At 46.5% G+C, this 288,358-nt stretch overlaps 1 protein-coding gene and 1 pseudogene across 1 annotated transcript; one reads left to right on the plus strand and one right to left on the minus strand.

The window, feature by feature from the left end:
• Positions 1–62,443: 62,443 nt before the first annotated feature.
• On the minus strand, positions 62,444–242,521 carry Pax5 (paired box 5). The gene is made up of 10 exons (XM_026415205.2): positions 242,479–242,521; positions 236,638–236,803; positions 231,275–231,472; positions 223,732–223,796; positions 219,930–220,058; positions 187,434–187,609; positions 144,103–144,232; positions 103,308–103,409; positions 69,721–69,807; positions 62,444–62,520 (listed from the first exon to the last, which is right to left on the minus strand). Exons 1-10 carry the CDS (start codon positions 242,519–242,521, stop codon positions 62,444–62,446), a joined length of 1,173 nt encoding a protein of 390 aa, XP_026270990.1.
• Positions 180,713–181,704, plus strand: LOC113175706 (small ribosomal subunit protein uS5 pseudogene; annotated as a pseudogene).
• Positions 242,522–288,358: the final 45,837 nt, after the last annotated feature.

Genomic DNA, 288,358 nt, shown 5'->3' on the forward strand with positions numbered 1-288,358 from the left:
CCCTGTGCCAAGGGCTGACACATATTAATCACGGGATCCTCTCACAATAGCTTTGGGACACAGTGTCATTATCCGAGCTACACAGATGAAATCACTGCAGCAGAGAGACTATATAACTTGTGAGTGGAGAAGTCAGGATCAAATCCAAACAGTCTGGCACCTCAGTTTGAGCTCCTAATCTCTGTCCCACAGAGCCTTTGCCCGGTCTTGGGAGATGGACAGGATGGTTCACTGATGTTTCCCAGGTGATCCCATGCTGCTGCCCTCTTACCTGACACATTTTAGCTCCTCTGCCTGTGCCATGCCTGTAGAGTGGCCTTCTAACCACTCTCTACTCCAACCTGCAAGGACCACCCTAATCCAGAGAGCTTCCTGACACACACCTTCCCTGGGTTCCTCCCTACCCCGCTGTTAAGGCTCCCAAAGGTCTGATTTCTGGGTGCTCCCAACCCTTCTGTTCTCATCATCTCCAAACACACCTTTCATGGATCCTAACCAACCAAACAGAAGGACTGCCCACATTTTCATACCTGTTTTCCCATGTCCAAGCCTTATCCAAGCTGTTCTTCTGGCTAGGAATGCCTGTCGTTCCCCCAACCCAGCTCTGTGACAAGTGCCTACCAGCTAGATCTTGTGTATTCTTGGTGCCTTGTTTGCAAAGGAAAATTTATTGTTCCTTTTTTTAGACTCCCCCAAAGAATAGATGCTCATTTTTAGAGACTTTGGAAGAACTAGACAATCACTCTGAAGAAGAGATAACTTGAAATTCTACATCTACTGTCAATATTCTGGCATATATCATTTCAATCTATATTTGTTCATTACTTTTTTTTTTTTTTTTTTTTTTTTTTTTTAAAGAGAGAGTGAGAGAGGAGAGAGAGAGAGAGAGAGAGAGAGAGAGAGAGAGAGAGAGAGAATTTTTAATATTTATTTTTTAGTTCTTGGCGGACACAACATCTTTGTTGGTATGTGGTGCTGAGGATCGAACCCGGGCCGCACGCATGCCAGGCGAGCGCGCTACCGCTTGAGCCACATCCCCAGCCCCTGTTCATTACTTTTTATTGTGAAACATTTCAAGCACAGAGTTGAGAAGAGCCTAATATTCCTCTGTACACCCACCCTCTCTTTAATCAACTCCGTAGTTTTTCTACACATAATTGCAAATTTAGTTTAAACACTTTAGGGTGATGATGTGCAAATCGTCTATACTGTTTTGAAAGCCGTTTCCCTCCCCATCCTCCCTCCCCACTTGATTAATCACAGATACTTTCCATGGTTAAAGAGTATTCTTTAAAAAGCTACATGATACTTATTCAGTTAACCAATCTCCCTTTTTGGCACATTTATAATTATTGTAAGAAATGCTGCATGTCCATGACTATTTACCAAGAACAAATTCAGAGATGTAGAATTACAGGATCAGAGAATATGAGCATTTTGATGTATTCTGCTAAATTAGCTTCTCGTGTGATTATGCTCATTCTCCTTTACATTTCCATAAGCAGCATATGAGAATATCAATTTTGATTCATCTTGGCGAGTGTTGAGTATTATCATGTTCATAAAATATTGTCGGTTATGAATGAATGAAGGAATGAATGATAAGAGCCTTTTATGGGAGTGATAATGACTCTTTGTGATGTCGCTACCATACTGCCATTCTCCTGTGACCCGCCTGTGTGAATGTTTGTGTGTCTAGGGGACCAGGGACCATGAGGGCTGGCTTCCAGATTATCTTACTGTGGCTTTTTGATGTTAGCCAAGTCTGGGAAGTGACCATGCAGCCAAAGTAATCACCCTTCCTTGGGCCGGGCTAATGTGCTCCTTCCTGGCTGCTAGGATCAATACCATACTTACTGCAGATTAGCTAAATGAGCCAGCGCAGCTGGGAATGAGCTTCCAGAGACAATTACTATGGAAAATGCAGCCATATTTTAGTGGACACCACATGCGTGAGCCTCTTTGCAAATATCAATATATATTTGCTTGCTTGACAAAAATAGATCAGACCAAAGTCAGGAGATTAATCCAAATGATTGGACTGTAAATGATCCTTGTTGTGCAAAGTGTGGCGAAACCTTGACCTTTTCCGTGGTTGCTGTTGTTCTGATGATGCTGGAAATAACCCAAAACAGGCTGCTGGTTAGTGCAGGCTGGTGGTTTATTGTGAGTAGAACTTATAATGCTGCTGCTGAAGATAACCAATCATATTTGTGTAGCATTATCTCCCTTGATCTTCATCACCACCTCGGAATGCTCAATAAATGCTTAGTTAATAAATAAATGCATTTAACAATTTGCGAATAGCCTTTATGGACTTGGCATTGTTCTAGGTGCTGGGGAAACCGTCTTTTCCAGGGGAACTTGCAGGCTGGCCTGGCAAGAATGAAACGGAACAAGGAAAGATACAAATGAATAAGCAAAACCACACATTGAGACGGGGGCGGGGGTGGGGGAGTAAAGATGATGCTGGAGGCTGGGAAAGAAACCAAGTGGGGGTTGACGTCCTTATTGTCAGTGAGCGGCTGGGGAAGCCTTCTCTGAGGAGGTAGCTCTGAAGTGAGGATGAGCCAGGACAAGAGAAGGAGAGAGAAGTTGTTCTGAGTCGACGGAGCAGCATGTGAAGAGGGCACAAAGTGGGGACAGACCTGGAACAGACAGCCCAACAGACAGGCTGCTGGGTAGGGCCAAAGTGTGGCGAGAAAGAGAAGAGCCTCCCATGAGGAGAGGCAGACAGCAGCCGGAGCTCTGTAGGACACAGTAAGGAACTTAGGTTTTATTCTAAGAGGCACAGGGAGCCATCAAAGGACTTTGTTCAGGGGAAGGACATGATCCAATTTGCATTTTAAAAAGATCCCTCCAGGTCCTGGGTAGAGAATGAGAAATATTCTATATTCACTTTGATAGCTGGCTCCAGAAGAATAACGAGTCTAAGTAGACAGGCTGGCAAGGTGGGGGTCCTTGGGTAGATCCTTGAAAGGGCTTTCTGGGATGCCAGGGCCTGCCAAGGCTGCAGGCTCTGATTCTGCGTTTTGTCTGATTTCACATCTCATCTCGCAGTTGCGCTTTCCCTGGGGAAGGTTTGTTACTGGCGTGATTCTTGGTTCAGTACAGTAGAAAGGCAAAGGATGGAGAGGAAAAGAAGGAGCCGAGAGTTTTCATTGTTGATTCCTCTACCCCAGCCCTGGATGTTTTCATCCCAGAGAACAGCCCAGAGCCCCTCCTTGCTGGGCTCAGTGAAGGGATGCCCTCAAGGGGGGTACTTCAAACTCAGGCACCAGACTGGAGGTGGCTGGGGTTCTGAGGGCAGGGGGCCTCAAGTTCCACTGTCCTAAAGGTCAGGAGGCTGATGGGTAAGGTCTCTGGCTACCTGGGTACTGAGACTGTGCCTGGGTTCTTGAGATTTCTCACTGCTTTAGTTGAATCTTATTTTTTTCCTCCTGGTACCTAGGATTGAACCCCAGGGGAGGGGGTGCTCAATCACTGACCCACATCTCCAGCCCTCTATTTAAAAAGCTATTTTATTTAGAGACAGGGTTTGCTAAGTTGCTTAGGGCCTCACTAAGTTGCTGAGGCTGGCTTTGAACTTGTGAAACTCCCGAGTCACTGAGATTATAGGCATGCACCACCACACCCAGCTATAGTTGGATCTTGAATGTCCCCCAGAGGCCCATATCCTAAGGGCTTGGTCTTCAAGTTGGTCCTAAGGGAAGGTGGTGGAGCTTTTAGGAGATGGAGCTTAGTGAGAGGTCTTTATTGAGGTTATTGAGGTTATTGAGGCTGTGTCCTTGAAAGGGATTGTGGGAACTGAGCCCCTTCCTTTTCCTCTCTGCTTCCTGGCTGATGAGGTGAGTCTTTGCTTCAACATGCACTCTTTTCATGATGTGCTACCTTGCCACAGACCCGAAGCGAAGGGTCCAACCAGTCTGGACTGGAATCTACAAAACTATGAGCCCAAATAAACATTTTCTCTTTATAAGTTGATTATCTCAGGTATTTTGTTCTAGTAAGGAATGGAAAGCTGACTAATGTGTTTACCTTGAGCTACCCAGGCAAAAATCCACTGTTGGGTGGTATTCTGCAATGGGTCACAGTCTTCTGTCCTTGTTCTTTCCTCCACAATCTTTTAGTTCTCACCCATACCATCCTTGTCCCTTCACACAAGTATAAACTGAAGGAACAACCACAATGTCTTTTCTGCGTGTAGCTTTTATGTAGACTTGTAGCTTATAAGTCTAGATAAAAAGGTTTGGTGTGAGTGAACTATGAAAGGAAGGGGATAAAACCGATCATTCCTTTTAGACCTAAGTCTAAAGTAAAGTATGTGTTAAATGTTTAATGGTTCAACACTAAACAACGAGGAATAAAATGTAGAACTTCCCGACTAGTTGAGGGAAAGGAATTAGAGGAAAAAATAATCCAATGAATGCTTTGATGGCTTCTAATATAGCAAAAGACAGAGAAAGAGGGAGAGAGAGAAGGAGAGAAAGAGCAGTTGAATTTTTTTCATAAACAGGCTGAATATTCTCATTTGGCCCCAGAAAACCTGGGCTTGGTCTTTCAGGAGCTTGGGGAGTGGGGAGGCCAGAACAGGCAACCCTAGTACCTGGGTATGCAGTCAAGGATTCACCTATCTGCCGGCCCTCAATTTCCAGCCCCTAGGTGGCAGGACCAGACCCAGACCCTTTCTATGTCTGCAGAACAGGGAGGTTCCTTTCCTGAAGAAGAATGGGGGAAATACTGCTATTGCTCCCCACGAGCTTTGCCCTTACTTTTGGCTACTGCTAACTTCTGAAAGGAGTAAATTCTTTTTGTAAAATATTTATTTAACATTAGAATGCATTTTGACATATTGTACACAAAGGGAGCACATCTTCTCATTCCTCTGGCTGTACGTGGCTCGGAGTCACTACAGTAGTGTAATCATACATGTATATAGGGTAATAATGTCTGTCTATTTCTGTCCCACAACCCCACCCCTCTGTCCTTCCCATTCCCACAACCCCACCCCTCCCCTCTACATAAACTAAAGTTCCTTCACTCTCCCATCCCACTATGGATCAGCATCTGCTTATCAGAGAAAACATTTGGCTTTTTTTGGGGGGGGATTGGCTTATGTCATTTAGCATCTATTTACATGCAAATGCCATAATTTCATTCTTCTGTAAGGCTGAGTAATATTCCATGTGTACATGTACCACATTTTCTTTATCCATTCATCTGTTGAAGGACATCTAGGTTGGTTCCATAGTTTAGCTATTGTGAATCAAGCTGCTATAAACATTGATGTGGCTGCGTCACTGTAGTAAGCTGATTTTAAGTTCTTTGGGTATAAACCAAGGAGTGGGATAGCTGGGTCAAATGGTGGTTCCATTCCAAGTTTTCTGAGGAATCTCCATGCTGCTGTCCATAGTGGTTGCACCAATTTGCAGTCCCACCAGCAATGTATGTGTGTACCTTTCCCCCACATCTTCACTAACATTTATTATTTCTTGTATTCTTGATAATTGCCATTCTGACTGGAGTGGGACGAAATCTAGGAGAGGTTTCAATTTGTATGAAAGAAGTAAATTCTGATCCTGCTCTGAGGATAAAAAAATACCTCAAAGAAGACCCAGAGGCTAAGAGACCTACATGAATGTGAATCTCACCATTCACCAACAGAAAGAAAGCTCTCAGTACTGAAAGATATGAAGCCCTCATACCACAATGACTACCCTGGCCACTGTCCCTCCTCCTCATCTCCATCCTCTTCCTCCCTTTTTGACTTTAGCTGGAGGTTGGCTTAGAATAAAGCAGTCCTCTGAAAGGTACTGAATTTCTCCCGAGGAGTAAAAGAAACTTGGGAATGTCTGGACTTTGGTTCAATTATCTCTGGCCCCCGGAGCCCTGGGGAACCAGGTGAGAACCAAGCCATCCAGAACTGTGAGGACAATGGTAGTTAACATCCATCTCATCTCAGAATGAGGTGTCTTCAGAGAGGACTCATGCCCACACCACCCACACTGGGAACCTCTGTCGGAATCACACCAGAGAAGGCAGGAATAGGGCCGTGCTGGAGGATCTTGCTCTGTCTAGAAAAGTGCATCTGTTCATTCCCCGACCTTTGCTAAGTACACCAACTAATGGAGCGAGAGACATGAAAGATCTTCACAGGCCATGTGGAAATGTAATTCAAACCCAGCCTGAGGAGGTCACAGTGAGTTAGATTAATTTTCATCCTGCTCTTCCTTGCGAGGCTAACCTTTGCCTTACGAAAGAGTCCTTTAAAAAGAGATAAGTCCATGTTTATTTGGCATTTGAAGGAGTTTTAATCCTAGCAACCCTGTTGAAAGTGTCCCCGTTGCCTTGGGATTCAGCTCAGGAAACCATGTATTGATCCTTTACATCAGAAATAATTGTTCTGGTTCAAAATCTTTTAGGTATTGGAAATTCAAATTAAGCCATTTGTGAAATTCAGTCTAATGAGGTTTATCAACTGGGAAAGTCATTTGTCAGTAGCATTTGTTGGCTTCCTCATCCCCTCTGCCATTTCTATAGGGGCCAACATCTCTGTGTGTCCCACGGTGCAGTTGAAGGGGCACCTTCTTTAGTCTGGGCATCTACACCCTGCAAATGGTGTTCTTGGGTCACTCTGTCAGCCTCCCTGCCCCCAGGTCTCTTTCCTTCCCCACCCTTCCACATCTTGTCTTCTTCCATTTCTGTTCTGGCTGCAGTCTCCTTTCCATTGCCCCGTCTCCTCTGTTTCCTCTTTCTTTCTAGCTTCCTGCCTCTGGCCTGCTTTGGTCCTGCATTCAACAAGTCTGTCACAAGACCAACTCCATCAAAGGCCTCTGAAACTCCCCAGATCCTGTTCAATGTGTGGTAGTTTGACTGCTTGGGATCCTGAATAATGAAAATATATCACCAGGTTTTTGTTCATAGCATTTTTTTTTTTTTTTTGCCTGAAACTCCATCTTTCACCTGCCGAGGGCTGCCTCCTGAGCCCTGGGGTTGAGAATTGACGACACGTTCCCAGCGTCTCTTCTCTAGCCCTCTGGGTTCCACAGAGTGTGATCTGGTGTCCTCTCAGCCTGGGGCACCCAGAATAAAAAGCTCCCACCTCAGAAGCCTCCCTCCTTTTTAGCATTTTAACTGTCTTTTGTAGGACTTTGTCAGTGCTGGGGTTTCTTAGGAGATAAAGGGCCAGACTGGAGAGATACTTGGAGAGAAATGATTGACAGGGCAGAGAGCCATGTGGGAAAGGGGGGTATGAAGATGTTTCTCCTTTTTTTTTTTTTTTGCCTCCTCTTTTCCCTCTCCCTCCTCCTTCTTTCCCAAAATGTCTCCAAGGCCATGCCCAAGCCTTTGCTGATGTCCTGAAGTCCCACATGAACTTCCTGTGTGTTTGTCCTTATTCCCCTTTCCTCTGATTCTCTCTGCTTCAAACACAGGAGAGAGAATTTTCTGTTGAATTCTTTAGAAACTCTCTCCCGTTACTTTATGAGGATGTTCTTCTTAATTTCTTGCCTTATAACAAGCTGAGCATCTTTAAAATGACACACTTTTTGGTGGTTTACCAGCAATCTGTGACATTCTTGGTATTACTTTAATCCTCTTCATGTGTCACTTTCCCTGTGGGTCTCCACACTATATTCTCTTTCTATATTTGTCTCTGTGTCCAGATTTCTCCTTTTTATAACAATGCTAGTCATCGTGGGTTAAGGTCCCCTCTGATGACCTCATCTTAACTTGATTACCTCTGTGAAACCCTATTTCTATGGGCTGGGGATGTAACTTAGTGGTACAGCGCATATCTAGCACGTATAAAGCCCTAGGTTCAATACTCAGTTCTGCAAAACAAACAAACAAAAAAACCCAGTCAAACAAAAACCTGTTTCCAGGTACTGAGAGTTGGGACTTCAATATATCTTTTTAAAAAAATTTTTATTGGGAGGGGTGCACAATTTTTGCTATTATTCTCTCTTCCTTCTCTTTTCTCTCCATCCCCCCCCCTTTATTTTTACTTTGAGTTAACTTTGGCAAAGGTGACCACTGCAGTTCTGGGCTTACAGTCTTCCATCTTAGCCTCTGGTCATCTTTTCTTTTCTTTTCTTTTTTTAGATGTAAATGGACACAACACAACGCCTTTATTTTTATGTGGTGCTGAGGATCAAACCCCGGTCAGCCCATGCTAGGCAAGTGCTCTACCGCTGAGCCACAATCCCAGCCCTCTGACCATCTTTCTAATAGTCTTAACAAAAGTCCCTGATTGCCTCTGATTGGCTGTGCTTGTCTCAGGTGTCCATCTGGAGCCAGTCCCTGTGGTGTTCAAGCTGGCCATCCCTGGAGCTGGGTCTAGGGCTAGTTCCACTCAAACCACAGAGTGTGTGAGTTGGGCAGAGGTGGTGGTCCAGAAGGATGACTCTGGTCTTGCTTCTTGGCGGGGGGTGGTGCCCAACAGGCAAGAGAAAACACGAACCTCAAAAGAACGTGGTGAAGAGGCCTGGAGTGCTGCCTTTAGCTCCCTTAAGTTTGTTGTCTGGGGTGAGGTTGGGCTTATTTGGAGAGGATGGTCAAAGAGTGAGAGGAGACCAATGGGAAGGAGAGCAAGAGGCCACTTGGAGCTGCCTGTGAGGAAGCACTTCCTAGGCACACAGCAGTTGCAGGTGGAAAGGGCTTTAGCCATCCAACTCCAGTCCAGGAGGTGAGCAAGGGATGTTGTGCATCTTATTAAGGATGTTGTAAAGGCAGTTCACAGCAAGGAAGGAAAGGGTTAAATCAGTGGCTTTCAAAATTCTTTACTGTGACCCACAGAGTCAGATTGATATTGTGAATCAGCGAGCTTGCACTCTCTCTCTCTCTCTCTCTCTCTCTCTCTCTCTCTCTCTCTCTCACACACACACACACACACACACACACACACACACACGAACTGAAACAAAAGTTTCACAAAGCAATTTTCCTTTACTACAAGTGATGCACTCTGACATTGTCCCTTCTCTTTTATTTTATTTGAAAAACACTCTGAGCTCAGTAAATTGATTTCCCAGCCTGGAGCTTGAAACCCGGACTAGATGACCCCCGAGGTCCCTGCAGCTCAGCGATTCTGGAATTCTGACAGGTACCATTGGGCCAGGAGGGAGGAAAGGTGGTTTGGTAGCACCAAACATCACCTGCATAACTAGAGGTGACACTTGACTGAGCGCAGCTCTCTGGACCCTAAATTGCTGCGGCCTGATTTCTGATGTTCCTCTGGGCTCTCTCCTCCATCTTTGATGACTGCCCTGTCGGCCAGGGAGTATTTGTGACCACCCAATATTTTGCCCAGAGGCCTTCAGAGGCTCTCCATTGTCTATTTTTTTTTCCTCTTCTGCCTTGACCAATTTTCTATGAACCTCACTCAGTATTCTCCCAAACTCTACCCACTTCAAGCTGCCCCTCCTCCACCCTACAATCCTCATGTTGGATCCTACCCTTCCCTCAGCTTGGCCGTCCTCCCTCCATTTCCCCTTCTCTAAATTCTCTCATCCTCCTGGGTAGCAACAACACCCCTCTTCTAGCCTGCCCTTGTCCACTCCCCCCCACCCCGTAGTCATGTAGGGTCCTCTCCGCCTGGTATTGTTGAATGCATGTGATGAAAGCTAAGGAGAAAAATAAAACAGAGAAGGAGATAAGGAACGCGGGGCAATTGCAGCTGTAGATGGCAGGGCCAGGAAAAGCCTCTCTAAGAAGGTAACATTTGAGTAAAGACATGAAAGAGAGGAGGGGTAGGCCATGTGGACGCCTGGGGAAGTGCCTCCCAGGCAGAGGGGAGAGCAGGGCAAAGGCCCTAAGCCAGGAGCACACCTACCACAAGGAGAGGAGAGGGTGGAGCTGAGAGGGAGAGGAGAGGCAAGACTCCCTGGAGTCTTTGTGGGAAGCAGACCCTGGGAGGACGGTGGGCAGAAGATTAGCAGGAAGTGCTCTTGGGATCAACATCTAGGAAAGGGAAAGAAAGGGAAGGGAAGGGGAGGAGAAGTGTAGGGGAGGGCAGGAAGTTGGACAAGGCAGAGGGAGGTGCGGAGCAGTGACTCAGTCTCAATGGAGGCTTGTGCTGGCTCCATGGGGGGCTCTGGAGATGGGCCGAGCTCTCACAGGTGTCCTGAGTCCGGGTGAGACAACCAAGCCTTACACTCATAATCAGGCATGGGGTGCAGGAGGGCCCCAAGAAGGGGGTGTGACCTTAGTAAGGGGACTCTCTTTGGTTGATGCAGTCCCTGATGGGACGATGGCTGTGGACTGGTTCTCCCAAAGGGGAGCCTCCCGGGGTAATGTCTGGTATCCACTGTAGACTTAGAGACCAATGTGAGGAGCCTGTTGTTACTCAGGGAGACACTGGAGTGTTCTGAGAGGAAAAGAGAGATAGCTGGCCTTCTACAGGATCCCCAGGCTGCTGCGTGGAGAAGAAACTGCAGGTCGAAGCGAGGAAGCAGGGACACGTGTAGGGAACCGTCGGCTCACAATCCAGGTGAGAGGGTGGCGGCCGTGGAGGTGTGAGAAGGGGTTGGATTTGGGACGTATCTTGAAAGCAGAGCTGGTAGAATTTGCTGATAAATTTGATGTGAGGTTTGAGAGAAATGGAGGAAGCAAGGATGTTTCTCAGAATTTTAGCAAGAGCACCTCAAAGGCGGTTGTGACTACCCCAGATGAGGAAGCCTAGGTTTAGAGGAGGCTGGGGAGGAGTGGGCAGTGTTACGCATGCTCAGTTTGGGGTGCCCATTAGCCATCCAAGGAGGCATGGCCTGTAGTCTGGAGTGCAGGTCACAAGTACAGGTGGGGTGTATCATTTGGGGGGGGTTATGAACACCTGGAGTCTGTTGGTGGATTGTATGTATGAACGATATGGGGAAGTGGTGGTGATAACCTCTGGACAGACACTGGGATGCTTCTTCATGAGCTCTTCTAGGTTTGGACTGAGTGCTGGTGGCAGAGGTCTCTCTAGGGAGTGTCTTAGGCCAGACTCTGAGGAACATTCTAGAGCTTCCCCCACCTCCAGATGGTCTGAGCTCTGACAGGTCTCTGTGCCTGAATTGGGGATGTTGAGAGTGAAGTCTTGATATTGGGGCAAGGGTTGAATGAGTGGTCCCTCAGGTCCCTTCCCACAGTGAGTCTGGGATTTTGTGTGGCTCCGGAGCCTCTTCTCCCTTCACTCCTGGCCTTGTCCCTTCTTGTGCCCAGTTTGTTCCACTCTGGAGCCATGTCCTCTGAAGATGTTCCTGGTGTTTCCTTTACCTTATTCTCAGTCTACTCAAACTTCCCAAAGATCTCAGTAGCAGGCAACCTGAAGAGCAGAGGGGCGTTGACAAAATGAATTCTGACAAAGATAATTGCATGAATCCTTTATAGCTCAGCCCTAAACATGGCTCCACACTGTCAGTTTTTATTTGATTCAAGTCATGGAGGTGAATGTTCCCCTGTAGATGGGAGTGGTGGGAGGCAGGTGGGAATGGTGCTGTGGGTCAGAGGTGAGATGTAACCCCCTGCTAGGGAGCCTTCTGGGCTTGGGCCTCAGTGCCACATCCCTGGACTTCCTTTGGTCTGGGGACCTAGATGGTCTCCAGGATGAATAGATGGATGCGTGAAGGGCTTCCGGGACCACCACGTTGGCACCGCCTGCCAGGCTGGGGATTGTAGCCTTAATGAACATTGAGTTTCTTGATGAAGCAGGCACAGGGTTGTTCCCCTGGGTAAGAAGAGGGAGCCACTGGCAGGAGGGGTCACAGTGACCTTGCAGAACTGCACTGCAGCTGGCTCTCCTCAGGGGTCCCTGCCATCATTGCTGACAGGGGCCTCTGGGCCACCATAGCCCTCCAAGCGTGCTCTCACGTCCAAATGCTCTCACTCCAAACTTCCTGGCTGTTGTTCATTGGACTGCATACCAACACCCAGGCTCCTGGGCTTTTTTGGATCAGGATCCAGGTGCCTTTGGGATGCTTGGTGTGGATGCTCCCATGGACAGACTGTGTGGCCAAGCTTCGCCTATCCTGGCCCCTTTGACTGGAGTGACCTAACTCAATGTCCTGATCTTGTGAAATCCAAGTCATCCTTTGGCAGGTTACTTTGGTCCTTGAAATCCTTCTGAACATAGGCTGTAGCAGCTGCCATTGGCAAGTGAGATGAAACCTATTTACCATCCAGGATCTGGAAGAGGCAACCAAAATTTAACCAGCATTGTTGTCTAGTGATGTTGGAGATTAGTTTATGTGCCATAGGTGTAAGAAGTTAGTCCTCTGCTGGGGCTGGACTCAGTGGTAGAGTGCTTGCCTAGCACTTGTGAGGCCCTGGGTTCGATCCTCAGTACCACATTAAAAAAAATAAATAAAATAAAGGTATTATCTCTGACTACAACCAAAAATAAATATTAAAAAAAGAGAATTTAGTCCGGCTCCTGTTATGACAGGGTTTCATAATGTTCCCTGGTGAACATTTGATCATTGTGTACAACGTTTAATTAGTATGGCATGAACTTAAAGAGCTGGCCAATGGCCTACCCTCCTGGAGGTTATGTTGAATGGTCCCTTGGCTGTTTAATGCCATGAGAAAAATGTAGATAGACATATGTTTGAATTCTCCACATTAAAGACCTGAATGTTGGGTAATTATATTTCATCAATCATGTCAATGTGTAAAGCAGTCAAATCAGTGAACTTGGCCCAAACCCGTGCTCAGGCAATGTCCAAAGAGACCAGCAAGGCAGAGCTATTTGGGACTTCTCCTTGCTTCTTTATTTGGGGTATTCCCCTTAACCATCACTGAACAGAATAACACCTTAAAAACTAGGTGTGGGGTGGGATGGGAGATGTTATTTCAATCAAGAGTATCTGAGATGGTTGCCTAAAGAACTGAAAGTAGTTACACTAGGAAGGCAGAGAGTTCACATACCTCTACCAGTTACTTATCTCAGCCTAGTGTCCTTATTTGTAAAATGAGGGCGTTGAGCCCAATTAAACTCTGGAACATTCCAGAGACCTGGTTTTTGATGCCATGGTTTTGAATGAGCAACCATGAGCAGGCTGGGCATATTGAAGACCAAATGTATGTATTTACCAGACAACCCAAACAAAACTAGCTGGCACTGCTCAGTGCAAGCGAGGTAGGTGCATGTTTTTGTCTCCAAGGGCATCTCCATTAGCAAGGGTTGGGGCCAGGATGCCTATTACAAGGCATAAAGTAGGAATGACCAAAGAGAGGTGCAGACACTGTCCTCAGGAGCGGGGACAGAGCAAGTCTCCCTCTTACTAAGGAGTATGTGTGGATCCAGGAAGTCTTTAAGGAAGCAGTGACTTTGAGCATAGCCCTGCAGTTGGCTAGGATTTGGAAAAGAAAGGGGAAAGACCCTTTTCTGTCCTTTACTGGGGGCCTGGCACATCAGAGGTACTTGGGACATGCTGCCTAACCAGCTGCTAAGCCCCTGCCTGCACATGTAATTCCTCCTTAGGGTTCTTCGGGCCTCATGGGGTGTTGCAGAATGGGAGCAGAATGGCAAAGATGAGCACAGTCTGTCACTTGTCATAGCTGTTCTGAGACGCTGACGGTATGGTCAGGAATCATTTTGAGGAAAGGCATAGAAACCCACGGAGAGCTCCAGTTAAAGAAAAACAGGAGTTACGAAGGTACTGGGAACTCTCAGGCACCCAGTTACAAAAATCACAGATGGGCCTCACGGGACCTGGGAAGACCTCAGGCACCTTCTCTGAGTTTCTACTTCTCTCTTTGTGTTCTCAGACTGACTTTTCTGCTTGTACACACATGGCCCCTCAAGGCCTCTACAGAAGGGTAATTTCTGCCTTCATCTTGACAGGTCTCCCTGCTCCATTCCCGTTGACCAATTGACCAGTATCCCAATGTCCACATTCCACATTCTCAGGAGAGAATCTGGTGGGGTGAGCCTGGGTAAGATGTCTGCCTTGGGTCCAATCAGCTGAGAGTGGCAGAGGGCTCAGGCCCTCACACGCTGTAGATTGTTTCTTTCCATGATATTTTTTTCAAGAAAAGATAGAGAAGAAAAGATGGGCTTCCCCCAGGAAGAGCTTCCATTTCCTGGACTGTGACATGTAGTATGGGTCTCCACACCTGCCGTTTAAGAACTTGAGCTCCCCTGGGGAAGGGTATATCAGCCTAGGCCTGTTTCCACCATTGTTGGCGTGATAAATATCCACAGATCACAGACAGCGTAACCAGTGCAGGAGCAATTGTCTTTGTCTACCTGGTATCTTTTCTCTAGAGCAAACCAGGCACTTTTAAAGGAATGTTTTCTATGTTGAAAGTAGGAATGATGAGGGGCATTGCTCCCTTCCAGGCTAAGCGTTTCAATGGCCTTATTGGTACTCCCAAGTTCCTGGGGTCATCATAGGGGTCTCTAAATACTGATAACCCCAACTGAGACATAGTCAATGCTTGGACCTCAGAGGGTATCTTCCTGTAGAAATAGATATTAAATGGTCATTTGGTTCCCAGACCAGCACATAAAGGTTAGGTAATAAATCCTTTGTGATCCCTCATGGCCATTTAATGCAGGCTTCTCTACATTCATGTGATGAAAAAATAAACTTAGAAGCAAAATTTTTCTTAGGGCTCAAAGAGAACTCTGCAATCATCTTCTTACTGAGATCTGGGAGAGTATGGACTACATTCAAAATTGCATGCTATTCAGGGGTTGAATTACAACTGAACTCACAGAAGCAGTAAGCATGCAAAATACCCAGTCTATACAGCTGCATAAGAGTTAGATTGTTGAAACTGGGCATGGGGGTGCACGCCTGTAATCCCAGCTACTCTGGAGGCGGAGGCAGGAAGATCACAAGTTCAAGGCCAGCCTCAATAACATAGCAATAACTTGTCTCAAAATAAAGAATAAAAAGGGCTGTGGATGGGCTGTAACTCAGTGGTAGGGTGTACCTAGGTTCAATCTCCAGTATCACAAAAACAAAAGAAAACAACTACAAGACATTGTTATGTTGTTGTTTATTTTGAATACTGATTGCAGGTTGAATTACGTGAGAAATGATAGTGAGATACATTTAGGGAGTTTGAAAGGGCTTCCAAATATTTTAAAGAGACTCAAGGTTATAATATGTTAAAAAAATCTCTCTTTTATATAACATATATATAATGTATGTCTGTATCATACCATACTATACACACACACAAATACAGGTAAGGAAAGAAGCTTGTTTTTTTTTTTTTTTTTTTTTTTTGCTTTTAGAAGTTGAAATCTGCATTCCTCTGTGTTTCTCTGTTGTTAGAGGACTGTAGAGCAATATTGTCAAGTAGAGCCTTTCGCAGAGAGAGAAATATTCCCTAGTGTACTGTCCAATTCAATAACCACATGTGGCTCTTGAGCCCTCAAAATGTGGGTAGTGCAACAGAGGAAACTGAATTTTTAACTGTCTTTGATTTTAAAGAATTTATCAAAACATTATTGAATTTAAATTTAAGTGTAAATAGCTACTGTGGCAAGTGGCTGCCATGGTGGGCAGTGCACCCATTACTCAAGGTTCTCAGCCACAGACTTGGAGTCAGTTAGGGGGAGATAGGGTCAGACAGAAGTAGTTTTAGGGAAGATGCCTGTTTAGAGAGGATGCTGTGAGAGGCAAAGGGAAAGAGTGCTTGATACTCTCAGTATCCTATGGGGTTAAATAAGGAGGGTGAACAGTGGTCTGACACATTCGTGGTTTGGCCACCGGGGGATGCCCCTGACCTAGTGCAGCTCTGTTTCTGAGGCAGGGGTGGCCAGTGTTTGTGACCGGGAGGCAGAGGATGTGACACAGAGAAGCAGCAGCCGATGAGTCAGAAAAAAAGGGTCAAAGAAGAGGAGGATAGTGGCTCTTTCAAAAATAACCCTATGGTTATTTTTTAATCACTCCCATTTTATAGATGGGGCAACTAAGGTGTGGATATTGGATAGATAACTTGGACAAAGTCATGGATCTGCTAAGTTTAGATTTGGACTCCAGAGTCTGGGATGAATACTCTGCTCCTCTCATGGGGATCCTATCCCTACCTGGTGCCAGAGTCCTGCCTAGAATGTGCCAGTATGTCATTGCCCAACTGGGTTGTCAGCACTCAAGTCCACCTTAATGTGAAGATGTTGGGGAATTTTATGTGAAATATTTAAGATTTAATCTTTTAATATTTTCCCCCTCTAGTCACTCTTTTCATTCATTTATTCATTCAGGTGTTCAACAAGCAAACATGGAAGATGTTCTGTGCTGAGGCTGGGAATACCAAGCCCCCAAAGAGCCTGGCCTTGGAAACATATAGCTCAGCAGGGAGCTGTGAAATGGATGGAAATACCCTCCATATAGTGTAAAAGGCATAGGACTTTGGGACAGGGACAGAAACAGAAGACTGGAGGGATCTTGGCCAGCTGGAGTGTCCTGGAGCTTCCTGGAGGAGAGGGCACCCTGGAGCTGAAGTTTGAAGTAACCACAGGTCTCCCTGTTGGCTTTCAGTACCCTCCTGCCTTGGGCTGACAATCTATGTCACTAGTAGGAGGAGGACCTTTGACAGGAAATAGGGAACTCAGAGTCATCCAGTGTTCAGCAGCCCTGTGCGCTGGTGAGAAGCAGCCCGTTCAGGCTCCTCCTGCCTCCTCCACACACTGACCTCCTTCAGACATGCAAGATCAGCCAGAGGGGCCCTCTGAGGCCTGGCCTTCCACACAGGTCTTGCACATACTCTGGGTGCCTGGATTCCTCAGAAGCTGGCTCCTGAGGCTTGTCCAGCAAGGCTTGGAAGCCCAGGTCCCTGAAGACCTGCTAGTTAATGAGTTCTGCAAAAACTAGGTCTGTCTGTAATCGAAATGGGAGTACAAGGCTCACATGGTCCCTGAATTAATTCAGTCCTGTTAGGAAAGAGCATGGCAGAGTTTCCGCTGTTGCTGGCAGCATCCACGGAGAGGCTCTGTTTGCATTACTTCCATACTGGGACCCATTGTTTTTCATCACTTCAGCCCAATCTGGAAAACATTCTCCAAGTCTATTATTCCTGTCTCCTGCTGCCACACTGAGGCAGTTGTTAACAATGCCCTTTGCCCACCTTGGACCCCTCTTCCATTTAAGTACCAGTCTGATGGGCAAAGACAGCATTTAATGATTGCTCCAGACTAAAAATTCTTATTATTTTATTCCCTTCTTACTCCTGCCCACTTTCTCTCCAGATGGGGATAAAATAAATGAAGCTGGAATTATACCTGCCAGAAGGTCTGGATGCAGTGGGGAAATGGAATGTAGTTGGGAAATTTTTCCAGGTATGTTCCTGAGATCTCACAGGTCACCACCATCCCCACCTCCAGCCTGGCCATCCTCCACATGCTCTGGGAATAGGAAATCAGAGTGTCTAAAACTTCCCTTAGCATGGGACTGTTCTGAATATCCAGAGTGAAGGAAAGATGAAATTCAGCAAAAGGGTTTTTCAAAATGGCAACCTTTAAGAGACATAATGCCCACCAGAGGCTACCTTGATCCCCGAAAGTTGGGCCCCAGGGTGATAGCACATAGCCTTTGTACCTTCTGGGATTCTCTCTTCTCCTTTCTACTCAAATGCCATCTTCACTGGAAAACCTTCCTTGAATACTCCAGAATTAGTTACTCACTCCTGTATGCTTCCCAAAGACTGTTTGTCTAGTAAGTGTTACTGGCTTATGACGCTCTTCTGCATGACAAGACTGTCTCCACTTGTGATGGTTGGTGAATTCCTATAGAGGAGGCTTTAACAACATGCACATTCAAGAATGGCCCCTTTTCCTCCTCTTACTTGCTGTATGATTTTGTGCCAATTCCTCCATCTGCAGCATGAGAATAATAACAAGCCTGTTGTAAGGAATAAATTAGAGGCCAGCTTCCTTCTCTCCACCTTGCAACTCTTTAGGTCCACTACTGTGAGAAGGCTGGAGTTCTGGAGTCAGACCAATCTGGGTTTGAATTCTGACTCCACCATTTTCTAACCATACTTGGCTCTGTTACAACCTCTCTGTGCCTCTCTTTCTTCATCTACAAAAAGATGATAATAATGACTGATCTGTATCTCCTACACTTATTGGGAGGATGAAATAAGGTAATACCTGTAGAATGCTTAGCATAAGTCTGGCACAGACTAAACTTTCAAAAGGTTAGCCATTATTACTCCTTTGGTTGTCACTAAAGCTGTAAGTTTGTGGGGGCAGAAATCTCAGCCTAGTACAGTGCCCAGTGCGAGTGGAGCATAAGAAGAAAAGGAAAATGATTCATTATAAACTTGGAAGCATGATCCAAATATAATGCTCCATCATGTCACCCTTTTCCAGTCAAGGTTAATGTACATGATCAGAGTCTGCACTAGAGAATATGGGCCTGGAAAGTTGACTGGGACCACCTGAATCTGGAGCTGTCACCGTCCCCCTTTGCCTCCCAGCTCCTAAAGCCTCTGCCAGGTGAGTTGGAGGTAATAGACACCCACTGACAGCCAGAAACTTAACCCAAAAGGAAAGAAAATCCATGGCTGCCAGCTCACATGTAGCCGGGAGCAATTGCTAGTGAGTCAAGGTCGATGGCCAGACAGATGGGAAGAACCAAACAAGGGGCTGGCATTTGCTAAAGTTTGCTGATTCTCCAGCAGGAAATGTGCAAAACTGAACCACTGCGGTCTGTGGAACACTTGGCTCTCCTTTTAGGCAGTGAGGGCCTGGGGCTGCCCTGAGCATGACTTTCTGGCCCAGATTCATATCCAGGTATCTATGCCTACATCTGTAGCTCTCTAGGATATGGATATCTGCATAGCCAACATTTATCAAGGGCTAATCATGTTCTGGTTTATGTGGACCAACCTGTATAACATTCAGTCACATTTATGCAATGGACACCACAGTTTCCTCACTATGAAAGAGGGATGGTAACAGGCCCTGCAAGCGTTAGTCAGGGTCAGCTATGTTGTGCTGTGAGTACCTCCCAGGTCGCAGTGGCCTGAAGTGGCCTAAACCACATTGCATGTTTCTTCTGAGTTAGCCAAGGGCATTTGTCCCTGTTATTGTCAATAACAGTGAGGCCCAGGCTGACAGGATAACCACTACGTGGAACAATGTTGGTCACTATGATAAAGTGAGCAAGAAAGAGTGGCAGCTTATGCATGGACTCCGAAGGCTTCCTCCTGGAAGTGACAGCACTAATGCTCACATGTCATTGGCCAGGGCAAGTTACATGACCACACTTAGTTCCAAAGGGAGTAGCAAATGTAGCCCAGGTTCCAGAAAAAACTGGAAATGTTAGTTGGATGGGAAGGTAACCGTGTCACCTGGATCGATGAGTTCACACTCCATGCACTTAAGCAGTTGGCACCAGAGAGCCCTGCGTGGGCATTAGCTAGAACCATGACTACTCCTATTGTTTGCTTTGAAGATGAGGAAACAGCACAAGAAGCCAAGTAACTTGCCCAAGGTGATACAGGTGGAGCAGGAACTGGCAAAGATTGTGGCCTATGCCACCCCAGCTCCTGGGAGCCAAGCATGGCCAGGATGGACAGGGGAGCCCTCCATGCCATGTACAGGATGTCACCACAGCAGCCTCAGGTAGGGGTTAGTATTCCCATGGGTAAGATGGGGAATCAGGTCAGAAAAGATGGAGCGGCTTGTCAAACCCAAATGCTGCTGGGATTGGGGCCAGGGTTCGTATTCTACAGTCAGTGGGGCTCCTCCATTGCCCCCCACCTGCCCACACCTGTAGAGAAGGCATAGACAGGGACACAGGATGGCAAACAGCTTCCTGGACTCTTTCCTTAGGGACTGAGTCTTGGCTGTTTGCGGGGACTCAAGGGTGAATTCAGTAAAGAACAAGTACCGGTTTCTACTCCCAAGAGGGATGTGTGTGTGTGTGTGTGTGTGTGTGTGTGTGTGTGTGTGTGTGAATGTCAGAGAGACAGAGGGGGAGAGAGAGAGAGAGACAGAGTCAGAGACAGAAAGAGCAGAGAGGGCCCTCAAGGGGAGGTCTGGGGTGACCCCCAAGGAGGCAGACATGGCTTCTAGTCAGTGGAATCCAGTGGGCTTCAAGGAAGAGGTGGCATTGGTCCTGGAATGAATGTTCTAGATTGTCTATACATGGAGATGTGGGAGGAAACTGTGGACCTCTGTTTAGAGTGTTTGGAGGAGTCAGAGTGTGGCCTGTGTGGCTGGGGTCAGTCCTGATGCTGGCAGTGTTGCAATCTGCAGTTGTAGGATCAACACTGACCTGCCATCCCTACCAGAAATGGCACAGAATGGAATGTTTATCATGACACTCCGGCAGATGGCAGCAAATGTCTGGAGGAAGGGGTGCTGGCTGGCCATCGCTGTCTGCCCCCAGATCTGCTCTCCACCCTTCTCCCCACTACTTGGTGCCTGGGAAAGACTGACCTCTATGCCCAGCATCGATGACTTTCCTGCCTCTGGCTTCCTGTTCAGCCAATGGGAGGCACCAGCTGGAAGCCGGAGGGTGGTTAGAGAAGCCAGGGTACTTACTCCCCAGGCTAATAGTGGCTGTGCCCTCTGTCACCGTCCCCTCCAGATGTGGCTGTGGTGGGACTTCATAACCGCTTTTCTCCTGATTTCCCCTCAGACCTAAGTGTGGTGATAACTCCCTGTTTCTAGGGCGTTCCACTGTCCTGTGCTGGTTTTCCTTAAACATGCTAACAGTTTCATAAATAATGTCTCCATTAAACTCCCTCCAGTCACCCCTTTTGGGTGAGCCATCTGTCCTTGCCCAAATCCTGACAATACGGGGCTCTTTCATAATCCATGCAAAGATGCTATTTGGACTTGCAGCACTTTTGAAAGCCTGCTGGCCTTATTCTGTGGGTCTTGGGGGAGTTATTCTAAACAGAGGGAGTCAGGGAACAACTCAGACTCTACCACACATGGGATGAAGGAAAAAAGAGGCTGAAGACGGGTAGGGGCAGCATGATGAGATCTTGTGCTTTATTTAGATATTCCAGGCACCGACTAAGGGTCTCTGTGAATGTTTGGTGTGCTGAGATGAGTTGAATTCTGAAAGCCAGGACAAGTCAGGCAGGGGCTCAGGGTGCAAGTGATAGTGACTAGCAGGTGCTTGCCTCTCTTGCTCTCACCTTCAAGATGTAGGTGCTGTCTCAGTTTCCCCATTAGATTGTGAGCTTTCTAGGGCAAGCTCGACCTCTCACATCTCTGTCTCTGCCAGAACCACTCAGTGGGAGGACACAAGAAGTTGTCCCTGGTGAGGTTACCTGAGCTGGGCTCAGCTGGTTTGAAATGACCTGGAAACCTCTTATTGGGTAGACCCTGGTTTCCCCTGGAAGATATACCTGTCCATATCAAAGAAAAGTCTGACTTGCAAGGATTTTAGAAAACACCATTTTATTCTTTTTCCAAACGTACAGCAAGCAATCAAGAACATTCCTCCTGAGTCCGGTGCTATTTCCTCTCCAGTTCACTGCCCCTCAAGCCAAATCCCAAGTCTGCTTTAATGAATATAGAAAACTCACTTGTCATTAGTTGGACAAAAGCTAATGGACTGGAGTCCTTGAGGACAGTGGGTCTCTTGAGCAAATTAAACACTCCCCTTGCAATCTTGAAGTCAATGTTAAATTGTTTATCAAACCCTTCCTTCTCAGGTAGCATTAAGGTGAAATTCCCCACCTTCTGGCCGTTAGGTCAGAAAATTTTATTGAGCTGGAGACAGGAAGGAGGTGGTAATTTCAAAACTGTTTTGTTTTGAAGAGGAAAAAAAAAGCATATTGCTTAGGGTTTGGAGAAGGGTCCATAAATATACTTCACCTCTGGTGTCACTCTGGCCTTCGCTCATGGCAGACATTACTAATCAATCATATAATCCTTCCTGTTAACTCAGAACAAAAGTCACGTGCAATCCAGGGCCTAGGGTAAGTGGATTTCTGTAGTTTTGGTACTCAGAAAAGAAGATGCCTCATGGGGTAGACGCATGAGCACTGGGCTGGATATCAGAAAGCCAGGTCCCAGCTCTGTGGCCTGACCTTCCTTTTAGAGGCCAGTTGCCCCATTTGCCCACATGGGAAACCTTTCCTAGCTGCTGCCTGTAGCTGTTGTGAAGGTCTGTCAGGGTTTGGCTGGAGGAGTTTGCTAGGGCTGCTGAGTGCTGCCATACCAGCTGCAATATATATATATATATATATATATATATATATATATATATATATATATATATATATTGCTATAAAATAACAACCAAGACTTGCTATTTATAAATGAAAGAAGTTTATTTAGGATCATGGTGCTGAAGGGTGGGAAGTCCAAGAGCCTGATGTCACATGTAGTGAGATGCCCTAGCATGGTGGCCTACGCAAGGGCAAGTAGCAGCCTGTGCAGAAGACAAAGCAGGAGGGGTAGTCCCACTTTGTGACAGCCTGCTCTTGCAATAACTAATCCAGATCTGTGAGGGCAAGAATGGATTCCCTTGAGAAAGATATCAATTCTTTCCTCTTGAAGGCTCTAGTTTAAAGGGACGAATCATATTCAGATCGTGGTACCTGGACTCTGGCATTCAGCCAGCAGCAACAAGCTCTCCAGGAATGAAGATAGCTCTTCATAGCTTTCTGCTCACGGAGTTGTTGGCACTTGGGTCCTGTGTGCTGCATAACTACATGGTGACCTGTGGGGTGAGGAGTGTGACCTGGGAGGATTTGGGTCAACAGCTCTCAATGTAGTATCTAAGAATCAGAATGCTGGAATATGGAGGGAAGGAGATAGAGGCCTTGTCCTTTGTGGAAGAGATTCATTCACTTATTTACTCATTCATTTACTTACTCATTGATTCATTCACAAATGTTTTCTGCAGGGCCAGATCCAGGTTCTGATGATTCACTATTGACTTCACTTCCTTCTATGGACCTTCACAGTCTCATGGGTAAGGGGCCCTATAAGTGGCTATGACTTTGGAGATAAGCTTCCATTGACTGGCTGTGTGTTCTTGGGCAAGTCATTTTGTCTCTCCAAATCAGTTCCCTCATTGTGAAACAGAAGCAATGTCCTCTCAGGGGAATTAAATGAGATCACACATATAAGAATGCCCGGTATCTGGAACTCAAGCAATGCCAATCAACTGCTGGATATATGGACCAATAATACCTCAGCAACTGCTTACAGAAATGGAATTCAGGGAAATTACTTGAAAGAGGGGCTTTCAAATGCCGGAAATATTTTGATATTTGTGCAGGGTTAAAACAAATATTATTTGCCTTAAGACTGTGAGGAGCATGTGAAAGGCTCAGAATGAGGCCATTGAAAATTGAATAACTTCACTTGCAGACACTGCATCAATTTCATTCAATTTGTAAGCGTTTGTCTCTGTATTCAGGAGGAAAAATGAATTCAGCTCCATCAATCAGCCTGTTCCTGGGTGATTTAGGGAAAGCCACCCTCTTTCAAAGGCCCGGGCTCAGCATTGTCTGGAGCAGGGCCACTGGTACTTGACTATTTCTGTGGTAAGTTGGGGACAGTATATGCGTCCTCAATTGCCTTGTTCTTTCTCTGTTTTCCCAAGTCAGGCTCCTGCAAAGAGCGGCTTTAAGAAGAGGTCTCAGCCTCATGTTTGGGGGCATTTAGAGAGGATTGGGGAGGGTATGTTATGGCTACCTCTGTGTCCACTGCTCAATGCCATGGGAGTGACACATGAATGGGGCACTGCTACCAGGAAAGGCCAAGAGCAGGTGGACGGGAATCCCGGAAGGCTATTTACTGTCTCTCATCACCTTTCCTCCTTATCTCTATTTCATGATACTTAACCTGAGTTTCTCCTGAGCATTCTCCTGGCCATGGTCAAGTATGGAAAAAATATTTTTCTGGACATGAATACTGCTGAGGAGGAACTGTGTCTCCAGCACCCAACTGGCCATTCTTCCTGGACCTGCAAGTATAGGTGTTGACATCAGAAACCAGAGATTGAACAGAGTGGATTCTAAACACATACACCATTTACAAGGCCTTTACCCATCCCATTTTGCTCTCCTGTCTCCTTTCTCTCACCTGCTGGCCCATCTGAAGTTCTACTGGATTCTTTAGGCTAGGACTTTGCACTAGGAGCAGCATTTCTATGAACGGAGTGTCCAGGTACAACAGTTGCGACTGAAGGCATGAAGAAGTGTGGATGACTACACTCCCCACCCCTGGCCATGAACTGCCAGGCCGAGGCGGGTAGGTGAATGGGGCCGAGACATGTCAGAATCAGGAGGTACCGCCTTAGTGGGACAGGGGAGCACTGGAAAACAGCCAGTTTTGCATTTGTTCTGCTAAACCTCCCCAATAAAAGGAAAATAGAAAAGGAGGAAGGAGGAAGATGGTCTCATGAGAGAATCCAGCTGTAGGCATTTGCGCTCCTCTGAGAAGACAAGCCGCGCTCAGCTCCCCCCAGCCCCGTCACCCCCCATGATAGAACAAGCTTTGATTGTGTTAAATGTTGACTATTCTCATGCCACAGCCCCTCAGGGACAGATTCTGGTGAAGATGATAGATAGACCTTGGAGTGGGAGAGCAGATGATGTTTGAAAGCACAGCGCTGGGGGAGAACCAGTCTGGGGCTCAGAGAAAAGAACACATTTTGTTTGTTTTTGTTTGTTTCAGCTGGATCTTGTTCAAGGGAGTCAGAGGGGAGGTTGCAAATTGTCCTTTTTGTCTGCTGTGGAAGCTCAGGTTTGGGGCAGCTGGTATTTAGCATCCTATGTTCAACGTCAGAAGCCCCCACTCTGGATCAGGCCTTGTGAGGTCTCTGGGAACACAGAAAGAAATCATATGTGCTCCCTGGCCTGAATGGTTGCCTCAATCTGGGGGGAGATGGATTGTGTACAGACAAGGATGATGTGGAGTGACTCATGCTGTGATGGAGCTGGCACTGGGTGTGTGTGTGTGGGGGGCGTGTAGATGGAGGGAGCAACTGATGAGCTTGTGTGTGTGTGTGTGGTATATCTGCTAGGGAGGGGCAACTTCTACGCTTGTGCCTGGCAGGTCTAGGTAATGTGAGTTTTGCTATGTGTGATGGCCATTGCAAAGGGCTCACGCAGAGGTAAGACAGAAGTAATAATTGGAGAGAAAGCAGAAACCTGCTTTTGATGGGCCTTGAGGGTACTGGGAGACCAGGAATAGTTTAATAGAGTAAGGGACCCAGTAAGATGGGAGTTTTAGGGGGAAGGGTGCCTCAGGATAGGAGGGAGAGGAACAGGCATAAGAAATAGAAAATAGTGTAAGAGGTGATTCCATTTCCTTCCTCCCCTGCCCTGGGGTTCTGGGTTGCATTTTGTAAAAATCACAGTTGCTCAGGAGCATTTCCAGGGGCTGGGAAGTACTTGCTACTAGGAAGAGTAGGATGCAATCATTTTACCCTTGGAGTATAATTACCCATGGCAGGCTGTAGGGGAGAGGGTTGTGGGATAGTGAACTGGGGAATCAGGAAGAAGGGAGGCAGTGTGGTAAGTAGTGGTTGGAACACAAGCTTTGAAACCAGACAAACCTGCTTGAAATTCCAACTCCACAACCTTAACACCTACCACTGAACACTTCTGTACCAATCAGGGTAGTCTAGGTTATGTACCAGTAACCAAAAGCTCCTGCATTCTAAGTAACTTTAAATGACAGGTGTTGATCTCTTGGCTCATTTTTTAAAATTTGCTGTTTTTAGTTATACATGACAATAGAGTGTATTTTGACATATTTACAAACATGGAGTATATAACTTCCCATTCTTGTGGTTGTACATGATGTGGAGTTACACTTGTTGTGTATTCATATATGAACATGGAGAAGATATGTCTGATTCATTCTCGCTACCTGCTCTTTAAGGGTTTGCTGGAGGTTCCTTTCATGAGTAACTCCATAACCCAAGTTTGTGGAAGCTTTTTTTTTGTTGTTGTTGTTACTGCTTCTGCAATGACCAAAGCAATGTGGATTGAGTAGGGGTGATTCACTCTTTCTACTCAAATCTTATTGGCCCAAACTAGCCTGGCTGTGCCTATTTTCTCAGGGTATAGGAAAGTGAGAATTGAAATAGCTGTGAACAATCCAAATAAGATTCAAGTCTCAATTGCTTTATCTGTAAAATGGAAATAAACCTACCCTCCCCAACTGGGCACTGTGAGTCTAATGAGATAAGGCATGTAACAGTTTAGATGAAATATGGTCACACTTGAACAACGACCGCCCCAAACAAGAAAGGTATGGGCAGCCAGGGGAACAGGAAAAGGCAGGCACTGGTTGCTTTCGGGGGTTTCCTAGACAGCATGGTTGATTGGTCCAGAAAAACCCGCCGTGCCTGCAACAGCTGTAGCGGGAGCTGTTGCTTTGTGTATGACCCAGGATCAGTCCCCAGTGTCCCTGAAACTCCTGCCAGTGAAAGGCTTTCCTATCCCTCTAAGAGGCTCAGGGCTGAGCTGGGGGTGCTCAGAAGCAGCTCCAGGCCTCCTCTCCAAGGCTGCGCATTTCAAATACCAACTAATGCCTTTCCTGCTGCTGCCACAGCCCCATGGAAATAGCATTTCTATTCCAGGAATCAGTTCCCATTCATCACCGTGAAGCACAATACCTGGGGGGACATGGTGACTGAGACTTCGTGAGTCTCCAAAGATGGGACTGTGTCTGCATGAGCTGAGTAATTAGAGCAGTTTTCTGCACACATGCCTAATCTTTATTTAAGACATTTCACTTAGGTACACATCCAAGTTATTCAAAAGTCAGTTTGATTGGAGACATGTATATCATCAAACTGTTTCTCATCTCTATTTTAGAACAGTCAAGTCAGCACCAGTAACCATAATGCCAAGTATTTACTGAGGCTCACTATGGATCAAGTAACTGTGCTCAGCACTTCGCTTGAAATAGCTTATTTAATTTTCATAACAACACTTCGTTTCTTGTACCCGAGAAGCTTGCAGGACTCCCAGATTGTTTCTGTATGAAGGAGTCTATTAATTTTTAAGGGTAAATACATGAAGAATGTCTAGTGTGAGAGACTGAGAAAATAATGGTAGCTAACATGCATAGAGCTATAATGTTCTAGGCACTTGGGTGTACTGGATCATTAATCCCCTTGAGAACCCTGAATGATTTTACAGTTAAGGTAACCATTTTACAGTTAAGGTAACTAAAGCATAGAGAGATGATATACTTCTTTCAACATCACAATAGCTAATATGTGGTAGAACCCGGATTTGAACCAAAGTAGTTGGAATTTCTTTCTTTTTTTTTTTTTTGTACCAGGGATTGAACCCAGGGGTCCTAACCACTGAGCCACATTCCTATCCTGTTTTATTTTTTATTTTGAGACAGGATCTCTCTAAATTGCTCAGGGCCTCACTAAGTTGTTGAGGCTGGCTTTGAACTCCTAATCCTCCTGCCTCAGCCTGGTGAGATGCGGGGGTTACAGACATGCACCACCATGCTCAGCTAGTTGGGTTCTTATCACTCTACCACCCTGCATCTTGCAGTCAGCAATCTCAGTATCTTAAAATACTGGAGGGATCATTATGGGAAGACAATGATAGGGAGACTTTTTACTAACTTCTATATCAACAGAACGAGGCTCCATGTGTAAGCAAAGAGGCAATTTTGACTCCACCTAAAATGAACTACCCTTCAATTGGTATTGGGGCTGCTGTAAGATCAAACATATGAGCTCCCTGTCACCAGAAATCCTCAAGGATGGTCTGGGTTGGCTAGAATGAATGAGGCCCTGGGTTCAATCCCAGCACCAGAAAAAATAATAAATACATAAAGGGTTGGGTAGCCACTCCCAGGGAGGTGAGAGTATGATTCTTTCTTTGGGCTTGAGTTGACTTAAGTGGCCTTTGCTATCTTTTTTTTTTTAAATATTTTTTAAATGTTGATGGACCTTTATTTTATTCATTTATTTATACGTGGTGCTGAGAATTGAACTCAGTTCCTCACACATGCTAGGCAAGTGCTCTGCCTCTGAGCCACAACTCCAGCCTCTGCTATCTTTAAACGTAACAATTCTATGAACACAACTGCCATGACATCTGATTGTGCAGAATGGTTTTACACTAATATATCCTCTTCCTATTGAAAATAGTGAACAGACGATGAAACCACATGGCAACATCTGAAGGCCCAGGGTACTTCACCAGAGCTCAGTGGCATCATCAAATTAAACTCATAGCAAAGCTATTCTGACACATGATAATGATGCAAATAATTGCTGTTACCTGGACGATCAATTAACCTTAGTTCACTCCATTGATTCTAAGTAGTATCATTTTCATTAGTCAAACTCACAACTTTGTTTTTCTTTTCTAGCTTTATTAATTTACCTGACTTTTAAAGCAGTGCTCACTGGGTCGTTTTTCTTGATGCTATGTGGAGTTTTATGCTTCTCTGTGTAACCTCAGGAGGATGGAAGCCGGGGCATCACTTGCAGGGCTAGTACAGCCGGGCAAGAGCTAAGGACCTGCAGGATGGGGAGGAACCTGGGTGAGGGAGACCCAGCAGGAGCACAAGTCAGATAAGCCTGGGTCTGGAGGGAGCAGCCATGGCAGTGGGTCAAAACAGAAACATAGCACTCCTGCCAAGTGTCCCAGACCCTTAGGGGCTAAAGCCCATGGCAAGGAGTGAGGAATTGGTGACAGGTGACTGGAAGAAACTTGGTCTCTGCCTCAGCTTCTGGGCTATTGTATGGCTTCCCTGGGGCAGAAGACAGTTCTTGGTGGGTGGGTTTTGGTTCTGGATGCTGGAACAAGAAATCAATAGTAACACAGAAGAGAAAAAGGCCCAGAACAGGGGTCCCAGAACTCCTGATAGCAGGTCCAGACAAGCGTTCACAGGCAAATGTCCCGCCTCCCCAGCTCTTTCCCCCACTGGAGGCCACAGGGCCAGGATTCCAGTTCTAGGACTGCTCTTGGCTCCTGATATAAAGCCTCAGTAGCATCCCTCCTATCTCTGGCTCATCTTTCCAGTGGGGGAATTGGGATTGATATTTCCTAAGGAACTCCTGGTTCTAAAACACAGTGGAGGCAGTTCTCAAATAGCTCCTTTCCCTTACAAAGAAAGGACTGGCAGGAAAGTTAAACCAACTTGGAGTCTCTCTCGCCTCTGCTCAAGAATGGAGGATTTCTATGAACTGGATTTTTTTTATTTACAGTCCCAGGAGCAATGTGGTACAAGAGGGAATAATAAGCTCTTTAGACTTGGAAGCTCCTGCAAGAAATGATAGATGTCCCCAAGGGAAGGTCTATCCAGGCAGGTATCCCCAGGCCCCCAGCAGGAATCAATCTCCCTGTCCCCTGAATGCCCGATATCTCCCTCATTGCATTTTCTACCTTGTCTTTTAAGCAGCTGCTTCTGTGTCTTATATCCCCCAACAGTTCACAAGCCCCCTGAGGTCAGCCACTGTGCACCTGGTAGGCTCTTGGGCAAGATTCGTGGTGTGGCTGCTGACTGGCCAGCTGCCTGGGACTTCTCTGATTTTTAACCAAGTCTTCTTGCTGAAGATGAAAGTGTCCCACGTCATCTGGTTGGGATGATGTACCAGAATTTGTGCTGCACACAAATGTACAAAAGTTCTGGTACTTTGGGGTTCTTGGCAAATAGGAAAAAAATCATGGGTGGGGTGGGTAATGGAAGTGGCTGAGCCATCCCCTGGAATGAGTCACTGGAAGCTTCATTGCTCCTGATGAGGGCCCTGACTCCATCAGCACCACAGTGCAGACCCCTGGTGGCCTGGGCCTCAGGCTGTTACGGGGTGTCCTCAAAAGCTTTCTTGCCACTGTCTTAGTATTGGGGACTTAAGACAGGGGACATAGTGGTATTATGCTTTAAATGATCAGAATAATTATTAACGGAGAGCTTACCTTTTAGCAAAATATAATTATGTCATTTATTTATTTGCTTAATTGATTATTGCCACATCCACTAGACTATGAGTTTCAGGAGGAAAAGGACAAATCTGTTTTTTTCAGATCTCAATCACCAACTCCCAACCCAGTTCCAGGCACATAATAGGTGTTCAATAGTATTTCTTGAATGAACAAGGAAGGTAGTGGAACTGAGACTAAACCTCAGCCTGCCCGACTTTGGAATCTGTGTTCTAAATATTACTCGGCACAAGTGTCCCTCTGATTTTATGCCCTTCAGCTTGGCTGGCCCATTGTTGCTAGGGAAAGAGACAGCCAATCTCCAATTGTGTTCCAAGTAGTTGTCCCCTCAGTCCAGGCGTGTATATCCTGGGAGTTACTCAGAACCTAGAGAGATCAGGCAAGCAGTGTGTGAGGTACCATAAGGGTACGGCTTCTAACTTCTGACCATGCTCACGTGTGGCAGGCCAGCCAGGAGCCAGGATGAGCTGACCTACCAAGTGTAGGCCCATCTGGTTTTGCTGGAGCTGTGGAGACTTGACCCAGGTGGCCCCAATTACCCAGGTCTGGCTGTGGAGGGCAGCTGATGGCCTCGGGGTTTTGGGCTGCATATTAGGGACACAGTCTTAAAGCTATTTCCATCTGAAGAGGAAGAAGAAAAAGGAGAAGGACAAAAAGAAGATAATAAAAGCAAATTGCTCATGGTACCTCTTTTTGGCAAACTAAATGCTTATTGAAATTAAGATAAGCTTGACAGACTTTTGTGAGCAGTTTTTGGGACCTATCTGAGAATAACTTGCCTTGGGAGACTTCTATTAGAACTGACTCCACAACTAATAATGTGGTCTCTGTCACTTAACTCAGAAGTCCCTCCTGGACCCGCACAGTGAAGCGTTAAGGAAATGAAATCTTTTTTTTTTTTAAACATATACAGCAAAGTTTGATTTGTTGGAACATTTCTTCAACTGACAAGTTACAAGCCATGTCTGAGAGGCCCACTGGGAACTTTCAAAATTTGAGCAGCAGTTTCTAATCACTGACGATCATTAGCATTTCAGTGAATAGATTTTTGATAAGAAAAATCTTTGCTCTGTGGGAAGAAAAAAAAATCCTGACATTTGATAATGCAAACAGAGTAGCAATTTTAATTAGACCTCTAGCCCTCCTTGGCATGGCAAACATTGCACAAGATCCAGATATCTTCCATCTTGTAGAAGGTGAATGTTAGGCTGTGTCAAGGTCATTGGTACTGGTACCATGCCACCCAACTGGATCTCTAGAGCAAACAACAACCAGTATTTCCTGAGCACTTATTACGTGCCAAATGCTGTTGTTTAACATACATTATTTCAATTAGTCCTCATATCAATCTTGAGAGAGAGCTACCATTATTATTATCATTCCCATTTTTTGGATGGGAAAACTAAATCTCAAGAAGGATGTTATTCCAAACTCCCCCAGCTTGTTAGTGGTGGAGACAAAACCCAGGTCTGTGTGTCTCCAGTCTCCATACTTACCTACAGAGCCATACAGCCTCCCACATGACATTCAAATGGGGACGAGTTGAGTGAGCAGGAAGGAGCAATAGGCTCTCATCCTGGCTCCATCATGAGTGTGTGGCAAGTCATGTGACCTCCGCTGGCTTCAGTCTCCTTGCCTGTGAAATGGGGATCCGATCTGTCCTATCTTCTTCACTGGGATCTTGGGGCCTCTGAGAGGGGGGTGGAACTAGACCCTGAAACCACATATCTTCTTTCCATTGACCTTAGCTCCACCATTTCCACCCAGAGGAAATTTGATGTGAGTTTCAGGAATTTTTAATCAACTCTTGTGTCTTCTCATGTTTATCATCTTTGGACTAAATACCTCTTGTCACTTCAACCAGTCTGCCACAGCACTGCCTTTAATACTCTGTATAGCATCCATTATCTACAAAATGGAGTAATATTGGTCACTATGGAGATCAAATGAGCTAATGTATGATGCTCCAAGAACAAGATCTGGCATTATTGAGTATGTGTGTTGCTGCCTGCCCATTATCCATTCTTCCCTTTTACTTAGTGATGATTTTATTTGGTGCATCTGGAGGACATTATTGCCCAGTATTCCTTGCAGATTTGGGTTGACCCATGGGGTATAAGTGCACACAGAGAAGTGTCAGATCTTAAGTGTAAATTCTAACAACTTTATGAATACAGATTAAGATAGAACTTTTACAGGTAGTTTTCCTCTGACCTCAAAGCAATCACTAATCTGTATTCTTTTACTGTAGGTCAGTTTTGCCCACTCTAGAATAAGTGCAATCATTCACTATACACTTTTTGCCTGGCTTCTTGCATTTGTCATAATATTTTTGGGATTCATCCATGGTGTCACATATCTGTAGTCTGTTCCTTTGTGTTTCTGAGCCATGTTTTATTGGATGACTATACCCAGCTTGCTCATTCATTCTTCTGTTGATAGAAGAATGAATTATTTTCAGGTTTTTTAAACAATTGTGGATAAAATTTCTGTGAAAATTGTTATACCAGCCTTTTTATGGACACATGCTTTAATTTTTCTTGGATGAATACCTACAGGTGAAGATGCTGGCTCATGGTAGATATATGTTTAGCTTTTCAAGAAATTGTTCTACAATTTTCAAAAGTGGTTGTACTGTATTACATTGCAAACTGCAACGCATGTGAGTTACATCATTTTCAACAGCTGGTATTGTCAGCTTTTATCATTTCAGCCATTCCAGATGCTATGCAGTGATCTCTCATTGTGGTTTTGATTTCCATTTTCCACTCTGATAAATGTTCATTTTCTTAATTTTTTCCTTCTATGATTTATGCTTTCTATGTCTTTTCTAAGAGATGTTAAGCTTACTTCAAGATCACAAAGGTATTCTACATTTTCTTTTATTAACATTATTGTTTTCACTTTTACTTTAAGATCTGCAATGCATCCTGAATTGGACTTTGTGTATGGTGTGAGTCGAGGTCCAGGTTCTGTTTTTCATATGAATATTCACCACACCAACCCCTTGGTCGGACATTTTCCTTTCTTCATTTAAGAGCTTAGACTTCCTTGTCAAAAATGAAGTGAGAATGTATATGTGAGCCTATGGCTAGATTCTTTATTCTGTTCCATTGATTTATTCATCCATCCTATCACTGAAATCACATTGTTTTGATTGTTATAGCTTTATTGTGAGTTTTTAAATTGGTTGGGGTAAGTCTCCTCATTTTTAAAATTCCTTTTCAAGATTCTTTTATCTAATATTAGTCTTCAACCTTTCCAACTAAGTTTCCAAAATTTTTTGATTGGAATTGCATTTTTTTTTGGTACCAGAAGTTTAACCCAGGGGTGCTTAACCACTGAGCCACATCCCAAGCTCTTTTAATATTTTATTCTGAGACAGGATTTACTAAATCACTTAGGGCCTCCCTAAGTTGCTGAGGCTGGCTATGAACTTGCCATCCTCTTGCCTTAGCCTCCTGAGCCACTGGGATTACAGTGCACCACTGTACCTGGCTACATTGGATCTTTTGGTAATTCAAGGGAAATTGACATTATAATAGTATTTGGTCTTCTAACCACATGACCTTTTAATTCAGTTTTTTAATTTACTTAATTTAGTTATGTCTTTTAAATTCCTTTCAACATTATTTTATGATTTCAGTGTAGAAGACTTATAAATCTTTTATTAAGTTTATACTTAAGCATTTGATATTTTTAAGTACTATTATAAATGGTGTTTACTTTTAATATCAATTTTCTAATTATTTGCTCTGAATTATAGAAATTCAATTGATTTTTATATTTTTTGTATATTGTGATATTCTAAATTCATTTATTAGTTCTGGTAGGTTTGTTTTATTACATTTTTGTAGATTCTTTATGTTCTCCTTTGTGCATAGCCATGTTAATTACAAATAGAGACAATTCTACTTGTTCCTTTGCAATCTGTATGCTTTTTATTTATTTTTCTTGTCATATTGCATTAGCTTGTCTTTTCCCCTTTAATGTATCACAATTTTTGTAAAAGTCAGTCTTTACAAAGGCCTCATGTCATCTTTCTTTTCTCCTTTTGTCTTTCTAAAAAATTACAACTAATAGGTTGCCAAAATCCCTCTACTCACAGAATTGGTGTCTTCAAGACTTAAAGAAAAGCTAAAAACATTTGGATTTAAGTTTTCTTGGATAGGATGAGATTTAACTTATGTAGTAGTTATTAGTGCTATTTGTCAAGTATATCCAGGTTTCTCTGATTTCTGGGCAAAAGCATTGTATTTATTCTGTCTGGGTGAGGCTTTGAGATTGGCTTTGGCTAAGAAGTGAGCTCTGAAATAATATGTGTTGCTTCTATTCCAGGGCATTGAACTACTAAAAAGTTTCCAGAATTTTATTTTCCTATAGTACATTGATCAACAATACTTGAACTGAAAGCAACTCCATCTATTTGGATTCCTGAGTATCTACAATTAGCAAAGCCCGAATTGCCAACCCAAAATGGATGCATGCTTGAGGTAGAAATAAAATTTTATTGTTTAAAGGCACTGAAACTTGGAGATTATTTGTTATATCAGCATCACCTCACCTGTCCTGAAAACTTGCATGAAGTTTCAAAGGAGAGGTGGCCAAGCAAAATGATAATGTAAAAGAATACACTGTTTTCTTCTCTGAGTGAGGCAAAAGAAATATACCCTCAGAGAAACCAACAGTGAGCCAAAGCTTATAATATTATGCATGTCTTGTGTATAAACAGCTCCCTAGTGCCCAACACAGAGTAGACATTTAAAAAAAATGTCTGGCATTCAATTAAGCCAGAGTTCTCCTTTCAGCTTATACTCTTCATAATTAAAAGCACAGCACTTCCTTTTTCCCTACTACCTTCTTCTTGCCTGCAAATGGAAATGACAAAAACAACTTGCCCTCAAGAATTGTTGGGAGAAATTGTGCTGATTGCAAAATGCTTTGCAAAATGTAAAATCCTATCTAAGTGGCAATTTTCTCCATTGCTCTGCCAATTGTAATAAATAAATATTGTTTTTTAAAGCTGGTTCCTGGCTTGCTTTCCTGCGGTCATTCCATCAAACACTTCAACATGCCTGGGGTTATTGTCCACCCTGGATTTGCATGTGTGTGCATGGTGCTTGTGTAATGCTGTTTGTTTACCGAGGACTTGAGTAAGCCCATCTTGTAGCAATAAAACTGGAGAACGCTGTCATAGCCCATTGGAGAGGTGATGGGTCAGAACAACTCACTCAGGAAAAGAACACTATGTGCTTCCCAAGGGCAGGGGGCTTGTTGCATTCATTTCTGCAGTCCTAGTGTGCCTGGGTTAGGAAATATTTTGATCCTTGGCTCAGCTTGGATTGAAGCTGTAAATTCCTGGCTCCTGTTTCAGCCGTGGGTGGAGGCCAGGAACTCCCAGAAACTATGCACCGGCTGATGGTTAAACTCATGTTCACCAGCCACTTACTGTGACTATATTCTAGGAACAATGAGGAGTATAAAAATCACTTACATAGCCCTTTGCCCCAGCAAGCTCTCAGTTAGTAAGGAGCTGGGGGAGACATTTAATCATTCACTCACTCATTCTCATTCATATACCTATTTGTTAATTGATTCTCCCAATACCAATTCCACTAATATTGACTGATATTCCAGGTACTATTCTAGCTACAAAAAGTCTCAGCCCTCAGGGAGCCTGTGTTCTGTTAGAGGGAAACAAGCATTAATCAAATATTTATGGTAATAAATATTTTATCATAAAATGTGATAAGCACTGTTGAAGAGGAATTTAGAGTGCAGTGAGCATAAGAAATTGAGGGAAACAAACTGTGTTACAGCAGGGAAGTCAAGGAAGGCTTCTTGAAGTTGAGTTGAGACCTAAAGAATGGATTCAGAACTGGCCATGTTGGGTGGGAAGGGGTTCGGAGAGAATAAAGTCAGACAGAAGAAACTGTATATTAATACAAGACAGACTATATGAAGGGGCAACCAAAGAGGGGCAGATAACATGCAGGGGGTAGTCCTAGGAAACTGCATTATTACTAGAGGGACAGGGAGGGCTGCCTATGAGAGGTGGTGTTGGGCTGGGCCTAGAAGGACAGGAAGGACTTTCACAGGTGGGTATTCTACGGGGGAGAGAAGGAATAGCACAAATGAGGACTCAGAGGCAGGAGAGGAAGGCTGGGGGATCTAGCTTGGGCAGACTGTGGAGAGGCTTGAATACCAGGCTAAGGACAGTGTACTTTGTCCCATTGGCTGCAGGGAGTCGCTGAGGGTTATGAAACAGGAGCAAGATGTGATCAGAGTGCTTGGGTGACAGACTCTCCTTATCCCCTCCGAGACAGCCTGGCACATAACCCAAAAGATCTCAGAGTCTCTGGCCACCCTTGAGCTCAGAGAGAGGTTCTAGTGGTCAGCTTTCTTCTGTCCCAAAGCCTCAAGGAAATAGTGAAAAAGAAGCAGGAGGGGACGCAGGGTCCTAAATTTGGGGACTTCTTCCCTATTGATGAGAGAATATATGCATGAACACTGTACCCCAAAAGGCTCAGTCAGAGCAGAGGGCTATGTGAATACCAACAATTGCATGAAACAAGCTGACCCAAGAAAGGACTTTGTATTAGTTTTGGTACTCTTTCAGGTGCAAGGGAAAGAATGCCAAAGCAATCTATAGTAAAAACAAAGAGAATTAATTGACCTATGGGATCAGGTACATCCAGGGTAAGGCACTGGCTTTAGGCATGACTGAATCCAGGGCTTAAATCTATCCTCAGGATCCTCCCTTTATCTCTTTCTTGGGTTTGCTTCTGTTTGTGTATTGGCCTCATTATTTCCCACTGCTATGGAGCATCCTAAATTCAGGTAAAGAAAAGAGATGTTAAAAGCTGTATTACAGAAAAAGGACTTTCTGTATATACAAGTCCCAAGGAAGTGCTCTAATTGGTCCTAGTGGGTCACATGTCCACTTCTTGGACCAATCACTATTGCCAGAGAGAAGAGGTACTATTGTTGGCCAGGCTCATCCTGAGACTGAATGGCAGCCTCAGCAGATCACACACAGTGAAGGAGAACAGAGCCCCAGTAGAAGCTGATAAAAATAATCCAATGGCTAATATGGTCCTTTGCTCAGGCTGTCCACTGTAGAGGAAATGATCCATGGGAGAGTGCTTACAAATTGTTCATCCTAGAAGCCTGGGAGACCAGGTTATTTAAGGAGAGACTAACAATATAAACAAACATAACATTAAATATATATATATATATATATATATATATATATATATAAATGGGTTATATATATTATATGTATAATTTATATGTATTATATATATGTGTATATATATATATGTGTGTATACTTTATATGCTTTTGAAGATAGGCATGATCAAGAATTTCAGAATGGCAAGATGATTTTTGCACTCAGTAGGGATCTAGTTGCTCTTCTGTGGGGTTTTGATGCCACAAAGGAAGCAATTCTCTTCTGTTGGAGGAGGAGCCCTGTAGGCAGGAGACCTGCCTCACCCTGTGACCTTGGGTAAGTCCTTTCCTCTTTGTAGCCTTCAGTTTGTCCACTTTACAATGAGGGGGTGTTTTAGGTCTGCTGTAGATCTCACAAACTATGGCCCATTTCCACAGAACCAGCTCTTTGAGTTAAATCACTTTACAGGAGAGACCTATGGTCCCCTCAAGCACTGGCTGTCCTCACAGAAAACAGGTGCGTTCTATCCCACCAGCTCCCCTCCAGGACTGAAGAGTCTGGAGCACATGACTTGTGATGAGGTTAGGAATGAGCTACTATTTTGTGTTCTCCAAGCTCCTGGCCCCTGGTTCCACTGACCACAAAGAGGGAACCAACAAAGAGGGCCTTTACCGGCTATGATTTCTAAGAAGCAGATGTACAGGATCACAGAGATGCTGGGCCAGAGGTCCTGAGAGTTCCTGAGGAAGATGACCATCCTATGCTGGAGGCTCTTCCCTATCCCCAAAAGAGTGCTGCTGGTCAACACCACCCATCCATTCTTGGACTCCTCAGGCATCCAATTTGCTATGACATCACCCCACAGGTCAGAGAAGAATATCCTACCAAGAGGGATATCCTATGCAAAGGCCCGGTGCCTGGGAGCCTGGCTAGGAGAGCAGCGTGCAAACCTGAGAGAGATGACAGATGTCTACACTGGGGAGTCAATGGGGTTAGATAGATGAGAGGACTGAAAGTTTGCTGGCAGCCTGTGGTGACCCACTAAATGTAGGATACGACCCAAGTCTGAGCCAGGTGCCGTTGACTGGGATGAGGAATCCAGGGAGGCTTTGGAGAAGAAGTAGTTCACCTGGGCACGTGGGCATGTGCAATGCATGTGGAGCCATCTGGAGATTTGGGGGATGGCAGTAGAGGTGGGAGGTTCAGACCCTCCCCCAGATTCATGTCTACCCCACAGAGGCCTCAGAACATCTTACCTCCCTTGGGCCTCTAGGAGCATCAGCTCAACTCACCTGGTGCCTGGTGTTTCTGAGTGGCATTTTGTTTATTGTTTTTATTCTTGTGGTGTTGGGGATGGAACCTGGGGTCTCGAGCATGCTAGGCAAGAGCTCTACCACTGAACTACATCTCCAGCCCAGACATCTGTTTAAAACAGGGATTTCACTTCCTTTCTGGGACTTTCTCTGGGAGAGCTCTTACTTACAAGGTCTTGAAGATCCAGAAGGGCCTGTGGAGGGAGTCAACTGGGGTCCAGGATAATCACTCTCTGGGGACAGAGAGATGCCCTTGCAGTTTTCCTTCATCAGTGACAGCTTCAGGACAACTGGAAAGTAAGTGGAGATTGAGAGGGAAAGAGGTGGCCATGTAGGTGCCATTTCCTTCCTGTGGACTGCCCAGTGGGTGGGGCTCATCATAGCCACATCTGTGAGCATGTGTTCTTGTTTTATTAAACATTCCATTGAAGTATTTCTCATGGGCACCTGAGATGGTATTAATCTTATTTCTGCTTAAAAATGGAGACTAGCTCTCTGAATCTAAAAGAAAAGAAATTAGAGTCCAGGCCCTTTTAAAGGCTTGAGAACTACTGAGGTGGTGGCAGGGATGGATCAGAACCTTGTAGAATTGAGTTTACATAAGAGCAAAAGGCACAAAATTGTTTCACAAGCATTACATGATTATATTCTGGATTTAGAAAGTGTGAGGTGTATTGAAGAAAAGGAGAGAGGGTTGCCCAAACCTTCTCCTTCCCTTAGTCTTGGGTGGAGGAGGGACTGGGATCCCCACCCCTTGTCCTGGAGGTCCATTGTCAGCCAGGGTAGGGCAGGGAGGGAGGCTGGCTCACTGGCAGGTGAATGATCAGGCAGGGGTCTGCCCCTCTCTCGCTGTGGCCTTGGGCCACCTTCTCCGGAAAATGGGACGAGGTCCCTGATGGTGGGGGGCCTCCAGCCAGGGGCTGAGCTGATGATGAGCACGAGGCCGGAAGGAGGGAGCTGGCTGGAAGCTGGTAATTAATAAATGAAATGCCCTGGGACTGCTGCAGAGCTGCCTCTCATGACATATCTGTCGCAGGCTCGGCAAACCATTAAATGACCATTTTCTGACAGAACGACTTCCCCGCCGCTGCCGAGCTGCCACGACTTGCCAGGGGACGCATTCTCTCTTCTCACCCCCACTTCTCCATCCTCCATCCCACTCCCACCCGCTTCCACTCCCTCCCTTCATCTGATCTGCCCTCCCTGCTGGGCTGTAGGTCCCTGGTGTCTCTCTTTTGCTGTCTCTCTGCACTCTCTGTGTGCTCTGTCTCTTTATCTCTGAGAGTGTCTCTGATTGTCTTTCCATCTCTCTGTGTGTCTGCACAGCTATGTGGCTGCCTGTTTCTGTCCCCTTGCACTCCTAGTCTCTCTGTCTCAGTCTGTCTCTGTGCGTGTCTCTCTCCTCCCCTTCTTGCCCTGACATCTCTTCTCTCAGATCTCTTCTCCCTGGCTGCTCTGGCTCTCCCACCCCTTAGTGCCTGGCCCACTCCACCCCTCTCTCCCTGCTTTTCCTGTCTGTATCTGGTTTGACTCCCCCTTCCCCCCACCAGCCTTTCTCTGTGTCTGGCTCAGCCTCCCCCCACTGCTGCTTCCCCCCTCCCTGGCTGCCTGACGGCTCCAGTTCATTTCTGCCTGTTTAATTGGGCCCCGGATGAGTTTGGTCGACAGGGCCATTCATCATGTGGCCGCGGCTGGCGGCGGAGCCCGGGGGAGCCTGGCTGACAGCTCCGCCAGGCTGGGATGCGGCCTGCGTCGGGAAGTTCACATATTTGGGCATTAGTGCAGCTATTAGTTTAACAAGCTTCGTTTATCCTTGTCACTACCACTTCAGCTTCCCATGTAATCATTTGAAATGTAGATTACAGCCAGACAAATGGGACAGCACAAGACGCGTGGGGTGGAGGGAGTGACACGCAGCTCGTTAGGGCCGCCTTCCCAGCCCCATCCCTTCCCAAGCAAGGCTTTGATTAGCTTAATATTCACATGATTTCAGTGGAAGCGCCAGTCACCTGTGCTGAGCCCAGGCGATAGGCGGAGGTGCCCAGGGTGCACCCAGGTGAGGATCCAGGCTCTGCCAGGGTGCATCCCTCCATCAGAGATCACCCAGCCCTGCAAAGACACATACCAGTAGCCAGGGCCTCAGAGTCTGCCCCTGAAGCATCTTTCAAAGAGTCCTCGTCCGCAGATGAGGTAGCTTCTAGATAGACCCTGGCTGTTCCCTCCCACCCTGATTCTGGTAGCCTGGACCCTAGGCTACTCATCTCCCTGTGTGACCTGCCTGAGTGAGCCTCTCTGGGTTTTGTATCCCCATCTGGAATATGAAGTTTAGATTAGATCATGTGAGCCCACTTGTCCCCATTCCCCTGCCAGAACCATCTCACCCTGTTCCCTGACGGAGCCATCCGCTTCCCGCTTCTTTCTATTCTGTACGCTGAAGACCAAGGGCTCTCCTACAAATGTAAACCTGGCTGTGTCCAGTGATCCTCCTGGCCCTTGATAAAATCAGAACCCTTAGCAGGGCTTGGGACAGGGGTAGAGGAGGGCTGGAGGCCTGGCACTGCCCCCCCTCCCAGTATTCTCTCTGGCCGCCCCTCATTGTTTCCACACTTCAGTTCCCTGCACCCTTGGCAGCTGTCAAACGCCCAGTTCTCTGGGGTTTTGTACATGCTGTTTCCTCTTCAGGAACATCGCTGTCCCTGTGCCCCTCCCCCAACTCCTCTTATTAGATGTCTCTTTCTCATCCTTCAGTTCTCAGTTTGGATGTTTCTTCCCCAGGAAAACTGTTCCTCCCCTACCCCATACCCAGTGCCTCTTCTCCTACATGCTCCTCAGAGCCCCAGCCTCCAGACCATAGCTCGAACACACAGGATCTAACTTGCTATTGGTTTCCATCCCTTACTAGACTGTGAACTCTATGAGGGCAGGGGCTGCATAAGTGGAACTTGGCCCCAGGATGCTCCCCTATAAAAGTCTGTTCAAAGAATTGAGTACAACCAGTGATGTGCCTGAGAAATCTCAAAGGGGAGGCAGCCATGCACCAGGGTTCTCCAGGTAACAAAAGCATTGTGTCAAGACCCCTTCCTCCTGGTTCCCCTCTTTCTCATCCTGCTGGCTGTGCCTGACTTCCACTTATACATGCAGCTCCAGAAGGATTAGGGTCTGGTTTCCACTGGAAAGGCTCAATTGAGTCAGTGAGAGTTCCTAGAGAAAATGCCAACCCCCTCACAGAGTGTAGCTGAGAAGAGTTTAATGTTGAGTCTATGTGCAGAGGTACAAGCATGGGTCAGGAGACAATGTGGGATGGGGTGGCATCTGTAGGGATAAGAGCAAAGGGCAGGGAATGTTGTAGACAGAATCTGGAAATCTTGGAGCCTTGGAAGGGAGACTGAAGGAAGATGTGACTCTAGAAAGCAGCCACTACCAGAATTGGGGGTGAGGGGAGAGGGAGTAGGGGACAAGCCATCTGACCTCTACTCTTCTCTCCCTTCAGTCTCCTGCCAGTCAGTGTCCACCCTTGGCTAGATCCATCCTATAAGAAGCTAGAGGATAGGCATTCTGTATGATGTAGTCCCTGGGGATCAACCTGGAATACAGGGCAAGGCACAGCAAGGAGATAGAGCTGGGATGGGGGGTGGTAGGGAGCAAGTGGAGAGTACTTAGCATACTGTGGCCCCACAAGACACCTCTTTTCTGCAGGGCAGCCTTGCTCACCCCAGAAGAGCCACAGAAAAACAAATTTCAGGACCATATGAAGATGCCCGATGGAGGGTTTCACATGGAGTGGACACCATCATCCACCGCCTTCTACATTCATCCCTCTACTGTTACATCTCCCTGCTCAACCCAGCCGCCCAGAGTGGTCCTCAACTGAGTTTCTTTTTTCCCCTCTCTCCCTGCTGAAAGCTTGTTTCTATTTCTTCCTGACACCTTCTGAATAATGACACCAGACCTTGAAACCAACGAGTCGTGAATCAAAGTGGCTTCTTGCTATCATAAAAGAGATGTTCTAAACCCCAAACATAAAGATCATTTTATCTTTATTAATAGTTTAATGCATCTGAGAAAGCTATTTGACATTTTTTACACCTCCAACTCTTTCCTTCATGCATTGCTGGTCAGATTACACCAGGGTTCAGCCACTTAAATCCACTTAATAACTGACTAAATTCTACACTGAATTTACATTGAGCTACAAGCTGATTCTGGGATACAGATGAATTTTCTAGTGGGAAAAAAAGTCAACACCCTGACTCCAAAGTTGTAAATCTGCTCTTATAATGAAAAAGGAATTATTCAAACTATTGGGATTGATGTCATGTTTAATGGCACTTCCTGATGGAGACTTTGCAGCAGAGAGTGAAGGAATGTACCTCAATTAATAATTGGGAGTGATACATTTTCTTCACCTATATAATTAAAGCATTACACTTGCAAACACAGATGTGAAATTAATTGAAAACACATGGAGTTTGCATGGAGAACAATTTGACCCTTCCCAACTGCTGGCAGACCCAACGCATATCAGTTCATGACATTGTGAGGAGAAAGATTTGGTTATTAATGACATCTGAATTGGAAAATCATCTAATTGGCTCATTTTTATTATAGGTACACACACACACACACACACACACACACGCACGCACTCACACATGCACATATATATACACCACTACCACGATTGCATCACAAACACATATCCAAGTACACAGGACTGCATTTAAAATAGACAGGAACACAGAGCATACCACACACAAACACACGACACCACATATAGACACATATGCAAATGTTCTCTTGACAAGAGATCCACATACATGGTCACATATTGTACATGAATACTCCCAAGAAAGACTTAGTGAAGAAAAGGGAAAAACATGTTCTCTGCCTCTTCCCAACTTCCCAGAAAGGAAAAAAAAATTATAACTGTCAGAAATGCGATAGGACTGTCAAAGACATATGGAAAAACCCCAAACCAACCATGTAAGTTGTGAAACATAAATCCCAATTCTATTTGTTCTCTGACAGTGTATAAACCACACATTTTTCATCAAGATAGAAAATTAAAATCCTTACCAGGTTCAGAATTGTCGGAGAAGTTGGATAGAAACCCTAGTTGTCCTGGCAAAAGGAGAAATATCAGTTGGGACCAAGGTCTCTTTCAGGACCACGGATAGCGGCAGGCCTCGACCTTGTCCAATACTCAGGTCTGTGATTGGCCAATCATTACACAAGCATATTCCTCCTTTAAAAAATACTTTGGTTAAGCATAGGTTCAGCTTCTGGGCAGTCTTGAGCAGCCTTAATCTCCACATGGCTTGTGAGCTGTGTCTTCCATGCCTCCAAATCCATGGCTATTTTTTCCCCCTCCACTGAAGCTCACCTGTCATTTCAAACCTCCAAGTAGTCTGCTTTAACTGCAATTGGCTTAACTTGTTCCTCACAAGGAACTGTCCCCCAATAACTGTCAAATATCCACTAAAATCAGTTAATCCCAGCCCCAAGAGAATTAGATAATGCTACTATGTTCCATTCAGAGAAATGTCTATTTAACTCTGCATCTGGTTTTCCTTTCCTTAAGTCAGTTAGTCATAAGGAAATGTTCCAGTAACTTCTAGCAAAGCTTAGTGTTTTCATGTATTTCCTGACAAATGTTCTCAAAGCTGAACAAGAATATTCTTTGGTTTTGCTAGACATTATTCTTCCTCAAAAGAGCCTCATGGACTGGACAGGCATCTCTTTGTGGAAGCCACACTCCCCTGTCCCCAAAGATTGCTCCTCAAGAACTCTCAAGTATCATTTTTATTTAATAATTGCCCTTGAAAACTACTGTTGATAAGTATTCTGCCTCCACTGGCAGCCTGACACCTCTTTGGCTTGGAGATTATTTCCAATGACAGATGCCTTATTGTGGTCAGTTCTGCAATTTCATTATCCTACCTCCTAAACTTTTGGTGCTAATGTTCATGTGCTCTAGCTCACTGCCCCAGAAGGATAGTTTCTGAAGCTTCATAGGGCCTTTGAGGGACAAGGGTCACTATAAGGAAGTCCAGACCCAAGAAATGATCAATTCTCTTTGATCACTCAGATCTGACTCTAAGTCCTCCTGGTGAATGTGTGGTCCCTTGAGTATGATTCATTTATAACCAGGCTCATTGGGCTTTTGAGATGGAAAAACTAGAGGTCACATGGGTCAATCTTATGTCCCATACCCCATTGCACAGATGGATAAACTGAGTCCTAGTGTGGACCTTCTCATATGGGTGTGATAAATCTGGCATGAAGATACAGTTCATTGGAGGAAGTATTCTCAGCTGGCCTCTTTTGAATTTCTGAAGCAGGTCTGGGTTCCATGGCACCCCCACATGAGTCTACCCTATCTCCCATGGGAACTTCAATTCAACTCCACAAATATATCTGGTAACAATTGGCTGAATAAATAAAGAAATGTGTCTCTAGTCTGAACCAACTAGGCAGTGTGGATATAGCAGGACTGATAGTCATGTTCCAACATCTCCTTGCTCCTTTTCCCAGAGTAATAAAACTTGTAGCTGGACAAACAAGACCACCCAGGACACAGATCACATTACTAGTATCCCTTACAGTTAAATATCACCATGTGATTCAATTCTGGTCAATGGGACACATGCAAAAGTGTCAGGTACCAGTTTCCTGGAACCTTACTCAAGGAACAGCTGAGTGTGTGTGTGTGTGTGTGTATGTGTGTGTGTGTCCTCTGCCTGCTTCTAGAATCCTGACATTCCATTTTGGGCTCTGGGGCTGAGGGACACAGTCTCAAGAGGACCAAAGATGCCTGAGTTTGTGTCCTGTAGGCCTCCCCATGCAAGCTGCCATATCAGCCATGGATCACCAACCTCTGGACTCCATATGTGAAAGAAGATAATCTGTCTTGTTTAAGCCACTATTATTCTGAATTTGTCAGTCATTCACAGATGATCTGATTCTAACTATTACAGGCAGTAAAATAAATATTTAACAAGGATTTGGGGAAAGGAAAGTCCTATTCTTTCTAGCTTTGCCAAGAACAAAACTGGACTTTTTCAAAAGGAACTTTTACTAAGAAACCAGACTCTATGTTTGAAAATATTTAAACTAAAATGTTTTGTGTACATGTGCACTGACCCCTTTATACATATGCTTTACATAAGCATAGATTATCTCTGGGAGAGTTCACAGAGATTATCATCATGGGAAAGAAATGGGAGTCATGAGTGTCTGGGGATTGGGAAGGGAGGCAGTGAGACTCACCTTCCTAAATTTTTATTGTTTGAAATTTTTAGTCACATGTGTATGTGTTACCATTTTTATAAGCACAAATGTAAAAACAAATAAAAGCTCATTTTACATCTTAGAGGCCCCCAGTCCGGGTACTATCCGATGAGCCTTTTCAATGCTGCTAAATGGATATCCAGCTCCTACTTGGACACCTCAGTGACAGGGTACTCACCTTCTCCCTAGACACCTTTATTTGGAAAACAAGAAAAAAATGAGGCCAACCACTCCTGAACCTCCCTGGGGAAAATATAGGGCCTCCTCATGGAGCAGCAGCAAGTGTGCCTGGCAGGTGTGGCACATCCCAGATGCTCTGTCAAGGCACTGGCTATAGGAGCACACCCTTTTTGCAGGGTTCTCCTCCCTTCCCACAGCACCTGAGGGACTCTGCTTGTGAACCACCATCCTCCTACAACTTGCCTCCCCAATCCCCAGAATAGATGCTCCCTGTAGGCAGAGACCAGGTCCCTGTGCCTAGCTGAGACCCTGGCATGGAGTAGCCATCAAGGAGTATCTGCTGGTCATGCTTTTAAAATGCATATCCTGGCAGCTCTTCCAAGCCACCTCAGTGGATTAATGATTTTTGCTGTAATTTTAGTTTTTCCTAGATTTAAGCTGCATCAGGGACTTCCATTGTGAGGTTGGGTGCTGGAGGAACAGGGCCCTGGGGGCTCTGCCTGGGCCTCCACCTTCTTAAGGAGGGTAAGAGAATCTCCTAGTCATCTCACCAGTCTTCTGCTGCCTGTTGCTTGGCCAACCAGGCTTCTGAGAGCATTTAAGATGACTGCCCAGCCAGCCTGGGATAGTGTCTCTCAGGAACCTCTGTTCTGGGGTCACACTACCTGGCTTCAAGTCTTGGCCATACTCCCTACCAGTTATTTGATGGGGGTACAGTCATTCTCCAGGTTTTATGTCTGCATCTATAAAAGTGAGGATGATAATATTTGTCTTTAGTGTTAGAGTAAGGTTTAAATGAGATGACATGTGAAACCAACATATCAAGGAGACATCACTCTTGGAGTATAAACATGATGAGTTAATCCCTCAGCTCCCCTAGGTGTACTATGTAAAAATATCCCCTCCTTCTTCCTGGAAAGATTGCAGGAGCTTTGATGTAGCGGTTAGATCCCAGAACTTTCTAGGAATTTCCAGTTACTAGAACTGTTTGATTTTGGTATTTAACATGAAATCCTGTTTTTGTTTTTCTTGGGGTGGTAGGTGTTGGGGATTGAACTCAGGGCCTCAAACATGCTAAGCATGCTCCCTTACCACTGAGTTACACCATAATTCCACAGTCATGTTCTTTTTGAAACTTCAATCCCAAACATTCAAAGCTGGTATTTTCTCTTCCTCCCTCAGAGAAGACTGGACTTTTCTGTGGCTCTAGCAGCCCACAGAGAAGCTATAGCAATCTTCTACTGCAACACAAGTCGTCACAAACTCACTGTCTAAAGACAACATGAACTGTCTCATGGCTTCTGTGGGACAGGAGTTTCTGTGGCTATGACTTAGCTGGGTCCTCTCCAGGCTGAAATCAAGGTGCTGGCTGGGGCTGTTACTGTCAATGCCTGGGAGATAGTTAGTGCTCTGGTGCTCTTCCATGTTCCTGGGTTGCCAATAGAATGTTGATTCACTGCTTGAGGACTGTATTTGATTCCTACAGGTCTAGACTTGTCCTCGGCTCCTGGAGGCTGCTCACTGTTCCCTGCCACATAGCCCTCTCCACAGTATTACACTCTGCGTCTTCAAAGCCAAAAGGAGGGCAACTATTTCTCTGACCTCTAGACTCTCTTTGAAAGAAATGGCCTGATTAGATCATTCCACCCAGATAATATCCATTTTGATTAACTTGAAGCCAATTGGTTAGGGACTTTAATTAGCTCTGCAAAATCTCCTCACCTTCCCATCACATGGTGATCCCATATGCCTCCCATTCTCACTCCTGCACCCAGTTCTTGGGGGGTGGGCCATGGGGCTCTGTTTCCTTTGCTCCTTCCCCCAACCCTCCACCAGACTGTCCATCCCACTGCCTCCAGCTTGCCAGGGGGTGGTTCTTTGTGGGGGACAAGTTCCACAAGACAGTGCAAAGGTGGCTATTATCAATGGTGTCCCTACTGCCCACAAGGCACATGCATATCTTTGTCCATTCTCCTTTCTCAGTGGCAAGTCCCCAAATCTGCTGGTGAAGAAGATGTCCATACCAGGAGGGGGTGTGAATTCAAGTCTCCCCTTCTTGAAGATACCTATAGACTTTCAAGGGATTCTCTTAAAGCCATCATCCCTCAGCTTTAGAGAGAAGCAGTAGCAGTCCTGCTCACAGAAAGGGAGGGTCTAGCCTGTGTCCTGGACCTGCATATTCCCTGGACATGCATGTTCCCAGAGCTGACTGCCTCTCCCCACCCAATCTTGTATTTGTGGTGATAACTGTGGTTGGGGGGCTGATTAGAAGTGTATCATTGGGTCATCAGATCCATTTTCTGAATTGTCACTTCTCAGCACTGTAGGAGATGACTGCACCCAACTTTTGGAGGTTTTATGAACTGTTGGCTTCAATTTTGGATCTTGGCCGTTTAATTCTGGGACAACAGGAGACATTCCACTAAACATCATTGCCTGGGAGACAGTTAGTGCTCAATAAATGCTAATATGCATTCTTACAACTCATCCAGAGGTCAATATTTAGAAGCAGGGCACAAGGTCAGATGGACCAGGAACTGAAGACAAACCACAAAACTCTTTTAACTCTTCCAGGACAGGAATACAATTGCTCTCTGACACTGGCCTGAGTTCAGCCAAAGGATAGGGCAGAGGTGAGGCGCAGCGAGCTGGGCCTTGCATCTTCATGCAGTTCTTTTGCTTCAGTTATTCTGCTTTTCACTGTCCCCAGAGTTGGTAGAAAAGACCTGTGTTCAGCTGAGGTTGGAGGTGTCTAGAATTCGCAAGTGTCTGAAGACATAGCTTTGGCCAGCTGTCTCTAGACAGTTTCGCTTCTCTATCACTACACTGCCAGACTGCTTCTCAGTCTCCCTTCCTGTCGGATGTGGCCTGAGGACCAGGTTCTGGGCAATAGAATGTGAGCTAGAATGTGTAGCCCTTCCAGCCTTGTCCACGATAACTTCCCGAGGTACGATCTCCAGGCTTTCTTTTTTTATAGGCCTGCTGCAGACAAACAAGGTGAACCCTGAGGCTACATGTAAAATGGATGAGCCAAAAATAGAAAGGAGTGACAGAGGAGCAGTGCATTGTAGGACGCTCTGTGTCCTCTCCAAAAGTCCAGCAAGCCGGCATAGCACTTGCTCCCCAAAGACTGGCACCTCAGCCTGCCAGGAGGGACCACACCTCGACCCACGAGACTGTACTTCAGCCCACAAGATCGGCACTTCCGCCCGCAGGACCGCACCTCGATTCCCGAGTACCCGCGAGACCGCACCTCTTCACGCGAGACCTGCACCTCTTCACGCGAGACCCTACTTCAGCCCATGAGACAGGCACTTTCACCCGTGAGACTGCTCTTCAGCCTGAAGACCAGCACCAAGGCAAAGAAAGGCTTAACCCTCCTGGAAGGTGAGCAAAGGCCTCACGACCACGGGTGGAACTGTTAACGGGAAGAACGTGTCCTATTTGACCAATTGGAAATGCCCACCACCCTTTTTGCTGGTCGTTTGTAGAAGGCCTGTGTACAGAATATGAAAAAGCTGCTCTCAACTTGCCCCCCACCACCAACAACCTTTTATAATTTTTTACTACATCTGGACATCCCAAATGTAAAGAGTTTGCCGACGTATGATAGAAGATAACGTCTTATAAATGCCCATTTGTTTTAAAAAAATCAGAAGTATCTTTTGGAAGTGACTTTCAAATGGATGTTAGACCACCTGTAGGCCTAGCACTTGTCCCCGTTTATTAAGCGGGTTAGAATAGAGGACATGGGGAAGACTTTGACTGTCAGAAGAGGGAGGGCCTGTGCTAGATAGGTTTTATGTAAAAGACATTTTCCTATTACAATCATTATTTTGTGTGTGCATTTTATACCTCATTACTGTATATACAGTTGAAAATGCTAAGTACATTTAAAAAATATCTAGACTTTCTAGATGTTCTAAAGTGCTGGAAACAGGTAAAAAGTAGAAGTGGTAAAATATAACACATTTTGTAAATTTCTTTTAAAATCCTTATAAAATTTTTTTTTTTTTGGTGGGAGCAACAGCCAACCCCCTGTTGAGTAGTACATAATGACATGCTCATTATGTCAGTTGGCATCCTTTTAAAAGTTGTGTGCTGGTTCTTGGGAGCCCATGCCAGTGTGCTTACATTGAGGCAAGAGTTGTTCCTTAGGTCTATGGATTTTGTTTTACTTTGCTGTGTATACAGTGTATATAAAGGACAAATGAGTCCTGATTTACATCTAGTCTTTCTAGGTGTTAAAGAGGTTGCCAGTGTATGACAAAAGTAGAATTAGTAAACAAATTTTGTATGTTTTGTGTTAAAACTCCTAGGAAGGATTGTCATCCGAAAATTTGAGCATTTTAGCCCACTGCCTTGGTGAAGGGCCAGAATGCTTATGTTATTAAGACATTTTCAAATTAGAACTATTGTTACATGTGTACAGTTTATTCAAAACTGTCATGTACATAGTGGACAAATTGAGTCTTTACTTGAAACATCTAGTCTGTCTAGATGTTTAGAAGTGCCCAGATATATGTTAAATGTAGAGGTAGTAAAATATTACTTTGTAAATATCTTTTTGATAAATTTCATATGAAATGTTGTCTTTTGGGATTAGAAATGTTAAACCACCTCTGTGAGCAGTGTAGTACTATCTGTACATGTTCAGTGATGTGGAGGAGGTGAGAAAGAAGCAATTTCAAAAGGTAAGATGTTAGTGTGTTCATATTTGTACATTTTCACATATCAGTTTTCTGTATGTTTTGTGCATTTTGTTCTGCTGTGTATATAATGTCTATAATGGACAAATGAGTCCCAAATTTGCAACATGTAGTCTCTAGAAATTAAAGAGGTTGCCAGTGTATGACCAAGTAGTTAGTAAAATTAGCACATTTTGTATTTAAGAAAAAAAAGAGAAGAAGAGAAGAAAGGAGCCTGAGTCCCCTTGTGGAAGGCTGTCACCCTCCAGGAATGTATTATATACGGGAAAATCAGATTTCTGCTGTGTCAACTTTGAAGTTACAGGACATGCTCATTACGTCAGTTGGCATCCTTTTAAACTAACACACAAGTTCACACAGTGGGGGAGGAAATGATTACACAGCCACATAGGGCATGCTTTAAGAATTTCTGAGAGTTTTAAAAGTTTATCTTCCATGCTCTGTAAAGTATGCACAATGTTTTAATTCCTCTTTGCAGAAAGGTTTTCATTCTAAACCCTCTTCAGGGGCCTTCCCTATTAAAAAAAAAAATGCCCATTTATAGAAACTACCACTTAGCATTTTTGGAACTTGTTATCCTATTCAGCAGAGTCTAAGTCAGGAGGCTTTGAACTCGGACAATTACTGCTCTTGATTAACAACAAGAACTGATGAGTTGGCCTTTCCAGTGTGCTAAGCAAACTCAGCCAAGCAGAAAATATCATTGAAGGGGAAACATCAGGAAGTGATTTTCTTGGTTACATTACAGCCGTCGTGATATTTACACATGTTTGTGGATAATGTGGGCACCTCTGCTGCTTGCATGGCCTATCAGTTGACACCGTTGGGTTTGACGTGTCATGTTTCCCACTTGACCTGGGCTGTAAACGTCATCCTGTAACTGCAGGCAGACAGCCTTGTGGAAAAACCACAGACCAGGAGTGGTCAGACCTGAATGTGAGATCCTCACCCTGCCCCTTTCGAATCCCACTCCTCCAGGTGGGGCTCATGCCAGGCCCAGAGGTTAACAGGCAGCTTTGGTCTCATTGTCAGACGGCTCAGTGGCAGCGGGAAGAAGTACCCATTCTCTGCACACTTACCAGCAATGGGTGTTTTTTGTTTGTTTGTTTTTTTTAATGAAGTCAAACCATGTTTTAAATTCTGTAGTAAACATGCCGTGATATTAGTATGTGTTCATTTATGAATAATCTTCACATGTCTTTTATCCATTTCTCTATTGAGGATGGTAGTACTTTTTCAAATAATTGCATACAAAATTTTCACATTTGAAGGACATTGCCTCTTTTCACATTTCTTAGGTTTATTTTCCCAAGTTATTTACCTTTGAATTTTGTTAATTTTTCTTAGAGAAATAAAAGTTCAAAAAAAAAGTAGTCATTCACTCTTTTCCTTTGAGACTTTACATCTTTTTTAAAATTATGAAATCATTTTTATATGGAGTTTTGAAATATGTATCTAATTCTTATCAGTTTTGTAAAAATTTTCTTTTTCTGAACAGTACTGGAGATTCAGCCCAGGGTCTTGCACATACTAGGAAAGTGCTCTACCACTGAGCTAAATCCCTAGACCATTTTATTTTATTTTTAAAAAATTTTGTGATAGGGTGTTGCTGAAGCAGGCCTTGAACTTTCAATCCTTCTGAATGATCCTCTTGAGTAACTGGGATTATTAATTTTTTTAAATTTTAAAGCAACTTCTTAATCTACAAGGAATTTATTTGAATTTAAGGAAGGAGAATCTTTCTGAGGCTACACTGGAGAGTTGAGAACTGAGGGGGCAGAGTCTCTGGTGTGGACAGAGAGGGCCAGATGTTCCTGGGTAGAGACAGTGTTAGACTGGCCAAGGCAGGGTCGGCTTATCCAAGAGAGTCTCTTTATTTTCACGTGTGTTGTGGACTGAATGGTGTCATACCCAATCCATAAACTGAAGTCCTGACCTTCAGTACTTCAGAAAATGACCATGTTTGAAGATATGGTCTATAACAGGTCTATAAGGTAAAATGTGAGTTCATTAGGGTGGGCCCTAATTCAAAACAACTGGTGTCCTCTTAAAAAGAGACCAGGACACAGACATGTAGGTGGGAAGACTGTTTGAAGACATAGAGCTAAGATATCCATTGGCAAGTTAAAGAGGGAGGCCTGCTAACACCTTGCTCTTGGATTCTTCGCCCCTACAACTGTGAGAAAACAAGGCTCTGTTTAAGTCACCCAGTTGTGGTACTGTATTGTGCAGTACTCAAAACGAATACAGGATAAATACTCTCAGGGCTGATCTCAAGTGGGGTCACCAAGACTCTTGTCACCATCTGCCAATAAAATCAAGCCAAGATAGCTATGCTAATTTTTAAAAATGATTTAAAAGTTGTGTAAAAATCATATTCATTGAAAAATCAGGACATATGAATAAGCAAAAAGTCAAGATCACCTGGGAGTTAATGCTCCCAGTTGTCCAAGATCACAGTGGCTGGGTCTCCTGTAGACAAAACCTCTTGCTGATGGCCACCACCTTCCCCCTGGGCTTTGAAGACTATGTGTCTCTCCTAGAGACAGCTCAGGAGGCAGTGTTCAAGGGGACCCCAGCAGCACTAAGTCAGAAGAGTCCCCTCCCCATATCACCACACAGCTGACTAGAGATTCCAAAGCGGTTAAGTCTATGGGGCTGGAAATGCATCCTCAGCAGCCTCCTAAGGAGGTCTTAAGTATCTGCCTGCACCTACCACTTCCCTACCCTCCTTGAACAACTCTACCTGCTAGGAAATGACATGACCCAGGATGGCCCTCCCCTTCCATCTAGGACCCAGGTTAGCCCTCATTTGACACAGGGCCACCATAGGACCTCACAGGGTGGGCTTGAGGAAAGGGCCATAATATCTGGTGAGCTCAGAGGTCAAGAGTCTAGTGTATCCTCACAACACACGCATATCCCTATCCTTGGGGCTTTGTGCCTGCTGTTACCTCCCTCCTACTTTCTCTGAAATTTCCTGTTGACATCCTGCTCATCCTTAACAGCTCAGTTTAAAACCATCTCCTCCAGGAAGCCTTCTCTGACTACCTCTTGCCCAGCTGAATGGAATCCTTCCTCAGCCCACACTTCCCTGCCTGCCCCATGAGTAGGTGGCACTAGTCACATGATGCCTAGGATTAAAATATGCCCATCTCCATCCCCAGACAGCAAACTTCTGGTTGGTTCATTTATGCATTCTACTTTCCTCCTGCACTTAGCACTGAGGAAGTTCTGATAGACTTTTGCCTTTGGGTATAAGGTTTTTATTTCTTTTCACTATAGAAGACATTTTGACAAAACTCACATTTGTCATTTGGAAAAACTTTCCCACAGTTCATAGCACTTTTCCTCATAATACTGAGGCAAATGTTATGAAGTTTGTGCCCATTATATAGGTGAAGAAATCAAGGCTTCTAGAAGTCAAGCCATTGCTTACATCAGCAAACTGACCATTAAAAGCTGTATCTGAGGCTCCCAGTCAAGGCCCTTAGGAGGCTCTGCCCTCTGCCATATGAGGATATCCTGGTGCTGGATATCCCTGTATTCAGCATCTGAGGGCTTGGTTCCAGAGGGAGTATGAAGAATGAATGGGTCTGAGGCCTCCCACTCAGGCCTCAGGCCTGGCCTTCTTGCCCTTTGTGACTGTCCCTGGAGGCTGCCTGAGCATGCTCAGGGTTGGCATTTCCATCCTCCTTCCCTGGAGGCCTCATCTGTTACCTCTATGCAGCTATCATGTGGGGGCTGCACTTGCACTGATTACTAGGGATACTGGTGCCCCATTTCTGAGGGCAGGTATGAGGTTTCTGCCCTCAGAAAACTAGGAACCAGAGCCATGGAACCAGGGCCTAAAGCACCTGCCCCACTTCACCAGTTCCCACAGGTTTGGGGTCCAATTTCAGCTTCCAAACACAGCTGCTTCTGTTTGAAGTTTGTGCTGTAAATGCCTTGGGAAGTAAGAAGGGCCAGAGCTCTGCCAGCGCTCTCTCACTGTCTCTCCCCCAGGAATCATCTTCGTCACCATCCATTGCAGAAATGAATGGAGGCTGTGCAGCCTGCTTTATTAAATATGAATGAGTCGCAGTCCACGGCCCCCACGTGGTCACTCGCCCACTCCATCTCTGGCAATTACTGAGTTGCACACACTGTGCCAAGGGGCACAGCGGTCCCTGCCTGCCCTTGCAGACTGACATCGCCTGGCAGGGGCAGGGCTCAGGTCTGCAGCTGCCCTACCCTCTGATGAAAAGCCACTTCTGGGCTCCCATGTGGCCGAAATGCTCACTTCTGAAGGCTTCTGGAACAGGCACCTCCCTCAGAAGGAATGTGGATCTTGGGCTCTGAGTTCTGTCCAGGTACAGCTTGTGCTTTAGCGCCTAAAAACCAGGTCGCCTGGCACAGGTGATTTCTGAGCTTTGTCTGTTCCCAGACGTTTTAGGTTCCTGGAGATTCAGGCTGGATCAAGGTTAAAAGCACGGATGCAGGCATTTTACCTGTTAACTTATCCTCACAATAACCCACTGGATTATATGTCTGATATAAGCAGAGTTTCTCTTTTGCTTCATTGGCTGCTCTTATCCCCAGTGCCTGGGACAGAGTAGATGTTGAATGAATGAATGAAGTATGTATCACTGACCATTTTAGAGCTAAAGACGTTGAGTTTAAAGACTTTGGCTAAGGTTCTACAGCTAGTGAACAGCAAAGACAAGTCTGGGAGGGCAGGGACAGTGCTCATCCATTGCAGCGCCCCGCCAACCTAGCTGGCAGCTTGCCAAGGGCAGGCCCTACCTCTCTGCCCACTGCACATAGAAGAGTTGAGTGATATGGCACATCATTCTGGACCCATGAATTTGTTTTGACTGGGATTTAATCAGAAGCCATCAAATTCCTCACAATCCCACGTGCTTTGGTTGAAGTTGTCAAAGAGCATCTGCAAATTTTCTAAAAATGAATGAGATAAAATTCTTTTTCTGAACTTAAAAAATTACTTTTATTTTAGGAACCAATAAAATTATGGCAAATATTTACAAATAATTATTTCACATAAAGGTTACATAAAATCAATTCTTCACAAGTAACAGTCACTCATGAAAAGACACACAGATATTGAAACTACGCCAATCTTATTGCATGTTTTTCCAACTAATCTAAAATAAAGGTGTTGCAGTCAATCATTTAACTTAAAATAAAAGCACAAATTCCAGGTTTGACAAGAAAAAAAAAGTTGAAAAATTAAAACAATACCCACCCCAGTTGCCTCCCAAGTCCCACCCCAACCCCTGCCCTCCTCCCAACAAAAGAAAAATATGTCCAACATCTTTGGCAAATTGGCACTGCTGTAATTACATTCAAATATCATTACACACAAAAGCAACACACGTCACTAAGAAAGAAAAAACCACCAATATTTCAAGTCAGTTATTTTCTACTAGAAAAAAAGAATACAAAACATAACACATTTTAGGAAGCATTTTTTTTTTCAATCTGTTGGAGAAAGATCATCTCCGACTTTCAAAGGCAATTCAATTTTTTTGTTGGGTTTTTTTTTGTACTTTTTTTTTTTTTAATAAGTAAGCGTCTATGCAGGCATCACAAACTTTGGCGGATACAGTAGATATGTATTTCTTTGATGCTGGAAGGTTGGTCCCTAAGACAAAGTCATCTGTCTCAAAGAATGAAAAGCAAAATCCATGTGTCTTCCTGGCAGAGAGTTCCATTTGCAATGTAATCTGCATTTCTACAAATACTCAAATGTCCAAAGGCCACTAGAAGGTGGAATAACCAGGGCAGCATCTTCCAGCAGGAATCAGGGCCAAACCAGAGTCGGAATTCCATCTTTACCTTATGTGGGAGGCCCAGCAGTTAGGAACAAGAAGTGTGGCCCAGGCAATGCCAGGCCTTCACTGCCTGCTCCCCCATACTGTGCTGGTAACTTGTGGCCAGGGAAAAGGTTTGTCTCTTCCTGAGCCCCAGGACTGGCTGCTGCCAGGTCTGCTCACCTTCTGTGACCAAAGGCAAGGAGAGCAGGCAAGAATTGGCACGAGGAGACTCAGCGCTTTTTCTGAGTTTCAAGTACATGTGAGGTCTCGGGGTATGTGCGTGTTTGTGTCCGTGTATGGGCTCTGGTGTGCACACCATAGATGGAAGGCCAGATTCCGAGGCTCTGAACTTGGCAGGGTGTTTAAAATAGACTTGGGATTTATTTATTTTCTTTTTAGCTTGATAGCAATTAATTGGCTATTGATTGGTTGGAATGTTCAACTCTCCATTTCCTCAAATACAATAAAATAGTTTCATTAAAATGTATTCATGCTTGAAAATAAGGGAGCCATTAAATGGTTTCCTTTCTGTTCCACTCCAAGGAAAATGCACCGTTTGTAAATCAAAAATCCATCATCCAAAATCACTTGTTCTTAATGGTGCTATTGGAGATGAGAAATGTGGCCATAAGCATGGTAATTTGGGGGACAAGAGTGGCCCAACAGCCATAGCCACAGGGTTGGTGGACCTCAGCAGGGAGTCTCCAAAATGGCTGAGTCACAGAGGGAGACATAGAACTGCCAATCCCCCCACCCCCATTCTGCTGTTTTATCTGCTTCCCTCCCTGGGTTCTGCTCAGAGCTGCAAAAAGCTAAAGGGCAGTGCTGGCCCTCTGTCTCTCCTGCCATAGACCAAGTGCCCATCCCGAGCCAACTGCATTTGAGAAACCATTGAGATACTCCTGGTAAAGAGTATAGCTATGTTTTCTTCTTGTGCTGTTCAGGTGTCTAAGATGTGGGCAAAAGAACATATAGACATACACCCAACTTGGGGATGAATTAAACTGGATCCCCTGGACTGAATGTCTCAAATGGCAGTGACATGATCCTGAGATCCCCTTCAGTACTCAGGGAGTCCAGTAATGGGCCCTCCCTTGGTGCTGAGGAGCTACCAAAGCACGAAAGGAAAACCAGAATCTGCTGCTTCCAGTGAGCAGCAGTTTCACGGCCTCATCAGGTGCATGCACATAAGGGACTCACTGCCCTCCTCTGCAGCCAACCTCTAGGGACCTGGCTGCCTGAGCTGACAGTGGGGAAGGGCATATCAACACTGTGGCTCCCCCCCATGAATATGCAAGAGGGAATCCTGAGGCCCGGGGACAACAGGGAACAAGGGGCTGAAGGGGCCACCAGAGGTGGGGCAGACTGCAGGCTAGGAGTCACGGCCTGACTGTCTAACTTTCCAATCATGTATTTTGTTACCTTTTAAGAAGTGCACTTGCCTCAGACCTCTCCAAGGCCAAGAGAACTAAAAGAATATATTCACCAGGAACACCAGTGTGCGTGCCTGGAAACCATCAGAGGAAGGCTCCAGATGGGTGACAAGGCCAGGGCTGCAGAGTCAGCCTCTCCACAGGGCTGCTGTGGATATGGTCTAGCCCAGGGTCCTGCAGGATCAGCCTTCTCTACCTGGGCCTGGCCTATCCAAGGGCCTGGATTTTTCTCTACATTCTTGGGATGATATATCTGAAACATAGCTCATTTCTAGCTATCTGTAGGGAGTGCTTGCTTTGTGTTTCAGATTTGCTCCCCATGGCTTAGAGCTATCCTCCAGCAGAAATGTCGTCCACAAGGGGGTGGCTAGAGCCAAGGCTGCCAGAGGCAGGGCAGTATTCTGGGGTATGACTCCTCATGAAGGTATTTCATCCATCAGTGCTCTGTGGCCACAGCTGGGGTTCTTTGTTGTATGCATGAAAGGCTTCAGCAGCATTTAGCTCTCTTTAAGAGCTAAACCACCACCACTCCCATTCACCTCACCCTTCCTTCAAAGCCAGAGCCAAGGATGTGACCAGAAGGGTGAGTTTGCCTATTTCTGCCACCAACTTGCTAGATGACCTGAAGCACATCTCTCACTTCTCTGGGCTCCCACCTTCTCCAAATGTACGATGAAGGTCAGGGAGGTGAGGAAGAAAGGGGGCATTTGACAAAGATTGGGAGGCAAGTTGAGGGCCAATGGGTCAGATTTGGACCATAGATATATTTTTCTCTTGGTTGACAGTGATTTACAAGTTTCCACACTCCTGGGCATCATGGCCCCACCATGCCATGCTGCCTCTTGCCTTGCCTGGGGAATGGGATGACATTGCCTGCCTGGCTGGGAAAGCAGTTGAGGGCCCTTGAGATTGCCATCTGTGTTTTGGGAGCCTGTGGGAACCCTAAATCCTAGCTCAGACACTCCTGCATATCATCACAGTCTGTTCCAAATCAGAAAGAGCAGAGAAAAGTGAAGTAAGGGGACAGCTTATAATACTGGTACCCTGCACCTTGAGAATGGGATCTGGGCCTGCCAGGCATCACGGTGTATCCTTGGACAAGGTCTGACTACCTCTGAGCTCAAGGTGCAGTAGGGAAGGAGCCTGGATGAAATCTCAGAAGCATTGGTGTGAATTTGAGGAAAGACTACAAGTTTCAGTGTTAATGGGAATCAGTGAGACTGACAAGTCCACTAACCCCAGGGCCCTTCTGGAGGCCAGCCTCCAGGTTCTGCTCTTCCCTCATTGTGGGTCTGGGGGTGTTTCTGGAGGATTGAGAGACAGATGTTTTTGAATCCTATAGTCCCACAATAGAAGCACAACTCTGTAGGGAGAGAATGAGGCCCAGATATCAGAGTTCATTTCATCTCTGTCTTACCTGATGAGCCCCAAATGTCAATCTCCCCATCTGTGAAATGGGCATTAGTCAAGGATTGCAAAGCACCATACAACATCAGATATGAAAGCACTAACCCTAACCAGTACACTTTGGGAAAGAGATGATGAATTTGATATGTTTTCAGATTTCTCTAGGTTGGAGTTAAATGAATGGTATGAAAATGTCCTTTTTCAAAAAGTCAGAGCTGGAACACACAGCTGAAGGCCCATGGAGGAATGCCCCAGACCTCCTACCGGGATGCTGGTGAAGCCCCAGTCTCAGGATTTCCATTCAGAATTCTCTGGCATCTACTCAACAACTTGTGTCCTTTGAAACTATCCTCTCCAAGCCCCCAGGCAGTTCTGCTGGGCAGCCTGGGAGCTCTGAATCCATGAGAGCAGGTGTGTATGTGAACTTCCGTGTGCATCTGTGTGCTCTTGTGCTTCTGCCTGGCAGCCCAGGAATCATGTGGTTGTCTAATTAATATAAATCCATCTGAGGACTATCAAGGCCTCAGGTGAGAGAGGAAAAGCTTGGAGGGAGCCCCTTACAAGGGCAAGATCAGGAATGGGACAGGGGCAGGGGCTGCTGTGGTGCCACGTGGGCTCTGCAGAGGAATGATGGTACGTGTCTTTAGCAGCTAGTTCAGTGGGGGCTGACTTCTTCCTAAAGACTGAAACCACAAGAAAGGACCAGGACCCAAAGATATGGGTGCATATCATTCCAAGAGAGGAGTGGCTAGGGGCAGAGGCCCAAAAGGCCTATGCCAAGGACCCCAACACCACTTCCTGTGAGGGAGAAGGAGGGAGAAAAGGAGGAGCCAAGTAACATCCTGCTCCACCCTTACCTGGCAGGTGGAGGTTGGGGCCAGTTTGCCTCAGCTCCTGGAGGGGGCTCTGGCCCCAGCCACCTTTCTTCTCTGCCAAACAGTTTCCACAGGGGTGGGTACACCTGCTGTGACTCTCTGGTCTCCACCTCTGGCCAGGTACTGGGTTTCCTTGGTAGTTCTAACAACCCCAGACACCAGTCTAGAGCAGAAACCTCTCTTGCCATCCTCACTGTCAACTCCTCTCCCAGGAATATGAGATGATAGAAGGGGGTAACAGATCACCACATGTTAGGGGTCCAGGGTCTAAGTCCCAGCCCTACTTCCACCAGTCACTGCTAGGGAATCCACTTTACTGAATCTGGGTCTCTTGTATTCTACAAGCCTGTTGGAGTATGGGGGAACAAAACACTTGGGGATGGCCAGAGGAAGTCTTCTCTAACTCTCTGCATGGTCCTGGGTTTCCCCAAGCTGGGCTTCAGTTTCCCCTAGGGTAGCCAGACTAGGTCTTTTTTAGGGCCCTTATAATTCCCACCCCTCAGGATGTTCTTGTTTCCCATTGGATCCAAACATTAGCAGGACTCAGGTATCCATCCCCATATGCTTGCTCAAAAATGGAGGTCGTGCCCCCAGATGACCCTGTCACAGCCCCAGCTCCCCAGGAGGGAGGATGAGAAGAAGAAAGCAATCAGGCCACCCTGCTGTAACAAGTTAGCCAAGGCTCCGGAAGGAAAAGGCAGCTGGGGCCAGAGGACTCACGGTAAAGCAGAGGTGTAGCCAGGCTAGGCCTGATGATCCCAAGTCCAGGCTCTTTCTACCCCAGCTCTCTGCTAACCTGGTGACATACAGACATGAGAGACTGTCATATACGATGACTAAGCCTGCCATCATGGCTATAATTCAGTCTGGTTTTAGATGGAGGCTCTACCTGGCCATTCTGAGTTGGCAAGAGAGACTGTACAAGGAATTGAGGTTCCAGGTGAAGAGATGGTGGCACCTGGCACCCTCATCTCAAAACTACTCCCAAGTCACAAGTTCATCACTGCTTGTTCTGTCCCTCTCCCAGGAGGCCTTTCTCTGTCTCCCAAGTTTTCCCAGCTGACTTCCTCTTACCAGCCTGGCCCACAGTAAGTTCCTCAAGCTCCCTCTCTGAGCTCTCATGGCCTTGGCCACAGCTCTGACCATCCCAGCCCTTATACCAACAGGTAGGCCTATACTTTATGAAGTTAGGCATCTGTTGCCAACCCCATGCCTTTGGGCCCAGCTATATGCTCAGCTCCATGAGGATGGGGAGGTGCTACCCAGAGAGGTGGATCATAAGTTCTGGCTGACTGCTGTAGATTCTGTGGTCCATGGTGCTGGGAAAGTCCTTGTTGCTAACTGTTGTCTGTCACTGGCAGGCTTGCCCAGAATCCACTTGCTAGGTTCCTGGAGGATGGGTGGGTGAAGTCGCCACAGCAGGTGTCCCAAGTTATTCAAGCCTGGGTATGCCTCAGAAAACATTCCTATTCCATTCAGCAGTTCCAGTGTCTGAGGGGTCAGGAAAGCCTCAGGCCCCTCCCTGGGGATCTCCAGACCTACCCAGCCCTGACATTCAAAGTCCATGACATGATCAATACTCAGATGAACTCTTACTTTAGAACAACAGCTGAAGGCTCTCCCAGTCAGTTCTCTTGGAGTCCTTAGATCTGGAAAAGAGTTGCTCATACTGCAGTGGCCCCAGGGAAATGGAGGCGGGAAACCAGGGCATCTCCCCAAAATGTATTCCTCTCGGGAGACTTCAGGTAGAGCTTGCAGCCCAACCAGCCCAGTAAGACTCCTAGTCAAGACACTAGAGAAGTAGGAATGAGCAGGGGACTGGGGCCCTGTGGTGGACATCCTCAGTCCTAAGGACAACTTCAAGCCCACCTGATGGGAGCACTCAAGGCAGAGGGGATACTCTGTGCAGAGTCAGATTGAAGATGTCCTATGACACTGTGAGCTCATCATGGGATGGGAAGTCTGCTCATGTGGACCTTTAGGTCCACAGAAAAGCAAAAAGGTGTATATACACGGGTGCTGTTGAAGCAACAAGCTATCTTCCCTTCCCAGACCTATGGTGGGTAAGATTCACAGAGGTCAGACAGCTGGGGGACTGGCAGGTTGGGCTGGGCTGCAGTTGTCTGGCAAACAGTCTATTGGTTGTCAGAGATCTGGTCACCACTGGGAGAAGCTCACTGATTGACACTTGAAACAGACAAAGGTTCAGAAGTCCAACAGGCCTACCATAGAACTTGGCAGGAAAAGGGGAGGGAGGGAGTTTCAGATGAGTAGGGGCTGGTTGGGGGATGGTCTTGTTGGGGCCCCTCTGGTTGTCTTGGTAGAGAGGCTGGGAGGCTCTCTCTCTCAATGATATGTGTCATAAGTGCTTGGCGCCTGCCTGGCTCCAAGGGTCAGTGACGGTCATAGGCAGTGGCAGCGGCAGGCGGAGCAGCTCCTCGGGCAGCAGCGCTGTAATAGTAGGGGGAGCCTGGAAGAGATGAGAGAGAGCACTGAAGTTGGACCTGGGGTCCCCTGTTTATAGTCTGCCCATCTTTCTCCCTTCTATCCTGTCACCCAGCTGAAGTCACTGTCCCCCTCACCAAGATCTTCATCCTGATCTGTTTCCTGAAAAGCATGTCTGATGAGGGCAATAACTACACCCAAGATCTCAAGGCTCCTTGCCACCAAGGTCTGGGCTCAGCCAACCAGGGGCCCTGGGCTCTAAACCTGGGCCTCAATCGCCTGCTGTAGTAACTGACATGCTACTGGAACAGTCTTGCCCATTTGTTTTACCACTGTCTATGGTGGCTTCCCTGCTACTGTGGAAGAACTGAGTAGTTGCAAGGGAGACTGTGGCCCACAAAGCTGACAATATGTATTATCTGTTTCATTGTAGAAAAAGTTTGCTGGCCCCTGATCTAGAAGATGAAAAGCATTCAGGCTTTATCCAATGCTTTGTGGTCTAACTCTTGCCAGCTTCTCTGGACTTAATCTCCCACAAGGACTGCCCCTGCCACTCACATTCACATACCATACTCCAGCAGAAAAGAACTGTCTGCAGTGGTCTCAAGTATACCATAATGTGAATGGCAACTGTAGCTGGCTGAGCATTTCCTCCGTTCTTTACATGTATTATCTCATTTAAATCCAGGGGTAGGTAGTTAACCCACTGATCAGACTCTCAGGCCTCTGTTCCTTTTCCCATGGTGGCCTCCTGCTTGGAATACCCAGCCTGTGCCCTTTCCCCCTTTCCTATCTGTTAAACTTCTATGCCTCCTTCAAATCCCAGTATCCCACTCTCTCTTCTGGGAAGCCCCCTGCCCTGCACTAACACTCCCCAAAAGCCTGGGCCACACACTACAACCACTTTTTTCTGTACTTCCCCCCTCCCAGGGTGGAGAGTTCCATAAAGGCAGGAGCTGGGTTCTGATCTTTTGGGCGTCTGTCCCCAGTTCCCAGCCTGGAGCCTGGCCAGTTTAGCTGGGGTTTTGGTATAATTGAACAATAGCACTGAGTGAGCAAACAGTAGTGAAGAACCCCCTCAGCTTCCTTGCCATCCATTCATCCATTCAGGAACTCACTAACTTATTTACTGCTCCTTTCCTGACCTTGTTGGGTGCAGGGCTGGGAAAAAAAAAATGTTAATCATCAGCCTGACCCAGTCTGATGTTGAGTCAGGAAGAGGATTTGAGCTCTAAGGAAAAAGCTCTAGGGAAACACAACCTGTTCTGGCAAGTCAGCCTCCTGGAGGAAGTGGAGTTGGGCTGGGCTTGGAAGACAGAGGTGACTGGGAATGTGTGTATGTAAAAGGGCAGGTGCAGGCCCTTCCTGTGATATCAGGACAGAGCCATGGGGGCCTTCACATCATGCTAGGTTCTTCCCACTGCCTCTGGTCTGCTTTCTTCAGTTCTGCAGTCTGTGTATGGCTTCCAGAAGATCTGCTCTGGTCTAAAACTCCTCCCCAGGGGTGAGAGGAGCTGGGGGAAATAGGGCATCAGCTGGTCTCATAACCACAAAGTTAGAGCAACTAGGCCAATCTCCTCTTTTTATAGGTGAGGAAGTTGACAGTCACTAAACAAAATCACATGCCCAAAGCCACAGAGCCTCATAAGTGCCAGTTCCTGGCCTGGGATTCAGGCTGTCTTCCCCTATCTCAGGATTCTTTACATAATTCAATAACCCTAATCCTAACCCTACCTTTATTTTAAATATTTTTATGTGGTGCAGAGGACCAAACCCAGTGCCTCACATGTGCTAGGCAAGCACTTTACCACTGAGCCACAACCCCAGCCCTAGCAAGCCTTTTAATTCCCCAGATGAGACAACTCTTATTTATTCTGAAACTCACCCACTCCAATCCAAACCAATCTGGTGATTCTCCTAGAGACCATAACTGGGGGCTGAGACCTGGGGTTTGCCAGTGAGGGCTCTACCGTATCTTGGCTGTAAAACCTTGAACATGTGACTTTGTTCTTCATCTGTAATAGGGGGTCACAGTGGAGCTATTGTGACCATAAAATAAGGATATAAGAGTACTATGGATTGTCATTTTTCTAAGCCCTTCATGTCTATTAATTTTTTTTTTTTTTTTTTTTTTTTGGTACCAGGGATTGAACTTGGGTACTTAACCACTGAGCTACATCCCCAGCCCTTTTTATATTTTATTTAGAGACAGGGTCGCACTAAATTGTTTAGGGCCTACTAAATTGCTGAGGCTGGCTTTGAACTCATGATGCTCCTGCCTCAGCCTCCTGAGCTCCTGGAATTACAGGTGTACCACTGTGCCCGGCCATGTGTGTTAACTCTTAATTTCCACAGCAATCCTATCAAGTAAGAATTATTATCATACTCATTTTATATATGAGAAAAAGAAGGTTTGGAGAGGTTTTAAGAAAGTCATAGAGCTAGTGTGTAACCAAAGGAGATGGCTTGAGAGGGCACTTTAGCATGCATCCCCTCCACTTTAAACTCAGCTCCCCCTAGCAGATACACTTTTCTCTCCTCCTGCCATTCAAGGAGGCAGTATGGCCTTTAGGGGCAGGACAACAGTGGAAACAGCCTGGGAGGCATGCACACCAGTCCCATGCCTAAGAATTCCCAGAGACATATTTCTCTTGCCTGCCCAGCCACCTGGAGACCTGACTCAGATACCTATCTGCCTTCCTCTGTTACTCCTTCTGTGGGATAGAGACAGTGTCAGGACAGCCTCTTACAGAGTAGCTGCAGTGCCAGCCCTGCATCTCTGCTTGAGGACAAGCCTAGGGGACAGGGGTATGTGTGTGAACAGAGTCTCCCCTGTAGGCCTGGCATGGTACAAGGGCAGAAAAACCACAGAGGGGCTAGGGTTGTGGCTCAGTGGTGGGGTGCTTGCCTAGCATGTGTGAGGCACTGGGTTCGATTCTTAGCACCACATATAAATAAATAAATGCACATCAACAACTAATAATGTATCAAAAGAAACAACAACAGCAACACAGAGGCTGCCTCACAAAGGGGTTGGCAAGGGATAGGAAGTGGATGATAAGGTTCCCAGCAGATTCCTGGCCTGTATTCTAGCTCCCCAGCCAGCCACCTCTGGCCCCCTGCACTGGCTCACCCCCTCCCAGAGCCCAGTATTGGCCAGACCAACCGTCTAGAGCACCTTGTGTGAGAGTTTGCATTTGTGGTGAAAAATGAAAACATCACCTCACAAAGCGCTCTGTCTTCCTGGTGCCCATTAGACCTCCATCTAGAATAAACTTGTCCTTTCTTCTGTCATTTTTCCTCTCTAATTCACATTATCATCAATTTACTTCCTGACACAGTCATTCCGGGCTGGCTCCCTCTCTAATCCCTTTACAGCAGCCAAGGCGCTCCTATTCTAATCCTAATTGACCACAGCTGCCCTTTCTCTCTGCCAGCCCTGGCTGCCCCCTGGCCCTCATCAGCCTGGGGGGACCCACAGGATGGGATGCTGACTCACAGCTTCCCCCACTGGGCATGCACACAGGGAGGAAAGTTCTCCCAAGAAGGTGGTGCAATGTGTCTTCTGCCTTCATTTGATGGTATTGAGGGTCCTCACTCAGTGAAGAGGCCTCACTCAACCAGGCTAGCCAAAGTGTAGGCAGCATGTGCCAGGTTGTGTGCAATCTGAGAGCAAGTGATGGATGGTTGTGCATACTTGTGTGTGCCCGCACACGCATGCATGCAGGGGCTCACCTATGCCCACAACTCCTGTTGATTCTGCAGGAGCATCATGGACCACAGGACAGGTTTCCATACCCTTGGCCCCTGGCACATCCCCCACCCTCCTGTTAAAGAAGCCATCAGTCTAGATTCAGGACAGATGCCAGAAGAGCATCATGTTCAGTGCCTTCCTGAAAAGGTCACCACGATGACTCTCCTCATTTTACACCTGAGCCAACCAACTCCCAGACAGGTTGATGGCCTGACTCAGGCCAATCCTGGGGCCATTGCTTATGCCTGGAGCTGCCCCACAAGCTTTGAACTCCTCCTATGCTTGCAGTTTCCTTTGCAGAAGACCTGCTTCATTGAGTGCATCCTCCCAGCTTCCCTTGCTGCCTGGGCACAGCATAGCAAACTGGAAAGAGGCCTTTCCAGGCTGTGCGTTATGTGGGCTCTGCCCATGAGCTTCTTGAATGTGACTTTTAATGGAAAGGGAGCAACTTGAGGAAGTGGACTAGGGAACTCCATTGGTTGGGAGTGGATGGCAAAGAGCCCCAGCTTTGGGTGCAAGCAGGGCAGAGCTTGTGATGCTTAAGATGGGGCACCCTGGGAAAGCTGCAGCAGACAGCAAGTGGCTGTGGGGGTACTAACCAGCAGCATGGGAATGTTTGCAATAGAAAAGCCCTGGTAGGGTGGCTGGGTGTGTTCCTGGTTGTGAGTCCCATGCCTACCCCCCCATGATTCTTGGAGCCCCTAATGTTCCTTAATCTGTTTTTTCCCCTTAAACCAGAATTTGTAACACAAGTCTGACAGATACAGATACTAAAATAGACCAGTTCCCCTCATCACACACAATCCTTGAGTGCTGAAAACTCTCAGGCCTGTTTCTACATAGGAATGAGGTCTATTTCCAAGCTGTAATATTCTGACTGAATTAGGAACAATCAGAAAACTGCATCATATATTGCCTCTGAATACAGGCTCTGGAGTCAGTGGAGTCCTCATTCTGCCACTTGCATGCTGTGACCTCATGTGAATTAACTCTTCTGAGCCTCACTCTCTTCATCTGATGATAATATTTTTCCATAGCATTGTTGAAAGAACCAAATGAGATAACCCAAATGACGGGTTTTGCCCAGTGCTGGATACAATAGCACTGGGCAAGTTAGCAAGTTCTCATTTAGATGAATGAAGGGTTTTTTAAAAATATTTTTGTAGTTGTAGATGGATACAATACCTTCATTTTATTTATTTTTATGTGGTACTGAGGATTGAACCCAGTGCCTCATACATGACAGGCAAATGCTCTGCCACTGAGCTACAAGCCCAGCGCAATAAATGGAGTTTTGATTCCTCTTCCTCACGCTATCTCCAGCCCCCCTCAATGGCCCTGAGCACCTCCCAGCACAGACATGCCTGCCAAAGGCTCCCTCATTCCCCCAGTGAACTCTCTGGGACAGAGCCTTCATCTTCTCCAAATCAGGGACTAACAACTAGGGCTGTGACCTCGATTTCTCCCCAGTTGGAAGAACAAAAGCCTCAGAAGTGGTGCAGCCACCTGCTTTGGTTCCTTGGACATCTAGCCAGCAGCCCATGTAGTCAGTTGCCAGCTTCTCAGCCTGGCATTCAAGGTCCCCCATTTGTGCACACTCCACAGACCACCCCACCTGCAACCCCATCCTTTTGTCACACCTGCCTCAGCAGTTTTGTCCTCACTTCTCTACCTCTTGAATTTCCAGGCAAAAAAATAAAGTCCACTGCTAACCTACAGGATGCAAAATCAGAAAAAGGTGCCCCTTCTGGGCAGGACTTTGTGCCCTATGTGGGTTGGATCTCAGCCTCCATGTGTCCCCATAGGCAGTCATAAATGGAAGCCCTGGGTCAATGTGACCTCCTTGGAGTCAAAGCCTCATCAGAAGGAGCCACTGCCCCATACTGTTGCCCAGGCCTCCTTTGAGCCATTCCCTGTGGTCTCTTAGAACTGGGACCAGGGCTCTGTCTGAGGGAGATTTCTATGGAGGGACTTCTTGGCACAGGACTCACCCACTTGCCTCCACCCTTGCTAGAAAACACTGGGTCAGGGAGACCAGAGCTGGCCCATACCTTCTGGTCCTTGAGATGGACAACTGGTCAGCTCAGAGAAAACCATCAGGTAAGTGAGACCCTTGTTCAATACTTAGAAATGATTTTGACCAAATCAAAAAAAGAAGTCTGAGATCAATCTGCAGATTCAGGTCCTCAGGGAAACTATAGTTAGTAAGAAGCTCACAGGCTTCTCTGAGATTGGGATTCTCCCCTGCACAGAGACCCGCAGCACTAATTGGCAATGTGCCTCATTTCATCCACAGTTATGCATGACATGCCAAAATGCTTTGGGCAGCCCAAGGCCCCAAGGACATGGAATGCTGGTAGCAAGAGTGAGGTAGTGTTTGTGCTGTGTGTCTGTCCTAATCACTAAACCAGGTTTGGGAGGGGGTCAAGGCTAAGACTTCAGGACTTCCTTCACATACCTATGCTTTGTCAACTTGAGTTTGAAGACCTTAGGTTATTGCTTTTCTGATGAAGTCTATGTTTCTCAGTCCTGAAATAATTAAGGATCCAGGGAATTAACAGGCTCTCACTTAAAAAGGCCTTGTTAAGCTGGACAGACAGACCAGAGTGGTCTCAGAGGGCCCATGTCTGACCTTTTGCTCCTCCAAGTGGAAAATTCTCAGCTGACCTTGGGGAGGGATCAGTGTTGCTGCCTGCAGGCTCCACCCACAGGTGGAAAGTGACATCTATAACCCAGGGTCTCCGCTTTAGAGTTCCTCCATGTGTCCCCATAGGCAGTCACCAGCTGGTTTTATGTAAGTTTATGTCAGCAAAACAAAAGACTCTTAGACTTTTGAGGGCTGAGTTAGTCCTTCTTGATCTTAGGGGAACCCTAAAACGTTGGTGATGTTCACAATCAGACTGGCACCAGTCTTGGACAATCTGCCAATTTGAAGTTTGGGCAGGAGTTGAGTACCAGCTGAGCTCTGCCTGGCAGGCCTTCAGCCATATAGCAGCAAGCTTCCAAAGGAACTGGCACTGCTGCCATCCATGGCAGACATCACTGTTCCATCAGTGGGCCTTAGCAAGACAGTTCTCCAGGAAGCCACCACTGATCTATCCAAGTTTATGTCTTTACTACCTCTTATTTAGAGAGTTCTCACCATATTTTAATGGCTCTTAAGAAATACAAGTTCCTCATAGGCAGGGAATTTTCCTACCTTCTTTCTCCCTCAGTGTCTTTTTATTCTCTTCACCTTATGACATTTTCCCTCAACCCCCCAAGAATCCTGGGGAGGAATGGGAGCATGAGAAGAGTGATGTTACTGCCCTAAGGGCCCCATGCAACCCCTGTATTCCATTGTGTGGGGCAAGCTACCCACCCTACCTTGGTGACTAAAGCTCAAGATGTCGAGGGACCCTGGCCCAATGAGAAGGTTCAGATGCAGCAGCCCAGGGCCCAGGGCCCTGGCAGACCTCTGCCAGTACTCACCAAGCAGCCCCGGGTTGGGGAACCTCCAGGAGTCGTTGTACGAGGAATACTGAGGATGGCTATAGGGACTCCCGGAAAACTCACTCCCTGTAGGTGGAGGAGGAGAGAGAAACAGGAACTAAATATCAAATCTAGTTTGGAAAAAGCCCTGAGTCCCAGCCAGCCTGAGTGCTGGTGCCATTTGCCTTCGATATAAGCTTCAGGTACTTTTCATAACCAATAAAGGCAGGTTAGGGCCACATCCTTATTAAGTGAGCAGCCAACCTTGTCAGTGTTTATTTCCCCCTAAAGCCTGGGAGTGAAAAGCATTCTCATGTTGGCACCATGGAGCCACCAAGTTCCAGGTGTTCTGGGGTGTCACTGGCCCATTTTATAAGTCTGAGGGACTTACAAAATGACCATGATACACCTGCCCAAGCACAAAGCCCTAGATCACCATGCTCTCAGTCCTGGCTGAGGCCACTCCAGAACCTGGAGTGCTTCAGCTTCACGGCCCATAACCTCAGCTCCAGTCTGGCCTGTGAGTGCTGGGGTGGCTGCCTATAGAGCCTCCTGTAGTCAGGGATGAGACATAAACCCAGACCCTCTGATTGTAGATGCAGATGGAGTCTTCTAGGCACTTTGGGGCAGCTGTCAGTGGCTCTTGGTGTGCTCAGGTAGGTACTATGAGGTGTGCCAGAATGGGAGGTCACATGGGATACCCCAAGGATTGGCCCACCAGCTTAAAGAACAGTGTACTGCATCTGGCTCTTTCCTGGGTGCACAACAGCCCCAGGAAGGTATCCTACCAGCATCCAGGTCAGAGGCAGGAGCCTGAATCCTGTCCTCCACACCCTTGCTGTCTTGCTGTCGCAGCCACCATGGCCTGCCTGTCTCACTCTGTGGCCAGGGTCCCCAGGGGTCAGGCTTGGGTCCTGACCCTTCATTGGGTGCCCCTGTGCCTAGCAGAGGGTGTGTCCAGTAAAGGCCCTGGGGCAGGGCATGGAAAGTCAGTTGTTGAGTGGTTTTCTTCAGCTACTGGGTGCAGAGCACAGGGTTCTCCTCTGTTGGAGATGACAGGCTTTACACAGCTCCATAAGCATGACTCTACAACACCCACATAGAGATCTATAGAGGCCAAAGGGCAAGAGTCTCCAGAAGGGGCCAACCAGAACTCAGAACCAAGAGCAATTTTTTGCTCTCTCCTGTGGCCTAAGCCCAAATGTGTGGCCTATGGGGCTTGGTCAGGTAGGGGCCCAACAGTGAGGCTAAGTCGAGGGGCCAGCCCTCCCTGCTACTGGGACCAGTCAGCCTCTTCCCACCTCCAAGGCACACAGGCAGAGTGTGTGCATACATACACACACACACACACACACACACACACACACACACACGTGCGCTCCTCCTCAGGCCTCTCTGGGGGCCACTCCCAGCCTGACAGGCTGAGCCTTCCAATTCTCTGTTTTTTATGCCTCAGTGGTCAGGGTGTCAGGTTCTGGCATACGGAGGGAGAGCATGGTGACAGTGCTGGGCCGCAGCAGCCCAGCCTCAGCATATCCATCACACCACAGAGCCGCCTCCTCCTCCTCCTCAGGGGCAGGGTGGGGGAGCAGAGACACAGAGAAGGGACACCGCTCTCCCCTCTGGCTCTGGGTGCCTGTGGAGCTGCTCTTTCAGAGGCACTTCCTGACAGCACCATGCCTGGACCTGGGGCATCAGGCTACTGTGGCAAAGGCCATCTATATTTAGCAACATCTTTCCTACTGCCAGGCCCAGTCCACTGCTGCTTCTTCCAGGAAGCCTCCCTGATCTCCAGCCTCCAAAAGTGCAAGTCTCAGGTCCACTGGGGTGAGCGGGGACTGTGTTTGTTTTGTACATGTTGTCTATCCCCAAATTGGCACTGGCTCCTTGAGGCCTACAGGGGGCCACAAACAGCTCCCAACTCCTCTAGAGGATGCACCTAACTCAGGATCACTACCCTCCACCCCATCCCCACTTGCCTGGCCTTATAGTATTAGTGACAAGGCTCTGGGATACCTCTTCCCATGGAAGTCCCTCTCCTGCCTCTCCCTAGGCAGACCCAGTTTGCTGTATCAGCCCCAGGCACCAGATTTTCCCTGCCCTGGATGAACAATCTGGGGCATGGGTATCTGGCCTCTGTGACTCCTCTATCTGTGTGCCAGCCCCCACAGACAGAGGGTACTCAATGGACCTCTCGTAGCTTCCTGGCTTCTGTTATAGATGTCACCGTGGTTCCCTCCTCTACTCCTTCTAGTTTTCTTTCAGGCAAGACCCTACTATGAGGCCTTCCCTGACCACCCCATTCCTCTCTCTTGCTCTATTTTTCTCTATAGATAGCATCCCACTCCAATCTGTCCTGTTTATCATGCTTACCTTGTTAATTACCTGCCCCTTCCACTAGGCTGTAGGCTCCTTGGGGAGCAGAGAGACTTGTCCATGTCTCTATCCCACCCGTCAGCACAAGGCCTGGCATCAAGCAGGCATGGAAAACTATTTGTTGAATGAATGCATGGATAAAAAATGGAAGCTTCTAGGTCAACCAGAGATATACTACCAGAGCAGACTTCTCTAACTCAGGTGATGGCTAGTATTACTTCCATTATTTGTCCCCATAGTCAGGGGTATTTCCTGCTGTGTGCCAGGATTCAAACCAATTTCTCTGACTTCATTGCCTACCATACCATCCTGCCCCTCAGTGGAGCAAATGAACCTACTGCCCCCACCATGGTGTGCTAAGAGTTGTGATGTGATAGGCAACCTCAGCCTGGGGCCCCTGCTCTATGAGATGGCCTAGAAGATTGGTGCACTCTAGATAAGGGGAGCTTGACCATCTCCAGGGCATGAGGCTGACCCAGGGGCTGGTCCAACCTCCTGTTGAGGACCTGATATGTATGGTGCCTGAGTATCTGAAGTGCTAGATAGGAAGCTGGCTAAGTATAGGGAGCCCTCACCCCATGAGATATGGGGAGGCCAGGTCTTCAATCACCAAGGAAGCTATCTACATTCCTATTCTATCCAAGCCACAAAGCTTACTGGGAAGCAGTAGATCACAGGAGGTTCAAGCCCACAAGCTACCACTGGATCCCATGGGCCTCAGTCAGTTTGGCACAGAAGCTGGAAACAAGGGTCCTGGAGCCAGTGTGGACTCAAATCCTGGGTCTGTCTCTTCCCAGCTTTGTGACCCCCAACAGGCCACTCAATCTTCCTGTGCTACAGTTTCCTCCTCTATTAAATAGGGCAATTGAAAGCTTGTTGTAAAGACCATGTGGTTTTTGTAGAGGCCACATGAACAGAGTACCTGGCACACAGTGAAGGCTCAGCAAATGCCACCCCATGATGACAATGACCCTGTATCAGTCCCCAAGACCTCCTTGCATCCAGAATCTCATGTAATGCTCTTGACTATTCTGTGAAGGGTCACAAGATGGGTACAACTGACTGCACTTCATATGTGAGAAAATGGAGCCTGCAGAGGGTGGGGAGACTTGCTCAGGTTGGGGGATCCAGGCTCCTGTCTCCCAGCACAGGGCTCTCTTGCCTCAGTGACACTACTTTCCCACCTGAGCCTCTGTTTCCCCATTTGTAAAAGGACAGAATAGTCCAAGTCCTGTCTAAAGGTCCTTCTTGTCTGCTGAGCCTGATTCTACTCTGCTGCCGCAGGGTTGTTCCTCCTGGGCCCTCACAGCTCTAGGGGGGTCTAGTCTTTTGCTTCATTTTCCCTGTCTGAACTCACTGCCATCCTCTGAGGGGCACTCACCTTCTTTGCTGAAACCTCATAAAAGCTGTTTAGAAAAGTGAGGTTTGTCTAGCCTGAGGCCTGGGAATACCTCTGGGGAGAAGGGGAGCTATGAGCCTAGCCTTAAAGGATGGGTAGGACTTTGAGCACACAGGGAGCTAGGTACCCCAGGCCAAACCAGAGGTCTGGGGCTAGGTGGTCAGGGTGTGACCCGAGTAGCCAGACCTCCTGTGTGGCTGCTGTAGAGCAGAGCCAGGATGGGACAGGATGTTAGCATTTCCTCCTGTTGTGGCTGGGACAGCCAACGCTACAGGCCAGGGAGTGATAGCAGCTGGTGGACAGGCTGGAAGAGTAAGCTTGGGGTCCCGGAGATCCACCTGTGGTCCTGCTGCCACAGCACAGGTGAGAGGGGACACGGCTTGGGAGGTGACATAGCCATACAATCAATAGGCACAAAATCTTCCTCAAGAGCAGGAATGATATTCACAGGGCAAAAAATGCAAATCCCTGGTTCTGGCTTTTGCTGGGGCCTCCAGAGGTACAGCCAGAAGGCCCAAGACAAAGATCATACAATAAATGCCTTTTCTAAAGATTTTTCCCAGCTCAAAGGACAAAGATATTGCCCAGCATTCGTCACCTCTTTTCACCGACTGATCCATGCTTTGGACATTTCTCAAAAATGCCTACCTCGTAAATTGGAAACATATTCTGATTGCATTTATAGAAAAGCTTCTATGAGGCCTGCTTGGGGTGCCAGCTTGTGCCTAGGTGGCTGTCATTCAGTGGGCAGTGGGAGGTACACAGCACATGGGCCCTCCTCAGAAAGAAAGTGGGTACACACAGGACAGACACTGACTGACACAGAAATCCCTCTACTCCCTGGCTGTGTGGGCCTGGGCAAATGATTGAACCTCTCTGGGATGAGTGTTCTCATCTTGAATATGAGCCTCTGGTCTGAATGTCCCCACTAAACTCAAGTTGAAACTTGAGTCTTCATTATGAGGTATTAAGAGGGTACAATTTAATAAAAATATGGTATTTGTAGGTATTTCAGAATTTTGGGGATACAAGGAAGATTAAAGGAGGTCATGAGGGTGGGACCATAAGGGTGAAACCCTAATTCAGTGGGTCTATATCTTTATAAGAACTGAGGTTCTATCTTGTTATATGATATTCTTTGTCATCTTGGGACTTGGTAGAGTCCCCATTTGTAAGAAGGACTTCACCAGATGCTACCACCCAACCTCAAAATTCCTAACCTTGAGAAATATGAGCTAAATCAGACTTTATTGTTTATAAGTATTCAGTCATAGCAGCAGGAAATGAACTAAGACAAGCACCTACATCACAGGATGGTGAGAGACAAATGATATAATGTTTCTGGAAGAACAAACCTATCTTCTCCCCATGCCAAAGAGACTGGAGAAGATGGGAAAAAGAAATACCCTCCTCTAACAACTGGATCAAGCTCTAAAAGGAATTTTTGAGCTTTCGTTGCATTCTTGGATATGCAAAGGGAAGCCAAGCTCTGGGTACAGGAGTAAAGTTGGAAAGAGTTAAGTGCTGTACTAAGAAAATGGAAGGAACTGAGCTATGGGAACTAAAGATGCACACAACCCATGGTGGGCAGGGGGGATGTTTAAGAAGAGAAAGTTCCCATCTTAAATTGTCTGTTGGGAGTTTAACCTAGCCCCTGCCCACCTCCTATAGATTCACAAAGCCTGCTACACACTTGCTATGGTTTGAATAGTTTGTCCCCTCCAAAACTCATGTCAAAATGTGATTGCCATTGTAGCTCTGTGAAAGACGGAGGTCTTTAAGAGGTGATCAGGTCATTAAGAGGGGTTAACACCTTTCTTAGGAGAATGGGCTATTATAAAGTGCCCATTCGCTTTCTGCCACATTATGATGCCCTGGCTAGACATCACTGCTATGGCCTAGGACTTTCCAACTTCCAGACTGTGGGCCAAAATACACTTCTCTTCTTCACAAACTATTCATTCTTAGGTATTTTGTTATAGCAACAGAAAACAGACTAACACAACACTGCAAGGCTGGCATTGCTGTTTTCTCCCCACATGAAAATCAGAGGAAGTGGTTGGGTGGGATGAAAGAATTTAATTAGAGAACAGTATAGATCATGGAGCCCAAGAAGCCTGAGCCAGAGGTGAGCATGGGAAAATGAGTCTCCACCTGGAGATGTTGTAAAATTCTCGAGGAAGACATCAGACTTTTCCATGAGATGGCAAACAAGGGTTTGAATCAATCTTATCTTGAGTTCAAGACACAGGGGGTGGCAGCAGCTCTTGGTATTGTTTGAAGAAGGGAAAGGTGTGGTGAGGCCAGAAGAGGCCACTGCATGTGCAAAGGCAGGGAGGAGGGACCAGCAAATGGTTCATAATGGGAGTCCTTGGCTACTGTCATCAGCACTGAGAATAGAGGGCTGTCCAGGGTCACTTTCAGGATATGCTCCAGCCCCCACTCTTGTTCAGAGCTGCTCATCCTGGAGGAGAAGACAGAAAATGGCCTTTGGAGTCACACAGACTCAGGCTGTAGACCAGGCTCTGCTGCTTATAGGTTGTGTGGCTTTGGGATTGTGGATTTACCTCTTAAGCCTCATCTGTAAAATGGAGGAAAGGGAAGTCCCTATTTTCTAAGCTTGTGGAGAAGACCAAGTGACTTTGTGGTTACAGATGATCTTTGCAAACCTGTGTGAGGAGCAATATGAACCTTCTCTTCACTGATGGTGGAGATATCAAGCTCAGTAGAGGGAGTGCTCCCCATACTCCTTCTCAAGACAGAAAAGCTGAAGGAATGTTAGAGGGACATCTGTAAGGCCACCACCTGGTTCTGCCATAAAGTTTTGTTTGTGCTTGTCATATGTCTCCATTTTTTGCATTTCCAAGTAAATTGCAAGTATCAGTACATTTTCCCTTAAGTACTTCAGCATGCATATTATTATCTGAAGTTCATTATTTGTTTAATGAACAAAATTTTCTCTTTGGATGTAAAATTTACACATAATGAAATGCACAAATCTTCAGGGTACTATGGTGTTTTGAAAAATGCATGATACCCAGGTAAAGCAAACCCCTACCAAGTTACAGAACATTAGCATCACTCCCAAGAGAGAAAGTTGTCTTGTGATGAAGAAGAGGGACATCTGACCAAATGAGAACCCGACTCTGGGGATCTGAGTCATCTTCCCATGCATGCAGAGCTCTGAGGTCAGCACTTCTACCGAGACCCTGACTTGCTGAGACTCCTGACCGGCCAACTGAGTCCCACCTCAAACCCCTGCCACAGAGCCACTAAACAAAGAAGTTGGAGGAATGTATGTTCTTTTCTCAAAGACTAAGAAGGAAAGCAGAGGCTTAAGAGACCAAGGATAAACATGGGGTTCTTCCAAACAGCACTGTCTTCCCAATACAGAAGAGCTGACTATAAAGACCAATGTGATAACAAGAAAATACTGATGAAAATAAAAAGTTTCCGGGGGGGGGGGGGCTGTGATAAGCTGTGCTGAATGCAACTGCCCTGGAGATTCCAGGAACAGGAGTTTCACCAGAATCAGAGGTGTTTTCAGTTTCCCCTTCGCTCAAAGCTCTGAGATGGCAAGAAAGTCAAAGTTTTCTAAAATTCTCAGAAGTGACAGGTAAACGGGCTCAGTGTAGCTCTTAATTAACCCAAAACGACACCTGCCAGATGATGGGGATTTGCAGAGCGCACTGGGGGCCGACCCCATCTGCAGATGGTGGGCTCCCACCTCTGCTCGAGACCTTGGCCGGCTGTAATTAACATACAGAAAGTCTTTCAAAGTGACTTCGCAGCCAAGTTCTATTTCTGAAGGAGTCAAACTGGGCTTGGAGAGAAAATCTTTGTGGAGGAGGAGGAGGAGGATGGAAAGAGTTCAACAGGGCCATGAAATTTCTTCAGCTTCTCTCTGAGGCTTTGTAGAAGTGTCACATGCAGCAGATCGGGGGTCAGTGGGTACCGGGCATTGCTGCACAAAACTGTCTATGACTTGGATGATCAAAACCATGGCCTTTCACAACATGTATATTTAACAAATAGATCTATACATCCACACAGCACTATATTTAATAGTTTAAACTATTATCTATAATGTACATATAGGCAGGATACATACATATATGGGTATACATAATGTGCATAATGTATATATACATACACTCTGGATTCTGGGGCCCTCTGAATGAGCTTGAGCAAGCCAATTCTCACCAAGCCTCAGTTTTCTCATCTGTGAAAGTGGTGTGCATGGAAAAGATTCACATAAACGACCTGCAGGAGGCTTCCCCTCCTGTCTTCACTACAGACAGGAAGGCCCACAGCCTGGGCCCATGAAGGCCGAGGCTGTTCGCCCTCCCTCTCTACACAGCAAGACCTTCCTGAGCTCCCAACAGGGAGACGAAAACCTGAGCTCAGTAAAGGTCAGCCCTGTCAACCCCGACAGCCCAGCACACCGCACATCGATCCATTCTCTGGGAAAAACCTCTTCTCCCACCAGCTCAGGCCAGCCATGAAGGCCTTCAGAAAAACAGGGAAGAGAAAAACCAAGAGAGAGGGCGAGCGTGAGGAGGAGAATACACAATGCTTCTCGTTTCTGTTTCTCGGGGAGAGCCACAGACTTTGTGGCTGAAGAGTAGCACTGGGTAGGTCACAGGGACCCTGGGTGGAGACCAGGGCCAACCCACGTGAGACTCTGTCACTGGCCAGCTGTGAGGCAGCTTAGTGACCTTTCTGGGCTTCAGTTTTGTCCTCTGTAAAGAAGAAGCTGCTATGCCCATTTCCTTTTGTCTCTACCTATGAAAACTCCAATGTAGGGAACCTCTGATGATTCCCTGCTGCCTGACAGTGCCCCTGCCCTAGGCCACAGGCACCCCCACATCTACCAGCTGACAGTCCATCAGAGGCAAGAACTGGAGCTTTTGGGCCACATGATGCCCATCGACACAGACTGATGGCTGTCCAGTGTTTTGAAGGAACAGTGTGTCGTTAGTCACAGACCAGGCAATTTCTATCTTGTCCTGGCCACAAGGCTGACTTCTTTTATCCTGTGGCCTGCCTGGCCATTGTAGGCATCTCCACTGGAGACTGTGGCTATCTGTGGCATATTTTAATCAGTTCTGGTCCACTGTTCATACACTGTTTTGCTGTGGTCTTATTCCAAAATTTTGTCCCCTCCTGTCAGCATCTAAGCAAACAGTGGGCAGGACAATAGGCAAATGATCCCTGCAGACTCACAGGGTGCAGGGTAACACCTGATTTTTGTGGGGGGGGCAGATAAGAGAGACCTCAGCATCTGGCATGCCAGCTCCTAGAGCATTGGTACACCCAGGCTGGAGTGCCCATAGGTGGCACACTCATTAGGACCAACACCCAAGAAGGCTCACGAGTGAAGGCCCTTCAGGTCTGCTACCGTGGACCTTCCCAGTCACTATCTCCTGCCTTGTGCCAGGTCCCAGGGCTCCACACCACCTGTGTTCCCCATGCATGTGCCACATGGTCCTCTTCACCTGTTGTTCCTTTCATCTGAAATGCCACCTTCTTTCCCTCCTCATGTTCAGTTTCCAATTTGTCAAGACCTCCAATTTGTCAATACTACCTCCTCCAGGAAGCCTTTCTGGATCAACTGTCCTGCTGAGGGCATTCCTCATTTTTCCCTGATTGCCCAACCCTGGGCTAGCACTATATTCTCTAGCCAGGCTCTGGGTCATTTGTGACCCCATCTAGCCTCCCCTGCTGTTGAGTCTCTGTCCTCCTCAAGGGCAGGAAGCAAGGCTGACTGTCTGTGACAGATGGACCTTGATAGCCCCTTCCAGCCCCAACATAGGGCCCTGCCTCCAATACACATGCTGACCGAGGAAGCACTAGGAGTGCCCAATAGTCCCTTGAGTCAGCCCCAGTCAGAATCAGAATAGAAACAGGTCATGAATTTCATGCTGGAAGAATTGTGCTGGAATCTGTGCGAGGAGTCCTTGATCCCTGCAGAGGAAGCCAGTACCATACAGAGAGGCAAAGGGGCTAGGTCTGCTGCAGGAACCACAGTGTAGGTGCCACTTGTGAAGAGGGGTTCAGAATGGATGGTCTCCAGAGGGCTCGGCACACCGCCTACCCCAGACCTTGACAGACCTCCCCTGACACATAATAAAGCACTAATTTTGGATCACTTCAAAAGAGCACAGGAGTAAAAACTTTAAAAAGGAAGGAGCAAAAACATTACTGGTAGTTATAGCCCAGACCAGGCTAAAGCCGGCTTGGAAAGATAAGAAAGTTCTAGGTTTTTCTTAGAGCCTTTTCTCTGCACCCATTTTACCACTGGAAGATGCTCATCCTGGAAACCTGAAGAGTTTCTTTGAGGTACCAGAAGCCCCCGTCTCATAGCCTCACCCTCCAGACTCCAGGTTCCACATTCAGGTGGAATAACATTGAATTGTATTCCCAAGAAAATCCAGCTCACGTATCCGTGATGGATGCTTAATAAACTCACGAGGTTCTTGTGCATCCGGCCTAAGCTGGATTCATTCCAACCAACTGTCAGAACACACTTTTCTTGGATTTACTCGGAGCAGCCTTGGAGTTGGAATGCATGATTAAAAAGTTGGTTGTGGTAGAAAGTAACACTGTCCCCCCACTCCGCAGAGTTCTAAGATTCCTCATGGACCACACACACTGCACTTGAGAAAACTTATATTACATTTCTGATTGGGGATCTTTTTACTTTTATTGGTGATGGGCTTTTTTTTTAATGCCTTTTTTTTTTTTAGTTGTTGATGGATTTTTATTTCACTTATTTATATGTGATGCTGAGGATCAAACCCAGTGCCTCACACATGCTAGGCAAGCGCTCTACCACGGAGCCACAACCCCAGGCCCAATGGGCTTGATTTTGATCAGTCCATTCCATTTGGCATTCAGGGTGGCTTGACTCCATTCAGAGCTCTGTGCTGGACTCCAGGGGGATACACAGTAGACAAACCCAGACCTCCATGCTCTGGGGACTCCCTGTATTGAAAGTGATTCTTAGATCCAGACAAGACATGGGGGTGGCAGTAAAGGGCAAGTGGATTCAGAAACAGAGTGAAAGTTGTGATACATTCATTCATTCAGTTAAGGTATCCAGGAAGGCTTCCTGTAGGAAGTGATTGCAATCTGGGCCTCAAAGGATATTCAAACTTCAACATTTAGAGGGTCACTAGAAACATTTAGAGGGTTACTACACACCAGCCCAGACTATTTTCTGAAGTGTTGAAGTGCATGGAAGGGAGTCCCCAGCTCACCCCAAGCAAAACGCCAGTCCAGCAGGCTGCAGTGTGTCCTGGGGCTAGAGCTGGATATCGAAGGCTCCTCTGAAGGCCCCTGTTCAAGGCTTGGTCCCTGCAATGGAGCTGCTGGAGGTGCTCTGGACTTTCAAGAGGTGGGGTTTACGGGGAGGTCCTCAAGTCATTGAGGATTGTGGGACCCCCCTCCTGTCCTCTGTGCTCCCTGGCTTCCCATGTGAGGGCCTGGTACCTAAAAGGCAGTGGAAGACTCCTGGACACGGAGCCAGTCGGTCCTGGTCGAAGCCCACCAGCACTTCGTGGTAGGGTGAAGTCACTTTAACTCTCTGAACATAAGCTCCTCATCTGCAGTGGCTATGAGGACACTCACAGGGATAAGAAATATTGATGCATTTCAAAGCCCTTTGTGAATTAAAAAGTGTCATACAAATGTGAAGGGGATATTCCATATTTACCTCCATCCTTTGTGTGACTGTTGGAAAAAATGGGTAACACTGGGGCTTTTCTTTTTAAACAAAAATTATAGTTCTAGATGTATTTCTTATATTTCAACAAGTATCTCATTTTTTTTTCTGGTACCAGGGATTGAACCCAGGGGCGCTTAACCACTGAGCCACATCTCCAGCCCTTTAATTTTTTTTTTTTTTTTTTAATTTTGATACAGGGTCTCACTAAGTTGCTTAGGGCCTCACTGAATTGCTGATGCTGTCCTGGAACTTGCAATCCTCCTGCCTCAGCCTCCCAAGCTGGGAAGTGTCTAAAATTCTTGACTGAGGAAAGAAAGCCTCACACTAGGAGGGAGTCAGGGCCCTTGATCTCACTGTGTCTCAATCACAGTGTGGCTTTGGGCACGTCCCTTCCAGGTTCACTTAGCTTCAGTTTCCCCAAGTGGACAACGGTGACATGGGAGGAAGACAGGATTGGTTGGTGTCTGGTCTTTCTGTGCTGAGGAACACTGTCCTCTGCAGCCGCTACCACTCCTATGCAGATGACCCTCTGTTTAAATCATGAGTCCAACCACCCACCTCTTCAAAGTGTTCTGTGAGGTCTTTCATGTGGACAAATAGACAATTTCCACCAGGTTGACTACAAAGATGAAACAAGTCCCCAGCCCTGTCACCAGACCAGGACTCTCCAGTACAGAGACCCAGTAATGTCCCCACCTAGCCCCAAAGCCTATAGGGACTCCTTCCCCCAGCTCAAGGCTGGCCTGGAGCTGACTTACTTTTCCGCGGCCTTGACCTTGGCCGGTTCCTCAGAGCAGCCAGGGGTCCTCTTCTGAAGAAACTGCCTCCCCCAGCTCTGCTGGCCTGAATGCCCGGGGCTGACTAATGAGACGGAGGTGAAGGTGTCATACCTTGCTGGGAAGTCACAGTGCTAGTCCCGACCTGCACCGCCTGCCATCAAATTTTAATGCTGCTGCTGACATATTTATGGAATGCCTCACCAAGTGTTTGCGAGGAGACCAGACAAGATTTACCTCCACAATTACTCCCACATTGTGCTGGCTTCATGGCGCGCCGGCAACTCGGCCGCACCGAGGCTCCAAGCCCCACTGTGCTCCAGGAACGCACTTCATTCTCTACACCTTTCCTGTCCCCAGCAAGCAGGGCCCGGGACTGGGGAGGGGGAGATGAATCAGACACGGTCCCTGCCCACGGAGAGCCCTCGGTCTGCAGGAGGGAGCCACACACACATAAATTACCTGCGCCCTGGGTGGCTGGGGACCGGCACTGAGGCAAGTACTAGAGGCAGGACGGAGGGGAGTTATTTCTCCCATCAGAGTCCAGATCAAGAGGGAGGTCAAAGATCGGGGACTCTCAGGGCGGCCACTTGCTTTGGTTTTCTTGGTCACTCCTGTCTTAGGCTCCTGGGGCTCTCCATCCCTCCCTGATGCTGGCCTCGGCTTCAGCAGCCTCTTTCAGTGTCTTCACACCTGTGCCGTCCTTTGGGGCTCTCCTTCCCAAAGCTGACTGGGAGTGCCCCCCTCCTTACCCTTCCTCCCCTGCCAACACATCTCTTCCTCTTTAAGTTTTACTGCCCCCCACTGCAGAGCTGCCCAGGGGCAGGAGCCATGTGCAGTGTTCCCAGCCAGTGGGTCTCAAACCTTGGAACCATCTGGGGGCCTGGAAAACTCCAGAATACCAGGCCACAGCCCAGATGGTTCATGGGGACTGGAGTTCACGGGTATTATTGGTCTAGACTTGGAGGTGATTCCGGTGCACAGTGAGTTTGAGAGCCAGTGGACAGGGACTGGTCCTCAGGCTGTGTGGCATCACCCTCATCTGAGGATGCTTAGAAACACAGCATCCTGGGCTGCTCTAGACTTACTGAGCCACAATCTGCTCTGTGAGATGATCCCCAGTGACATGAGTGACAAAGTTTGAGGAGCACTGATCCATGTTGAAGAGTTTCCCAGCATCCTCAGGGGCACACTGGTGTCAGTCCCCTGAAATAGAGCCCCTAGGAAAGCAAAGCTCCAAGAGTGCTGGCCACTGCAGGCTAACCACCAAGAAAGGCTGGCTCATGTGGGTGGACTCCAGTCAGGACACTGGGGCAGGTGCCACTATTGCCAGAGAGCTTGACCAGGCACGGTTCTGTGGAGGGAGCTGAACGAGGACCACCCCTCAGCACGGTCCACACAACTCCCAAGGCTGGAGTCCTGATGCAGTCCTCTCTCTACCACCAACTTACTGGAGCAAGGCCTTCCCTGACCAAGCCTCAGTTTCCCCAGGAGCACAGGGAGGAGGTTACCCTCAAGTTGGCTGTGCTGAAGGAAATCTGTTCAACTGACACTTTCCTCTGGGTCAGCCAGTCCACAGACCTGGCAAAAAGGCAGCTTTGGGAAAGGGAGATATCTCTGGGAGGACAAGGAAGGAGGAGTGGAGACACCACCCACGGGAACACGTGCAGAGCAGTGGGAGAGCCCCACAGGTGTGCTGGGGAGACCCACTGTGTGTCCACTTTACCTGTCCATTCCCCAGATACTGTCTGAGTGCCTACCACTCAACACTGAGGACACAGACCCCCATAAAAACGGACAACAGGCCCACTCTCTGTCAGCTTATGTTCTAGTGCTACAGACAATGAACAAGACAATTAAGTTAAAACAAAGCATACAGTAAGCTAGATGGTTTGTTAAGGAGAAGACATAAAGCAGGAGACAGAATAAGAAACGTTGGGGAGGAGGTAAAATTTTAGAGTGGATACGGATGACTTTTCTGAGAAGGTGACTTTTGAATAAAAAGCAAAAGGAAGTGAGAGTTAGCAATGTGAATATCTGTGGGAAGAGCACTCCAAGCAGAGAGAACAGCAAGTGCAAAGGCCCTGAGGCAAGTGTGTGGGTGGTATGTTGGCAGAACAGCAAGGAGGCCTGTGTGGCTGGAGAAGAGAAGTGGGAGAGAGGTGAGGTTAGGAAGGGAATTGGTCAGGCGATCATGGAAGGACAGTGGCTTGTACTCTGAGTGAGCAAAGGACATGGCCGGACTCAGCCTACCTAGGCTGTCATGTTGGGAAGGACTGAAGGGGGCAAGGGTGGGAGGAAGGCCACTGTGTAAATAGAGATTTAAAGATCAAGCTGTCCACAGAGTGAAGGGGATGTGGCCAGGCAAGCAGAGATCAACTGACCAAAGTCAAGGATGCTCACAGGGTGGGGCTGTTGAGTAGAAGGAAAAGTACCTTGGATTCTATTCCTGGCTCTGCATGACCTTGGGCCAGCCCCTTCCTCTCACTGAGCCTATCACAAAAGCCGTACCAGGGTCGCCTTGATGTGGTAGGACTCTGAGAGCCTGGATGGGGAAGCTGGGTAACCGGGCACCTGTCCTGCCGCACTCAGGAAGGCAGGGCGAGGCATCCTGCTTGTCCACTAGGGGGAGCTGTGGCAATGCTTCCTCCAGCAGAAATGGAGTTTGCCAGCTTCGTGGGGCCTCATCAGGGGAATTTCAGAAGTCCCCAGCAGGGCGCCCTGGGGGGGGGGGGAACAGATGTGCCTCTGAGAAGTTCCCATAGTGCCAGGGATCCTGGGATGGGCAGAACTTTTCCTCTTCAAAAGACATTCTGGACAGCCCAACAGCAGCTATTTAAGAAGTTGGTTCCCTGGAACCCTGAGGTTCTACCTGTCTCTTCCCATGACCCTAAATACACAAACCAAAGGGTAGCTGGGGGAAAGGTCGAGTGGGAAAGAGAAGCCAGCCTGGCTCAAGGTGCCTGGTGTCCAGCAGGCTGAATGGCTGCGGGTTCACACCTGCACATTCATGGGCCGCAGATTACTCAGAGCAGCTCCTCATACAGTCCCAGCATCTGCCCTGAGCCAGGCTCCATGCTGCAGGGTAAGGGATTCTGCCACACAGCAGAAACTCAGGCTGTGGGGCCTCCCCTTTTCCCCTAGGGAGCCAGAAGCAGCTGAGGTTCTGAATTTCTCAGGGTTTCTCTTACCTCTCCATTTAGCTCAAAGTTTAAAAGACCCAATAAGATGCCCTAAAAACAGATGGGGGTCAGGCAGGACAGCCATGTAGGGATGGCTGGGTAGTTCACTGCACAATTGCAGCGAGCCAATTGGGCAAATGAAGATTGAGATCTAGCCCGCTCTTTACTCACCAAACTCTGAATCTTAGCAGGAGGCTGTATCCACTTATGAGAAGGAAGGAACAAGGTCCTGAGAAGTGGCCTGGGAACAGCCTCAGGCAAGGTTCAAGATAAGCTCTACGGTATCAGCTCTCAATCCCACAGTAGCTGCTGCTTTCTGCTGGCCCAGAGGAGGAGAGCACACAGACAGACACAGCAGACCTTCAAAGACAGCCACACCTGCTCCCACCTGAGTTCTGTCCTTTCAACCTGCATGTATTTGGTACCAAGGATGTGTCAGGCCCAGCAGGAGGCATAAATCATCACAAGGTGGGACAGTCACGCCCTTTGCAGGAACTGAGGGAGGCCTGCACAGTTCAGGAGTGAGGCCTGGGTTGCGCTCCAGGCAGAGGCCTGATCTGGCTCTCCAGCCCTGCACTGCCTCCTGTTCGCAGGGCTCTGAGGCCTGGGGTGAGCACTTGCCTAGAATATGCGGGGGTGAGGGTGTGTGCTTGGGTCCCATCCCCAGCGCCGCCTCCCCCACCCCCAAACACACACACACACACACACACACACACACACACACACATGCACACACACTCTCACGGGAGTTCAAGGTCAGCCTGAGCAACATAGAGACTCCAACTCAACAAACAAAAGGCTCATCAAGAATAGGGGCCTTTATCCTGATGCTGCCGCTCAGGCAAGTTACCAAGAGGAAGCCAGCACTCCTCAGCTCCCTCCTCGGTGGCTTGGGACAACACCAACCCAACCTGACCTGGTGGGGCAGCAGTGGAAGTCACAGGTGGGAGAATGGAGAGTTAGCAGGGAAGTTCCAAGTAAATGGCATCACAGTTGCGAAGCAGAGCCCCCTCACTGCCCCTCTCCACATCCCTGGAAGAAGCCACAATGCACCCTCCCCCACAAAGGTACAGACCGAGGGCCAGGGATGTTTAGGAAATCGCCTTCCCTCAGAGCCTGGCAAACCCGGGGACAGTTCCACTGCCCAAGAGTACTGAGTGCTGGGCTGCGGGTGTCCTGCACATGCCACCCCGCCACCCAGTCCCCCACCCTCCACCCTGAGGAATTCCATGCACAGAGGTTCTGGGTGCAGGGCAGGGTATGCTAAGTCAGGCCTGGGAGACAAAGAAGGGGGAGAGCTTAGCAGGACTTGAACCTGGTTCTTGCGGATGTGCAGGTGGGAGAAGGTGCCCCCAAGTCCCCCGGGCCACCCAGAACCCACCAGCTGGGAGGGTCCCTGAGCCAAGGGACCACCACGCCATCCTCACGCTGGCCCCCTGCCCCAGGCCAGCCAAGGCTGGTGGCCCCAAGCGTGGGCCAGCCTCCCCCACAGCCCACCGCCTGCCCACCTCCTCCACCGGCATGGTGGCAGGCCCTGCCTGCTCCCCCGGGAGCCCGCCGCCAGGCCTGATGGCGCTGACGGAGGGAGGGAGGCCGCCAAGCTGTCAGTCTGGAGGTGCCCCTCGGAGCCCCTCCTGGCTGGAGCAAGGAGGGTGGGCCGGCGCCGGAGCTGGGCTGTCAGGGCCTTCACAGAGACGAGGCCAGAGAGGCGCTGCCTGACAGCTCGCCCACCGAATTAGGACCATTTGCATGCTAATTTCTAGCGCTCTAACGGGGCTGGCAGGCTGGCTGGGGTGTGTGGAGTGTGCAGAGAGAGGCGCTAGGCCTCCCCACCCGCCCGAGATGGAACAATGCTTGACTGATCTAGCTGCGTTAACGAGCAAATTATGGTAATTTTGTTATTACAAATGCATAGAAATTTCCAAAGCAGGCAGCCATTCAGGGCAGCTCCCTGCTCCTCCCCGCTCCTAAATACCGAGCCCCCTGTTTGTACACAAGAGTCTGGCCCCAGCTTCTGGGATAGAGATTCTCAGGGGCCAGGCTTCCCTCAGAGGCCTCCCAGGGAGGCCCTGGGTGAGCTGGTGGAGCTGGCTCTGGGTTAGGCCACAGATCCCTGCCCGCAGCTGCTGCTTCTCCAAAACCTCTCCCTGTTTATGTCCCCAGAAGTCTCTGTCAGTCCCTGGGCCTGGGGTCTAGCAAAACTGCCACAATCAAGCTGTTCTCTCTCCATTCAGAGCAGGTAACACAGACGGTTCTCCTCATCGCTGTGCCTGGGTTTTGAGAAATCCATTCCATCATGTCTGTGCCTAGACTATGGACTGGGCTTGGCACTGAGGAGAAGCTGAGGGATGGTCTGGTGAATGAATGAATGAATGACAGAATGAGTGGAGGAAGAGAAGAGAGGAGGGAAGAAGAAAGGGAAGAGGGAGGGAGAAGGAGACCAGAAGGGATCCACAAATGAGGACAATCGAGAGAGATCTGGGCCAGTCGGCTCGCTGGTGGTGCGATTAATCCAAGACTCCACCAGAGGAGTTTATTTGCCAATTGGCAACCCATCCCGGTATTTATAATTATCCACTGTAGAAATCACAATTTGCCCCAGTTTTCCTGATGATCTTCCTTTTGATTGAAGGTAATTTGGGAAGCCTGCTCTTGGAGTGCATCCAGAGGGAAACTGCTTCCAAGTCACTCCCAATTCCCAGCAGGGACGAGTGGCCGCTCCAGGGCAGGGCTGGGCAGGACAGTTCCGTGGTGCCACCCATCAAAGGCCAGTCAGTCCACTTGTGGAGCTGGGGGTGGGCAAGTGTCCATTCCTGGGCCTCCGCATGGAACACCGGCAGCCCTCCTATTTTATGATGGGGATTTCAGGTCGGGCCGATGTGATGGAAAGGTCAAGAAGCTGCCTCAAATCCATTTTGGAAGTCGGTGGGGAATAAATCATCAATTACAGAGGGAAGAAGGTCCGCTCCTGGTGTCTGAGGGAGCCGGGACTCACCCAGGGGCTGTGAGGCAAAGGCCTAGATAGAAGCCGAAGCTCCGTGACCTTAGCTGGGGTCCTGGTCAGATTTTTCTATTTGTTTGATTTTCTAAATGGGTCACAACTTCCAGAGGGAAGCTGAACCCAGAAAAAGAAAACAATCATTCCTTTTTGTCCAGCTACCTGACTCCGGGGGAAGAGCGGGGAGAGAGCTAGCACCTGGGCCTGATGTGGGGCTCAGGCTGACCCTCTGCCAGGCCTGGGCCCGGGAGGCCACTGTCTGCATCCCCTGGAGCAGGGTAGCTGAAGTCCCTGAGGAGACCAGGTCCCAGGCCTGGGGAAGGGATCTGGGCTCAGGGACACAGAGCAGGGTGGGACGAGGAGTCCTGACTTGCTGAGACCATCCCATTATTACCTAGTCTGTAGGAGGAAGAAATACAAAAATGCTTCTTTTCCTTGCTTCAGGAAGGAACTGGGGGTGAGCGGGGACAAGAGAGCAGGCTACTGCCCAGAAAGAGGGCCAGCCTGGCTCCTGCTTTGACTTGTCCCGTGACGCTGCACTAGCCTTTGCCATGTCCTCAGTGGCAAAGTCCCTGCCCATCCACTGTGGAGGGCGAGGTAGCTGTGGCATGTACAGGGGCCATCTCCAGACCTCTGTGAGGTGTGGCCCTGCCTCACCCTGCAAAATCACCCCCAATCTTGGCCTCTGATGACTGCCTGCCATGTGTCTCCTACAGGGTGGACCCACCCAAAGCCAAGGGCAGGGCCACGAAAGGCAAATGCCAATTTCTTTGCATCCATTTTTCCACTGGTTCATTCCCGGGAGTCCCCCCTGCAGGAATCTCCCACCCAAAGCACTTTTGCAAAGGCTGCCTACTCACAGAGCCCAGTGCCTAATTCTAGGTGACATGGTATTTGCTTCAACCCAAGAACCCTCTGCTTTTCTCAGATCTGCTCAAACCTCACCCTTCTCTAATGCCCCACGGAGAAAGCAATTTCTAAACTTTAACCCGTGTCCAACTCCAAATTGGCAAAGTCATCCAGCCTCAACTACTCACTAGTTGTGTGACCTGGAGCAAACCCCTCTTCCTAACCCCTGTCCTGCCTCAGGCTACAGCAAGGATCCGCTGAGGTGACGCATGCAGCAACACAGCGATAGCACAGCTCTGGCCACGTGGTGCTCATATTCTCACCATTATCGTGGACAAGACCTCAGAATGGCCACTGTCATCCTGTATCCTGCTCCGGCAGGATAATGCCTGAGGAATTTTTGACCTGGGATTGCTCTTGAGACAAAAGGATATAATAAGCTGGGCGCGGTGGCACACGCCTGTAATCCCAGCAGCTCAGGAGGCTGAGACAGGAAGATGGCGAGTTCAAAGCCAGCCTCAGCAATGGTGAGGCACTAAGCAACTCAGTGAGACTCTGCCTCTACGAAAACACAAAATAGGGCTGGGGATGTGGCTCAGGGGTTGAGTGCCCCTGAGTTCAATCCCTCACAACCCCCCCAAAAGGGTTGTCCATTTAAAAATATTTCTTCCCATCCTCTTTTCTCTCTCTTGCTCTTTTCCGCTCCTTCTCTCTTTCTTCCTCTCTTTCTTTCAACCCTCTATTTAAGCCTCTGCGTTTCGGGTCCTTTATTCGGAGCCTCTGCACATAGACTCCTTATAAAGAAAATTCATTTGTTCAGGGTCACCGCGTGGTTTTTCATTAAAAACAAATTACCCGCATTCAGGGAGGACATCTGGGCTTCGCGGGTCCCATTAATGACTATATTTCCAGCCTCCCTGGCCCGGTTGGGCTCCCCTTGCCTGTCACCCCGCGTTCCCGGCCCCAGGAGGACAATGAGAGTGACAGTCAAGTGAAAGGGAAAACATGAGGGATGAGGGCGAGAGGCGAGTCCCCTGAGAGGGGAAGGAGGGAAAAGTGAAAAAAAAAAATAAATAACTCAAACAGAGGGTAACAAGGGCCATTGTCTCAGCATCTTCCAGCAAGAAACCAGAGCAAATATCGGGGGGGGGTGCATTTAAATGGAGCTCAAGCCCTGCTTAATTACAGACTGGACCCTAAACTCTTGACTCTGGACCAGACAAGAGGAGGGGGTGAGCGCTGTATTCAAATAAGTCCACCCACATCCATTGAGCACCTACTGTATGCAGGGACTGGTCAATGGAAGATTCTGAGAGGAGTTCCAGGTAGACTCAGAAGCAACCAGGAGACGGGCACACTTGGCCACCACAGCCCTGCCGTTGCAGAGCATGGGGGTGCCATGGGGGTGCACTTGAGGGGAGGGGAGGACCCTGGTGGGGGAGCAGGCTCCCTGCAATAGTGTTTAATGTGGGCCTAGGAGGATGAGGCGGGGGGGAGAAAGGAATAGACTGGAACCCAAAGTGTTGAGTTCCCTGGTGCCCCTGCAGGAAGGGCTTCTCCTGAGCCACGAGGGACTCTGGGTCAGGACGGCCATCCTTAGCCCTGAGGGAGCCTAGGGAAGCCAAGCGATTTCCCTGAGCCCGGAGTCCTTCCAATCGGATCCAATCCCAGGCACCAGGGCTCGGTGAACTTGAGACACAAGTTCCAGGGTCCTGGCCAGCTGCTGCAGGCAGGCCATGTGTCCTGAAAAGGCACAGCGCCTCTCCAGAAAACATAAAGAAGACTGAAAAGCCCTTCACAAACTGAAGACGACAAAAAGCAGAAGACCCAGTCAACAAAATCAGAGATAAAACAGAAGCCATTGCTACTGAAGTCAAGAAGATTAGAAACTATTTTTAAAAATATCCTCCAGTCAACTAGGAAAACGTGAAGAGACTGAGCTCTCTGGGCTCAGTTAGCCTCTGAAGGAGACAGAAATGCTCCAGCCTGACAAGGGACTGTCAGATGGCAGCGGGGATAACAGGCCTGTGCTCCCTCTTCAGATAGGACAGCTCCATGCAGGTGGGGGCTGCGGGGGCTGCTGGTTGTAGAATTAGGTCATAAGCAGGGGCGGCTGGGCCTCATTTCAGGACACTCCCCTTGGCTCTCACTGCCCCTCAGGGCTGTAGGCACTGGAGAGAAATATTCCAGATGGGGTGACCTTCAGGGTAGAGGTGGTGGCTGGTCCAGCTGAGGGCCTGCAGCTCATGAAGTCTTAGACACGGGGGCTACAGATCCTACCAAGCCAAAGGGAGTGAAGCAGCCCCAGCAGACTGCAGCTGGGGTCTGGAAGGAGCAATAGTCTTAGCGACCCTGGCCCCCCTCACCCAGCCTCCCACCTCCCTCCCCTCACTCCACCTCCCAGTGGACAACAAACCTCCCAGGCTGACAACAAACTGCAGGATTATCTCCTCCCAGATCTCTCCCCTGCTCAGGAAGCATCACAGATGACTCAGAGGCTTTGAGGGGCTGCAGGCCTCCCCATTCTTTGATGTGGACAATGGCATTTTCTCACTTTCACTATTAGCAAACCTCTCTGAAAAAGCTCCTCAAACATGCCAGCACCCAGCCCTCTACAGAAATTCTGACATCCCCTTTCTAGGCCCGATTCTCCTCTCTGTCCCCAGAGTCCCTGGGCTTACTTATTACTACACCGTCCCCCTGTAGGCCCTCACCCACGAGCCTGACAAGGTATCCTTAGGCTATGCCTGGCACAGGTAAATGCTCAGTAAAAGGGAGGGAGGGGAGGGAGGGAGGGAGGGAGGGAGGGAGGGGGGATGGCTACCAACCTCATCAGCTCAAGGCCCTGGCTTTAATTATTATGGTCAACAGGTGTCCCCCAAGCCCCTCCTTCCCAGCCACCCAGGAACCATTTTATAGGAGGTGCCACCCCAACTTACAGCACATTAAATGTGCCACAATAATAATTTCTGTTCTAAAAATGAAAAAAAAACTTTTTTTTTATAATCTTGCTTTTGAAATTATTTGGCCATAAGTCATTTAATCAATGACTAATTATGATTTCTCTGCAATCAAGGCACAGACTTAGAACTCTTGCAGAGGGAGAAAAATCTAACCTAAAAGTTGTTTTAAAACATAATGAAAGTTTGATGAGCCTTAAATTTAGTAGTTAATGAAGTTAATGCTACAAAGTGTAGACATTTCATATAACATTAATTAATGCCAGCGTTCCAGATTCCCTTTTGAATTGTACAGGCAAAAGGCAAAAAACAAAATTTCAGGCCTCAAAGTGTAAATTCCCGAAAAGCTCCTAGACCTTTAGCTGGGGACTTCTCTGGGCACCCTGCGTCCTGGTTCCGGGCTCCATGTGGAACACCAACCTCATCCTCTGAGAGCTCCAGTCTGCCAGGGACTAAGACGCACTCACAAATAATGTGAGAAAAAGTAGAAGGAAAGAAGAGCAGGACAAGGGAGCTGGGCGGGATGCCTTAAGCGGGCAGACCGCCTGCTGCTGTCCAAGGACGAAGGGTTTTTCAGAGCCCTGGACACTCCTGCCCCGAGAGCACGGCCAGGCCTGGCTCCTCCCAGAGAGGGTGGCCATGAGGCCCTCTTGGCAGGTCTTTCAGCAAGAAGTGGCACTGGAAGCATTTACAGCAGAGTGGTTTAACTCTTAACTCTCAGCACTTAACTCTCAGTCATGTGTCTCTTCCACTTGCGGTAGGGGGTGGCCAGGAGCTGAGGACCGAGCTGCAGTCCCTGTCCAAGCCTTTGGATTTATCTCTTGGGTTCATGTCCACTCCACCTCTGGTCAGAATCTGACTTGACCATCAGGACTTAGGACTAAGTCCAAGGACCAGCAAGGCCATCCACTCCCCATGGGACACCATGTACCTCCCGTGCTCCGCCTATATAACCGGGTACACCAACATTTTTGGGGGGGTCCCGAAAGAACAACAAGCCCAACCTGTCCCCACTTCATCTGCCCAAAGCTCAGACCTTCCACAAATATTCCAGTTTCTTCTAAAGCAAATCCTTTAAAATCTCCTAAAAGCCATCACAAGCCAGTTGTTTTATTCTGTATTTTTTTTAAGTAAAGCAGCAGTAGACGAACAGCAGGAGGAGGCTGCAGTCGGAACCCCACGACCTCACATTCAGCCTTGGGTTTGAGTCCTGCCAAGCACCATCAGATGGAGCTGGACGCTACTACAATGTGACCCCCACCTGGAGTAGCACTGAAGGTGAAGGTGTCCTCTGCCAGTTCTGATGTCCCACTTCCTGGTCAGGCCAGGGAGCCTGTGACTTTGGGCAGGGCCCTCTTTCCCAGGTAGGACCCTGCTTCTGTGTGACATGTGTGAAAAAACAACATTTCCCAGCACCTGCCTGGGCCCACAATGTCCCCTTCCCTACCTCTACACTCCCCCAGGGGACACACTGCTTACCAGGACGGAATGGATTCTGGTCATCTCTGCTACCTCGCTTGCTCCAAGGCTCCAGATTCCTAAGTCTCTGAATCCCCATGCCAGGTGCGAAGGCCCTGAAGGTCTGTCCTGGTCTGCATAGCAGTGGTTGGGGCTTCCAGATGGGGACGTGGGATCAGCACATTCTCAGGCTCCTTCCTTCAGTTCCTTGTCCACACAGGACAGCCCAGGGCTGTGGCCTCATCACTTCAGAGACCAAATCTGAAGGGGACTGCCCACTTAGAACAGAGGTGACCGGGCTCAGGCCCTTCAGTCCAGCCAGGAGGTAACATCAGCAGGATGGACACTACTGCCTTAGCACCCTGGAGTGGCAGGACCAGGAAGACCCCTCGGGAGCATTCAGTCTAGCATCCCTACCCCTGCCTCCTATTTTAAGAGACAGTAGAAGTCCTAAGGCCACGTCCCAAAGTCGCACTGTATGGCAGCTGGGATCAAAACCAGATCTCAATTTGAGCAGGACCTTCAGGCCTTCCATGTCCTTTCCATCCCAGAATCTTTGATTTTGCCTTTTTTTTTTTTTTTTCCTTCACAAGTGCAGTCAAGAGCTCAGAAAGCCTGCATGGGTGTGTTGGTTTCTCCCCAACTCCAGGGTCACTTTGGGGGTTCCTTGGAGCTTCAGTTTAAATACAGTGTCCAGATCAGGTTACTCCAGACCCTTGTTCCCTACCTGTGAGGGCACAGGTGGTCTCACCTCTCAGTCTCATGTCCAGATCTGCCTTGGCAGAGCCTGCCCTCTGTCAAGGCTACCAGATGTGCTGCTTGGTGCCCAGAGTTTTGCAGGGGGTGAGGCCTGGTGCGGGCACAGGCCCTTTTCAATCAGGCCCAGCCTGCCCTCCCAGCTCTTCTCCTCCACCACCCCTAAGGCTTTGGCCACACAGCTCCTGCTGGATGCCTGTGCTCTCTGGCCTCTCTGGGGCTTCTCATGCATGGGTCCCTTACCCGCAGTGTCTTCTTGAACTGGCTAACCCACACTTCAAGTTCCAGCTCCAATGACTCTCTCCCCCAGGAAGCCTTCCCGATTCCTCCCGTCCACCCCAATTTTCTCCAGCAGACTCAGCGGCCCCCTCTCCTGATCTCCTGGGCACTTTGTACGTTCTTGGGTTTTAGCTCTTAGCATAGCATGTCTCTACATGTTTTTCTTACTTTTCAAGTAGACTGTGAGCTACCTGAGGGCAGCAGTTAGCTGCGTCTGAGACACCACACCTAGTCCAGAACTGGCGCTCAGTGTTTGAGGAAATGTTTGGAGAATGAACAAATGAACGAATGTGAAGTTTCATCCTTGCTGTGTCTGGGGTCAATTCCACATTCCTGGTGTGGCAGAGTGACTAGAGGCCACTAGAGGGCAGCAAAGAGTCAGGAACGAGCAACAGGTGTGAGCCCTGGAGACCGGGACAGGGTGGGCAAAGGCGTGGAAGGAGCCTGGGAGCCACCAGGAGCCCCAGGGAGAGCTTAGGAAGAAATTTAGAGGTGGGAGGAAGCAGAACTAAGAACGAAGGCCTTTCGCCCCTTGAACAAACCCAATGCTTGGGCTAGAGAGGCCCTCGGAGGGCACTGGTCCAGTCTCCCATCCGATGCCTGAGTCCCCCAACAAGCTGTCTTTGGCTGCAGCTGGCCCCTCCCAAGCCTGCCCATTCCACTGGTTTCCCTCTAGTTGCTGGGAAGGTTCTTTATTAAAAAAAGGCCCAAAAAGTGTCTCCCTGACTCCTGTTGGCTTGTTCCAGCATCACCTATGGACTTGTGCGGAATATTTTCACCCCTGGTTCACACACCAAATGAGACCCACAGAGTGGAAATGACATGTCAACTCACACAGGTGTCCCTGACTGAGCCAAGCCACCATCCTGCCTGGTGCTGGACCCTATCCCCCTCTGGCCTGCATGTCTTCCACTGAGAAGCCTGTGGGACAGGCGAGACTCAGAACCCTGGGTGATCTTGCCAAGGGCACAGAAAAAGCCCTTCCTCCTTTCCCTCCAAAAACTCTTCCCCCCTCACTCAGTTGGTGCCTAGGGAACTGCACAACCCTCATTTCCAAGGACACTCACAAATAGCAGCCGAGGCAGGGTCAGAGAGGTCTCAGAACTGCGCATGTCACGCAGCTGCACACACTTTCCACAGTACCCCTCACCTCTCTTGGGGCACACCTCCATGTCTTGCTAGGCTCCACCCCAGTGCTCTTGGCCTGCTTCCCCACCTGTCCACAGAGGGCTTTGCCTGGAAGTCTGCTGGTCTCCCAAAGTTGCCAAGTCCAAAATCTAACCTTGTTCAAGTCCAAAAACAAATACAAACCCTATTCATCAGCCTCCTCCCCAACCACATCCCCTTCTGGTCAACCCCCTTACTCTCCGCCTGGGCTGGCTAGGCTGTGCTCCCTCCCACAGGAACTCATGCCAGCAGCTGGGCTCAGTCCCCACACTCCCCTTCAGAGACCCAGGACCCAGCTTATGGCGTTCCCTTTGCCGAATGCCTTTCTCAATTGCACCAACTGTAGGTACCTCTCTGTTTCCTCCAGGCCAAGGCATTCAGGGTCTGTACCCCCCACTCTGCTGGGCCATGCTCTCCTGTGACTATGCTTTTCTCTAATTGGCTCTTCCATAGGTCCACACACTCCACTGGTCTGGGCTCCACTGGAGAGCTCTTGGTTTTATGCCTTCCAGGCCAGGCCCACATAGGTGTGCCTGCTAGGCTGCTGCCTCCATACCACACCAGGCTCAGACTCCGAAATAAGCAATGCTACTACTATTAATTGACACATATGAAGCTTAATGTATGCCAGGAAAAGTTCTAAGAATTTTTACATGTTTGATATCATTTAATTCACGTTTATTATCATCATTCCCATTATAGATGAGGAGGAAACTAGGGCCTCATCTAGTAGAGAAGTTATATAACTTGCCACAGGTCACACAGCTACTGAGAAGCAGCATATTGATTCAAAACCAGGCAGTTAAGCTCCAGAGTACATGTTCTTAATCACTCACCCTCCCATACTTCACCACATGCCTGCCAAGCTAGCAACCTGCTGCTTCCAGCCCCTGGTCAGCCCTGGCATCCTTAGCTACATTGCTCTACCCCCAAACGCATTATGGACACAGCAGATTGAGCCAAGCTCTCATTGGAAAATTCCCCATTTTTATTTCAACCACTGAGTCCTGAGTGCTCCTAGGTGCTAGGCACTCTGCCAGGAAGCAAGGATGCAGCCGTCAACACACACAGCCTTGCTTAGCGTCCAACCCTTACACACTCACACAGGCCTGAAGGGAAGCCATGCCCTAAAGTACTCCAATAGTGCTTAGTACTGTGAATGCAAAACACCAAAATGCTCTGGGAGAGGGACGGTTGGGGGTCCTGATTTAGGTGGCACATGGTGGGCAGAACAATGCCCCCTGGCCCAAAATACCTAATATCCTAATTCCTGGAAGTTGTGAATATTATGCTACATGGCAAAGTGGAATTAAGGTTGTAGGTAGAAAGAATTAAGGCTGCTAATTGGCTGCCCTGAAGATAAGGGGTTAGGTTTGGTTATCCAAGTGCGTCCAGTGCCATTACAAAAGTCCTTCTGAGTGAAGAGGGAGGCAGGCTCCTCTCTCCGTGTTGCCAGCTTTGAAGAAGAAGGACTGGGCCACAAACCAAGGAAGGTAGGCAGCATCTATGAGCTGGAGAAAGAAAGAAAATGATTCTCCCCGAGGGCCTCCAGAAGGCACTCAGTCTGTGGACACTGGACTATAGCCAAGGGAGGCCCATAATGGACTTTTGGCCATGAGAATTGGAAGATAACACTTTTTATTGTTTTAAGTCACAAATTTGTGGCAATTCTTTATGGAAGCAACAGAAAATTGACTCATTTAGCTAATGGGGGAGGCCTCTCTGAATAGACGAAACCCAAAAGGGTACAAGGGACCAGCCTTTTGTGTTTTGCACTGGGGATTAAATTCAGGGGCACTTAACCACTGAGTGCATCCCCAGCCCTTTTTATTTTTTGAGACAGGGTCTCACTAAATTCCTTAGAGTCCAGCTAAGTTTCTGAGGCTGGCTTTGAACTTGCAATCTTCCTCCCCCAGCCTCCTGAGTTGCTAGGATTACAGGCATGCACCACCACTACACCTTGAGTCCTTTTTTTGGGGGGGGGGTGGAGTTACTGGGGATTGAACTCAGGGACACTCAATCACCCAGCCCTATTTTGTATTTTATTTAGAGACAGGGTCTCACTGAGTTGCTTAGCACCTCCTGGTTGCTGAAGCTGGCTTGAACCTGTGATACTTCTGTCTCAACCTCCCAAGTGGAGCCGCTGGGATTACAGGCTGTGCCACCCAGTCCAGCCCCTGGGTTGAGGTCCTTTAAGCACAGAAGCCACAAGTGTGGAGGGGGAAGAGCTGGTGCCTCATTCCTCCTGCCAGAGTGCAGTAGACCCTGTGCCTGCCCCGTCCTGCAGCTGCTCCAGACCCCGACTCTGCCCTCAAGCTCTGCTCCATCTCACCCTCTCCTCCTACTTGTTTGAGAGAATAAAAGCTGTTAGTTCAGTGAGCAACTTAACTGAAAGGCATCTTGAAATGAAGTCCACCAGTCCATGGCAAACAGAGTGCCCAGGACCACAGGGACCTGGCCATGTCCCTCCATGCATGTTGCTCCAACAGGCCTCCCATCAACCAGCTTCTGCATCTGCTGCAACCCAGGGAAGAAAGACCATGATACTGTCTGGCCTTCCTGGCACTGTGGCCTAACACCCCAAAACAAGAGTCAAGTAAGGGGGTCATGGGACAGGGCACATGACTGTTTTTAAAGACGCTTACCTTGTTTCTTAGACTCACTGAAGCCAAAGGCAGTGAACTCCCTTTCTATTTCCTCTCCAGCTCAGAATTTTTAAGAGTTTCAAATGCCATGTCAATATCTGTTGTGTTACACAAATACCTTCAGGCAGGAATCAAGCAGTTACACCCATCAAGACACTATGGAATCTTTGGTGCAAAACTTTTGGCATTTGCTGAGACTTGATGAAAATAAAATCTGAAAACTGTCTCCATTCTAAGCTGATACAACATATCGGATATGCTTTCTTCAACATACCTGATCAGCAAAGGGCTATCTACAGAGTTTGCAGAGCTGCAGAAACAGAATCTACAAACATTAAGGAACAATTAGAAGCCATGTTTTGCAGACGTGGGGATGCCCTGGAGCCACAGGACAGACAACACCCTGATGACCAAATCCAATTCAAAGAAAGCATGAACCCAAGCCAACAAGCCAACATTAAATACAGAACAATGTTGTGTCTATTTTTTCAGGTCCCCAAAGTTCAACTGCCCAAATGCACCCTGGAGACAGCCCCTCCTTTGTGTGTCCTAAAAGCAAACAGGATAAATGGAAGCCTTAATTTATAATCCTTTTTTTGGGGGTGGGTGGGTACTAGGAATTGAACTCAGGGGCATTCAACCACAGAGCCACAACCCCAGCCTTTTTTATATTGTTTAATTTAGAGACAGGGTCTCACTGAGTTGCTTAGCACCTCACTTTTTTTGCTGAGGCTGGCTTTGAACTCGTGATCCTCCCGCCTCAGCCTCCTGAGCTGCTGGGATTAGAGGCATGAGCCACTGCGCCTGGCTGCCTTTGTTTATAAAGGGAAGCAGTGTCAGTTGATGTTTTTCAGAGCCTACATGGGAAAGCCAACCCGGAAGGTTTCCAGTTTCTCTGTAGATTGCACTGCCGAGCCTGCTGGAGGTGAGGAGGGAAGGTCATTCCATACCTGAAACTGACCACTGCGGTTGAGCAATCTCAGAGAAAGGGAAGCCGGAGAAACAGCTCCCCAGAAAGCTCAAAAGCTTTCTCCAAAGTGCCAACAGTCCTGCTGGGTCTGCAAAATGGGATCATCACCTTCAGCACAGTCACTATGAAGTGAGTGCCTCCTGAGCTCAGAAGCCAGAGAGGTAAAGAATCAGAAATCTGAACAAATACAAAGTTGAAATTCCTAATCCCCGGAACCTAATATGTGAATGTCATCTTATATGATGGGGCACAAAGGGGGATGAGGGTCTTTGCAAATGTGATTAAGTTAGGATCTTGTGATGGGGAGATTATCCTAGATTATTCAAGGGGGTCCTAAATGCACAAATACCCTTATAAGAGAGGAGATGGGGGAGACTGGCACACAAAGAAGGTGATGTAAAGATGGGGCAGGGGGGGCCACCCTGTAATGCCTGTAATCCCAGCGGCTCAGGAGGCTGAGGCAGGAGGATCACGAGTTCAAAACCAGGCTCAGAAACTTAGCAAAGCTAAGCTAAACTCAGTGAGACTCTGTCCCTAAATAAAATACAAAAAAGGGCTGGGGATGTGGCTCAGTGGTTAAGTGCCCCTGAGTTCAATCCCTGGTGCTTAAAAAAAAAAAATTATGGAGTAAGGAGAGGTCAAGACCCTAGACTTGGAGTCAAGTACCAGACAAGGGCTGCCAGGAGGCATGGACAGTCACAGAAGAAAGACCTAGGTCTTTTCCTAGAATGTCCCCGCAGCCCTGCCAACACCTTGATTTGGGGACAAGTCTTACCAATTGCAAAATTCTGGGCTCTATAACTGTCAGAGAATAAGTTTCTAAGTCATGAGCACCACATTTGTGGAGATTTGTTACAGCTGCCACAGGAAACTGATACACAGGCCCATGTAATTTTCCCTGCATCTCCTCCTTAGCCTGCACTCAGGAAAGGACCTAGAAGGAGCTATGGACTGTGAAGGGTGCAGAAGGTAAGAAGGTCCCTATGAGAGCGGTGGACATGGGCAGAGCTGATGGGGAATAAACTTTAGCCCCCAGTGGAGGCCACACCAGGAAGTTTCCTGAAGCCAGTGATGTTTGCACTTGGCTCTGAAGGATGAAGCTGGATCCTGACAGGTCGAGCAGGAAGTAATCCAATCCAAGGCACAAAATGAGGAAAGCCAGTGACCAGTAAGAGTCCAAGGCCTGCTGGGAATCAGCAAATGGTCGGGGTGGAGAGCTGAGAGAAGAGGCCAGGAAAGCCAGCTGGGTCCATATCCTGCTATGCTCAAAGGGCAGAACCTTGGCTCTGCCAAAAGAGGGGCCTTCTCTGAGCTGGGGACAGTGCTCACAAAGACAATATGCTCAGGCTGCCCCAAAAACAGGTGTGGAAACTACCGTGGAAACCAGAGACCCAAATACATGACTGAGGAACAGGAGCTAAGGGTTGTGCCCACTGAGCTCAGCGTCCCAGCCCTGGTGCTGAACTGGCACCAAGTACTGGGAGGTGCCAAAGAGAAAGCAAGGAAGCCAGGCAGGGAGAGGAAGAGGAGAAGGGAAGGGAATAGAAATACAGAAGAGGGAGGAGTCGAGATACTGGGGCAGCAACTCCCTGGCCAAAATTCTTATTTTCCTCCCTCTATACTGTACAGCCTCCCTCTGTGCCAGAGGACAGAGCGCCAGGGGGCCCTGTGGTCACCCCATCCTGCTCCTGCCAGCAGAGTAGGTCGGGCTGTGCCCTTGCTGGGTCCTGTGAGTCTGGCTGCCACCACGAATGGATGAGGAGCCTTCACCCATTCCTGCAGGGGCTCTGCCAGGCCCACAGCCATTTGTGTGGAACCTGGTAATTAGGGCTGGAGGAATCAAGGGCGAGAGGGCAGGCTCTGTTTGGATAAACTCGAGAAAGTTCAGACGCTTCTCTGAACTAGGCCTCTTAGGGGTCTGCAGCTGGAGCTGGGAGGCCCAGCTGGGTGGCCTCGGTTTCACCTACTAACATGCCCTTAAGATGGGGCATGGTGCTGCTGCTGCCTCCCCTTCTGCTGTCACTGAGAATCAGAGTTGATAGAGAGCACAGAGGCAGCACTGGGCACACGAGAGGGGGAGGCTGCAGGGGATCAATTTCTCACCTGCAAGCTGTGTGGCCGTGGGCAGCTCCCTGACTTCTCTGGGTCTCACACCCTTGAGTCTGCCCACCTCGCAGGGTTGTTACGTCAAAGGATTCTAGAGAAAGGACTTCCCGTTCTATAAAATGCTGCATGAATATGAAGGGCCATTCCCGGGTATTTCTTGGGAACTGTCCTACTTGCTGAAGATTGGGCCACAGGAAGCTGGATGGGAAAGGATGTCGTGGGCCCCACCACCTCTGATTGCAACATTTCCCTGGGATCTGCCACGGGCCCATCCTTGTAGCAGAAAAGGCGAAGGTTTTGCAGGTGGAACCTGGCAGATCTTCCTGGCATTGGCAAGGCCCAGGGCAAGAGCACACACGGAGGCCATTTCCCATATGTCTCATATTTAAAAGTCATAAATCAAGCTAACAAACCGTTAAATGAAATATGCTCCATCCTCCTACCTTGTTAAATACATCTTCTGCACAACCTGGAAGTCCAGGGTGGAATTTAGATTCCTGGAACGACTTGGTGTTCTGTGCCAGGATGTGCCGCCTGGGGGAAGCCCACCCTGCCGTGATCTCACCTGCTGCTGGCCCCACCCCATCACCACACAGGGCTTCCTACACACCTGTGGGATACTGGTCCTCACATCCAAGCCCTGTCCACATTCCCATTATGAGCCAGTCCTCAAGCCTAGGGGCTCACACATGGGTGACATGGGCGATCTTTAGGGGACAGCCCTGGGGAAGAGGCATGAAGACACTCGGTCCTACTTGAGGCAGTCTCTAGTGTGTGCTGGAAGGTGGGGTGCAGACGCCTCCCCTGGTCCTGCAGACTCCCCTGGTCTGTGGGATGCGGTGGGGGCTCTGTCCTGGCAGGGCTGCAGCAGTTCTCAGAGCAGGCATCCTTTTTGCCTGGGTCTAGGGTGGGTCTACCCAGCTTCTAGTGGTGGCCCTGCTTCCTCGTTTCTGGGTGACCCAGGCACTCCCAGCCCCTTTCTGGACTCAAGTTTTTAAAATAATAATAATAATTATTATTAATTATTAGCAAACAATTAACAATCACTAATAAATAACCACTAATAAAGCAGGAGGAAGAGCGCCCTGCCAGCTTCTCAGGGCTATTGTGAAACTCCAAAGAGAAAGTGGTGTGGGGGGGGTGGGGATAAGTCCTCTGGCTTTTCTAGTTTCCCAGAGAGTCAGTGGTGTATTAGGTCCAGGCACTGAAAAGAGGTGTGACCCCTGCGAAAGGCCAAATGAGAAAATGCTGCCCCATAAAGGACGTACAGTGACATCTAACGGAGACCTGATTTCTCCCCAATTTTTGACATCTTTCATAAAAGGGTACTTGGGTATCCCTGCTATGCTAATGCCCTGAACACCCGGCCACCCCACACCTATGTGTGCCCCAGCTCCACGATGCGAGGGGGTGTGATGTAGTGGTCTCCTTTACAAATTTCTTGAAACCAACACTTCGCTGGCCAGAGGAGATTAGGTTTCAGTGGGGTTTAGTTTATAATCTGGTGACCCAAACCCAGCAGCCAACCTGCCAATCTTGAATACACCATCCTCCACCCAAGGAATAAGATGGCCAAGAGCAGCTCAGGGGTTTCTGCCACATGAATTGGGTGGGAGAGAGAGGGAGGAGGGAGAGGAGGCTGGGGAGAAGCCCCCCACTGCTGGCCCCGCACCCCTCTGTGTTCAGACTCCCCACGTAGCCAACAAGGGGCTGGCTGAGTGACAGTCGAGGACTGCCTCTCTCTGATGGCCTCCCCGTGCTGCCGCTGCCTCTGTCCCAGACCCAGCCTCAGGGAAGAGGCTGAGCCAGACCTGTGCCTGATTTATTCAGGTCTGCTTCTCAGAAGCGCCGAGGTCACCCGGGCTGTTTGGGGGGATGCCCCCCCCTCGAAACCCCGTCCGCGTCCTGCTGTGGAGATGTGGACAGTGCAAACTCACCAGGCACCATCCCTGTCAGCGTCGGCGCCGAGTAGCTGCCCTGTCCGGCGGGGGGGACGTGCGGAGGGTACCCGGGGAGGGTCGTGCTTGCCAAGTCGCGGCCTGAGGAATCAAAGCAACAAATCACAGGGTGAGCTTCTCCGCGGCCAGCTGCTCGTGTCCAAAGCTCCCCGGACACGTCTGCACATTTGTCACGTCCGGACGCTGAATGCCAACGTGCCCCCGGTTTCCCCCTCCACTCATGCGTGCTCATGTTCACACACACACACACACACACACACACACACACACACCTCCAGCCACCCTGGCTTCACTCAGCAAGAACCCAGTCAGGGCTCTGGCCTGTCCCTGGGAAACCTGAACCCCTCGGGGAGGACGACCGGCAAAGGTGCCAGCCTGCCAGGGCCGCCTCCTCCCCAAGTGACTTGGACAGTCCCAACTTCTCGCTGTTGCTTCTGAGGGGCCTTCTGCACAGTCCCCTTCCTCCAGCTGTACCGTCTGACACCACCACCTTCAAAGACTCTCCAAATGCCTCCCTCCTCCTCTTCTTTGATGGCCCCACAGTGGGCAGTGGCATTTCCGCCTCAGTCCCTCCAGCCTCCGTCCCTTGGCCCTGAGCCGCTCCTTCCCTCAAGGCTGATTCAGGAAGCACCTCCCGACTCCAAACACCTCTCTGGGACTGCGACTTGGAGTGAAGGCCTCTGTCTTCAAGGGGTGGCCACTCCAGCCATGAGAGTCCAGCTCTTTACAGGCAGCCACCCCTTGCGGTAGTGATGACCCATATTCCACACTAGGAAGCCTGCCTTGTCATAAGACGTGGCACTAAGAGAATAAGCCTGTGCTTCATCCAAGGATCCAAGAGCACTTGCTTCCAGATGAGGCTGGAGAAACCCTGAGGCAGCTGAGCACTGTGAGGGAGGCACTGCCGGGGTCCGTCGTCTCTTAGGGTGAGAGTAGGGCCTGCAGCCCTTCAAACTCCTACAGCCAGTTATATGTCCCAAGGTGACCACAGGTAAGAACAATTACCTAGATGCGGGGGTCACACTGTTCTGTGATTACCGTTGGCCTTGAGGGCAAGACACCACCTTTGAAGAGGGAATTAGCAGTTTTTCCTAAAAATAAGGGATACACTCACTGCCATCCGTCCTGTTTAGTGGGCAGGAAATGAGGTGGCCTGGGGACTAGGCCAGCCTCTTCTGGGTGTGGACACTGAGGACGGGGATGGGGGTGGGGAGAGTAGAAGAGGCCCTGAGATTGTGCATGAGCAACCACAGGCCACACCCAGCCGGACTAGGCCCTGGAGTGCCTCTATAGCCTCCCCTAGGGTCGAGCCACACACAGGTTGATGACGCTGAACTGAGCCCCACAAGTAGATAGATGGGCATAGGAGAAGGGCCACCTCTGACAGATGCCCCCCAAAGAACAGCCAGCGTGTGGGATAAGCCCTGAATAAACCAAGAGGATTCCTTCAGTGCCATCATTCAAAACCATCCAGCAGCTGAGATGGATGCTGCCGCATGCCACAGGATTCTGCCTACTGTCCAGAACTTTCCAGAATACTAGGCAGCAGCAGACAGGAGGCTCCCCTTCCCTCTGCTCACTGCCTGCCTGGCTTTGGACTAGGCATCCTGGCTGAGTCTCTTCACATGAGGCATTGTTAGTGGGGAGCAAACACCTAGGGCTTACCTCTGGGAGACCTCCGTCCCCCACAAGAATGCATCCATCACAGCTATCGTGACTCCCCGGGAGAGCCCATGTTAAACAGCAAGGGAAGCTGGCAGAACCGGTCATGCTGACAATGTGGAGGAAGAAGGTTTGCCCTGACCAGTTCTGCTGTGCCTCTCCTCCAATCCAACCCCCACAGCACTGGGTGGCAGCTCCCATTTCTACAGGAATGGCAATGGGCCCAAAATATTTTCTAAGTGAAAGAAAGAAGCGGCTCTGCTAGAGGAGCAGGAGCTTTCGGGAGTCCATAAGAGTCCCCTCATCCGTGCTCAGGAATAAATGCAAGAAGGGATCTGGGAGTCATCTTGACCAACCCCTGTGACCATTTTGCAGATGGAAAAAATTGAGTCCTCGTGTTGGGGGAGGGGAGCAACTGACTCCGGTCTCACAAGAACAGGTGGCAGAGTAGGTACCTCAGCTCTAGTTTCCTAACAGCCCAGACCTCTTCTACTCAAGCTGTGCCACGGTGGGGTGGGGAGCACTCCTGCGCAGTCTTCCCCACCCACAGCTGTCAGAAATTCAGAGGCCTGAAGGCTGCTGGAAAGGCACCCAAGGAAGCTGAGTGATCGCAAGTCACACTCCTCAGCCAAAGATTGAGATGTCAGTGGCCAGAATGGGAGACAGGTAGAGAGGACAGCCAAGGGCAGGGGCTGGCCTGATGAGCAGGCTCCCCCACCAATCAGAGGAGCATCTCCCATCCTGGCCCCGCCCCCAGGCTCACACCCCTGATGATGAAAACTACCAACACTTACATAGAAATTATAAAACAAGAGCCCGTGTCCTAAGTATTTTAATGGTTAACTCCTTTAACCCTCTCAACAACCCCATGAGGAAAGGTACTAATACCATCCCCATATATAGGAAAAAGAGACTTGTCCAAGGCGGTGCACTACTGGCCAGGACTTGAAGCCAAGCAATCCAGTGTCAAACTCCACTCCACTGCCCTGCGCGTGGGCCTGTCTGCTCCGGTGCAGAAGCTCCATTGCCTCCCAGCTGGGACACTGTCACCATTACTTACTGGCTCCAGTTTGTAGAAGGAAACTCAACTGCACAGTTTTTATGGGTAAACGGTTGGGGATGGAGGCTGGGACATAAGAGGGGGACTCCACATCTGCCTCCTAAAGGGTGGAGGGCCTTGTCCTGATAGGAGCCTGCCTGGTGCAGAAGCCCACGCTTCCCAAAGCTGCTTAGGATAGATGAGAGGATGCTGGGAGGGAAGCACAGTGGATCTGAGGCAAGCTGGGCCTGGAGTCCAGCTCCCCTGCCTCCTGGGACTGGGTTCTCCCTTCAATAGCTGGCTGCCCTTTTGGTCATGTTTGGTCAATGGTTTCTGACACTGTTACATATGCTCTAAAACCTTGATCCCTCTAGCAAAGGTTCAGAAAATCAGAGCCTCACTGAAGCACTCAACTCAGAAAGCCGGATAAAAAAGCAATAAAAAGAATCAAGGGAAAAGAAGAAGAAGGAATCGATAAAGAAAAAGCAGAAAATAATGAATTAGGAAACAGAAAAGCAGACCCAACAATAAGCACAACCAAGAATGGCTATTTGAAAAGACCAATAAAATAGACCAACTAGGCCAAGATTTTGTTTTTAAAGACACAAACATCAAGATAAGGAATGAGGAGAAGATATGACCAGAGATACAAAAGAGATGATATGAAGAAGAAGAAGAAGAAGAAGAAGAAGAAGAAGGAGAAGGAGAAGGAGAAGGAGAAGGAGAAGGAGAAGGAGAAGGAGAAGGAGAAGGAGAAGGAGAAGGAGAAGGAGAAGGAGAAGGAGAAGGAGGAGAAGGAGAAGGAGAAGAAGAAGAAGAAGAAGAAGAAGAAGAAGAAGAAGAAGAAGAAGAAGAAGAAGAAGAAGAAGAAGAGGAGGAGGAGGAGGAGGAGGAGGAGGAGGAGGAGGAGGAGGAGGAGGAGGAGGAGGAGGAGGAGGAGGAGGAGGAGGAGGAGAAGGAAAATAATACACTTCACACTAATAAATGTGGAACTCTCAACAAAATGTGTAACTTTTTGGAAAACATAAATTACCCAAAATAACCTAATAACAGGTAGAAAATGCCAGCAGCTCAATAACCTTGGAAGAAATAGAAAAAAAAAATGTCCTTTTAAAAAGTAAGACCTTAATCCAGGTGTGGTGGTGCACTCCTATAATTTCAGCAGCTGGGGAGGCTGAGGCAGGAGGATTGCAAGTTCAAAGCCTTAACAACTTAGCGAGGCCCTAAGTAACTCAGTGAGATCCTGTATCTAAACAAAATTTAAAAAGAGTTGGGGATGTGACTCAGTTGTTGAGTGTCCCTGGGTTCAATCCCTAGTACAAAAAATAAAATGCTAGGGCTTCATCCATTTTGCTTGTTTTTTTAAATTTTTTTTTGTACTTGTAGATAGACAGAATGCCTCTATTTTATTTGTTTATTTTTATGTGGTGCTGAGGATCAAAACCAGTGCCTCACGCATGCTAGGCAAGTGCTCTCCACTGAGCTACAGCCCCAGACCCCGTTTTGCTTTTTAAGGGGCAAATTTTAGTTAGTTTTTATTTTGGAAAGTTCTTTTAAATCCTCAAGGTACATATCCTTCTGTTATTAAACTTTCCCCAGATATAAAAAACCAACACCTCTGAATCCATTTCACTAAGCTAACATCATGCTGATATAAAAACTTAAGAAAGGTAGCACAAACAATACAAAGTGAAGGCCAGTTTCACTATGTACTAATACAGTCACAAGTTACTTGGGCTCTTCATTCTTGCTACTATTAACTTATTACACTGATTGAGTGTAATCACTGATAGAGCGATATTAGAAACACAACAGAAAGCCACAATCAAATGAGGTTTATTCCAGGTATGCAAGGATGGTTCAATATTAAAATATTGGTCAGGCTCTCAGGTTAATATATCAGTCTCCAAATCCCACCCTTGAGCGTCTGATCCTGTGTGGAGCCTTTCTAAGTCCTTCAAGTCTTCCAAAGATGCCCTTGCTCCCCACCCTGTCCCCAGTGCAAGAGAGGCATGGAGCCGGGGAACCCACAAGATGGAGGTGAAGATACTGGTGATTACCAAACAGCTCTTATTATGTACACTCTTCCTCTTTTACATGCATTAATTCCTAGGGACTCTATGAGGTGTCAACAATTATCATACGCACCTTACAAAAGAGAAAAAACTGAAGAATGAAGAGTTTGACATGTATGAAGACACGAATTGGGTGTCAACATACTTTATATATAAACAGAGATATGAAAAATTGAGGTATGTATGTGTAATAAGAATTGTAATGCATTCCACTGTCATTTTTTTTAAATCAATAATAATAAAAAAAAGAATGAAGAGTTTAAGGAACCTGTCTATGGGGACATCATTAATAGGAAACAGCGAGGCTTTGAACTGATGTGGGACACTGGGATCTTTTGACCTGATGACAATAGAAACAAAATAGAACTGGGTGAGAAAACACACAGGAGAGGCTTTTACTGGGGCTTCCATTTTAGGAAGGAAGACACAACTCCAGCAAGAAGACATCAGGCGGCTGGCCCCCTAGAAGAATGAGGGAGCCCGTCTTATTGGTTACAGCAAGCATGGGATGGCTGACGAGGTGTGCTCAGCTCAGGCATTGGCCCTGTACTAAAGGAAGTTACTGCAGCTGTTCAAGAGGAGGGTGCCTCTGCAACGCAAGCTCACACTGTTGAGGGTGGCACATGCCAAGCCTCCTGGGTCTGCTATCCGGCCATGAGTCACAGCCCATGAGTGCATTTTCCCTTTGTCCCTAGGGTGGTCCCTGACTCAGAACCAAGGTGGCCTGGCCCCAGCCTGAGCCTCTGTTAATGGGGAGAGGGGCTGGCAGGTAGGAGAAAATGGACAGAGAAGGAAGGCTGAGGAGGGGGATGGATTAGTCAGGTGAGGAACGGGAAGGGAAGAGCAGGGGAGAGCAGGAAGGGGAGAGTGGAGTCACGGGCTGTGGGAAGCCAGACCCAGGCTGGGTGTCCATGCTCATTTGGGAAGAAACTCGCCAGCATTGTCTGCCACACTGAGCTCACAAGGGCAGGGTTGCCAGGTGCCTGGCACACAGCAAGCGCCCAATAACAACTGTCTGCAGGAGGCAGGACAAGGCCACCCAGAGCCCTTTGGCTGACTCCAGTCCCATGCTGGCTTCTGAACTTTTGTGGGACTCTGGACAAGTCACGCTCCCCTCCCCCGCCAGCCTCAGTCTCCCCAATTTTAAAAAGAGGTCTGAGGCCAACATATCCCAGGGCCCGATAGTCCTAGTGTCCCAAGTGAGCACACACACGCAAAGGGCAAGGGAGCCCCGCATGCAGCTTCCTGCCTTCGTGGTCCCTCCGCAGCTCTGGACTCTCTACGCATCCCTTTGGTGCCTGTGCCTGCCGCCCGGAGGGTTGGAGATCTCCCGCACTGGCAGCCAGCTCTCCAGCTTCAGCCCCACAGGGGCTTTGTGCCAGCTCCAGCCTTGCCCAGGATTCGCCATCATGCCAGGGGCTCATTCCTGTCCAATCCCTCCTCCCAGCCACTGGGATGACACTGTACTGTGAAGAGCTGACAAATGGCCACACATATTCCCCAAATAACTCTGTCCCTGAGCCCCCCATTACCAAGGGGCTTCTTTGTGTTGGCTGCATTTTTATCCAGAGAATGTCCCTAGAACCAGAGGCTTCATCCTGTGGCTGCATTTACTTTCCATGGTCTAGTCAGGGGCGCCAAGGGCCCAGGTTGTCACCATGGTGAGCAAGGAAGTGAGGGACTGACAGCTGTCTGTGTCATCTGAGTTCCTGAATCGCTCCTGCTGTCAGTCATGGTGGGGGGAGGCTGTTGATGGACATTATCCATTTCATCCCCAGCTTGCAAAATTCCACATGGGAAGTGACAGGGGACTGACTGCAGGTCTACATACAAAGCAAGGCAGCAGAGCACAGTGACTAGGAGTGTCAGGACCACCAGGCGCAGATTCTTCCTACCACTTTCCAGCTGTGTGACCTTGAGGGAGTTCCTTAGTCATTTTGAGCCTCAGTTTTCTAATCTATGAAATGGGGATAGTAATAGCCAATACTCAGACTGTGAGCCAGGTGCACATGTACTTCCTTATTCCTCACCATGACCCTATTAGAAGACTACAATTAACCAGTTTTGTTGAGAGGGGAAATTGAGGCATGGAGAGCATAAGCATATGGTCTCATGGCTGGTAAGTGAAAGGTGAGGTCTCAAACCCAGTCAGCCTTACTTGTAAGCCTGCGCTCTCCACCTCCACCCCTCTCACTGGGCTGCTGCGAGGATTATGGGAAGATGTGAGCAAGACTCGTGTGGCACAGTGTAGAAGATGGGGTGCTGGGCCCCAAGAACCCCACTGGCACACCATCAACTTGGGAAAGATGGTAATTAGACTTCAAAAATTTGGAATCTCTCTCTCTCTCTCTCTCTCTCTCTCTCTCTCTCTCTCTCTCTCACACACACACACACACACACACACACACAAATAGATACCAGGAATTAAACTCAGAGGCACTTAACCACCTAGCCACATCCCCAGCCCTTTTAAAATTCTTTCTTATTTTGAGACAGGGTCTCATTAAGTCCTTAGGGCCTCACTAAGTTGCTGAGTTTGGCTTTAAACTTGTGATCCTCTTGCCTCAGCCTCCTGAGCTGCAGAATGACATACTCTTAAACCACTTTTTAAGCCAAGTAAACCTTTATAAAAACCCAGAAGGAACACTTTGCAGCTCCTCCCACCAGAGCACAGGAGTCTGCTCTGCTCCAGGAGTTTTTTTGGGCTCAGCCACGTGCCTCACTCTGGTTTCAAGCACAGAAGCTTGAAACCCAGTGTGTGGTGAGGGTGCCCCTCTATGCTTCCCCATCAGCCACCATGAATGAGAATATGCTCTGGTCCAAAGAGAAGGGCCTACATGTGAAGCAGAGATGGACCCAACCTATCCCTGGAGCCAAGCCCAGCCTAGATCAGTCAGTCCCCAGCCGCCCTCTGGAGGCATGAGCAAGAATAAGTGATTGCTGTTGTAGCCCTGAGTTTCAGTGTGGTTTGCTAAGCAGCACTATTGTGGCCACTGCTGGGCTTATTCTTTACTTCCAAACACACTTTCTGGGGCCTTCTAAGGACATCTATCTGAATCCAAACAGAAGCTGGACACCTCCTGGTGGGACACTCACAGAGAGAATTTAAGCCTGAAATCTGCTTTGATATCCTCTAAGGACTCTCCTGGCACTGAGCTGTGTATTCTGTGACCTCAGAGAGTCTAGGTATTTTCAGTATCTCAGGTATGTCCTCAGGCTACAGAGCTACTACGGCTCATTCTTAGGTCAGATTCAGACCTCTGGACCAGGATGCTAAACCAAATTGATGCTTCCAAACCTGATACGACACCAGAGCATGTAAATACATCTTGCCCAATTTGCATGTAACCTTGTCTTTTTAGAGAAAATCATCAAGACTTGGCCTTGCTTACTATTAGCAAGTAGTCCTTATGGAACTTTGGAACTCAAGACAAAAATGCGTGATTTAAAATAACTCACTCTTAATTCTGGGAGAGAGGGAAAGAATTGGCACCTATCCCTGTTTTACAATTGGGGAAACTGAGGCCCAGAGATGAGTTTTGCCAGGCTCAAAATCACAGAGTATGTGACTTCATCTCAGATGTCATGACTTCTAGCTACAGGCTATTCTTACAGGATTATTCAGTTCCCTCAAGAGAACTGGCTCTCCCAGATGTTAAAACATTCTACAGAGCTATAAATTTTGTAATTAAAAGTGTAAATCTGTTTGATTGGGAGACAAATGGAATAGAATAGAATAGAAAGTTGAGAAACAGATTCAATTATACAGGAAATTTAGCAGATGCTGAAGCTATCTCAAACTACAGAGGCAAATAGGGACTTTTTAAAGATGAGGTTAGGAAACCTGGAGAGTCATTTGGAAAAAAGATTAAGTAGATTGATTCTCCACACTATTTTACTAGTTCTTTTCAGTTATACATAATATTAGGATTCATTTTGACATAATTAACAAGAATAAACTCAAAACATATCTGAAAGACAAATGTAAAAAAAAATGAAACTATACAAGTATTAGAAGAAAACAGGTGCATTCTTCTTTAAGCTAGCTGCAGGAAAAGGCTTCCTAACAATCACTCAAAACCAGATGCACACACTACATGCAAAAATTAACTCCAAATGGAGCAAATACCTAAATGTAAGCATTAAAACTATAAAACTCTTCAAAGAAAACAGGCATAAATATTCATGACCTTGGATTAGGCAATGGTTTCTTAGACATGACACAAACAACCAAAGAAAAAATAGAAAAACTGAGCTTCATCAAAATTAAAAATATTTGTGCTTCAAAGGACACCATTAAGGAAGCCCACAGAATGGGAGAAAATATTTGCAAATCATGTATCTGATAAAGGGCTTGTATCCAGGCTATACAAAGAACTCCTGCAGCTTAATAATAAAAAGACAAATACACCAATTAAAAAATGAGCAAAGCATCTGAATAGGCATTTGTCTAAAGAAGAATAAATAAAATGGCCAACAAGCCCATGAAAAGATGTTCGACATCATTAGTCATTCTGGAAATACAAATCAAAAGCACAAAGAAACACCACTTCAGGCCCACTAGAGTGGTCAGATCAAAAAGACAAATTACAACAATCTTTGGCAAAAGATGAGGAAAACTGAACCTCAATACACTGCTGGAGGAAATAGAAAATGCTGCAGCCACTCTGGAAGAAAGCCTGGCAGTCCCTGGAAAGGTGAAGAGTGGAAGCACCACAGGACCCAGCATGGCCACTCCTAAGTGTACCCCCAAGAGAAACGGGAATGATTGTCTCCACGAAAACTGGTACCTGCACATTCTTAGCGGCATTGTTCATAACAACCAAAAAGTGGAGACAACTCAAACGTTGGTCAACGGGTGAGTGGATAAAGAAAATGTGGTGCATCCTTACCATAGAATATTTGTTAATAAAAAAGAATGAAAGACCAACACATGCAGCCACACAGATGAACTTGAAATCATGGTTAAGTTAAAGAAGCCAGTCACCAAAGACAACATATTATACGAGTCTATTCATACAAAAGGTCCAAAATAGGCAGATCTACAGAAGCAAACAGGTAGTGATTGCCAGGGGCTGGCCATGGGGAAGGGGGGATGCTGACGGTGATGGGATCTCCTGGGGGGCTCTGATGACGTGGTCTCAAGTCTCAAGTTGATTGTGGTGATGGTTATACACTCTGTGGTTATACCAAAGCCGTTGAATTGTACATGTGACATGCATGGATTGTACGGTGTGTGAATTATATCTCAGTAATGCTACCGTTTTTTTATTATTTTACTAGTTCTTTTCAGTTATACATAATATTAGGATTCATTTTGACATAATTATAAAAGCATGGAGTATGTTTGCTCTAATTCGGTCCCAGTATTTCCCTTTCCCCTCCTCTCCTCCCTCCTGTTCCCTTTCCTCTATTACTGACCTTTCTGCTATTATAGTGGTTTTTTTTTTTAAATAATTACTGTCTTGTGGATATATGTAATGGTGAGATTCACTGTGGTATGTTAATATATGTACATAAGGAAGTTAGGTCAGATTGATTCCACTCTCTTCCCTTATTCCATCCCTCCTCCCTCCCCCTTTATCCCCTTTCTCTGCTCCACTGATTTTTCTTCTATTTTGAATGAATTTTCTTTTCTTTTTTTTTTATTATTTTGGACTTATTGTTACTGTTCTTGAAATTATCATTTAAATGGTTACTTGGCACCAAAAATTTTGGAAGGACATAATATTAAATAAGCTATTTTTAAACCAAATAAATTTATTACATGGGAGAAAAAGAGGCAATAAATGAAAAGACTGAAAACAATCGAATTATGCAAAACAAACAAAAACTCTTGGCTGACAAAAACAATATGAAGTCCAACGATAAATGACAAGTTGGGAGAAATCATTTGGAGCATATACTGCAGACAAAGAGCTGCTATCCCTATGCATCAAAACATGTAAAAATTGAAAAGATCAAAAATTCCATAACATCCTGTAATCCCAGCAGCTCAGGAGGCTAAGGCAGGAGGATCGTGAGTTCAAAGTCAGCCTCAGCAAAAGTGAGGAGCTAAGCAACTGAGACCCCGTCTCTAAATAAAATACAAAATAGGGCTGGGGATGTGGCTCAGTGGTCGAGTGCCCCTGAGTTCAGTCCCTGGTACCAAAAAAAAAAAAAAATCCATAACAAAAAACTCAGCAAAAATATTTATCTATAAAATGACACTTAAGACAAATTGAAAGATATTCAATTTCATTCATATACTAGAAAAGCAAATTAAATTCAAAATGGTACAACCCCACGTGGAGGAGAATTTAGCAACATCTGATAAAACTATACATGCATTTACCTTTTGAATAGGCAATGATTCTTGTAGGAATTTACTCTAAAGATAAGTGCAACTTCAGCAATACAAAAATGTACATGTATGAGGTTATTCATTGCAGTATTATATGTAACTATAAAATGATCAGAAACTATCTAAATGCCCAAACATCTGAAACCCTTTGAACGGACTATGATATGCACTTGCCGCAGAGTTCCACGCAGCTGTACAAGAGGATGAGTAGTCCTGGGCCTCTGAGTGTAGTGCATAAAATCCAGGAGCTAACCGCTGGCCTCTCCAATCCCTTTACAGAAGGTTGTCATTCCCCACATAATGCCAGGTCAGAACCCTTGGGAAAGTCCAAGGTCGGGTTCCAAATGACTAATAGGAAGCCTTGAAGGGACAGTGTAGAGAAGGGGCAAAAGTAGCCTTCTGTCCCCTGGATGTGTGTGAGTTTGGAATGCTCAACAGAGAGAAGGTGTAAGCTCTCTGGATGCATCTGGGAGAGAGGGCAGGGCTGGGCAAAGGCAAGCCATAGCTGATGGTGGTAGAGGACCTGGCCTCCAGAGGGCAGACCCATCCCCAGGAGACACTCCAGCCAGCTCTGAGAGCATCAGGTGTCAGATATGAAGCCTCCCCACCCCCTGCCCCACCTCGCTCACCCTTTCATACAGGCTCCCCAGTTGCCTCCAGAGCACATCTGGACCCTGGAACCTGGCAGGGTCAGGTGGAGCTAGGAGTCAGAACTGAGTTGAAACCTTATGGAGGGGTGGGTCTGTGTCCTCTCACCTGAACTCTGGGCCCACCTCTGGGACTGGTCAACAGGGCTACAGCCTTCAGGAGGGTCCTTGGAGTCTAGGCCAGGCTCTTTAGATGACTTACCTCCTTCTATACTCACAGCAACCCCATCATGAGGTTTTTATTATGCCCATTTTACAGATTTTATTCTCAAAATATCTGTAAGGCAGACTATCATCCCCATTTCACAATAATGGAAACTCAAACACAGAGAGATGTGGCACCTGTCCAAGTCCCTGCAGTTAGTAAGAAATGCAGCCATATTCAAACCCAGGCCTTCTGGCACCTGAGTGTTCCCCCAGAACACTCAGCACTTTTCCTCTTCCTGCTTTTGGACTAGAGGTCCCCAGACATCAAGAGCTGCTCTTGTCCCTCCCTCCACTGTCCTGGCCTGGCACACAGTAGGGGTGCAGAAAATGTCTACCAAGATGACATGAACCGACTGCCATCTCGCCAATATCTCAGAAAGCCTTTCGTCATGAACTCCACAAAACAACTGGGCCTAACTTATCAGTTTCTGCTTAGATGCAACTTTATTTTCTGGTACATCCCATTTCTAGGTAGCTCTTTCTGTGTGCACTAATGCAGGGGTGTGTGTGTGGGGGGGTTGATATAAATCCAATTAACTTCAAATTTAGCTCATAATGAACTTATCTCATTTTTCTACCAGCTCGGTTCTCATCGTGTGGCAGTAATTAACCACTGGGGGTTGTCACTCCCAGACACATGACACAGAGACCCTCTAGCCCCTCGCTTCAAACCCTTGCAGAATTCATTACCCTGACAGTGTGCAAACCCTTCACTTTGAATACCACAGGGCACCAATCCAGCTCCCCCTCTGCCCACCTGACTGTGAGTGTGAGTGAGAGGATAGAGCAGGCCACTCAGGGAGTCCTTAATTATTGTGAATGAGGTAGGTGGGGGCAGGAAGCTTGGGATGGCCTGGTGGCTGCCAGCTTGACAACCCTGGGGTGGGATGTTCTTCCCAGCAGAGGGAGGTCTCTGCACACAAGGACCACACTATAAAGGAATATGGTGGAGCTGGTTGGCAAGGTCCTTTGTGATCATATCTGCTGGGGACACTTCTTTCCCAGGAAGCCTGCATACCCCGGGCAGTAGTGACCTCGGGTAAACCCACTGCTCTCTGGGTGTTGGTTTTCCCATCCGAACATTCAAACAGTGGGAACAGATGGCCCGAGCTTCTTCCTGCTCCAACATTCCATAAGTGAGTGGCATCATCATCCCTCTGTGTGGGTGGCAAGGAGGCCAGAGCCGGTGGCTACAGAGACAGCAATGCCCACCTGTCTTGGCGTCTGCACTCCTGCCCACAGCACTGGACTTCCTGGAGACCTTGGATCATACCCTAGTAAAAGGAGGCTAAGCATCAGGCTGGCTTTCATGTCTCTAGGAAAGAAACTTCTAGAAGGAGATGGGGCTGTTGACCTGTACAACACTGCCATGGGCCTTCTCACCAAAAGTTGGTATGAGTGAGCAAATACCTGGCCCTGGACAGCAGTCTCTTCTTGGTGCAGGCTAGTTTTTAAAAGAAGCTGGATTTCTGGTTTTCATTTAGAGTCACTTCACTGGGGACTCTCTTGATTATGTAGATGCTAATAACTAACCCAGTTTTTTTTTTTAATATGTAGACTGAGGAACAAAGAAAATGTGTCCAAGGCCATTTTTAGCCCTCAAACAATCAATTTTCCACCTTTACTCATATTCAAAATTGAACCCTGGTCCCCAGTGGAACCACCTCACCACCAGCAGTTTTACTCACTGTCAGGTCTGGCTAAGGACAAGAGCCCTGCCTGGGTGTCCAGGTGTCTGCTAAAGCGGGACCCACCCTGCAGGGTGCAACAGGCCACAGCCTGGAGTCAAAACACGGAGGAAAGTGGGTTCTAGGAAATGGGGGCCTGAGCACAGCTAGCCCCCCAGGTCCTGCCATCTTTCTCATTTCTGTGGGTGACAGCCTCCGCCTCCTGATCACACTGGCTTCAAAGACACTTATCCCTCATCGTGTCCAATCATGCCCCAGCCCCCTGGCTCCTCTCCTGCATGGGCTGACCTGCTCTGTGTCAGCCTGTTCTCTTCCCCTGTCCTCTGGCAATTCCTCCCAGACCTGCACTGCTCAAGGCCCATCTGGACTCAGTGAGGACTCCAAAGCCAATGTGTTGAGTCTTGGCCCCATGAGTTCACCAGACACGTAGACCCTTCTACTGCTAGGATTTGTTACAACATCTTCTCAGAAGACCCCTCTCACAGTCATAGAAACAGGAGAAACCTTCCTGCAAGTTAAGAAACATTATTTACAACTTTAAAAATGAGGTCTTAAAGGTGGGCAATGTGCTATGCTATGGGGCAACCCAGGGCTCACGTCTGAGAGAATGTCCCAGTGTTTAATGAACTCTTTGCAGTTTGATTAGGGCTCAGATGCTGTGAAGTTACAGGCAAATATTAGGCATGAAAAATAACCCTGAAGATTTGGGCTATAATGCTTTGTAGGACCTTAACTGATCTTGTTTCTAATCTAGTAATCTTATTCCAACTTCCTTTTTTTTGCAGACCTGGGATTGAACCCAGGGACTCACACATGCTACACCTCTATGCTCCCACTGAGCTACAGTCCCAGTCTCTTATTCTAACATTTTTTAAAAATGCTTTTCCTGATGCATGATATAAACCCTGTTCCTTAAATGCTCTTGAAACTGGTTTTACCTCTGTATAGGTTCCCTCATTAACAAATGGAATTAAATCTTCATTTTACATATTGGCCATTTTGCATTTGTACAAAAATTGTTATTGTTTGAATAAATGCCCCCCAAAGGTTCCTGTATCAAAGGCTTGGTCCCCAGGGTGGCATTATTGGGAGATGGTAGGACTTTTAGGAGGGGGGCCTAGGAGGAGGTCCCTAGGTCATTGGGGAGTGTGCCCTTAAGGAGGACTGTGGGACCCTGGCCTATTTATTTATTCTGCTTCCTGGCTCATGAAGTAAGTGTTTTGCATCTCATGCATTACCTGCCAGTGCCACCAGTGCCCCCACCAGAGGCCCAAAGAAATGGCTCCATCTAATCTTGGACTGGAACCTTCAGAACTAAATAAGCTGTTTCTCTTTATAAGTTAATTATCTCAGGTATCTTATTACAGTTATGGAAATCTGACAAACACACACTATATTTTTAACTTCTTAAAAGTACATTTTGACATCTATTGTGGGAGCCATGCCTGAGACGGTGACCTGAGCTAAAAATTTTCAATAAATACTAGAGCAGATGGCAGTGGACAACTGTCACCTAGAGGGTAAGAGAAATGGCCAACGCTGGAGACTTGGGGAGGGACCTGATCCTTCTCCGCAAGCCTGGTTGGATGTGGACACCTAGGGCGCATTTCCAGGCTCACTGCTCTGGCTGGTGCTGAGGATGTGTGATGGTTCAAACAGGCTGCTCTGAAGTCCCCTAGGTTGGACCTGCCCTGGTAAAGGGTGTGCAGATCGAGTGATTGGGTGGGGGGGATACTTCATTAGAGGGGAAAGGTGGATCCCATAACAGCCCACCTCAGCTTGTGGACTTCAGAGCGCTAATGCAGACAAGCTGCCAGTCAGGACAGCAGATCTGGTGGGCTCCTAACAACAGGCTTATTAGCCATCAGCTTAGGTGATGTTATTTACTTAGAAACAATAACCCTAAATTTCTTTTCCCCAAATTACTTAATCCTCACGTTTAGCTAATTTCAACTGGCCTCCTTGTCCTGGCTAAACATCTAATCTGGATTTGTAGAGCCAGGAAGACAAATCTGAGAACCCAGGAATCGAGGAGCCGTGTACATTGCTATTATCAGCCCCTCCCTTTCCTTCATTCCAGCAGACGTAGTTCACTGCCCAGCAATCGCAGGAAGTTATTAGACTCAAGTCCTGTGTTTCAGATTTGAAAGCATGTTTGAATTTCGACTGCCTGGCCTTTCAGAGCCGACCCTGGGGCTCAGTCAATATTTCCATGTACATTTGTGGCACCATCTTCCTTGAACTGGTTACTGTTGACCCAACATAGCAGAACAACAAAGGCAGGGTTCTAATCAGTGAGGATGAAGGGCAACCCCACCATGCTGATGGCTTGCAGCCTCCTCCAGGCAGAGGAAGAAGGCAGTATTTGCAGCAGAAGGATCCAGGGCAGCTGTGGCTAGTTCGAGAGTTCACTCATTCATCATTCACTCATTCAGATATCATCTGACTCCGACTAGGTTTTAAGTACCAGGTTGAGTGTTTCAGAGGACCCAGAGATGATGATAATAGTGATAACAACTACAACAATAACTATGGCTTACATAGCTCTCAACCATGTTCTAAATACACTGTATGTACATCTCGTTTAACTATCACAGCCTCCCTGGGAGATACGATTCTTTACAATCCTCAACTTGCAGATAAGGCACCCAGTAAGAAAGATGCCAACTGAGGTTCTGACTTCAGAACCTATGCTCCCCCCACATGTCCCATAGATTCTGTTTCAATAAGAAAGTCACAAAATACAAATGAAGTCCCCTTTGACCAGCAATTCTGCTTCTAGTACTTTACCTGTGGAAATATACAGAAAAATACATCAAGGTTTACAATGAAAGGGAAGGAAGGAAGGAAGGAAGGAAGGAAGGGGAGGGGAGGGGGGAGGGAGGAAGAAATCCAACTGTCTATCATAAGAGCTAGAATAAATCAATCAGGATACTTCCTTATGATGGGATATTACAGTTTTGAAAAAACCATGAGGAAGATTTGAATGTGCGGATTATGGAAAAGTCTCCAAGGTATATTATTAAATGAATCAAGCAAAGTGCAAGAGAACCTTGTGTAAGATATGATTCTACCTGTGCTAGTAAAAAACGGAAAAGATCTATATTCCAATTGATTAACATACTGATAGCATTCACAAGACACGGTTAACTTGGGGGACAAGGATTATGGTTGGGAGGGCTGAGGCTGGGGGAAGGAGACTTATTTTTCATTTTATTTTTTTCTGTATGGTTTGAATATTTAACCACATGCATGTATTACTCTCTATTCAAAATTAACATTTGATTTAAAATTAACTTTAAGAACCAGACACAGTCTGTGCCCCAAGGGGTTCTCACTGTCTAGAAGGGGAGATAATAATGAATCTAAGATGCATGAAGTGTGGGCTCCTCCCTGCCCCTGCTCTGGGACCAGAGGTGTCAGGGAAGGAACTTCTTGCTTTCCAGGACAACATCATGATGCCAGGTGCACCTTAGCCAAGTCTCAAGGTCCCACCAGGCCTGTCCCAGGCCACCAGCTCAGGACACACATAAGTCATGTGAAGATGGAAATAGGAGCACTGACAAGTACAGAAGGAAGTGACTCTTTGCCCACAGTGGAAGCTTCTGGAGCTGGCCACTGCCCCCCCCCACCCCCACCCCCCGCCTACTGTGCCACAGTATCTTCTGAGCGCACACTGGATGGATGGAGTGCAGGAGAGGCACGATCAAGCTTTTCCTATTTGCCAGGCTCCCTTCAGGTATTGTATCACTTAGTCACTAAAACAACCCTAGGAAATAGAAATTGTTCATGTCGTGATGGGAGGCTGAGCCTAGGGGTTAAGAGGGCAAGTACTGGCAGCAGTTGCCCGGATGGCTTATCAGCTGTTTTGCATGCTTGGGGCAAACCTTGGTTTCTTCATCTCTAGAATAGGGAAGCAGTGCCACCTCCTTAGACTGTTTAAAAGGATTGAAGACTTAGCACGTGTAAAGCACTAAGAAAGGTGCCTGGCCCATGCAAATGCTTCCAAAAGTTAGTCATGCCTGTTTTGACCTCTAATATACAGAGGAGGCAACCGAGGCTGAGAGACATTAAGTGAGTTGCCCAAGCTTGCAGAGGCACAAAGAAGCCAGACCTGGGGCAGGACTGGAAACGCCAGCAGCTGTGCCCTACCACCAGGTTCCTCTGACCAGCTTGGTGGGAGGGGCCTACTGGGCCTTTCAAGGTAAGAGTTTAAGTCAGGGCAGAGAATCTGGTGTAAGCTCCTTAAGGCGCAGGCAGCCCCAGATCAAAAGTTAGAAAACCCTCCATTTCCTCACTATGCCTCAGGCACATCCCTCCCCTCCCTGAACATCTTGCCTGTGATCTGGGAGCCCAATCCCTCCACCTGGGGGAAGATCGCACAACATTACCAAGACCTGAGGACAAACCACCCATCTAGTTCAAGAAAAAGTCAATAGGTGAATGTCTAAGCCTCTGATAGGCTTATGATCTCTCTTAAAGGGACTCAGGCCTGTCACAATCCTAAAGCAGGGCCACAGCCAGTCAAATTCTGGTCCAGAGGCCAGGTGTAGATGTCACAAGCAAGCCCAGCCAGAAAACACGGATGTTTTGTGACATGGGCTCCCACTCCTCAGCGGCGTCCCCAGATCTAACAGTGAGGCTGATGCTGAGAACCCACTGCTGAGGAGGCCCCTGTGAGGGAGCAGGCTGGGCAGGTGTGCGGCTGGCCAGGGAAAACCAAGCCCACCCCGCAGAGGCACCTCCCAGGGAGCACAGCAAATTAATGTGCTGTAGAGAACACGCATTAAATCGCACTGCTGGGCTGGCGCCGCGGGCTGCCACAGCGCCAGCCAGCCCGCCCCGGCCCTCCCCTCCCAGAGATGCTGGCTCAGGTACCAGGGCTCCACCGGCTCTCAGAGTTCCTGGCTGCTTCTGCGAGCTCTGGTGCAGCTTAGGCTCCTGCTTGCAAGCCACCACCAGTTCTGGGTCTCCATCAGCCCTTCCTTGCATCCCCTGTGGGCCACCAGGAGCCCCATAGGGGATCATAGAAGTAAAAGTGCTCGTACAACGCAGGGGCAGGGACCCTACTGAATAGGGAGCTTCGTGTCGTCATGTGGGGGCAAGAATATAAGTCAGCCCGACAGGGTTCAAGTTACCAGCTATGCACCATCTCAGTTGGGGAAACCGAGGCTCAGAGAGGCAAAGGGTCATGTCCAAGGTCTCACACACAGCAAAGAGCAGAGCTGAGATTTTAGTCCTGCAGCTGGACGGCAGCCTTCCTGGAGGAAGAGGCATGGGGGCTGGGACTCCGTGGGTAGTGTTGTTCTGGAGGAGCTGGCAGGGCTGGGGGATGAGGTATGGGTCTGAACTGCTTGCCTCCCCTGGTTCCAGGGGATAAACCTCAAAGGAAAGACAAGCCAGGCACTGAGTCTGAGCTTCCTCAGGCTCAGGCAGAGGTGGGGCTGAGCTGGAGCAGCAGCTGATGTGTAAGGTATGAAAGCTGAGGTCCCAGCTGTGGGGACTAAAAACCTGACTGCCTTTACCTGACTTCTGCAGTCAGGTGGCACCAAGAAGGCCACAGGGTTCAGTCTGTGCCTCTGAGCCTCCAGGGGACCTTGGGCCTCTGGACTCCCACTCCCCCAATCAGTGAACTCTATGTCTGTTTTATATAAAGTCTAGCAGGAAGGTTCTAGCTGAATGAAAGTTTCCTTGGCAAAACACACACACAATCTCACACACACACACACACACACATCAAAAAGGAAGGACCTTGACAATTGTTGGAAAAGAATCCATTGCCTATTCTGTAGGTAGGGGAGAAACCCAGCAGGGGCAGGCCTTGCCCAGAGAGCCAGGCACAACCAGACCTATGTCCAGAAACTACCATACTTCTGGTCCAAATGTCCTTTCCCTTGTTTTCTCCTTTTCTGCCTCTCCCTTCTCTCTGCACAGAACATCCCATAAGTTAAAACAAACAAACTGACTCTAAGTTCTTTTCTTCCAGTGACTAATGTCCCTGAAGTGAACCAGGGATGCTTTTGCGAGCAGATCCAGGAATGCCAGTATCTTTTGGGGCCCCACAGACCTGGCCCACGTCAGCAAGGCCTCTGAATCTGCGAGGCAGGGCCAGGAAGGGGGACACACGTAGAATCCTGATGTCACTGATTTTGCCACTGACCTCTCCCTCTGCTACCAGCAAATGACTGCACCTCCCTGAGCTCTGCTTTACACAAGAAACAGGGATAATCATCCTTGCTCTGCCTCCTGAGGTTCCTGAGCTTTGGAAACAGGAAAAAGAAAGAGGCAGGGAAAGAGAGGGAGAAGGAGAAAGAAGGCAGAGCCTCTGACAAAAATAAAATAAAATAGAAATATTCAAACCTGCAACCCAGTGTGACATCGGCTTAAGTTTTGAGGCCTTACAGGCCAGGGCTTGCCATCTCAGCCACTTGCATTCTACTTATGCCACCTCAGGCAGGTTGCTTAATTTTCACACCTCAATTTTCTTGTCTCCAAAATGGGGCAAATAGTACCCACTTCATTGGGTCACTGAGGTCCAAGCCACATTCCCTGGAGACAAGACACGTGAAGTCCGGATTCACACAGGCAAAAGGCCTCTTTCCCTCTCTGGTCTCTGCGTCCCAGGTCCCCAGCAGTGCCCTCCCATCCCAAGCCCCTTCTGCTTCAGCCATCCCCACCAAAATGAACCTTGCAGGGCAGGAGGACTCAGAGAATTAAAACATGCAATCGAGCAGCTTCTTGACGGGAAACGCTTTGGAAATTTTCGGCTCCATTTACTCCTCAATCTAATTTTGTCCTCGGATGCACATTATGTGCGAGATGGGATCTCATGTGGTTTGCCCAGCGCTCCACACACCAGCAGGAGGCACCCGGCGTCTCGATGGCTGCTCCTGTCTCTCCCTGCCACGTGAGAGGCATAATGAGGGCACCCAGCAGGCTCTGGGGCACTCCAGGGCAAGAAGGCCCAGTCCCAACACCCTGGCACCCAATGGCTCCACTTCTCCCACCTTTGAATCAGCTTTTAATTAGGGAGTGCTGCCCTTAGCCAACTTCAGACACTGGAGCCCCACTGCCACCCACCCTGAACTGTCCCCTTGCCTGGCTCCAGCCATCTCCAATTGGACCCTGCACTCCTTGTCTCCCCTCTGCTGTAGTTCAAGTGCAAAACCCCTCTCTGCCCTTTTCTGATCTTTTTGCCTGGAATTGTATAGGCTCCAGCCCCCACCCCAACCCAACACTAAACAGCAAGTCATTCTCCTCCAGCTTGGCTCTGTGCTTTAGCAAACGCTATTGCTGCTGCTGCGCCCTGACAGGCACTTGGCCCTCTCCAATGTTGTCACCCCCTGTAACAGAACCCGCCATACCCTTGCCCCACCCACTCACAGTCCCACTTTCCCTCCTTAGTGTTCTCAGGGGCCCTGGAAGCTATTCTGTGTCCTAGCACTCTTCAAACTGCCTGGGACAGCTGTCCAGAATAGAAGACAGGAACCCGACCCTTCCAGCACAGAGACTAGTTCCTGTGCACCCCCATCTCCCCATGGTGCTCAGCATGATGCTTGGCACAGAGCTAAAAGCAAATGCTCATCAACTCAGAGGACATTTTCTGAGACACTGTTCAGGGCTCTGCTTCTGTTAAGTGCTGAGGTTTTGTGCCCACAAGGACAGGAAGCTTTTTCCCAATGGGAGTTACTTTCTATGCCTCCACCCCATGGAAGAAAAGCAACCAACCAAAGCTCGGAAGCCACTCAAGTTCTAGCTAAAGAGAGATGCCTCTCAGCTACCCTCCTGACCTACGGGGTTGGGACCAGGCCACGGGTTCTTGCTTCTTCCCTCTCCCTTTCTCTCCCCGCCAGTCCAGGAGCTTACTCTAACTCAGATCCTCAAAGACAGCCTGGTCCACGGCTGTCCTTGGGCTTCAGGGTTCAACTGTCACAACCTCCATCCCAGAATCCAGGGTAATCACCCCATTTTCTTTGGGTGGTTTCTGGCAGATGTGTAGATGTCCTTGGGTTTTAATTTAATGCTGTCTCAAACCCTGTAGCAAGAGGTGGACTAGAGTAGCTAAATGACTTAAAGAACAAGGTCCTCCTAACAGCCAAAGCCAAGGGAGGGTTCCCAGTTCTCATTTTCTCAGATCTCTCTGCCCACTCTCTACTTCTTCCAAATGTTTTTAGCTACCTGATATCATTTGCTTTGGGAAACTTTGTTCTTCAAGAGCTCAGGCTTGTCGAGACAGAAATCAGAAATGTGATTTCCCAGCCTCCTTTGCAGCTAGGGCACAGCACATTTCTGGGCCCACCAAGCAGATACACGTGTGCGAGTCTTTAATTCAGAAGCCAGTGACACAAAGAAGCAGGCACCACATGGAGTCCATCTGCTGAGGCAGAGGTCCCGTGGCGACATCCAGCGTCCAGTGACAGTCGTGTGAATTGAAGGGTCTGAGTCCACGGGTGATGGTGTGACATCTCCTACAGTATGGCTCGGGTCATTCCTGGCTGTGTGGCTTCCAATTCCTCTTAGGGAACCTGAATGTTCTCATATCCTTAGAAAACTCCCTTTTCTGCTTAACCAGCCAGAGAGACAATACTTAGTTGTTGACAACTAAGAATTGGGACTGCTCCAGCCTCCGAGATGGGAAGGCTTCGTGATCTGCTTTGTCCTTCACCTATCACCTCTTCCCAGATTTCCCTATTTTTGCTTTTTCTTCAGCCACACTTGTTTCTCAGAGTCCCTTCCCAGGCTTCTCTGCTCTTGACCTCTGTCACCTGAATATGTTCACTGAGCGCCCCGGCCCTGCTCCTCCCACCATCTCTAACCCACAACTTCCAAGTCCACACCCCGAGCCCGATCCTCCCCCACTGCCTTCTGGACGTTTCTACCAGTGAGCCCACGTGTCTGGCCGCTCCTCTTCCTGTGGTACTCGTCTCAGCCAGTGGCTCCATTATTCATCCAGTTTCCCAACTCCAACCAGGGCCCCCCCAAGATGGCAGCTTCCCACCCCCCCCCCCACATGGGACTACTGCCAGTTCTGCACGTTTCCTCCAGTCACATCTCCACACCTGCGTCCAGGCTCCACCTTTTCCCTGGGTTTTCACCCCCATCCAGGGGCCCAGGCTCCTCACTGGGTCTCTTCCTCCTCACATCCTTGGCCAAGACCCTCAAAAGGGATCCTTCAAAGTTGCTACCCTCCTTCTGACCCCAGGCACTTGGGAGCCTCGTGGGCCTGCCCTCCCTCACCTCAGCTGCTTACCATGCTCTCTCTGGTTGGACACTCTTCTTTGCCTCTCTCCTCAGCCTGTCTAATTCCTGCCCATTTCAGTACTCAAGTATCACCTCCTACAGGAAGCCTTCCCTGGCTGCCCACCATGCAACCTCAGGAAGGTGTAAGTGGCTCTCCTCTCACTTCTGCCTCATCTGCCCCATGTCTCTCTCATGGCAGTTCCGCCTTTAAAAAAGGTTCACTGAGCACTTTATCTGGGCAGGACACTTGCTAAGAAATGGACATGCGTGAGCCCATCTGGTTCTCATAACAACCGACGAGGAGAGAGTTATTCTCCTTTCCAGGTGAGAAAATCAGGGTCAGTCACTAACAGCGGGTCAAGGACTGGAGCCCAAGCCTGCCTGGCAGATGTCCTCTGCTCCCCATGGTCATGCTCTGCCACACCCTCCCAGGGAGCTCCCTCTGCATCCATCTGGCGTGGCCCTGGCCAAGATGAGCCTCAGTTTCCCCTTTGGTAAAGTGAGGATCAAGTCTCTCCCTGCTGCTCTCCCAAGGAAGGAAGGAGGATCTCAAAAGTAACAGATGCTAAGTCACTTGGTAAACTGTAAAGGATGGTGCACACACAAGAAGATATGAGCAGACTTTTAGGATTTGTTCCCCTGAGCAATTTCCCCCGAAGCATCTCGGGACCTTCACCTAAGAACCAAGGGCCTTCCACTTGCTCTTTCTTTTAGGGTGAGGGTGAGGGGAGGGTTCCCATTTCTTCCTTAGACCGGGATGTCCCTGGGATATTTAAAGTCCCCACCTAGCTGTTCCCATCCACCCCTCCCGAAACACAATTGTGACAGCTGAGCAATGAAAGGCAAGAGAGGGAAAAAAATCCATAAAGGCTCAGCAAAGCAGAGGCCAGTGGAATTCTCCAGCTCCTGACCACCAGTTAGTGACGTCAGGATTTATAACTGTATTAAATGGTGTGACAGGCAGCCTTGATATATCAGTTCCCCCCTCTTCCCAAATCACAGACAATAAAAGCTTTGGCAGTGAAAGTCATTCATCATCATAAAGACCTGAGACATCCCAGTCATCAATTTCACTCACATCCTTAATACACTGGAGAGGGTGCAGGAGTGAGCACCTCCAGAGGGGGAGGGAGAAAACATGGAGGGAGATTGAGCAGGAATAATTACAAAGGTCAAAGAAGGGATTCATCTGAGAGGGTGCCAGGGGCAGTGCTGGTCCCTGCTGGAGGTGTGCTCAGGACACAGAGAAGCTGAGCAGTTGACAGACCTGCTTGGGACAGGCCCCTGGGAGCCAGGAATAGAGCCAAAATGGTGCTGGGGGACCAGAGGAGGGAGTGACAGAGGGATGGAGCCACCTCGGGTCCTGGGGCCTTGGGCTGGGAACCATGGGAGCCTCTTACTCCATCAGCCACATTAGCACAAAGGAGATTTTAAAATAACCCCACTCTATATTAGCACAGAGGTCTATGCAGGCCAACTGTGGTCCTCTTCTGGACAATACTTTTTGAGCAGCTTTGCAGGGCTGACATACTGGTTGGAAGGATGCAGACCCTAACATTGCTGGTCCATCCAGCTGGTGAAGACTCACTGCCCGGAGCTCTAAGTGCACCATCAGTCATCCCTAAGTCTTCCCTGGGCTCTCCACCCTCCTCTCCCCAAATCCAGCCATCTTGATCATGCATAGAAGGCAGGGATCCTGGGGAGGAGGAGGCAAACCCCAAGACAAGCTCCAGTTGACATGGCCAGTCCTCCCACTACAGCCCTACTTTCAGCTTGAGGATGTGACAGTCTATCACATCCTCCCCTTCCCTGTGCCTGGCCAAGGTCCCCTTCCCTGTGCCTGGCCAAAGTCCCCTTCCCTGTGCCTGGCCAAGGTCCCCCACCTTGCACCTCCTGCACTAGTGTGTGGCATCTGATTTCCTCTTGAGTAAGTAAGGCAAGAGAGCTGAAAGCCCATGGCATGGGGACAAAGAGCTGGGGACTTTAATGGGCTTGCTCCTGAAGAGGACCAGGTGCAGGGGGCACAGCCATCTCCAGGTCTTTGGCCTTCCCTCTCAAAGACCAGAGAAGGAGGAAGAAAACCTACTGAAGGAAAGCAGTGACGATCATTTTTCTCTTGTTTTTTTTTCCCCCCTGAAAACAAAAGAAGAAAGCTTGGGGGTAGGTGGGGAGTGGCTGGCCATGCAGGTCTCCCCACACTGGGCCACACAGCCTGGGCAGTGGGTGTGCACTGCAGGGGCTGAGAGTCCCAGAGGCTGGGATACCTTCGGGTGTCCTGAATGGGCACTGCCTGAGTGTCCCAACGAAGAAGGAACTTCTTCCAGCTGCTGTCTACCCACACACTGTGCCAAACTTCTCTGAGGGCCTGATCCACACAGAGAGGAAGGTGGGTTTATGGAGGTGCCAGCTTTTGGAGGGTGAGTTGTCACAATGCCCTTCAGCCAAGATAAGGACTATCGAAAAATAAGGCCCCCACAGGCAACCCCGGATCAACGCATTGGCTTAGTTTGTACTCTGTTCCCAAGATCAGGGCCTGCCCCACTCAGACCTCCTCTATCAGACTTCTTTCCTGGCACTGGCAAGCCAGGCTTGGTGAGAGCAGTGTGGCTCCATGGCCAAGCGTGTGGCCTCTGCAGTCTGCCAGTATTTGATCCTAGCTCCATCACTCATAAGCTGTGTGAGCTTCCGCCAGTTTCTATGTTTCTCTGTGCCTCAGTTATTGCACCAGGACAATGGAGAAAAGAATAACTCCCTCCTAGGGTTGTTATGCAGATTAGATAAGTTAACAGAAAGTCAAGTGCTGAGACCAATGCCTGGCACAGAGCCAGCTGGATGCAATAGCTACTACTCTTGTCGGTGACTCTTATTGTATCCTAGCTTAGGTTGCTCAGGATGGAGACTGGGGAGAGGCCTTACTCTGAAACCCATCCTATATACCAACTCCTCCTTGAGGTGGACAGGTGACACCATCCTAGACCTGGGGCAACAGAGGGGTACAAAAAGGACTAACAGGTCTGGAAAGACAAACGCTTCTCTAGACAGGCTCATCCAGATAGGCAGCAAGCGTCCCTAAGGATCCAGGCTGAACGCAGCCTCACCAAACATTTATAGACCATCTCAGTGTGGGAGTAGAAGTTCTATGGCCTCTCTGATAATGAAAATAAAAGCTAATAGAGATAAATTAGAGAGAGGGCTTTTTTTTTTTTTCCTGGAGCTGTGAACATTGTAGGGGGAAAGGACAGGAGGCACTAGAAGCTAATGCATTGGGGGAGAAATAATTAGGATACTATCTTAAAATCAAATGTGCCTTTTTTGCTCACCAAAGATATGTGTGTGCGAGTGGGTGAATCATGTCAATAACCTTGACAGTGACCTAGAAGGGTGGGGTGCAGGGTGATTAGTAACAGCCAATCATGACAGCTCATCCAGCCAGCCAGCACTTCCTGAGTTCCGCTATATTCTCAGCCCTACACTCAGCTGGGCTGGAGGAGGCAGAGATAATTCAGAATCTCATAGTATACGCAGAAAGAATCATAAATCAAGGCACAAGGGGGTACTGGGCATAATGGAGGGCTGATCGAGGACCCATGTAGGGAGTCTGCATGGGGTATGAGGAGGGTTTCCTGGAGGAGGGGGGAGCACCTGGGGACTGCTCCCAGGAGACATGCACTGAAGGCACATGGGCAGAAACTGGCAAGTCCGCTGGTTGCTCAGTCCCTCAGAAGGACATGAGAGCCTTTTACAAGCCAGGCTTGAACCAGCTCCTGTGCACATGCCTGGTGAGGTGGGACCCTAGCACAATCAAGAATGGGGGCTCTCCATGAACTCACAGAAAGGGCACAGGTCCTTACACTGAGGGGTCAATTTCACATACTTTCTGTCCAGTTTGCGCCCCCACAGTCCTGCAAGGAGAGGATGATCTGGGAATACAATTCCCACTGGGCAGATGTGAACACTGAGGCTCACGGAGGGCAAGGGGATCCTCAGAGGAGTTGAGATGATGCCTAGTCAGTTAGTCCAGTGCTCTTCCTGTCACAACAGATGCCACCACCTCTAGGCAAATGACAGCAGCATCGTTGAGTAGAGACACCAGCAGGAACAAAGGCTTGGAGTCGGGAGGGGGCGTGGCTGAGTCAGAAGGTAGTAAGAAGACGGGACTGGATGGAGGGTTCCAGGGGAGGGCTTCCTGGAAGAGGCAGACAGATGGCAGTGGGGGGTCAGACTGGGGAGGAGGAGAGGGAAGGGAGGTGTTCCATTCTGTAAGGAGGAAGGCAGAGTCTGGCATAGAGGAAAAAGCCCTGGAATAGAAGGCAAGCGATGGGGGTTCCAGGGCTGTCTCACTTTGGGGGAACTTGAGTTCTCAGTTCTCAGGGTCCCCATCTGTTCAGTGACAGAGCTGCAGGAGGTGATTGCTAAGGGCATCAAAATTCCAAACTCTCTTAACCTTAGGTACCTTGGAGGCTCCAACTTGTCACACAGTTGGAGACAGGGTGAGGACCAGCCACTGCTGCAGAGATAACAGGAATCAGAGCCCAAGAGATACAGAGGTGTCCGTCCCCTCACAGATGATGGGTCCCCCAGGGTAAGGGAGGCAGGAGACTTTTCTAGGCCCTTGGGAGTGTGGTAGAAAGAAAAGTGGTTCCTCAAAGAATCTACATCTTAATTCCCCAAACCCGTGAATATGTTACCCCACGTGGAAAATGGCATTTTGTAGGCTGGTTGAATTAAAGCTTTAGAGAGGCAGAGATCACTGGAATATCTGGTGGGACAATGTGATCATAAAGGTCCTTGTAAGAAGGTGGCAGGAGCCAGGCATGGTGGTGCGGACCTGTAATCCCGGCACCTCAGGAGATGAGGCAGGAAGATCACAAGTTCAAAGTCAGCCTCAGCAACTTGTGAAGTCCTATTTCAAAATAAAAAATTTTTTTAAAGGTGGGGGTGTGGTTCAGTGGTTAAGTGCCCTTGAGTTCAATCCCTGGTACCAAAAAAAAAAAAAAAGGAGGAGGAGGAAGAGGTGGCATTGGTGTCAGTGGTGGGAGGGCCAGAGTCAGAGAAAGGTGACAACAGAAGCAGAGGTCAAAGCCGAGGGAAGATGCTCTCTACTGACACTGAAGACAGAGAAAAGGTGCCATGAGCCAAGGACTGTGAAAGCCTCTAGAAGCTGGCAAAGGCACACAGCAGGGTCTCCCTTGAGCTTCTGGAAGGAATGCAGTCCTATGGACATCCTGATTGAGGACTTCTGACCTCCCACGCTGTCAGATAATCAATTTGTGTAGTTTTACAGTGGTCATCTGTTACAGCAGCAGCCAGAAACTACGACAGGAGGCCAGCGGAGAATCCAGAACAGTGGAAGAGCCCCGGCCCCTGCCAACTGTCCCTCATCCTGAGCTGTGAGGACCCAAGCCTGGCTCTGCCTCAGGCTGTTTTCCTGAGCTCCAGATTTTTAAGTAGCCCAGGAAGATGCTTAGTGCCCTTAGTATCAACTCATTTAGTCCACATAACAAAGTTCTATCCCCATTTTATGGATAAGGAACTGGAGGCTCAGACACCAACAGTTGAGAAACAGAGGTCACCCATTCCTAAGTGGCAGAGCAGGGGTTCAAAGTCAGACAGTCTGATCCGGAGTCCGTATAGAGGTCAGGCAGTCCAATCAGCTTCCACAGGACCCCCTTCCCACCCAGACCAGCCTAGCTGTGCTTCAAGGGAATGTGAGAGAGCTGTGCTTGGGTTCCTGCCATGATGCAGAGCTCACTACTAACAGGTCGGTTATGGAATTTGGAGAAAACCATATCGTCCCCTTACTGTCTGGTGAACTCAGGCATTTTCCTTTACCTGTTAGTTGGACAAAAATAGTACCTGTGTTTCCAAGAGTAAAGAATTAAATGACCCAAAGCACTTAACAAATGCTCAATAAACATTAGCTATCATCATTATTATCTCTGGAAGCAGCCCATTTAGCTCTCAGGAAGCTCCCACTGTTTAGAATTCTCCTTTGCACTAAACTGACGCTGGCCTCCCCGTGGCTTCTCCTTATCTCTCCCCACACAGCTCTGAGCATCAAGGAGGCGGCAGCCAGACCCCAAGTGGCTCCAAGTCAGCAGCCTTAGACCTCCCTTGGATAACATTCCCTGCCCTCTTTCCTTCCTGGGCCTGTCCTCCTCTGTCTGCAGCTCTGTGGATCAAATGCTAAGAGGGACTCACCCTGTAGCTCTGAGGATATGGGTCAAGCCCAATGCATTACTAAAGAAAAGTCCCTGGTGGTTCATCCACATCTTTAGAGAGAACAAAGTTCCTGCCTGACAGCTTAGAGTGTCTGTATACTATGAAGCACATGTATTAAAAATTAAAAAAATATCAGAGTTTGAACCCACGTGTGGGAAATAAATTATCTGTGTCTAACCGGGTGCATGGAACCTTCTGCATAGGAAAGGCTCTGGGGGACATTCACCAAACTGTCAACTCTGACGACATCTGCAGCATGGGTAGGAATTGAATGAGGGGTATAGTCGCAGGTCATTAATGCTCTTCTGTAAAACTGGAATTTATTTTATAATGACCATGTGGGGGTTTTTTGGTTAAAAAAAAACAATTATTTTAAATAAAGAGGAATGATGAGAGATCAAACCAAACTTCAAAGCAAAGAAGCCAAGAATGCATAGCTTTCCCTGGAGCAGCTTAGACATCACCTCCTCCCAAACCTCCCCAAACCTCCCCAAACCTCCCCAAACCTCAGAGCCAAGGTAGAGCCATGGAGGGAGCCATGGTTCCCTCCACTGTGAGAAGAAGCACTTGGCCTCTTCCAGGGCATATCTGGTTTTCTTTTTGGCTTTGTTTTGTTCTGGATTGTACATGTATCCACATCGCAGGCCCCCGTCAGACTGATTTTGTTGAGGGCAGACACTCCACCCCCCTCAAGACCTGGTCTCAACTAATAGGAAGGAGAAGTTCAGTTTGGGTGGTGAGTTGAGTGGAAGAATGAATGAAGGCTGGACGTGGTGGCCCACAACTGTAATCCCAGCAGCTCAGGAAGCTGAGGCAGGAGGACTGCAAGTTCAAAGCCAGCCTCAGCAACTTACCTAGGCCCTCAGCAATTTAGTGAAACCCTGTCTCAGAATAAAACATAAAAAGGGCTGGGAATGTGGCTCAGTGGTTAAGCGCCCCTGGGTTCAATTCCTGGTATAAAAAAAAAAAAAAAAGATGAATGGCAACAGCTCTGCAAACTACCCAGGCGCTATTGTTTGGCCCTTCTTCCTCCAGACAATGACAAGGCATTGGAGATCTCTGACCAGGAGAACAAGCTAATGAAATCGCTATTTTAGGAAGATGGATCGCAGCAGGGGTTTGGGAAAGCTGGAGGCCCAGAGATCTGTTTGAAAGCTATTTGGAAAGGTCGGCTCCAAGCTGCCTGCAAGTGTAAAAAAATCTATGAGTGCATTAGGAGGAGCTCCATCCAGTTTTGTTTATTTTTATCCTACAAAATACAAGGTCAGAAATGAGTAGAGTACTTTCTGCTGAAATTATATTTTTTAATTGACACTGCACTTCACACAAATATTAATTCATTTATTCAACAAATAGTTCTTGGGAACACTGTGCTAATCTGAAAGCAAATCATCATTTTCTTTGATGTACATTTTAATTATGGAGATGCTTGAATTCCATTTTGACTTTAGAATGATCAGACTTCTGGCACTTCTGAACCCCTGAGTACCCTCCCAAATACTAACATTCCAAAATCCAGGTTCCTAGGAATCTAAGACTCTATCATTATGAATCTATTTAACATTTGAAAAACAAATGCCAATAGAATTCACCCTGGATTGTTCTGGAATGCAAGTAGCCCTGTGTCTCAGGGGAGAGTTCCAATCTTGGATATCATGTTTTCTAGCGGCAGCCCAGTGCATGCCCTGAAGCAGACCACTGCTGCAGCAAAGGGCCCATGACATTTACTTTGGAGAGAGTTGATACCTCACTGGGAGGAGAGGCTGTGCTGTTGTACATCCCGAGAACTCAGCTTGTGGTGTCCCAGGCGTTCCGCTCTGACAGTTTATGCACTGAGCTGATCCTAGGGAGACCTACTCCAAGCAGGCGGAACAGCCTGACACAGGCCTGGAGTCGGGGACTGGCAGGGCCAGCTGGGTAGTCCTTCCCGTCTTGACACAGAGGGTTTCTGCCAGGCAGGAGTGAGAGTAAGAGGAGACAAGACAGGATGGGGCGATGGAACTGTGCTGGGTCAAAAACACAAATGGCCCAGGGTGCTAGCTGGTCAATAAGCAAGAGCCTGGCTGGATGTTGTATGGGGCATCTGAAGGAGGCAGCCACTTCTCAGTCTCCCCCAGGTGGGGTTACATGGGCATGTAGACCCAAGAGGGACAAGTCTTCCGTGTTTTCCAGAGACGCTAGACATTTCAGTCTTTTGTTAAATCATCTGTTTTTTAAGGCACATTTAAATATAACTTTTTGGTAGCTGACTCATCGACATGGTTCAGAAATTTAAAATGTAAATGATATTCCATGAAAAGTGCTCTTCTCACACCCTCTGCTTAAGCATGGTCTTAAGTTCCTAAGGATTCTTCTAGAGTGTCTTTAACTTGCACAAATACAGATATGTATTTGCAATGTCTGAAAGTATATTATATGACACAAAAGGTAGCCTTCCGTAGATACTACTCTGTACTTTGCTTTTTTCATAAATTATGTATATCAAAAAATCCACTCAGGACATAAAGAGCTTCTTCATTCTTTTCTCTAGTCCAAGGCTACTCCAAGGTATGTATCAGCTACTCTTTACTTAATGAGTCCCCTACTGATGGACATTTGGATATTTCTTTGATCTTTAAACTGATAGGTCTAATTTTTTTTTTTTATGTTTAAAAAGTGCTACACAGACCAGACAACCTCTGGACTGGGCCTTAGGTACACATGCCAGGTGGAGGGTCATATTAGGCAGCGCCTGGGTCCATGAATTCATAGTATAGATGTTGAGCTAGACTGAAGAACCTGTTTCTGCTCTCACAGTTGAAAGGAAATCAAACTGAGAACAGCTTCATGTAAACACTGCTTGCAGATTCTTTGCCTTTGAGGCAGTGAGATCCCTATCACTAGAGGTAACCAAGCCCTAATATGAAATGAACTCCAGACAGGGTGAAGAGGCTACCCAACCTCTATGGTGTCTCCTGACTCCAAGAGCCCCCACAGCCTGATTTACAGACTGGGCCCAACTGGCACTGCATTCATTGATTCCTTTATACATTTAAAAGGCATTTTCTGAGGCTGTATCTTCTGCCAGGAATCCCTTTCCCCCACATCTTCTCAAAGCCTCTCATTATTCAGATCTCAGATCAATCGCCACTTCATCCCCCGCTACACCCCACTCACCACCACCCCTCAACCCCAGCCTCTTGCAATTCTTTCCCCCAGTTTATTTTCTTCAGAGCACATGCCAAAATGAAGTCACTCTGCACGTTTGTTGTGTGTTTACTGTAGGTGGCCTGGCTTTCCCCAACAGTCAAGGCCAGTAAGGACAGGGGCTATTCCCCAGGTCACCACTGTAGTCCCAGCCAAGCACAGAGTGAAAGCCCAATAACAGTCACCAGTGATATTACCTTCCCTTTCCGATGCATGGAGCAGCTCAGGTGCCCCAGCATCTTCCAGCGGCAGCTCCAAGGTTAACCACTGGGTTCCAGCCATCAAGCTGTATTAGAGCTTTTACTGTAATTTTCGCTGCACCTTGTGGCAGCCTAGATACGTAGACATTTCTCCTACTCTTGCTTTTCATTATTTATTATGACTTCACTCAGAGGGAAAAGATATTTAGTTGCATCTGATGCACCTCAAAAAGGCTCATAAAAATGGGTCAAAGGGGGCGCGCCTCACAGGAAAGATGAACAAACGGCCCTTCAGAGCTGCCTAGCATCCAGCAGAGGAGAGCAGGATGGAGGAGGCCGAGCACACAGGAGTGGGAAGCCTCCTAGGAGAGCCCCAAGGCCACTTAGCCAGATTGAGGGTCTCCCACTGTGCAGCCCAACTTGCCTTGCTGGTCCTGAAGACCACCCCAAGGCCTGGAGTTCATGGGTTCCCAGGCCAAAAGCAACACCTGCACAGGTTTGGAGTGTTTCTCAGAAATCCCCAAACACACAGCTGTGTGTCCTGCCCTTGATGACAGACACTAGGACATGTGGGAAAGAGTCCCTGGACCACACCCAGACCTCCATTCCCCCTCCTCTCAGCCAGGTGGCCTGACAATCTCCAAGACTGAACACTTTCTGTGGACTTGGCAAAGTCAGGCCCTTTAAGACTCCCTAAGAGACTGCATCCTCCTACAGAGGTTTGTCACTAGGCAAATTTCTCTTTGTCTTATGCCCCAAGTGGTAAAGAACTTTTTGGTACCAGGGCCTGAAATTTACTAATTGCTACTATCTATCGTGTGTTTACCATGTGCCCCCCCGACCACCACCACCACTACCACTGTCCTAAGCCTCTCAGGGACCACTCACGTAATCCTCACAGAGTGCTGTGACAACTTGAGTGTGAGTCCTCTTTCCCAGGTGGGGAACTTGGGCTGAAGTTAATAACTCATCCAAGATCACCCAGATAGAATATGGTCATGCTGGGCTTCAAGTTCAGGCAGGGTGGCCTTCCCGCTCCAGAGACATGTTTAAAGAAATGCCTTCTGAAATTTGAATGGGGTTTCTTATAAGTCCCTCTGACCCTTTTTTGGCAGCAGGCTGGGAGGTGGGGCAGGGCCCTGGGTGAACTCCAGTTCCAGCTCTAATTCACTGAATGTGGCCTTGAACAGGCCACCTGCCCTCTCTGGGCCTCAGACTTCCCAGCTATGAAGAAGAGTCAGATCCCATGATCATCCCACCCCGGCCCTGGACATTAGCTTGAAGGAAGGGTGGCAGTGCTTATACTGAGTTCTGAGCCCTCCGACCTCCCCTACAGCTGCCCCCACACACTCAGATACCCACTTGGCAGGTCTCAAACCCTCTCCCACTACGACTTACTTTATCCCCAAATACAGCCAAGGGAGGCAGGTGGGGCAGACATTGCCATCCCCATTTCATAAGTAGGGAAACAATGAGACTTAGAGAGAACAATCAATTTGCCCAAAGATAGGACCTATTAGATGGTAAAGTCCAGACTCAAACCTGTTCCTCGGACTCCTAGTCTGGTGCTCTTTCCTCCAGCCCTCAGCTACTGCTCAGATTAAAAGGGCAAAAGAGGTGTGCTTTCTTGGATTTTCAACTTTGGGAAACTGAGGCTCCAAATATTGAGCCAAGAAAAGGAGCAAACCAGAGCTGGAGGACTCGGGAATTTGGTAACCACTCTTTCTTGGCAGGTGATCATCCGCTGCTTTATAGCATGGTTTCTGTTGCTTGAAGTGGCCAGTGTCCATGGGAAGCCTCAGACTCCTGGGCCTGGGTCACCTACTAGGCCAGTGCCTTCTAGTCTTGTGGCACCAAAGGAAGCCTCTCTGCCTCTTCCTGCCATTCCAATCTACTAATGCAAAAAATGTGGTCCCCAGGGGAAGAGAACAATAAGGACACAGGCTTGAAACCAGTCTTTTGTTCTTCTGAAGAAAAGATCACATGAGCCCAGCTTGGGGCAAGACTGCCAGCTCCTTGACCATCAGGGAGGTGGGTAGAAGCAGGAAGTCTGGTGCCTCACCTGCTGTCCTCTCTGGCAGGTAGGCACAGTGGCTGCCCCATCAGCAGGCCTTTGGCCCAAGGTCACACCTGCAGATAATTAGTCCCAATCAGGATAGGCCCAAACTGCTGACAGGACAGGAACCGGTTCACAAACCGTGGCCCCAGCTGGTAGAACAGGGGTTGAACTTAATATCGAATGTGTCATGTAAATGGTAGTAAGAAATGGACTTGCTCTCTAATGACATCTTTCTTGGACAGCGTGGAGTGTAAGGACTGGGATGGAGCTCAGGGAATACCTACCTCCCACCCTGCCACCCCAGACCCCAGGTAGAGCTGTGAGCTGGACTTGTGGTCTTGTGGGGAGAAGTGGCCACTATGCTCTGGGTCTTGTGGGAAGAAGGGCAGAAGTGGGCTGGAATAGTCCCCCTCATAGATTCAGAATCTCTCGTCAGCAAGAACTTCATCAGCACAGCCACCAACACAGGTGGTTAAATAAGTGCCCTGTAGCAACATGGAGCCCCCGACAGTTCTTAGGGGATGTCCTTCAAGGTGTCTTAACAGTTCACAATGGGACCTAACTGCTTCCTAGAGGGTGCTTTGAAATTTTATATGATGAAGGGGCATTTGCTGGCCTGCAGTGGAACTGTCCCATACAATAAAAAGTTTTCCTTCATCCTACACTGTTCTCATGTCCCGCCAAATGTTCAGATGCGTAAAACAACAACAACAACAAAAACTTATTTACAAATATTCGAATCTAGAACTGAACTTCATTTACATATAAGTGTGAATTTGCAATTTCCATGGCCTTCATATACTCTGACTTTTCTAGGAAGGCAACTACCAACTATACCATGTAAATCAAGCAAACCTTTGTCTTACAAGGAACTTTGCCAAGAGTTCCTCTCCTATTTGTGAAATCCTGCTCAGGATGGGCAGGCACGAACCCCTGATCCTCACCCCTGCCTATGTCTGGTCAGGGGGCTACATTCACAGTGGTGCTTCCGTGTATGTGGAAAGCCCTAGGTCCCTCCATGATGTCACGGGGGTTAGACATTCAGAAGGTATGCATATCAAACACATATATTACTTAATAATAAATAATGTTGCTTTTATTTCTTCTTTACCTCATCGGGCATTGTTTTGGTTTTATCTGAAATTAGATGTGAAAACAGTCTACATTCTTTATGAATTTAATTTCAGGAGAGTAAAGGGACATTGTAAATATTCACTATCCCAAGGGGACTCTGGGTGGGACTGGGTAGAGAATGCCAACTTGATTTATCCTTAGTATGTGATCAATGCTCCATAAAGCAGAGGAAGGGGTGTAGAGATCTTCTACCGAATATCACGTACAAGTGTCTTGATATAGTGTGTGTGTGTATGTGCATGTGTGTGTGTGTATGTGCATGTGTGTGTGTGTGCATATGTGTTGTGGGTTCATACAATGGTTCCATTAACCACAATATAATTTTTGTATTATATTTTGCACTGTCTCTATATTATAATATTGTATTATACTTTTATATAAATGGGAGCATACTTAGCATATGCTCACTTCTACTCAAACATGTATCTCAGACATTTATTCATGTCTGTACAGATAGCTCTACTTATTTTTGATGGTTTCATAGTACTTTATTGTATAAAAAAGTCATAATTTAGTTAGCCAGTTCCTATTGATAGAGGTCATATTGTTTCTATTTATTGTGTTATTATGATAATTTCATGACTACTATACATATGTAGATATCATTGTGCACCTGTATGAATATATCTGTGAGAAGAATTCCTTAAAATGCATATAAAAGTTCTAGGTCAGAGAATAGGTATGTATATTGAAAAATTTGATAGTTATTACAAGTCTCCCCCCCCATAAGAAACTACATCAATTTATACTCCTATTACAGTATATACAAAAAATATGTTTCTCATACCTTTTCCAACACCAAACCTTAATCTTTAAAAAGCTAATGGTACTGTTTTTAAGTGCCTCATGATTACTTTAATTTGCAGCATTAAAATTATGAATCAGATCCACATCTTTTTTATTTACTATTGGGGCATCTGCATTTTTTCCCATTGAATTATCTATACATACACTTTGCCTGGCTTTTCTACTGACTTTTTTTCTTAATCATTCTTAAAAGTTCTTTGCATATTAAGGAAATTCTTTCTTACCTGTGTTTTACTTTTTGCCCCCCAATTTTGTTCGTTGTCTTTTGGATGTTTTGTTTTGTTTTGGTTTGGTTTTTTGCAGTACTGAGGATTGAACCCAGGGCCTCTCTACCACTGAGCTACACAACCCCAGTCCTTTTTATTTTATATTGAGACACGGTCTTGCTAATTTGCCCAGACTGTCCTTGAATTTGCAATTTCAACTCCTGCCTCAGTCTCCCAAGTCACTGAAATTGCAGACATGCGCCACTTTACTCAACTTCTTTTGGTGTTTTTACCTACATACAAAAGATTCACCATTTTAACAGTTATTTATATTTTATCTTTATTTTTAAAAAATATTTTTTAGTTGTTGACAGACCTTTATTTTATTTATTTGTATGTGGTGCTGAGAATCGAACCCAGTGCGTCACAAATGCTAGGCAAGCAAGTTACCACTGAGCCACAACCCCAGCCTCTATATATAACATATTTTTAAAAGGCCTTTCCTAAGATTATAAATATTTTCCCTTATGTTTTTCCCTAGTTTATTTTTTCCATTTAAAGTTTTGATCAACTTGAAGTTTTTGTTTTAATTAATATAATTATGCATACTTATGGGATGCACTGTGGTATTTTTGATACACATATACAATGTGTAATGATCCAATCAAGGTAAGTAGGATATCCATCACCTCAACAACCATTTATTTTGATATAAAGAGTGAAGTAGCCAGGAGCCATGGGACATACCTGTAATCCCAGCAGCTTGGGAGGCTAAGGCAATAGATCATGACTTCAAAGCCAGCCTCTGCAAAAGTGAGGTGCTAAGCAACTCAGTGAGACTCTGTCTCTAAATAAAATACAGAACAGAGCTGGTAGGTGGCTCAGTGGTTGAGTGCCCCTAAGTTCAATCCCCAGTACTCCTCCAAACAAGAGTGGGTCCAATAGGCTGCATTTATAAACACCTACATATATTTGGATCTGTTTCTGCACTCTCTACTCAGGTCCATTATTTGTCTGAAACTTTACTTCCAAGAACAATTTCAGTTATTGGAGCTTTATTGTATGTTTTAACTGTTCTAGGGCTTCTACCCATTTTTTTAATTGCAGAATTTTTCTAACTATCCTAGAGTAATTAATATTTAACATCATTTGGACAAAGTCTCCTACCCCAAATCTGTTAATATTTTGTTTGAGATTGCTTTGAACTAAAGGACTACTTAGGGGAAATGGACATCTTCATGATTTTCAGTCTAAGAACAAACAACATCTCTCCATTTATGTCCTTCAGTGGAGTTTAAGTTTATTCCTAAGGATTCTCTATTTTTTTGTTGTTGTTGATGAGCTCTTTTTCCCTATTATGCTATTGTTTGTTTATAAGAAACCTAGTGATTATATTGATAATAGATTATTCTTAATTCTTCAAAATTAAGCATATTTATGACTTTAGGATACTTACAGTCTTTTCCTACTCTATTATGTGACTTTAAGATATGAATGCTCTTTACCTGAAAATACAATCCACAGCCAGACTTGCTGCCTAGGCCTGCTGCACCCTCTGCAGGCGCCAGGACACTTAACCCACCCGTTGCCCTAGCGCCAACCTTCTAGGTCAGGCTGTTCAACTCCAGAGCTTCTCCGGGTGGGGATTGCAGGATAAAGCGGGAGCTGCTGGCTGAGGGCTGTGCAGGCCTGTCCTGAGAGGCTGCTGCTGCTGACACTAATATCCCATGGCCATGTGGGAGATGGCCCAGTGGAACTGCTCTTCTAATTTTTTAAGGGAAGCCAGAAATTCATATTATTTTTTAAGTGTGGCTCAAATTTTCTTAAAGCCCTGTATGAGGCAATTAGACATATCTATGTGATAGATGATTCTTTTCACTAGCTGGCCACTTCTATAGACATGCACCTCAGAAAGGAGTCCTCGGCCTTGATTCACTGGATTATTATCCACAAGGATGTGCACAAACAGATGTAAAGTCTTCTTGTGACTTGCCTAAGCCCAAGTTCCCCATGAGCCCCAGTTCTCTTTTTTTGGTTGAACCCCAATTCTAATCACCAGCCCTCTCTCTGCAGTGCGGTCACCTCTGGGATCTCATTTAATCATCGGAAGGACCCTGAGAGACCAGGACCATTTCACAGATGGAAAATTGAGGCTCAGTTTTCCAAAGGCAGACAGCAAGGAAGTGGCAGCCCTAGGATGGGCCCCCAGATTATCTGTGTGGTAGAGGGGTCAGCTGCACAATCCCTGGTGTCCACTGCAGTGCCACTGATCACTACCTATGACCTTAGCCAAAATATTCAATTGTCCTGGTTCTTTAGGCAAGAAACAGACATGCTTATAACAGGACCCACCTCCCAGGGTTCTCCTGAGGGTAAAACAAACTCACTTAGCAGAGTGGCTAGCACTCAGTAAGCACTCAAGGAAGTGACTGTGACGATTATTACAAGCTGGTCTAGTCTTCTTTCCACTCTCCCACCCCCACCTCCCTAATTGTGCTTCCTTGAAAAGAATAAGGATCAGGTTCTAGGGGACTGAGGGCCAGCTCTCACTCTTCTCCTTACCCCTTAAATTGGGCAAAATGGGAAGCTGTGAGAAGTCCTGTCATGGACCCTGCTGACATCAGCAGAGAAGACCTCATTCAACATCTGTGTAAAAGTTCACTCGGATTGAAGCTCCCTGGCTCCTTACCCCGTTGCTCACCTCTCCCAACCCACAGCTCAGCTGCACTGCAGGCTCCCCACCTCAGGTGCACTGGGATCAAGTCACTCTTGCCAGCCCATCTGATCACCTGTATCCAGACCTGCAAACAGGGCCCTAGCTATTTCAGCCTGAGCCCCAGTACTGGCCTTCAGGTTCAGGCCTCAGCTGGCCCTCCCTGCCTTGCTGCTCTAGCCTAAGGCATGCCTGGGACTTAGTTCCTGTCTCGCCCATCCCTACTACTAAAATTCCAACCCAGATCCAGTTCTCAGCATCCCTGATGCATGCACAGCCCACCTGCACATCTGAGAACTCCTCATCTCTGTCACTACTCACTGTGTTCTGCACACCAGCCTGTGGGGAGATCGGGCCAAACCCCCACCCAGTGCTCAAGCCCAAGAGCAGCCCATCAGTCCGCCACTGTCTACTTGTATCTTGTGCCTGCCAGGTTGGGCAACCCCCTGGAGATGGCCACTGAGCCTGTTCCTAGGGTTCCATGGGGCAGAGCGATGGAGCTATGGAGACGGGTCCTCTGCAGCAACAAGCCCAACGGTGACAGGCCACATAAAAGGGTTCAGAGAGGGGTAACACTAGCTCCATTTCTTGGGTACCTACTTCTTGGGTACCTACTGTGTGCCAGGCAAGAGTCAAAGCACCTTATACCCAGGAACATGTTTATTATCCTCGCAGCAGCCCTGGGCAGCAGGATTTTGCTATTCCCATCATACAGATCAGAAAACCACAGCCCAGAATTCTTACATGACTCACCTGAGATTGCACAGCTAGAAAGAGACAGGCACAAATCCAGTTATGAGTGGAAGGGCCAAACTCTTTTGCTTTGCCTTCTGGGGATGGAGCCCAAGAACTTGGCTCATGCTAAGCAAGTGCTCAACCACTGAGCTACACCCCAGCCCCAGGGCCCAGACTCAGTCTTCACACGGACAGTGAACATCCTGGCTGCCTTGGGCCTTCCAAGAAGGCAATTGCTTGGCACCTACCCAGCATCTTCCAGCCTAAGCCTCTGGCCTCCTTGACTCATCCCCTGTCTAGAAAATCGAAATGCCACCTGCAAAGGGTTCCACCCCTCCCTGAAGCTGGCACCAAGCAGGGCTGCCTGGCTTAGGAGAGGGATAAATCCCAGACTTCTGAACACTTGACCCCACTCACAGGCACTGCCCCCCCCCATTTTTTTTGTTCTCTTTGAGAACAATGTACAATTATGTCTCATCACAGCCAAAACTGCGGCCCCAGCAGTCTCCCCCTGACCTGTTCCAGGACCTCATAACCTCATTAAAGTAAATGGCCAGTCATGTCCAAAAGCACCAAGAAGCCGTTCTTCCCCTCACCCCCGTTGCCCTCACCTGTCACAATGGGGTAGGACTGTGGGCCCGGCACGCTGCTCCCGATGTCCGCGGGGGTAGGGCTGGTCAGGTTGGCCTTCATGTCGTCCAGTCCTCCGGCCAGTGAGGCCATGGCTGAATACTCGGTGGTCTGAAAGAGGAAGCAGAGACACCTTAGCACCCCCGTTCTGAAGCCCCCTAATCAGATGCCACCGCCATGTTCTGGACTGAGCCACTCAGCTGGGCTAGTCCATGCTTGTGCTGAAGCCCACAGGGGCTCATGATTCCTCTGGTGTTGAAAGGATGGATTCGGCTAGACAGAAGGAGAGTTGTCCAGAAGTAACAACGGTCCCCAGGTGAAGAGGGGAGCAGGGGTCAGGGCAACTTCTCAAGAAGTTAGACCCTGTGGCCTGCAGGTTCCCCTGGCCCAGACCTAAATAGCCAGAGGCATCCGTCCCCCTCAATGCCAAGAAGGAGATATCAGTAACCAAAGCCAGGTATAAATAGCAGTCAGAACAGTGTCTGATTTCTGTGCTCTCTATTCCACAGGATAGAACTGTAAAAACAAGGGTTTAAAAGAAACTGGGAGCTCATCCGGGCTAGACCCTCTTTCACAGACAGGTAAACTGAGGCCCAAGGGGAGAAGGGCTTCGTGCATGATAGAACAGGCAGAATCTCAGCTCAGGGGATGAGTTACCATAAACTGTCACCATAAATCCCATACATCAAGCTCTCTGAATCAGTTTGGCAAATGGTTTTAAATGGTAGAAGCATGTAAACACCTCGATGCTGGAAACCCTGGGGTCACAGTCCCACTCATCAAGTCCATGCCAATCCTGTGCAGTGGCCATGCTCCTTTCTTTAGGCCATTTCATGAAATCAGAGCTTGCCACAAGTCATTTCTTTGCCATTCAGGTCATGTCAGAATGGCCTCCAGAGGAAGCAGGGAAGATACCAAACTGCATCTTCCCATTTAAGGAAGATCAAATTACAAACATGAGCCCCACATCCCTTCCTCCCACCAAACCCCACGCCTATTTTTGGTTAAAGAAAGCATTTGCAAACACTTAAGCTAAAGACTTTGGCTATGCCTGCCAAGCTTTGGTGTGGGGAGCTTCCCAGGACCTTGGCATTGCCATGGGGGACACATCCTTGTGTATCCAAGGTTATGTCCTTGGCACACAGGGACAGAGAAGCAAGCAGTTTTCTGTAAGGGGTTGCAGGCCCCCGGGGTAGGATGATGAGGACTAAGCCACCAGAGGGAAACCAAAGCAGACACTGGGCAAGGGGCAGGCGGAAGGGATTCAGGTCAGGCATGATCCTGGCACTTTTCTCTGTAAATCAGTTAGAAAGCACTTCCCAGGCAGCTTCAATGCCAACCAGGGTTGATGGCAGCCATGTGTCCAGAAGGTGCTGCAGGCCCCGGGGCCCTGAGATGATGCTTCCTGAGGACAGCTGATCCAGAATGCCCTGGGCTCATCCATCATCTTCCAGCAGAGGCTGATGCCAAAACATGTAGAGAAGAGCCCAGGCCCAAAGTGAGCCCAGGGACTTCTAAGGGAGAAGAACAAGGCCAGAGGGCGGGCCTACCTCCATCAGGAATCACTATGAAGCTGCAGTAATTAAGACAGTGCAGTATTGGCACAGAGACAGATAAATAGACCAATGAAACAGAACCGAGGCCAGAAACTGATCTGTGCACATATGGAACCTTGATCTATGAGAGAGGAGACGTACAAATCAGAGGGAAAGGATGGACTCTTTAATAAACAGTGTGGGGTAACTGGTTATCCATTCAGAAACAAGGAGAAAAAAGAAATTGGATCTTTACACCAGACACAAAAATCAATCCCAGGTGGATTAGAGACCTAAATGCAAAAAGCAAAGGCATCTAATGTGGCCAGCTCTATGTCCAGCCAAAAGTCCTTGGGCATAAGCCTGTCCTTCATAGAAGAGGGACTGAGGGCCTTTCTGTCCCCAGCTGCTCATATAGGGCTCCTCCTCCAGCAGCCTTTCCTGACTACAATTACTTGGGAGGCACAAGTCCCACTTTACCTGCTGGCCCTGCCAATTGGTACCGGGAGACAGCAACCTCACCAGCACATCAGTAGCTTATCAGCCACTTACTCTATCTAGACCAGAAGCGTTACCTGTGTCCTCCCATCTCATCCTCACAGTCGCCCATGAAATAGCCTAAATTGTCCCCATTTTACTGATGGAGAAATCGAGACTCTTATTATAAGAAGGAAGTGACTTGCCTGAGGTCACACAGTTTTTAAGTCCCAGAGCCAGGATTCGACCCGGGTCCATCAAACTTCATAGTCTTGACAATGACCCTAATGATTTTACTACTATTGGTCCTGACTCATTAAGAGGTGGTGAGATCAATATGGTGGTCCCAACTATTTTTTTAAGGGAAATGAAAATTAAAGAGAACAGAAAATATCCAAGGCTCTCACACGTAGAAAAGGCAAGACCTAGTTTATGAATCTTTGTTGCACATATCAGTGGCTGTATGTGTGTTAGATGGAGATAAAACTCCATTTCTTGCTCTAAGTTATGGCCAGCGGTGTTGGAAAAACACTACCTTCATTGCATGCAGCAGGGAGCCTTTGGGGAAAGGTCACTGTCTAGACTTGGTTCCTGTAGGATAGAACTTGGTCATGGCATTAGCCTCCTAATTTGCTAACGATGAATTTGGAAGTAAAGCTCACCAGAAGCAGCTCCTTTAGTGCACTGCAAAGATGGAGGTCAAAACGCCTCTGCAAGCCTCTCAGGTGGCATCTTCTAGAGTTTCTGGGTCCCTGGGGACAGGTTTCCAGATACCCTGCTGGAGGCCTGAGCATAGTGGATTTGTGTTCCTTCCAGTATTCAACCCTCTTGTGTTCTACATGGGCTGTGAGACCAGACCTGTTCTTGGACAAATCCCAAGAGAAAAGACACATGGCCCCCAGAAATTCCAGCCATGAAAAATAAATGCACAGAGCCATTCTCATGGGGCAGGGAGTAGTCACGAAAGGTCTTGGGGCAGGCTGTTTTTACCCTGCGATGAGCAATCCCTGACCAGGCTGAGAACAACTAGAGGAAGGCTCCGAGGTGATGGGACAGGAGTGACCCACAGGCAGGACACATGCACTAGCTGGAGAGGGCCGAAGTATAAAGGGTCAACGTGGAAAGGTAGACAACTGGGATCTGACCACAAGGGGTGCACATGAACACGCGGCTGCGCAGTGAGTGAGTGCTCCCTCAGAGCCGGGTGGCACCCCAGCCTCGAGTCAATGCACCTGCGCCCTCCCCACCGATCCCAGGTCTGCTCCCTTCCCACCCTCCAGCCTCCCCTCTCTGGTATGATCTTCAAGGGGAAGTCTGCTTCCCCCAAAGATGTGGCACCAATGCCCTGGAGAACGGCAGAAGGGACCGTCAACCCCACCTCAGAGTGTCTTTACTTTCCAGATGGAAATTGCTATTTGATTTTGCTTTAGTCAATAAGTTCAGTATCCAAGTTCATCTAGTCACTCCAGCGGCTGGGTTTGGATCATCTCTTCAAGACAGGACATCTTCAACTGTGCGACACACACCTGGGGAGGTCCCAAAACTCCAGACTCAACCCCCACTGGCTCCCAGCAGGTAAAGCAAACCTCCCTAAGAGCTGCGGCTTGGGGGACTTGGAATGAGACCTCAGATGCCCCTTGTCATCGTGCCTCCCACTTCACCACCTGGCCAGTCCTGCCTGGAGCCCAGCCCCTCCTTGTTGATGGGATTCTACATCTCTGCTCCTGCATGAGCCAGGGGATGCTGTCATTTCATTTTGCCCAATTATTCCCCAAATCCTCATCACTGTCTAACCCTTGGAGCTGCCAGTGATTTTTTTTAAAGGCAACTGCATCTTTCCAATATCGGGAGCTCCCCAGAGCATTACTGCACCAGAGGCTTCCAGGACCTGTCCTGCCTCGGCCTGGAAACCCACCTCAGTCACTGAGAGAACTCTTATACTGTCTGCAAAACCCAGCACAAATGTCACCTCCTCCAAGACATTCCTGGCCCTAAAGCCCTAAAAATAAGTAACTACCCTCTCACTCTGCTTCCTCACTTGGTGGTATTTTCCAGAAAGACCTCCTTTATCATACTTCCCATCACACATAATGGCTGTTTGTCTGTCTCCCTCCAGGTTGCCTTGAGAACACGGAACATACTGGTCCCAAAGTGTTTGTTGAATGAATGACCCAGTAGCACAATATAAGTCACAGCTCTCAAGAATTAATTGGAAGGTATTTGGACAATAGTTCCAAGTGATATGCCAACATCTTCTGCCCTCCTCTCACCTCTACCCCTCATCAAGTCAGGTGACTGGAAAACAATGTCCCTGTCCAAAATTAGACTCTGGGGAAGTGTCTTCTCTGGTATGTGATGGAATATTAGGCATTCAACATTTGTTATGAAAAGAAAAGAAAAGAAAAGAAAAGAAAAGAAAAGGACCATACAAAGATTATGTTCTTTTTGTTTTGTTTTGTATTTTGATACCAGGGATTGAACCAAGGGGTACTTAACCACTGAGCCACATTCAGCCCTTTTTCATTTTTCATTTTGAGACAGGGTCTCACTAAGTTGCTGAGGTCAGCTTTGAACTTGTCATCCTCCTGCCTCAGTCTCCCGAGCCACTGGGATTACAGGCATGCGCCACTGCACCTGGCCAAAGGACTGGTCTGCAGACACTGCCCACTAGAATATTCAGATTCTTCATCAATCACTTCTGCATTTCAGTACCAGAAAAAAGGGGGGTTTTTCCCCTTGATGAATTGTTAATTTGCTTCTGACTGAACAACAAGAACTTTAGAAACCACTGCATATCCCTTTTTGCTTTGCTGCCAGGAAACTCTGTCAAATTCAACCACCATGATCACATCATGGCTGAATCCTGGTACAGTGATCTTCCTCTTTACATAATTTCTGAACTTCTTTTCACACTTAACTCATTTAAATACACGTAATAGCTTATTTTGCAGGCCACCTCAAGACCTTTGGGAAAGTGGAAGCTGGGTGAGACCGAATGATAGAAAAAGAAAGATGGGCAAGAAGGAAGAAAGAGAAGAAAATAGAGAAGAGAGTAGAGAAGGCGTTGCAGGTGCCTCTTCTCCTGCTAACAGTAGCAATCTACTTGCATTCCTCATAGCTACTTGGGAAGCCACGGGCTGGCCAATGGGGGCAGAGAAATGCATAAGTCACCCTGCAAAAAGGTGTCAGCATGCCTATACCCTTGGGAGCATTGTCCCATCCCACCCACCACCACTCCAGCAACTAACAGTCACAGGCAGTAGCTGTGTCCCACAGTAGCTGTGTCCTAGAGCTCTGAGTCCTTGGGGCTCTTTCTTAGGATATCATCTTGGGGCTTCTGCTCTCTTCTCATTAGGGACCCCCTGGGGCTTGTCCTTGCCCCGGACTCAGGAAGAGAAATGAACTGAGGTCAGCAATTCACAGACCACCCACTTCAATGCTACCAATTGGGATACAACTTCTTCTGCCTACCACCACAGACTCCAATAAAGCCTCAAAGTCAAGGTCAAGATCACCAGCCCCCTCATAGACACCATGTTCCAGTTAATGGAAAGCTTTATTCTCTCGAACTCAGTCAAGAGGATACTCAGGGTCTCTTTCCCAATGTGAAAAAATGGAGATGGGATGGACTTCCTTAGTTAATTTGTATTCATGTCATGTATAATCTATACCCAGCCATAGAGAGAACACCGTGATAGGAGTGGTCACAGCCAGGGCTTAGCCCCTTTCTCACCTGTGTGAAGCAAGCAAGGCCAGCTCCAGGGAGAAAGCCACACAGGGAAGAAAGAGTAAAATGGTATTTTAATCCTAATTCCTAGCTGTTTCCTCCTATGAGTGGGAGCTCTGAGAATCTCAGCGCTGTTTGCAAACTATGCAAAGTGAGATATTCAAGAATCCTCGCAAAGGACTCGGGAGGAAAGAAAGTGCGCACTGGGCATCATTTGGGTCCCTAGGAAATTACCTGGAAAAGGGCTGCCTGGGGCTGCACCAAGTATTGTCCCATCAGCACGGGGCACCACTGCCACAGCATGGAGGAGAGAAGAAACAAACACGTGAGAAAGAGGCATCGGGGCCGGCATCGGGACCGGTGTCCCGACAGCGGGGCCAGCGACTCAGATGGCCTGGAGGTCTCCCCATCACCTGCAGGGCTCCTCCAGGCACAACGCCCAGCCTTGGGTGGCCCTTAGGAACCTGTCCAGAGCCAAGCCAACCACTCCCATCCTGAGGACCAGACACCAGCCCCCTGCACACCTATCCAGAGGAGGTGGAGGCTAAAGTAAGGAGGAGGGTCCTCAGGCCTGGGGACTGAGATTGAGGAAGCAGAAGGATCTGCCCCCAGGCCCCTCCCCTCACTGCTTCCCACCTGCATGGGGACTTCCATTCAATGATCTGTAAGTCCCTTCTACTGCTGACCCCCTTTGCCACTATCAATGGCTATATAAGGTGTGGATTCCATCTTCAACAAATGAAATGAAAGGTAAGAGAGTCAGAGGGGAGTCCATAGGTTAAAGGAGACTGGACACATCAATTTGTCACAACATAGACCCCGATTCAGGCAAACAGACTGTAAAAACCATCATGACATAAAATGGAACAATTGGAAATGTGAATACTGATGGGTATTTTTATGACATTAAGGGATTTGCTAACTTTTTAGGTGTGATAATGATATTGCAATTGTTTATTTATTTATTTATTTATTTATTTATTGTTGGTACTGGGGATTTAATCCAGGGGTGCTTAACCCCTGGGCCACATTCCTGGCCCTTTAAAATTATATATATAATTTTTTAAATTTTTTTTAATTTTTTTTTTTTAGACAGGATCTTGCTAAGTTGCTTAGGGCCTTGTAAAGTTGCTGAGGTTGGCTTTGGACTTGCAGTCCTCCTACCTCAGCCTCCCAAGCCACTGGGATTACAGGTGTGCCCCATTGTACCCAGCAACAATTATGTATTTTAAATGGTCTTGTCTTTTAAAAATTCATTCCAAAATATTTACAGATGAAGTGACACAATGTCTGGAGTTTGCTTCAAAATAAAGTGCAGTTAACATAATGTGGTGTAGCTATGCAACGGAATTCTAATCAAAAGTGCAAAGGATACACATCACAACGTCAACAGGCCTCAACATGGATGGGCCTCAGAAGCACTCTGATAAGTGAAAGAAGCCAGGTGGCAATGACATCCATGTCTGGACTGTCCAGACATGGCCAATCTCCAGATATAGAGAGCAGAGCAATGGCGGGTAGGATCTGGGGGGGGGGGGCAGCAGGGATTAACTTATAAACTAGCACAAAATATCTTTCTAGCGAGAAGGAACTGTTTTAACCCTGGACTGTGGTGATAGTTGCACAACACCTTAAATTTACTAAAAGCCACTGACTTGCACACTAACAATGAGTGAATATTATGGTATAAAATTATACTTCAATAAATTCATTCAAAAGTAAAGTGGAGTACAGAGAGATCTGGGGTATGGGTGAAACAAGACTGGAGTTGGTAACTGTTGCATCCGGGTGAGGGGATTAGACTAGTATCTCATCTCCTTTCAGAGTTTCCATAATTAAAGTAAAAAAAAAAAAAAAAAGAAAAAAAATCCAGCCAGCCCATGTTTGACTTGCAGCTGCTTTTGCTGGCACTCATAGGTGGTCCACAAATACTTGTGAGATAATGAGAGAATCCAAGAGGTCAAGGTCAGCCAGGAGTTTGCTCTTGACCTTCTCTTCTCTTCCTTGTGCCCCTGCCCTGCTCCTCCAGCACCAGGCCCCCTGCATCTTCAGGGACTCCAAAGTTTCAAACACAGCATGCATCAGATTCTTGTCTGCCTAGCACTTTCCAGTTGGCAACGTCCTTGCAGGTGCCTGACGTCCTTGGGAATCCTGGGGTGCGAGCAGATGCAGAAACAGAGCTCAGAGAGGGGAGCCCAGGTGTGCGGATGCCAAGCTCAGCGCCAGTCCCCAGCCCCAGAGGCAGAGCTAGAATCAGAGATGACTACACCACGGGCCCTGAGGGTAACGCTCACACACTTTCAGTGGGACGTCCTCCTCCAGGGAAGCAGGCTGGCCGCAGACCCAATTCTACTGCTCCTGCCAGGCGAAGGCCAGAAGGAGCCATGGTCTACATTTTTAACCCTGGATACACAAAAACTACACCTGGAAAAGTACGTGAGGGAGTAGCCCTGTCTTGATCACAGGATTAGATGGGTTGACAGGGAGCCTGAAGACCCGGCTCTGCCTTGGTCTCCGGGGCGACCTGGATAGACCCCTCCCTGCCCAGGCCTCAGTGACTCCACTTGCCATTAACTCATGGCTCAGAACTGCCAGGGCCCTCTTGACTCCGACACCTCACTAAAGTCAGAGTAGGGTCCCCACCCTGAGCACTGGGCTCTCCTTGACGCAGCCTCAGTCCAGGATTAGGCTTCACCCTGTGGGTTGGTGAAGGTTTTGCTCTCTGTCCCAAGCCCCCAAATCCAGAGATCTGGCAGCCATCAGGGGAGGCAGGGAGCCCACTAAGGCAAGCAGGACAGAGGTCAAGTCTGACTCTGCCAAGTTCATGGTAGGTGACAGTAGGCAGGCTCCTGTTCTAGGTTCCTTTTCTCATTTGTAACCTGGGGACATACAATCGGCCTCAAAAGGTCAAGAGAAGGCAAATAGGGAGTGATGAGAATGTCAAGTCTGGAGGGCAGGGCTTTTTCTTTCCATTTTTTTTTTGAGTTCCCAGGGCCAGATAGATTTAAAAAAAAAAAAAAAAAGAAAGAAAGAAAAAGAAAAGAAGAAAGAAAACAAAAGCACTTTTAAAAAGTCTGCTGCAAAGGATGACAGGAGAGAGCCTTGTGATGGCACTGCTTTGTGTCCTGAGTCTATCACTGTCAACAGTCCAATTGTACTACTGAGTACAGTTTCACCAGATTATGTCACTGGGGGAAATGGGGCAAAGGGTACATGGGATCTCTTTGTATGATGTCTTACAACTAAATGTGAATCTATAATTATCTCAGAATAAAAAGTCACATTTTTTTTTTAAAGTGACAAAGTACCTAAAATCCAGGCTACTCTGGAGGTTAAGGCAGAAGGATCACCCATTCAAGGCCAGTCTGGGCAATCCAGTGAGATCCTGTCTCAAAATAAAATAAAAATAAAAAGAGCTAGGGATGTAGCCCAGCGGTGGTAGAGAGCCCCTGAGTTCAATCCCCAGTACCAAAAAATTAAAAAGTAACAAAGCAAAAACACGATTTTAGCATGGAAGGATGATGACTATCTCTTGCAAAAGTACTCCATCATCCTCAAAGCATTCCTGTTCACATTAATGAAGAGGAAGAATTGCCAAGGGTTCTGAAAGGCCTCGCTCTTTCAGGAAGTCCTCCATGATTTCTTCTCCTCTGTGTTTCTAAAACAACTGAGTTTGCAGATGTCTGCTAAACACCTGTCACTCTACATTGCATACTGTTTAGGGCCCCCTAAAGAGTGTGAGCTTTATAAGGAGAAGCTGTGTTTCTCTCATCCTTGTGACAGCAATGCCTGCTTCGATCAATGCCTGTGGAACTAAGTGACTGGGACAGGCACTATGGCCTGGTATCAGAGGTGCTTCCTGGGATCACCGAGAGGATAGATGATGTCAAGGTGCTTTTACTCATCCACAAGTACCCTGGGCATGGATGAGTCATGCTCTTTATTCTTTTGGTTCTCCAGACCTGTGACCAGGCCTGAATCAAAAGGGTTTGCAGTAAAATCAAGGGGTCTCCAGGAAGAGATGTGCAAAGTTTAAATGACTCATCTCCCCAACAACTGTTCTGGGTACAGCCTGCAGGTCCCCCTTGCAGCATACCCCAGAAGGTTCCCCAACAGAGTGGGAAAGCAGGAGAAGCCTTCATGGAGGGAAGTGGAGCCAAATACTGTGGTTTCTGTCAAGGAGAAACTTTTCCAGCAATGACTAATCAGGAAGCCATTTTCTTACCCTGGCCTCTTATAAAAATTTGATAAGCTTCAAACCTCAGGGCCCCAAAGGAGTTCAGGGATTATACAGGCTAATCTTTACCTGATGCTTAAAACCCACCAAATGTGTGTCGCTATGATGGGGAGCTCATTGCTTCTCGAAGCAGCTACTCCATGGTGGCCACACAGCGCTGGCTGTGAGAAAGGACTCATCCTGGCCCCCAGTGGCCTTGAGGGTGCTCTCTGAGGATCCAGTTCCAACAAGTGTTCTCTGGGGCTCCCCCGTCACATCTAGTCCACTACTGCTATGTGGACACACACACACACACACATACATGTGCGCGCGCGCTCTCTCTCTCTCTCTATCTATCTCTATCTCTATCTCTATCTATCACTCCCCTCAGGCCAAAGGCCACCTCTCTGTCTCTTCTGCTCCCTGTCAGAACAAACTTTGTAAAGGGGGGTGCTCTCTGCAAAGACGCCCTGGGGAAGGAGTACCTTCTTTGTCACTGAAGATTCCCAGAAACCTCCAAAAGAGAAGGCTGGGGCCAGGCCCTCTTGGTGAATTCAGACTCTTCCATCTGCAATTTGGAAGACTCCACTAGCCCTCAAATAAACCCTCTCACACCTTAATCACAATCAAAAAGCTTGCATTCACTGGATGTGTCCTACACTCTGGGGACAGCCCTAGGTATAAAAATACATAAATTTATTTAATCTTTTTATATATTTTTAGTTATAGATGAACGCAATACCTTTTTATATTTTTTAATTTATTTTTATGTGATGCTGAAGATCAAACGCAGCCCAACATTCATTCAATCTTGACAACAACCCTATGGGACAATGAAAATGAGGCACAAAGAACCAAAATAATGTGCATGTGTTCAAATAACTCCCCAGCAGAGTGACCCCAAAGTCCAAGGTCATGGATGCCACTCTGAACCACCTCGCTCTGCCACTATGACTTGCCCCATCAAGTTAGAAGGCGAGAACACTGAGGTTTAGAGATAGGTCACTGAGGTTTGGGTAAGTCACAGAGCAGGGTGAAGCTCAAGTTCTGCCAAAGTCTGAGCTCTTTGTCTTGATTCTAAACTGTCTCATAAGTGATAGAGCCCAGAGGGGGACCCCCAGTTGCTGTACCAGGTGCATCTTCCCACATTTTAATCTTCAGATAACCTGCCTGTTCCTGACTCTGAACCCTTGCTTAAAGCCATTCCCCAAGCCCACCCTGATGAGTGCTCTCTCCCTCCCTTGGTCCCTATCTTATCTATCCATTAATTAGATCCTGGCTCAAGAACCAAAATTCTAGAAAAAGCTTCCAGATTGGTTGAGCCATGGACGGTGTTGATTTTTATCCTTTATTCTTCTTATTTTAGGCAGAGGGATCCTATATGATAAACTCAAAGGACAGCCATCCCCAGATTGAATGCCAGCATTAACATTAGTGGGAAACAATAAAGAAATAAAGGGTGACATGTGGCATTGTTCGCACCACTGGAAAAATCAAGCTTCTGACTCATGGCTTGGTTCAAGCCCTCTCTGTTCTTTACCGAAGGTGACACTCTGGCTTTTAGAAAGATGAGAAATTAAAAGGAAGTCAATGCTAGTCTCAGGTTTTAGCTCTTCTCGGTAAGCCCGGATTTTAGAGAATGTTCATAAAAGAGAGAAAACTAGCAAGTGGAAACAGTTCACTGCTTATATGCCTTTTAATCAAGGTTAACTTTGTTTAAGAACCTCTGCTTTTCATTATGGAAATGTGTTTGCATTTTGCAGGGTTAATTCCATGAAGCTTGCACTTCAGACCAGGAAACAAAGCATGATAATCATTTTTTTGTGCTAATACCTATAATTTACCTAAACAAGCAAGCCATTTGCCTTGAGACTATACATGTAAACAAACACACTTCTCCTGAAGGCTCTATTTGAGTTTGATTTTTAACTATTCATTTTTCTCCCTCCTATACACACATATATTAATTCAGCCTCCTGATTTTATTTCCTTCACCTCTCTCCCACAAATCAAACCCCAAACAACATAAAACTGATGGCTAGAAAAGGCTTTACGCACAAACAAAAGCCATCCAGCCAAAGGCAACCGAGATGCTCACATCTCCCTGTCAAACCATCTCCGTTGGGCAGCCTCCCTCTGCCCAACTGTCCTGGAAAATCCCCAAAATATCTCATTTTCACTTCCAGGAGGGGAAGAGGTTTGAGCCCCCAAATAAAAGTCAAATTCAGTGAAACAAGAAGCTGGGAAAATCCAGGCAGGCTTCTCCTTGCCACCCCGTGTCAAGCTCACAAAGAGAAAAATCGTACCATCCGACATGGTTGGGAGAGTTTAATCCAAAGCAGTGCTAATTAATATCCCTGGCTTTCCAGAAGCCAGTGCCACATACAGCTGCGAGGGCAACAAGCCTGTTCTCCCTTCAATTTTATGGGAAGAACATTTTCATTACAGAGCCTCCTCCCAGGCCCTCCTCTCTCAGCCAGACTAGCCTCGAGAAGGAAGAGGGGATGATCCATCTATCAGGGCTCCTTCTCCCCCCATTAATTTTATTATTTATATCCCATTTTAAAAGTTTATTGGTGCAACTCCCTGTGCACCTGGCCAGAGTCCTTCTGACAACAAGCAGGGGCACCTTCCTGAATCCCCATGTCAGGGAGAGTTTATGCAATTTGTCACCAGAATATGCCAACTTTTTTGAAATTTGCCTTGGAGGAAAAGCTGACTCCAAAGACAGATTCCATCACCATCATTTTTAAAAATCATTATCGTTAAATGTGAAAGAATCTAAACTCACCCTTTTGTGAAGTATATGTGAACTTGATGGTGCAGTGAGCCATGGTGGTCCCCAGGAGCCCCTTAAATTCCTGGGGTAGTCCTTATATGTAGCCCCCCCACTCCCAGACAAGCATCCCCGGTTGTTGGGACAGGCTTGATTCATCTTTAACCCAAACTGCTGGACCACAGGCAGCCCTACTGAGGCCACATGTCTTCCCATTTTGTTCTCAAACCCCACTTGCCAAGGCTGTCTCTTTCCAGCCTCCTGGAGGGACCCCCAAATCCAATCTAAATGTCTCAAATTTACCTGTTTGTCTTTTATACATATAAATAGCTGCATTTCCATTCTCTCTTTGTTTCTCATTTTCATTTGGTTCTAATATCTGCATGTAAATGTCGGAAAACAGCATCTGTAATTGGAGATTATGAAGTATGGCCAGCTCCTGACAGGCTGCTAAGGAAGATGGATTATCCTCATTTTTCTGTAAATTTTGTCAATTTTGGAATTCATAAGCTATCAACACTGATCAAAATGGGACTTCACAGCTGTGTCAAAAAAAAAAAAAGAGAGAGAGAGCGAGAGAGCAAGCAAGAGAGTGTGCGGGCAAGTGCTCGCAGGAGCCCGCATCGTGTGGGTGCAGCAGATTGGATGCCCAGCATCGTTGTGACCACCCTCGTCCTCTGTCCCCTCCTCTCCACGCTGGCAGCTCCCTCAGCATGAGGCCTAGTCCCCAGACTAAATCAAATAGCTAAATCACGAGACTAGAAGGCCGCAAATCCTCCAAGGCACCCACTCAAACCCGGACTTAATTTATTGCCCGGCGCTGCCTTCCTTATTTATCCTGAGGAGTCGGTGGCTCCCTCTGCTCGGGCCTCTGAGATGTTCTACTCCTTCCAGACCATCACAGCCCACTTGAGGCAATTGTGTTGGTCTCTCTCTCTCAATTTTCCCATTACTGGGAGTAAGTACTGTTGGGACTCTGTAATAGCCCGACTGCAGCCCATATCAATAACAGATGAGGTTTAATCGTCCAACACAAAAATTATTTAGGCGCAGTAAGGACATTCAATGTCATTTGCATAATGGCATTTCTATCGCACGCACCTAACCCGTCTTGCATAAACAAGGCCCTGGGACCATAAATAATAATAAATCATGACGTCTGCACGCCTCTTGCGGTAATAGGAGCCACTCTTTGTGGAAATTATTTCAGCAGGAAATGGGCACCGTAATTTTAAAGACATGTGGCGCGGTGAGGCGCGTGAATCACGTGCATGCACACACAAGCCCCCAGGAGCGGCCCAGGGTCCTGCCCTGAGCCCACAGCAACACCCCTGGGGGCATCTGGAGAAAGAAAGCAGGTCTCCAGGAGGCAACATCCAGGAACTCTAGAACAGCCACTAGACTGTACCATTGTCCCAGGGAACAGGGCAGGAGAGGGAAAGACGCAGAGCCCAGCAGGAGGGAGAACTGGACTTGGATCTGGAGAGGTGCCCAGGCCCTGGAATCGGAAACTCTTTGCTCTAGGAGAACAGAAGCTCCCTGAGGGCAGCAGCTTTCGTAGGATTTGTTTCTCGTTGTCTCCCTGGCACCAAGAGCAGTACCTGGCTCCAGTGGTGGCTCTGGAAATATCCTAAAGAAATACAATGAAAGAGGAAAATCCTGGGCCCAGGTGGCGGGAGGATGGCGTGAATAGCAGAGGCACAGACTGGAGGAACAGAAGTGGGACCTGGCACAAAGGTGTCGGTACCACTGATCTGGTGAATAAATGGAGCAAAATGCTCAGAATCTCCCAAACACACTGGAGGCACCTATGGGGTAAGAGGAAATGCACAGCTGTGCGTGGTGGCACATGCCTGTAATCCCAGCAGCTCTGGAAACTGAGGCAGGAGGATCACAAGTTCAAAGCCAGCCTCAGCAAAAGCAAGGTGCTAAGCAACTCAGTGATACCCTGTCTCTAAATAAAATACAAAATAGGGCTTAGTGGTTGAGTGGCCCTGAGTTCAATTCCCAGGACACCCCCCTCCCACCCCCAGAAAAGAGGAAATGCACAGGGGTGGGGTGCTGGTCAGCAAAGCAGGTGGGTCTGCAGGCTCGATGGCAGATGCCCTGGATGAGGATCCCAGCTCCCCAATCTCAGACCCAGCCCTCAGCTCTCCGTGCCTCAACTTCTCCACCTGAGGAACAAGCCTAATAACAGCGCTCACTCACAGAGTTGTTCTGAGCAGCAAAGGAGAAAATGTGCAAAGTGACTAGTTCCTGATCAATTTGTGCTACTGATATCCTTTTCAGGAAGCAGCTGAACCAAGTTCAGGTTCAAGCTCTGCTGATACTAGCTGTGTGATTTAGGACAAGCTACTCCACTCCTCTGGGCCTCAACTTCTCCCATAATAATACGGTCCCCACCTACCTCCCAGAGCTGCTGTGAGACAACTGAGGTGCATGGTGCTGATGCTCTGTTAGAGTAAAGTGCTGCCTGCCTGAGACGTGGACGCTAACACCCCGCATGAGTGCAAAGAAAGAAAAAGGGGAGCTTTTCTATGCCTGCCCAATGTCCTCTTCATCCACTCCCGGGCACTGGAAGTGCCCTGAAAAGCTTATGCTTTCCAGAAAAGTTGTGGCAGGATACACACAAACCAACTCAAGTGGTACATTTTAGAAAAAAGCAAGTTAAAACCACAAGGTACAATTTTTCATCTATCATATTTTAAAGGTTGATATTCCACTCTGGCAGACTGTGGGGAAGCGGGTTTCCTCACTTAGGGACATGAACCTCTTTGGAGAGCAATTTGACTCCCTCTTTTAAAATTCATAATCTGCATGCATGGAGCCAACCATTCCACTTCTGGGGATTTATCCTGCAGGTGTAGGCCCACTCGTACACAAATAAATGTATGCAAGGATGCTCATTGCAGGCTTTTTTGACAAAGAAAAAATATTAAAATCAAATTATTGGGAAGAGCTTTTAAAATAAATTATGATACCCCACATAGAGAAATACCATTGTAGTTGTTAAAAAGAATGAAGCAGTATTCTACTGATGTAGAACAATCTGCAAGAAATGTTGTTTCTAAAAAATAGTGAAACTAGAAGCATGTAAATAGTATGTTGCTATTTGTCTTCAAAGGGGGAGAATTATATTTAAATATACATATTTAAACATATGCCTAGCCCTCACTTGATTTTGCATATAAATGCTCCTCAACTAGCAATGGAGTTAAGTCCTGATAAAACAATTGTAAATTGAAAATATTGAAAGTAAAAAATGTACCTAACCTACCAAATATCATAGCCTAGCCTACCTAGCTTACCATAAATGTATTTAGAACATTCACATGAGCCTACCCTTGGACAAAATCAGCAACCCAAGCCCATTTTATAACATAGAGTGGAATAGCTCATGTACAATACTGTATATACTATACAGAAAGTAAAAAACAGAATGGCTGTTCAGCTATGCTATGCTTTTTGGACCCAAAATGGACTAAAAAATTCCTGAGTTAAATCATTCCAAGTTGGGGGGGGGGGACATCTATATTTATAAATACTTATAGGCAAATATAGGCAAATCTCTAAAAATTACAGAAGCAACTGTCACCTGGAAGGGGAACAGGATGGCTGGGAGAAAAGAGATGGGAGGAGACTGTCTTTTCCATGCATATAACAGATATTCTCTGAAACTTTTACCATTTTGCATATAGTACCTATTAAAATTTTTTGAATGAGAAAATAAAAGTGTTGCTCAGGCAGGTGCTAATGAGCAGGGTCTGACTGGAACAGGGCCATGCTTGTGTTCATGGGCCCCTCAGGCCCCATCTGTCTTGAGAGGTGCCCTGTATACCTCTGCACCACCCAGCGTGGCTGTTATGAGCCTCTGGGGGAATGTGTCCAGCAGCACGCAGCTGATGTGTGGATCCACATGCCCAACTGTGTCTAGCAGCCTGTCCCATGGCCCAGCCCAGGACAAGAGCTCAGGCCCTCTTGGTCAGATTCACAGCTCCAGGCAGTGTCTGAGCTGGAAGGTATTTGGGGTATCCCCATTCCTTTCCTACCATTTTCAGATGGGAGCTAAGGAGGAGAAATTTGCTTGAGACACTGTAGAAAGACACGGGGCCCCAAATCAGAACTTGGGTCCCAGGAAAAGCACCACTTGCTGTTAGGAGGAAGATGTTTCAGCATCTCTCTGGTTCTCACTTTGTTTCATCAGCCAAAGGGGAGTAAGAGCTTCTGTCAGCCCTCAAGTCACAAATGGATTAATAGGGATCAAGTAAGATCACAGATACAAAAGGGCACTTCACAGAACTTTTCAGGAACGGAAAGCCAAAGTCCCTCAGGTGTGCCGGGCAGGGCTTGAGGAGGATCGAGGGGTGGCTACACATGCAGGGTCCTGCTCCTCTGCAAGAGCTGTGCTCAGCTGCTGCCACAGCTTTTGTTAGGCTTTATTCCACTTGATCAGAAAGGTATGTTCTTCTTCCTGTTTCCTAGATGCAGGAACTGAGGCACAGAGAGTTTAAAGTTTAAGTGGGTTTTCCATGAGTACAATCTTACCTAGGTGGTGGCTACCAGGGCCCATGTTGAAGGTGAAGTTTTCAGCAGAAAAGTGGTGGACACAGTGGAACCTTTTCCCCAGAGTGGGTGAGCACAGGAAGACCAGTTGCCATGAGAGGTCATGGTCAACCAGCAGGCCCAGGCGGCCAGTTGGGTGCCTTCAGCACAGCCAACTCTACTCTAGGGGGCTGCAAGGGCCTCAGCCACTCACCAGGGAGCACAATACCCACCGTCCCCTGGTTCCCAGCTCTCAGCCCCCAGCTCCCAGGGCCTTCTCCAAGTCAGGCTTGCCCCGAGCCCTGCCAATCCCATTTATTCTTCTCCATCTCAGTTCTACCTGCCCCCATCCCAACCTCTTCACATTCTTTTCCCCCCATTCCCTGTCATATGGCCAGGGTCCTCTTGCTGTGTGGGTCTCTGGTCTGTCTATAGAAGGACCAAGTTTACCTTCTCAGAGGCCTTGAGGTGAGTGTAAGCCAACAGGGATTCAGGGGGCACCAGGGTCCCCAGATGATCCCCAGTGCCCACCTGGCTGGCTCCTAGGATCCCACAGGTTCCAAATCCACTTCCCACCCTTTTATTCAAATTGCCACATCTGGCACCTGAGAACATGAGCCTGGCGTTTTACACACCCAAGCTACTTTCCAAAATCAGAGCTTCGTGATACAATGAAGCTGATCTTGCTTGCTTACTTCAGCTCTACTGAAGACATTGCCAGGTTTGTGGATTAGCTCAACATTCTCAAGGTCACAACCCCCAACACACACACACAACAAGCCACACCTTCACAAACTACTTAATGCTAGAAAAAAGGCCTAAGGATTACTGTATAAGGATTCAGGATAAAATAATATTGCAAGATAATTTTCATAATAAAATCAAAAAAGACTTTGAGAGGAACAAATGTGTTCCCAAACTTGTTTGTGCCAATTAGCCATTGGTAAATTAATAAACTCTCTTTGTCCAGTCACTCATTCTTCCATACCCTAATACTTTCCAGGAAAGACTGAAGGCAGATCACAAGGATGCAAAAAAAAAAAAAAAATAGAGAAGCACAGAGGGAAGAACAGAAAAAAAGGCAAACGTAAAATGGGAACAAGCTGAGTGCAGTGGCACATGCCTGCAATCCCAATGACTCAGAGGCTGAGGCAGGAGGATCACGAGTTTGAGGCCAGCCTCAGCAACTTAGTGAGGCTCTAAGCTGTTTAGCGAGACCCTGTTTCAAAATAAAAAATTAAAAGGACTGGGGATGTAGTTCAGTGGTAAAGCACCCCTGGGATCAATTCCCAGTATAAAATAAATAAATAGGACCAAAGATAATCAAGTGTTTCCAACAATGAACATAAAAACTAAGACTCAGTGAGGCCAAGTAGCCTCCCCGTGACCATGAGGCTGATATGCAATAGAGCTGGGATGGAACTCAGGCAATCTGGCTTCAGAGCCCACAGTCTCAACGACCATGCTTCTCACAGCCTCCAAAGCCAAGATCAAAGCTAGAGGTTTATAAACTTGCATCAGGAGGGATGGCATTTGGTCCTCCTACCTACCAACTGGAGAAGAGAAACCTGCTAAGTGACTTCATAGAGTTCATGAGAAGCAAACTGTCCATCACTCAGGTTGTCTAACTGACTCTCAGTCCAAGCAGGATGTCTCCCCAGGCCCCTGAAAACTCAAACCGAGTGGGGCATAATGGTGCACACCTGTAATCCCAGCTACTCCGGAGGCTGAGGCAGGAGGACTGCAAGCTCCAGGCCAGCCTTAGCAATTTAGTGAGACCCTGTCTCAAAATTGAAAAATAAAGGTCTGGTAATTAGCTCAGTAATAGAGCACTTTCCTCGCACGTGTAAAACCCTGGGTTCAATCCTCAGTACTGGGGGAAAAAAAAAACACAGAAAGAGACCTCACTGAATACCCTCCAGATACAGGGGTGATTTCCACAGATGCTCTCTTAGGATGTCCCTTATATAGGTTCAGGTATCAGACCCCGAAGTGCAACTTGGTGAAAGTAACACAAAGGAGATCATCCAGGTGGTCCAGTGACCAAAGTGGTTTGATCTAAAATAATTTTAGAATAAATAGAAGACACATAGATTATATTTTCTCCAAGCAATTCTAACTATTGTATCTCTGAGGCAAACTAATGACCATAGGAGAGAAGCTACTCTGTGTCATCAATCAGATACAGTCCCAGCTGGGAGTGGCAATGACACTCTTATGTCTCTTAAGTCAGTGGCCTGACAGGGTCCCAAGCTGGAGCCTCCCAGAGTGAGCTGAACAATTACATACAGGGACAGGAATCTCTTCAGAAGATTGTTTTGGGTCTTTTCCAACACAGAGAACTATAGATGAGAGACTCAGAAGTTCTCCATTGAGCTCAGTCTTGAGGGTTATGAACTACAAGATATTTGTGGCAGGTGTCCCATCTCTGTCATAAAAAAACAAAGGAAATAAAACTCACTGGACAACTAGCTTTGACCAATGCTTCTTCCAGTACCTTCTAAGATGAAATCTATGCCAAGAGACCCAAATCAAGTAGACTGTCACAAGGGATTGTTATTCATAAATCTGTTTAAAAACAAGAAATAGGTCCTAAAAATATAGAATATTTAAGTCACAGCTATTTTTTTCCAGTAAATTTATCAGCTGGTCCAGTTGTCTGAGCCATTCCTGGAATGAGACAGAGGGGCCAGTCTTGGAATTCCAGCACCACAATCTCCCAGTGCATCGCCTTGGGAAGGTGACTTTGCTATTCTGTTCCTCAGTTTCCTTTTCTGTGAAACTAAGATAATAAAAGCCCCCACTTAACAGGGCTGTTGAAAATATTAAATAAGTTAATATATGCAAAGTGCTTAGATGCTTAGACCAATGTTTAGCACAAAGCCATACAGTCAGGGACTAGAGAGAGGTTCTGTACCTATACTGCATCCTAAAAGAGGAGCATGCAGGAAACTGCACTGCTCCATCAGGGAGCAGTTCCCTCCACCCCAAGGCTCATAGCTGCCATGGTGTGGCTTCCCGAACCACAGGAACTCCACAATAGCAAGCCGTGCTGCTCTGAGCATGGTTATGTGTGTCTCTCAGGGCACGGATAGACAGCTTGAATTTTAAGCCAGAAAGCTGTTACTGAGAACCAGCTAGAAATCTAAAGAAATCCAAGCAGCTGACCTCAGTTTGTAGCAATGAGAAAAGAAGCTTCCCTAGAACCAGCCAGCACCTGCCCCACACTCACCAGCTTGAAACCTCTAAAGATGGTGACCCCAAACCTGCCCCAGTAGGTATCTAATGGCCAACGTTGGGTCCTCCCAGAATGTTTCCCTGTGGCTGAGCTTGGGCAATGAGGAGATCTCCTTTCAAGGTTACATATGCCCCCAGAGTATAGGCACAGTTTTCTGACTAACCAGGTAATGAAAAAGAAAACCAGGTACTGAAGACAGGTCACAGGGACTCCGGGAACCCCTTGTGGGTTAAATCCATTTTGGGCAACTTTACCAACAGCCTGAACTGCCACAGATTTGAAAACTTAGTGCCCACTTTCTGTTCTTTACCTGCTAACTTCGGTAATCCTTTTGGTATAATGATGTGTCTGCCATGCCCAGAGCCAAAAAAGGAGGGAAATGATTTTTTTTTTTTTTGAATCCCAAATATCCATTTGAAAGAGGGTCAGAAGCCCAGAAATAAAGGACAGTGCTGCCCTGGCACAATTATTATGGGACTTCTCTAGATTTAATCCATGCGCCATAATTTGGCACCCAGATTCTGTTCGTAAATGAATTTGTTGAGAAAAACTGACATAAATTAATATATCTGTTCCTAAAAGGGTGCTCCATGGGGAAGCTTGTCCCCCTTCCCAGCAGCTTCAGATGTGGCCCCACCAGGCCACCAATCCTCATACTCAAAAACAGAATGATGAGTGCTGAAGTTTAAAGGTGATAAGATTATAAATATTATTATCAAAATTGATAAGTGATAACCATGTATCCAAACCTACTATATATGTCTGGCCAGGCAAATGTAATGCAAAAACTTTAAACTTTGCTGTGGGTCAAGTATCATCCCCTCAGCTACTTACCTGAAAGGGTTTGTTATGAGGATTAAATGAGATAACAGAAATATTTCACTGTATGCACTTTCCAGATTTATATACCTAATTTCATTAAATCATGTGTATACATATATATATATTAAATATATATAATAAATAAAGCATACATATGCATGTTATGTATGTGTTGGGCTCTCCAGAGTCATCCCCCATATCCCTACCATACTTCACCCTCTGGCCACCTGAACCTATCCCCTTCCCAGGCAGAACACACATACACATATCTTCACACTTCTGCTCATCCTCCTCCCTCTCCACCACTCCACCTAGCAACTTCTCACTCACCCTCTGCCCTCCTATTTCATGTGCAACCCCCAGACTATAAGCTGTGTGTGTGGGAACCTCATCTCTATCATTTAGACATTTCTTGAAGACATAAGTTATAATGATCAATAACATCCACTGAGTGCTTCTCATGAGCAGCATCAGATTCCAGGACCAGGTGACACAGTGCAGCCTGAACCGAAGTATCCCTGAGAACATGGCCCCATCCCATCCTCCAGGAAGGAGATGCCAGGTTCTGCAGGGCTGGTCCATCAGGTATACCAGAGTCTGGGATTTCATCCCTCATTTCCCCCTTTGAGGCAGATAGAAGAGGCTGGAAAACTCCTGTCCTCTGTTACACAAAAAAATAAAACATGAATGTGTTTGTTTTCAGGGGAAAATTCTTATAGTACAACTGGAATTAATAATTTATTACAAAGACGTCTTAGCTCCTCAGGCAGAAGTTCTAAAAGTGATACAAATTGTTATTTTGATTGCTTTAATGGGATTTCCCCCTTGAAGCCTGAGCTCATTTGCCTGTGTAATCTGTAGCCAGGCAAACAGTAAAATCAGAGGAAACCTGGGGAGGAGAAAGTTCCCAGCCACTCTACAGCACAAAGGTTCTGCCGCTGCGGGCAAACAGAGCCTCTAATCTCTCGCCTCCCTGACCCCACCAGACAATTCCTGGCTACCAGGCCTCCCTGATGAAAACCCCCTCCAGCCCCTCTCCAACTTCTTACCTGCCCCACCCAGACCTACCTACACGGGCTTTCCTGTCTTTTTCCCCATGACCTTGTCTCTGTGCCCTGGGAACCTCCCATGTGCCAAAATGCTCCTTAATAATAATAACAATAATAACAATAACAACAATAAAAATAACATTATGGAGTGCCTCTGATGTGCTGAACCCTCTGCTAAGCTCTCTATGCCCATCATTTAATCAGTATGGCCTCATGTAATACAGGCACTGTTATAATCCCTATTTCACATGCAAGAAAATCAAAGTTCAAGCATTGGTAACACTGTAGGCTTAATATAAAAACTTCATACACAAAGGAAGCTAATGCCTGTTGGGGAGGCGATGGTAACCAGCGAGCTCAAACCCAGGACTACAGGGAGAACCACAGGAACCCCGGAGGTATGCCTGCAATCACTGTCATTGCCATCATCTCCCAAGAGGCTCAGAACCAACACAACAGGTTACAAAGTCACAAGCAGCTGCTTCCAAAGCCTGTACTGCCTCCAGCAGTCCTCCAGACATGGGTCTCTGACATGGGTATCTCCTATGGGAAGCACACTTCCCCCTATTCTCAGGACACTCTGCAAGCTCACTGTTCCCCAGTGCCATCTCTAGGCCACCCTAGCTCTCTGCCACAGCGTCTCCTCCTCAGATCTCCACACCATCTGCCCAGGTCAACCAGCTGCATATACTGTTAGTGAAATGCCCACTTCCCTCCTGAAAGATCCCCCTTCCTCCAGACCTCCCACTTCACCTGCCCTTGACCTCAATGAGCCCATTGGCCTGGAGATCCATGCCCCAGCTTCAGTCCTATGGATGGCCAAAGATAATGCTTTATCCTCTCATTTAGAGCTGATCGACCTCTGAGATCTCAAATCCCTAAGCTCCCTTCTGAAACTCCCATCTCATCATCTTTTATACTCTTGTCTTAAAGAGCCAGGTCTTTCCAGGAGCCTCAGGACTGCTATAACCAACAGATGGTTAACGCTGTCCAGCCTTCCAGTGAGCCAAAAATGAGCAATGCCAATCCCCTGCCTGACCCTAGAACTACCTGGATCCTCTTGGATGCACAAACATTGAGCTGGTCTCGGTGATGGTCTTCAGTGAATTCATTTCCTCTGTTTCATAGCCAGGACCTCAGGAGAGAATCAACAAATCCATCTTTTCTCCAAAATAGAAGAGAGGAAAGCTACCTCTAATTTCCACCAGGTCCTGGTTCTGCTCTGTGATCAAAAAGGAGCCCACCTCTGCTTAGCTTCCCCTGGTGCTCTTCCAAGATCAGACCACACTCTTGGTGTCCACTGAGTTTTCTGTTCTCCTGACCAGACAGCTCAGCTCATCCACAAGTTCCTTACAAGACGGGTTTGGAGTTGGGGAACTGGAGTGGTATAAATGGCCGGCAAGATAAAAAGGGGACCAAGGTACAGGCCCTGGACTCTGCCTTGCTTCAGATCTGGCTTCTATCTGTGTATCTTTGGACAAGTTGCTGTCCTCTCTTCTCTCGGTTTTCTCACCTGTAGATGGGAATATCTTTACACTGCCTATCCCCAAGAGCATGGCTGGGGGGAAGGTACAGAAAGAGCTCGGCACAGTTCCCAGCACAGACTAAGTACTTGGAAAATGTTAGCTACTGGTCTAGTCCCTGGTTACCTCCTCTGGTCATGCTCCAATTAGTCAACATCATTCTTAAGGTGAGATGGACACCTGAATCCCTCTAGGGAGTAGGGTGGCCAACCCAAAGGAGAACAGTTCAGAGTTTGCCTTCACCGACAGCAACATGGTTGGGTGCACAGCCAACGAAAACCTAGATCTTTCTTATTAATGCTCCTGTTGATCTTCATGTCCCTTTGCCTCAGTTTTCTGAGCTATCACTTTTATTACTATGAAGGTATGATTTATGAAATGACCAATCCATTTTTATTTCTATGTCTGCCCCCAAATGTTCTAGCTGTAAATATTTACCCACTGCTATTTTAAAGAACACAGTCTAGACATTCTTCTTTCATTAGTTAGCCCTTAACATTAATAGCAGAGACAGACAGACTAGGCAAGATAGTCTTTTGTTTTTATTTAGTATTTATTTATTGTGTGGATTTTTTGCAAATCATTGTACTACTGAAATTTACTCTGAAGCTCTTTTTCTAACTTCTTGAGTTGTTGCTTAGCTATTAATCTTTTATTTTTTAAAAAAAATGCATTTAAGGTTATGCATCTCTCTTAAGTACCACTTGAGCTTCCTCAACCGAATTTTGGTATGCAGTAGGGTGATTTTTTTGGTTGTTGAGCTCTAATACTTTATAATTTCCATTAGGATTTCTTATTTTGACCCATTTTGTTTTTAGGGTTTAAACACAGATTTTGAAACCATATTTTGCTTTTAATTATCAATTTTTGTGACGTGGATTTTTGGTATTGTCAAGACTTGCTTTCACAGTTAGCACCTAGTATATTTTAAGTGTCCAATGTGTGGTCAAAAAGCATAGGTATTCACCAATTGTTGCCCTTTTTATGTGTATTTTGTTAAGCTTGTTCAGTATGTTATGCAAATCTTAACAAATATCCTTGCCAATTTTTGTCAGCTTGAGCTAGTCATTAATAAGAGGGGTGTATTAAAGTTCCTCAAGGGGCTGGGGTTATGGCTCAGCAGTAGAGCGATCGCCTAGCATGTGCAAGACTCTGGGTTCAATCCTCAGCACCACATAAAAATAAATAACTGAAATAAAGGTATTGTGTCCAACTACAACTAAAAAATAAATGTTAAAAAAATTCCTCAAAATTTCATGGGATTTATTCATTGATTTTCTTTTTCTTTTCTTTTCTTTCTTTCTTTTTTTTTTTTTTTTTTTGTACTGCAGATTGACTCCAAGGGCACATTATCACTGAGTTACATCCCCAGTCCTTTTTATTTTTATTTTGAGATAGGGTCTCAATACTTGCTGAGGGTCTCACTAACATGCTAAGGCTGGCCTCAAACTTGCAATCCTCCTGCCTCTGCCCCTGAGTCTCAGGGATTATGGGCATGTGTCACCATGCCCGACCACTGAAAATTTTTGCTCTAAATATTTTGAGGCTCTGTTGCTAAGTATATACAAGTTAAGTATTGCCACATCTTCCTATGAATTGTTCTTGTTATTATTAAGTAATGATCCCTTTGTCTTTGAGGGTGCTATGGGCCTTAGAGCTTATTTCCACTGATAGTGACATTGCTCAATCATGTTTTTTGGTAATTATCACCTGGTCTATACTTTTCTATTTTGTTGCCTGTAACTTTTCAGTACCATTTTTCCCCCAGTACAAGCGATTGAACTCTACCACTGAGCTACATTCCCAGCCCTTTTTATTTTTATTTTTCTATTCCAAGACAAGGTGTCACTAAGTGGCCAAGGCTAATCCTGAACTTGTGCTCCTCCTGCCTCAACGCCCAAGTCACTAGTATTACAGGCATGCACCACCACGCCTGGCTCAGTACCATTTTGTTTTTAGGTTATTTTCCTATAAACAGTATATTTATAGGTTTTGGTTATTTTATATCTCTTCTATATTATGTAAAATTTTTAATCTACTTACTGAAACTGCTCAGATGCTCTTATTTATGTCTACCCTCTACTACCTAATTTTTCATTTTTCGTTGACCATTCTTTTTCCTCATTTTTTTCCTTCTTCTCTGTCTTAAGCTGGAGTACCCTCTTTTAGCTTCTTCTGGTTTGGAAGAAGGTTTGTTTTTAGGGTTTAAACACAGATTTTGAAACCATATTTTGCTTTTAATTATCAATTTTTAATTTTATTTATACATTCTGTTATTATGTATAGTAATGAGCATTAGTGGGTACTCTTAATTTGTTCCTTGACCTACCTTATCAAAACTTTATCAATATATCTACTCTCCTCCTTAGAAATATGAGAGTTGTAGAATGTTTTTACTTCCATTAACCCCTTTCTTGTCTCTTTTTCTACTTTGTTTTTATACCCACAACACAAGTCATTATTTTGACAGCCAATTATCCCTAGTGTATAATCCTATTTAGATTATCTTTTATTTATCAATGTATCTGGTTATCATTGCTTCTTAAATCCCATCCTCTCTTTCTGTATTTTATACCCTCCTCCTTTTTTCCAATGCCAGGGAGGGAACTCAGGGCTTGGATGTGCTAAGCAAGCACTCCACCACTGAGCTCTATCCCAGGCCTCATGTCTTTTTTGAAGCCAACATATAGTTGAGTTCCATGTTTCTTTAATAACTCTGACAATCTGTCTTGTATAAAAGGGTATAAATATGAATTACCATTTACAATCAAAGTGATTATTGATATAATTGGATTAATGTCTACTGTTAATGTTCTTTGCTCCATTTTTTCCTCCTCTCTTTCTTCCTCTTCTAGTTTTAAATGAGCATCATATTATTCCATATTGTCTCTCCTGTTAGCATTTCATTTATGCTTCTGGTTTTTTGAACCAGGGATTGAACCCAGGGGTGCCAAAAACTGAGCCATATCTTTTTTCTATTTATGTATTTATTTTATTTTGAGACAGGATCTCACTAAGTTGCTTAGGGCCTCACTAAGTTGCTGAGGTTGGCTTTGAACTTGTGATCCTCCTGCCTCATGTTTTTTCTTATATCAACCCCTGAGCTGCTGGAATTACAGTTGTGCAGTGCACCACCATGCCTGGATATACTTCTTTTTTCAAAAGGATTTTTTATTACATTCTCTGGAATTCACAATATATATTTATAACTAATCTAAGTTCACCTTCAAATAACATTACTCCTCTTCAATGGTGGTACAGGTACTTTCCAATAGAATATTCCTTTCCCTCCTCCCCACCCCTCATGGCATCATTATAATTCATTTCACTTATATATGTGTATTAATCACCCCTTACAATGTTACTATTAGAACTTTACACAAACAGTGAACCTTTTAAATTAATTAAGAAAAATCAAAGATTTCATTGTACCTTCATTCATTTCTTCTCAGACTCCTGTTTTTGTTTTGGGGGTTTTTGTTTGGTTTGGTTTGGTTTGGTTTGGTTTGGTACTGGGGATTGGATCCAGGTGTGCTCTACCACTGAGCTGTATCCCCAGCCCATTTTGTTATTTTTTGAGACAGAGTCTCACAAAGATGCTTAGAGCCTCACTAAGTTGCTGAGGCTGGCCTCAACCTTGTGATCTTCCTGTCTCAGTCTCCTGAGTCACTGGGATTACAGATGTGAACCACTGCACCCAGCTCCCTTCTTTTCTTGGTGTAGATCCAAACTTCTGACCCATCTCATTTTCTTCTTCCTGAAGTACTTCTAGCATTTCCTGAAGGTCAGGTTTGCTAGCGATGAATCCTCTCCATTTCTGTTTGACTAAGAAAGTCTTTATTTTATCCTTTGCTGTGGAAGAATAATTTTCTAAGATACAGAATTCTAAACTGGTGGTCTTAGCTTTCAACCCTTTGGACATTTTGCTCCACTCTCTTCTTGCTTGCATGGTTTCTGACAAGAAATCACTCTTAAGAATAAGAATGTAAATAAGATGTGTTTTCTCTATTTTTGTTTTTACCTCTGACTTTTTCCAAGATTTTCTCTTTGTCTTTGATTTTCTGACATTCGGCTATGATATGCCTCTGCATAGATATATAGGTGTTTATCCTCCTTGAAATTCTCAGAGTTTCCTTCATCTGTGGTTCCATCTCTGTCATTAATTTTGGAAAATCCCAGCCATTACTCCTTTTAAAAAATGTCTTCATTTTCTCTTCCCCTTGCATTCTAAGTATTCATATGAAATTCCTTTTAAAATTATCCCATGGTCTTGGCTGTCTTGTGCTTGTTTTTTGTTTGGGGTGAAGGTGGATTATTTCTTCATCTTTTTTTCTCTTTGCAGCTCAGTTTTGGAGCTTTCTCTTGACATAAGCTTATTTATTGTGTCCGTGGCTGTGTCCAGTCTACTGATGAGCTCAAAGACATTCCTCATTTCTGTTCCTGTGTTATTTCCAGCATTTCCTTTTGATCCTTTCCTAGAATGTTCATCTCTCAGCTCTGTCACCCATCTGTTCTTGTATACTATTGTTGTATACTTTCTCCTTTACATCCATTAACATAGTACTCATGCTTTTTTTTTAATCCCCTAATAATTCTAAAGTCTATGTCCTATCCAGGTCTGGGTCTTATGCTTACTTTGTCTCTTCTTACTTTGTGTTTTTCTTACCTAACTTCCCATTAAAAACTGTGATCAGTCAAGTAGCCACTATTTGAAGTAGGCAAGCCTTCAGCGGGAGAGTTATGTTGATCTTGCAGATTTCAGCCATAACTCTGTCTTCTTGTCCCTCTCCAGATTTGGGAGCAGCTGTTTGCCCTGCAACTTCAATTAAATGATGGGTCAAGAAAACATGCTGATTTTCCATTTTTTCCCCAATGATCTTCCAGCTTTATTTCTTATTGTAAAGATGGGAGAGACAACTTCTAAGCTCTTCACTTGTTGGAGTGGAAATGACATCTCTCATATGTTTCTTACATTACTTAGCAATTCAGCAAGAGTCTGTGAGTGGTAAACTATGGCTTTGTCTGAAAATGTCCTTATTTGCCTTCACTATTAAATGATCAACTATCTAATTATAAGTTAATTATTACTGTCTCTTAACTCTTGAGGATACTATCTCTTAACTCTGACTCCTAATGATGATGAAGAAAGAGTCTCATCAGTTTAAACATTACACTTTCCCTCTGGTTGCTTTCATCATTTTCTATTTGTCTTTGATGTTCTTTAATTTCACTACGGTTTTGCCTACATGTTTATTTTTTATTTAACTTGCTTGGGATTTAGTATGCCTCTTCAATCTACTGATACATGTCATGCAACCGTTCTGTTTTGTAAAATCCTTACCATTATTTCTTCAAATATTGCCTCTCCTCCCTTTCTTCTATTTTATTTTTCTAGTCCAACTATTACATGCATGTTGAAGTTTCTCAAGTTATTTTGTTTTATCTCTTAACATCTCTTTCATATTACCAAACTCTTCAGGTTTTTTTTTCCATGTTTCTGGCAATTTCCTCAACTCTGACTCTCAAATCACTAATTTTCTATTCAGTAGTTTCTTTTCTAGTACTTAACCTCTTGATTGAACTTTTCATTCCAATGGCTATAAGGTTTATTTCAGCTTCTTCTTTTTTCATGATGTTTTCTCTTTTGTAATGGTTTCCAGGCCTCCTTTAATCTCTTTAATCATTTTTATCTCTTTTAAATTATTTGTTATTTTAGGCTTCTGGAGTACTAATCATCCTAGTTATGTCCTCTGACTTGTCATCATTTCCTCATGCCATCTGCATCTTTTTAATTGTGAACTCATATTTAGTAGTTATCACTTATTCTGTCTGCATGTTGTGCACAACAAATTGTAGAAGGATCCAGGTGAGAATTTTTCGTGGGTGACTAGGGGCATCTCAGGAATATCACCGATGAGTCCAGTTTTTATATTAATTTCTATTCGTGGGCTTATTATACATAATATAAAGTGAGATGCCACACCTGTATGTAGGTGTCAGAGGCTTAAGATTTCAACTTCTCATAGGAAACTTTTATTCTATTCTGAATCCCTTGGGGACTCAAATTTCCTTACTGCTTCCCTGGGCCAGAAGGTAAAAATGACCTTGTGCCCACTTCACAGACAGAGCTGGCTATCCAGGTATCCAGTTGTTCCCAGGGGTTTCACTTCCAACTCTCATATCACATAGGTCTAAGGCCACATCTTCTGCCCCAACTTCAGCATCAAAACCCCAACCCCTATTCACTAGGACTGTATCTACGACTAGTCCCTGGCCCACCAGGACATTAGTTCATGCAATTAAAGCTCAGACTCTGAACTCCCTCCCCACCTCCCCACCCCCAGTACTGAAGATTGAACCCAGAGATGCTTTACCACTGAGCTACATCCCCAGGCCTTTTTATTTTATATTGAGACAGGGTCTCACTAAGTTGCCAAAGCTGGCCTTGAACTTGTGACTCTCCTATCTCCACCTCCCAAGTAGCTCATATTATAGGAGTGTACCACCACACCCAGTTTGAAAGCCCTCTTAATTTCCATCCCCTATGAATGTCTCTCTTTCTTCCAACCATATACATGTATATGTATATGTATGTGTAATATATTATTGTTATACTTGATTCAATATTTCTATTATTTGAAATGGGAGGGGAACCTGTAGTAGCTCCAACCTTGTGAACAGAATCAGAAATGTGCATTCTTTTTAAAAAAAATAATTTAAAAACCAATAAGGTTTTCTTTTTATTGTTGTTATTTTTAGGAGCGTTGTGAATTACCAAACTCCTTGAGCCAAATTTCCAGTGCACCCTTAAAACCAAACAAGCTGTCAGACTGGAATTATCTATTCTTTTGTCCTTTTTTTAATTGCAAGTGTTGCTTAGTCTTGCTTGAGGGAAGCATCTCTACCCAAAGTCAATTCTCATGCGGTGCCTCTGGCAGCATCAATTGCTATTACTGTATGCCACACAGCACAGCACAGGTGGTCAATGTCACTGACATGGCATATCTGTAAAAATTTCTTGGATGAATGAATGAATAAATGAATGAAAGAACATCCCAGCAAGATGCAGGCAGCTCTTTGACAATTCACTTGTAATCTTTAAACCCCACATACACAGAATTTGCCTGTCATCAGAAAGAGTAAAACAGACAGGAGGAAAAACTGTAAACAAGTCAAAATATAAGGAAGAGATGGATTTCCAACTGGTTTTATCCCTCACAGAATGTTAGAGCCTGAACGGGTCTCAGCGATTACCCAGTCCCATCTGCCACCCCGAGTACAAAAACCACGGCCCAGAGAGACTGACCCAAGAGCCATCATGACAGCCTGGGCGCCCCGTGCTTCTATACCATGTCACATTGCTCAGTGTCCTCCAAAGTCTTATGGAACAGGCACAGTGAGTTTCCTTGGGAAGCCACCCCTGTGCTTGATCCACAAGGAGACAAAGAATACTCAGTGTTTGGCATATATTTTAAGTCACTTAGGAACAAATGGGTATTCTAGAGCAAGTCTGGGCAGCAAAACAAAGAGGGCTGAGGCCACAGAGAGTTCATGTAATTTTCACCTATGGGTCACTTTCAGATGATGGCGATGGAAGGATAAGGGAGAGCGGGGCTAGTGTAGAGGTTCCTGGTACCTCTAGAGATCTAGGAAGCAAGAATTCCAGAATTATCCATGTCACTGTCTCATTTCAAAGAGAAGATGACACTGGAGTTAAATTGTGCTGTAGCATCTCAGTGTTCAGGAACCTATGCTGGGAAGAACTGGGACAAGAACTCCTGCCCTCTCCTCCCTGGTTCTGCCCTTCCCTCCACCCTCTGTGGCTCCCTGTCATGGAGGAGCCATCATCCTCCAGGTCAGAGCTTAGGACATTCCCTGAGCCGTGTTCACTGGGAGCCAAGTCACTGTGCGTTGAAGGTCAGCCATTTTCCTCTGGAACTTCAGGCTTTCAGGTATCAACCAGGCCAAGCCAGGCCTACTTCATGGGCAGGTCCAGCCATGTCCTCTCTCTGTCCGTCTTTTCCACCTATCCCTAGGTGGGTAAGCCAGTGCTAGACAGAGCTCTCAGATACAGAGGGAACATACCAGAAGCTTCACTTGGGTCTCTTCTGGTCTATAAAATGCGTCCTGGCTCAGGTTTTCAAAGAATCCCAGAAACAGTTGGGAAGATGTGGGGTGAGTCTCTGGGCACTTGCTCAGATACCCAAAGTAGTCCCTTGTCTATTTTCCTGAGGTTGGCCACCCTAGACAGGAGGAATGAGGGAGAAGAGTCAAAGCCCCACCCATGTCCAACTCCTACTGCTCTCAAAAGCAGGGTCTCTCAAACAGTGTGCTGAGATATTAGAACCTCTTGGCCTTCGAGTGACCAGTGGGACTTGAAAAAGCAAAAGCCTGAAGGACAGCAGTCTCCATCATGAGCATCCTTGGTAAACCGTGTCACATAAATATCAGCATCTTCCATGTTGTACCATGGTATGGAGAAAACTGGGAAGTCAGAACAAAAGCACGTCCTGCCTACCATCTGCATCTTTATTTTTTTTTCTTTTTTTTTTATTGTTGGTCATTCAAAACATTACATAGTTCTTAATACATCATATTTCACAGTTTGATTCAAGTGGGTTATGAACTCCCAATTTTTCCCCGTATACAGATTGCTGTATCACATCAGTTACCCTTCCATTGATTGACATATTGCCTTTCTAGTGTCTGATGTATTCTGCTGTCTGTCCCATTGTCTACTATCCCCCCTCCCCTCCCCTCCCCTCCCCTCCCCTTTTCTCTCTCTACCCCTTCTAATGTAAATCATTTCTTCCATTTGTATTATCTTGTCTTACCCCTCCTTTCCTCTTATATGTCATTTTGTACTGTGGCTCAAGCGGTAGTGCACTCACCTGGCATGCGTGCTGCCTGGGTTCAATCCTCAGCACCACATACAAACAAAGATGTTGTGTCCGCCATCTGCATCTTTAATCTCCAAAACACAGGACTCTTCCTGCCATCAACATCCCCCTGTCCTCATGCACCAAGCCCTCATCAGACAAGTCAACCAGATTCTCGTCATCAAGGGCTGCGCAATGGAGCTGGGCGCCTGAGACACCTTCCTATCACTGGAAACTTCTCCAGTTGGGAGAGGGAGTTCCCAGGGTAGCCTTTGAATAATAGAGATAAATCTCAAAGCCCCAAGCCCCATAGCCACAAGCCCATCTTCCTGGAGCATCAAATGGGAGAATCTAGGAAGAGCTGCCTCTGAGTGTCTGGCGTTTTCTTAGTTTAACTTTGAGCTACCACAAAGGCTGCATTCTTTTTTTTTTTTTTTTTGAGAGAGAGAGAACTTTTTAATATTTATTTTTTAGTTTTCAGTGGACACAACATCTTTATTTGTATGTGGTCTGAGGATCGAACCCAGTGCCCCACGCATGCCAGGCGAGCGCGTTTCCGCTTGAGCCACATCCCAGCCCCAAAAGGCTGCATTCTTGAGCCCCATGGTCACATCCCCTACAGAAATGCACGGATTGGCATGTGATCATTCTTTTCACCTATAAGACAGAGCCCGGCAAAATCTGCTGCAGGACCTCTAAGTGTATCATGGAGGACTGTGGTCATTGCCTTGCAGGGCTTCCACTGGAAACCCATGTGAAAATTTCCTTCCATTCTGTCAGAAAAAGATATGGCTTCCCTTTTGACTCAGCTACCCTACTCCTCAGTTTATACCCAAATGACTTAAAGTCAGCATACTACAGTGACTCGGTCATTTATCAATGTTTATAGCAGCTCAATTCACAATAGCTAAACTATGGAACCAAACTAGGTGCCCTTCAACAGATGAATGGATAAAGAAAATGTGGTACACATGCATAATGAAATACTACTCAACCTTAAAGAAGAATGAAATTATGGCATTTGCAGGTAAATGGATGGAGCTAAAGAATATCATGCTAAGAGAAATAAGCCAAACCCAAAAAACCAAAGGCCAAATGTGGATGCTGATCTGTAATGGGGGGTGGGGATAGGGAAGAATAAAGGAAATTTGGATTATTCAGAGGGGAGGAGGGGAGGGTGTAGGTGTGGGGGTGGGAAGGACAGTGGAATGAGATGGACATTATATACATGTATAAATATACTACTGGTGTGACTCTGCACCCTGTACAGCCAGAGGAATGAGAAGTTGTGCTCCATTTGTGTACAATGTGTCAAGACACATTCTACTGTCAGTATAACTAATCAGAACAAATTTTAAAATAAAACAATTAAAAAATATGGCTTCCTTTGAAGAATTGGCCTATTTCACTCAGTGGACAATAAGCACACAAATGATTGAGTTTCCCATCTTGCTTTGGCCATCGGGAAGATCAGGATCAAATTTGAGCTCAACTCTAGTAATCCCAGGGGCTTTGTTAGAGTTGGGTGCAGGGATAGGTGGGAGAACTGACCGAAAGGGGAGAAGCAGTGCATCATGGGGCCATGATTCCTGGGCAATACCATGGACCAATGAAACAGGCCAGACCCAGACAGGCAGGTAACCGACTCCAAGGGTACAGTGACATTGCATGTACCTTAACAACAGTCTCCTAGTCCCCCAACCATCCGAGTCTCTTTATAGCAATCAAAATAATCTTCCAATCTCTATTGGATTAGATCCTGATATCCCCTAGTTTAAAATCTTGTGCAGCCTTCTTCCTCTCAAGACACCACCCAAGGCCCTGATCCTGACCCTTCACGTTCATGCCCCACCTCGATAACTGTGGGACATACCACTTCCCACCTCTCAAGCCTACCAGCTCCACAGGACATCTTGTGGTTACTAGATCAAGGTCTTTGCAGCCTCAGGTCTTTGTGCAGGCTGTTCCCTCAGCCTGGGACACTGTTCCCAACACACTTTACCACCTTTGGCTTAAGGATACCATCCTCAGAAACATGCTCTGGAACCCCCACCTAACCAAGGTCCCACTCTCCATTCTCATCACACTCTGGTCCTCTCCTCAGAGCTCCATCACACTGTAACTATCAGTAATGACCACCTCCTTCCACCTAACTCTTCCTTTCCCCTCTGTTCCCCCACCTCCCCCACCACTGTGACTGGTGGTGTTGTGTCCATATCTGTCTCCATCACTCTCAGGTCAATGCTGGGAACCATGTCTTTTTTCTTCCTTTTTTCTTTTTCTTTTCTTGCTGCCAATTCCCCAGGACTTAGCACAGTACTGGCATAAAGGAGCTCCTCAATGAATAGTTGCTAGAATCAATCAGGAGGTGTCCCTACCTGCAGGGACAGGGAGCTGACACCAGAGGCATGTCTACACTCACAGAAGGCAGGGAATGGAGAATGAGGCCATCTTACCGAGCATATCATTTGGGGCATGCTATTTAATCTCTCCCTGCCTCAGTTTCCACATCTGCTACATGACGGTAACAATTAAGATAAACTCTGCCTTTCAGGGTTATGTGAATCAGGGACTGTGTCAGAGGTCCTTGGAGATCATTAGTGATCTTCTATTACTCATCACACTCTGACAGCCCCATACACCCCAAGCTGTGGCCCCTGTCGACAGGACACAGGTCTATTTAATCATCTCCTTCTTCGGGCTCCCCAGAGGGACTTGGTACTAAACTCACAGGCAGAGGATGCAGGAAACTGTCTGCAGGCAGTTGGGCTGACAGCAGCCACCAACGTCCAGACCTCTGGCCCTGGCATCTTTGCCTGAAACCGAAGCCCTGCTCTGAACACTGGAGGAGCTGGTGTCACTCACTGGCCCCCAAGACCTCGGAGCCTGCAGCTTTGCTGGTCAGAGCAGTGGTCCCTGCAGCCCAGGCTGATGCTCTCTGCCCACCCTAGTGAGGATTCCCGTGGGGGGAAACAGCCTCTCAGTCCCTGAAGCTGCAGAGTCAAAGGTCTTCTCGTTTTGTTGCCTCCTCTTCCCGATTCCCTCCTCCCACACTGCATATATGACAAAGGATATATTCTACCTGCAAGCCTGCAATGACAGAAAGTTCACTACTTCACAAAGAAGCCTATTCCCCTGTTTGAAAGCTTGCACTATTAGAGTTCTCTTAGTCCATCTCCTTTCCTGCTCCTATCTCCAAGTCTTCCCTTCTTTAGATCAAAAAGCCCCAATTCCTCAATTCAGTTATCTCTCCTAGGAAAGAATTTTCAGTGCTTCTCATTTTATCTGCAAGCAAGGAACTCACTCTGAGCATAACCTGTGACAGGAAGGGCAGGGTGAAAGGAACAGACGAATAGGACTGTCACCACCCTAGACCTCTCCTTATCCCTCCAGAGACCACACTGATTTGAGTGGCAGCCCCGGCCCTTCTAATTCATGCTCAGCACCCAGGATGAGTAGACTGCACCCCAAGATCCCAAGATCATATCTCCAGGCAACTGCCCCCTCTAGGAATCAGTGGACAGCTTGGTTCTGGAGCCAGGCACCTGGCTTCCAATCTTGGCTCCACTTCACTGTGTGCCCTTAGCTAAGCCACTGCACTAACCTCACCTGACCTCAGATGTTCTGACTGCACAATGGGATGGCAGGAACTATTGCAACTTGGTAAGGAGCTGGGGCCACTGTGGTTCTCCTAAAAATAGGGCCAGGCACGTGGTAAGCGACGAATACACATTAATCACAGCAATCCCATGCAGGGACTAAAACAATGCATTTATGGCATCTTCTCTGGGAAATACCAAACGGTGGATGAGGCTGGTCCAATGGAAGAACCTAGAAGCCCTGGTGGCCCTGGAATGGGTGGCTTCCAAGGAGAACAAGGTCCCCGTCATTGGTGAGGGTGGGAAGGCATCAGTGGTGGCTGAGGGGTTCATGGAGGCAAGGCTGAAGACAAAGAAAAGATCCCCATCACCAAGCAGGACTGCTGGCCGAGGACTTGAGATCAAGGCCCTGGAGGAAATATATCTCTTCTCTCTGCCCATCAATGAGTCTGAGATCATTGGCTTTTTCCAGGAGGAAAGGTTTTGAAGATCATGCCTGTACAGAAGAAGACTCGTGCTGGCCAGCAGGTGAAGTTCAAGGCATTTGTTGCTATCGGGGGCTACAATGGTCATATTGGCCTGGGAGTTAATTGTTCCAAGGAGTTAGCCACTGTTATCCAAGAGGCCATCATCCTGGCCAAGTTCTTCATTGTTCCTGTGCAAAGAGACTACTGGGGGAACAAGATTGGCAGGCTCCACACTGTCCCTTGCAAGGTGACAGAACACTGTGGTTCTGTGCTGGGGCACTTCATCCCTGCCCCCAGAGACAATGGCACTGTTTCGACCCCTGTGCCCAAGAAGCTGCTGCTGATGGCAGGTATTGATGACTGCTACACTCCTGCCAAGGACTGCACTGCCATCTTGAGCAATTTGGCCAAGGCCACCTTTGATGCCATCTCTAAGACATACAGCTACTTGACCCCTGATCTCTGGAAAGTGACTGGGTTCACCAAGCCTCCCTATCAGGAATTTGCTGATCATCTTGTGAAAACCCACACTGACTGGTTTGAGTGGCAGCCCCAGCCCTTCTAACTCATGCTCAGCTCCCAGGATGAGTAAACTGAACCCCAAGATCCCAAGATCGTATCTCCAATGTCCCCTCTAGGAATCAGTGGACAGCTTGGCTGTGCTATAGCCCAGTGCTACAAGCCCAGGTTCTCTGTACAGAGGACTCAGGCTCCAGCTGTGGCTTCACCTTAGGGGTTTTATACAAGAAAAGTAAAGTGCATAAAACATTTTTGTTTTAAATGCATTTATGAGCTTAGACAAGGAGCACATGGGTGCAGGCTAATGAGTCAATACAGACCTTTGAGGGCAGGCAGGTAGGATTTAGAAACAAGCTGAAGGAATGTTCCACACCTAGGGAAACAGTGAGCAGGAGCTTAGAGTGTGAACATTAAGAAAGTAATAACAGCTGCAGTTCCTGCCAGAGCACGGCAGAGTCACCCTGGTGCTCACAGCTCATGCACACGCACACACATGCCAGTCCCAGGAGAGGTGAGACCATGGTCAGCTGTCCCCTCCAACACGGAGCAGCCCAGCCCATGTAGGGCAGTGAGGGCTCAGGCATGACCAGAGCCAAAGCTTCTGTGGGCAAGCAAAGGGACATGGGGCAGTGAAGGGTCACCAGGGGGAGAGAGGTCTGGAGCTGGGTTTCAAGTGTGGGGGAAACCACCAGGGTCTCCTGTGTGGGGAGAGACTTCAGGAAGAAAGATCCAACTGTAGCATCAGGGACAGGACAAGAGGCAAGAGGCCCCAGGGAAGGATGCCTTCAAGGCAGATGGAACAGTCCAGGCCACAGACAGCCCTCTGGGGTTTGGGTCCCCTCTGCTTCTCCAGCTCATCCTCCCTGACTTCCTTTCACTGGGTTCACACTCTCCCAGTACTCTCACCTCCAGACCTTTGCCCCCACCATTCCTCTTTCCTGCCATGCCTCCGGCCTGGAATGCTCTCTCCAGCCAACTCTCTGCCGGCTCCAGCAGATCTGGATTCCACCCTCCCCTCAAGACACTAACCGCACTTCCTGCAGGAAGCCTTCCCCTCTTCCATCCTGGCCCCACCTGTCTCCCCACCCTCCCCTCCTTCTTCCATCTCCTCCTGGGAGGACCAGGACCCCCCAGAGAGGAAAATGAGCTCCCTGGAGGGAACTGAGCCTCATCTTTCTCCCCACAACGCCAGCCCCTTTTCTGACTCATGGTCAGTTTGAGGCCATCCCCGATGACCACACTGGGTCACGCTGGGAAAGGTAAATAAGCCCCTCCCAGGAATAGGAAGCCCATGGGAGTGGGCAATGCTAGAACCTGGCTTGGCCCACCAACCTGGAGAAATGCCACCGTTCAGAGGGCAAAGTGGCTCACGAGAGCGGGAGGCACTTCTGGTGGCTTTCTCTGTTAGACAGGGGACAGGCTTCTCCCGGGTTAACCCCCTATGACCTTTGAACTTCCTAAGAGGTCAGCAGCACGTCCCCCTTCCCCAGCTGTCTCTCTGTCTCTGGCCCGATGGGAGGGAGGGCCCACGGCCCGTTCCATTTTGCGCCCGTATTGATCTGTTGGCAGCAATGGGCTGGATAATTAGCCAGGAATTAGGGTTTCTATTACAGCCAGGAGGCTGCTCCAGCTGATTTATCACCTGAATAATTTACTGTGATTGAAAGGAAATTAAAATGAACTCCATTTGACAACTGTGAGCTTTTATGGGCTTTAGTGAAGGCTCAAAAGCCAGATTAATAGCCTGGTGTTGGTTAATAGTCTGCCGAGAGTAAATACGGCAGGCTGCGCTCAGCCGCCTTCCTGTGGTGGCCGGAGGAGGGACCTGCTCCGCCAGAGCCGGCGGCGGGTGACCATGACAGCATCAGTGCAAGTTTTACTGAGACAGATTCCACTGCTGGACACACACACACACACACACACACACACACAATCTCGTCTCTCCCTCTCTCTCTCCACCAACAACTGCTTCACTCTCTTTTTTTCCCTCTTCTCCTCCAAGGTGAATTTTACTCACTGCACATGTAGGGAAAACAATTGCTTTTTCAATAACCATTTTAAAAAGGAAGCATTTCATTGCCCCAGGAGTTGGTTTCTGTTAACCCCTCAGCCAGGGCAAAGGGTTTACCAAGTTTCCCTGTGAAAGCCTGAGCCTGGTCTACCCACCTAGGGCAGAATTCGGCGGGAAAAGCAGCAAGATGGCATGGAGGGCCCTGAGCACATGGCAGTGACAGGCAGGACCCCAGCCCGGCCTTGAACAGGAACATTCCTCCCAGCTGGTGGGGTGGGTGATTTGGCAGGATGAGACCTCTTCAAGCTAGTGCAAGTCTCTGGGAGTCCTAGAATAGCAAGTAGACTCTGGCTGCAGCAGGTCATTCAGAGAACCATCCCTAGACACCCCCCAGGGGCATGGAGGCCCAAGGAACCATCTTACACAACAGAAGGTCAGAAGATTCTGAGGTCAGAGTCCAGCCCTGTGGCCTCAACAATCCTGAAAATGAGGTGAACAATCTGGGGAAAATTCTAATCTATACCATGGGACACACAAATCTTACCCAATCCGTTCAGTAGGGATTTAACTTGAAGATCCGATGAAAGACCTTGGAAGGCTGAAGGCTCTCCTGCCTGAGTGAGGAAGGTATCTGTAGCAAGGTATGGCTGCTGCTGCTCTATCCCTCACCAAATTGTGATGACCTCAGCACAGATAAGGAAACCGAGGCTCAGAAAAAGAGTGATTTGCTCGACAGAGCAGAGCCAAGACTCGAATCATCTCCCCCAGTTCCACGGCTAATAGGTACTCTTTCTTCTTTGCCACACTGCTCAATGAAGGTGACAGCAAGCCACCATCTAGGCCCCTAGGCCACAGAGACACAGACTGAGACAGCTAGATCTGCTGGCAAATGGAAGAGGTGACCGGCCTCCAAGGGCAGCAGCTCAGGGCCCCCTTCTGGTGCCACTCCAGGGCCCACAAGGCAAGGCCCGTGGAGAGAGCAAGAGGGGGCTCAGGGAGCCCGTACCCTTGACGAGCATCCCTTCCCCATCTGCAGCCCTTGCTCAAGCTGTCATCTGTGCAAAGCTACTGAGAATCGGGCGCGAGGGTATGTCATTCATAGTCCAGTGCCTGTGTGTGAGGGCAGCCCCGCGGCCTCACCTTCCATCTCTCCTCATTACAGCACATTACAGGGAGGTGAAGCAGATTAACTAGAAAACACTGAGTCAGTCACTATCCTGCCACCCGGTCTGCCCGCAGGCCCTGCCTCAAAGCCCGCACAGAGACAGGCCCGCAGACGTGCCTGTGCCGTTCTGAAGGACACTGCCAGAAGTGAAGTCCTCCCGGAGTTTGTGCTTCAGGTCTCCTCCCTGTAATGTCCCCCATCTCAGCATGAGCCCCGCAGGCCTGTCCTCCGGGAACCCCACGAGGTGCCGCCTCCACCACGCCATGGTCCTGGACGCTCCCAACTGAGGCGGCTTCTCCCTCTCTTTCAACACTTCAGGATCAGGACCCACAGAACTTTCTTCCTTGTCCTGAAGCTTCTCAGTCCAGGACACAGAAGCCGAGTCTATGGCTCGGAAGCTCTGAGACTGGACAGAGCTGATGCCTGACTATCACCTCTGTCCCAACAGCCCGCATGTAAGGAATGGGTGGTGTCAACGAACCCCTGCGCAAGTAGCTGAATGAGCACTGGGGTGGCCTCTGGGCTCCTCGGATTGCAGAGCCCTGCAGCCTCTGCCCAGTCCTCCTGGACACCCTAAGCTAAATGAAACAGGACACAGATTCTGGGTGTCCACGAGAATCATGGGAAAGGCAGAGGGAGACTCTGACACTCAGTGTCTGCACTTAGTAAATACGGGCCTCACTGAAGGGCCGGCAGCAGCGGCATGCTGGAAGATCAGGCTGTGCCGAGCTCTGGACCCTTGCCCTTGACCATGAACTTGCTTGGCAACTTCAGGAAGCCCTGTTCTCTCTCTGGATCTCTAAAAAATAAGGGAGTTGAAAGCTTGCCTCCTTTGTCCCTGCTACCCCTAAAATCATGTGATCCTGTCAATGGTTAGAAGATCATTCTCTCCTGGACTCTGAAGGCAAAGGTGGTCTCATCTGGGAAGTTTTCCTGATAAAGACCTCCCTCTCTCTCCTCCCGTGACAGGTGAAATGTGGTTTCCACCACCTCTCAGAATGGCTTGGAGCAATGGAGCGAGGCTGTCTGTGATGGAAGCAGATTCTTCTCCCTAAAGCCCAGGCTCTAGAGCATAGGGTCAGCTCTGTCCCCACACACGTCCATATCATTCCCAAGGGAGGCGTGGCTCGGCTTGCAGGAGAAAGGCTGACATCCTCACTGTAGTCTACAAGCCCAGCCCCTCTCTCCAATATCACCTGCTACCCCGTCCCCTGAGTCCCAGACACACTGCTCTCTTTCCATCTCCCACCCCGCCATACTCCCTCTCACCTCAGGGCCTTTGCACTTCCGTTCACTCTGCCAGGCAGTTCCCCCCACCCCATATCTCTTCTCTTTGTTCTGCCCAAACCTCTCAAGATTCATTGTAAGGGCATTTCCCACGGTGGCCTCCAAGCTGGCTTGGATTCTGCTTTAGGCTCTTGGAAAACCTCAGATATCTCCTCAGCACCAAGCCCACCCGCGGTCCATGGCCCTTTGAGTAATTCTCATGTTTTGTGATTCTCCTACAAGTCTGTAGGCTCTGAGAGGGCAGGCCCAGGCCTGTTTTGTTCCCTGATAGACCCCTAGTGCCTGAATCTGTGCCTTGCACATAACAGACACTTGTCCATGTTTAAGTGAATTCATAAGGGTGGCCTTGAGCAAGCCGCTTTGCCTCTCGGAGCCTCAGTTTCCCCATCTGAAAACTAGGTGGCTAAATGGGTTATTAAAGCCCTTGTAGGAACTGCCCAGAGGAAGCCAGAGTGTCATAAAATGGTAGCTCTGTAGGCCTTGCTCTCTCCTGGGTGCCCAAGATCTCCAGGACCTTGCTTCTCCATGGGGATTTGCACACATGGCCTGCCATGTTTGAAGGTCTCCTTGGGAAAACTTCAGAAGCCGCATCTAGTTAGCATTTAGAGGAAGCTCAGCAAGACCCATGTCTACCCCCAGAACCAGCTGGGAAAGTTACTGCTCACAGGGTCTCCCTGACTAGATCCACGGGGTCCACTAAAGGGGTCCTCTCAACAGCTGGAAGCAAGTCTGAGTTGCCCAGGCTTCAAGGAACCAGTCGAGATCCTGGCACAGACGGGGCATCAGGAAATATTGTCCCGAATTGAATCTGGTCCTGCAGGGACCTTACTTAGGCCCTGAACGCCTCCTCTGCAGCCACAGGCAGTGACTGCCCCTCTGCCCAGGCACATCAGGCTGCCGTCCAGCCCGGAAGTCCTCCTGCTTCCTTCCCTCTCCTCCAGTATCCAGGGGGCAGCTTGTCCAGTGAGAGACTCCTTCCCTTCCAGTCTCTTGGATTCCGTCTCTAAAGCATGACAGGTGACCTGACGAGAGGCTGGCAGTGGGGTCCTCTCTAGTACCTGCCCACCTGACTGGTGAGCCTCCAGGCCCTAGGGTTGTTATATATTTTGACCATCACCATGATTGACAGGATAATGACCCAAGATTACCTCAACTGGCCCAGAAGGTCATTATACACTCCTGTCCCAAGAGCCCTGGGAAAGGACACCGATCAGCAACGGCAGAACCAGCCAGTCAAGTCATGTGCCCCTGGCCGGCCAGAGACACTGCCACCAGGGCAAGAAGCCTCAGAGCCCCAAACATGCCCCTCTGACCTCGTGGCGTGTTGTGACCTGCCAGGCTTGGCCAAAACAGTGAAAAGTCTACTCGCAGTAGAAGCCACCGGGCTCTTCTCCACACCCTGCAAGACGCCTCTGCTTCTGGGAGAGTGACCAGGCCTGCACTGCGGTGGCAGGGGTGGCCAGCTGAGCGAGGGGCATACCTGCTCGGGCTTGATGGGCTCCGTGGTGGTGAAGATGTCTGAGTAGTGCTGCCGCTCAAACACACGGTCCAGGACCTCCAGCTGCTGCTGCGTGAACAGGTCTCCCCGCATCTGCTTCCGGAGGAAATCTCTGCCTGGGAGTGAGTGACCATTGGGCACCGGAGAGTCCTGAATACCTTGGATGAGCACGAGAGAGGAAATGTGAGTAGAGGTGACACAAGGTGCTAAAGGAAGACAGGTCAGACCCTGAGACTGGGAAAAGGGCCCGAGAGAGCCTCGAGCCCAGCTCCCTGGCCCTAGGTCACCTGCTGGTGACCACAGAGCCAACCTCCCATGGGCACAAGCCAGGCACCATGCAAACCCCTTTATATATATATATATATGTCACCCCATCTATCCACGCAGTGACCCCCAACGTATTTCTATGGTTAGGCTGTGGCTTGAGTTTGACCCCTAAGGGTTCATGTGTTGGAAGCTTGGTCCTCAGTGTGATGGTACAGAAGAGGTGGGGCCTAATGTGAGGGTTCCTCCCCTCTTTTGCTTCCCGTCTGGTGATGCTATGTGATCTCTTCCCCTCAGACGTGTTCTCATCTATGGTACCATCTGCCATGAGGCCTTTACTAGAGCCAAGCCAATTGGCTTGGAACCATGTCCTTGAACTTAAAAAACTATAAGCTAAATAACATTTTTTTCTTTATAAAGTTACCCATCCTCAGGTATTTCATTATGGTAACAAAAAATGGACTCATCCACTAAATTATTATATTTTCCCCATTTTGGGGATGGATGCCACTGAAATGACAAGAAAATCAAGACCTAGAGAGATCAAATGAGATTTTGCCTGAGGATTAGAGCTCAGGTTTGCTTAGTGGCTTAGACACCAGATGCTAATGTCTCTCCCACACTGAAGACACTCCTTGGAGTTGATGTCCTCACCCTCTGCTGCGAAGGCTGTAGAGAAATGGGCAATCATACAATTCTGGTGGGGGTGGTCGCACACCTGTGCTAGACAATTTGACAAAAGCTATCAAAATCACAAGTACATGATCCCTTGGATGGAGCGGCTGCACTTCTGAGAATTTATTTTATAGCTAGACTTGCATATATAACAAGTGGTACATGTACAGGGTTCTTGGAACAAAAAATTTGGAGCAATAAACCAAAGTTTATTGACAGGAGATTGGTTAAATAAGCTGTGGCATACCTGCATAAAAAAAAAGGGTACAGAAGATGAGATGAATAAGAACTTCCTCTAGGAACTGGTACAGAAATATCTTTAATGTACTTTGCTATGTAACAAATAAGCAAAGCAAAGCACAGCACAGTGTGTAAATGTACAATGTTTATGTAAAAAGGAAAAACATATGACTTCATATCATATTTATATTATTAATATATACTTATGCTATATTGTCTAATTTTCTATTATACAAAATATGATATTTTATGGAAAATATTATTTATAAAATAAAAGATACAGATATGAATGATGCGTAAGAAACATATATATAGTGGTTATCCATTCAGAGGTTGGAACTGAGTGGTCAGAGGAAGTGGAGTACAGAGAGAGTTCACAGCTGCTTTTTTACTTGAATTTGTAAATTTAGATTGCCTAAAATGTAATTTTTAAAAGTACATGATTAAATTCTCTGGGTCCTGTTGTGTTAGCTGTTCACAGAGCAAGTCTCTGGGGATTATGCTTACATTTCAAAGAAAATATTATAAGTTATCAATTAAAAAGCAAATGGTTCATTAAAACAATAGAAAGTCACCAAAAAAAAAATAATAACCTAACATTATATTTCAAAGCCCTAGAAAAAGAAGAACAAATCAACACCCAAAGAAGTAGAAGACAGGAAATAATTAAAATCAGAGCTGAAATCAATGAAATCGAAACAACTACAAAAAAAAAAATTTCAAAGAATCAATGAAACAAAAAGTTGGTTCTTTGAAAAAATAAATAAAATTGATAAACCCTTAGCAAAGCTAACAAAGAGAGAGAAAACTCAAATTACTAAAAATTGTGATAAAAAAGGAAATATCACAATGGATGCTACTGAAATGACAATGATCAGAAACTATTTTGAATATTTATACTCTAATAGAAAATCTCAAAGACATCGACAGATTTCCAGAAACATATGACCTACTCAAATGGAATCGGGACATAGAAAACTTAAACAGATCAATTTTAAGGAATGAAATTGAAGATGCCATCAAAAGCCTACCAAGAAAGAAAAGTCCAGGGGGCTGGGGTTGTAGCTCAGTGGTAGAGCGCTCGCCTAGCACAGGCGGAACCCGGGTTCGATCTTCAGCACCACATAAAAATAAATAAATAAAATAAAAAGGCATTGTGCCCAACTATACCTAAAAAAACATAAATAAATACTTAAAAAAGAAAGAAAAGTCCAAGACCAAAATAGCCAAGTCATGTCCCGTGGTATTCAATAAGATCTAGTAACAAAGTTTGAAACTGCTGTGAGCCTAATCTACCTGTTTTAGTCTACAGAAATAATTATTTCACATTTTTAAAAAATGGGATGAGATATCTTTTGTGAGTCTTGGACTTGACCTGTTCACAATGAAAGCAAGCAGGGAGGACCTCTTGAAAGCAAGAGGTGCCCTGCAAGGACGTGGCCTCAGGGGCCACACATTCCCAGGGCTCTCTGGGACCATGCTGCCCATGCAGAACTGACCAGAGGGCTCTGGAAACGTAGGCCCAGAGGCAGGCCATCCACCTCCACTGGTGGGAAGCCGCAGGGGCACCAGCATGGCTCGGCTGCTACTGAAAAGTGCCCTTCCGCAGGCCTTTCCAGCCCTCCCCTGCCAGCCCAGTGCTGCCCTCTGCTTCCTCCAGCCTCTCAAATCCCCACCAGGTGGGGGATAAGACCAAACCAAGGCAGCGGGATGTCACTTCACTCTGGCCCAGGCTCAGCCAGAACCTGGTGCTTCTTCCCCTGCCCATTTGCAGTGCAGGGTCTGACATTTGAACAAAGACACCAGTTTTGGGGTGTTCCTAGGCATACTGGCCTTTCTATGCATACTGACCCTCTACAGAAGGGTCTTCAGAGGTGGCTCACAAACCCCCTGAGAACACGGATCCCATATGGATTTTTTTTTTCAGTATTGTGAATTGAACCCCGAGCCTCAGGCACACAGATGAGTGCTCTGCCACTGAGCCATTTCCCCAGCCTCCCACATCCATTTGGACCCAAGAGGATGCCAGAGGCTGGGCCACAGCCTGAATGACCAAATACCCCAACATGTGGGCCAAGGGAGAAGCTGGTCTCTCTGATCAAAATCCCCAACATAAACCTAGGCCTCTTCTGGCAGCTTGTGACGCTGGTCTTCTGCAAGACTGGTGCCAGCCACAGGATACCATCTCCAGAGTCCTTCTTCCATCATGGCCCATCCCCATGAGGACCACTCCCCCACAATTTCACCAAGACTAGCAGGATGTGGGAGCTCCAGCCCAGGCTGTCTGGCCAGAAGTGTTCTTCTGTTAGTCAGCACTCAACAAATGGCCCTATTCTCAAAGTCCTATGCACCTATGTGCACACATATGTGCACAAGTACGTACACACACACACACACACACACACACACAGGAAGATGGACCAGCCTTCTTTTACTCAGCTACTGCTCCACCCAGTCATCCTGGCCCCAGCTACTTCTGCCAAAGTCTGACCTCAATGTCAGTCCCCAGAGCCCTACTGACTCTCTCTCTGCCAGAGCCCACATATGTTTTTAAGAGACTTTTTCCTTATCCACCTACTTCAATTAACCTCCCAGCCTTCACCCTGCCAGCCAGACCCCAAACTCCTAACACAGCCTCCTTCCTGTCAACTTGCTACCCAACTGCCACCAAGGCCTCACTCTGCTCCAGGTGGGCCAGGCCCCACTCCTGCCTCCCACTCGTCCTTCCCCACCAGATCTGCCAGACCTGCCTCTGGAGGGAGGCCTCTCCCAGCAGGCCAGGCTCAGTCTCTCTCCAGTGGCTTCATAGGCTGGGCTCTTAGTTTAGAGCCCAGAGGGACAGAGCTTCACCTCCACTGAGGAGGCTCAGGGAAGGTGGCACTCAGGATTCCTGCAGGCAGGGTCACTGTCTGGTCACAGAGTAGGGCCATCAGAGTAAAGGTTCAGGACACAGGGCAGGCTTACGTGTATGCACAGGGAATCCTTGGAGACCCTCCCCTGAGGATATTGCATGTACTCCTGTGCTCCTGCCACCCAGGAGGGGTATGGCCTCCCCTGGGCAGAAGCCAGAGAAGTCAGGCTCCAACGAGAAGTAGAGGATGAGGGTGGGGTGGAGACTGCTCCACAGGCCCTGAGATAAGGACAGGAAAGGAACCCAGGGAGAATGTGGGGAGGCGGGAGGGTGGAGATGGACAGCTCAGAGGGCACCTAAGATCTGAGCCTTGTTGAAAGAACCATGGGGAGCCCAGGTGAAGAAACAGCCACACTCCATTTCTCAGTCCCAGAACTGAATTGCTCACTCCTTTCCAAACTTTGCTCCTAAGCCTCATCTTTTGGTAGATAGCAGGACCTGGCAAAGACGAGGCTTTGCATTTGTGGGTTTTTGGTGCTGGAGTCAGCCCGTCTCCTGCAGGAGAGGTGACATGCTCAGAAGGAACATGAACCACTCTTCACTGACCTGTGTCCTGTTTGCCAGGACAGACATAGCCTGCAGGCAGCCTCTTCTTCCAGCTCACCCTCCTTCCTGCCCCAGCCTGTTTTCCATCTCCCTTTCTTAGGGCTCTGACCAATTTCTTCCTTATTTTAGAAGCCAAATCCCCTGATCCTTGAAGCCCACATTGGGCTATTAGCTACTTTCAGGAAAAACACCACAGGCAATTCATCTGTGTCTCCTCCAAGAGAAAATCAGTGGAGTAAATGAACGACTTGTAATACCTGGGACAACCACCTTCTCTCTGCACGTCTGGTCTGCAAATGTCAGGACTCCTCCACCTGACCGCACTCGTTCATTCACTCCTCCCTGAACCAAGCTCAATACATGTTGACGTGAGGGACACAGCAACAGGCAAAAGCCGATGCAGCCCTTGTCCTCGTGAAGAAGGAAAATGTCCAGGTGTAGTGGCACTCGCCTGTAATCCCAGCCACTCAGGAGGCTGAGGCAGAAGGAACGCAAGTTCGAGGCCAGACTCAGCAACTTAGTGAAGCCCTAAGCAACTCGGCAAAACCCTGCCTCTAAACAAAATATAAACAAAGGCTGGGGATGTGGCTCGGTGGTTAAGTATCCCTGGGTTCAATCCCTGGTTTTAAAAAAAATCATCATCATCATCATCATCATCATCGTCATTAGAAGTCCAGGTGCAAGTATCAACCAAGACAGGCAATCTGACGAAAAGGTCCGTGGGTCTGAGAGTGCAGGGACACATGACCTGCCTCTGGATGCCCACACAGTAGGTGCAGTGAGTCTGAATCACATAGATTATATGCTCAGAGGCAGCTACAGAAATGGACACCAAAAAATCATCCCCTGCACCAGGCAGATCTGAACCTCCAGGACCCTGATATAAGCTTCCCTTGCATTCTCCTGCTGCACTGCAAAGATGCTGTCTGATTTAATTGGAGAATGTGGTCTTGGAGGCAGAATCGCTACAGAAATGCTCGGACCCATTTTATTCCGGGGGAAAAAATCTAAACTCACAGTGTGAATGGTATGTTTAAATATACGGATAGACCCGGGCAAAAGTACAAAGGTATACAGGGGCAAGGTATCTTTAAATCTTTTTTTTTTCCTACTCCAAATCAAATAATATGTAATAGACCCAGTGCTGGGCTTAGTCAACCATGGCTCGTAGAATTAACATTCTGGAAGCTAGCTTCAGGGGAGCAAGGGGCAGGAAGCCCCGTCTCGGGGAGCAAAGAAATGCTGGCTTTAAATTTCAGGTTAAACCAATGTTATTCACAGCCCGGCTTTGAAGCTAAAAGCTTTACACAATCGGGTCTGGTCACGCAAAGAGGGAGGAAGCAAAATAGCCTCAGATTCCCATCTGTCAGGAGAAAGCTGTCTCTTGTGTGTCTTAAAAGATCATAAACCCATTGCGTTTTCTTCAGAGCGCAGCAGATTCGGGGGTTTTGCATTTTTCTTGGAGGGTTCTGGTTTGTTTCTTTAAAAATCATCATGCACTTTATGTCTGCAGATGCTCACTGGGAGGAAAAAGATAAAAACAAACAGGAGTCTCCAAAATCCCTTCTGGCATCATGGCCTTTGGGATGCAACCTCACTAGAAGTCCAGGAGCCCCGAGAAAGGAGACTAGAGCCCCTGGGTCAGCCTCCAGCTTTACTCAAAGTCCCATTTCTCCTTAGGGCCCAGGCAAAATCCAGAGTGCTCACAGAGCCTCCTTCATCCTCACAGCTTCTCCTCAGCATGGCAGGGCGGCGGCAGGGCTCAGAGGAAAAAGTGTTAGGAGCGAGCAAGTCTGACTTCTAGCCCCAGCTCTTATTTGCTGTGTGAGCCCTGGCAAGTTACTCTCCCTCTCTGGACCTCAGAGGCCCCATCAGTAAACCAAGGAAGCTGAGTGAGTTATATCTGACCCTTTCCTCCTTCAAAATCAACCTAGATTTTGCCTACTAGATAATTTTTTTTTTTTTTTTTTGGTGGGGGATGGATACTGGGGATTAACTCAGGGGCACTTGACCACTGAGCCACAGCCACAGCCCTATTGTGTATTTTATTTAGAGACAGGGTCTCACTGAGTTGCTGAGCACCTCACTAAATTGCTGAGGCTGGATTTGAACCCATGATCCTTCTGCCTCCGCCTCCCATTTTGATTGTGCAGTCTTTGTAGGTAACCTCACCCCTAAATGATCCATTCCACCCCCTAAATGATTGCCTTAGTCAACTGAGGCATCCCGTTCTCTTTGCCAATACTTGGTTTAGAAATGGACATGTATTTAAGGAGAGGCTTGTTGAGGGGGACATCTCACAAAAAGTTGGAGACAGGAGGAAATCTCTTTTTCTTCACTGTTACAATTCATCCTGACATTTTTTGAAATTGTGATGATAACTCCCAAATCCCATTACTGTTTTTAGGCAATACTATCCTCCCAGCTTAGCCCAGGGTCCCAAGGCCTCCCCAGGTTAGGCCATTTTGCCACTTCCGACCACAGCTCTGGCACCCACTGGGCTCCCTGGCCTGCTGCCCACAGGGAGAACGATGGAGAGAGCCAGGTCCTGGTGGAGCATCTGCCCCAGCAGCTCAGAGCCATGGTGACCGGGAAGAGTACACAGCTATGATCTGGGGCATCTCCAGCTTGGGTCAAGTAAGCCCAGAGAGCTTGGAGTCAGTCTCCTCCTGTGACTACAGTGGCTAATTCTAAAAGCAAATCCTACCAAGATTGAACCGTGCTAATTTGCAACTTCAAGAAATTATTTTAGATGCAACTTTTAAGAAGTTTGCTGAGGGCAAGTAGCTGTAGACTATCTGCATGGGAGGGGCTAGGAATGACCATTGGTGACAAAAGGGGAAAGGGCCAGGGAACTTGTTCAGAGGCCACATTAGCATAAGATTGAGAGTGGGACTAGAGATGTAGCTCCATGGTAGAGCCCTTGCTAGCAGACGCAGGGTACTGGGTTGAATTCCCAGTAAAACACACTCACACACACACACACACACACACACACACACACACAAATTTTTTTTTTCCGTGAGAGCATCACACATTCACACACACACACACACAGGGTAAAAAAAAAAGATTGGGAGAGTTTCATCTTTCCCTAGAAATAATGAAGGGGTCTGACAGAGACAATGGGAACACAAGGGTCTCTGGGCCCCTGGATGGAGTACCATTCAGTGCCAGGTATTGAGTCATTGTTATTATTATTATTTTTTTTTTTGGTATCCTTTCATTTCTTAGATCCTCAGAGCATCTGTGTGAGGTGTGCATTCTAACATCATTTTTTTTGTGTGTGTATGGGTGGTACCAGGATTGAGCCCAGGGGTGCTTAACCACTGAGCCACATCCCCAGCCCTTTTTTATATTTTATTTAGAGACAGGGTCTCACTGAGTTCCTTAGGACCTTGCTCAGTTGCTGAGGCTGGCTTTGAGTTTGTGATCCTCCTGCCTTAGCCTCCTGAGTTGCTGAGATTACAGACATGTACCACCATGCCCATCCTCTGATACCCCCTTTACAGATGAGCAAACTGAAGCTCAAAAAGTTTGATTCACTGAGCTCACTCAGCTCGTGGCTGCGGTTTGTACCTTGGCCTCTAGTCTGCAGATCCATTGCTCATTATACTCCTCTTGATTTTCATGCCTCCTACCAGGACCAAAGCCCTCAGTGTCCTCATCTGCATTTTGTAAGGACTTCTGTAAGGACTAAATGAGATCACCTTCTGTAAAAGGCTTATTGTGGTTCCTGGAGCAATGTTAGCTGCTATCATCATCATTCTCATGAGGAAAACCATTCCAAGACCCCTAGGACAAAGTCTAAGTCCCCCAGGCCTCCATGATCTGTCCCACTTAGCCAGAGTCACCCCTCCATTCATCCCACAGTGCCACCCCAGGAAGTGACTTGTCAATCCTCGAGTGTCCCTTCCCCATACTCTCCAATGCCACCATTCATTCTGTTCCCTCTTTGGGCATTTCCTTCATCCCTGCCCATCAAGTCTCAGCCTAAAAACCACCTGCATCCAAGTCCTAAGGCTGAATGAATTGCCCTTTCAGTGATCACAGAGGAGGAAAGAGTGGAACGACCAAGGGTTTATGTTCTACCTACTTCTAAGATTTGAAGCAGTTTGTAAAATGTTGTACCAGAGAGGACTATAAATGACCAGAGCTCAGCTGAGCTCCAAGCTTCAGGGAGTTCACACCAAAACCAAACCTCAGCAAGTCGTATGTTGTTCAGACTAATGACGACCACAAAAAAAAACGCCATTCATCCTTCTCCTGAAACTGATCAGAGCTTCTGTTCTCTGCATGGTCCTGTTTTGGAGGCTGAGGGTATGCCAGAGAGGACTGATAGCAAGAAGGGGACCTGGAAGAGAGGCCATCTGAGCCAAGCATGGATGACAAGGTGCTGAGTGAGGTAAGGGCATGGATTCCAGGCAAGGGGAACCGCATCCAGTTGGCAGACTTTTCTAGGGCAACCACTATAAGCAGTACCCTTTGCTGGGGACCAGGGTGGCAAGGCTGGAAATGTCCCATGGCAGCCCCAAATCAGCACTCCTGGTGACTTTGTAAGTCCTGTCCTAAACTAGAGGCAGACTGAGAAAAATCAAAGTGGCATGGAGGAAAATTCTAGTGGAGCTACCATTATTCAGCCATTAGTTTCACTCAATCTTTCTTCTCGGAGAAGGATCACGCGAAATTGCAGAATTGCCAGATAAGTTCAGGTTCAACTCGAGGGAATCTGATTGTGCTGCATGTTACCCAATGAGTCAGAGGCTGTGGGAGAGGGAAAGACCCCCAGGGACTGATGACTCCACACTCAGGGACATCAAAGATGAAGCCAGACAGCCAGACAGTCCAGGACGAGACCGCAGATCCGAGCCCAGCTGGGCCTCCGTGGTGAGGTCTCTGAACCCTGTTCCAAGACTCACAGAGCCATTCGTTCCTGAGCCACGTGCTGGGTGTCTGGCCCTGCCCTGGAACTAGAGCTTAGCACGATTTAAGTCTAAGCTCCTGCCCTGGGGTGGAGGACGGGGAAGAGAAAATAATCACAGCATAAGTGTTAGGAGTGAGTGCTGGAGCTTGAGAAGCACAGACGGCCCTAATCCAAATGGTAGTCGCCAAATGGTATTCAGAGCTTATGAGGTGAGGTACTACTACTCTGAGCACCTGACCTACTGAATCCCTACAAAAGCCCTATGGTGCCCGGTCCACTGTTGCCCCTTCCCATTTTATAGATGAGAAAACTGAGGCACAGAGAGGTTAAATCATTTGCCAGACTACACAGCTAAGAAGGGGAGGAGCTGGGATCCTACCTCAGGCAGACTGATTCCAAAATCTGCTTTTAACTCTTACACTAAACCACTCTGCTTAATACAGACAGGGACAAGGGTGGTCCAGAAAGGATACTCTGGGAAAGATATAATCTGAATCTTAAGAATGAGTAGGAAGAAGTTAGCCCCAGAAAGGGGCAGAGAGAGGAAGTGCATTTCTAGCAGAGGCAACAGCATATGCAAAGCCTGGTGGCCCTGGAGAGCATGGTGCTGGGGAATGGCCATTATTTGGCATGATAGGAATGCAGGAGTTGGGGAAAGCCTCACTGTTTAGCTGCTTGGCACCATTGCTCAGTATCCAGAACCTAACAGACTCCAACGTACAAACAGCACAAAGATTATCGAAACTCTCAGGGTGTTGGTGTGAAGCAATGGGATTTCTTCGTGCGTAAAAGAATCAAGACGAGCCCAGTGCCACCTATAATCCCAGCATCTTTGGAGGCTGAGGCAGGAGGATCTCAAGTTCAAAGCCAGCCTTAGCAATTTAGCAAGGCTCTAAGCAACTTAGAAAGACCCTGTCTCAAAATAAAATATAAAACGGGCTGGGGCTCAGCACCCTGGTACCCCCCAAAATAAAAAAAGAATCAAGACGACCTTAAAGAATAGGCAAAAAGGAAGCAGTACCTTGTGCCTTGACACAGGACAAGTCTGTTCTCTATAATCCATACTGTCCAAGTCCATTACCTCGTCCTACAGCACCTAATTACTCCACCTTACAGAGAGATGTGCACGCTAATTAGGAGGGATGTTAACCACCACAGTGAAAATATTACAAAGCAAATGAAATATTACTAGGAGCAAAAGGGTGATTTTTTTTCCCTGAGAATTGTGCTTTTAAATGAGATCAAAGAATGCTAAAGGCTTCGTTTTAATTACACCTGGAAGGACTTTCGCATGCAGCCCTTTCTAGGCTCTCCTGCACACAGCCCTGTGTCTCCCATCCCCCCTGCACTGAAATAAATAAATAAATAAGGGTTTAAAAATCATATTTACTCTGATATCTTTGCATTACCCCCATTTGAGTTTTGAAATGACTGTCTTCACTTCTCTCCCCACTCCCAAGGACGTTATAACTAAGAAGATTCATATTCTGAAGTGTATCTATCTGATCACTGCACAAATGTTTTCAGGAGAAATCACTATATTTCTCCAAGATGGGTATGGGTTTTGTCATAGATCAAAGTGAGAGAGAGGAAAAAAAGATAAATCATCAGAGATCCAAAAATACTTTTCATTTGGAGAAGATATCAGGCCATTTCGATGGGGCTGATGGAGTCCCTGCTCCGTCTCCATTACCTGCAGCAGGCAGCCCCAGCCAGGAGCCAACTACCAAGATTATATTCCCCATAAGATGGTCCCCGATATATATATATATATATATGATCTTCAACCTCTATTGATTGACCAATTTCACAAGCAAAGACTGGTGAAATGAAGCTGAAATGAACATCATGCTTTAACTCATTGAACCTATCAGGCCTGAGTTAATCTCACTGTCCACTGTCTCTGATAGAATTCAATTGATCAATCATGTTTCGGTGATAGTACCATTTCACTGGCTTATTGCTTCTTCATTTCAGAGCTTGACCTGTTAGATATACTCGGACTGGCTCGACTCCTCTTGGATACACAGAGATCAGCCTCTGCCTGCCAACGTATGTCATCTCCTGTCCCAGCTGAAAAGAACTCAAGAGGCTTTTGTGTATATCCGCGGTGATTTTTCCAACAAACATACGCACATGAGGGGTGGATTTATGATGGAGAGGAATCGAGCTAGCACAAATGACAAGAGTGGCTCTTCATTCTGCATGGAAGCACCGTTAGTTCCCATTTCTATAGTCAAGTTGACTTGTTTGGGTATCTGTACGTGGTAGGGGCATATTCTTGTATTCTACTGGCAAGACTGTAAGCCTAGACAGGAAAAGGCACATCAGAAAATGACAACCACAATCATAAGAACAATCTCCATCCCTCTGATATACATATCCACGCTGAACATGAAGCCGTTCACCTGTTCTTCTGATTCCCATGATAACCTCAGGTGATGGGCAAAAGATTACTGAGTTTCCATTTTACAGATGAGAAAAACGGTTCAGAGAGGTGAAAATAGCTTGCCCAAGGTCACACGGCAGTTATCAGGCCTGGAGGGACTGAGAGCCCAGGAGTCTTGACTCAGTACCTCTTACCCCACCTGAAGCCAAACTTTAAAGCAATTTCATATTTGCTGAGCCATTCTAGGTAAACCATTTTGTCCCTGAATACTTGGATGAAAGAAACATCTCTGAAATGCAATTCATATCACTGTAGTTCTTGGGATAGATTACGAGAGCATCTGTGGCTTCTTGCGTAGCTTGGAAACTGAGACCCAGAGTGCAACAAGCAGTTGCTCAAAGTCACCTGAACACTAACAAGTCTAACAGGATCTGGGCCCTCAACTCAGGATGTTTCCCCTTTTTCTTGAAGCCTCCCTAATTTATGACAAACCAATGAGCTCCTGTCAACAGAGAGAACTTCATTCCCCACTGTCAGCAAGGCCCAACACACTGCTATGGCATTTATTTTAATTTCTCAACTCCGAGCCAAGACTGACTATGCTTCGGGAAATCCAGGGAGAGCCCTGGCCCCGGCTGGCTGCCTGGGGGAGGAGGCTCTTGGCGTTGCAATGCTGAGCCCAGCATGAGGGTCCCTGGAGGAGAACGCAGCAATGACAGTTTGCAAATAAGCCTTGCTCTGCTCAGAGCTGGTGGAGTCTGCAAACATGCTAACAGACTGTCCTCTGGCCACAGGGAGCTGGGGAGAAGCCATAAATAACCAAGCCCTCTGGGAGGAGCCGGTGCTGAAGCCAGACGGAGGGCAGGGAGGGGGCTTTGGGCTACCCAACCTACCTTTCCTCACAAAGTGAAAGCCCACCTTCCAGCAGCCTTGCTTCCCACCTCCCAGATCCCCCAGTCTCTATTCCAAACAGCTGGCCCCTTGTGCCATCACAGTTCACTCCATGAACCCCACCCCAGCGCACTCCCCATCTCCTCCCAGCTTTGTTATCTTTAAGAGCATTAAGGGTCTGCTCTTCCTTTTCCTTATATATTTATTCTCTTTTCCCTCCTCTCTTCCCTCTAAGGAATGTCACTCACTGGAATGTCACTCATGTGGACATTTTTTTCTGTCTTATTCATTGCCTATTCATCCTCAGTATCCAAAACAATGCCTGGCACCCAGCAGGGGCATACTTGTAGATGAATGGAGGGGAAAGTAGAAATTTTATTGAAACAAACAAACAAAAAAAACAGGAACACAGGTAACAGCTGCTCCTTGGTAACCTCCTAAGAAACAATGACCAATCCTTTCCTAGGGACACCTGATGCTCACCTCCCTGGCCTGGCTTGGGAAGCCCTACTCACCACTGAGATCACAGTGCTGGACATCAAGTTGGGAGCCTGTAGATAGGCAAATGAGGCTCTGCCCTGGAAGCATTTAAGTGACAAAGGTGGTAAAGTCCAGGGTGCAAGCTCTGGCTCTGCCACTTGCCAGCTGTGTGGCCTTGCACTTCCCTCATCTCATCTGTGCAATGGGGTCAATAAATCACACCAGACCTGCAGCACTAGTCAGAGCAAGCAAGCTGGTGAGCTCCAAGCAAGGCAGTACCCAGTGCACAGCAGGCATCTCACATCAGTGGCTGAGGACAAGAGAAAAACATTTGCCTAATTATAAAGAGCAAGATGTATGAAGCTGCATGCCCAGCTAACCCGAATCCCTTGGTTCAAGCATGCATTTGTCTTTTGCAGGTGCTGTGACCCAAGCCATTGCCCTGTGAGGCAAGCCAGTCTCGGGCCTTGGAGACCTCAGTCTGTGGCCCAGAGACAAGGCCTAGAGATGGAGGTATAGTCCAAGCTTGGGAAGGTACTTCAGAGAGCCCCCAGCAGCCTGCAGTGAGAACCCAGAGTCTGAGAGGACCTGTCCAGTATGGGAGGGAAGAGGTTAGAGAAGGCTTCCTGGAGGAAGGAGACGGTGTGACAAATGGTCAGAATTTGAATTTAGGGGCATGAGGCAGCAGGCAGAAGGGATTCCAGACAGGGATCAGATGTAGGTGGGGCTGCGCTCACTGCCTGAGGCCGCCTGGGAGCCCAGAACCCATGCTGTAGGGTCTTACAGCTTTCAGACCCCACATGTAAATCAGCCATCCTCTGTGTCTCCCTAGCCAAGGGGAGTTAGAACATTTAGAGGGAGGGACAAGGGATGCTACCCAGCACAGTCCAGCATGGTCAAGAACTGCCCTGTACCCCACACATCTTTGTCAATTCAGATTGGCAAAAACTTTATACATATTGGAGCCATGAACCTAATTCTGTTTTACCTATGTCCACGGAAACTTCATGTTTTTATTTACACTGACTTTCCCAGAACACAACCACCACTCCATTTGAGGGAGGATTATGCTTTGCTTTGGCTGGAATTTTATCAGGACGTGTTCACAATTTCAGAAAATCAGTTTGCTGGTGGCAACACCACCAGAGAGTATTTATATTGCCAAAAAACACAGCTGTCCACATTTGTAGCTGCTGAACTCATGGTGATTCAACTCATAAGTGCAAGCAACTAACTACTTTATTACGTCTCCTGGTGTAGTCACGCCTGAGCGTTTACATAATGAAATACATCGTTTCATTATGATTTTATTTTTCTTTCCCCTTTTTGTTGCAGTTGGGGCGTTATATTGATTTTTTAAAATTATGTGTGCAGGTAGGTTGTATTTGCTCTAAATTTTATTTTAGGATAGCAAAGGAAGCACTATAAAATATTTGTTTTAAAGAGGGGAGGGACACTGGGTTAACAGGATTTTTTAAAAAGAATCTTTTGGTTTGGGGTGGGGGCTCATTGAGTTTGTTCTTGCTGGTGGTGGTGGTTTTGGTTTTTGGTGGTGCTAGGATCAAACCCAGGACCTCACACGTGAACATCCCCAGTTGTTAGGTTGACAATATTTAAAATCACTATAGTGGTGGATGTAGCTTGGTGGTAGGGCACTCAGCTGGCATGTGAGAGGCCTGGAATTCAAGCCCCAGCACCGAGAAAGGAAGGAGAAAAAGAAGAGCATAAGATCACTGTGTATGATCTCCAAGCCCTCTCCAGTGCTGCCACTAAGAATCATCCCAGATTAGGACCATCTTCCTAATCTGTCTGAAAAAGGGCTATCTCTGGGGAGAGAGTTTTCCAGACTCCCTTTTGAGGACTGTCTCCAAAAGCAACTGTAAAACAAACTTCCTTGACCATGAATGGTAAGAACTTGTTCCTAAAAGACCTGGAGCACCCTCCCCCTACCCTTTTTAGAAAACCATTTCCCAAATACTAGAATTATCTAGAACTAAGCCAAGAAGGGACCCCAGTTTCCACAGCAACTTCACCTTCCTGCTGGAACCTTCACTCATCCAAGGCAAAGAGGGAAAGGCAAGGGAAGAAAAGACACCTTTAAAAAATAGCACACCTGCTGCTCTGCACACAGTGAGTTTTGGAGCTCTCAGAGCAAGGGTGGGGCATGGGGGGATAAGACCCAGGTTAAGGTGTGAGAACAGGGGAGGGTGTTGGGGTTCATGTTATTTCAGCCAACTAGCAGAGCAGTTCAGTGCAGAGGTTCTGCAAATCGACTGCTTGGGTTTCAATCCCAGCCTTTAACTTACTGGCTCTGTGACCTTGGACTGGATATTAAACCCATTATCTTTCCCATCTGCAAAAGGGAAACAGTAGCAGTACCTACACTTTTTGAAGCTGCTGTGAGCACAGTGCCTGTCACATCATGGGCACTTCAATCTCACTGTCAGCCTTGGAAAGCTGAGAAGGGGGACAATTTTTTCCATTGGTCACATTGCAAGACCAGAGAGCAGGGAGCTGGGCACAGAGACCTCAGTCCTGGCTCCATCTTTGCTGTTGACCACTTACACTCAACTGGCCCTTGGAGACTGTCAATTCTAACTCCCTTATCTTATAGACAGGGATGCTGAGGCCCAAGGAGGGGAAGGAAATGGACAAGGTTCACACAGAAAACTTGTGTTGGATTCCCAGTCTAGACCCTTTCCACAATTTCTTGCTGCTTCTCAAACATGCTACTGTACATCAGTTTGTATAACTGTAAATGGGGGTGACTGTCACTGGATGGCACCAGGGATCACTGAGTACAACAACAAAGGTAAAAGATCTCAGCAATCCCATATTAAAGTCTGCCAACTCAGGGAATTTCGGTCAATGCTCAGCCCATAGTGGAGCCTGACATATTTATCTCATACACCACATTATCATCTCTCATGAGCCAGGAAGTTCAGCAAGGGCAGGGACCTGTTATGCCAAAGTACCTAACGTATGGTTGGCTCTCAGTTGAAGTTTGTGGAGTTAGCAGTGAGTTATAATGAACTTGAAAACAAAACTGGAAAAGGATTAAAGGGGAAAAAAGAGGAAAGGAGTCGGGTGTGGAGGTGCACACCTGTAATCCCAGTAGCTCTGGAGGCTGAGGCAGGAGGCTTATGAGTTCAAAGCCAGCCTCAGGAATTTAGCCAGGCCCTAAGCAACTTAGCAAGACCCTATCTATAAATAAAATATAAAAAAAAGAGCTGGGGATGTGGTTCAGTGGTTAAGCGCCCCTGAGTTCAATCCCCAGCACCAAAAAACAAAACAAAACTATCTGTAACCAGGGGAAAACAAGACCACAAAGAAGAAGTCCACACCCACACTCACTCCTTCCACATCTGCTCGGAGACCCAGGCTGGAATGAATGGGAAGTGGCCCCTGCCCCTGGAACCCCTGGTGTGATAGAGAATGCAATAGGAGCTTGTAGGGGCTCAGAGGCAGCCATTCTGAGGGCAGCCTTCTCTGTGGGGGTATGGAGGGAAGTGCCACGGCACAGAGCATGGCGATTCGAATGGGATAAAGGTGGAAAGAAGGCTATCTCTCCGGGGCACAGGGGCACATATGGCAGGGCTGAAGTCCAGGCCCAACTCCCCCAAGCCACAGCATTCAAAGGAGGGGTGCTTTGTGCCTTTTGCTAATTTTCCATGGTGCAAGATAAAAAGCTAATGTCAGGTCATCGTTCAACAAGACCAGATATCAACCCTGGCTGGAGAGCAGAGGAAAGAAGGAGTGGCAGGCGCACACTGGCCAGGCCAACAGCAAGCAAGGAATTCAACGAATTCCCATCGCAATTCTGCACGGTGTGCCCATCACTCATCCCGCACCTCGGACCCAGGCGGCCGAACTGGCCCTCTTCTCGCCAGCCAGGCTCGGGTCTGACACTTGCTCTGTCCCAGCCCCCACCCTCCGCGCCCCCCCCCCCCCCGGCCTCGGTGCGTATCATCTGCTCGGCTGCCCAGCTCCCGGCTGCTGCCGCGCCCGCGCCCCCCGGGGCCCCGGAAAGCTGGCATCCGTTGTTACCATAACAAACTCAATTGTTCTCAGCAGGGCCCCGGCAAATAAAGTCATTCATTACGGGCCTCTCCCGGCCGCCGTGGGCTGCGCGGCAATCAGCGGGCCGCGGGCTGCCCCCTCGCGGGCCGAGACACGCGCCAGCGCCATTACCTGCCGGGGCCGGCCCGCGGCGCCGCGGCCGCCACGCTGCGCCCCGAGGCCCAGCCGCGGCCGCACTGGCGGGGGGAGCGCCCGGCCGCCGATTAGTTTTATCTCGGAACGTCAATTGACTTATACTGATTGGCTTCCTGCCGCCAAATGTCAATTAAATTGCAAATGCTCGGCGGAGGCCCGGCGCGGGCGGGCGGCCTCCTTCCCGAGGGCGCCGCGCGCTGCCTTCTTTTGCGCCCGGTTCGGCAGCGGTTGAATTGATTTTCCTTCCACATCGCACAGGAAAATCCAGATCCCTCCTAGGAGGCGTTCGCCCTCTTCCCGGGGGAGGCGGCGCCCCAGAGCACCCGGACGGCGGGCCGTGGAGGAGCACCTCATCTCCCCCCGGGGCCGCCGCTTCTCCGTGCAAGGTGGAACCGCGGAATCCCCGACATTCCTCAAAGGTTTTGAGATGTGACTCTTGTGACCTTGAATGATTCCCTTCCCGCTCAGCTCCTGCCCGGCTTTCCTCACCTGCCAAGGAGGGACTTAAAGAAAGTGGTGGCTGGGGCTCCGTCCACCCGAGTCCCAAGTCTGGGTGTCCTGGGGGGCAAGGACTGGCAGAATCTACAATTTTCTCCTGGTGCAGAGTCATGTATGGCATGATCTGATCTCCACGACCCTCTGAAGCAGACTAGGACCACCCGCATTTACAGAGACTTGGGGCACAAGTTAGGCGAGTTGCCCAAGGGCTCACAGAGGATGATGGCCAGTTAGGGTTTCAGACTGGGCAGCCCTTTTTCAGAAGCCTGTGGTTTAATTATGCAGACTCAGGAAAACCGCTGTGAGGAAATAAGAATGGGGGAGGGGAAAGTCCCCAACCTAGACTTAGACACCTGCCACCTCATAGAGCTGAGCCAGGTATATTATCTGATGTGGAAGAGCATCATGGTGGCTTCACACACCTGACAGCTGACCCTTGGAAAAGTTAGGGAATTTGTCCAAGGTCACAGGGCAGGTACATGAGATGAACTACAGTGATATTCTCCTGGACACTCAGAGCTTTACAGTTTGAGACAAGACTTTGAGGAAGTTATTCTGCTCTCTTTTGCTAAGAAGAATGCTGAGGCCTAAAATGGGTTGCCCAAGATCACCAGCAAAGGAGAGGTGGGTCAGGACTAAAGGACTTTGCCCCTCCAAGTCCAGTGCTCCAAGCCCCATCTCAAAGAGGCCTTGAACAGAGTCAGGCACAAACTCTGCTCTTAGGCCTCTCTTCTGCAGGAAGCTAAGAGGAAGACACAGGTTATAAATGGATTCAAGCTGGAAGATGCTCAGAGCCGAGGGGAAGAGCATTTGCTAGAGGACTCCAGAGAGGTTTCCTCCATTGTCTCCCATAAACCTTCCCCTCTGCCTCTTCTGTCTGCCTCCTTAAGGTTGTCTCTGGAGAAAGAGGTACGCAGGTTCTTAACTGATAAAATGTGCCAGCGTTTAAAAGATACAAACCTGACCAATCGTCCTTTTCAGAAAAGAGATGTTCGCTGAACAAAAGTACCATTCAAAAGTGCCGAATGGCGTTTGTGTCTCAGACAGAAAGGAAGCGAAGAGAGAGAAGATGGAGGAGGAGGGCGGGGGAGCAGCAGCGAGGAGGGAGGAGAGAGGACCGGGAGCTGGAAGGGTTGTCCAGGCTCAGTGCATCCAAACCAAGGCTCAGAAAAGGCAGGAACTCAACTGAGATCACACAGCAAAGCAAAACTGAACGGGGAGGAGAAACCCAGACTTCTTACCTACCTCCTTGAGCTTGAATTATTTGAGTTTCTGAGGCATAAGGCTAAAATTCTGTCAGTAGAAAATCTGGTTGTTACTTTTTTTCCCCTTCAATCCTAGCCTATCATTGGGTTTTATATTAATTATTAATTAATTATTACTAATTATATATAATATTGCTATGTTACAAAGCAAAATAGATAGAATAACTATTTTTTTAGAAAAAGAGAGAGAAAACGAAAAAGCTGAGGATTTAGAAGTTTCTTGACTAGGTCGTCTTGAAGAATCTTTATTCAGTATAAAAACACTTTACTCTGATAATAGAAAAAATACTAGTTGATATTTCCAAAACTTGCTGTGCTGGTCAAAATATCATAGGTAATACTTTTTAGTTATCAGAAAAAGTAGAAATTATTATCCTTTTTTGACAGATAAGGAAAACAAAGGTCATAGAAGTTAAGGCACTTCACTGCCATAGTGCACACAGCTCCTAAGAGGACCAGCTGGGCTTGAACACCCGCTGCCCACTGTGCCTACCAGGCTATCATCAGCTTGAGGGTGTGGCAGGGGAGTGTACACAGCAGCATTGAGGGAACTTCAGAAATGGGCTACCTGAATAATAAAACAGGCCCAAGCCAAGTCCTCCTGGGTTCAACCGCTCAGCGCAGAACCGAAAAAAGTGGAATTGAAGGCACATGCTAGAGAGAGCTTAGGACACTCCCAGTGACACTCAGCAACACAGCAGCACAATGCTGTGTGACACTCTTGTGAAAGGCAGACCAGAATGGCAGGTAAGGATACTCTGGAGCCAACTATCCAGGTACCAATCCCAACACTGACACTGCTGAGCTGTGTGACCTTGGGCAATTTCCTTGATCTCTGTGAATCTCTACAAAATGGGGATAATAGAGTATCCACTTGGTACAGTGGTTGTATTAACTGTGTTAATAATTTAAATATATACACTCAACACTCAATAAGTGCTAGTCATTATAGTTGTATTGCAGTTCCTTTTCGGGGCCATGATTACACACACATGGAGCATATGCTTAAGTAAGGCAAGCCAGAAGACGACCACAGGTGTCACATTTTTACCTGAGCACATTCATATGTCTGTATGTGCATGTACATACATGTGTGTATTAGACCTGATAGAACTCCCTCCCTCTAAAATGAACATCAAAAGGTCCTTCTTATGAGATCTGATAGCAATGACTGGAAGATGGAGGATTTGGGGTCAGGCAGGAGAGGGAGCACATTTGCGGTATAGGACTCTGGGTACTGCTCTGTAGGCTGCACCCACTAACCAGATGTGCACAAAGCCCCCCCCCCCGCCACATTCAGTTCATATTTTATGACTTGCCCCAGGCCCTCATTTGGGCACTAAGGTGACAAGGGTTTCATAGACACTTCAGGAGAAATAGAAGAGTGACCAATGTTTTGATTAGCAGGTCCCATGTGACTGGGACAGGGATGGCAGGGGAGCTAACATGCTCTCCCCAGTGAGGGCTAACAGATGGGGGACAGGCACCTGCCCATGGTTAGGAAGGCACTTCAGGAAGCCTTTACTTTGGAAATGACATTTAAGCTAGATCCTGAGGTTCTGGAATGTCTTCTGGGTACATGGGGAGCAGGGCATGGGGAGGACAGTTTTCCAGGCTACACAAACAGCATTGTAATAAAAGGCAACCCTTAAAAAAAAAAAAAAAAAAAAGGTAACCTTTTCTGGGCTCTTCTCACACCTCGGGGACTTTCTGAGTACTTTATGTACACGACTTCATTGAATTTCACTAACAATTCAATCACAGGCATAATTGGTGCCTTTTTATATATATGGAGAAACTGAGGATCAGAGGTGAAAATAACTTGCCCAGAGTCACAGGCGTGATGATTGGTGGAATCAACTAGAACTCTGGTTGTCTGACTCTACAACCCACATATGTAACTCATGGGATGGAAGCAGGATGGAGCATGTGGTGCTGAAGGAAAGAAGTTCAGCTTGACAGGAGTGAGCATGAAAAGAAGAGAGTGGAGAAGGTGGGTCTCAGGGGACCGGCAGATGCCTGATCACAGAAGGCCTGTTAAAAAGATGGCTTCTGAGAACACTGGGCAGATACGAAGGGCTAAAATTCTTCAGGCAAGTCATTGATCTGAACCTTATTCCGTCTGCTGGTGCACAACTATAATCCAAGCTACTAGGGAGGCTGGGACAAGAGAATTGAAAGTTCAAGGCCATCTTAAGCAATTTAGTGCAATCCTGTCTAAAAAAAAAGAAAAAAATTAAAGGATTGGGGATGTAGCTCAGTGATAGAATGTCCCTGGGTGCAATCCCCAGTACTGGACGCCCTGGACATATTCCAGAAGAGCCACTGAGGCCACTGTACACGTGGAGGACAGACTCAAGCAGACACCTGCCAGAAGGCTTTTTTTCTGTGGTCACAGGCAGAGACACAAACTTTCTAAATGGTGAGGATGGTGGAACCCCTGCCTCTGACTTCCTTAAATTACAGGGGAAATAACTACTCCTTCCCCTCCTACGGCACCAAAAAAAAACTTCAATTTTGATTTTATATAAAATTCTGAGAAGGAGATACTATTAAAATCCACACAGGTGGGAAATGACCTGCCCAAGGTCACACAGCTAAAAAGAAAGATCCAGACTCTAACTCCAACTCCAGGACCCTCTCTGGTACACCACAGAATGTCAGAGCCCAAGAGACCCTAACAAATCATTTCTTCAAATCTCCATGATTAAGCATGAAGAAAATAAGGCCCGGAGAGAAGTGACTTGCCCAAGGTCACACCTTTTTACAAAGTAAAGGCTTTCAGTAGAACCAAGGACTCCCAGAAGTTCTTGTTAGGACATGGGGGTAAAGAACCAGATTAATCCCCAACAGTGATGGTCCAGCCTCTCCCTCCCCAACTGAATGCTGGCAGAGAAGTGAGACTCAGGCAAATGGTCAGCCTGCCTGGGCATCCTGGCTACAGCTCTGTTAAAGAATTCAGACCTCCCAAATGGCCAGTTCACACTGCCCTCTTACCCCTCTTGTCCCTAACCCTGGGCAGCAACTAAGCTGTCCTGGGTCAATGGTGCCACCTGGTGGTAGGTTCTGGGAAGTACCTTACCCCTGCCTTGCTTTTAATCCTTTCTCATCCCTCTAGGGGCCCGCCTTTCTCTTTGTCTGCTCAACAGCTCAGCTGGTTTCACTGCCAGCACTCTTCTAACACACACCATCCCCTTTATCTTTCTTATATCCTTCTCCCTCTTAATTCTTCTCAACTACATCAGGACATTCCCTTTTTCTCCCTCTCCCCTATTTTATTCCATCCATGATAAAATGACCCAAGAAAGGACTAATGTAAATGAAAACTGGAAATTTCAAAGTGAATTCAGACACATGCTCACGCACACACATAGCCTACACACACATGCATATGAGTCACCAACCACCAGTGTTCCAGAAATACCCAGAAGCCCCGTGCAATAATCAAACAGAATCTTCCCTTCTTGTCTGCCCTTCAGACCTGCTTGTCCTCAAAGGCCAGGCATGGAGATAAATACCAAATCCACTTCCTTATTTTTGTTTTATCTTATTTTATTCACAATGAATATCATTGCTGTCCCTCCGCCACACCTGTGCCACTGAAAATATGCCCCGGTGGGGTCTGCAGGTGAATGCAGAGCTGAGAAGGGTAGGGAGATGAGGTTGGGTTCAAAAGTGCCCAGTGCCCAGCTCTGAGGGAGCACTAGATAGCTGCTGTTGACATAGAAGAAAGCATGCTGGGGGGAGATCAGACCTGGCATTCTGCAAGGACCCTCAGCAGTTGTGCCTTCCTGTAGGAGCTCAACCCGAGACAGGAACAAGAAACATCACATATCCCACTCTGCTAGAAGGGGTTTTCCAAAGCCCAATGTGTCTTTCCACTCCCTCCCCAAATCAAAGATCTGCCATGGTTCCCACTGCCTCAGGAGCTCAGAATGGGAGGAGTAGATGGCACCTTTCTTATCATGGAAACCACTTAACTGCTCTCCCTATCTGTACAGTGATGACCAGCAAGTTCAGAGTTTGCAGCACCTTGGAGCAGAAGTTCTCAAAGTGTATCCAGGGACCCTCAGGGGGTTGCCAAGACCCTTCAGGAGGGTTGTGAGGTCAGATCTTTTCATCATAATGCCACAATGTTATCTGCCTTCATTCTAGCTATTTCACAAGTCCAAAGTGGTGGTGTCCTGAGTCTAAGATGTGTAGCATTGTGACAAGAGAAATAAAAGCAGTTTGAGAGGCTGGGGTTATGGCTCAGTGGTAGAGCACTTGCCTAGCATGTGTGAGGTACTAAGTTTGATTCTCAGTACCACCTAAAAATAAAAGGTCTGTCAACAACTATATATATATATAGTTGTTGACAGACCTTTTATTATATATATATATACAGCTTGAGAATCCTGCTGCCTTCTGTTAAGCCAGACAGCAAAGAGATCTGCACACTTGTAAACCTTCATGACTCTTACTGAATATTTGGTTGAAAAAGTTCTTATTTCAAGAATACTATTTATGCTACTTGTATTAATAGATACTTGTTTTAATAAATTAATAAGTAAATATTTCAAAATGGTATCCATTTTAATGAACCCACATACACTATAGCTTCTTGGGTTCAGTCCTCAATTTTTAAAAGTTTAAAGATGTCCCAAGACCAAAAGTTTGAGAATTGCTGGTCCCATGCCCCCAGGGCTGTCCAGAACACCCATGCCAGTTGGGCTAGGGTGGGGGAGGGGCCAGGGCAAAGCAGGTGTGTAAACAGGGGTGGGGGGCAGGGGGTTCAGTGGCCTTGGCTCTCACGGCAGACTCTCACTCACTGAATCAAAGTGAAACTCAGGGACCCAGGAGCTAGGAGGAACCGAAACCTGTCCCTCACCCATAGGACAGGCCCTAGAGCACTAGGGAAAGGCCCACAGAGCCCCTCAATTAACCCCCTAAACTCTTCCTTCATCCAGGAGGCCTCTGGCACTTGTCTACCTAGATCCCAGCTGAGGTATTCACAGCTCAAGACAAGACAAGGGAGAATGGCTGGCTAGGCTGGGGGTCCTTTGCATCCTTGCCACTAACTGCTACCTACATGCCCTTAGGTGAAGCCCAAGCCCTCTCTACCCCTGAACTATCCTCTCTAGAGAGTATGAAGCTATTAATCTCAGCCCCACTGTTCTTGGCTCTGCCTAAGTGGCTGTTTTCCTTACCCACCTACCTTGAGCCTTGGAGCCCATCTGCCCAATTTGCTGACTGCACAAATGCATGCGAACACCAGGCCAGTTCCAGAACCTGCCTCCCATGGGCTTCAGTTGCCATAGACTGGATGGAAACTTTTTTTTTTTTTTTTTTTTTGGTACTAGGGATTGAATCCGGGGGCGCTTAACCACTGAGCCACATCCCTAGCCTTTTTTTTTTTTTTTAAATTCATGCTGAGACAGGGTCTCACTAAGTTGCTGAGGCTGGCTTTGAACTTGCCATCCTCCTGCCTCAGCCTCCTGAGCTGCTGGGATTAGAGGCATGTCCCACAGCACCAGGCTTGGAAACCTTTTCTTCAGGGTCTGTGCTAGGATTCCAGAATCTCAACGGCCTTCCAGCACAGAGAAGCAACACAAGTGCTATGAGCAGGTGGCATGGAGCAGTCTGAGGGCTGCAGGCCCACCAGCCCCAGAGGGCAGTTGCCACCCAGTGGAGCCAGACTGATCCCTCTACCCACAGTCAACATGCACACATGAAACCTCCTGATTTTGAAATGTAGGTGACAAATTCAAAAGTGTAAATCCAGAGCAAGCCAACTAAAGTCTAACAACCAGCCTGGCCATTGCCACCTGATTCTGAGCAAAACCCTCTTAGCAAAGACCTTGGTCCAGGCCCCAGCCTTGACAGAGAACTTGGGGAAAGGTCCCCCCACACGAGGGTACATCCAGGAGACTCTTCATACAGGACTAGAGTGGGGACCTACCCTAGGAAGCCCCAACAGAGACCAAGACAAAACGGTGATAACCTCTTTCCTACCCCCAAAAGCCACTGTGAAAAAGGGGATACCCCTGTGTCTGCCGAACTTGCTGGCTTGATGAATGAGTGGGCCTAGAAGGGTGTGAAGGACTGAAGGCCAGACCCTGACCATCTCCCCAGGGGAGTGGACAACCAACAGCCCACCCTCAAGGAGGGCATTCCAGATGGAGGGTCCTGCATGGGCAATGCCACCAAGAACACACAGGGACTGCATGCAGAGGGATGAGAGGAGGAATGGGAGGCCACAGTGGCAAGGTCAGGGCTCATGGCCAAGAGCCCTGGGATCAGTGGGCCAGGCCCCCTGCACCCGCCCAAGGTGATACACTCATGGGGAGGGGCACGGTGGCTTTCAAAAGTGGGGATGGCAGATGGCAAAAGGAACAGACAAAAGGAAGGAAGAAGAGAGCTGAGGTCTCTCACATTGAAAGGCAGAAAATACCAAGGAGTCTCTGAGGAGGCGATTCTCCCTCTGGGTTTTCTTGGCCTTACTGTCTGATCCGGAGACACTCCTCCTTCCCAGTGTATTTTCCCATCTGAATAATAACTGGAGGAAGATGTCCTACATGCTCTCCAAGGTCCAAGCCAGCGGTCCCAAGAACTACCCAGATGCCCAGCCTGCCTAGGCCCAGTGGCCCTCCTTCCCCCTGCACCCTGGAGCCCTCCACCATTTTGTGCATCCAGTGCCTCTTTTCATGTAAAACAGAGGCTTGGCCCTTTTATTCCTCTGGAAGGGGGCTGGAAGACTAGGAAGCCTGAAGCAAAAGGAAGAAAAGGAAAGTGATGGGGCCCTTGGTTTTGTAGCTGACACCTGGGGGCACTGTTGCTCAGCCTAGATGTCCCCGGGGCTCCCCAGCTTCTCCACACCCAGTTCCTTCAGTGCCCAGGTCCTGACTGTTACAAACAGGAAGTTGGTGGCGGGCAAATCAGTTAGTTTCAGCTGCCAAACAGAATTGTGGCCAGAGCCTGCTATCCTCAGCCAAATATGCCCTCCCATCTTCAAGCCCCCAGTAGCCATTTATTAAGCCCTGATCGCCACCAGGCCCTGAATTAAACCCTCTGTGGCAGCCACTTGCTTTTATCCTCAAGATAATCCCCAAGGCTTGTGTCACCTCTCTCTTCCAGATGCCAAAATGGAACTCTGAGAGATGACCTCACCTACCACAGGAAGTCCTCAGGCCATTCCATCCCTGAGCCTGTGTCCTCATCTCAACATCTTTTGGGTGACTCTCTGAAGAGGACAGAGGTGTGGAATCTTGGGGGCACAAAATGCTTGCAACTCCTGTCTCCAGAATCCGGAGCTTTGCCACACACCCATTCCCTCTGGGAAATCTGAGAAGGGTTTGGCCACTAACAACTCTAGTCTTCTGCCCCTCCCCCACTCTCACCCCCAGTACAGAGGTAGCAAACGAGGTCTGTATGTCCAGGAGAGGGAAAGGGTCTTAGGAAGGAGAAAAGACAAGTGCCTGCCCATGGTCAGACTGAGCACCCCAAACACTGTCCCTCCACACGACAGCTCCCTTGGAGGTCTGCTGGGCAGGGCTAAGCTGGGGTCCCCCAGCCTGAAAGACAGACAGACAGAAGGGAGTTGGTAAGAAAGAGACAAAACAAGAGGAAATATGAAGAGAGAGAAAAAGAGAGAAGAGGAGGAATGTGCACATGGCAGGGGTGAGGGTATGGGTGGTGGGGTTCGATAAACAGAATACAGTCAGAGAACAGAACGAGATGTACCCCAACAAAAGACACGGGAGAAACACAAGAACAGAGGAGACAGGTAGCCCTAGAAAGAGGGACGCAGAAAGGACTGACGGGAGCCCCCAGCCAAATGCCCCTAAACTTCCCCCATGGTGATCTCATTGGACTTGGCTTCTTTCTAGAGAATTGGTTACTTCTGAGTTCTGGCTGCCCTTCTGTGCCCTCCTGAGACAGAGGGCAGTCTCTGTCCAGAAGGCTGGAAATCCCACTTGCAACATACCCCTACCGCCCCACAGAAGCTTCTGGCCCCCACGATCCACGCTGGTGCTGGATGGGTCAGCTCTCTGAACTGGTGAAAGGGATTCTCACTCCACTGACCTTGGTGTGTTCAGAGCCTTTCAAGTTCTGGGGGAGGAGGAGAAAGGAGGTCCAGAGGACCTGAATGGGGGCCCTGAGACAAGCGGAAGGAGGCCTCATCAGAGATCAAAGGCCCAGGAAGCAGCAGAGGGTCTGAGGCTGCCCTTTCACCCATGGCCGCTATTCACAGGCCTGCCTGCTCTGCCAAGCCCAGCCCCACTACCACTTCTCTGGCCTTCCGGAGAGGGAGTGACCTCCTCCTCCGGCCTAAGCCCCAGCCAGGCAGGATTCCTGAGGCCAGGGCCCCCACTGCCTCCGTGAAAGCTCTCAGCTCAGACCAACCAAGAGATGAGGACACCCCCCTCCCCGGGGTGGAACACCAGGCTGACCCTCAGCACTTCCTGCAAGCCTCCTGAGCATCTCTGTGAGCCAGGCCTATCCTGGGGACTGGGGTGGGCACAGAAATGCGTGACATGGGCCCCTGCTGAGTCACAGCCACAGGCACAGAAGACTCAGAGCCAGAGACAGAAGGGAAACAAATGGGAAAAACCACTCAGACACAAGCACAGTTGACAGAAGCAGGCTGTCGCAGGCCCCAAAAGTCACAGCGTCCAAGCCAGGAGGCCTTCTTTGACTCTTTTGCCTCTCATGTGGTCAGCCCCTGCTCATACATCCAGTGACAGGGAACTCACCACCTTTTCACGATAACACTCCCATCCTTGGCTCAGCCTGGCTGTGGTCCAAAAGCTCTAAGTGGCTCTCAGCCGTCTTCTACCTCCCTTAGTTTCCTCTAACCATCCCGCTCTGCCTTCAGAGGTCACAGGGACCTAATAATATGTTTCCTCAGTCACCGAACAATTTGTGTGAGACAGATACTGGGCCACATCCCCAACTCTGGTCTTGGATGCATCCTGGGAAAAAAACCTAGAACTTCTAGTCTGAACTGACCCTTGTCAATCTGCTAACCTAATGATGTTCTGACTTGTTTTCACTACAGAACTCTTCACTCAAGCAGGGCTCTCTGTGGATTCCCCATGACTGAGGAGGCTGGAGCTCCCATTCACCCTCCTCGCTAATTCTGAGCCCTCTAAAGGCATGTGACTACTCCATTCCACCAAGGAGCATTTACTGAGTACCTATTATGTGTTCAGTGTTGTCCAGTACAGTAGCCATTAGCTATTTGAGCACTTGAAATGTGTCCAGTACAACTGAGGGACTAAATTCTTTCATATTATTTAATTTTAATTACTTTCCATTTTAAAACAGAAGCCATATAAAATATTTTCCCCACTAAACACAACTTTAGTGTTTTGATAGGACTTACTATATTTAACTTTCACTGTCAAGTGTTTAGCATCTAAATCGTGATGTGTTTTAAGTGTGAAATACATACCCTATTTCAAAGACCTAGCACAAAATAAGAGGGAAACCCTGTCGTATTATTTTTAATCTCATTACAAGTTAAAATGATAATATTTGGGATACATTGGACTAGATAAAATATATTATTAAAATTAATTCCACTCATTTGTTTTTAACTGTTTTTATGTGGTCCCTAGATATTTTTAAATTACATGTATGACTTGCTCTCTATTTCTAGTAGTTGATGCTGAGCTAATCACTTTCATATCTACCCTGATATCCAAAACATCCAGCACAGTGCATGTTCCTTGAGTCTCTAAACCATCAAAACAATCTCTCCACTGCTTCCAGACTAAAAGTTCAGGGACTGAGGTCATACCTGAGCCCCAAGCTCTCTTGCCCGCTCCCTCCCTTTCCAAGTCCTGCCCCACTGGTCCTTTTACTGGAGTCCCCATCTTGGCACAGATTGGAATACTCTCTCCTCCCTCTACCCAGCCCTCTGATGACACCTCCTAAGAGGAGTCTTTCTAGATCCTTGTGATCAAAAATCAGCCCCTCTCTGTCTTGCTCTGCCTCTCTGGTGTCACCTCACACACATTAGAAAGAATTTGGATTTTCAGTCATGACTGCCAGCTCACCTTCTGTGGTTGAACCCTGTTCCCTCCCACCCCAACCCTGAGATCTGGGCAGGATCACAGCCCCAGGATATGACCTCAGAGTAAAACCCAAATCTGGTTGGAGGTGACTATACACCACGGGCTGAGTGACTCCACCTTGCAAAGCCTCAGTCATCTCTGTCTGAGAAATGGGGAAGCACTCTGCTATCTTCCTCCTGGCTCTCTACTGCCTCTCTGTCTCCCCTAACACTCTTCTCTCAAGCTGCTGAGGGCTCCTGAGAAAACATGGACCCATCCTGGAAGCCAGTACTCACAAAGCCATGGCCTGCACCCTACCTAGGACAGCACCTGGGGTGCCTGGCTACTTCCCTGTTTCCCCAGTGGCTGGCTCTTACTTTCTCTGCTCTCTTCAAACTCCCCACCTCTGGGTCTCACCTTGCTACACTCTTGGTGGCATCCAACCTGCCAATGGTATCCTTTTGTCTTTTTTTTTTTTTTTTGGTACTGGGGATTAAATCCAAGGGTGCTCTACCATCAACATCCCCAGCATTTTTTTTTTTTTTTTTTGAGACAGAGTCTCTAAATTGCCCAAGCTGGCCTAACACTTGCAATCCTCTGCCTCAGCCTCCTGAGGAGCTAGGATTACAGGCTGCACCACTGCACCTAGCCACCCACTTCTGCTTTAACTCTTCCCCCTTACACCATTCCTAAGCTCTGCCTGGCCCAGGCCAAGGAACAACGTTTTGCCAGACAATTCCAGAGGATGTCTACAGCTCCCAGGCTCCACCCAACTCCCCAGTCCACACCAGCTATGTGGCTTTGACACTGTGAGGGAGCTCGCTGGGGCCCTAGTTACCTCTTATAATAAAATGGGGGATTTCTGCCTTTTCATCCTCCCCTGGAACCAATGCAGGGATCCTGGGAGGTACAAAGGAAAGATGGGAAAGGACAGGGGGAGATCCACTCCCCCCAGACACTTTCCTGATGTGAAGCAGAGCATTTCTGCCCACATCTCTGCTCAACCATCTACCTTCTCAGTGAGGCACAGCAAGAGTGAGGGGAAGGTTTTGGTTACTGCTTGGGTTCCTCACTTTTCCCAATTCTCTAAGCTTCCAGGACCTTCAAGTTATTCTCTCTTAGCTCATAGACCACAGGCTGGCCTTCCTCCAAAATCTTCCTGGGGATCAGGACTCTACGATAAATTTCAGAACTTCAGGACTGCAAAGACCATCCAATCTTGAATCTGATTCTTGATATTCTTGAACAGCAGCCAGCAAGGACCACTAAGTCTGCTTGCATACGGAGTACTCACTAGCTCCCTGTTATTCCCTGTAATCCCTAGACCACTTTCATATGTACAAAGTTCTTTCTTACACTGAGCTGGAATTGCCTCTGCATCTGCCACACACTGGCCTGTGAGGCCACAAAACAAAGTCTCTTTCCTCTCTCTTTCCACATCAGCCCTTTAAATGTTTCAAGGCAATAATCCAGTCCTGCTTGTTCTGTTCTTTTTTGTGCCAAACATCTCTAGGGCCTTGAGGTATTCCTTGGGTGCCATACCCAGATCCCTCTCACCCAGGCTATGCTCATCTGTCATTGCCCCTCTAAAGATCAATGTCGCAAATGGGCCACAGTCCTCAGAGAATGATCTGACCAGTACAGAGTAGTCGAGACTAATACTACCCACTTTCTGACCACTCTACACTATTTTAAGCAGCTTGAGAGACCAAACAGAGACCTGATTAGAGACTGTTAGCCAACATAATTCTCAAACTCGGTAAAACAATCTCCCCAAATCAGGACCTGTCTGTTAGTAAACTGGAATTTTTTCCTTCTCCTAAAATCTCTGCCTGGACCCCCAACTTCAAGGAAGTCTCCTACCCTCCAAACCTTCACCATGATCAAACACAGCCAGGCCCCAGCTGCTGCGAGTCTGGGTGACAGTGGAAGAAAAGATGATACCATCAACCCCATAAACCAACAGAGATGGCAGCCCCACTGCCTCCCGCAGCAGCCAGCACAGCAACCCGCCGAGTTAAAGACTTCTGACATCTGCTTGGGAGTGTCTGGAGCAGGAGAAAGAGGTGAGGCAGGTGCCACAGGCCATGAATCATCCCCACATGCCCCACAGCTGCAGACAGAGGCCACAGGCCCGGCTCTACACTGCCTGGGGCACACAGACCACAAGCCAATCCACCGCTGGGCTGACTCAATTTTCTAGTTACAGATCTTAAGTACTTAGGCATGTGCTCCCGAGAACATACATCCCTTACATGGCGCTGAGAAAGGGAATTGTGTGGAAGAACAGAATAATTGAATCAAGATTTCTGTCACGCTGCTCTCAGGCCCTAGACCACAGCCTTTTTTTTTTTTCTTTCCTGACTAAGGTTTTACAAATTCCCAGGGGGTCGTTTCAAACCGATTAATGTCAGCCAGTGCTGGCAGCCCATCCAGTGGAAGGAGATGAGGGTTAAGGTGGGCCCGTGTCCAGCACGGAGACGGCCGGTTCCAGAGACCCAAGAACACTGAGGGTTTGAGGAAAAACCAACCGGGAAGATTGTCATCTTTGTAATCCCTGTGAGGCCCCTGCACTCCTTCCTTCCAGGCCCAAGGGCAAAGACAACATAGTTATTTATTCCCTCCACACCCCACCTTCACCAGGCTGAAGGCCTTCTCCTCTGAAAAGTGTGCCCAGTCCCTCAGAGGACCTACCCCTGCCCCTTCCACCCCTAGTCCCCTTCTCACTGTAAGACAGAGTGGTGGCTGCTTTGCCCAGCTCCCTGCTCTCTCCAAGGCTCCCACACACAGGGGTCATTGGTATTAAGCTCAGACCCTCCACACACAGGGTCCCTCAGGTATATCATGTCTGCACATGCAGGGTCTTCCTAAAGGCCACAAAGCTCAGGCCACCAGGGCTCTATCAGGCCCATTTACTCCACCCAAGGCGTGAAGATGGGAAGAGATCAGCAAGGAACCCACAGTTCCAGCAGGGTGCCTGTCTGCCCCTCCTTGTCCCTGCATTAAGGACAGGGCCCTAGGAACTACAGCCCTCTGCAGTTAAGGGGGTGCTGAGCAGGCACCTTTGGTCCCACCCTCTCTGAGCACACCAAGCAGACCCCTCCGTCCCTCCCCGACAGGGCTGTGCTGCTGCCTCTTACCTTCATCTCTCTTGCGCTTGTTGGTGTCAGCGCTGGGGGACGTGATGCCCAGGATGCCACTGATGGAGTACGACGAGCCGGCTGAGTCCGTGCTCACCGAGGACACTTGTGTCACAGAGCCCGTGGACACTGCACAGAGGAAGAGGAGTAATCAGGGCCAGCAGAAGGCTGAGGAGCAGAGGGCACCAGTGCTGGCCTGTCACAAAGGCACTCACCATACTCTAGGCTGGATGCAACGGCAGGGGAGCAAGAGTTTTAGGCAGAGGACACTCGCCCCGTGGTACCACCATACAGGCTTTGGCTGTTTTGCCCAGGTTCTCTGCTGCTGGGGAGCTGAGGGGGTATATGGGCAGCAAAGAGGACTGTCCACACAAAAAAGAACAAAGGGACAGAGTAGAAAGGGAAGTTTAAGGATAGAGAAGAGAAAGAGGGCAGGTGGGGCCCACCATGGGCAGTGCTAAAAAAAGACCTCAAGCTAGTCCTCTTGGGTGTGTTAACTCCCCGCTCACATAGCCACCCATGCACGGTGACATAAACACACACACATACACAGCCAACTGAACAGCAGGCCTCCAGGTCTTTTTATAGTTCCCTGCGGCATTTCCTTCTTCCAGTTTACCTAGATCTTATTTTTAACATTAATTATGACAATAACAGTCACTTATGTCTTCTGAGAACTGAAGGCATTATCACATTTAATTTGGAGAACAATCTTATAAGCTAAGCGATGTTATTTACCCCATTGGAAAGGTAAGGCAACCAAGACTCAGAGAAGACAAGTGACTCATGCAAGGTCACACAGAAAACAAGAACCAGAGTGTCGACGGGAACCTGGAGAATAAAGTCTTAACCCCTGTAACTAATCTGCTCCTCAGTCATTTTTTTTTTAAAGAGAGAGAGAGATAGAGTGAAAGAGAGAGAGAATTTTAATATTTAATTTTTAGTTTTTCGGAGGATACAACATCTTTGTTTGTATGTGGTGCTGAGGGTCGAACCCAGGCCGCACGCATGCCAGGCGAGCATGCTACCGCTTGAGCCACATCCCCAGCCCTGCTCCTCAGTCATTAATAATGAAGAACCAACAATATGCCTCTCATTAATGCAATGCTTTTCATTTGACGACTGTGACAGACCTGTTTATCCCAATTTATCCAATGAGGACACCAAGACTCCACAAAGTGAAGGGACTCAAAGTCCTCTAGCTAATAAGCTGCAGCCCCTGGCTCCATCATAGCCTCAGGTCTATTCATTTAGAGTCTAGATTTCTCCTGCCCAGAAGCGGGAGGCAGAGGTCTGTCATTTGTGGCTGAGACCAGGTCTCAAAGACCCAAAGGATGAGAATGAGGGGAGAGGAGACTTCTGTGCAAATTTCTCATGGACTCCAGGCCCTCCCAGAGCCCAGGGAGAGACCTGTCCTCCCGTGGGCCCTCTCCCACTCCACAGTTGAGTTTCCATTTCCGCCTGGCTCCCTACAACCTACAGACCAACCTCAGGCATTTCGTTGGGCTATAACCAGCTGGAGGAAGGAGGAGCTGCCTCTGGCTCTGAAGTGTAGAAAATGACCAGAAGTAGTGGTGACCCCACAAAGAGCCGTCCCTTTCTTTGGAGGAGCTCCAGCTCCTTGCTCCTTCAGACCCAGAGGGACAGTGCCTTTCTTCCCATGTTTGTGTTTGATTTTAGATCTTCCTTAAGAGACCCAGAAGTAGAAATTGTTAACTTCTCTTTTCCTTCACCAAAAAAACTCCTCAAAACAGATTTATGCAAATCTCACAACCTTTTCTGTATTAAGGTGCAAAGAACAGAGAAGGAAAGAGGATCACAGGTCACTTGATACTTATAAGCCACTCTCACTAGGTGACAGAGTAGATGACATTTGATTCAGGATTTTGTGACTGCAGGAGGTGTAAAAGATCCAGATTCCAAACAATTACAAACTGTTATGAAATTATTAAAGAGGTGACTATGGAAAAAAAAAAAAAAGATCCAGATTCTAGTTCTGCCTCCGCCCCTTCCTGGCAACAAGATCTCTGGCTAATTATTCAATCTCTCTAAGCTTCGCTTTCCTCCCTGCTCAGTAACTTTCTAAACCATAAAGGGCTGTATGCACATGAGATGCAGTTTTATAAAAATGTCTGGGACAAACCATTCTGCTGACCTACAGCAAAATTATTCCTCTAAACCTATTAAAAAAATATTATCAGTCACAACTTGTTTGATTTGCATTGCTTCGCAACCTGAAACAGTTAAAGCCACAAGTGAAACCTTTTCTTGTTTTTTTATTTTTGTGGTACTGAGGATTGAACCCAGAGATGCTTAATCACTGAGCCACATCCCCAGCCTTTTTAAAAATATTTTATCTGGAGACAAGGTCTCTCTGAGTTGCTTCGGGACTCTCTAAGTTGCTGAGGCTGACTTTGAACTCATGATCCTCCGCCTCAGCTTCCCGAGCCAGTGGGATTATAAGCATGTGCCATCACCCCCAGCCACAAGAGAAATCTCAGCCACCAACTTGCCTCTACCCCAGAAGCCGCCCTCAACCCTCTCAGAACAGCCCAGCAGAGTTGGCAGTTCCCTGCTCTCCTGACACCCATACCTTTTTATTGGGCTTCATCTCAGTGTTTTGCAAACTTCTCTCCATTATATTCTCCCATTGAGAAGCCCTCGAAAATAGGGGGTTTTATCCTGCCTCAAGTGTAGCATTAATGGTGACAAACACTTTCTGGAGGTATTACTAAGAGAAGAATTATCTCAAGGCAAGGAGGAATTCTTTCTTACCTTTATCCTAAGAGACAACCTAGGAGGATTGGAGACCTTGGAGAACACCTGGTTTATGTCCTCCAGTGAGGAAACTGAGGCTCAGAGAGGTAAAGGGACTTTCACAACTCACTGGGTGAGTTAATGACAGAATTGGAACTATAATCCAGGACTCTGTGGTTCCCCATCGCCACGGGGAAGTCCAGGTTTTCAGGTAAAGAAGGACTGACAGTGATGAGGGCATAGAAGGGTTGCTCAGTTTGGATGTGACTGCGCAGAACTCACAGGGACTGTGAACTCTCAGGGCTTGCTGGGTGGTCACCAACTTTCCTCCAGCTAGAGAGAGGTGTTTCTTTTGTCCCGAGTGGAGAAATAATACCTTAAAGGGACAAGTCATTTTCAACTTGTCCGTGAATCAAAAGCCAGGGAATGTGTGAACTCTTGAGTAGTAGGAATAGAACTCTGCCCTCAGAAGGTCATGGTTACTCTCAGACTTCACCCGTGAGCACCCGAAGCCCCACCCACAGGCCTGGAGAGTTCACAGAGTACATGAGATTGAAGCAAGAGCAAGAGCGAGAGAAAGAAAGTTTGGGAAGTTTTGCTACATCTTCACTCAAGACTGCAAGTGCACAAAGAATTGTAGAAGGGCTGGTTGATAGAAGAAAAAAACACATTCAAAACTACTTACTGACTAATGATGCAGAAAATGTTATGAATAAGTATCCCTTTCTTGATTTATTACTTTAATTATCTGACATTCTATAGACCCCCATTAGTGGATTTTTTTTTTTTGGCTTAGATTTCAATTTTCTGTCTCATGGTGAAAGCTATTTATCATAATAATCAGTAAAATTCAAAACCTTTTAGCAGTATTTATAAAATTCATTTACCAGGTTCAGCCCTTGGAGAATGACAAAGAAGGCGCATTAGTACGTGTGCCGAAGTGTTTTATGCAGAATTATCTGTCCATAAGAATGATTAAAAGTTCTTTAGAATATTTGGAGCCCATTAGATTTTCAAAAAAAATTTTTTTTTTTAAAGTTCTTACCTATGCTGTGACTGGAAGCCGGGACAGGCTGGTTGGGGGGCTGCTGAACTTTTGTCCGGATGATCCTGTGGCAGTTGGGAAAAAACAAATGGCTATTTACCATCAGGAAGGGAAAAGGCTTCAACCATCTATACACAGACAAACATAAAACCCAGACTCAAACTGGGACACAGGGACAGAGGTGGGGGGAGATTAAGAACCCAGGTTGGAAGAATTATGGACTATGCCTATCAGCTCCTATATTACTGGTTGTCTTTAGATAACCTGCACCCACTCTCTGAGCCCTGAGTACTTCTTCTGAAGAATGGGGACACTGTGTTCACATTACAGGTAGGCATTCCTCTCTCCTGCTCCAGCCCCATAAGGGACTCCCTGAATGACTTTAGGGAGTTTTTTTCATCCCCTGGACCTCAGCCTTCTATCCAGGGAATGAAGGAACCAAACCACGCAGCCTCACTGTCCTCAAGGAACTCTCTTGGCTGGTTTCTCTGCCCTAGAGAGCCCATAAGCAAGATTAATACCCCTACCAACTGGAAACTTCCAAGGGAGGAGACATATGTGTTGCTCAGAAATGAAAGAAGGTTAAAGTGCTACCAAGAGACAGCACTTGAGTTTAGTTTTGCTACAAGGAAAGCAGCCTGGTACAAAGCCTCATTGAAAGGATCCACAGGGCTGGGAGTCAGGGGCGTCCTGCCCTGTCTTTCCAGAGAGCTTGCTCTAGTTCTTATATGAACTTGATGGTGACCTTGATCAAGTCCATTCCATCTTGAGTCTCAAAATGATGAAGGAATTGGAACAGACCATTCTTTGCTTATTTTAAGTAGTCAAATCTTTTTTGGAAAGAAACGTAAAATAAAATTTACCCAAAACCCAGTGTATAAAAGCAATACTGACTGCCCTTTGCCCCCTGGAAGTTCTGATGTTCTTCTACAGAACCTTGGGCTCCAGGGAGCCTAGATGACAAGCCTCCAACTGGGACAACACATAGGACCCCCAGAAGATAAACAAGCCCAAAACATCTTTGAGCACAGAACAGAGCCAAACAAGAAGTCCCTTTGGGATCTATAAGAAACTTTCTTCCTGGCATTTGGCAGAAAGGTGCACCATAATAAAATGTTCAACTTCTTGGGAAAAGTTCTATTTCCACCTCAAGCTATTCCTGTCTTTTTTTTTTTTTTTTTTTTTTTCAACGTGATCCTCCTGCCTCGGCCTCCTGAGTAGCTGGGATTCTAGACATGTACTATCACACCCTGTAAACTATTCCCTTTAAAAAGGACATTTATTAGAGGTTTGCCTTATTATAAAAGAAATCATATGTGTTCATTGTAGACTATTTGATCAGCTTGGAAAAGTGTAAAGAAGACATCCCAAATCACATTTCGGTGTATTTCCTTTATTACGACTTTTCTGTGCATATTTAAAAATAACCATTTTATCTTTATCAGGTTTAAACCACATACATACACAGTTTTATATCCTGTTCTTTTTAAGCCACATTCTATGAGAAGTTCTCCCACATACCTGACCATTATATCTGGATTCATTTCAATGCTGCGCTGGGTCCCCAGCTTATGTAAGTGAAGGACTGAAGAACAGCAGGTGCCTCCCCTGTCTCTCCTTAGCCAACCCCCCCACACACACACAGTAGGCTCTGCCTTCCGGGGTCACCAGGGTATGCACATCTTCAGGTGGCAACCTAGACTGGACTTTTCCATTCACCCTACAGCCTACAGCCTAGCCTCAGGTCCTCTGCCACCCTGGCCACGAGAGTACAACAAAGAGCCTTCTGGGCTTTTTTTTTTTTTAATTATTTTTTGTAGGCACCAGGGATGGATGGAACCAAAGGCCTTGCATATGGTAGGCAAGCACTCTACCACTAAGCTACCCACCCATTCCCTTTTATTTTATTTGGAGATAGAGTCTCACTAAGTTACCCAGGCTATCCCTTGAACTTGTGGTCCTCCTACCTCAGCCTCCTGAGCAGCTGGCATCTCAGGCATGCACCACGGTTCCCTCTGCCTTTTTTGATGGGTCAGCTTAAGCTCTGCCTCAAATATATTCAGAGTGTGTGCTTATTTATTTATTTTTCTACAATATTCAAATCACTTACTCTAAGCAAACAGAGTGACTGGTACAAAGACCGGGGAGGAAGGCAGTCTTTTTGACCACCTGGAATTATGCTGGCATCTGATCTAATTTTTACATTTTTGTGTATGTCACCTTCTCTGTGTGTATGTTTCTACAGAGATACAGCTATACTGGTGAATATGTGGATACACCAGATATGAATATAATCATCTACATAGTAAATATGTGGTAAAATACTTCATAACTAATTGCACATAAGTAAAATAAAGAAAAATCACATTTTTCCTCCTTTTTCTTTTCAAATAGTTCTTGATCACGGGTAACGCCTCATCAATTTTCATAAATTGTTGATAGGCAGCTGCAGCATAGTGATCAAGTATCCAGCTCCAGAACCAAATTACTAGAGTTTGAATCCCAGCCTTGCAATTTACCAGCCACATGACTTTAGGTAAATTATTTCACTTCTATGCCTCAGTTTCTTCATCTGCAAAATGGGACTAAGAATCATTCCTACCTCCTAGGGTTAGGGTTAGGATTGAATTAATTAACTACTTAGAAGTGGCTGCTCCATAGCAAATGCTCAATAAACATTAGGGGTTATTATTCTCAGTGGTGTCTTCATGAAGATTAAAGAGAAGGTTTAACCTTAAAAATGTTCATGTTTCACACTTGCCTTAAAAAGCACATGGGGTCCCCTTGAGAAGGAGCAGGGAGAAGAGCCTTTCTATACTATTTTTAAGGCTGTAATGGTGCTTTATAAGGAATTCTACAATTACAGGACACTCTCCAAAGCTGCTCCCAGGCATGAGAGATTTTGCCCATCTGCTTGTAGCAGCCACCAAGAAAAAGTGAAGATCGTCCTCTTCCCTTGGAAAGAAATGATAGTGGGAAGAAAAATACCAAATGTATCCAAGCTATTCTAAAAATCATTAAAATTTTTAAAATTATATGCTGTCATCAAGACCTGTCCCAATGGGAGTTCACTAGGACTTTTTCTGAACCCAAGACAGTTGGGACTAATTGGCAGCCAACACTAAAAGGAATATCCTTGGACTGGGGTGTGACTCAGTGGCAGAGAACTTGCCTAGCATGCACAAGGCCCTTGGTTAAAAAGGAGAGCATATCCTTATGCTGCTGCAGAGCATTTGACTGTGTGACTGTGACCCTGGATCCACAGGAATGTCCTTTGGTCCAACAGAGAAGACAGCTCAGCAATCAATCTCTTCCTAGATGAAGAAACTAAAGTCCAGAGTGCCCAAGTGACTTGCCCAGTGTCACACAGTAAGTCAGCTCAGGCTTCCATCCCTCAGGCCACAGTTGACGGAAGTAGTCCTACTGTCAAATACCTCCCATATGAGGCATAAAGCCTATTTGAATTCAAAATCGATTTAGAATTTGAAGACTAAAACTTCAAGAGAGCTTACATCTTATAGGCACTTTAGGATCCCCTTTCTACATCGGTCCCCTTACTTTGAAAAGCTTACAAAATTACACTGAAAAAAAATCAAGGTGCCTTGAAAAGGAGATGGGGCTGCAGAAACACCCCCATCCATGGCCCTAATGGAACTGTCATCAGTGCAGAAAGAAGCATGGGCCATCAGCTGTGTAGAGCAACCGGAAACCTCAGTCCAGCTGGCCAAGCGGGAAGGGGCCCATTGGTGGCACCTTTGCCTGCAGCTGATGTGAAGAAGAAAGGGACACTGGGAGAGCAATCTCAGAAGACTTGTTGCCACGGGTAGGATGAAAAGTGGAATGAACCAAATGTCACCCCGGGCTGCCTCCGCCCCTTACATGGTATTTTTGTTTTTATTTTAATTAGTTGCTGATACGACTGAGTTCTGAGCTTTGCCATAAATCCCTGATTTCAAGTTTCTCTTGAAAAATTAGAACACCCAGCAATGGGAACCTCCCCCATTCTCACATGGGTTATCCCTCTTAACTGGGAATGTCACTAGTTGTCCCCACTACTTGGCCTCTGATTTAGAGCCACAGGATTGAAACAGAAGAAGGAAGACCCCATTCCACCCACTATTTGGGTCAGCTCTGGGACAGCCACCTTCAGATGAACTCAGGCTGGATTCCAAGAATCCCCAGGCAGGCACAATGATCCCAGCACACAATGATCCATAAGAAGTCAAATGAACAAGGTGATTTGTGTCCCTGGAAATTTCCCAGAAGCCTAGCAGAATTTGTTCAGCATTGCCAAACCCCATGTCAGTCACGTTTCCTGGAGTTGGTCCCGAAGACAATGGGTGAACAGTGGAGAGGACTCTCTGGCCATCAAAGTAGCTATAAATGAAGCCACCACTGTCTCCACAGACACTTGAAAGAGACAATGGTGAGAAGTTGCCCCCAGGGAGGCAGGGACAGTGAGAGAACTGGGGACCCTCTTATAGGGTGACATGTGACATTTGTGAAGCAGATATTTAGAAGTTACACCCATTTGAATGTAAAGGGAGTTTTCCTTCATATGGAAAATAAAACTGATGGTGCCGCCAGGTTTTCCTGTGAGGGAAGAGTGGGGTACTTCAGCATGAGATTGTCCCACACTTAATGAGTTCCCGCTAAAGAGTGCAGTGAGGACCCAGAATGCTCCCCGAAGGGAGTATCAGAAAAGGTTATGAATGGAGGGATCTGGAAGACAGTCAGCCAAACAGCTGGCTGCAAGGCTAGAAATGGAGTAGGAGTGACTGTTACCCCTCCTTGCCTCTTTTCTTATGGATCCTCAGTTCTGTCACTTGCAGAATCCTACAGGACAGTAACAGAAAGAGACCTACCCTCCTTTTACTATCCATCTCTATCTCAGGGTCACCTTTCCCTGCCACCCACACCTAGGACTCAGTTTCTCTACCTGCTGCAGATGTAACAGCAGCGTAGAGGCACCACCAGCTGGCCAAAAAGCTATGGACCAGAATTCCAGGAGGCCCCTAAGGTTTGGCATGGCTTCAGCAACCAGATTAGATCTCTTCTAGCCCAGCTCCAGACACAAAGCATCAGCTGATAGTTCCCCCTTTCCTCTGCCACATCTGAAACCATTGCTCTCTTTGCTCCATAAGTTTCTTTCAAATAACTTATTTTTTAACTTAACTTTAATACATCCATTGGTGGGAAAAAGTTCAAAGTTCACAAGATCACTGGTTTGGTAGGCCAGTTTATTTTTCTAAAATACATGAAGATAAATTAATCACAAGTCAAGTTTTTGTTTTTTTTTCTGGTACTGGGGATTGAACTCAGGGGCACTCAACCACTGAGCCACATCCCCAGCCCTATTTTGTATTTCATTTAGACGGGGTCTCACTGAGTTGCTAAGCACCTCACCATGGCTGAGGCTGGCTTTGAACTTGCCATCCTCCTGTCTCAGCCTCTCGAGCTACTGGGATTACAGGCGTGTGCCACTGCTCCAGGCACAAGTCAGTTTTTATCCTTCCATTACAGAGGATCTAAACCAGAGCCTTGTAAGTGGGTTATGCTTGAAATGAGTTGCTACTGTTTAAAAACATAGATTTCACACACAGGAATACATACATGGACACAAATACACACAGGTCCTAGTTTCTGACTTTTCTTGAAGAATGGAAAAAATCTGGCAAACATTTCCGGCAGAATTTATCTGGAGCTGAGAAGCAACTGCCCCTCTAATAAGGCTTGAGCTATCTTGATTGACACAGGTCCTACCACTCCCTACAGCCTGCTGCCTGACCTGCTTTCCTAGATACACTATCTGCCTGACCCCACATAAAGCATTAGAGTTTGTGACCCCCATGGTCCACCTAAAGTCATCTCATGAACCACCTAATTATATGTATACCCTGCGCTGAGAAACCTGTGGCCTCCGGAACCTGATCACGGATGTGGCTCATGTCCCTCTCCAGAGCAGGCCACCTGCTCCAACATTGCTTTATGTGCATGTGCCACCACATCTCTGCTTTTGGAGGCCCAGAATAAAAGTCATGATGCTTTCTGTATCATGGAAATCCTGCAACCAGCCAGAAGTAAGGAACTCACAAAACACATTGGAGTCCCTCATGATACAGGAGAAGAACAGGCGTTCTCCCCACCCACAACCTGCCCAGTCACTGCTACTTCCACAGTGACTTTGTCTAGGCCATCCAGACTTGTGAGAGGACATCAGAACTCTGGCCTGGAGGAGGTGGCCTTCTAGAACAGAGACGGAGAAGCTAAGTGCCCCACTCCCCCCTCCTTCCGCACCATACAGGATGTCAGGGTCTTGGCAAAGGTTTGCAGAGAGAAGGAAAAGAGGCTAAGAGTTTATGAACCAGTGGGACTTGAAATGTCAACACAGTGATTCTGTGCATTTGAGTCATCACAGAGGAATGGCTGTCAGGAGCAGAGGGGACCTCGAGAGATATTCCAGTCCACCTCTTTCTGCCAGGGGTGAGGGGGTCCTCTATGTCCAGACAGTCTGATCTTGGAGAAATGAAAACTGTTCAAGTTTGGTCTGCTGGTTTCCTTTTTCTTCATGGAGCTTAGAGAACAATCATTTATGTTTCCCTCACAACTTCATCCCTAATGCTATTGGTTCATATGGAGTTGAGACTGCAACCTCTATGATAGAAGACTTTCATCCAGAAATTAATTTCTAGGGCTGGGGATATAGCTCAAGAATGGAGCATTTTCCTAGTATGCATGAGGCCTCAGGTTGGATTCCCAGAAATGCAAAATAAATAAGCAATTTTATTCTTAATTGGTGTTCCGACAGCATCATTCAACATTGTTTGGATCAGCCTAGGGAAGTGAGGGAGCCATTGTGGTTCCCAGGACAATGTTGGGTCTGGCACCTTGGTGTGTGGTTCCCTGTCTCCACGGGTGAGAGATGGGGGAGTTTAGGAGAGGGCAGTCCTCTCACACCAGAGCATCCTAGCAACCCTGGACCTCATCCTTGCAGATGAAAGACACACCTCAGAGCCACGAGGGCCCTGGGCTCCAGAGAGAGCAAGAGTCTGTTGAGATCCCACTTGAGTTGCTGGCAGAGAAGCAATGACAAACCAAGTCTCCCAACTCCAATTGAGAGCCCTGCTTCCCATACTCACTTGCCCAACCTCTGCCTTACCGAAGGCAGGATTTTCTTTCTGGGAACCTCCGAGATGGACAAGTGCAAAGACCTTGGGCCTTCGCTGGCAAAGACAGGGACACTTGTGGAGCCCTCATCAGGACAATTCACCGCAAAGTACTCCACACAGATAAATGATAAAGAGAATGATAAAAGTTACTCTGGACTCAGAAAATTCTCAAGCAGTCAAGCTATTGGCCAAGCATTCCTGTCGACTTTGAAGAGAAGGAACAAAGACCAGCAGCCCCCAACTTGGACCTCTTGTCCACTAACCCCTAAGGGTCCTTGATAAAAAGAGAGACAAGATCTTCAGAGAAGATATACATCGAAACTCCAGGACCCATGCATCCAGATCCCAGCCCCCAGCAGCAGCAGATCCCTCACCTGTTGATGGAACTGACACTGGGCACCGTGTCATTGTCACACACTCGCTCCGCCAGCAGCCGGTCCCTGATCTCCCAGGCAAACATGGTGGGATTTTGGCGTTTGTACTCAGCGATTTTTTCTACCACTTTGGGCGTGGCAACCTTTGGTTTGGATCCTCCAATCACCCCAGGCTTGATGCTTCCTGTCTCATAATACCTAGGACCCAAGGAGAAAGGAGCTTAGTCATGAGGAACCAGTAAACTGGATGAACATTGGAAATGTTCTGAACCCAGATGTGCTGTGAATGTAAACTACAAATCAGATTTTTTAAAATTTAGTGCCAAAAAAATGCAAACTATCTTACTAGTAACGTTTATATTGGTTATATGTTGAAGTGATAATTTTAATGTTAGCATAAATAAAATATTTAATAAAATTAGTTATACTGATTTCTTTTTACTTCTCTTAATGTGCTGTTAGAAAAATTTTAAATTGCAATTTAAAACTTTTAACTTTCTCACATGATATTCTATTAGACAGCGCTAGCAGGATGCTAAAGATTAACAAAATGATTTGGCATTCATCTTTCAATTTACAGTTTTCAAAAATTCTTTCAAGTCAGTTTTCCCAATTGATTCTCCACAGTTCTAAGCACATCATTCATTTTGAATGAATGAATGAGTAAATGAATAAATGAATGAAAAGGTGCCCTCTATGGTATAAAATGGAAATTCAAAGAATTTAAATGGCTTCCTTGGGGCCACTGAAGATCAAGTGGCCAAGCCTCTTGAGCTAAAAATTTTCCCAGAAAAGTGGTTTATACCTTTGATTTTCCATTTCTCCCATCCACCAGCAGAATCTCCAGCATGCTGTAAAACTGTCCCCTAAAATGCAACTTATTTTTCCATAAGAGAAAAACAATAGCCCTGGTGTAAAATTAAAAGGAGTTTTGGATTCCAGAATTAACTGGAAATGTGTGTTGGAAATCAAAACCCAAGCAATCAGAAAAACCAACCACGAGTCTTGGCAGCTCTTCTAGGGGCCTCCACTGAGGTAAATGGCTGTTTCTAAGGACATTTCCATGCTATCAGCTTTTCCTCGTTAACGCAAATAGGATGTCAGGGTTTTACAGTAAAACCGAGACCAGGGAGAAGAGTGCCATGAAAGATCATTTCAGGGAAAAAATGACTTGATTCTTTTTCTGAATCTGAGCCGTCACTGGATGTCTCTCTCAATATTTACAGAGGAATTTTTGACTTCCTCTTCTGAAGGAGATTACCTTGCAGTTGAATTTTTTTTTTTTAACCAAAAGACATTTTAGAAACAACTACTAATTTTTAAAACTAACCAGAGTTTATAAGAGGTAAGGGAACCAGATGATTCTGGGATAGGTAAAAGTGTTATCCAGGAACAAAGGCCACGTTTATAGAGATGCTGACATTCTCAGCCTGGGTAAGTCTGTTTAGGGCTAAGTTAGTGAATAATTCTAGATTAGAAGAAATAATTTGAGAGCAATAATGTAGAAGTGCAAAGTCTATTTTTCACTGAGAAGAGTTATTTACAAATTTTGACCATAAGAAAAACTCAACCTATCCTCCCTCTTTCTGAGAAATTGCTGAAATCAATTTTCTACATAATTTGCTAAAATATTTTTATTATTCACAACAGCGTTTTTAAAAATCTTAGTTTTTTTTTTCCACGAGTCTAGGAAAGTACCTAAATCTAGGCACATAACAACCCTATAATGTCCAATTGTCCCCTCAATTTTACCATAAAAAGTGAATTTTTACTTATGACACTTGTTATTTAGGCACAACACTCTAAAGTTTACAGGGCTCTTCTTCAAATTATCACTCCAATCTTTGAAGCCAGCGGGGTTTAAAGAAGGGAAAATAAATGATCAGAAGATAAGCAACGAGCCCAAATCCATCTGGAAGTTGGAGGCAGCTGCAGCCTTCAAACCTTACTTTGAATCCAGTGCTCTTCTGCTAGAGCAAATTACTGCTTTTGTTAAAAATTTTTAAAATAATAATAACAATGATTCTTTGCAATTGTAGACAGCTTTACTATATACCAAGCATTTTCACCCACATCTTTCATTCACTCGCTGCTTGTCTAGCGCCTGTTAGGACAGGGATGGTCTCAGGGCAAGGGTTACCAACCCTGTGCTGCCTCTTCAAAATATGTTAGTTGAATGGGTCTACACCATTCACATAGCAACTCAGAAGGCAGCAGGATAAAGTCCCCCACTTACTTGGCTGGTGGGTGGCAGCACTCAGGACTCCGCTGCCATCCCACCTGAGCGGTGCCAACTGTGGGAGGCTATGGTCTTGACACAAGAGGTCTCTGTCTTCCTTTTGACTGACACATGGGCCAGGCACTTAGAAGGCAACACTGACATTGTTGAAACCCCAACTCGCAACTGTGTCAAGTGAGGATTCAGACTTAATAACCATCCTTTCATCTCAGCAAAACAGCCGTGCAGCCCTTTGGCTTACAGACAAAAGATGAACGGCAGTCACCAACACACAAGTGTCCTTCCGTGCAGAGAGTGTTAGTCTGGGAGTCAAGAGGTGTAGGTGCCTGTCAGCTGCTCTGACACTAACTCGCTGTGTGATCTTGGCCAACTCACTTAGCCTCTCTAGGCTTCAGTTATCCCTTTTATAAAATAGACGAGGATGTTTACCCTACTTGCAGGGTTGTTGTGAAAATAGAAATACAGAATGGTTACAAGACATCTTTGCAAAATAAAATAAAAAACGTGGGCTGAGGATTAAAGTCCTGTATGAAATGTTTATTTTTTTGCTGTATAACAACACATCACCTGATTCCAAATAGCCTGAACCTCCCAACCAAGCTCCAGTGGGAAAGGACAACAGCTGAGCTCAGGGTAGATTTAAACTTGGCCTCACATGCCACTGGGCTGTGCCTCTCCAGCCTTTAGCAATCTTGAGATCTAGACTGACCGCCCACACTCTGGAAGACTGCCCGCCTTCCTGGGGGGAAAGGGGTCTCTGCCTGCCCCAGTTACTTTGCCTACTTTTCCATGCAACCTCTGAAGAGCACAGCTACCACACACCAGACGCTCTCTACAACCTTCACCTCGTAGTGCCTGTCCAGCTTTTCAGTGACCATCCCACCCCCAAAAAAAAAAGGAAAGAAAAAAAAAACTGTCAATTGAACAACCCCAGTTCAGAAATTCCCAGTCACACTGTTTTAGGGCTGAACTTGTTTCTTAAAAGGCAGTTCTAATTACAGTGACATTTTGTCCACTGTGGTTCTTAGTTATGAAAATAATGAGCTATGAAATTCCAATTTATTGTTGACAACTTAAACGGCCAGGCACCAGAGCGACGCGTAACTTCCTACTGCCACTCTACCTAGTGACAAATCTATTCCAGACCGAGGGAGGCTGCCGGCTGGGTTTGGAAGGATCCCTGTCTGCCTTAGTCTCCATGGGAGATTTGGAGGGCTCTAGGGCAGCACAACATGAGGATCCAGCATTGCATTTGGACGTCTGCTCTGAGAAAGGCTCAGTATCTTAAAGATTTCAAACAGCAAGCAAAATGTCGGCTCAGCAAGGATGTCTCAGCAAAAACAAAGGAAGGGCCTTCTTTCTCTCTCCCTCTCCCTCGGTACAAAGAAGCTTCGCAAGAAGATATCTGAGACTCATTCAACTCTAAAAGTCCAATTCTGAGACGGTCTAAAATATTTCTCCTCTCTTTCTTTTTCTCTCCCCTTCTGTCTTGTTGTTTCTTTCTATTTCTCTTTTAAAACCCATTCTCTTTCCTCTTTGTTCCCTTTTTCTCTTTCTCTTTTCCTTCCCTCGGTGGTACTTTCTTCTGCTACTCTCACTCTCACCTTCCTGTCTAAAACCACCCTCTAACAAGAATACATGACTGATTTCCTGAAATCTTCTCTGAACTCTGGCAGAGACTCATTTACTTGCAGATCACTAAATGGGAGTGGAGGAGCCTCCAGCCTCCATAGCCGAGGTACCTGCTCTGGGCAGGTAGATGAGACATAAATACAGGAATCCAGGACTCTAAAGGAGCTGCCAGGCCCTTGGCCCTGAAATATCTTCCTCTAGCCTCAAGCAAAACTGCAAGGCTATTTGATACAGTTGCTTCCTCCAGCTGAGAAATTTCTTGAATTCCAGCAGACGGAAGAAAAAGAGCAAGCAGAAAGTCATGATGTCACTAACATACTTCAGAATATTTATTTTTTATTCAGGCATCTGTTCTCAAACCATAATGTAGGCTACAAGACAAAGGTTGTTTTCTGACAACGGGAAAGAAATGGAAAGCAGTGAATGGCTAAACCCAAGAACGTTCCTGCCTGCCAGGAAAGACCTATAACACCACCACATGCCCAGAAACAAGCCTACAGCTTTGTTTGCGGGTGTGGGGAGACACAGGTGGCCCAGGAGTCCTTTAGACTCCATCCCAACCCAAGTGCTAACTGGATGTATAAACCTGGGTTAGTCACTTTGCCTCACTAGGTTTGTTTCCTGGTCTTAAAATATGCTTCACTGGATCATGCTGAGGCTACTGAGAAAATAAACGGGAGCGCTAAAAGGCTATACAGCCCTCTGGGAGAATCGTCATTGTTAGTATTTTGCTTGCAGCAAATCGCCGGGTCAAGTGGCAACTTTCAAATGTCAGATTTGAGAGTCAGCTTTTGCTGTCTATCCCCCACCCCCATTTAATATATACTTAGGATGCCTGTCACTACGAAGGAAACACAACACATAGAAGGAAAATACAGCAGACCAACATAATGCGGTTGATGATAACCCAAACTGAAAATGATGGCTAACTTTTAAAAGTGGATATGCTTTTTGAAAATATTAAAATGAAACACTGAGGGCTAGGCATATAGCTCAGTGGTAGAACACCTGCTTAGCATTTGCAAGGCCTTGGGTTCAACACACACATACACACACACACACACAAAAAAAAAAAAAAAAAAAGGAAGAAAGGAAGGAAGGAAGGAAGGTAGGTTGATTAAACTCTGGTGTATTATATTATACCTTACAGAGTCTCTACCCAGCTCTGCCCAGGGCCGTGAACTCACCTAAGTGGATAGGGGAATTTCCTAAGAACCTCTTACTCCTGGGTTCTTTAGGATAATTCATCAGGCTTTCTAGAAACATGTCCCTCCTAAATCTTCCTATTCCACTTATCACTTGAGATGGAGTTACCCAGGGTCACTCTGAGTTGGATGGCCTCAGAAGAGCTTTGCAAACTCTAAAGTGCTGTGCATGTAAAGTGAAATGCCACTATGGTCCTCACTATGACACTGGTACATTAGACAGCTGCTGGGTCATCTTTAAGATCTTTATTTGAAAGTTCATGGAAGTCTGGAGCTCCTGCCTTTACCTGCCAAGAATTTTGCTGACACAACCATGGCTGACCCGAAGCTGCCTGGAGATGTCGCAGGGCCTGACACCTTGATGAGCAAGTTCCACTATCCTTTGGCGGACTACGTCTGGAAGTGGCCGTCCGTTCACAAAAACCCCCCCAAGCTGATTCACTCCTCCATGTCCTGAAACAGATCAGAAACAAAAGGCAAGGGGAAGGGTGGTTAGAACCAGTCACATAGTAGAAGCACCATTGTGAGCACCCAGAGACTGGATGTCTTGCTCCTGGAGTCCAATCCCACAGACCACACTGGGTTGCTTTTTAAAATTAAGCTTAGCCTTTGTCCATCTTCAAGCAGTCATTTGGGCCAATGACAGTCAGGATTGCCATACTGTTTCCTTTAGTTATTAGCATTTCCCTTGCAATTTTAAAACAATGGACTTTGAAAAATATTTAATCTATACTAACAATAGGGGCACAACTTATTACATGATACTTAGGTCTAAGGAAGACACTGGGGAGAAAATTATGCTTTAAAATACATCAATTTTTAAAGAGGAAAGAAAAAGCAACAGAACTCTTTTCCTTCTAACGAATGTCTTTAAAAGTGAAAAAGGACTACTCCAACAAACCTACATCTCAGGGAAAAAATGTTTTTAAATCAGCCATCTAATTTAAGGGCTAAGGACATTATATCTATATACACACACATATACACATACATTTTAGAGTACTGAGATAAAACCCAACCACTGCCTTCATAAAAAAAAATTTTTTTTAATTTTAAATCCTTCTGTAAAGGTAAGCCTGTCATGTGGACTTGACCACTACACCCTCTCAGAGCACACAAAAGAAATGGGTCATAGGATCTTCTATACACAGCACATTCCACTTCACTGTATCACAATTTGTTATAAAAGCATTTCCCTGGAATTTTTGGAATATGTTTGCAATTGACAAGCAGCTTTAAGTTGGTTAGGGGGAAATAAAGAAGCCAAAGAAAGCTTCTGAGTCCCAGGATTTATAAGAGGTCTGAGGTGGATTTGAAGTAAAAGGAGTTGGGGAGTGCTATCCATATGCTCCCTTCTCTTACATCAAGGTCCTTCTGGAGTACCTAAGTAAATTGAAGAGCTAACCCAGTAAACACAGAGCAATCCAATGTAGCAACATCATTGACCTTGTAGCTGTTAATCAGCCACTAACTGACATTGCTGAGGTTTGGGGCGAAGAGCCAAGCCCAGAAGTATACTGTTGCTTGGCAGCTCAGAGGCAAAGGCAGGGGAACCTCCTTAACTGGTACTGGCTGGGCTGGGACTGGACTGTACAAGGGAAGCCAAGACACCTCTAAGGTCACATACATATACATTCTCCAAATCTAAAACTCTATAAAATAGCTACCTCATCTCAGTTATTTTCCCCAATTTTCATCTACTACCTAGGTTCATGAATAATATTTGCAATGGAGGGGACAAAAAACACTCTTAATATAGCCTATATCCTTAAAACTATCCAAGCAATCCACTGAAGTTTCCCATCAATATTTCCTAAAATGACCAAGTCCAGGCTTATTTCAAAGAAAAAGATGATCTTATAGATAATTGCAGTACTTAGTTCCAGTTTTATGCTGAATTTTTCTGAATTTTCAAAATGAGCTTTAATCAATGTTAATTGTTCTGAAACATTCCAGATATAAGATAAAAGGGAAAACATCTCTAACGGGATTTTGAAGGTAGGAACACAATTGTACAGTTTACCTAAACAGAAAGACTGAAGTCACCCTGGCCAACAGCCTTAGGAACGCTTGGTTCTGGGGCTGGGAGCATCTAAGAAAAATGGATTATATATATCTTTCAAGACAGGATGAATTTAAGTAAAAGAAAGTAAATTCAAAATTGGTATGAGCTCTGAGAGGTCAATGGACTACGGGGGGAGGGGGGGGCGAGGAAGCTAAAAACACCAGCACACTTTTGGAAGGACCTGGAAGTCTAGGCCTCGTGGCCCATCTGCAAAAGCCTGTTTGCTACAGTACTAACCAGTTGAGACTTTTTGCTCCAAACACAGCAGCCACCTTCAAAGGACTTTAATGCCAAGAGTAGTCATTTGTGAGTTTGGAGGGTTGTATTATATTATGAAAAAACAATACAAAGACAAAAGCACCAATGAGTGTATAATCTGGTTTTGGACAGAGCAAATACCCATACTCTTTACCCTTGACCACAAAGGCAAAGCTGCTAAGGATCTTGCAGAATCTGATGCACATCTCCACAGCTGGCACTAGACCCAGAGAGACCTAGAGACTTTGACATCCCTCAGCAACCTGAAAATGCCCCAAACCCACTTGGACCTCTTGCCTCAGTTTTACCCAACAGAGTTCTTCAAGGATTGCAGTGAAAAAAAATTCATAGCTGTGGCCTGAAGAAAGCCATTTATCCTGAGACTGGAAAAAAAGGGAAGTCTGAGAGAAGAAATCGGGGACAGGGAAAGAAAAGAGAAAAAAAGAAAGTGTTTAGGAAAGAAGCAGAGTGATAACTAAATGAGAGAGATAGCAAGCAGAGAGAGAATCTGAAAAGGAAGCAGCAGATCAGGCAGGCAGAAAAGGAGGAAAGAAAGGAATGGAAAAGCCAGAACAGACCAAGAAAGGAAAGAGAAGAGAAAATGGAGAAGTGCAAGGAGAGAGCATCTGGAAAACAGGAGACTTCTATAGAGTCAGACTTTTATTTTCTGGTGCCCCCCGAATAAGCACAGCATCTCCTTGAAGAACCCAAGTCCCCGCTTCTAATTCTGTGGACTCTAGGTAGTTGAGGGCTTATCCCCTGGAAGGGTGCTGGGCCAAGAAAATCTTCACTTTCCAGGGGAAGTAGAATTTACAGAGGGACTGCAACAGAGACAGGTGCGAGTAGATCAGGTGAAGACTGGGAAACAGACACAGATACAAGGGAAACAGATCAGCCTCCACAGGGCAGAGTAAGCAGGGTTTAGAGGTGGGTGGGTAAAGAAAAGTTGAATTACAGATGCCCCTGGGGCCTTTGTGGCTCTGGTCTGGAAGGCACTGGCTTCCATAGATGCTCCTCAGGTTCTGATAAGGACATACAACCCACTGGAGGCCCTGACCACACCCCAAAGGGTCTTGGGAAGGTCTTTGCTGATTCAGCTGTGGATTGAACTACAGGACACACAGGGTCATTGAAATTTCTCCTAGATACCAGAGAGGAAAAATGAAGGGGCACACAGACATGTGAACAAGAGCACATGGAAAGATTAGGCATGAAATCCCCCCAATGGACTATCCAACAGGTAGATAGGCAGTGACACACATGAACAGTCAGGCTGTGGACACAGATATGGTTGAACAACACAAAGTGAGAGTCTTGCACATGTAAATTCACCCACACAGTCTGCTGCCTCTATCTGGAATCTGAGTCCCTCCCTGTCCCCTTCAAAGCTTTATGCTTCTGTCAAAGATACCCAAGAAGCTACTTCAGCTTTGCTCATGTGAACTTCTGTTAGTCTTTCCGTCTTTCTTACCTTAATGTCATATTCTATAACATGGATCTAACTGAAGTTTTGGGTGATACTCAGGAAGGACACTGGCTATAAAAGTGCCTTATAACTGGTAAAGATGCTTGGGGAAGAAAATATCTTAGAGGGGAGTCCATTGTGTTGATGTGAATGATGAGCCTGAAATGGGGAGTGGGACACTTTTGAACTATGAAGCCTATTTCCTAGCAGTGCCTGCCCCTCCTTTTAGAAGCTGTTTGCTTAAAAGTGGTGGTTGAAGAATTGGGGCAGGAAAAAATCAACCAGGGCCAGCAAGGAAGATGAGGAAGTGGGATTTTGCGCCCCTATTTATTACAACCACCACCTAGAATCAATTTTTCTCCCCCATCCCCACCACCTGCAAATTGGGCTCCAGAGCTGGCCTATATTGTTCAAGCAAACAGCTTTGGATGCCAGAATCAAAGGTTCTTCCAAAAAAGCCAAGGGCTTGCACCAGCTCTGGAAGCTAGGCTGGCTGGGGCCCAACCCCCACAGTGCTGCCAGGGAGATTGAAAATGGGAGGAGGGGGCAGACTAAAGGCCAGGGCAAGGAGGCACAGGCAGACATTAGCCGTTGGCTAATCTGCACCTGGAAGAAGCTGCTTTCTCCATGCTGATCCACAGCCAGGAGACCACCTAGTCTGATACTATCTCCCCAAGGGCTGGGAACGACCTCAGAGCAGCCGAGCTCTGGGCAGAAGAAGGCAGCAGGGGCCTGTGGATTCCAGCCAGCAAAGAGAGAAGCACTGGGGGCAGCTCTCCCTATCTTGTCCCCCATTTACTTCTTGGCTGAGCCAAGGGCTTGCTCACCTCTCAGAGTATTGCTCCCAACTCATTTGTTTTCAGGCTCCTTCTGTAAGATCACAGCTTTTCCAGAGCCAGGCTCAAGTATGTGCAGGAAAAAGACTGCAGAGAGCACTAGGGTCACTACAGACTGGAAACCGTTTGAGCACAGGCCCCAAATGGTGAGGAATCGTTTGGGCTGGTACCAGAACAAGAGGCTTCTGTGCCCAAACCCACCGCTTTGGAGGATTACCTTCGACTCTGAATTTTCACACAAAGAGAAACTGACCTGCCTGCAGCCAGCCCAGCTGCCTAGACAAGCCTTCCCCTGCTTGCCAGGCCACTCGGCACTCCCTGGCAGCCGCGGACATTCTCGCCCCGGAAGCGTGCCTTCTCTCCAGCCGGGTCTCTGCCGCCTTTGTTAAATGGGGGACCCACGGCTAGGGAAACTGAATCCTGGGCTAACAGAGGTTGGAGAGGGCTCCTGGCCACTGAGTAACTCCTTGACCTGCAACCTGCAGAGACCGAGCTGGGCACCAGACTGGTTGTTGCCAAAGCCTCCTCCGCCGGCTCCACAGCCAACAGAAAGGAAACGCGATTCGTTCCACTTGGAATTTCCTTGAAATCTCCGAATCTAATCCAGCGTTAACTCACCGTGAGAGGAGCGCTCATCTCACAGGAGGCTGTGCTAATGGGTGAACTGGCAGGATCCCGGATCAATCAGGCGGACCTTACCCGCGCCCAAAATGACCCTTCCCGTCTCCTACACACGAAGCGACTTTCAGAAGGTGGGGGCGCCTGTATGATGACTAATTGGTTTCTTTATTTCTTTTTTCTTTCTTTCTTTTTGGGGGAGAAGCCACCACGAGGCAGGCGTCCTGCAGGGAAGGACCCAATGGGGTCTTTAAGGGTCTCTGTATGAACTGGCCGTCTCCTAAGCAGAAGCTTAGCCCAGGGAGCACGACTTCGTTGATTTTTCAAATCCCCCTCCTCAACTCCAGGACGCCCTTGGAGCCCTGGACCCGGTGTCCTTTCTTAGCTCTCAACCTCTTCCTCTACAAATACAGAGATTGGTCAGGGCCCCGCTTTCCCTCCAAACGGCAGTCTTGATCACCCACCAAGGCTGAAAAAGGCGCCATCAGGGTTGGGGCACCGTCTGAGACTCAGACTGACCTTTCGCAACAACTTCCAACTGGAAGTGCCCTCCAACTGGCCCAGCCCGGAGCCCTCTACGAGTCCCAGCCAGGGTTCTCCGGATGCTCTGAAATGTCCCTGCTGGAGCCCTAGAAAGGCTTCAGCTCGCTGCCTACACTACGCGTTGCTGGAGGCGGGATTCCAGGACCAGGTACTCTGGCCTGGGCGGCCGAGTGCGTTGTTCCACATCCCCTGCCTGGAAGCCCTGGCACTTTGTAAAGTTGGCTACACAGCTACAGAGGTCCAGGGTCCTCCCAGCTTTAGGACCTGCCCCGCGGTCCGGCACCCCCATCCCGGTCCCGGTCCCGGCCGGAGAGTGAGAGAAGCGAGTTCGCCGCCTACTTACTATGCATGGATGCAAACGGGTCGTGCTTACAGTGTATTTCCATCGGGGCGCTCCAGACTGCAGGCCGGCCCACGCCGCCGCCTCCCGGCGCCAAGGGGCTGCCCAGGGCGGCTAGGGAACCGTGCCACCAGGCCGGGCACCGTGCGAGCCAGGCTCAGAAAACACTGCTGGAGTCTTAGGGTCTCTCCCAGAGCCTCCCTGCTGAAGATTGTCGAAAGCTCCGCGGAGAGGCGGGAAACGGCGCTAGCGCAGTCGGTCTGGGAGCGGGCGCCCAACTCTGACTGGCTTCGTTCCCCGGCTGGTTCAGGCGGCGGTTCCCGGCCCAGCCCGGGGTAGCTGCGGCCAAGGCGCCCTCGGCTTCGGGGACATAGCGTAGGGGCCCACCTCCAGCACCGCTAGGAGCCCCCGGTCCCCTGCAGGAGCAGTTTTCAGGAGGCCGCCGGAACACACGGCCCTTAGGTTCACTCAGGAAGCAGCGAGGCCCGCCGGCTGCCAGGCTGGTTCCGCGGCCTCGCTGCCTCTAGGGTCCCACCTCGACCCCTCGGTCTCCGCCAGACCCTTTTTCTCTGTTTCTCTGAGTCTCTGGGGCTCGGACTTGCCCCCTCCGCCTCTCTACAACTGCCTCTCCGACGTCTCAGACGAAGTTGCGGAGAACTTCCTCTCTGGCTGCGCAGGGGCCCGGGTGGGTTCGGAGATGCTTCCGCCACTGATGTTGGGGCGGAGAGACTTCGGAGTCCCCAGGAGCTTGCAACCCTCAAACCCAGGGACCCGCTGCCTTCAAAGTTCCCGCGGCCTCAGCTGCTTCCCCATCGCTGGGAACAGGAAAGGGGACAACAGCGACCGGCTCCTTCTCGCTCGGCTATCTGCCTCACGCCTACCAACTCTTCGAACCCCGCTGCCCTCTTTTTGGGGCTCTGTTTGGACTGTCTTCCAGATGCCTCTTCCGGGACAGCCGCCGCGCCTGCCCCAAGCTTGGAGCGAGGGACCGAAGAGAGAGCAGAGGGTTCCCGCCACCAAGGCCGCCAAGACTGTCGGTGCTAAGATGAAGCCACTGCCGGCTTTGACTGCGGGTGCTTCTGCTGCCGCCGCGGGCGCTAGCCTTTCGCCTGCTCGGCGCGCACAGTGCGCCACCGCGCCGCCCCGGAGCCGCTTTCAGGACCCGCTGCGTGTGGACAGCGCCGCCCGGGGCTCAGCCTCCCTCCGGGCGGGGGCGGGGCGGGGGCTAACCTGCCAATCATGTTCCATCAAGCCAATCAGAATGAAGGCATCCAGCCCTGGTCCGAAACACCGCCCTATTGGCTAAGCAACCCACGAGCTCCGCCTGATTAGCCGATACCTGGGCAATGGGAGAGAATGGGGGGCGGGGCCCGAGCGGCGGCGCCACGTTCATTGACAAACGCGCGGGGCCAAGGCCTAGTAGATTGTGGATGGGGGAGGGGAAAGGGAGAAGAGGGCCCACGCAGTGCCTAGAGTGTCTAGTTGCTGCTCCTACCCGGGCCCGCACTTCCCCGCTGCGGTTAGGCTCCTGGAACGCCCTGAGGCATTAGCGGCCGGTTGAAGCGGAGTGAGGGGGGAAAATGAGGAAATAGTCTCCAGAAGGGAAAAACAAACAAAACAAAAAGCCCACCCAAGAGTGTTAGAGGAAGCCACGAAGTGCAGTAAGATCCTGCTTTGAATCTAGGTGATGGACACCTAGTATGCACATAACTGCCAGTTCCGACCTCGTTTTCTTCATCTGTAAAATGGGCAGAGTTGTGTAAACTCATTTGTGATGAAAGCTCCTTCCAGGAAAAACAGTTCAGAATTTTATCAAACACTTGCAAAGCCACAACAACCTCCTCTTTGTCTTACCCTCTCCCTTCCTCTAGCTGCAGAACTTACAGTTCTGCATTAACCAAAGACAGAGACATTGGGGGAAAAGATATGTAATAATCCTTTAAAATTAATATCAGAGCATTTCTGGGGAAAGAGGCCATCTGAGGCTGTGGGCCAAATTGCCCAAGCACAGAGCAGTAGGCCCTCCTTCCAACTTCAGACTAGATGCTGCTAGCGGCTGTGGGGGCTGGTGATGCTTCAGCTGAATACTTCTGTCAGCAGGAGCAATTCCCTCACCACCACCACCACAAGGTATCTTGGAACTGAGTGAGCCCTCTCTTCTCCAGTGCTAGTGATAGTCTCTGAAGCAAGCGGCTAAGCACCCATTATATCTGCAAGGGTCCAGCAAACAATATTGTACCTTCCAGCTGTCAGAAAAACCTCACCTCACCTAGCCAAAAGTTCCTGTAGTGTTTGTGGGGAAGAAAAAAAAAAGGATTGATTTCTAGCTGAACTTTCCTGATACAGAAGTGGTCTTTGACCAGACAGTCTCAGTTTCTCAGGGTTTTAAGACTCTAGGAACACAATCAAAATAACTGGACCTTTAAAAGGAAGCATTTGTCAGCCCTTCTTCACCTAGAAGGCTATAGTTTTGTGAGCCCTACAGTGTGCCAGCCCTCACCCCCACAGAGACACTGAGCATTCTTCTGCCCCTGGCAGCTTCTAGGAATGGTCTGAAGATTCACCATTTCAAATTCATAAGTGATGATCTTTTAATATTAAGCATAAGCCCACCAAAACAGTATTGTGATGCCTGTTCCAGAGAACAGAGCACAGGCTGATCCTGGGAGGATCCCTGGCTTCATTGTCAGCCTGTTTTCTCTCCTTTCCCCTCTCTCTACCCCTGCTTCACTTTTCATACCTCTAAGCTGGGTTTGCCCTTGGATCCACTTTCTGTGTCTGTCTCAGACCCAGCTGTCCCTGACCGGTAGACAAGTTTCCGGTGCTGACACCCAACCCCACCCCAGCCGGGGCACAGCTGTGGAAAACAGCCCCCACGCAGGCCTCTAGGGACCCAGGAGGCCGTGGTGTGCAGGGGAAGTGATGTATCTCTCCATTGCCTGGAACTCTGCAGATCTACATCTTAGTTACCAATCCCAACCCCCACCTTGGAGCAGGAAGGTCACCACAGGAGAGAAACTAGGATGGAATAGAGTTGGCTTCATCCCATGGTGCCCAATGGGTTGAAAATCCTCTGAGGGAGTATGGAGACACCCTAAGAGTCACAGCCAGTGACAACCCTACATGTGGCTCTGCTCCTTGAGATTGGGCCTACAAATCCAGATCTAGAGTCTTAGAACTTAAAGTGCTCTGAGGCTATGCTTCCCCCATTTTACAGATGTGGAACCTGAGGCCAGGAGGTGGATGTGACTTGTCCAAAGTCACACACACAACAAGCTGGGGCAGAAAAAAGGCTGTAAACTTTTCTTCAAACTTCTTCTCCAGACCCCTCTGGCTAGGCATAGCTGGGTGTCAATGGAGGAGGAGGGATGCTGCCAAATCAAAGAACCGGTTTTCTTTGTAAAGCTTGAACAGAATCCCTGGAGCATTTGGGAATGGGATGAAACCAGAGATATTATTCCAACAGGAGTAGCACAGATTCCCTCCCACTTCTTTGGGGCGTTTGGATGTGTGCTCACACAGGACCAGTCTAACCTGTGCGCAGAAAGTAGCCACGTTGTGATGCGCCTCCGAAAGGAAGTTCCCATGTGAGAGGGGATTATTCATCGCCACCTGAGCTGGACAGCCTACAAGAACTTCCGAACTCAAGGCGCGACCAGAACTGGTATCGTGGCCACCTAGCCCAGCCTTAGAGGCCACCAAATGGCGGCCCAGAGAAGTTACATTCCTAGCCCGAGATTACACAGCGATTCCAATGCTGAACCCAACTTTTGCGCCTCAGTCCTGTCTCTACGCCCAGAAGCCGCAGGCTATGTCCAAAAGAAAGAGACTAGCAACGAGCTGATCTCGCCGACGCGCTGATCGTGGTTGTGCTTTAAAGTCTCTCATGGCTTCTTTCAGCAGCGGGGCTTTGGGATCAACCCTATGAGAAGCGCAGGGGACAGAGACCGGGAAAGGAAATCATCCAGGTAGAAACTTAATTTATCTAAATCGAATCGCCTTTGAAAAGTTTTGCTATTGGAAGAAAGCCCATTGAGAATACTGTTTGAAGAGCTAAAACATCTTTGGAGAGAGCGTCCACCTCGGTATGCAGCCAGAGACCTCACTTCACTGGGTCACACACCCCTCCAGGTTCCCCTCTGCATGACTCCCTGTAGCGCACAGCAAAACTGTAAGTCAGAAAGCTGGGGCTGTTTAGAGCCCTGTGAAGCTGAGATCTACTCCCGCAGGGGACTCCAACCCATTTAACAGCTCTTGCTTGGGAAAGCGAGGACTTAGGGGACTCAGACCAGTTCTCAGTTCGGGAAGATCAGAGATGCTATGGGCATCTGTGTCTTAACCTGGTAGGTTCTCTCTAACCTTCCTTTAAAAAAAAAAAAATCAAAAGAAAGAAAGCAAGTGGCTTGAAATTACAAAGCAATCTCTGATACAAAAAATCCTGCATCATTTTCTACACCTGAATCAGAAGTCTGCCTTACTTGGCCCAAGTCTGTTTGCAGGAATCTTGAAGGATATGGGAGAGAAGGGAGAATTGAGCCAGGTTTTTCAAGAACCAAGTACACCACCTGTATTGGAGTTAGTTATCTTTATCAGCCTGGATTCTGCCCCCCCCCCTCCACCCAGAGACACCAGGATCACTAAAACAAACTCTTTCTCAAAGACTTGAGACTGGGGGCAGCCCTTTCTTCTAGAGCCTCAGCTTCCTCTGCACCTAATGCAGAGAGCAACCTCTGAAATGCCACTTCTGGAGGTTCTATGAGATAAAGTTCCATAGATGAAGAGTATTATTATCATTCCATTCTGGGATCATTCCAGAGCTCTGAGACTGAATGCCAGTGCCCAGTGGAAGTGTTCATTCTATACAGGTCTCCCTGGCCTAGGGACTCAGGGTCTCCCACTGCAGGTGGCTTACCCAATAGTAGTTTTCCAAGGGTGTGGGGGGAGGTGGGAGGGTAGAAATCTATCTCTTCTCTTAGTGGGAATATCTTATTGTCTAAGGGCAAGGAGTTTTTGCTTCCTATTCTCATCATGACTCCTGTTTTGTGATCTCCAGAAGTCCCTGCTCTCTCTGTATCTCTTCTTTTCTTTTTCCACACTACAATGAAAAGGCCAGAAAAGAAGATCCTTAAGAGAATTTCTGCTAAGCTATGACCTTGCCAAACCTTGAGCTTAGAACAAGGACATACTTCCTTACCACTGTACAGATAGGGATACTGAGGTTGGAGAAGGAATAAAATATGAATAGGTTCTGGAGGAAGGAAAGGGAAGTCTAGTGGTCTATGAAAGTTGTAGAGATTGGGAAAGAGGAGAAACCTTTCCAGAAACCAAACCTGGATGCCCTGAGTACCAGCCTGGACCCCTGCTAGCCCGGCCCCCCATATTTCCAGCCAGGAGGAAGGTCTATACAGACAGGTAGAAGTGCAGTATCATCTAGCTGTCACCCTTTCCAGGGAAAGCAGCCCTTACCCCAACCCAACAGGTGAGGAAAGGGTGTGGTTCTCAGGATTTTAAGGTCCAGTCCTATTAGGATTCCCTCTTACACAAACCCCACCCAGTCTAGCACCACAGAGGAATAAAATGCTTTATTGATTAAACGATTATTCAGGCGATTGAACTAATCAAAGAGCCCATCGACCGCCATGAATTACATTCTTTGTAGACAGCTTGTTGGAAGAGGCAGCCCAGCTGGTGGGCCACAGAGACCCTCTCCCTGACCCTGGTGTACCTCAAACCCATTTCCAATGCATGCACAACCTCTAGTACCAGGAGCAGGCACCTCTAGGTGTCCCATCTAGAGAAGGCCTCACCACCTGGGGAAAGAAAGGCTGGGGATTGAACGTGAGGAAGAGGAGGTTTCCAGTTTCCCTTTTCTGCACCCTCATCCCAGGAAGGCTCTTCTGGTTCCCCTGCCTCTTAGATTTTTGCCTTCACTTCTTTTCAGTTGCTGTTTCAGAAACACATCTATGCCCAAGAAGTTGTCCTGGGTTTGGGGTCTAAGTTTACCCCTTTCTGTTCTTTGACCTTTGGTTGGAGCTGGAGTAGAGGTAAGGGTTCACAGATGCCCTAGGATGGGGGAAGGGAGTTTCTTGCCAGGGCTGAGAGTGTGTTTGTGTGGGATTTGGCATGATAACCCCCACCTAAAAAAAAAAAAAAAAGAGGCCTGCATCAGCATATGCCTCAGAACAGACAGAGGCCTACTGCCACCTCCTCTCAGACATAAACACACACTGCTACCCAGTGCCTGGCCCTGTAGAAGAATTATGAGCCTGTGCCAAGAAAGCGTGTGTGAGTATAGTCACCAGAGCTAAATGCCTTGGCTAGGCACACACATCCACCCACTTGTGCTCTCCTCCATTGGAGCGGCACCCACAGGATAGAACCTGAGCATACAGTGCATGTGTGCACGTGCATACACACATGCAACCAGAGCCTGAGGCTAGTCTAGGTGAAAGCAAAGACAGGCAAAAGTAGCCTACTCTCACCTGCCAAGTATGTACCTGCCACAAGAGACCCTCGTGTACAAATGGTAGTCTTCACACAGTGCCCAAAGAGTACAGTTGTACACACTGCACACCAAGGGCCCAGACCCTGAATTTTCACCTCCAATCCAGGTTCCATCCCCTAACAATATGGGAATTGGGCCTGACTATACATGCTTAGAACAGTAGACCCCACATAGGCCCCAGACCCATGTCTGTGCCTATAGGCAAGCATTCTACAGGATTGATGTACACATTGGACAGTTGTTGGACATCCAAAAATGGAAGAGTCAAAGTAGTTACCCCTTCCTCACTTTCAAAATAATATGGAATATACAACTGAACACAGAGTCTCCTCAAAGCAACAGAAGTTCACTCAGACACTTATCTAAACTATATATAAAACACAGACACACATTTTGAATACTTAAAAGAACATATATACAAACACCAACTCATAAACACACACTAATCCATACAAAGGTATAAAGATGCACAGACACGCAAACTCTTGGACACATACTCAGGCATTTAAAAAATACTCGTACAGGGACACACTGAACGCTTTGTCACTCATGCACACGCTGAGCTCCTTATGTAAACACACAGACCCAAACTTACTCACCTCCAAATAGACACCAATACAAACATTCAGAAACAGAGAAACAGGCAAACTCAAAGACACTCGGACTGATGCAGAAATGTGTGAACAGACTGGTTAAAAGATATACAAACACGCTGCAGATAGATATACAATCCCTGAGAAAATACGGCGCACCGCCCCCCACCCCCCTCCAGGGTCACCAGGCATGAGGACCTGTGCCCGGTGGTGTCCCAGAGCTAGCATATCTGGAGCCCATATCGCGGTCCTACCTGTCCTGCCGGTCCGAGGAGTCGGGTAATTTTTCTCTAAATCCATTTTGATATTTCAGGACTTGATGGAATGGACATGGAAAAAAGTTTCCACTTTTTTTTTTTTTTTGGTGACTTTTTTTTTTTTTTTTTTTTGATGCCCGGGGCCGCTCACAGGTTGGAATAATTCAAGCCTTCCGCTCCCCCGCCGAGCTGGGGTAGCTGATCACTGAGCTGAAACTAAACGTTTTAGGTGGAAAAAAAGCGTCCGAAGGCACCGTGAAATGATTAAGGAACTAAAGAGCTTCTCGCCATGTGAGATCATGTCCTGTTCTCGCCAACATCACAAGATGTCCCCAGACACGCCGCGCCCCCATCGCGCCGCCCCGCACTGAGGGCCGGAGCCGGGAAAGGGTGACCGCGCTGTGCAGCCGGGCCTGCTCAGCGTGCCAGACGGGGCGGACCGGGCCGGGCCAGAGCAGCGAGAAACCCGGAGAGCAGCAGTACTGCCGCCGCGCCGCCCCGGACTTTTATAGGGGATGGGGGGGAGGGAAGGAAGGCTTCAGACTGCGCGGGGCTCTGGTCCGCGCGCCTTCGGGAACCGGCAGAATGAAGCCGAACCCCGAACTCTTTATGAAACCTGCGTCTGGTGGTCGTGGCTCTCTGTGCTATGGTCGGAGCTGGTGATCCCACCATGTGCAAAACCCACTGTATTTGTTGGCCCAGGCCGTGTTTTTGTTTTTAAAAGAAATTAGCCACTCTGTCAAGCAGGTGCTTTTTAAGGGGGTGCAAAGGCTAGCAGTGTTGCCAGGTATTAATGGGAAGTTTCAGCATCCTCAGATTCACCCCTAGGGCGGCGCCCGCCCGCAATCACCCCACCCCACCCCCGTTTGCAGAACCAATACTATGGCTGGGCCTGTAACTCTAGGACAGGGCCAGATTCCTAAAGCCTGCAGGTCCCACTCAGTCTTCAGGTCCCAGATCTCCTTCCCACAGCACGTCCCGTTCTGGCCCAGAGTACAGAGGTTAATCTGTGAAATGCTGGAGATAAATTCCGAGTCCCCTCTTTGGAGCACCCGGGCAGAGCAGAACATCTCTGGAGACTGGCGGAGTTCTGGACACCTTACCCCGGCTTATAAATGGAATCCCATGGCCCTCAGGCCGGGAGACGTTGCGGCATTCCTGAGGCCCCGGGACTTGATTCCAGGGGGGAAATCAGATGGGCAGAGGTGTGGCATGTCCAGCCCGCTCTCTTCCGCCCAGGCTCGAGGATCCCCTCCCCATTCCCCCTCCCCAGTCCAGCTGCTCGACTTGGTCACTGGAAGCCTGTGGGGCCCTGAGGCGGGGTGGTCGCTGAGGAAAGGTTCTCCAGGGCGGGGGAGTGCTCCGCAGGAGAACTCTTGGCCCGCCGGACAATGGCAGTTTCGGAGAGTGAATCGTCCTCTGCGAGTGTTTGTTTTTTGGAGGGGGTGGTCACGAGGCTGGGCCGCAACCTAGGGGGAAGAGCCTAGAGTTCAAGGAGAGGGGGGCGGGCAGCGGGAACCGGACAACGCGTATCCACTAAACAGATTTCTCCACAATCGGAAACGTGGCTGTGGATTCCCGAACGACCCCCCCACCAAGTGGTCTGCGCAGTCCCCCTGCGCCTCCTCCTCCCTGCAGCCTGCGGGTCCGGGGTCCCTACTCAGCGGTTTGATTTTTGACCATCTTGGAGCGTTGGACTCTCCCTCCGCAGCCCGGCCCCAGCTCCGGCTCCCCGCTCTCCCGCCTCGCCCGCACCGGGAGGCAGCGTCAGGGAGGAGCGGCCTGTCCGCGCCTGGAGATCAAAAGCCCTCCCGGAATTGACATTTCACCCCGGGATGGGGGCGGGGGTTGTTGGGGTTTTCCCCCCTCCGCATTTAGAGGGTTTTGTTTTGTTTTTATTTTCTGTTGAGTTTTCTTTTCATGACCTATGAGAATCTTTTGATTCGGGTGTTTTGTGTGTTGTTTTTTGGTGGAATTGATTTTAGTGGTTTTAGTTTTGTCTATGTCTTTTTGTTAGGCTTTATTTTCTGTCTTGTATATTTTGATTTTGTGTGTTTTTTGTACTTTCTCCTTGCAGATTGTCCTTTTGTTTGTCCTTTGCAAGGCTTTTTCTTCGCGGTGTTTTGATGTGTTCTAATTTGGGGTTAGTGGGTGTCGTTAGTGGATGTTACACGGGTAAATTGTGTGTTTATTTTGTTTTCTTCGATTTTGATTTTGTTTTTATGAGCTGCGCTTTTGGATGGATGCTTCGGGATGGTTTTGTGTGTGTGTGTGAGAGTTGAATTTAGTTTTCGTATTTGTGGGATGCTTCGGTGAATCTCGCGTGTGTGTTTTGGCTTTGGGGGTGTGGATTAAGGGAGGGGACACCGGCCGCTCCTTCGTTCCTGCCAGCACCCATGAAGTGCAGAGGATTAGGCCAAACATCCTGAACCGTGGGTTTGCCATGCTCCGGAATACCTGACCCCAGAACTGCCGCTTTGCTCTCTGTGCTCTAAACGAGCGCAAAACAAACATGCGTTCCCGAGGGGGCGCCCACTGCTAGCTGGGGACCCGCGGGTCCTGCAGTGCGGGTGCTCGGTTCAGACTTCACAGAGCCCTCTTCGCGCGGTACCCAGGCCTAGCCGCCACCCTTTTGCCCATCCAGTCAGCTGTGGGTCGGTGCCTCCTTAAGCTTGATCAGCGTGCTTCTAACTTCTCTGATTCCCACTGTGTAGGGCTGAGAGGCGACTCCCCGCTGCAGAGCAGGTGATAAACCAAGCCACTTCGGGGGACACGGAATTGATGTTGGGGCCCTACAGTTATGGGGCAAAGGGGCAGACGCGTGGAGTCTAGGAACAGATGGGCATCTGGATCCCTGAAAAATTCCCATCTCCCTTGCCCGAAGCCCAGAAATCCAACCGTGCTCAGCTTTCGGTTTGGATAGCCCGCCTGGTTTACAATCATAGATAATGGCATCCTCACCGAACACAGGCATACACAGCTAGAAAACGAGAGAGAGAGAGAGAGAGAGAGAGAGAGAGAGAGAGAGAGAGAGAGAGAGAGAGAGAGAACACGCCAGCCGGAGCCTTGGTAGCAGCGGCCTGCATGGCGGAACCAGTGATGGCACTGCCTCAAGGGAAACCAAACTGTAGTGACCGGAAATGTTCCAGGGACGCAATAAGGCATTCTTTCTGTCTGCGTTGCCGGGACAACATACCAACCTCAACACACCTCGGATTGTTTAATGCTACAGCAGGGAGGAAAAAAAAGAGAGAGATAGAGAGAGAGATAATTTAGAGGCAGAGAGACATGTTAACTAAGCCGGCAAGGAAAACGAGGACAATCTAAAGAGAAATAAGAAATGACAGAGACAAAACTGTGGGGAAAGGCAAATTTGGGACCTAGGAAAGGGACTAGTGTGGAGGCTCCTCCAGGCCCCTCCGAGCTCGGGCATTCAGTGAGAGAAAGCAGAAATCCCGGACAGAGAGTGACAGGAAAAGAAAAAAGACGCAGAAGGGTTTGGCCTAGGCACGCTGCGAGCTTTCCTCCAGCTAAGATGCTGCATTCAAGGGAGGGGGAGGCCGACGTCGGGAAGCAAGGGACCAACACTGGCCTCTTCAACTCGGCCAGGAAACACCAGTGGGTTCCAAAGCTCGAGGAGCGGGGTTGGGGGTCAGTTCCGCCCAGCGATTCCCCTTCCCTAACCCCCAGCCCGAATTCTAGGAAGGATTGGGCCATCAATGTCCGCCGATGGGCCTTCGTCTGTGCTAGCCTCGGGAGGAGCCGAAGGGAACAAGTCTGGCCCTGGGGCTTCCCGCAGGAGTCCGCCCAGGGGATGGGTGGGAGCAGGCGTCCTGGCAGGAGGCAAGAAAAAGGCCCCGCCCTAGAGCCGGGGTACCAGTTGTGCAGTAGCCTAGCCGGAGATGGACTCGCAGGATTCCCGGTCCGCGCAGAGCGCACGTGGTACCGCACCTTCAGCAGGCGGCACCCCTAATTCTCAGCCCCGCCCTGCCTGGTTTGCCCGGCCTGGACCTCAGTGTGAGAGTGGACGCCGAGTCGCGGCTAGTAGGTCCCTTGGCGATATGAGTTTAGGGTTTACCCAGGGGCGGTACCGGTATGGACGGGGGCGCCTCTCCGCCCTCAACTCCCCGAGCGCAGGGCGCAAAAACAGCGCACAGCTCTGGTCTGTTGCTGCCGCGAGGTTTGAGGCGGTGCCCTCGGCAGAAAGGGGCTGTGGATTGGTTTGGGTGAAAAGATACTTTGGTGTCCGTGAGGTCTCCTACACCTAACAGGGCTTCGAGCTCTGGCTGCTGGCTCGCTGGGGCACCATGTGCCAGCGACTCGCCGCCCGGAAATACTCGGGTAGTTCTGGGATACACAATGGGGATGGGTGTTGGGGGAACCTGATGTTCATGTTGGATTTTTGCTATTGTTTTATTTTTAACTTTATTGCTTTTCTTGCTTTAATTAAAAGTGTTATTGAGAGAATCCTCAAAGAGCGCAGACCTGGGTCGTTTAGATGGGTTCATTTCAACTTAAATCCAGTAATTCAATTCAGTTCCACGACTGGTTTCCAGTGCTCAGATACACATGGCAGACGTCAAGTGTATGCGGTATACATATGCACAGAGACGTGATTTAAAGGCAACTCTTAGAGAATTTTGAGACAAAATTTACTCTCCTGGAGTTACACATTCGAAATACATGAATATGGAAACCAGACCGTCGGTTGTATTTAAAATCTGCCAAACATGTTCGAGCAATTCACTATTACCTAAGAATCCAAAATGAGGCATTGAAGAGTTACTGGCATTCTGAATGAAAACAAGTGTAAATTAGTTTCTTTTTAAATATTCTCTTTTACATTTAATAATACCAGAATACGTAAGTAATAAAATCACATTTTGCTAAAGAAAGTTGATATGTAGGATTTTTTTTCCTATCAGTATTTATACAATGAACTCTCCCCATTTCTTTTTCTTCTGGTTCTCCATGTGATTTGAGCTTTAAATATTCATGCAAGCCCGGACTTACATTTATTTAATATGTTTTAAACTAATAACACTTTAATGTGAGCTAATGTGATTCCGCAAAGTATTGGAACCTAAAGAAACCTAGTTCATATACGATTTTGAGTGAGGGTGAATGCACAGCCTAAACAATTCTTTTAGTTTTTGATGCAGATCAGAATACTGAACGGAAGTGAAGCAAGCCTCTAAGTAGGCCCTTAATGTTCTCAATTACTGTATTCTCCATTTTTCTATAATAACTTCAGAGCTGTGGCAGAGGTTCACAGCAGGATTGGGACACTTTTCTAGGAGCATACAGTGTGAACCTGTAAATCGACAAGTGAATACCACAGTCTCAGGGCAGGCTGTGGGCTGATTGCTATTTTTTCTTTGGGGGAGGAAGTCTTACAGGGTGGTCAGGAGATTGCAATATGTTAAGTCTGGATTTAAGGACATGCCTGAAATAAAACTGCTCTAAAAGTCTTTCAGATTTGTTGCTGGCTACTTATTTTTAGGAACTTCTTCCAGAACTCAGCCCAGAGTAAGAAAAGAGGAGCTAAGCTGGTGTCCAGAGGACCTTTGAGATGAGCCCTGAACCCAACCCCAGTGTCTAGCAATCACCAGAGATACTTCTCAAAGTGCTTAACTTCTTTATTTGATACTGGAGGCATGGGCTAGACCTTCCAGCGTGGAATGCAAATCTAAAAAGTGCCTACAAAGAGAAAAATTTATATATATATATATATATATATATATATATATATACATATACTTTCAGTGAGTTGAAAGTCTTTGGGGATATCAGTTTAGTATGAGGAGCTTACAAACACAGGACAAGAAAGTTGTTTCCCCCCAATTCACGAAAATATGTTTAATGGGAAATGGTGGCATTCTATCTTGTTTAAAACCACATAATATCTACATATCACAGAAGGAAGCAACCCACTGTTAAAGAAGAATCCAAAAGGGGGAAATGAAGAGATTTAAAGTCCAAGGATAAAATTTTCAAACTAAATTCATACTAAAATAACCATATCAAAGTCTCATACTAAAATGCTGTACAATTTTCAATTAAAACAATTTTTACAACAAGTATTAAGAACTTCCTGGAGAGATCTTTATAAATTTGTCCAGAAAAACAAAGAATGTGTATTCAGGTTTTATAATTACTGTATATGTTTGTTTTATTATATATTTATGTCTGTATACATACATACACTCACCCCTGGCAGGCTGAGAGGTCACAGATGGGTTTTCCTTGTTACGCACAAATTCTTATAAACAAGATATAAGATGGAAACAGTTTGGTGAACTGAAAGGGGAACAATTTTTTTCTACTTTGGTACAGCAGTTGGTGTCTCATTTATCATACAATTTGAACATAGACTTATGTACCCCATGAAGTGAGAAAAGAGAATTAGGCAGGGATGAAAACCTGCCGGTATCTGCAGGCGGTGCCCCAAAGCACTCCCTTGGACACACGTTCCTGGTGGTGGGGAGGTTGCTGCCTCTAAACCGGGACTGACCTTTTGTCTTTTGACTTCTGATGCATGAAATTAGGTAGCAAAAGAAAATTCGAAGAAAAGGATACAAAAACATGGAAAAACAGCCTTCCCTGACAATAGTCATTGTATCAGATCATAGTGGAGCTGCCCCGCACAGCCCGAAGTGCTTGTTTTTAAGGCTGTGGGTCTTCCTGGCCACTGGGGTTCCTGTTCTCCTTTGTGGGCAATCTGCATTTGTTGGGGGAGGGATTAAGCACTCTTTTTAATTAAGCTCAGAGCTATGTTTTTTACTGGCTCTTTACACCAAAGCCTGGGTTAGCAAAAGTGTCTGGTTCCTTCATTTCTTCTGAGTTCCTCTGTGTAGGCTGGATGCCTGGTTCAGATCAGACAGCACAGCTTCCAAGACCCTGAGGTAAACTCTGCCCCTAAAGTCCTTTTAGCCACCCAGGCCAAGATGATTTGTTTCTCAGTCCTAAAAGACCATACCCCAGTGGCTAGCTCTCCACTCTTTCTCCAGATCCAGAAGGAGAGGGTGGCTTACTAGGGTTCCCTGTCCCCTTGGCTTAATAGGCCATCCTGGCACACTCCACTGTCAGGAGAGCCAGGACAAAGGAACATTGGTGAGAAGCCCTCGGCTTCCAAATAGCATCATTTGAACCTCACAGTCATCCTGGGAAGGAATGCACAGTCTGGAGTCAGAAGCCAGGATGCAATGTCCCTTGAGCTGCAGGTTCTGTCAGAAAAGTATGAGGATGCATGTAGGAGAGTATGAAGATGGAAGAACCGAGCAAGAAGGACAAGTCAGACTTGGGAAAAGTGGCGTAGAGGAGACCTTCCTGGGAGAGTGACCTATGATGAGTAGGACTTTGTAAATAAGGACACAGAAGGCACAGTTAATATCCCATTTTTGCAGACGAGGCTACTGGGTATCAATGTACAGATAAAATTCTATGAACAGATAAAATTCAAGGGCTTGTAGGGTGGTAAGAATGGCAAGTGCTTCTGAGCGAAGGAATTGACAGTGGTCTGGGGGGATCCGGAAAAGGAGCTAAAGGAAGATGGATCGGATGGGCAGGCCCCTGCCACATCTCTGCCCAGCTCACCAGAGCAGCAGCTACCTGCTCCTCTCACCAGGTGGAGTAAAACAAGATAAGGAAAGATACTAGAACCAAAGGAGAGACTCTTAGTAAGCTTAATTTCAATGATTTTCTACCTTCTCCCTTGGGAAGTTTACAAAGTTCCTCAAAAACTTCAGCCTGGGAAAACAAACAGACCTTGGCCTAAAAAGTTCCTCCTTACTAAATACACCTTACTAAATCCTAGGCTGTGGGGGAACACTACTATTCCCCACTCAGGCCCTGCAGTCCTGAGCTTGCCCTTCCAGTTACCCTGGGAGTTTGGGATGAAGTATTTGTGTCTCTGTCCTCATCACTTCCAGTCTGTGAACTCCCTTAGCAGGAATTCTCCCTGGGGTCTTTCTGATCCCTTATACTAGAGCTTCTAAACTTCAGCGTGAGAGGACTCCCATATAGACCCGTGGGCTGGCCCTGGAGAGCTTGATTTAGTGCTATGAGACACTTGGAACCTGAATGTTTAACTTCCCCATGTCAGTCCACTGCAGGAAATATCTGATCATATGTGAGAAACAGTGACTTAGAAACTTTTCCAGGACTAAACCACTGTGATTCACCAATCCCTGCCCTCCTCATCAGGTCTGCAACTGTCCAGATGTTGAGAACTTGGAATTTATCAGGGTAGCAGCATCCAGATTGCAAAAGTTCCAGCAGCCAGATTTGCAAACTATTCCCAATTTGCCTTAGAAGTACCAAAGACACTTCTGAATTCAATCCCATTCATCAAAGAGAACTTGATATAGCACTTAGTCCTGAAGGGAGATGAACGCTTTCTGTCCTCAAGTTGCTTGCAGTCAGGTTGGAGAAATAAACCTATAACACAAGGTAGAACTTGATCAGGATTTTAATCAAATATAATTAGGGAAATGAAGGAGGAGTCCTTCCTTCCTTCTAGGGGGCATCTATGAAGATTTCTTCATCTTCATCATTTCTTTTTTTATTATTATTATTTTTTAGTTATACATGGACACAATATCTTTATTTTGTTTATTTATTTTTACGTGGTGCTGAGGATTTGAACTCAGTGCCTCACATGTGAGAGGCAAGCTCTCTGCCACTGAGCCACAACCCTAGCCCAATCTTCATCATTTCATCTGGGTTTGGAAAACTGAGCTGGAAAAGATTGGGACAAGGATGATATAGACCAAGGGTTCAGCGTGAACAATAACTTGGAGGTAGAAAATCATGGCCTCTTTAAGAATTGGCAAGACAGAAGGAGAGAAAAACTTTATAGTGTTGAAACTGGGACCAGCTGAGGAAATAAGTACCCTAGAAGATACAGGAAGAACTGCATTAGAGTACTCTTGCCCACAACTCCCGGGTGGCATTCATGGGATCATCTGGATTCTTTGGGAGCTTTGCAAGACTTCCTTGCCAAGCCTCTCTGACTGAGCCCCCTGCTGAGTAGGAGTCACTGCTGACTGCTTTTTTATATTTTTGTGCCTGGGGCCACTCCATTAATGAGTTTATCAGCTCCCTCTAGGGCCTACACTTCTGTTGGTGCCTTTGTCACTTTGTCATAGCTCTTTGTCCTCTTGTCTTCACAATGTGTGACCCATTTCATCAACTCCAGAAACAGCACAGAACTTGCACATAAAAGATGTTCATGTGAGAGTCAGAAGAACAAATGTACTGAAGGGAAAAATCTTCCCTGGACTGGGCCTCTTGAGCTCTCTTTTGGCCTCTAGCTCCTGCTTCCATACCCTATAAGTATGACTTCACCTCTCTGCTCCTCAGTTTGCTCACCTGTATAATGGGGAGTGTGTTTGTAGCCCCCTCAACTTTCTTTCCTATGGTTGTATGAGAACCAAATGATATAACAGCTGGCTACTTGCTCCACAAAGTATTGTTAGGATGGGTTTGGATTCCTCAAGGCTGTTTAAAGAAAATCATTTTTGGTTGACTAAATATATTTATCTTTTGGTAGAAGAGCTGAGGGCCCCACATTTCTGACAGGAGTGAAGGTTTGTATAGAAAGAGGCTGGCAGAACTCATGTGTTGAAAAATTGTGTGTTTCTTTTTACAGCATCCTTTTCTAGCACTGAAAGAGAGAAAGCAAAGAAATTCAACTCAAGCACATCTGAGGGCTGTAAGGTTAACAGCTGTCATGATACTGCTGCTAAAATTCTGAAAAGACAGTGTTGGATGTTGAGTTGCTGGGTTAAAACACAGTTGGGCAGAGTTAAAGGGGGAATAAAATCTTAGATCCTGGAGAGAAAACAGCAAGAAATAATGGCAGTCAATAGTGCATTAATGAGAGGTCCTCTACCGTGTATACACAAATCTATACACACACTCACATCTCTTCTCTTATTTAACAGATGGAGACACTAAGAAACCCAGAGAGAGAAATAGAATTGCCAGAGTTTCCATAGCAATTTAGAGGAAGGGGCAGAACTAATGAGAGCAACTGACATTTTCGTTTGTTATATTTTTTCTTTCTTTTAAAAATCTTATTATTTTCAAACTTTCTTTTTTCTGGTAATGGGGATTGAACCCAGGGATGCCATACCACTGAGCTGCATCCCCAGCCTTTATATTTTTTTTTTCTTTTGAGACTGTGTCTCACTAAGTTGTTTAGGGTCTCCCTAAGTTGCTGAGGCTGGCGTTGAACTTGGAATCCTCCTGCCTCAGCCTCCCAAGTTGCTGGGATTACAGGTATGCATGACCAGTTCTGACTGCTTTTTGGAGGGGAGACAAGACTGAGGTCTCTCTATGTCACCCAGACTGGTCTGGTCTTGAATTCCTAGACTCAGATCATCCTCCCACCTCAGCCTTCTGAGTAGCTGGGATTACCTACCACATTTTTTTTTTTTTTTTTTTTTTAGCTCACATTTCTTGAACATTCACCGGGCACTGTACTTCACATACGTTATTAAATTTCATCCTCAAAACAAATGTGTGCAGCAGGTTTTACTTTTTTTTTTTTTAAAGAGAGAGTGAGAGAGGAGAGAGAGAGAGAGAGAGAGAGAGAATTTTTAATATTTATTTCTTAGTTTTCGGCGGACACAACATCTTTGTTGGTATGTGGTGCTGAGGATCGAACCCGGGCCGCACGCATTCCAGGCGAGCGCGCTACCGCTGAGCCACATCCCCAGCCCATGCAGCAGGTTTTACTAAAGCTCTTGTTTCACAGATAAAATTTCAACTGAGGCTCAGAGATACCAAAAGTTGCTCAAGATCGCATAGGAGATGGCAGAGCCAAATCTGAAAGGCAGTTCTGATTTCACAGACAAATGTTTGAACCATTAACATTATATTGCTTCCTTAAAGCTCAATAACCCCCTCTTCCCATCCACCCTGTTTCTACCTCTGTGTGTCCTTCATTATATCACACTAATTCTTCTTTTTGGCAGTCCTGGAAATCAAACCCTTGGCCTTGAGAATGATAGGCAGACAACTCTACCAGCCCCCAGCCCACTCAGCCTACATGTGTTTTTTTTTTTTTTTTTTTTGTACTGGTTATTGAACCCAGGGGCTCTTTACCACAGCCTTTTTATTTTCTATTTTGAGACAGATTCCCAATAAATAGCTGAAAGGTTTGCTAAGTTGCTGAAGTCAACCTTGGACTCCTGATCCTCAGCTTCTCAAGTGGCTGGGATGAGAGGTGTGTGCCACTACATCCATCCACAATAGTTTCATTGTCCTAAAAATGCCCTGTGCTCCACTTATTTACCCCTTCTTTTTTTAGCCATGAACTCTGCCAATTACTGATCCTCTTACTATCTCTATATAGCTTTGCCTTTTCTAGAATGCCATATTATTGAAATCATGCACTATGGACAGTCTTTTCAGACTGACTTCTTTCACTTAGCAATATTCATTTGTTTCTTCCATGTCTTTTTGTGGCTCGATCCACACTGATTCTCATAGAAAATAAGATCCAATTGGACACAGTCTTAGAGGATTCACAAAGCAGTTTTGTGTCTTCCTGCACATTATCTCAGAGAATCCTGACACCAGACTCAGGTTGCAGTTGGGCAGAAGTTAGCACACTCATTTCATGAAGCAAGACTATTGAGGTCCCTTTGGACTTGACTGGACCTTCTCCAGCATAGTCTACAAATCTGAGTGGAAGTTAACAGGTTGAGAAATGTGTGTGGTCAAAATGGTGAGCCAGGCCCTGCCAATAGGGAAGAACAGACATATGGAACTAGCCTGGGGTCTAGGAATGTGGCTCAATGGTAGAGTGCTTGCCTGGCATGCATGAAGCCAGGCTTTGGTCCCTAGCACTACCATCACCACCACAACAAAAGAATTGGGACTTGGCTGAGATAACTTTTAATTAAACAGAGAGAAGGGTGGGGGGAAGGAATTATTTTTTCTTTATATGTTTGGAATACAATGAGATAACCCTGGAATTTTTTCAGTACTAGGGACTGAACCCAGGACACTGTATCATTGAGCTATATCCCCAGCCCTTTTTTATTTTTTGAGACAGAGTTTCACTAAGTTGCTGAGGCTGGCCTTGAAGTTTTTCTTATTTGTTGGTGGATTTTTTTTTCTTTTTTCTTTTTGGAATTGGGAATCAAACCCAGGGCTTTGCATATTTGAGGCAAGTGCTTTGCCAATGAGCTACGTCCCAACTCTGGCCTCAAACTTTTGATCCTCCTGCCTCGGCCTCCCCTGTAGCTGGGATTACAGGCATGCACCACCACACCCGGCTGCTAATCCTGGATTTTAAAAACTCAGCTCTGGTGTTTGTATTTTAATGTATTCTCAGAAGGGTAGGAGGGTCTGGAGCAAGTGCAGTATGTGGGTTTTATTTCATGATTTGCTATGGTAAGCCACATTTAATCCCTTTTTCAGTGAAAGGATTTAGGAAGGATACAACAGAATGTATCTATCTGTTGCTTTCATGGTATTTTCCCCCAGATTTTTATTTAGTTTATAATGTTATAACAATGAAGGAAATTAAAAGGAATGAATATTATCCCTAATCCTACCATCCTAACAAATGAACTGTACAGTGTTCCTTTTCTGTCCTTTCTTATAGGCAGGCAAAATTTACATAGGTGATTTATTAGTGTAGTTACAGATTTGTATTCAGCTTTCTTGTGTAACAGTTTATCATTACAATGCCACATGGTCTTCATAATTACCATTTAAAAATAAATGTTTTAATAATTATTTTAATGGCTGCTTAATACCCTTTTAAGTGGATATATCATTCCCTGGTATTGCATATTTAGAAGGACTCCAATTTTTCACTATCACAGATAATCCCAAAGTGCATGTCTTCATACATATCACTTTCTCCTATTTTTGTCATTTCCTTAAAATCCCCAGATCTAGATTGGCTGGGTCAAAGGGCCTGAATTCTTGCATGATTCTTAATATATATGGGCAGATCGTCTTGCAAAAGCTTTTATAAATTTATTTAGCTTCCAGTGATGAATGAGTATCATAACTTCACACCATGTTCTTGCCACAACCCAGGACATCTATCAACAAATGAAATGTAACTTGATAAGCAGTGTTTTTAACTAACCAAACAACAGTTTGTCAAACTCATTGTAGGCTCTCTTTCCTTAGCTCTATTTCTGTCATAAATTAGATGCCTATACCCAGAATTTGTGGAAGCAGCAAAGCAATTATCATACCCACTTTATAGCTGAGTAGACTGAATCTTGACTCAGGGTTTTACCCAAGGTTATCCAGTAAGAAAGTTGAAATACCAAGACTTGGGCAAAATTACAAGTAACAGTTGTGAATCAAAGATGATTGCATTAGTTTCTTATAACCTCCCAGAATATCTTCTGAGAAGTTTTTTTTTTTTTTTTTTTTTTTTTGTGTGTGTGTGTGTGTGCTGGGGATTGAACTCAGGGACATCTCCTACTCCCTACCCCATACAGTTCTTAAGGAAGGAGGCGGGGGTGGGGGGTGCTGAGGCATGTGTCCACAGGTACATGTGTAACTTATTTTACAAGTATCATGGACCTCCTTTCCTCCAACTGCTACCCCAAGTGCAGGCTCACGTTGGAGGAGATTTGACATGTTTTTATCAGAGAGTCCTTGATCTTCAGAGCCAGAGGGAACATCGAGAAAATCTCATACAATTGGCTGATTTTGGAGATGAAGACCTTGAGGTCCAGAAGAAAGAAGACTTGCCCAGGTTCATTCACAGGGTTGGCGGTAGTCATCATCCACGCTCTGGTTTGAAATGTTACTTAGAGCCTAAAGCGGGTCACTTGTGTGTGAGATATTAATAAGTGTTTTTGAAAAGAATAGCAGGAGCCAGGTTTAAGAGTGCATATTTGTAATTTCAACTACCTGAGAGACTGAGGCAGGAGGATAACAAGTTCAAGGCCAGCCTCTGCAAATTTAGAAGACCCTCAGCAACTTAGTGAGGCTTTGTCTCAAAATAATATAAGGCTTGGGCTGGGGATGTGGCTCAAGCGGTAGCGCGCTCGCCTGGCATGCGTGCGGCCCCGGTTCGATCCTCAGCACCACATACCAACAAAGATGTTGTGTCCGCCGAGAACTAAAAAATAAATATTAAAAAAAATTCTCTCTCTCTCCTCTCTCCTCTCTCACTCTTTCTTAAAAAAAAAAAAAATATATATATATATATATATATATAAGGCTTGGGTTGGGGGTAGCTCAGTGGTGGTAGAGTGCCCCCTGGGTTCCATTTTCAGTACACCACCAAAAAAAAAAAAAAAAAAAAAAAAAAAAGGTGGGGGGGGGTGGGGAGAAAAGAAAAGGAAAAAAATATATCAGAGTCAAAAACTATTTGAGAAGCACTGGAGTCCAATACCACAAATGATTCTTGGTTTTGTTGATTGAATTTTTACTTGAACAAATATTTCCTTTCTACGAGATTTTATTTTTTGATTTAGAGTTCTATTTTTTTCCTTTTTTAAAACTAGGAACTGCATACATATTGCTCAAATTCAGAACATACAGAAGGAACCTGAAGGAGTCTCTTCAGTCTACCTCCTGTAACCTGGTAATCAGTGTCACCAGAATACTTATAGAGATAGTGCACACGTACATCCAGCAATCCATCTTGGTGAGTGGTCTACGTTAGTACATAAAGAACTTCCTCAATCTTTGTATTGTTTTCCTCCTGCAACATTGGAATATAGCCAACACTTTAAGGTTTGCTGGGTCAAAGAGCCTGAATTCTTGCATGATTCTTAATATTATATGGGCAAATCACTTTGCAAGAGGCTTTTATATGTTTATTTTTAAAAATTTGTTTAATCCACACAGTCCCCTGGAAATAGGAAGTGTGTCATTATGGCTATTTAAAGAAGGTAGAAAGTTTTGGGTGGGGTGGCATATAACATGTGGTAACCAAGCAGAGGAAAGAGATCACTGCCAGCTGGGTCTGAGAATTGGCCGGGAGCTGGCATCTGAGAAGGCATTTGCGACAGGTGAGTTTCCAGCTGGTGAAAAGTGACAAGCAATTGTTCACATACCACAAATGACCTTTGTTTTAAAACAAAGAAAGTCAGCAAATGTGACTCTGGCCAACACCAACATCTAGATGCTGAGCACAACAATTTGATTTTTATTAGCTATATTTGTTGCCCATATATTGGAACCAATCTTAAAGTGGAAGTCAGACGTGTATATCAGATATCATTTGGAGTAATGAGTGCGTTTTCCTAATCTTTCCAACACCAACCTAACAACTCATCTCCAATAGCATGCATACTAATTAATTTGTTTTCCATATAGTAATAAGATTAACAACCTCACATTTACACGGGGTACTGAGTCATGTTCAAATAAAACAAGTTCTAATGAGAAAAATTGAATGCGGCAGTAAATCATGTCCCACCCGGCAATCCAGGTTTATGTGTGTTTGTCTGTCTTTGCTACACGTATTTTTGTCAGGATCTCATTGTAAACAAGATGATTTCTTTCATGTTGGGTTAGTCTGGGTAAATTTGTTTAATGAACAACAAAGTCATTGTAAACACTGCACAAATCTGAGAGCCTTGCAGCGTGGCTGGGAATCTTTTAAGCTGCTTCAAAAAATGAAACGTGTTAACCACAAAAACAATATTGGGGGAAAACACTATTAATAGATCAAGACTCTTAGATATGCAGCTTGGTTCAGTTCTATCCTGGGCTACTGAAGAGTTTGGAGTGAAATGAGATGTGGCTTTCCACAGACCCTCTACCTCCCCTAATCTGGCCTCAGTCTCTCCCTTTGTCAACCGGAGCTGTCTGGGACTGTGAATGCCCTGCCTGTCAATCATCAGAATCAGCTAGGGGTAGAAAGCAGGAAATGAGTGCTTTAAGAAATACTCATGGGGGCTGGGGCTGGAGCTCAGTGGTAGAGCGTTTGTCTAGCACATGCAAGGAAGGCCCTGGGTTCGATCCTCAGCACTACATAAAAATAAATAAACAAATAAAATAAAGATATTGTGACCAACTACAAATAAAAAATAAAATATTAAAAAAAAGAAATATTCATGACCAGGTGTGGTGGAGAGCTATAATCCCAGCCACTTGGGAGACTGAGACAGGAGTATCACAAGTTAGAGGACAATCTCTGCAACTTTGCAACACCTTGTCTCAAAAATAATTTTCAAAAAAATTTAAAGGGCTGTCAGGGGGCTGTAGTTTTGTGGTAGAGCACCTCTGAGTTCAGTCCCCATTCCTGAAAAAGAAATACACATGGATAAGTTGACCTATTAAATCCCAGTCTTACTAGACTCCAAAACCCCATTTCTAGAGCATGGGGTTCCAGAATCTGTACTTTTGAAAACAAGTTCATCAGGTAATTTGCTTCTAGCCAGGACTAGATTACCACTAAGATAATTTCCTGCTCTTATGTACTCTTTTTAAATCTCATATTTTTTATTGGTGCATTATAGTTATACATAGTGGTATGGTTTGTTGATATATATTCTTCACAATATAGCAATATAATTTAGCTAATATCATGCCCCAGTATTTTCCTTTTTCTTCCCCTCTTCTGCTTGTCAGTTTTCCTAACTTCTGAAGAATGGGATCATACTGGAAGTATTTTGTGTCTTGCTTCTTTCACTCAACATTGTATTCTATTTCCTGATTAGATGGGGGGTGGTCACCAGTATTCCCTTTAAATATGCATTTTTTAGCACCTGCACAATACCTCACAATAAAAGAAGAAAAACTGAGGGACTCCAAGATGGTGACTGTTCAATTTTGTCTTCAGGAGACAACCTACAAAGAGGGCTCTTCTTTAGTCTTAAAAATGTGACTTGGGATCCTTGTTTCTGAAAGGACCCACTCCCTTCCTTGACAATGTCCCCCTTTCCTCTTCTGTATCCCTTCTAATAAGCTCATGCCTGTTACTCTGAAAAATGAAAAGGAAAAAAAAGTGACTTGGGAAGCTACAAGAATTTTTATCAAAGTTAAGAACCTTGGGGAAGTTTTTCACCTGGGGACATTACCCAAGAGCTTCCCAAATACCTTCCCTTTTCCCCTCCTCTTCGTAAGCATTGCCCAGCCATGTCCACACTTCATACAGCACACAAGGCTGTGCCTCCCCTACCAAGTGATCTAACCTCTCTGGGCTCAATTTCCTCCCATATAAAATGATGACTTCACCTGCAGCACAATGCAGGTGGGAGGGGCACACTTATAAATAAGGTATCAGGACCCAAATTACTATACTTCTGTTTAGATCTGAATCTGCACCTGTGGAAAGGTGACAGCATGGCAAATGGAGGTTATAGGGTTTGGGTGGATAAAGCTGAGAAAAAAAATGGGGAAAAATCATTTTCCATTAGGAGACCCAGTTCAGCAACACTTGAGCATTACCTGCCTAGGCTGCCTTCCGCCTTGCTCTGTGGGGAGTCAGGGTCTAATGAAGTAGGATAAACCACACTTGCACATTAGTTAGCCTTGGCACAGGCAGGATTAACTTTACACTCCATTTGCAAGAGCAAAGCTCCTCTCCTAGAGTTTGTTATAAAGGGATTTAGAATCACAGAATGATAGAGCTGGAAGAGAGCCCTAAGACATCATCATAATCCTCCCCCGTCATTTTACACAGGGTTAAACTGAAGTCTGGAGAGTAGAAGGGACGTGCCCAAGGTCACCTACTGACAGTGGCAGAGCTCAGATTGGAGCCCTCCCGATCTCCAGGCCTGTGTCCTTGCCACTCTTGTCACGAATTACATTATTTGGCCTCAGAACAAAGGTGAGGTAACAGTTACATTATTATTAACAGTATTAATTAATTATCATTTTATTTCGGTTTTGCCCTACATCCCTTTATAGTGACATCCCTTTATGTAGGTTTTGCCCTACATCCTTCCATATTTAGGTTTTGTGGGCACATGAGCAAGTTTTGCCCTTAACCAACTGAGCTAGGCTCCCTTGAATCAGTGTAGCTTTGAAATTGCTGTTTCCTGTCCAAATTGCTCTTCCCTCATTACTCCTTCTAGAAGGACTTTGCTCAGTGTCACCTCCCCCAGGAATTCTTCTCTGACTCATGGTCACTCCAACCCCACTAGACTGCAAGCTAGTGTAGGGACCACTTCTTACTTGTAAACTTTTTGTTTGTTGATTTGTTTGTTTTAATTTATTTTTTATTGTTTGGGCATTAGGGATTGAACTCAGGGGTGCTTTACCACTGAGCTACATCATCAGATTCCCCACCAACTTTTTGAGATAGGGTCTCACTAATTGCTTAGAGGCTCATTCAGTTTTGGAGGTTGGCCTCAAACTTGCAATCCTCCTGCTTCAGCCTCCTGAGTCACTGGGATTATAGGCATGTGCCATCATACCTGGCCAGAGTAAATGAATGAATGACCAGATGAAAAAAATCAACCAGCAGTTAAATGCACAAATAAATGAATGAAGAAGTCAAAGGTGGGTAGGAGGCAGCATTGGTTTTAAGCAACTGAGTTCTTGACAACTTGTCCATGTTAGGTCCTATCCCTCCTTGTGGAGGACTATGGTCTGCCTTTTCTAGACAGTTTCTGTTGCTACCATGCCCCTCCACTTTGCGAGAGTGTGTTTCTGAGCACATATCACTGAAATGAATCTACCATAGCCTTGAACTCTTTGCTCAGACCCTAAATAGACCTGCAGTGAGCTCTCACTTCCTTTCCTGCCATCATCTGCCACCAATTCCCCTGAGCTGTCTGCACTAGGAGGCACATCTAGGAAACTGCCACATGAGACCTGAAGCCAGACTCCTAGACTAGGTGACAGAGCCCCTGACTGTAAGGTATCAACACCAATTCACTATGGGTACTTCGTTTCTAGCAACTCCTGATTGAAGAAGGTATCTTTGGACATCCCTTGTTTGTATACAGATCCCTGAAAGGGAAATTCGGGAGTAATTTTGTGTAAGTACCTATCTATGTGTATATGCTCAAGGAGTAAGGATTGAAATAAAAGTGAGGCACCTTGGTGTAGGTACCAACTTTGTCAGCATAGGAGAATGGTCAAGCATATGGGCTCTGGCATCATGCAACTTGGTTTGAATCCTGCATCACCTCCATCGCTTACTACCTGTTCAGCTTTATGCATTTATTTTCCTAACTGTAAAATGGAGATAATAATATTGCTTGCCTCCTAGGGCTTTTGTGAAGAATAAATAAAGTAATATATGTAATGTGCTTAGAATAGTGCCAGGCACATAGTAAGTGTTAAATGTTAAGAATTATTTTTATCTCAGAACCTTAGTTCATGTCAGTCTTTCTGCCTGGAACAGACTTCACTCTGGCTTTTTTAAGTTGCTGATGAATACAATACCTTTATTTTATTTATTTATTTTTATGTGGTGCTGAGGTTTGAACCCAGTGCCTCACATGTTAGACAAGTGCTCTACCACTGAGCCCCAACCTCAGCCCTTCACTCTGGCTTTTTGATCTCCATACCTAACACCTTCTTATCCTGCAAATCTCCAGTTAAATGTCATCTTCTCAGACAACACTTCCTTGACTTGACCTAGAATAGGCTCTCCCCAACCCCAGTTATACTGAACAAGGGCTTGTGGTTTTATTCATAGCCCTCAACATAATTTGGAATTGATTAGTTGACTTGTTTAATTATTGCCTCTCTCTTTCCTCCAGACTAAAAGCTCCCTGCAGGCAGATGAGTTTCAGCCAGCATAGGAGATTGTAGATGCCTATTGATCAAAAAAATGAACTGTTCACCAACTGACTATGTGATGTCTCCATCCTCCCTCTGGCCTTGTGGTCTCCCTCAGTAGACTGAAGATTACAAGCTCTGGGCTGCTAGGATTTTTAGACTCCAGGATCAGCATGTTTGGAGACAAGGTTCTTGAGGGAGCCTGGCTATGTGACTAAGAGTGCGGTGGAGTGGAAACTGGAAATGTCACATCAGTATCTGAAACTGACCTTAGATGAAGTTGTTGGCACGCCCAGGTCAGGACTCAGTCCCTCTCCTCCCTGCCCCAACATCCCTAAGTATTAGGGATGGAACCCAGGGCCTCATGCATGCTAGGCAACCACTCTCCCACTGAGCTGTAAGCCCAGTCCTTTTTAAACATTTTTTATTTTCTTTTGAGTAGCTGGGATTCAAGGTGTGGGCCAACATGCCTGGCTTCAGCCCTTCTCCTTTCAGCTCAGTGGATATACCCTTGTTTTTCCTGTGCCTTGTTGTGTGGACTTGGGCAAACATTTTATCCTCTGGGCCTCACTTATGGATTGAGAGGATTTCTCAAAATGCCCTGAGGTAGGTACACTGTGTAAGTCAAAGTTAAAATCAAGTGGACCATGGATTTGGGTTTTACACTTTTTAAATGAAAGTCTTCTTGCTCCATTTTTTAAAATCCTGCTTTTTGCAGAAATCAAATATGAACACCTCAGTCACCCTACATTTCCATCCAGAAAAACACCAGAGCTCTGTAGCAGGGAAGGAAACTCCCTCTCTTTGAACTATTGGTTTTTAAAAACATAGGCAGTAGGAGAAAATGGGAAAGGATCAGGGATGGCCCTTCAAGACTTGTTCAAGTCTTAGCTTCACCCTTTACTGGTTATGCATCTAAAGCAAGTTGCTAAACTTCCTCAAGTCTCTGTTTCTTTACCTGAAAAATGAAAATTAAAATATCAACTTTTTTTTCTTTGTATTGGGGATTGAACCCAAGGGTATGTAATCACTGAACCACATCCCCAGTACTTTTTTTTTTTTTTTTTTTTTTGGTGGGGGTTACCGGGGAATGAACTTGGGCACTCAACCACTGAGCCACAGCCCCTGCCCTATTTTGTACTTTATTTAGAGATAGGGTCTTGCTAAATTGCTTAGGGCCTCCCTAAGTTGCTGAGACTGGCTTTAAACTTGCAATCCTCCTGCCTTAGACTTCCAAGTCACTGGAATTGTTACTGTCTAGGGGTGTTAGGTTCATTGTCTCCATTCAGTAAAGAGTTGAAGAACAGGATACAGGGAGAGCAAGCAACAGTTTATTGCAAAAGTCACAGTAAAGGACTTCTCTGAAGAGAAGAGGCCCTGGAGCCAGGGTCTGGTGGGAAAATTTGGCTTGTTCTTTTTATGGTCTCTGGAATTTCCTTCTTTCCTTATCTCTCCCCTGTCCATGCTCTACTATTATTCTTTGGTGCGCCCTGTGTCCATGTCTATTTTAGTTTTTCTATTGGATACCCACTTGGGGCACAAGTATGGAAGTGTCTATCTGGGTATCCTGCTTGTGTCCACGAGCACTTTCATCAACCAGGAAGCTGACCTCATTGGAAGACCTGCTCCATCTCTTTTGATCTGATCCTGCCTCTGACCTCCTCACTCATCATCTTGCCCTACACCCTTCTACATAGCCCCAAGAAATACAGGCATATGCCACCATGCCCCACCAATATTCACTTTGTCAGGTATGTTATGAAGATTAAAAATAAAATGCCCATATTTTAGTGAATTTTTGATCTCCTGGGCTTCCATCCTTGAGGAACATCTCTATATCCTCTGCCCTGGATCCCAAATGGTAAGAACCCAACACTTGAAGACAGAGAATCTCTGGAGATCATTCATTGAACAGCACCAGGCTGATGTCTGGCACCAGAGACCTCAAAATGTGAGGAAAAAAATATTCCCTTGTTATTCATAAATTAAACATCACCAAGTTTCTTGGAAGGGATTTCTGTATTAGGCAAGGTTCAGATTTAAAGTAGCATGTTTGTAACTTGTTACTCTTTGGAGGGAGAAGCACTTGCCTGCTAAATTGAAGGCTACCTTTCAAGTAACAAAAAAAAAAAAGAGAGAGAAAAGGCTGACATGTGGGCTAATACTTTATGTGGTTCTGATTTTACTGTAACTGTCACTTTCCCAGTAAAAATGATTTCACCTATGTAGGGGGTCTTAGAAGTCTGGGTAAAGTTCATAAATTGTAGCAAAATGATATCCAATTTTATTTTACCCTTCTGTATTGTGAAACTGGAAAATTTACGACATTATAAATTATCAGTTGGTTTTCTGAATATAAAGTGTGAAAACACAGAACAGTATTTTGATCTATTTGATAATTTTGTAGTTTTTTAAAAAAAATGAATGAGCATATACATAGAAATAGTGACTACTTGAATACTGTATTTACTTGCACTTTTTCAGTACCTCAAGATTCCTGTATATTTTAGAATATAACAAAATATAGATGTGAGTTGTAAAAAAAAATGTGAGGAAAGGTTGAAGGTCATAGGGTTCTAAGGTCGTGAAAAGAACAGGAAAGTGAGGAGAACACAAGGACTGGCTTCAGCATATTAAGGACCACAGAAAGAGTGCCATCCAAATCTCTATGACAGGGAGGGTTGGGAATGCCTCTGGCCAGTTCCTGGGACCACTGTTGCCAACATCACATCTGGGAGGGGAGAGTTACAGAGGAGTCAGGTCTGAAGAGACCCTGAAAGGAGCAAGAGAGCCAGTGGACACAAGGGACAGTAGGGGAGGGGAGAAGGAGGGCAAATAGCATGTCCTGGTTCCCTGCTAAAAATGAGATGGGCTGCAGGGTGGGGAGCAGCTGCTACTGCTGTGGACCCCAGGGTTGACTGGGGGAGATTACAGAGAAGCAGATTTGGGCTTCCTCCTGAGGATAGTTTTCTACTGTCTCTATTAGTCAGCCTTATTTTGGGGTTGGAACTGACAAAAACCCAAATCAAGGGAGTTTAAGGGGGAAAAAAGATTAAATTGGTTCATGTATGTGGGTACTTCAGGGTAGAGTTTCAGAAACTGAGAACTTGAAGACTGTCACTGGCTATCTCCCCATCCCCTTGTGGGGTCTCTCTCTCTCTCTCTCTCTCTCTCTCTCTCTCTCTCTCTCTCTCTCTCTGTGTGTGTGTGTGTTAGCTTCATTCTCTCATTTTGCAGATGAACACTATAATCATGGCCATAGACTCCCAGGCTCAGTGACCCCCATCAGCAAGAGAGTAGATAGTTCCTGAGCACTTTGATACATCCAGCTTAGGACATATGTTCATCCCTGAGCCAATTACTGAGGCCAGAAATAGGCCCTATGATTGTCAGACCAGGGTCACATGTTGAAATATATCCATGTGACCTGGGAAATAGAAGCCACTTTGAGTACAATATTTAGCAGAGGGAATTTACTGATTAAAAACAAGTGACAGGGGGCTGAGGCTAGCATGCATGAGGCCCTGGGTTCTATCCTCAGTACCACATAAAAATAAACAAAATAAAATAAAGGCATTCTGTCCATATACAGCTACAATTTTTTTTTAAACAAGTGATGGGAGAGCTTCAGAAGCCTATGGGGAAATAGTGAAAAAAACCCAATTATCACCAACAGCTAGATGCCACTGCTGACCATAGGTTGGATAAATAGTGGGAGAAAGTGGTGTTTCTGGGGTTACCTAGCAGAAGTTGGAACCATAGTGGGTCTGTCTAGCAGGAGCTGGAGCCAAGGCATGGAAGAAATACAGCTGCAGTAAGAAAGAAGGGGAAGAAAGCTTCTCCCTTTCTCACCCTCCAGTCAGCTGATGCCTTCCATATGTCACACCCACCTAAACCCAGCTACCAGGGAGCCTGAGACTTAGAGGCTGAGTGGGTCAGTCTCCATGCCTTGCAGTACAGAGAAGACAAGAGGAAAGACAAATAATGGATAGGAGGGCAAACAGGCTGGGAAACAGCCTGGTACCTCTGTGACCAGGGAGAGGCAATACCCCTGTGACTGGCTGTCCTGTCATGAAATGAACAATCACAAGCAATGAAGAAATAGCAGTTCCTCCAAGGAAGTTGGTGCTGTAATTACAAGGGGTAAGGATCTTGGGCAGTATATGCCAACTGTCCTAATGTGAAATAGGTCACTTCATAAGGAAGAGAGATGTCCATTACTGGAGGAGCTCAACAAAGACTGAATACTCACCTGTCAGGGATCCAACAGGGACATTGCTGAGTACAGAGAGGAAGGACCAATATCTTTAAATCCCTTCTTGCTTTTACCTAGTAGATTTTCTATAGTGTTTCTAGTTTTCAGACATGCTGTTTTTCCTGTAAGCCTAAACTATTCATTTATGTGATTAGCACAGAATAACAAATGTGTAAACTGCAAGCATGTTTGATTTGGAACCCACTGAGGAATCTGGCGCTATCAAGTGGGCTACTTGATTGTATTTCCAGCTTGCATCTGGTCCTTCTTGTTACATCTTTGCTCCTGCGCCAAGCGATATCATTGCCAAAAATGGTCAGAGACTTAAAAGTTTACTTTTGCCTTTTGGCAGAATCAGCAAACTGGATCATTAAAGTTTTGTCTTCTCTCTTTGAAACTCCCAAAAGAAAAGAAATCACAAGAACAGATCTTGGCAAAGAAAGAAAATGAGACAAAGAATGTAATCATAACACTAGTGAATGGTTTTCAGACTGACATCTGTACATTAAGAATATGTAAAAATACCAATTTCATGCTCTGACAGCTTATTCTGCATCAGGGGTGGGGTAATGCCTTGGGAACGCCAAATGTCAAAGCATTACATAATGTCAGCTATTCATGTGCTCCTTTGATGAGATATCTTTGGGAATGGGAATTCCTTAAGGGAGAGATGTCTTAAAAAGGAGTGAAGAGGGAAGGCATAAGAAAAGAAAGGAAGGAAAGAAAGAAGGGATAGGAGAGAAGCTATCAAATCAGAACAGGAGAGGACTGTGTATAGAAGTTAATGTATATATTTTTAAACAATACATAAAATCCCAAGTCTAAGCCACCATGTGTGGGGGTTATTTACCTGTTTCATTTCCCACATTGGAAGCTCCATGTTTGATTTCTTTTCTTTCATACTTCTAGCAGTGCTGTTTTGTCTGAATTTTACAACATCAACAGAAATCTAAGTAGCTTAATTTTTCTGTTCCATATTATTTTTTGTCTAAATGTATAATATCATACAGTGATTATCATACTGTAAGTAAAAATTGACATCCTTTCTAAAAAAATATTTTTTGGTATTAGGGATTAAATCCAGGGGCACTTTACCACCGAGCTACATCCCCAGCCCTTTATATTTTTATTTTGAGACAGGGTCTTGCTAAGTTACTTAGGACCTTGCTAGCTTGCCAAGGCTGGCCTCAAACTTGTGATCCTTCTCTCTTAGCCTCTTGAGTTGCTGGAATTACAGGTATGAGCCACTGCACCCAGCCCTTTCTAAAATTTTATCCTAGGAATTTTCCTATAGCATCAAATGGACCATTAAAGACCATTCTAATTACTTAAGAATATTCCCAGGTATATTTGTACTAGAATTTACTTACCCATTCTTGTGTTATGGTACTTTTAGAGTTCCTCCCTACTTGTCCATAGTTCTAGATAAAACATGATAAGTATCTTCATGTACTCAATGCATTTAAAATTTTTTTATATGGCAGGTACTGTTACAGACAATAGGGATTATCAAGAAGGATTTTGCTTTAGGGTCCAAGGAGATAGACAGACAAATGAACACACAATTGCAATTCATAGGTCTGTTGCCTTGCTCCCCAAAGTACTGCATCAGTACCACTCAGGCACTTGTTAGAATCAGGAATCATGGGCCCCACTTTAGACCTATTGAATCAATGTTGGTGTGTGTGTGTGTGTGTGTGTGTGTGTGTTGCTAGGGATTGAACCCAGGGCCTTGTTCATATGAGGCAAGCACTCTACCAACTGAGCTATATCCCCAGCTAGACCTATTGAATCAGAATCTGAGTTTTACCAAGATCCCTAGGTGATTTGTATGTACATTATAAGTTTGAATCATGCACAGTAGTACATGCCTGCAGTCCTGGCAGTTTGGGAGGCTGAGGCAGAAGGATCACAAGTCCAGAGACAGGCTTAGCAATTTAGGCCCTAAGCAACTTAACAAGATCCCACCTAAAAATAAAAGACAAAAAAGGCTGGGATGTGGTTCAGTGGAAAAGTGTAAAGTGGTAAATGTTCATTCCTTAGTATCTCTCTCTCTCTCTCTCTCTCTCTCTCTCTCTCTCTCACACACACACACACACACACACACACACACATGCGCGCGCGCGCATGCACAAAAAAAAGTTTGAGAAACTGCCAATTCCAATCCCCTCCTGTATACCTTGGTAGGTCACTTGATTGATAAATCCCAGTCTTTCCTGTTTTTCCAACTTCTTTACGTTTCCACAGCCACAAACTTGCATAAGTCTCACCTGTCTTAAACACACCACTAAAAAACTCCCACAAACCTTCCTTGGCGCATGTTTTTCTATTGTATGATGTTTTGTGAAACTTTCTAAATGTTCCTCTATAATCTCATCTCCAACTTACTCCTTATTTCTCACCACTTCTCTCAGACTACTCTGATGACAGGCTCTGGGGGGCCCCTGGATGCCCAGGCAGTCAGTCAGTGGACCAGTGGACTCTCTAGTTTTCATTTGACTTTACTTCTTGGTATTATTTGACACTACAATAGATTCTCTCTTCTAATACTCCCTTCCGGTTTTCTTTTATGTCACTTTTGTCTCTTATCCTTTGCTGCTAGCTCCTTGGTCTGCCTCTTAAACCTTGGGATTAATCCTAAGGATTCTGTCCTTGATTTTCTTCTTACTTTATACATTTTCGTCAATACATTCTTTTATTTTTACCACAGAGAACACTTACTTTTCTATTAAATTCAGAGATTTACTTCTTATGGGGACTTTCTTCATTCTCTTGGTTATATATGAACTACTCACTCTTGTGTTCCTGGGAGCTCCATAATACTGTGAGCATCTTATTTCACATTTGTTTATAAATCTGTTTTTTTTTCTATAAGATTACGAACACACAGTATAGGATTAGGACAGAGCAGGACAAATAGTTAAATGAGTAAGAACCAAGAAATCTCTACAGCTGAGGTCCCTAGGATCCTGTGGCAAAGACAGAGTGGTGAGGACCAGGAGGCTAGAATAGTTCTGTTCTTGCTCTTGATTAACAAAAGAAGAGATGTCTTCCTATAGAGGCAGAGGATCTCAGTGTTAGAAGGGAACTGAAAAGTTCTGCAGTCTCAAGAAGAGTCTGTTTCTAATTCTGACATATTCTACAACAAGGATGAATCTTGAGACATATGCCAATTGAAACAGGACAGATACAAAAGGCTGTATATATATTAGTCACCTTTCTGTCACTGTGACAAAATACATGAGATAATTAACTTGTTAGGGGAAATGTTTATTTTGGCTCATGGTTTCAGAGATTCTAGTTGATGGTCACTTGTGCATGTTGCTTTGGATCTGTGGGAACACAGTACATCATGGTGGGAGCATGTGGTAGAGGAGTCCTAGTCACTTCATGGTGGCCAGGAAACAGAGAAAGAATAAAGGTCAGATCCCAATATTCCCTTCAAGGACATACTCCCAATTACCTAACTTTCTTCTAGTAGGCCCCACCTCCTAAAGATGATACTATCTTCCAATAGTACTCCAGGCTGGTGACCAAAAGTTTAACACATGCACCTTTGGAGAACACTTACCAAACCACAGCACTACATATTGTATAATGCTATTTCTATGAGATACCTAGAACAGATTCATAGAAGTCAAAAATAGAATGGGAGTTGCCAAGAACTAGTGTGTTGGGGTTGGGGAGTTGTTTAATGGACATGGAATTTGAAGTTGGAAAGATGAAAAAGTTTTAGAGATGGACAGTAGTGATGGCTACAAAGTAACGTGAATGTTGTCACTGAACTATACACTTAAAAAAGAGTTAATGGTAAATTTTTAGGTTATGTGTATTTTAGCACAGTTTAGTAAAGGCAAATCAATTCCTAGTTCTGGATTTATGGGTCAAAGGAGGTAGGTCAGATTTGATTTGTCTTATGATTGATTTATCTTCCTACCCCCCCTCATTCCTCCCTCCAACATTGGCACTGGGACAGGTTCTGTTTTGAGGGTTACTACACCTATGTATGTGCACTCAGATGCATAAGAAGAGTACTGCCCTAGGGGAGTCACTGCTACAAATCAGTTGGGTTAGGGGGACATAGGAGTGAAGTTCACAGGTAGGATGATGAGGGAGATCATACAGCATGGCTCTAAATCTTTGCAGACTCCACTTTCCCCCTCAGACCTCTGTGACATGCTTCTATTTGAGTTTCCCAGAGAGGAAAACCCACAATATTCCTTGAATCAAGGATAGATGAGCATTTAATAGCATTAGGAGAAACATCTGGCACCAATTATGGAGCTTTAAATGCAGCTTTTACATTTGACACTTGAAATTAAGGCTAGTGAATCCTCCTGATGTTTTCAAATAAATCAAACTATCTCATAGGCAATAGGAGAGTAATTGGAAATAAGCCCAGAGAGACCCTGAGTATAAGCAGTCTGAGGATACAGTTTAAGCAAGGCATTGTATCACTTTCAAAATATTTATTTAGCACTGGATGCATATGTTCAAGAATCTTAGAAATTGGGAGCTCAGTGGGACCTGCTTTGGCAACTGTTAAGTATAAATTCTCATTTTATAGTTGAGGAAATTAAAGTTTGAAGAGATAAGGTGGGTTGGAAGTGAACACAGAAAAATTATGCCATACCTGGTACCAGAGTTCTATCTTTTGACTTCTGGTTCACAGCTTTTCATTTCTGTTCACCTATTGCTTTCCTTGGATAAAATGTTCTAAAGTCTTTTTATAGGTTTTTTTTTTTCTTCCAGGACTACAAGAATCAGGAAGGTAGAGATATCCTTGCAAATGATAAGTAATTTTGTTATGGGTCAAACTGTGTTTCCCCAAAAACTATGTTGAAATCCAAACCCCCACATCTTAGAACGTGACCTTATTTGAAAATAGGCACAATACAGATAAAATTACTTATGATACAATGGACTCTTTATCCACTGTGACTGGTAGTCTTATAAGAATAGGAAAGAGACTCACAGGGAGAAGATAGCCATGTAAGAATACAAGTAGAGACTGGAGTGTTGCATTTACTAGCCAAGGAATGCCCAGGATTACTGACAGCCTTCAGAAGCTAGGAAGAAGCAAGAAAAGATTCTTCCTTATAGCCATCAGAGAGAGCATGGACCTGCCAACATGTGATCTTAGACTACTAGCCTCCAGAACTGTGGAAAATAAATTTATGTTGTTTAAAGGAACCTAGTTGTTGGCAATTTATTTCAGCAGTCCTTGGAAATAGATACATAAATATTGCCAGCACATATATTTCCCTGGGCCAAGAGAGATGGATTCCATTAAGGTCTTGGAATGGAGGTAGTTATGAACAAAGAGTTGGGTGGGTTCAAACTCTTGGTAGCCTTAATTCCCAAAGTTCAAGTATCTAGCTTGCTATGGTCAGGGGCTAAGCTAGGTATATTTTGAGTGTGCCTCCTAAATTCATGTGTTGGAAACTTAATTCCCACAGTCATATGTATTAAGAGGGTAGAAATTTAATCTGGCTATTGTGTTTGGAAGTGAAGTCTTTGGGAAGGGATGAGGATTCGATAAAATCATTAGCATGGAGCCCCCATGATTGCATCCAGGTAGTTTTGTAAGAAGAGAGAGAGAGAGAGACCACATAGACACAGATATGCACAAGATCTCTGATTCTTTTCATGTGATGCTGTATGCTACTGATAGACTCTGCCAGCAAGAAGGCCATCACCAGATTCAAACCCCTAAATTTCCAGAACTGTGACCTAATAAACCTCTGTTCTTCGTAAGTAGTCTCTCTCATACATTTTGTTTTGGTAATAAACAATTAATACATCCAGATATTGGCAATAGATGTTGAACAGAATCAGAAGCAAAGGCAGGAAGGATATTTTTGTTCCTATTTGAAGAAACTGCAGTCAAAAATCTTCAATTCAACAAGGCTATAGAGCCTTATAGTTTGGCCAAGTTACATCTCTCAGGTGTGTGTTGCTAAAAATTCTTTTTTGCACTTACCAAACTTCTCCAACCCCTATAGCCAATCAAGGACTTATGCATGTTCAAAGGCCAGAAAGGACTGAGAAATTATTGTTAAAGCTTCCCTCATTCTGGAGTCTTACTTGCCTGCTGAAGGCTGACTTCAGTCTAGAGAGATGTGTTTACTGTTAGATATTTGAACTAGAGTCACAGAACGAAAGAGATGGCACATTTTAAAGGAGTAATTGAGGAAAGTTTAGTAAAGGAATAAAGGGATGGATAGGGTTTAGGGAATCCAACAGGGATGGTATACACTTAATATAAAAAAGGAAGGAGTAGCTATATGGAGAAGGGTATCTGACAAGCTATGGACACAATCAACTCATGGTGACCCAGAAGAGAGGGAGCCAGTGAACTAAGTCCCTCTTTCTCTCCAAAATACAGCTCATGCCTCCTAATGTCTAACTCCTATCAAAAGGCAAAGGACAAGGAAGTTCCTGAGGTAGTCTGTAGAGATAAGTACTTTTAGGGCATTAGAGCAAAGTAGAGAAGAGTGGATTCAGAATGATAAAGAAGATACACAGTCCAGGATTCAAATAGAAATTTTCTGGTATCTTAACATGCATTATGAGGCTCCTGAGCCCAGAAATAGTAGCAAATGGGTCAATAAGTTAAGTAGATTTTTTTTGCTTTGCATAAAGAGGATGTTTTTAAATTAAAGAATATTTACTTTTTTAAAAAAGTTACTCTTGTAACAAGATCTAGCAATCAAAATTGTATTAATTAAAATATGAAAGTCTAACCTTTCTCTCTCCTTCAACTAACTTCCTAGATATTTTCTGTCACTATAATGTACATATCAAATCCAAGTGCCAGCAAGATGGTTCCTTCTGAGGGCTATAAGAGAAAATTTGAAATCTCTTGCATGCCTTTCACCTAGCTTCTGTGGTTGCTGTAAACTTGTGTTATAGAAGCTTCATCCCAATATCTGCCTCCATCTTTGCAAGGTGTTTTCTCTGTGTATGTGTCTCTTTGTCCAAATTTCCTCCTCTTACAAGGACACTAGTCATGTTGGATTATGGCCTATCCTAAGGAACTAATGACATTTCCCATAAACCCTATTTCCTAATAAGGTCACATTTTGAGTACTGGATTTAGGACTTCAATATATGTATGGGAAAGCACAATTAAACATATAACATTAGATGAAGATGTTAACTGTCTTAAATATGCTCAAAAAGCTACAGGAAATCATCACAATGTACTAAAGATAATCAGGGACTATCAGTAGACAGAAATTATAAAAAGAAGCCAAAATGAAAATATGGAGCTGAAATTAAAAACTCAGCAAAGGGGGTTCAAGAGCAGATTTTAGCAAGAAAAGAAAGAACTAGTGAACTTGGAGATCCGTTGTTTGAAATTATCCAGTCTAACAAGAGAAAAAAACAAAAAACAGAGTCACTGGGACAAAAGGGAAAAGGGATATAATCAAGCATATCAATCAATGTTTACATTACTAGTGTTTCAAAAGAGATGAGAAAGAGGGGCAGAAAGAATATTTGTAGAAATAATTGCCTTAACTTTAAAAAACATGAACTTACATATCCAAGAAACTTAGCAAAGTAAATTCAAAGAGATCCACACTAAGGCAGTTTATAATGTAAAAACATTGTCAAAAACCAAAAAGAATCTTAGAAGCAGAGAGAGGCAACAAGAGGGTGCTTTACATAAAGGATCCTATACATAAAGGATTCCTGATATGATAAAAAGCCAGTTACTCATTGGAAACCTAAAGAGAGTTATATATTTTAAAGCAAGACAATATAAATGTGCTAAATAAAAAAATTATCCAAGAATCCTATACCCAGCAAAACTATCCTTCAAAAATAAAGGTGAAATTAAGAAATTCATACACAAATAAAAGGTAAGAGAATTTGTTCCTAGTAGAATTGTTTCTCAAGAAATATGAAGGAAATTCTTTTGGCCTATATGAATTGACATTAAATGGTAACTCAAAACCAAAAAAGAAATAAATATTTCTGGCAAAGGTAACTAAGTAAGTTAATATAAAAGCTAGTATCACTTTAGTTTTGGCTTATAACTCCTCTTTTTGTTTTATATATGACTTAGACAATTTCATAGAACAGTAGTTATAAATCTATGGTAATAGGCACATAATGTATAAAAATGTAATTTGTTGCTGGCATGGTGGTGCATGCCTATAATCCTACTGACTTGGAATGCTGTGGCAGGAGGATTATAATTCAAGGTCTGCCTGGGCAACTTAGTGAGACCCTGACTTAAAACAAGAAATAAAAAGAAGTGGAGATATAGCTTAATGGTAGAGTGTGACTCGGTTTAATCCTTAATACTGCAAAAATAAAACAAAACAAAAAGATGTAATTTGTGACAATAACAACATAAATAGGGGTAAGAGAACAGAGGTAGATGGAAGCAGAATTAAGATACACTATGGAGGTTAAGTTAGTATCAAGTCCAACTAGATTGGTATAAATTTGCTGTAATACCTGTAGTAATCACCAAGAAAATAACTAAATTATATAGAGAAAATGAAATGAACAGAGAATTAAAATAGTACACTAGAAAAAAAGAAACAAAAGAGGTCATTTTGGGAGGAATTGAGAAACAAGAAAGATATCAGTCATACAGAAAATAAACAGCAAAATGACAGAAAAGGTCTTGTATTATCAGCAATCACTCTAAATAATGCACCAATTAAAGGAAAGACTGGCAGAAGGGAGAAGAAAATATATGATACAAATATATGCTGCTCACAAGAGACTCATTTTTTATTCATAGACAGAAGTTGAAAGAGAAAGGATGGAAAAATATATTCTTTGCAAAGAGTAACCAAAAGAGAGCTGTACTAATATCAGACAAAATAAAATTTCAAGTTAAAAAATGTTATAAGAGATAAGAAAGAACTTTATATATTGTTAAGGGGGTCAGAAGATACAGCAATTATAAACACATATGCATTAAACAACAGAGCCCCAAAATAAATGAAGCAAACTGATGGATTTGAAGGAAGAAGTAGTTCTTCAACAATAGTTCTTTAACATCCCACTGTGATGGCTAATTTTATATGTCAACAATCATGCTATGGGGTGCCTAGATATTTGGTCAAACATTATTCTAGGTATGTCTGACAGGGTGTTTTGGAATGAGGTTAGCATTCAAATTGGAAGACTAAGTAAACCAGATTATACTTCCTGATGTAGTGGCGCTCGTCCAATCAGGTGAAAGAAAGCCTGAATAAAACAAAAATGCTGATCATTCTGCAAAGAAGAAAGGATTCTTTTTACTGATATCTTGAGATGGGACATTCATCTATTCTAGCCTTTGGACACAAAGTGAAACATCAGCTCTTCTTTGGTCTTGAGAGGCTTTTGGACAAGAAATACACCATTGGCTTTTCTGCGTCTCCAACTTGCCAACTCTAGATTTTGGTAATTCATAGCCTCCAGAATTGTGTTAACTAATTCATTATAATAATTATCTCTCTATATCTATATATGTCTATGATATATATATCTGCTGATTGTCATGCCATTGTGGTGCTCACTATGGCCTCTTTCCTGTTCTCACAGATTCAGGCCATTTGCCTTTCACTGCCCAGTACAACTGCTAATGATGCCTACCTATTGCTTTACTGGACAATTCTATCCTGTTCTAATCAGGTCAATGTTTGCTCAGATGTGTTTTGAAGACAGCAAATGGAAGCCCTAATGTAGCCCTCATGTAGCCCTAATGCTACATGAGCAGAATCAGTATTAGTATACTCTAAGCAAGCCTTGAGCTTTCATTGGATAATATTCATTTAAATAGGTAGACCCCTGTCTGTGCCAAAAAACCAAGATAGACAAAACCTCTCTCACTCTTCCTACACAACTGAGCATAGGCACAGAGGAGAGAACGTAAGTTCCTAGAGCAACAACACAACACAGAAAGAAAGAAGCCATTATTGAAAGACGTTGAGCATTCTGAAGAAAATGTATGGTAGTTCCAGGATTTTAACAGATCTATCCAGTAGAAAAACAAGAACAGCGGTATCTGGAGTCAGGTATTATGGTTGTTGAAGATATAACAGGAAGTATGAAGTATGAGATATTGCAGATAGTGAGACAGAATCTTCTGCAATTAGTAAGTTCGATAAAAGAACTACAGTAGTCCTCCTTTATCTGCAGTTTCTTTGCTGCAGTTTTAGTAACGCACAATCAACCACAGTGTGAAAATATTAAATGGGAAATTATAGAAGTAAAAATTCATAAGCTTTAAATAACTTATAGCATATGATTATAATTGTTCTTTTATTATTAGTTATTCTTATTCTCTTACTAAGCCTAATTTACAAATTAAAAAACAGTATATAGAGTTTGGTACCATCTGTGGTTTCAAGCATCCTTGGGGGAATCTTGGAATGAATCCCCCAAGGATAAGGGGGGGAAATCATATCCCTTCCAAATGCAGACTGGTATCAGTTATAGAAGAGTATCAATTCAGAATGGAGACAGAGGAAGAAGAAATAGACTATAACAGAATAAAGGCAATCCATTTAACGTGCTACACTGCTAATGGTTTCTCTAAGTTAATAAGCAGCAATAGATATTAATGGTTGAAACACAAAACACAAAGTCTATAGTTTATTCCATAAAATTATGCTCAAGTTGACCACATTAAGATGTATATGGCTTGTTGGGTAGTGTGAATTCCATTATTCTGAATTATCTTTTTTCTGTTGTCAATCTAAAGTCCTGACTGAAATAAATAATGCTAGTATTGTTATAAAAACATTTTAGGACTAAAAATTGTAGGCATGATTCTGTGGTTCAGGATAGGCAGCTGAAGAAAAGTGTCCCATACAGAATGAGATATAAGTAAGGTGTGTCTCTGAGCCTGCATCTTTCTGTTTTTTTTATTTTGAGACAGGGTCTCACCAAGTTGCTTAGGGCCTCACTAAGTTGCTGAGGCTGGCCTTGGACTTGTGATCCTCCTGCCTCAGTCTCCCAAGCTTCTGGGATTACAGGCACATACCACCATACTTGGCTACTGCATCTTTCTTTATGTCCTAGAATCTATAGAGCGAAGGCACGTGGACATTTAAAATAGAGACACACCTTTTGGAGTGTACGGCTTCACAAGACATTACTGATGACATGCTTCAAGGTTTCTTGTATGGAATCTGATGTTTCTTCCTTTTTTTCTTTTCTTTTCTTTTTTTCCCCTCATGCATGCTAAACAAATGTGCCACCACTGAACTACATCCCCAGCCTTAATGATTTTTACATAAATTAGAATGTCAATAGTTATCCTAGTCAATGTTCATTTTATAGTCATTAGATCTAAGTTTCGAGCAATACAATTCCAACTAGGAATTATAACAAATGGGAATGGGTCCTTGAAGTACTAGTTTCTTATCCCTAGGATTTTATTGTAATGAGAATATTATCATTTATATAGTTTAATTTATAGTATACGTGTTTTTTTAAACATTTCATGATTTTATAAGGAAAGGCAGTCTCCAAGAAAAATTAAAAGCCATCTATATGAATGTCCAAATTTTCAAGAATGATTTCATAGTCTGCTTGAAATTGCGTGCTCTCTCCATCACCTTGCAATTTGAAGAACTGCAAAATCATGAATAATAAAAAAGGACGTTAAACTTTTCAGCAAATCCAGATGGGTACCAATGTCATTGAGAATTCCTGAGAATCACCTTGATTGCTGCTTCAGACCTAGGAGCCTAAATTGAATATCCCTTACCAGTTGCATGTATTGGCTGTGATAACTGTTTCTGTAATCACATTGGTGCCTGCATTTACTTTTAAAACCATACAACCAGTAAGTCTGTATTTTGGGCAAATAAAAACACCCAAACTTTAAAGGGTAACATTCAGTCATTCCACTTGCTAGCCTTCAATTTCTGCCTTATCCTTCAGATTTTGATACAGCAAAAAGAATGATGGATGATGAACTGGAGACCGTTTTTACATTAGCTCTAGCTAGGAGTTTGCAATTCCCTTCTTTGTTTTGGGTCTTAATCTTTTTGCAAAACAAGCAAGTTGTATTAGCTGTCCCTTTCAGCTAATAAAGGGTTTCTCATTGTTTTACAGAGTCCCTGGATAAAATAGCCAATGGAATGACTGAGTCACTAAAAGAATTCAAATTATTTTTTGTAAGGTTTGAGGTTGGGTATAAGGAAGGCATAAAATCTTAATTTTCAATATTAGGTAGCATTAGTACTGTAACATTGTTTCAGTACTGTCATCTAATCTAGACTTGAATTTTACTGTTTCAATGATTTTTTTAAAACAAATAGCCTTAATTAAAATTTCTGGGGGCTTTTAGTTTAGAACGTTCTTCACATTTACTTCAGAATAACAGACTGTCCTTCTGTCTTTCTATAGCATGCATTTCATGAGCATACATGGTGATACTGTTTGCAGGTATCTGATTCTTTCAAAGGTATACCTTTCCTGATCTGTGGCAGATTTCTTATTTTCCAGTTTGTCTAAATGCTTCATTTTGATCTCCACCCCACCCTAGATATCCTTATTTCCAAACTATCACCTGGACTCACCATCACACTATACTGATTTTTTTTTAATCTGTGGCTCTTCTTTTTACCTTTTATTCCCTCTGGGTCATCACCTGAAATGACATTATTATAGGCAACATAAAAAAAAAAACTAAATCTGTGAATCACAAATACTCAGAGATGTCATGATACTCCATTCTTCATTGTGAGTGGTATCCAAAAACTCAAGACTGGAGATGAAGTCTTCCTATACCAGGTGAATTCATTTGAGTGTCTTTGAAGTGTGCCAAAGAGAGTTCTGTGTAGTTTTTGAGTTTAGGAGATCAAAGATAGGTGGTTCTGGAAGTTCAATCCATGGTCAGCCAACTCCAAAGCTCTGGGCTTGAGGGGAGGCAGAACATCATGGTGGGGGGGCACGCCAGAGGAGAGCTGTTCAGTTCATGATAACCAGGAAGTAGACAGACTGTTCCAGTAACTTGTATGGTAAGAGAAAATCCTAGATCATGCATTGGGTTTATTATGTATCATGTCTCTTTGATCTGCTTTAATGAGGCACAGTTCCCCAATTTTCCTTTTTGCTTCTTGACACTTTTGAAGAGGTAAATTGGATATTTTGTAGAATACCTTTCAATTTATGTTTGTCAGATCATCTTCTCGTTGTTATTCAGATTATGCACTTTTGGAAGGAATATCATAGAAGTGATGTAAGAATCTCAACATCTTTTTTTTTTTTTTTAAACTGAAAGCTCTTCATCCTTCTCCATTCCTACTCCTCTAAAAAGTTTTAAAATAATCATTGTCATCCATTAGCATCTATTCAGTACTCTCTATGTATTTACATACACTCACATCTGTATTCAGGCACACACAAGTAACCTTTAAAAAAATCTAACAAAAAGAGTACATAACACTCATTTTCCTACTGCTATGCAATTTGCCTTTTTTCATTTAACTGTATGTCTTAGAGAGCATTTCATGATCTATCCAGTGCAGATTCATCTCATTCTTTAAAAGAAGCATTTTTTAAAATAGTATGTATCCTTGTTTATTTTGTCCCATATTGATGAATACTTATTTTCCATTTTTCTATCACAATCTTTTGTGATAAATCACAAACATACATATAAGAACACAGCTAACTTACAATTTTGATACTATCAAATAGCTTTCCTAAAACACTGCGACAACTTGTATTTCCATCCACCACATGTGAGACAATTTTCTATTTTCTGATTATTGGTGATATTGAGCACCGCTTATCATAGTTCATTGCCTTTTGATTCTTTTATTGTTTGTTTGAGGTGCTAGGGATTGAACCCAGGGCCTTGTGCATGTGAGGCAAGCACTCTACCAACTGAACTATGTCCCCAGACCCAGTTCATTGCCTTTTGAATACATTGTTTTGTAAAATGCCAGTTAGTGTTCTTTGTTGTTAGAGTTCTGGATTATTAGTCTTTTTCAGTCTTACTATTTATTGTCCAGGTCCTGTCAGCTGACATCCTATAGAAAGGTTTCTCCTTTCCTCTGGGCAGCCAACTATTCTCTTCTTTGCTATCTTACAATACTGTTCACATTGCACCAGGCTTTCAGTTACCAACCATTCCATATTAAATTCACTTATTCTTAAGTGTTCACCTTATGTTTTTGGCCTTAGGCAAAGTGCTAGGTAGAGATATAGGATCGGTTCATGCATTGGGTTTATTATGTATCATATCTCTTTGATCTGCTTTAATGAGGCACAGTTCCCCAATTTTCCTTTTCTCCATCAAGGAGTTTGAAATGAACCTCAGAGTACAGAGAAGAACATAAATTTGGATTCAGACAAAACTTGGATTTGAATCCCAGCTCCACCACTTCTCAGTTGTGGGACAGAAAAAGTTACTTGACCTCTCTAAATTTCAATTTCCACCCTGAAGAAACAAGCTAATACTTCTTTTATAGAGTTATTTTTAAGGTAGGTGAGAGGCAAGGTATCTGAGGTGGCTAGCAAAGGCCTGTTCCATAGTAGGCTCTAAGTAAATTAATCATAATTGAAAAGCAACTGTTAAGAGATTGAAAGGATTAGTTTTAGGACCTGTTAAGAAACTGGA

The sequence above is a fragment of the Urocitellus parryii genome, chromosome 4, assembly GCF_045843805.1.
Source record: "Urocitellus parryii isolate mUroPar1 chromosome 4, mUroPar1.hap1, whole genome shotgun sequence".
Taxonomy (NCBI): Eukaryota; Metazoa; Chordata; class Mammalia; order Rodentia; family Sciuridae; genus Urocitellus; species Urocitellus parryii.

Excerpts from the sequence above, each read along its gene's own strand:
- Pax5 (XM_026415205.2), bottom strand. The coding sequence starts at position 242,521 with ATGGAAATACACTGTAAGCACGACCCGTTTGCATCCATGCATA. Across the intron at positions 236,804-242,478 it reads CCCGTTTGCATCCATGCATA|GACATGGAGGAGTGAATCAG; the intron begins GTAAGTAGGCGG and ends GATCTGTTTCAG. Across the intron at positions 103,410-144,102 it reads GTCCTACCCCATTGTGACAG|GCCGCGACTTGGCAAGCACG; the intron begins GTGAGGGCAACG and ends TTGATTCCTCAG.